This window comes from Macrotis lagotis, chromosome 1 (genome assembly GCF_037893015.1).
Source record: "Macrotis lagotis isolate mMagLag1 chromosome 1, bilby.v1.9.chrom.fasta, whole genome shotgun sequence".
Taxonomy (NCBI): Eukaryota; Metazoa; Chordata; class Mammalia; order Peramelemorphia; family Peramelidae; genus Macrotis; species Macrotis lagotis.
The window spans coordinates 293,014,881-293,246,038 of NC_133658.1; the positions used below are offsets into that span (position 1 = coordinate 293,014,881).

At 41.8% G+C, this 231,158-nt stretch overlaps 7 protein-coding genes across 23 annotated transcripts; 4 read left to right on the plus strand and 3 right to left on the minus strand.

Annotated features, from left to right (window-relative positions):
• The first annotated feature begins 14,674 nt into the window (after window positions 1-14,674).
• On the plus strand, window positions 14,675-31,761 carry GOLGA2 (golgin A2). Of its 7 annotated transcripts, none has more exons than XM_074211040.1 (27): window positions 14,675-14,815; window positions 16,409-16,531; window positions 17,143-17,223; window positions 20,684-20,800; window positions 21,089-21,132; window positions 21,256-21,319; window positions 22,097-22,156; window positions 22,343-22,423; window positions 23,229-23,267; window positions 23,404-23,466; window positions 23,544-23,637; window positions 23,829-23,935; window positions 24,358-24,416; window positions 24,683-24,824; window positions 25,834-25,923; window positions 26,018-26,125; window positions 26,261-26,348; window positions 27,111-27,445; window positions 27,818-27,931; window positions 28,568-28,792; window positions 28,874-28,949; window positions 29,255-29,343; window positions 29,548-29,760; window positions 29,851-29,953; window positions 30,184-30,290; window positions 30,458-30,623; window positions 30,737-31,761. In XM_074211040.1, exons 1-27 carry the CDS (start codon window positions 14,768-14,770, stop codon window positions 30,961-30,963), a joined length of 3,063 nt encoding a protein of 1,020 aa, XP_074067141.1. In that variant the 5' UTR covers window positions 14,675-14,767; the 3' UTR covers window positions 30,964-31,761. The 7 variants fall into 7 exon arrangements, with proteins under 7 accessions (XP_074067141.1, XP_074067143.1, XP_074067140.1 ...); XM_074211039.1 differs by having other exon boundaries at window positions 14,676-14,815; window positions 27,108-27,445; XM_074211042.1 differs by lacking the exon at window positions 22,343-22,423 and having other exon boundaries at window positions 27,108-27,445.
• Window positions 31,762-32,195: 434 nt separating this feature from the next.
• On the minus strand, window positions 32,196-91,986 carry DNM1 (dynamin 1). The gene is given in 24 exon segments (XM_074211049.1): window positions 32,196-33,549; window positions 35,632-35,667; window positions 39,019-39,118; window positions 39,120-39,237; window positions 39,487-39,728; window positions 41,223-41,393; window positions 41,820-41,831; window positions 42,809-42,920; window positions 43,326-43,435; window positions 48,790-48,903; window positions 52,155-52,166; window positions 52,606-52,657; window positions 53,005-53,075; window positions 53,453-53,539; window positions 57,941-58,079; window positions 60,602-60,669; window positions 61,823-61,958; window positions 62,184-62,326; window positions 71,815-71,975; window positions 72,065-72,163; window positions 72,270-72,473; window positions 72,731-72,880; window positions 73,217-73,290; window positions 91,661-91,986. Coding segments are annotated over 24 exon segments (2,670 nt in total). The 5' UTR covers window positions 91,822-91,986; the 3' UTR covers window positions 32,196-33,451.
• Window positions 91,987-92,171: 185 nt separating this feature from the next.
• Window positions 92,172-130,290, plus strand: CIZ1 (CDKN1A interacting zinc finger protein 1). Of its 5 annotated transcripts, none has more exons than XM_074211052.1 (16): window positions 92,172-92,284; window positions 108,534-108,642; window positions 109,262-109,377; window positions 118,474-118,631; window positions 119,829-119,964; window positions 120,859-120,925; window positions 121,649-121,704; window positions 122,274-122,347; window positions 124,426-124,608; window positions 125,683-125,813; window positions 126,441-126,528; window positions 127,308-127,421; window positions 127,589-127,756; window positions 127,853-127,922; window positions 128,361-128,482; window positions 129,846-130,290. In XM_074211052.1, exons 1-16 carry the CDS (start codon window positions 92,224-92,226, stop codon window positions 130,164-130,166), a joined length of 1,974 nt encoding a protein of 657 aa, XP_074067153.1. In that variant the 5' UTR covers window positions 92,172-92,223; the 3' UTR covers window positions 130,167-130,290. The 5 variants fall into 5 exon arrangements, with proteins under 5 accessions (XP_074067153.1, XP_074067152.1, XP_074067154.1 ...); XM_074211051.1 differs by having other exon boundaries at window positions 92,173-92,284; window positions 118,471-118,631; XM_074211053.1 differs by lacking the exon at window positions 92,172-92,284 and adding an exon at window positions 107,929-108,064 and having other exon boundaries at window positions 118,471-118,631.
• A 577-nt stretch (window positions 130,291-130,867) lies between these two features.
• Window positions 130,868-135,461, minus strand: BBLN (bublin coiled coil protein). Its single transcript, XM_074211056.1, has 2 exons — window positions 135,310-135,461; window positions 130,868-131,469 (listed from the first exon to the last, which is right to left on the minus strand). The coding sequence occupies exons 1-2, from the start codon at window positions 135,383-135,385 to the stop codon at window positions 131,279-131,281; spliced, it is 267 nt and encodes an 88-aa protein (XP_074067157.1). The 5' UTR covers window positions 135,386-135,461; the 3' UTR covers window positions 130,868-131,278.
• An 843-nt stretch (window positions 135,462-136,304) lies between these two features.
• PTGES2 (prostaglandin E synthase 2) lies at window positions 136,305-175,689 on the plus strand. Of its 2 annotated transcripts, none has more exons than XM_074211064.1 (7): window positions 136,305-136,557; window positions 138,177-138,371; window positions 138,652-138,710; window positions 139,157-139,306; window positions 141,102-141,302; window positions 141,686-141,803; window positions 142,298-175,687. In XM_074211064.1, exons 1-7 carry the CDS (start codon window positions 136,318-136,320, stop codon window positions 142,424-142,426), a joined length of 1,092 nt encoding a protein of 363 aa, XP_074067165.1. In that variant the 5' UTR covers window positions 136,305-136,317; the 3' UTR covers window positions 142,427-175,687. The 2 variants fall into 2 exon arrangements, with proteins under 2 accessions (XP_074067165.1, XP_074067166.1); XM_074211065.1 differs by having other exon boundaries at window positions 136,459-136,557; window positions 138,655-138,710; window positions 142,298-175,689.
• Window positions 175,690-176,114: 425 nt separating this feature from the next.
• On the minus strand, window positions 176,115-206,341 carry SLC25A25 (solute carrier family 25 member 25). 6 transcript variants are annotated; one of them, XM_074211060.1, is made up of 11 exons: window positions 206,055-206,341; window positions 184,178-184,304; window positions 183,941-184,028; window positions 182,539-182,574; window positions 182,002-182,113; window positions 180,934-181,092; window positions 179,699-179,851; window positions 179,306-179,413; window positions 179,017-179,184; window positions 178,608-178,758; window positions 176,115-178,496 (listed from the first exon to the last, which is right to left on the minus strand). In XM_074211060.1, exons 1-11 carry the CDS (start codon window positions 206,271-206,273, stop codon window positions 178,312-178,314), a joined length of 1,506 nt encoding a protein of 501 aa, XP_074067161.1. In that variant the 5' UTR covers window positions 206,274-206,341; the 3' UTR covers window positions 176,115-178,311. The 6 variants fall into 6 exon arrangements, with proteins under 6 accessions (XP_074067161.1, XP_074067162.1, XP_074067163.1 ...); XM_074211061.1 differs by lacking the exon at window positions 206,055-206,341 and adding an exon at window positions 193,087-205,543; XM_074211062.1 differs by lacking the exon at window positions 206,055-206,341 and adding an exon at window positions 187,330-188,270.
• NAIF1 (nuclear apoptosis inducing factor 1) lies at window positions 206,206-211,683 on the plus strand. The gene is made up of 2 exons (XM_074211063.1): window positions 206,206-207,925; window positions 209,221-211,683. The coding sequence occupies exons 1-2, from the start codon at window positions 207,103-207,105 to the stop codon at window positions 209,691-209,693; spliced, it is 1,296 nt and encodes a 431-aa protein (XP_074067164.1). The 5' UTR covers window positions 206,206-207,102; the 3' UTR covers window positions 209,694-211,683.
• Window positions 211,684-231,158: the final 19,475 nt, after the last annotated feature.

The window sequence follows — 231,158 nt, forward strand, 5'->3', positions numbered from 1 at the left end:
TGTGCAAAAGCTTTTTAATTTAATGTAACTGAAATCATCTAGTTGGTTTTTGGTGATGTTCTCCATCTCTTCCTTAGTCATAAACTGCTCCCCTTTCCATAGATCTGACGGTAAAGTAGTCCTTGATCTTCTAATTTGCTTATAGTATTGTTTTTATGGCTAAATCCTGTATCCATTTGGATCTTATCTTAGTAAAGGGTGTGAGGTGTTGGTCTAATCTAAGTTAATTTCATACTAACTTCCAATTTTCCTAGCAGTTTTTATCAGAGAGAGTTTTAATCCCAATAGCTGGACTCTTTGGGTTTATCAAATAGTAAATTACTATAATTGTCTCCTGCTTTTGCACCTAGTCTATTCCACTGTTCCACCATTCTATTTCTTAGCCAATACCAAACAGTTCTGATGACTGATGGTTTATAATATAATTTTAGATCAGGTAGGGCTAAGTCCCCTTCTTTTGTACTTTTTTTTCATTAAATCCCTGGAAATTCTTGACTTTTTATTTCTCCATATGAATTTACTTACAACTTTTTCTAACTAATTAAAGCAATTTTGGGGGATTTTGATTGGTAGGGCACTAAACAGGTAGTTTAGTTTTGGTAGAATTGTCATTTTTATTTAGCTCAACCTATCCATGAGCAGTTGATATTTGTCCAGTTATTTGAATATGATTTAATGTGTGAGAAGTGTTTTATAATTTTCAAAAAGTTTCTGAGTCTGTCTTGGCAAATAGACTCTCAGGTATTTTATATTGTCTGAGGTTACTTTGAATGGGATTTCTCTTTCTAGCTCTTCCTGCTGTATCTTGCTAGATATATATAGAAAAGTTGAAGATTTATGAGGGTTTGTTTTATATCCTGCAACTTTGCTAAAATTGATAATTGTTTCTAGTAGTTTTTTGGATGTTAATCTTAAATATTAAAACTCGACATGTCTAAAACTGAACTTATGATCATTCCGTTAAATCGCTCTCCACTTCTGAACTACCCTACTACTACTGAGTACATCATGATTCTCCCAGTCCCCATGCTTGAGAAGTATCATTCTCAACAACTCACTTTTGCTCACCCCATTTTCATAAACTAGGTCTTAAAGGATGAGTTTCTAAAGGAAGAGTTAGTAAAAGGGTGAAGTAGTATATCTTTAGGCATTGGGGACCAAGTGAACAAGAGCACAGTGAGAAAAGAATAGTATGTTTGTGAAATGGTAGGTAATTTTGTATGGATGAAGTAGAAGGTATGAAAGCAATTTATATTAAATACGGCTGCAAAGGTATGTTGGTATTAAACTGTAGAAAACCTTGAAGGTAAACTAATGAGTTAAAACTTTCATCTAAGAATCAGTCAGTCAACAAATATTTATTAAGTGCTTACCATGGCCAGGCATTGTGCTAATTACTGAATACAAAGAAAGGTAGAAATATGGTCCTTATCCTCAAAGACTCTCACATTCTAATAAGGGAGACATCATCTAAAAATGGCCCGTAAAGAGAAGATACCAGAAGGAGGGGCAAATCACTTAAGTTCTCTAAGCTGAGGTTTTCTCAATTATAACACGAGAGGCAGACTAAATGACTTCTAAGGTCCCTTCCATCTCGAAAACTAAGATCCTGTGACCTATAGTCAGAAACTAGTAGCTCTTCCATATTCAGTGCAATCAAATAACAGGAATGTATTGAGCAGAGCAATTTCACTCATAATCTTGGGCAGGGGGGAGAGAAAAACAAAAAAGATATTTCAAATATGAGGGTCAAATGAGTAGTATATGAGTGCATGCATATACACATCACCCACATGTTACAGAGAATGAGATCACTGTGATATAGAGTGGTCAAATGAGGTATATGAATGTGGCTTGAGTTCAGCTTTGAAGAATGGGCAGGAATGGCTAGACTATGGTATAGGAATGCAATGGAAAGGTATTAGACCAGAAGAAACAAGAAGATGCATGGGGAGGTCTGAATAAAGTGATGACAGAAGGGGGGGGTGAGATATAATAAGGCTGGAAATGTAAGTTGAGGCCAGCTTATGAAAGAATTTAAGACCCAAGGAGGAATTTTTTAATTTATCTGAGGGACAAAAGAAAACCATTGGGGTTTATTGAGCAGAAGAGTGCAAAGGTTTGAAGTGTTTTTAAAGAAAGTCACTTCATCAATTATTGGAAAGATGAACTGGAGTAGGGTGAGACAGGATCAGGGAGTTTTTGACTTAGAACTTAAAAGAATCAAAAGGGTCACTAACCCTAAGGCCCTCATTTTACAGATGGCACAGAAAGATTAAGTTGTAAAACTAATATCTGCAGTGGGATTTGAACCCAGGTCTTCCTGATTCCACATCTAGTGACCAATCAGTAAAGATAGCACCCAGGCTTGACCTAAAGTAGTAGCTGTGTGAATTGTGAGAAAGCAACAAATAAATGTAAGAGATGGTGTAGAGATGGAAATAGTGAGATTTGGCAAATAACAAGATAAGTGGAGTGAAAAACAGTAAAGAAGAATAATGCCAAGATTACAAACCCTGAAGCCTAGAAGGAACAACAGAACTCAACAGAAATAGCAAAGTTTGGAAGGGTGGTTTTTGTGTGTATGTTTTCAACCCCTTCCCTTTCCTGAAATATTGAGTTTTGTTTTGGGCAACCTGGAACTGAAATAGATGTATATGGAATACCCATAAGAAATTGATGATGTAGACCTGGACATCAACTGAGAGATTGGAACTGAAGAGATAAAAAGGAGGTAAGTAGAGCCCAGATATAGAAATATCTGGATGGCTTCTGCATCAAGATGACCATTAAACTCATGGGAGCTAATAGGGTCACTCAAAGGACTCAGTCAGAACCCTGGAGTGTACTCAAAGTTTAAGAGGCATGATACTGATGATGATCCTGCAAAGGAAACTGAAGAGATATAACAGGTAGGAGGATAGCCATGAGAAAATAGTGTCAGAAAAATCCAAAGAGAAAGTCGGGAAAAGAAGGTGTTCAACAGTACCAAATGCTGCAGAGGACAAGAAGGATGAGGTCTGCAAAAAAGACCTACAGATTTGGCATTTAAAATTTTACTGCTAACTTTGGACATAGCATCTTCAGTTGAGTGTTGAGATTAGAAGTCAGACTGCAAAAATGCAAAATAAAAGTATAAGAAGCAAAGATTAATTAAAAACAACTCTTAAGAATTTGGTTGCAAAAGGAAGAAATTTAGCTTGAGGGGAAAATAGGGTTTACCAAAGGATTTAAGAATGGAGAAAACCTGGATCTATTTATTAGCAACAGGAAAGAAGCCAGTAGATGAAAGGGAGAGACTGAAGTTTAAAAAGATGGTAAAAACAACCAACAACCAAAAAAACTGTCTTCCTCAGTATCCCACTTCGTGATTTCTCCTAATATAAAGGTCTTTGATCTGTAAAAAGATGGTTAAGGGAACAATATGTTGAAGAAGACTGATCAATCAATTGGCATTTACTAAGTACCAGTCACTATTCTAAGAGCTAAAGATATAATGAAAAAGACAAAAAACATTCCTTAGCCTCAAGGAATTTATATTTCAATGGAGGAATTATAAATAGTACAAACAAGATATATATATATATTTATGTATATATATATATATATATACATATATATATGTATGTATATGCAAGAGAATAGAGGTAATCTTTGAAAGCAGGTGGCATCAGAAATTGTTTCCCATGGCAGAAATTTTTTTTTCCACAAAGCAATGAGGTTAAGTGATTCACCCAAGGTCCCACAGCTAGGCAATTATTAAGTGTCTGAGGCTGGATTTGAACTCAGGTCCTCCTGACTACAGGACTGGTGTTCTATTCACTGCTCCATCAGGACTAGTGTTCTATCCACTGCTCCATCTAGTTGCCTCTGCCATAGCAGTTACTTATTATTATTATTTTAGGTTTTTGCAAGGCAGTGGGGTTAAGTGGCTTGCCCAAGGGCACACAGCTAAGTACTTATTAAGTGTCTGAGACTGTATTTGAACTCAGGTACTCCTGACTCCAGGGCCGTGCTCTATCCACTGCACCACCTAGCTGCCCCTTCCCATAGCAATTCTTGAGGGAGATCTTGCTTTGAATTTTCAGTGTTAAGAAATCCCCTCATCCTTTGATCTTATCCAAGTAAAGTTTTGCTTGTCATATATTATCTATACTCTGTGGGAAAAGTTCTTTTCAATTATTGTAAAAATATTTGGTTATTAGAGAAGAAACTAGACCATAAAACTTCTTTAAGCTTTCATTCTTGTTACCAAGTTTACACACACACACACAAAAACACACAAATGGGTGTGTCTATATACACATACTTGTATATGTGTATCTATTATGGTAGATCTGTGAGTTAAGTACATAATAACCCCTTGCTGCCCAGCTGAGACCATGTATTTATTGGTTACCTTTATTTCAGTATAACTCTTTAGCACACTGCTTCAGTCTTCTCTGAAATCCTATCTGGCCTAAATTATTTGGAGCCTAGCTTGGTGGTATATACACTAATAATCCCTGCCACTGGGGAAGGCTGAATCTGGTGGAACCTTTGAGTGCAAATTGAACTATAAGTAGGACTGATCAGCACCAATTTGGTGAGCTCTTGAAGGAGGAAGACCACTAAGACTACCCAAGGGGAAGCAAACAGGATACAACCCAAAAATAAAATCAACAACAAAAACAGCAAGTTGAAACTTCCATGCCAGTCAATATCAGAATCAGGACAATAAGGCCTGTAATACATTTCCAGCCTGGGTGAAATAGTGAAACCCAGTTTCAAAAAAAAAAAAAAAAAAAAAAAAATGGGAGGATATTTTAGTTATTTAGCCTCTAGTGTCATTCCCACTTGAAGGAATATGTTTTGGGGGATTAAATAACATTTGAATGATCAATGTAATATGCCTGTTTTCTCAGAATTTTGTGAAGTCATTGCAGATAACAACTGATCCCCCTCAATACTGATTTGAAATATTACCTCTCAACCTGTACTGGGACTGTTTATAGGGAAGAACATAAATATAGAAATTTCTGGAAATAAAATTTACAATTTATTGCAGCTTTCAAATATGTAAAAAAAATTTTATTTTTCTTCCACAATAAATTACTACACAAGAAAAAAAGGTAGCATCTAAATGTTGAAGGTGCTGTTTGAATTGTGTTTTGAATGAAGTCAGTGCAAAGGTACAGAGAAAGGAGATGGAGACATCAAGTAAGGCACAGCTAATAGTCCAGTTTGACTAGACTGTTAGAAGACTAAAATAATAGGAAGGGATTGAATCAAGAACTTTAAGTGTGACAGAGGGATTTATATTGATTCTAAAGTAATAGGAAATCACTGTGGTTTATTGAGGAGAGGAGAAAGGGTGATATGATCAGATCTGTGATTTAAGTAGCTGTGAGGGAAAATGGAGAGGAGGAAAGACTTGAGGCAAGAAGACCAATTAGGAGGGTATGTCAATTGTCAAGAGGTGTTGAGGGCTGTGTAAGCAGAGACAGGAAGGTATGCAAGAGATGATGTGAAAGAAAGGACAAGATTGTGAAGTAAAGTGAGGAATCAAGGATGACACTGAGGCTGTGAGCTTTGGTGACTAGATAAGTGTATGTTTTGGATATAACAAGTTTGAGATGTTTGTGGAATATATAATTTAAATATATATTATTATATGTAATTTTTAATATTATATATAATTTAAAATTTACAATAGTGGTGGGTAATGCAAAACTTCACCTCAGGAGAAAGACTAGAGATGAATACACATATCTGGAAGTCATCTGCATAGATTAGTCATTTTAACACATGGGAGCTCATGAATTCACCAGGTGATAGAATATAAAGAAAGCAAAGAACATAAATTCACAATATAATATTGCTTGCCTTCTCAATGCATAAGGGAGGGGCAGAAAGGAGTGAGAGTTTATTTTAAAAATGACTGTTAAGGGGTGGCTAGGTGGCGCAGTGGATAGAGCACTGACCCTGGAGTCAGGAGCATCTGAGTTCAAATGTGGCCTCAGACACTAAATAATTACTTAGCCATGTGGCCTTGGGCAAGCCACTTAAACCCATTTGCCTTGCAAAAACCTAAAAAAAAAAATTCTCTAAAAATGACTGCTAAACTAAACTATAAATTAAATTTTTCTCAATTTTTTTTAACATTTTTATTTAAAGTTTTGAGTTCCAAATTCTCTTTCCCTAACTCCCTTCCCCCTTCCTGAAATGGTAAGCAATTGGATATAAATTACACATTTACATTTATATAAAACATTACCATATTAATTATTTTGCACAGAAGACTTGAATAAAAGAAAAAATGAAAAAAAAAGGCAAAAAATAGCATGTTTCAGTCTGTATTTAATCAATATCAGTTCTTTCTCTGGAGGTGAAATGTATGCTTATCATTAGTCCTTTGGGATTATCTTAGATCATTATATTACCAAGAATAGCTAAGTCATTCACAGTTCTTCACTGAACAATATTGCTAAATGAAGGGCAGCCAGGTGGATGGAGCAAGATTCAGTAAGAACTGAGTTCAAATTTGACCTCGGATACTTGACACTCACTAGCTGACCTTAGGCAAGGCACTTAACCCTGACTGCCTTGCATCCGTGTCTATCTCTAGTTGTTCTGATTCGTATCTGGCCAAAGGACCAGATGGTTCTGGAGGAGAAAGTGAGGCTGATGACCTAGCACTGCAACCACTCACTCAAATCCAATTCACTTGTTTGTCATTGTAACACCTCCCTGATGTCCTGGTCTTCTTAAAAAAACTAACATAAACCTCTTTATCATGATGTTACTGTGTAAAATGTTCTCTTGGAACTATGTAAGTCTTTTCATATTTTTTTCTGAAATCTTCCTGATTGTCATTTCTTATAGCACAATAATATTCCATTACAATCATATACCATAGCTTGTTTAGTCATTCCCCAGTTGATGGGCATCCCTTTGATTTCCAATTCTGAGCTATCACAAATAGAATTGCTATAAATATTTTTTTTTTTTGCAAGGCAAATGGGGTTAAGTGGCTTGCCCAAGGGCACACGGCTAGGTCATTATTAAGTGTCTGAAACTGGATTTGAACCCAGGTACTCCCGACTCCAGGGCCAGTGCTATATCCACTGCGCCACCTAGCCGCCCCTGCTATAAATATTTTTATACAAATAGGTCCTTTTTCATTTTGGGGGGAATGTTTTTAGCATATAGACCTAGTACTGGTATTGTGGGATCAAGGGTATGAAAAGTTTAATAGCCCTTTGGGCATTGTTTCAGAATGGTTTGATCAGTTCATAACTTCACCAACAGTGCATTAGTGTCTCAGTTTTTCCATGTCACATCTCCTCAAGCATTCAACATACAATATAATTTTAAAAAATAAATAAAAATTATTGAAAATGTATGAAAAGGGGGGCAGCTAGGTGACACAATGGATAGAGCATAGCCCTGGGTTCAAATCCAGACTCAGACACTTAGTAATGACTTAGCCGTGTGACCTTGGGCAAGTCACTTAACCCCATTGCCTTGATAAAAATCAAAAGAAATAAAAAAAAGGAAAAGAAAATGTATGGAAAAAATAGTTGAAATCCTTCACTGAAAGGGTGGGAGAGGGATAAAACATGAAATAGGAAAGTGAGTGCTTTCTCTGTGCAGAGTAAGATAGAGTATTAATTATGAAGGAATAAAAGGACTGCTTTGCTACAGGGAGTGTCCCATTAAGGTTAGATAATATATATTATTAATGCATCCAGGCAGCCTGATTGCATGATATTCTCTAGCTTTGCTCAGCAGCACAAGTACACCATGAAAGGCAGGTGGTGGTAGTATTCAGGGTTAACTATGGTAAGGCATGGTTGTCAACAGGGCAGGGGAGCAAGAAAAAATTAAGAGGGGGGGGAATGGGAGTCAAACATAACTAAAAGATCACAGTTGAGAAAGCACTGAAGGGTGTAGATTGGAGGTCATCATGAGACAGATTTAGGAGGTAGAGTAATTACCATACCTGGGGATAAATCATGAGATTTGAGGATATGTTAGATACTGAAAACCTTGAGAAAAGGAGGAGAGTGATCTGGGGCCATTAAATGTTAGCCACCATGATTTTCATCTTTTTTGAAGCAAGAAAAAACTTCAACAAAATAACCCTAATCTAACTTGTATTGAGATTATATCAAATTTATATATATGTCCTTGATTTTTATATATATATATATGTATATATATGTATATATGAGTCCTCCTACTTATTTATATAATATATACATATAAAGAATATTTAAGATAAATAAGTAAGGAGACTTCTAGGGGAGAATCAAGATGGCAACATGAAGCTAGGAAGCTCTGGGAGTTTTTCCAAAAACAACTTTAAATGAAGCTTCTTAGCAAATCCTACAGTGACAGAACTCTCAAAAAAACAGTGAAACAAGTTCTCAACTCAAGATATTGTGGAGGAACTTCAGTAAAGGTCTGAATCCCATGGGTAAAAAGGGAGTATAACCCAGCATGGGCAAGAGAGTTGAAAAGTCATCGGGAGGGGCGGCTAGGTGGCGTAGTGGATTAAGCACAGGCCCTGCAGTCGGGAGTACCTGGATTCAAATCTAGTCTCAGATACTGTGTGGCCTTGGGTAAGCCACTTAACCCCATTTGCCTTGCAAAAACCTAAAAAAAAAAGTCATCAGGAGGCTCTTGGCCATAGTGCAGCTCAGGTGGAGGAATGGCAAGTGCAGAGTGCAACAGGCCAGCAGTGAAGGTCCAACTTCAGCTCAGAAGGCAAAGTTTGAGCCCAGGGAATGCTGGGGCAACAGGTGGGACTGAGTTGGATTATCCTCTAATGTTGGGAATAAACTTTTAGCACAGGAAAACACCATAGGCAATGTCATAGGCTAGCAGTAAGCCAGGAACCAGACCTCCAGCTCTAGCACAGAAAGCTTGGTACTGTGCTCCTTTTGCCCCAGGAGCAGAGTTTCAACTATCAGACAGACCAAAAAAAAAAAAAAAACCCCCCACACAACCCCCCCCCCCCCAACAAAAACCACAAACCATAAAAAGCTACTATTCTGAAAGAGATGATAAAAATGCTGTCTCAGGAAAGAAAAGCAGAGACAAAATGCCTACATTTGAAGACTCAAAGGGGTTTTTGAATTAGTCTCAAATCCAAAACAACCTCTTAGAAGAGCTCAAAAAGCATTTTTAAAAACCAAAGAAGAGAAAAAGAAAAATGGACAGAAGAAAAGATTCATGCAGAAGAATTATGAAAAATTGACTTAAGAATACCTTTAAAAGGAAAATTGGTCAAACGGAAAAGGAATGTACCTCATCAAAAAAATAAAGTTGACCACCTGGAAAAGGAAACACAAGAGCTAACTGAAGAAATTCTAATTCTAAAGTTAGAACTGGACAAATGGAAACCAAATGGCTGAAAAAATAGAAGAAAATGTAAAGCACATTTTAGGAAAAATGACCAAACCTTGAAAATAGATGCAGGGTCTCTGAAGTACCAACTCACACCTCTCAGACTGGCCAATATAACCAGAAAGGACAATGATCAATGATGGAAGGGATGTGGGAAATCTGGGACATTAATGCATCGCTGGTGGAGCTGTGAGCTCATCCAACCTTTCTGGAGAGCAGTGACAGAATTATGCCCAAAGGGCCACAAAAATGTGCATACCCTTTGATCCAGCAATACCACTACTGGGTCTATACCCTGAAGAGATTATTTAAAAGGGTAAAAACGTCACTTGTACTAAAATATTCATAGCAGCCCTGTTTGTGGTGGTAAAGAATTGGAAATTAAGTGAATGTCCTTCAACTGGAGAATGGCTTAGCAAACTGTGGTATATGTATGTCATGGAACAATATTGTTCCATTAGAAACTAGGAGGGATGGGAATTCAGGGAAGCCTGATGCTGAACAAAATGAGTATAACCAGAAGAACATTGTATACCCCAACAGCAACATGAGGGTGATGACCAACCTTAATGGACTTGCTCATTCCATTAGTGCAACAATCAGGCACAATTTTGGGCTATCTGCAATGAAGAATACCATGTGTATTCAAAGAAAGAATTGTGGAGTTTGAACAAAGACCAAAGGCTATTACCCTTAATTAAAAAAAAAAGCCCATTATCTTATTATGTATTATTTATTTTTCTTCCTTAAGGATGATTTCTCTCTTATCACATTCAAGTTAGATCAATGTATACCATGGAAACAATGTAAAGAATAACAAATTGCCTTTGGTGGGGGGGGAGGGAAGCAAGATTAGGGGAAAAATTGTAAAATAAATAAATAAAATCTTTCTTTTATTAAAAAAAAAAGAAAATAGATTTAGGAGAAATAATTTACAAATAATTGGTCAACATGAAAGTCATGATCAGAAAACTAGCCTGAATAATACCATACAGGAAATTATCAATGGAAAACTGTCTAATATCCTAGGAACAAGAAAATAAAATAGTTCATGAAAGAATCTATCAATCACTCTCAGAAAGAGATCCCAAAATAAAAACTCCAAGAAATATGGTAGACAAATTTCAGAATTTTCAGATAAAGGAAAAAATACTGCAAACTTCCAAAAAAGAAGCAATTTAAATACCAGGGAGTCACAGTCTGGATTATACAGGATTTATCAGCTTTAACATTAAAGGATCAAAAGGCCTGGAATATGATATTCTAGAGGGCAAAGGAGCTTGGATTAGAATAAAAAATCTACTACTCTAAAATTCAGCATATTCTTTTAGGGGGAAAGATGGATTTTCAACGAAATAGGGAACTTTTCAAACTTATCTGATTACAAAACCAGAACTGGACAGAAAATCTGATCTTCAAATACAAGATCCAAAAAATGCATAAAAAGATAAATGGAAAGAAAAAAAATCTTAGTCAATAAGACTAACAAAAAAAATTAGTCAATAAGACTATATGGGGGGGGGCAGCTAGGTGGCATAGTGCATAAAGCACCAGCCCTGGAGTCAGGAGTACCTGGGTTCAATCCAGTCTCAGACACTTAATAATTACCTAGCTGTGTGGCCTTGGGCAAGCCACTTAACCCTGTTTGCCTTGCAAAAACCTTAAAAAAAAAAAAAAGACTAAATGGGAATAGGGCAGCTAGGTGGTGCAGTGGATAGAGCACTGGCCCTGGAATCAGGACCACCTGAGTTCAAATCCAGCCTCAAACACTTATTTTATATCTATATCTATAATTTTTATTACCTATGTGACCCTGGCCAAGTCACTTAACCCCATTGCCTTGCAAAGATCAAAAAAAAAAAAAGACTAAATGAGAAGACAATGCATGTAATTTTTGAGAAGTGGGTATTTCTATTGGAACAAGTGGAGGGTGGGTACTTGGACAGAGGGCATAAGTATAAATTGATCAAGATATGATGTTACTTTAGACCATAAGGGTTGTGTTTCTATTGGGACAGTTGGATGGAGGGTATTGAGAGTGTGAGTTTAAATTGATTATGATGTGATGATGTCTATGGCTCTTGAGAACTGTACTTCTATCAGGATTGTTGAAAGGAATATACTTTGACAGAGGGTGTAGGTATAAGACAGTTATAAAGCAATTAAGACTTGAAAAAAAGATTATAATGGGAGAAGAAGGTAGAGGCATTAGAGGATAATTAGCACCATATGAAGAGGAACAGAGGACCTTTTATAGTTGAGAGAAGAGAGAGTAGAGTAGGGCAAGTGTAAACACTGGGAAATCTTACTCTCAACAGAGTCAGCTCAAAGAGGGAATGATATATATTCCCAATTAGGTTTAGAAATTTATCCTACCCTATAGGGAAGTAAGGGGGCATAGGGAAAAGGACAGTGTGAGAAAGGCAGCAGGCAAAAGCAAAACATTGGTGAGGAAGGATATGGGGAAAGGAGAAAGAAAAGTATAAATACAGGGAAGATAGGATAAAGGGGAAGAAAATGTTTTTTGCATAAATAAAACCAATGCAAACAAGATTAAAAGGAATCCAGAAAGCTGGGAAACAATTTTCACAGCTAGCTTTTCTAGAAGAAATAATGAGCGGACAAACTTTGGAAAAGCCTAGAAAGACTTGCATGAACTGATGCTGAGTGAAGTGATTTGAATCAGGAGAACATTGTATACATTAACAGGAACACTTTGATATGATCAAATATGATGGACACAGCTCCTCTCAGCAATTCAATGATCAAGAATAATACTGAAAGACTTGTTATGGAAAATGCCATTCACATCCAGAAAAAAAAAGCATGAAATTCAAATGCAAACCAAAGCATATTCATTTTTAAAACTTCTTATATGTTGCTTCTTTCTCTGTCATGATCTTTCTTCCCCTCTTAGTTCTACTTCTTTCACAACATGCCTAATATGGAAATGTGTTAAATATAATTGTACATGTACAACCTATATCAGATTGTTTGCTGCCATGGAAGGCAGAGAGAGTGGTAAAAAAATGTGGAATTCAAAGCTTCCAAAAGGATGAATGCTGAAAACTATCTTTGCATGTAATTGGGGGAAAAATAAAGGGAGGAAAAAAAAGAAAAATAGTAGGATTCAATTAAATAGAAAGAGACCACAAAGATGAGAATGAATTTGGCATTTTGTGGGAATGATATGACTGGAGCAAAAGAAGCATTTAGAAATTAGGTTAGAAAGGTAGAACAAGACCAGTCTTATTTATCTGTCTCAGTAGTATCAAATTGATGTTTTAGCTGCCCAGCCATTACTAGAAGTTTTTGAGCTAGAGGGTAATATGATATGTTTTGGCAAAATTAACTTAGGAATAGCAGTATTAATAATGGTGGGTTAGAGGCAAGACTAAGACTAAGAGTGAGGAGGCCAAAAGTTCACATGTAAGTAGTAAGGATCTGAAATGGGACAGATGGGAAAGGCATTACAAAGAAAAACATATGGGATCTGATAAATATGGGAGTGAAGAAAGAGAAAAAATTGGTGATGGCTCAGTATTTTCTTAAAAATGGAAAATGGTTTAAAAAATAGGGAAGTCAGGAAGAAGGTACAATTTTGACAAGGAGATGCTGATGAGATCAGTGAGAGGAAAGAAAGACAACCAAAATTTAAAGTTCTTCTGAAAAAATCAGAATGAGAGATTTGGAAATCATCAGTAGAGATATTGACCAAACAGCAAAAAAAATGACAACTGAAAACTTTAAACTAAGTTATCAAGTACAGAAAGAGAACAAGGAACTTAGTAAAAGGAGGCAGAAGAACGTACAGTCATGTTGAAAAAGCAGAATATTACTGATTCCTGAAGAAGAAAAAGTTCCAAGGAGATAGCAGAGAACGGTATCAATTACTTCAAGGAGGAAGAGAACGAATGATGAAAAAGAAGGCTCTTAGGTTGATCAATTAAAAGGTCACTGATGATCTCTGAAGAGTGTGGGTATAGTGGAAAGGGCAGAAATAAGACTGACTGCCAAGGGTTAAAGAACAAGTAGGGAATGAAGGCAAGCAATCAGGTTTGACAAAGAATAGAAAGGGAGAAATAGGATGGTAACTGATAGGGGCTGTAGGATCAAACAAAGTTTTTTTTTTCCCTTTACTCCCAAGATTGGGAAGATGTGTGTGTGTTTAAAGGTAGAGGGGAAGCAACCAATTGTAAAGAAAAGATTATTATGGTACAAGGTCCTAAAGAAAGCAAAAGGAAGCCACAGAGGAAGTTAGCTTTTAGACAGGATTTCATCTGAATCTGGTGAAAATGAGAAAACATAAAGGCAGAAATATTTTGAGAAGACATTAGATGAAAGCCTGGATGGCCTTAGTCAAATAGGAAGAAGGTAAGTCATTCAATTCATCAACATTTATGCAACACCATTTTGGGCAGCATACTTCCAGTGAAGGTGGAGGGAGGCACTGAAGGCAGGAGGAGACCATGTGTGGCAGGAGGGAAAACTGCGATGGCACAGGGAAGAAAGGAGTCGTCCCTGGAAGAATCATCAGTTTGCGGACATACTCACAGGGGATCGAAAAGCTGCCGAATGGCGTTTGGAAAGTCCCAGTCGTGCCCTGGAAAGCAACCATGGAAAAGGGATTTTTAGAGATTCGGGGACTATGGGAAGAGGGGGGGGAACCTAGAACCCGGGGACTCTCTGCAGGCGGGAAAGGGAAAGTGGATCTGCTCGTTCTAGACTAAGGAAGGCTAGAATAAAGGGTGGAGGTCCCCGGGAATCTCCCAAAGGGGCTGGAGCTTTCTGGGAAAGCGCCGTCTACAGGTGTTGGCTTCTTTAAAGGGCACGGGATGGGTCCACGGGCTCAGGCTGAGAGGGGGGCTTCTGAGGCGGGCGGGGTGTCGGGGGAGGGGCTAGGAAGGACAAGCATTCCTTAAGCGCCCCGTGAGCCGGGCACAGTCCCGCCGGGGTCTCTGGGGCGGGGCCTCGCGGGAGTCCGGTCCCCGCCGCACCTCCGGGGCCCCGGGGCCCGGGGCTCCCCTCCCGAGGGTGTCTGCAGCGCGCGGGCCTCCAGGATTGCCGAGGGGGTGGAGCGGCGCCGGGACACGCTCTCGGAGAAGAGCCGGAGAGGCGCCGCCAGAAGGGAGGTGGCCGCGGCCGGAGGAAGGGCCGCAGCGAAGCCCCGAGGGGGGACGGAGCGGGAAAGCCGGCGCGCACGCGCGCGAGAGGTCGGGGACGGCGCAGGCGCAGACGCCAGGAAGCCGCCCCGCCCTTCGCCCTCCCTATGGGAGGAGCGGGCGCGGCGCGGTGGCTGCCGGATGGAATGCCGCGGTGGTTGCCGGGATCTCGGTGATGTGGCCCCCCCCGCCTTCCCCCTCCCCGACCCGGGATGGCGGACGAGACCCGGCAGAGCAAATTGGCCGCGGCCAAAAAGAAGGTAAACGCTTCTGAGGCGGCCCCTGCCCGCGCCGGCCCGGCCCCGCCCCTTCCTTCCCCGCCGCCCGGGCCCTGGCGGCTCCGCTCCCGATTCAGGCTCTCCCTGCTTCTGCCACATCTCCTCACGTTCCCTTCCGGAGCCCTCCCGCTCCTCCTCCGGGCGCCCCTGCCAGCCCCCCGGCCTCCCTCTCCATCCCCTCGGGGGCTTCGTGGCTGGGCCCGCAGGTCCTGTTCCCGATCCCCCGGGTCGCGCGCCCCGAGCACCCCCGGCCCCTCCGGACTCTCTCAAATCCCCGGCGCCCGCCGCCCCTCCCCCGCCGCCCCCTCGGTGACTTTGGGCCCGTGACCCCCTGTGCCCGGGCCCGGGCCCGTGACGTCAGGCCCAGCTGTTGGCCTCCCGGAAAGGCCTCTCCTCCGCCCCCCGCAACTCACAGCTGGGGCCTGGAGAGGGGTGCCCCCTCCTCGCCCTGGCGCCCCCCGGCTCCACTCCCCCCAAATTCCGATACCCCAAGAGGGGCCCCCAAGGGGAAGGCTTGGGCACGCCAGCTGTGAGGCCTGCCCCGCCCGCTCAGTGGGAACCCGACGCGCCCTTCCCAAACCTCTCCCAGCCTGTTCTACACCCTTCCAACCTGCCTCAGGCCCAGACTTGGGATTCCAGAGTTAGGGATGGGGGGGAAAAGGCATGTGTGAAGGAGCCACATACAGCTAATGTTGTAGAGGTGTGGGGAGGTGGATAATTGTTTGTTTCGAAGCAACCTGTAGGGAGGATTTGGAATGAGGTTAGGTAACCATCCCCCTTCCCACGATGTCATTATATTATAATCTTCTGGCCTGGCAATATGGACAGGATTTTTAAAATTACTACCTCTGGGAAAGTTCTTGAGTCTCTTAGGAACATACTTCAAGAGGAGGCCCAAAGACCTAGAATGACTGCATCACGGAAGTTTCAAAGACCTAACATTGATGATGATAATAATCATGATGAGCAGTGTATATACTAAATTTATCTAGTACCGTGATTCTTACGTTTTCAAAGATTCAAAACATGTTGAGAAGTGAACGAGGGATTGTTTCTGTCCAGATTCCAACTCTCTTGAAAGGTCCATGGTTTTTCCTTTCAACTTTTATAACTCTTATAACCTAAATTCCTAGAGTCACAATCCTTTTCATCCATTGCTCTCTGGGATAAGATGTGTTCATCTTTTTGGTTTGGGAAAGAAGTTACTTTGAGGCCAGGAGGCCTAACTTAAGAGTTAAGACACCTGAGGTTGAGTCCAGGTTCTTACATTTAATTATCTAAGCAAGTCATTTCCCATTCTTTTACCAACTAGTAATGAGGAACATGCTTTGTAAACCTTTAAAGTATCATGATGGTATGATTTACTAAGGAATCTAAACCGTGAATCATTTTTCAGCACCTAGAGAGCCTTTGAGCAAAATTGGAATCCAGACCTAGCTGTTTAACTCCCAGCCACTACATCCTTTCTTCTTGAACCCACCTTATTGTTTAATTTGCATTCCCTTGGGGAAGTAATATCTTGGATCCTGGATTATGTCCCTTACCTTTCCAACCTTAACCTTTTCCATTTTGCAGTTGAAGGAATATCAACAGAAGACTAGTCCCAGTGCTCCAGCAGGAGCCAAAAAGAAAAGGAAAACAAAAGATGGCAATAACCCTGAGACTCCTCCATCTGGTGGTCGGCACTCTCCTGAGGATGTAAGTCATAACTAGAAGCATTTCTTGGAAAGCTGGAAAAAAAAGGAGTGATGTTTGAACTGATGACCTAATTCAGTGGACGATTTTCCTAACTCCAGAAGAAGCCTTACAAATGAAAATGGCTCAAGCCATCTGCCCTTCTCTCTAAGAGATATTAGCAAACATGTGGTAGGAGTGAAATAATGTAATAGACTTGGAAATTAAGAAATCTAGGTTTTTGTCCCATTTCTGCCACTCACTTTGTGTAAGTCACTTCACTCCTCTAGACCTCAGTTAAAAGGAAGTAAAAGAGATATACCAAGTAAACTTGAAGGATACTTCTAGTTGGTTTTTTTTTGTTTTGTTTTGTTTTAGGACTTTTATGATTTTGTGAACTTTCCTTCAACTCTTCTGGATTATATTAACATCTGCCCATAGACAGGCCAAAAATGAAAGTAGGAAGGTTTTCCCCAACCCCTGTCTATGGATTGGGTCCTCACCCTTGCTACCTTCAGTCCTCGTTCTTCCACCCATCCCTTCCATCCTTCCCAACTCTTATCTTCTCCCTCTAAGCCATCTCTCTCTCTCTCTCTCTTCCTCCCTTTTTGTTTCTTCCTTTTCGCCTCTTGTAGATTCAGGACATTCTGAAGGTGCTGGTGTCCGACCTTAACCGTTCCAATGGGGTAGCGCTACCCCCATTGGACAAGCGGAAGGTGAGACAGTGCCGAGGTCCCCTCTCACTGGCTTGCTTTCCCTGCTTTGCATGTTCCCAAGACCTCTGGGTTTTGGTATGATCTCCTGCTTGATTTTTCTGTTGCTGTCATTAACCCATGGCAGCCTGATTACTCCTTCCCGTTCCCCTACTTGGTTGGTTGTGTTTCTCCCCCCCCCATGCCCCTTTGTTACTTGGGAGGAAGTGAAATGCATTCTATAGTAGAGCCAGGAGAGCCTTCTTCAGAAAATTTCTGTTCTATTGATCACAATACAAAATATAAGAAATACCCTAGGTCTACCCTCAGACTATTTGTCTAATTTGGGTGGGATGAAAAAATGTTGCATTTTTATGAATTAATAGATGTAGTTTGATTTGGAGTAAAGAAAGAGATAGTGTATTTGTATTGTAACTGGAGGAATTCCCCCCCCCCCCCCTTAGGAGGGGCCATCTTCTCTGGTAGGAAGGTGTGACAAGTATGTGACAAGTGTGACAGTGAAACAGGCTATTGGGGGTAGAAGTGCTGCTCCAGAGCTCTTATAGGAATAGACTATATTTTTTAAAGAGGAATAAGCTGTCTTACTTATCTGAGATGGTTTTAGTGCTTCCAGGTAGAGGAATGTTTTAAATAATCTTTGATGGGTACTAATAATTATTATGTAGAAATGGGGAGTACCTTCTCTTTTTTGAGGTACTCTAAAAAGTCTCATAAAGAAATTGTTGAGAAGCATAGGAAAAGCATTGTCAGGTAGGCAGAATGAGATGTTGTGATACAAAAAAATGGTGAAGTTAGGTCTGAAGTGTATTGGAAACGAGAAGAAGAGGAGGGAAATTAAAGAATAGAAGAAAGTGATCAGAGTTGTGGAGGAAGATTGGTTTAAATGACTGCTCTGGTCTAGATTGTCAGGGGATTCCAGAGAACAGCCCCCTTTGGAGTGCAGCCCAAATTGCAGCATAGTGGAAGCCCCAGTAGAATTGAGAAAACTGCCTAGTCGGCCTTGATGAGCACTACCAACTGTACTTGGGAATACCAGTTGGCAGGATTCCTTAGGGATTGGGCAGGTTATTGATGGGGGATTGCCAACTCTGAAGGTTCCCTTGGAGGTGAAGTTGGAAGGTGATGGGTGGTGGTTCCCACCTCTTGGATATTCTTCTGTCAAATCAGTTGGCAGGTGATCCATATCAGGAAGTGATATTGGTATTTCTTTCTGTGGCAGCTTGCCCAAGAGATGATTGCCAGACCTGGGAAGTGAAGTTGAGCTAGGGCCAGATCTTGTTTCTGATGACCATGGATAAAGGGATGTTGGTTTTGATGAGGAAGAAATAACTTTTCACACCTAATTGGCCAGGCAGGGAGAGGTAATAGGGTTTATTTTGTCTACTCAAGGAAGAGACAGTGAGGTGTTAGGAGAAAAACTACTGATATATAGAAGTAAGAAAACTTGGGTTCAAATTCAACTCTGCCAATAAGGAGTTATATGACCTCAAGCAAGGCACTTTCCTCTCTAGGCTTAAATTTATTAATGAGACTGGACTAGTTGATTAGTGAGGTTTATTCCATGACTAGGTACTAGCCCCCTTTGCTAGTTAACCAGCTCTCTCCCCTTCCTTTTGGAAATTAATTCATTTAAAATGTATTAAATATCTCTCCTCCATAAAGTACAATGCAAGGTACTGAGGTAGATAAAAACCAAATAAGACATGATTTCCTCAGGGAAATGATAGCTTTAGAGGGTTAGATTGGAGTGATCCACAAATGACTAACACAAAATAGATTTTGACCTGTGTTTAAGAGAGATACAGTCAAAGTGTTATGAGGCTTTGTAAATCACTTTGGAAATCCTGGATCACTCAAATTCCTTTGTTCTCTCTCTCTCTCTCTCTCTCTCTCTCTCTCTCTCTCTCTTTCACTCCCTCTCCCCCCCTCCCTCTCTAGTTTTCTTCTAATTTCTTAGACTCTTTATTCCAAAAGTTTCAAGTCAGGGTAGTCCCAGATCAAGTTGCAAAATTTTGGTAAACTTTGAAGCATTGGTGGGAGAAAGAAAAAGTAGAAAATATATGAAATATATTTTTAACCATCCTTTGCAGAGGATACAGTAACTTAGTGGTGCATTGAAAAAGACCCCACTGGATTTGGAGTCAGGATCTGGATTGAAATCCCAGTGTTACCTGTTACTACCATTTCTTGTACTTTGGCTCAGGTCCTTAGCCTTAGCCTTTCTTGATCTTATTTTCCTTATCTGTAAAATAAATAGCATCCCACCTGTGCTAATTGATGACAAAAATCATAGAAAGTGGAAGGACAGGGAAATAAGCAGAAAAAGTCTTCCCCTTGTTCTTCTGCATTAGGAGAGCGAAATGGGTTTGGAAATTCAAAGAAGCACCTCCATTTTCCACACAAAACAATGCTTTTCCTTCCCTCTCCGTGCTGAAATTTCCCCAGACAGATGCATTTTCCATATCTCCAACTCTTATTCATCCCCACTTCTGTCCAAAACTGGACTTGGTTGGTTAGGATAAAGGTAATCTCATTCTCTTCTCCCAGGGAACTGCTAAGAAGGTGGAGGCCCTTGATGCCCAGTCAGATATCTAACATAAATTATTAGTAGTTATTTGGGCTTTGAATCTCTTTCAGAGATTGCAATTTGGAGTAAGGTTAGGTAGAGCCAGTTAAGGTAAGAGAATTGTATATTATTCCACAGGATACCAGGTTTCCATCTATAATAGTGCTCTGGATCTGCTGCCGCATGCTTGAAATCTCCTAGGTGCTAGGAGTCTAGGGCTTGGACTTGGGCAATCATTGTTCTCTGGCACCTGGAGTTGCTGTTTGACTGAAAGGATTTTTCTGTGGAGGAGAGGTTTGGGTGGTAATAGTAAGATAATGGCAGTTCTCAATTCTAGTTAGGTAATTTTTCTCTGAGAAGACCTGGGTCCAGAAAAATAGCTTGGGAGTGAGGGAATATAGGAAGTAGGGCTGCCAAGCGTGGTTGCATCTGTTTTCATCGTTCCTATGATTCACCACCAGGTAGGCAGCAGAGAGGGTTCTACAAGGTCACTCCTGAAAGTAGACTAGATTTCTTGGAAAGCAGTCTCTTTCCTTTGGTCACGTTCTGCCCTCCTTTTCTGGCATTGTAACTACTAGCCTTTTACTGCCATCTTTTCAGGATTCTAGAAAGAAAAAGGTATATGTGTAAAGGTGATTGTGTTGGCCCTATTCTGAACTCTGGCACTCTCATACTTGCCCCTGAGGACAGAATGGACAGGAACTCGGCTCAGATCCTCGATTGGAGTCTGCAGCCATTACTTTGACTACTGCAAGGGGTATTTACTAATTGAAAAGTATCCATTCATTTTCTCCCTTCACCACCTCCCTTACCACATGTCCCATCTTTCCCCAGAGATCTGTCAGTGGCCTCCTTCCCTGCATGTTACTGTAACCCCCTTGCTCTGTTCTGTAACAGGCATCCAGAGACAGTGCTACTCCTGCCCTGCTGCCTGCAGATGTCACCGTGCCCTTTGGCAGTGCCCATCCCCCCCGTACAAGTCCCCCTTGCCCCACTAGCATGGCCTCGCCTCAGGTTTGTGCTCCTTACCATCCCACTTGTTTTTCATCTCAACTTTGTCCCTGACAACATCATACCTGTCTGATACATGTTTTCCGTTGGGATTTTCCTTTTTTCCCTTTCCCTGGAGCTTGGTTCTCAGAGTCAAGCCTGGGGTGAGTCCAATCTGTGACTTTCTGTCTCATTTAGCTGCCCTTGAGATAGAAGGGAGGGGATGCTGGAATTAGCAGGGCCCTTTCTGTTCTTGAGCGATAATTACACCAGAGTTATGTGACACTACCTTTTTTATTTCCCTCCCAACAGAACTGTGACATGGAGAATGGTCCAAGTCCTATGGATGAAAGCAAGTGAGTGTCTATTAAAGGCAGTTATCTCCCAGAGACCAGGCCTAGGTGTTCAAGTATCTCAGTTTCTGGGCCCTTACTTTTCCCATCCAGTTGTAGTGAATCTCCTTTATGCATGTCTTCCAGATCTCTGTCTTCTACTGAGAGTCTGCGGCAGATCTCAGAACAACTCAATGGTCTTGTTTCCCAGGTAGCATGGGGATTGAGGTAGGGTGGCATATGGGGGCAAGCAGGGAAAGATAGTGTGGTCTGGCAAGTTTGGGGCAGGATTTGAGGTGATTAGTAGAGTCCAATATTGTGTAGGGAGGCAGGGAAATTGAGTTCTGTTTTTATTCAGCTTCTCACTGCAGCTAAGTTGCCCAGTGCATAGAACATTAGATTTTAGACTCAGGAAGACATAAATTCCAATCCTACCTTAAACATTTACTAGCTCTGTGATCTTGGTCAAATCACTTAATTTCTTTCAGTCTTAGTTTTCTTATCTGTAGAGTGGGGATAATCATAGGACCTATCTTCCAGGGATGCTCTGAGACTCAAATGAGTTGTGTAAACATAAATAAAGTACTTTGTAAACCTTAAAACACTCTGTTGATGCTAGGTAGTATTATAAGTTATATAACCTTAGTCAGTTAATGCCACCTTTCTGGACTTCATTTTCTTCCTTTGTATAATGAGGAAGTTAGAAAAGAAGGCTCTGAACTTTTTTCTGTGTCATAGACCCCTTTGACAGTCTGGTAAAACAAAATAAAATTCATAGGATTATAAAGAAAACCTATATTGAGCCATAGCTATCAAAATATTTTTTAAAACAAGTTTATGGACCCCAGGATGGAAACTTCAAACCAGAGGATCTCCAAATTAGTTTTGTGTGCGCATACATAACATATATGTGTGAAAAGTAAAGGAAGTTGGAGGATATGGGAATATTGAGGCCAAGGAAAATCCCAATTGAAATTCTTTCTTCCAGTCCACATCTTATATCAATGGGGAGGGCCCAGTGTCTTCTACCAACATGAAGGATCTGGAGGTAAGTGGCCCAGGGCTTTGGTGAGCTAGCCTAAAGACTAGACTCTCATCTTTTAGTTATAGTGGGAAGTAGAGTGTCTTGTCCCTGGGAAAATTGTCTTAGCTGTTCCCTCATCCTAATGATTATTCTTTCCACTTCTACCCCAATACTTTCTTTGTTTCTTCCTCCTCTCTGCATGCGCCTCAGAGTCGGTATCAAGAGCTAGCAGTAGCCCTGGATTCCAGCAATCTAACAAACAAACAGCTCGGTAGCAAGATAGAGGAATTGGTAAGATCCCAGCATGGTCACAACTTCTCTTACCTTGCTCTCAGTCTCCAGTTTTCCCTAGGGGGCTTACAATAAGATCCCAGCAATTATTAGAACTAGGAGAGAATTTTGGATTTGGGGTGGCCTAAGCTAGGATGCCAAAAAAAAAAATGGGGATTAGTTCTTCACTATCAGGTTTCTAAAGCCTTGAGCATGTAGTGTGGCTGTTTCTGTTTGCTGCTTTCCTAACATTTCCCCCAGGTTGCTTCCTAGACCCTCCTACTACTTGCCTTTTCTCCCACTTTCTCTGGGAGGTATTAAGATATAGAGAAAAGAGCCCTGGATTGAAAGTCAGCCTCTGTGTGGCAGCATTGTGATCTTATTTTGACACTTCACCCCTCTGGGTTTCAGTTTTTTTCCTCTGTAAAATGAGGAGTATACACAGTTCTGTTTTGCTCTTTTTCATTTGTTGAAATATTTGTATTTATTGACAGTTAAATTCCTAATAAATGGGAGGGGTTCAGGTTGACAAGGCAATCTGGAGATTGCTTTTGTAGATGATTGTCCTCTAGAATGGACAGTCTGTTATCTGAATTCTGGCCTTCTAGGAGTAATAGTATAGTCAGTAATCACTACTCCCTTGGGAAACCCCAGAGGGGGTTTGTATGTGCACATAGACGTATGTGAGTATATAAAAATGAAGATGTCCCCAAAATGAAGAGTCCAGTCTAGGTCTGTCTAGGCCCTGGGAATTTTTCCTTCCATCAGTATAGACACACTAGATACTTCTTAGGAGAACAACGCCTTGTTTTTGCTCTTCCCACAGAAACAGCAGAACCAGGAGGCCCTGGATCAGTTGGAGAAGGTAAAATGACTATCCACTTTGTACAGGTGTCTTAGATTAGAGCCTGCAGCTCAGTAGACCTATCATCTGCCCCCTATGCTAGGAGCCTCCTTTGACAATATATTTCTACTGCTGGTAACTGATCTTTCTTCCACAGGAGAAGAAAGAATTTGAGCAGAAGTTTGCCAAGGAGCAGGGAGCCCTAAGGGAACAGTTACAGGTAAATGGATGTGAGAAGACAAAAGTTCCTGTGATTCCCAAGGAAATTCTTCTCTTACTTTTCTCTTCTTCTTAAAGGTTCATATCCAGACCATCGGGATTCTTGTGTCAGAGAAGACAGAGCTACAGACAGCTCTGGCCCACACACAGCAGGCTGCCCGCCAGAAGTCAGGTAGAAAAAGGTTCTTATCCTTACTGAAAACTGACCTAAAGGGCCCTGCCCTCCCCTCCCCTCGGTTATGCAGTTCCTTGATTCTGCCCTCTTTTTCCTTTCTAGAGTTGACCCCCATGTAGTGTTCTCATCTTACACTCTTGGAGTTGGAAGGAAACCTTGCTCTTATTTCTTATTCTTATTCATTTTAGGAGAGTCAGAAGATTTGGCCAACCGCTTGCAGTCTTCCCGTCAGCGTGTTGGGGAGTTGGAGCGGACACTTTCTTCTGTGTCTACACAGCAGAAGCAGGCTGACAGGGTGAGCTCACCTTACAGTAACTTCAATGCTTGTTCTTCAGTAGGGATGTGAGTTTCTTGTTCATGCTATGTAGCTTATTAGAACCAGGTCCTTGAATGAGTAGGCAACGTGTGGTATATTTGAAAAAGCTTTAGGCTTAGGAATCAACCTGCCTAGATCCAAGTTTCATCTAAGGTACTCCATATCTGAGTGAACATGGGGAAAGTAACGTAGTATCTGAATCTCTATTTATCTGTAAAATGAGTATAACATCTGACCCCATAAACATCACTGGGTTTGTAAGGTTCCATTGGGATCATGAATATGAAAGTGTTTTGGAAAGAAGCACTTAATAAAATGAATTTATTATCAGCATGAATAAAAAGCAGTTTCCTGAGTTTTTGCCTTCTCCCACTGTTTGACCACCTTCACTCTGTTTGCAGTGTAACAAGGAGTTAACTAAGGAGCGGGATGCTCTCAAACTGGAACTATACAAGCACAGGTTAGTGGGCTAGTCCTGAACCTTAGTTTCTTCCAAAGAGTCAGGTTTAGCTCCCTATTCTAGTTCTGGCACAAACTTAATAAATGACTTGGGCCCACATTTCCACTTTTGTGAAATAGAGGAGTAAATAATTTCAGTAGTCTCAAATTTTAAGATTCTGTGCGTCTTTGGAGGGGTTGTGGAGGGTTGCGATGTATGTTCCTAGTAGTTCCCTGACATCCTCTGTCCTACCCCTTGCCTTTACTCCACACTGGTGCCTGTCCCAGCAAGAGCAGTGAGGAGCTGAAGCAACAACACTCAGAGCTAGAAGAGAAGCTCCGAGTGCTAGTGGCAGAGAAGGCAGCTACACAGATGGAGGTAGAGGAGCTGCACAAGAAACTGGAGATGACAGAGCTGATGTTGCAACAGGTAACAGTAGGAAAGGCATGCCAGGGAACCCAAGCCCCTTCAACCATTTGCCCAGCCCCAGAATTCCAAGGTGGGCCTGGAGTTTCTACTGAGTAGCAGTTTAGAGGAGAGAAGTAGAGATCATTTAGTTTAGCATATACCTAGACAGGAATCTCTTTTACCATTTGAAAATCCATTTGAAAAGCCTGCAGTTGGGGATCAAGAACTCACCTGCTTCTGAGGCAGGCCATTCCATTTCTTACTACTTTTATTGTTGGGTGTTTTACTTCTATTGAGCCATAACCTGCTGCTCCTTATCTTTGATTGGTTGCTCCTTGTTCTGCCCTCTGAAACCAAGTTATTTGAGTTTAAGACAGCTATCACAACCTAGATGTAATATTAGGCTTCCAAGTCTTTAAATAAATCCTCCTTTGTCATGTTTTCAAGTCCCCCTCACCCTGTGGCCCTCTTTTTGATATTTTTTAGTTTAGAAGTTCTTTATCTGGAACTGATAACTAAATTTCTATATAATTGATTTCCTTTATAATCCTATGTATTTCCTTTTATGCATTTAAAAACCTTATTCTGAGAAGGGGTCTAGAGACTTCCACAGACTGCCCAAGAGATCTGTGATATAAAGAGAAGAATTCCTAGTCGAATTAGCCTTTCCTAGAATGTGGTTCCCAGAACTGGACATAATAACATGTTGGCCAAGTACATTGAGCCCTACACTCTTTTGTGGACACTGCTTCTGTCAGTGCAACCTGAGATCATATGAGCATTTTTGTGGTTGCCCTGTCACATAGCTGACTCATTAGTTTTGCAGTTCATGAAAACTCCTGTCTCTCCATATGGACTGCTCTCCATATGAGATGTGGTTCTTAGGCAGCCACTGACTGACTAGCTGTCTAACTTGGGCATCTTACTTCCTGCTGTTTCAGCAGCTCTAAATTGGGCCTCTGTTCTACCTGACTTAGATGTTATAAGGTGGGGATTCACTGCTGACCCTCTCTGATTCTTTTTCATCTAGTTTTCCAGTCAATCCGGTGCTCCTGATAGTAACCAACAGCTACAGCAGGCCCTAGAAGAGCGAATGCAACTAGAGACCCATGTGGGCCAGGTGAGCAGACAGAGATGAAGGAAGTTTAATTCCTAGGTGACTATTATTGCCCCTGGCCATTCTCCTCCAATTTCTTTTCCTTTCCTTCACCCAGCTGTTGGAGTCATTGCAGCAGCTTCAGGCAGAGAGGGATCAGTATGCAGAGAAGTTGAAGGAGGAGGGTGCCATCTGGCAACAGCGGGTGCAGCAACTTTCAGAACAGGTTGGAACTGCAGAAGAATCTAAAAACTTTGCAAGAAAAGAAGGCTTGGGTGTGGAGGGAAGGTGAGAGTTGGGGAAGGAAAACTTCATGTCCTAGGTTCTCCCTCATCATCTCTCCTTACTGTGCTGTGGACAGGTGCGGATTCTGGGGGAGGAGAAAGAACACAGTGTGAACCAGATGCAGGAGCTAGAGACCAGCTTGGCAGAACTGAAGAGCCAGTCTGGTAGGCTGGGGCTAGGAAAGCCAGGGGAGGGTGACAGGGATAGGGGACATATGACACAATGGTTGAATGAGACATTTTATTAGGAGGGAGCATCGGAAGCACTGGTAGGATACTGTGCTCAACTTGGGCTCCCCAATCCCTATTGGTAGTCAACAGGTGGTGATGTTCTTAGAGTTTTCAATGGGAGAGTGGTATAGGGAACCCTTCTATCTTAGAAACTGGAAATTTGAAGTCTGGCTGGAATTGGAGAGCCCAGCATCCAGATGTCCCCCTGTATTCCAGTCAGAAATCCCATGGACTTTTCCATTTAAATTATAGCCCTCCCCTTTAGGGTTGAGGACAAGAAAATGCTGTCTCTCTCTCTTACTACCACCTTATCACAGGCTGTGATTTGAACTTTAAGAAAATCTCTTAAATTACCAGGTGGAAAGATTCTAACTTTTAGCATTCTGACTTCAGAAGACCCAAATTCTAGTTCTAATAGTGGATTGTATAATGTTGGGCATTATACAGGGCCTTGATTTCTTTGTTTATAAAATGGGGGTGATAACACTTGCCCTACCTTTTTCACATGAGTGTAAGAGAGGATTCCTTAAAGTATTTTTTGAAAATTATTGCTCCTCTCATGTTTTGCTCTAAGCCCCTGTCCTTCTTATGTAACCCATAGGGACTGGGACTTGAGAGCCAAGTAACTGATGGAGGGTTTTGTGTGTTTGAGGATGAGAAGCAATTGGAAATCCTTGTTCTTCTCTTTGTTAGCAGTGCCCCCAGCCCCAGAGCCCCCAACTGGCCCTTCAGAGGCAGAACAAAGACTGCAAGAAGAGGCAGAGCGACTTCAGAAAGAACTTGAGGGCCTGGCAGGGCAGCTCCGTGCCCAGGTTCAGGACAATGAAGGTCTCAGCCGCCTAAATCGAGAGCAGGAAGAGAGGCTGCTAGAACTGGAACGGGCAGCTGAGCGCTGGGGAGAGCAAGCAGCAGAGCGGGAACAGATCCTGGAGAGCATGCAGAGTGATCGCACTACCATCAGCCGGGCCCTCACCCAGAACCGGGAGCTAAAGGAGCAGCTGGCAGAACTACAGAATGGCTTTGTCAAACTGGTATGTGGCCCATCTCCTCACTGTCTCTTCTCTTGCCCATCCCTCCTTCCATGCTAAGACTCTTGGGCAACTACTTATCAATCCCCATTTTATTGGAGGAGCTGAGACCCGAAGGGAAAAGTGACTTCTTTAAGAGCACTACTTCCCCTAGTAACAGTACTAAGACTAAAACTTGAGTCTCTTCTCTCCTAGTGTGCTCTCCTATCCATGCATGAACTCCCCTTACCTCTCACATTATCTGTCAATCTTTTCTGTTGCTAAATCTAACCACAGACTCTCAAACCAACCTCAGTGACCCTAGTGTACACTGTGGTCCCTTCCTCTATGGACTCAGTTGATTACTAGTGACTGCTTTCTATCTTATGTCTCCAGACCAATGAAAACATGGAAGTTACAAGTGCTCTGCAGTCAGAGCAGCATGTCAAGAAGGAACTTGCCAAGAAGCTGGGGCAGCTACAGGAAAAGCTGGGGGAACTGAAAGAGACGGTAAGCCAGTGTTGGATAAGCTTCCTTTGAAAAGGGATGGGGAAAATAGAGTTCTTTGGATGTGTGTAACATTGTATGGGGTCAATGGGATGGGGCTAGCTGAGCAAAGAGAAGCAAACACATAGGCAATCAGGCACCATTCACAGTAGGCACTCAGAGGTGTTGATTGTAATTAAAAAGTGGTCAGAGGTGTCTGAATGAATCTCATTCCATCCTTGGGGAGGATCAGAATAATTTGGGGGAAAATGAGGCTCCTGTTTGGGGTGGGGGAGATGTAGGCCCATTTTGAGGGGTAGGGAAATGTAGGCCCTTGTTGGGCATAGGTAAGTAGGCAAAGCCTTGGAAGATGGATGAGGAGGAACTAGAAGGTCCTGATTTCATTGAATTCCTGGAGGGCTGTTAAACCATGGGGGCAGTAAGCAGTGAAGGACACTCTCTAGAAATTGGCTTGGCCATTGTTGCTCCCTACCTGGCTCTAGAAGTGAGAAAAAGCTGGGCATTTGTCTGACTGCCCCCTAGGAGGGCTCCACCCAAGACAAGACCAGAGACTGGAGGTCAGGCTGGACAGGGCTGTGGACAGGGTCTCCCACCCCTACTTCTCAATGGGTGCTGGACCTCAGTAGTGCCCCCTCATAGATGGAGTTGAAGAACCAGGAAGCCCAGGGGCTTCAGGAACAGCGGGATCAGTATCTGGGCCACCTGCAGCAATACGTGGCAGCCTACCAGCAGCTGGCCACCGAGAAGGATGAACTTCACAAACAGTTCCTACTGCAGACCCAGCTCATGGACCGACTGCAGCATGAGGAAGTACAGGGGAAGGTAGCAGCTGACTTGGCCCGCCAGGAACTGCTACAGACTCAGGTGAGAAGGAATTTGGTTCCCTTCACAAGGGGCAGGGGGTGCAAGGCTTAAAAGCTGACACCATCCCTTTCCCCCACACAGGAGCGCCTGGAGGCTGCTACCCAAGAAAACCAGCAGCTGCAGGCCCAGCTCAGCCTTATGCCAGAACCCAGGGAAGGTGAGTTGTAACCACGTTCCTACTAGAGATGATAGAAGGGGGACATTTCCTAGAACCATAGATTCACACACACACACACACACACACACCACACACCTAGTAGAGCTAGAAGAAATCTTGGAAATCATCTTGGTCTGGTCCCCTCATACAAATAAGTAACCTGAAATCCAAAGAGATGAAGCAATTTGTCCAAAGGCACACAGCCACTTTGTAGCAGGTTTAGGATTAAAATCCTGTTTGGCATTAATTACCAGTCCAGTGATTTTCCTTCTATTTTCATACTGCCTCTCCGGGTACTCCAACAGGAGAGGAGTTGGTAACCGAAGAAGAAATGGAGGATGCTACTCGACCAGCATTAAGTATACCTGAGGACTTTGAAAATCGAGAGGCCATGGTGAGCATGATTTTCTCCCTGACTGCCTAGCTATGACATTTTTCCTCTTTCTATTTTGAGCTGATTCCCAAGCCCATCAGAATACCTTCTAATAACTGTGCTCAGTCTTTCCCCATCCCCATCCCCATGCTTTCTGCCCTCATTCAAAACTGTCCCCACTGGTACTCTTCACCAGCTCTCCCAATCCTGCCTTTCTTACTCTAGGTGACATTCCTGAATTCAGTTTTATCAAGTATGGAAGAAGAGAGGAATCGGCTGTGCCAGCAGCTAAAGGAACAGCGACTACGATGCCGGCATCTGGCTCGGGAGGTGGGCCGGCCTCAGCAACAGCCCAGCCCTTCCTCCCAAGTGCTGAGTGGGGACAATGTGCCCAGGGAAGTGCACCAGGCATTGCAGGCTGCCATGGAGAAGTTGCAGGTGAGGTTCCCAAGGTGTGCAGAGGAGAGTTAGAGAGGAACCAAATTTGGTATTCCTACAATGTGGAGTTGACCCTTTTGGGGGCCTTAGGCCCGATTCACAGAACTGATGCAGGAGAAGGTGGATCTTCGGGAAAGAGTGGAAGAACTGGAGCATCGTTGCATCCAGCTTTCTGGAGAAACAGACACCATTGGTGAGGAAAGAAGTGAAAGTGGGAAAGAAGTGAAAGAAGGATGGGGGTGGGGGTTGGGAGAAGAATAAGCTAGGTAGCAATGGGGGAAGGGTTAGATATGACTGATGGGGAGATAGGTATGGAGGGAGGCCATGTAGGTATGTGACAGAAGCAGATTAAATGATCTGTTGTCAGGGAGTCCAGGGTGTTGAAGAGTCTCACCTTAATTGGCTATTCTGTCCCTATCCCAGGTGAATACATTGCACTATATCAGAGCCAGAGGGCTGTGCTGAAGGAGAGACATCGGGAGAAAGAGGAATATATTAGCCGGCTGGCCCAAGACAAAGAGGAGATGAAGGTAAACCATTACTACCATTACTAACTCCCTGAGAAGAAGAGACAGGTCACCCTTCAGGATCCAGCCTCTTTGTTCTCAGAATCTTTGTCCACTTTCCTACCTAGATTAAGGAATGGAATCAGGCCAGGATAAGTCCAATAGCTTAGTCTCTCCTTTTCTGTTGCTAGATGAAGCTTCTGGAACTGCAGGAGTTGGTGTTACGGCTAGTGGGTGAGCGAAATGAGTGGTTCAACAAGTTCCTGGCTGTCACTCAGGCACCTCCAGGGCCTACTGGGGAGAGCATCCCTAATCCTGTCCCTGAAGGCCACCTGGATCTCAGTTCTGACAAAGAGGGTGAGTGGAACATGGGAAAGCAGATACAGGAGCAGACTCTTGGACTTAAGAATACAATAGCAATGGAGGGGAGTCATAGGCTGCCAAGTATCTTAAAACCCTGTCTCTCCCAGGCCTTCGGGAAGTGAGCCTGGCAGATGAGGCGGAGCTTGTGTCTGCTGTGAGTGAACCCCCCTTGAGCCAGCCTTGCCCAGATGATCCCACAGCTCAGCAGATCATGCAATTGTTGCGGGAGATCCAGAACCCCAGGGATCGGGCAGGGGGCTTGGGAGAAAACCCTTGTATCCCCTTCTTCTACAGAGCTGATGAGAATGATGAGGTCAAGATCATGGTGATCTAACAGTGGGGTGATAGGAAGAAGTGGACTGGGCCGAAAGCCAAGGGCAACAGGACCCTTTGTGCCCCCCCCACCTCCAACTCTAGAATAGCTAGGTGGGCTCAAGGGAATGAGGGTCTCCTCTTTCACCCTTGGCTTCTGGAGTGGGGAGGGTACACAGGTTAGCATAGGACCCCTTGATGCCCACTCCACAGGGCTGTTTATCCCTCCCTAGGCCTGAGTCTTATTTCGTTCCAGCCAAAACAGAGCAAGTGGCTGAATAAAGGCTGTTTGTTTGGAAGGCCTGGGACTTGGCTCACCTCTCTGGGGGACAGGGAGTGGCTGGAGGTTCTTGGTGGGTATGGGGCAAGAAGGTACCACCTCATCCAAGTTGGCATCTCATTTTGCTCCTTGTGGCTTGGGGTAGCAGTAGACAGCACTTTTGGTGGGCATCAGGGTGAGCAAGGCTTGCAACAGTTAATGGGATAGGTCAGCAGAAGGGGCAGGGACTCCATTGGGCAAGGGAGCAAGCTTTGTGGCCCTTGAGTGTACATACTGTATCTGTGTAACATTTTGTATATTCTGGGGTGGGCCAACAGAGGGCAGACACCCCTGAGCAGGCTACCATCCTGTATGATAGACTTGAAGCAGGACAGGTTTAATATGGAGCAATGTTCTAATAATTATTTGGGGGAAAATGGGGAAACTATTTATTGGTGGCACAATGCAGGGGAAGGAAGAGGGGACGGGGTTCTAGTTCCTGGGTGATTCGACTCCTGTTTTCTTTTGCTTTTCTCTTTCGGAATAAATGAATTCAGCCAATATTGTCAGTCCTGTGTCTTCCTGACCTGTGGCTCCTAGGCTAATTTGTCATTAGAGATTCTAGTTGATTTTAACCTCCTTTTCCCTGATAACAGCTCTAGGTTGTGCTTACTATGGGCCTGGCTTTTCCATCCTTAATTCTATCCAGCTTAAGTAACATGGGTCATCCTGCTGCTCTCCTCTTTGCCATGTTACCTTCTAAACCTAACTGCTTTCCCATGGGTTTCTTCTCTGGGGCTTAGCCAGCAGAGGGAGAAGTTTATCTGGCATAGTAGGTCTATTGTTCTATGAGATAGGCACAGATACAACATGTGCCTAAGGTACACTTTAATATCTCCAAAAAGAGTGGAATCGTGTCATTCTTTAAATTTGTATTTTTAAGTAAAATTTAATTAATTTTTACAATTAAGTTTGTTTCCTTTGTGATTGGATTAATTCCATTCAAATCTGTTTGTTTTTGTTTTGTTTTTTGGGGTTTTTTTAGGTTTTTTTGCAAGGCAATGGGGTTAAGTGGCTTGCCCAAGGCCACACAACTAGGTAATTATTAAGTGTCTGAGACCAGATTTGAACCCAGGTACTTCTGACTCCAGGGCTGGTGCTTTATCCACTGTGCCACCTAGCTGCCCATTCCATTCATTCTGTAAACCTTAAAAAAAATTTCCCTGGTTACACATACTGGTCAAATATTCTACACATTCCTTTTGTTCAGGATGAGTCAGTCCATCCTTGAAACCCTTGGACCAGAAAAGGTCTTCAATCAGGAAATGTTAAGAGATAGAAGGTAGAAATCCTCTAGTCCAATCCCCATCGTTTTATAAAAGGGGAAAGTGTTTCTTCTTTGGTCCATCAAGAAGTCAGTGCCAGCCAGAATGTAAACCTTCTCAGGCCAAAGGCTTTTTCTACACATTATTTTATGGTGCTATCTCATGCTAGTTCCTGGTTTTCCAAAAAAGCTCAGAGCTGGGGACTCCTCTTTTAAGTCCTTTGGCAGCTGACTGCTATTTTGGAGCCCAACAATTCCAAGGGTTTCTTTGGGCTGGAGGAAAGGACAATCCCAGTCCTTTTCCCAAGTCAGTATCACTATTCCTCAAGTGCTATTTTACTTTTTCCTTTTCACCCTGGAGCTAGTGCCCAGATCTCACTCCCCCATACACCCTAGTTAACAGAGCAGCCCAACCAATGCAAGTTTGGTGTCATACAGAAATGAGTTTTATTCTCAGCCAAGAGACAGCGCAACAGATAGAAGTGACGGAACCATAGCAGTCACTGGTACAGCACCCACACATCCACAGGAAGGGGGAGTGCCCTGCTGTCCCAGGCATGGTGAGACAGTGAGGCTCGAGAAACATCCAGGCAGATGGAACACTTTTGGGGGTGGGGAATCCAGAGCAACAACATCCCCTTCTACTTGGGCAACAAAACCACAAGGACAGCAGATGGTTTGACTTCCAACCTGAGCAAGGTTGTGTTCCTCTATATATATATACATATATATATTATATATATGTATGTGTATTTCTAGATATTTATAGAAGTTTTGGATGAGAGAGATACCACAGAGGGGGCATTTTCTGAGCACAGGTTTTCATTAATGTCACACCTGGATATATGTTAGCTCACAACTATGACAGACCAAATCATGAAGAAATCTGGGAGGGTAGCCACCATCAGTCACAGAACAGCAAGAGGGTTAGGGACAGGGTATCACCGAGGAGTAAGGAGCTTGGTTATAGGTCGAAGGGGGGTCTAGGGCTCTCAGGACGGGATGGACTTGCCTGACCCGCTCGGCTGGCAGTTGAAGAGAAAATAGGAAGGAAAGAAAAGGAAGGGAAGAAAACTGATAAGGCAGGAAAACCATAGATGTGACCAAAACCCTTTCCCACCCCACCAATTGTAGCAGTTGAATAGGACAGAAAGGGAACTGATTTGCAAGGAAAAAGGAGAGAAAGCACTGGAATGGAAAGGGAAGGTAGGAACATCCAAAATTAGCAAAGAATCGGCTTTGGCAGGGAGTTGGGAAAGGCTAGGTAGGTTCTACCCTCTGCACACATACATACAGTGTCCACTTCACACACTCATTGCACCCAAGGCATCGCACCAGAAGCTGCATAGTAACATGCTCTACCTCCTACATCCCCACAGTCCCAGACCTAACCCTGATTGCCCTGAAGAGGCCCAGAAGGCCCCTGCCATCCATCCTTGTTTTAAGATCCCACCCAATTGGAAATGTGGATTTAAAGTGTGGAAAACACTGGCTGATGAGGGTTAAGTCTAAAGGTGAGGCTCCAGGGGCAGACAGCTGAGGATGCATCTGTCCCCTCAGGCAATAACAGCCTCCGTGGTAGGGTCAGAACCTAAAGGTTCCTCCCTGAGTGTGATCATACAATGGGTGCCAGTGGCCTACAGGCCTCAAAGTTATATGTCTAAGAGGGGAGACTCAGCCGGTCGGGGGACAGCAGGTCGCGTAGGTGAGGCCGGGCCCTTCCTGCTGGGGAGAAGCAGAGTTAAGAGTCAGTGGGGCACAAATATGTAGGAGAGATTAGTGGTGCTCTGAGCTGCTTCACTTTATGCCCGGAAGCCCAGGTTGGGGCATCGGGAAAATTCCCAGGCCAAATCATTAGGTAGGGCTCATGAGCTCAGGCTACTGCTGCTCTCTTTTCTCCAAATGCTGGTTATCCCACAGGGTACCCAGGCAAAGATCTAATTGCCCTTGGGCAACCCAAGAGGATGTATCTGTCCCTATGGTCCACACAGCACCACACCAGGGCTGAGAAAGCTACCCTTGGTTTGACAGCATATGCCCACCCAGGCACTGGCTGAAGAGATACCAGTAGGCAACTGGAGCAGCAGACACAACAAATACACCCATGTGAACTAGATCAACGGTATGAGAAGCTCTACAAGACTAGAGAGAATATCAGGATCTCTAACATAATCATTAAGGATCAAGGTTAGAGTTGAGGAATACAGCTGGTGTACCAACATGACCAGCATGGTGTTCCCAAGAGAGGGTTAACCTGAGCAAGGGAGTGCAGAGCCTATAGTCACTATAGTGACTCCCACTGTGGGCCTCAACTTTAGCACGTTTGTCCTAGAAGCAGCCTCCAAGAGATTAGGAGCTTTCCAAAATTGGACTGGGACATCTAGGCTTCTAGTGGTGCTTTTCTATCAATCTCATGGACTTTTAATCACTACGTGGGTTTACTGCTGCCTTCCTGAGCCCTGTTCATCATCAGTGGGAAATGAGAGTATTAGATCCTAGAAATTCTCTGGAGACCAGATCACAGGCTTTCAGGTACTTTGTTATTCTAGACCCAAGGGTGGAGAGGTATTCTCATTCTAAGATCCAAACCCAAAAGACTCAAGCTTTCCCTAGAAACCCAAGTTCAAATGACCTTTCAGCCACTAGGCTGAAACCCCACCACACTCTTCCAACACCATCCTCTGACACCGGAAAGACTATATGGAAGGATCCCTAAACAGAGCTTATGCTGGTCTTGACAGGTTCTCTCTCTCTCTCTCCCCTGTTTGACTCCTCTATGGGAGTGCCTGCCTGCCTGCCCTACCTTCCCTGGGCATGGCACCAAAGCTTTGAGACCCAGAAAGTGGGCAAATGGCTGAGAAAGGTGAGAATGAGTCAGAGGTGATAAGGTAGTGTCCATAGAGGGCCAAGAGTGCAGAAAGAAGAGATCTGGAGCTGGAGGAGGGACTGGGTAGGACATCTGTTTAGAGCTGGGAGCCTGGCTTCCATGCCCTCTGCCTGGCCCTCTGTGGCTGCCACCTCCCAAGGCAGGGAGCTGGCAAGAGTCAGGGGGCAGAGGATGGGACACACTGATTCATGCAGCACAGGCTGGGGAGACCAGCACCTACCGTGGCGGGAGTCCTCAGGGGTCACTGATAGTGATTCTGAAAGACAACACGAAATCAACAGGGCAGTTCACATTGATCAATGCAAGGGGCCAGGCTGGGCTGTTGGCAGGGGAGACACACACCCACACCGCGCAGCCCACGGACACACACATGCACTGAAGCCCACAGCTTCGCATGCACACACTGACATGATGCCCACAGGAACATCAGGTGCTCTTCCTTCCCCTCACCGGCCCCTGACTGTCCTTACTAGCCTGCGCGTGCAGCAGGTGGCCCAGACATGCATCCACTCAGCAGATCCACAGGAGCACACGCATGGGCCTACTCACAACAAAGAAGCTTGCCCAGGTTCAGGTGTGCTCACAGAGGGACACGCACCTGGACCACCCCGGAGTCTGATCTGCCATACTACCCCCTCTGCTCCCCAATGCCTACTCTGTCTAGGAAGTCCAGGGGGCAATTCAGGGCACCAGGGCAGGGGCACTGCTCTCCCATCAGAAACCATGTCCAGCTCCAGGCTCCCCAGCCAGAGGTTGCCAAGCTAGAGTTTCAAACCTCTGAAAGGGGTCTTTCCTGGGGTGCCACGTCTGGTCAGACACCTGCATGGCCCCCTGCCCTCTGTGTGAAGGTGCATCCTTCCGGAGGATGATGGGAAATGTGCCTGCTCCAGATCCTAAAATAGTGGCCTTTTGTAAATTTACACTCCTCCCCAACATGTGCCCTCTGCTCTGGAGAGACTAGTTTTCTTACCATCCCCCACATAAACCCTATTCATTTCTGCCTTTGTACCTTTGCCCAAGCAGACCTTCCCCAACCTTATTCTTAAGAGGCCTGACTAGCAATTTTTTTTGCATTCGTCCCTGGGGAGAAAGTTTGTCCCTAGAACAGCATTCATCCCTAGGCAGGAAGTTTGTCCCTACAATAGTTCCTATAATGCTGAAGGCCTGGCTTCTGATAGGGTAGGAATTAGGGGGCAGGGCCAAAGGTACAGCTTCCAAGGGGGAGAAAATGGCCTCTAGGACACCAAGGGATTTTTACACTACCGAAAAACTGGTCATTGTGGGTGGATAGAAGAAATACAACTCTAGGACAGTACCCTCTAAGTTACTTAAAAAAGTTTTTTTTTTTGCATTTTAAAATTAAATTTTCCTTTTTTAATTAAGGACAAAACTCCAGTGGCCTTACCTTAGTTACTGTTCTGCTTCTCTTTATTCCTTCCCTCCTCCTCCTCCTTCTCCCCTCAAAATCCTTCAAGACTCCGTTCAAATCCTACCTCTTTGAAGAGTTTTTTTCTAGCACCTTCAAATCTCTCCTTTTCTCTGAGTTCCTACAGTGCTTCTGGTCTGGACTATACTGTTTAGCTCTTAATTGACCTCTAAATGTTAAATATATTTTAACCACTTTATGAACCATTTGAGAGCAGAGACTCTGAAGTAAAGAGTTGTGGGCAAAGTATGACCTGTGTGGTCCAATCCACTCTAGTCCCCAAGGGAACAGCCACCAACTCCTAGCTCACCATCCTGTCCTGAGGCCTGGTCTGCAGTCGTCTCTGACCCCAGGCAGTCCCACTCCATCCAGCCTTTGGTCTTCATAGGCCAAAGAATGGAGTTTATCTCTGACTCTGACTCTCTCTCTCTCTCTCTCTCTCTCTCTCTCTCTCTCTCTCTCTCTCTCTCTTTTGTTACCACAAGGAAAAATCTGATTTCTATTGGGCAGCATGGAACAGGAGGAAATGTACTTAGGTTTGGGATCTGGAGATCTAGATTTGAATTCCATCTGGAGACCTGGATTTGAATTCCATCTCCATCACTTACTAGCTCTGTGACTATGAGTTAATCTTTTCACCTCTTCTGGTCTCAATTTCTTCATCTATAAAATTAAGGGGGTTGAGCTAGATCATCATTTAAGTTGCCTAACAGTTACTAGTTCTGGGTATGCTAATAATTATTTATTCAATAATAACAATTATTAGCTCCTGGGCTCCTGGTGGGACACAGACAGGCTACTGTTCTCCATCCAGCCTTCCAAACTATAACTTGATGATACTGATCTAATTTTGGTTCCTTGCAGTGAGCAGAACCAAAAGAAATCAGACTAAAGTTAGATTTTGGGAGGATCTTCTTTAGGAAAGAGGTCTGAGATAGGAAGATGTAATAGAAGATTTGGAGCCTCTTTCCCTTTGTATAGGACATGCTGGGGTGAGGATAAGGACAAAGTGTTGTCAGGATGCTCAGGGGCCTGTTGGTAGAAGGACAGCCCAGGCATCCTGTTTCCCAGTCCTCCATATGCAGACACACTCCTGACAATCTTTCATCCTCTCACACATACACATACATACACACACACACACACACACACACACACAGGCACCACATACCTTCCCCACTACACACGCCATGGCCTTTGCTCTAGGGGACCCGAAAGGCAGGCAGAGGTGGTCATGGGAGTAGCTAAGAAGATTCAAGGACACTGCGGGGTGGGGTATGCAGGAGGGGAAGCATCACTAGTGATGGCTGCTTCCTTCCTGGTAGGGTATGATGCAGCATTCCCTCACCAGGCCTGACTTCGGACTGAAGTCACTCATTCCTCACAGAGGGAAGAGGTAGAAGCTTTTCAGGGCATTCAGAGGGCTGGAATGAACACATCCCCTGGCACCTCTGGCCCAAGGCAGGAAGTACAGGCAGCCCTAAGGGATGCCCAGCTCCCAGTGTCCCCCTCATCCACTGTAAACAGGTTTAAAGAATAGTAGAGGAGGGGAGGAGAAAGGAATGATATCAGCTTGCAGAGAAAAGACAGAGGAACTAGGCAAGGGGAGGAGTGCAGAGATGAGTGAAGGTAGGTGAGGAAGTGCCATGCATCCAAGATCCCAGATCCACAGCCCAGTGACTTCTTACAAAGCCTGGTGGACCTCAGGCTGCTTCTACTGGATGAAGGCCTGGAACAGCCCTGACTGAACCCTTGCCAGGCAGGCTACGTCCCTCCCCTTCCTTCCAGGCCCTTCTGTTGGGGTTAAAAATGATGACAGCAGATTGGAAGCTGGGCCCTAGTCCTCAGGAGGCTCCACCTCCATTCTTGTCCCCCAACCTGGGCTCAGGTTCCTGGGCAGTTCTTTCTTGCCCAATGGAGCTCTACTGCCTTCCTCGGACCCTGCAGGTGTAGGGGGAGCCACAGGTCCACCTGCTTACCTGGAAGCCCAACCCTTCTCTGTTCTGGGGGGCGGGGTGCTACTGGTCAGGATGCAAAGGGCTCCACCGCAAAGAGGAGCACTGCCCAGCAGACCTCTGCAAAGTCCCAGAAATGGACTGGGCCCTCACTGTCCTGAATCCAGAAAGGTGGGGACCCCACTGCATGTTCCCTCCCCTAGACCACCTCCCCCCCCCCGCTCACCTGGGAACCCCCGGGGGGGGGCACGGTTGGGCCTGGACGGCACCTGAGGGGGTGGTCCGAAGGGGTCAGGGGAAGCCCCCGGCCGGGAGGGCACGGGGGGGCGCCCCCCCCAGGGCGGACCCAGCAGGCGGAGGCCCAGGAGCAGGGCCCCGGGAGCCGGGCCGGGCTGGGGGCACGGCGGGGGCTCGCCTTTGTGGGGTGGGGCTGGACGTGGGTGACCTGCGGGGGACGCAGAGAGAGAAGGAAAGGGAAGGTGAATGCCCGGCCCCCGGGGAGCACAGGCAGGCCGGCCTGGCCGGTGGTGCCCCGCCTTCCTAGAGCCCCCCTAGGATCCCCTCCCGGCCGCCTGCTTCTCCCCATCCTGTCTTCTGTGAGTAAGCTCCACCCGGGTCCTGGGTCCCGGGGAGCCTGCCTCCCTCCTGCCCCGGGGTGGGTCGGGGTGGGGGCGGCCGGACCCGCCCCTGGTACCTGCGTCCGGCCGGTACACTCTGCACCTGCAGCCAGGAGTCGTCCACAGGCGGTGGCATGGGCGTGCTGATGGTGGTGGTGTTGATGTCCCCGATGATGCCCAGCGCCTCTTTGAGGGCGTGGTACATGCGCAGCATCTCGTCTCTCCGCTGGGCCTGCTCAGCAGACTCCTCCATCAGCGTGTTCTGGTCCCCACACGAGTACAGGTTGGCCAGCAGCTCCGAGTGGATAAAGTCCTTGGTCTGAAAGCAGCAAGTGCACAAGAAGACTGGAAAGGGGCAGGGCTCGGGGCTGCCAGGCCATGCCACCCCAGCGGCCACACCACCCAGGCAGCTGCTGGAACCCAGTCACTTCTCCCTCTGATTCTGTTTTCTCCTCTGTAAAAGGGAGTGTTTAGACTAGAGGATCAGAAAGGCTCTAGATGGAATAACTTGAATTCAATGCCTCAGGTACTAGCTGTGTGACCCCGGGAAAGCCACTTAACTTATCTCAGTCTTCTCTCTAAAACCAGGTATTAACAGTACCAACTCACAAGGTTGCTGTGAGAATCAAATATCAAATTTTTGCAAGCCTCCAAGTGCATTCAGTCTAGTTCTAATACTCTAAAATTATTTCAGAAGCTCTGAATGCAAAATCTTAGAAGTGGAAGGAACCTAAGAATACAGGATATATAAGAGAATGTTAAGAGTTGAGAGATGTTAAAACATCTGGACTCCTGACCATAAGCTCAGCATCTCTTGGATATAATAGATACTATGCTGTTATTGTTCTTCAGTCATTTCAGTCATATGCAACTCTTTGTGACCCCCATGACCCTATTTGAGATTTTCTTGGCAAAGGAACTGGATGGTTTGCTATTTACTTCTTCAACTCATTTTACACACAAGGAAACTGAGGCAAATAGGGTTTATGTGACTTGTCCAGGGTCATGAAGCAGTGTTGGAGGCTGGATTTTCAAATCTAAGGTCTTCTTGACTCCAGGCTCCAGTGCTTTATCCACTGCCCCACCTACTTGCCCATATATACATGATGAACAGCTGTGCATAAATAGACACCCACCTTTGCTAGGTGTTGCTTCCTTTCATCTGTTGACATTAAATGGATCCTATTTTTTTGAAATGCAACCTGAGGAGATAGCTGTGGTGTATTGGAAGAGCTCTGGATTTGGAGTCAGAAATTTGGTTTGTATCCTGACTCTCTACTAATAGTGTAACTATGGGCCGTTTACACTCCTCTTTCTAGGTCTCAATTTATGCATCTGTAAAATGGGGTGTAGGTAGACAATATGGGCTCTATAAATTCTCATCAGCTCTAAACATTATGACCCCATCTTTCTCTGTTTCTCCTCCTCCCATCAGATTAGGAATTTCCCAAGGGCACAGGAATTTTCTTTCCTGTGAAACCTAAGAGTTCTCCTGAGGTCAGGATTTCTTCTTTTTAACCCCCTGTAGGCAGCTAGGTGGTACAGTGATAGATCACCAGGCTTGCAATCAGAAGACTCATTTTTCTGAATTCAAACTCAGGCCTTTAGTAGTTGTATGACACTGGGTAATTCACTTAACCCTATTTGTCTCTGTTTCTTCATCTGTAAAATGAACCAGAGAAGGAAATGGCAAACCACTCCAGTTTCCTTGCCAAGAAAACCCCAAATGGGGTCATGACAAGTCAGACAACTGAAGTGATTCAACAACAAAACCCTCTTTAGTCTAGAATTCCAGTACCTGTAGCTGACTTACATTGTTTATCATGAGATGCATGATAGTTTTGGGCATGAGGTCACGGATGGTCTTGTTCACGATAGCCATGTAGGAATCCACCAGGTTGCGGATGGTCTCCACCTGTCTTTCCAACTGGGGATCCATGGAGTGCATGAAATTGTCTGAGCCATTCTCTTCTGTCTCACTGGCCTGGGGAAGGACAGGAGACATCCATCATACCAGAACTACTTCTGGCCCTCATCTGGAGAAACCCCCTCACTTTGGAGAAATTGAGGCTGCACCTATCTTTCAGTCCCAGTTTATTCCCTTAGCAAGCAGGAGACTAGTCTATGGGCAAACTTCAAGACCCAGCTTAAGTTCCACCTCTTCCAGGAAATTCTTCCTTACTTTCCTCTTCATCTGATCTCATAGCACATTCTAATTCTTTTATGAATTTATATTTTAAATTTTATCATACTTATCCCAATACATTTCTTATCACCCCTCCTAGATCATTAATATCTTGGGGGTAAAAACCCTGTCTTATAAGCACTCCCTGCCCCTAGCAGCCTAGCAGGGTTCTGTTCCTTTTAATGTATAATAATAAATAGCTTTCTGTTGAATGGAGATACTTACTTTCTCTTTGTCCTGTGGGACCATCAAGAAGCAAGGCCAAAATCCAGGTAACCACAATATCATCACAGAGTGAACAGGAACAGAGAAACACAGCAAAGAAAGAAATTCAGTGGCTCATGTCAAGAGAATGGAAATAACCTGAGGCTAAAGATCTTAAAGGGTCTGTGGAAAGAGTTCAGGGAGGTCTAGGAACTTGGATGGAGAAAAAAAGCCACTTCTTTATTTTTATGAAACCGCCAATTAAAATTTAGCATTTTCTTTAGTGATTTAAAAACATTATTCTGAGAAGAGGTTTGGGTTTCACCAGAATGCCTACAGGGTCCAGGAAACAAAAAGAGACTAACAACTCTAAGTCTAAAGGAAAGGATGGGAGGTTCCTTGAGGGAAAAGGGTAGTGAGGGAAAATGCTAGAAATAATAGTTTATAGGAGAAAATATCAAAACCACCAGAGTGGAACAGATGTTGCTCACATATGGGAGAGAAGTGGGAATCATGTGAAACTGCTTCCAACTTAGAGGAAACATGGGAAATTGCCCTGTCTGTGACAGAAAAGGAGGTATAACCAAAAAAAATAGGGGAGAGGGAAGGTTATATAGAGAGAGGAATCCTCTTTTTTTCTCCAGAGTAGAATAGGCTGCTTAACTATTGCCTTTTCCCCTTGATCCTAACACTACAATCCTGTGGTTTCTGGACCATCAGCAGATAGCTTTGTCATCTTGAAGGCCCCAGGCCTAGGACAGTAAGCAAAAAAGGGACAGGAGGAGGGTAAAAGGGGTGGAAGTTGTCTCTTATTTTCTGATTCTGTGAGCAAGTGGGAATTCTCAGGATATTGAAGAGATTTCTGGACTAAAAGAGAAAGGGTTAAGAGGCATCTCCCAGATAAGCTCTCCCATTTATGACAGGACAGAACACTTGGGGTCCCTCGTATGCTAAATTAGGGAGGCAAGGCCCTAACTCTCTTCTTCCCTGTCCTTGAAGCCTAGACTTACCCCAACCCGCTCTGGGTAAACCCCAGCTCTTAGGAAAGATGCTTTCCAACTGTCTACTTCCTCCTGAGTTTCACAGGCCAGCTCCAGCTGTCGGTAATCCTTGTAGACATTCCTGTGGAATAATACATCACCCCCACCCCAGGCAGAGAGTGAGCAGCAGAGACCCAGGCACCCTGGTTCCCAGCCTCAGTTTCCTCTTCAGGTGCCCTTTGTTTGGGATCTAAGATGCCACCACTCTTATCCTCTGTCCTATCCAAGAGAGTGGATGCCCAGTCTTCATGGCCCAAAGCATTATTGCTACTTCCTCTGGGAAGTCATTTGCAATTCTTCCTGTTCTACCAGACTGGGAATGATGCCTGCTTCAAAGCACTTTGCTTCTCTCATGTATTTATCATATTTGTACTCTATTAATTTGTGCACATGTCTTATGGGGATCCTTGATGATAAGACTTGGGGGGATACTCTCTACGTCCTCAGAAGATGAGTACCTGGGGACAAGACACAGGACATCAGATACCTCTGTTCGGTGTTGAAGAGGGCAAAGATATGCTTGCTGGACATAAAGCCCTTTTCCACATCTCTGAGTTTCAAGTTATCCACAGGGAGCATATATTTTTTCTCCTTCTCCTAAAAATGAAGGAGAGAGATAGTAGAGGATTAAGCAGTAGAGAATTGAGCCTAGGATCATGCTGAAAGTTCCCTCGAAAGGATCCTTTTCCTGATCCAGACAGTTCCTGGTTCTGGAAGATTTAGTTTTTTGGCAGCTTTTGCATATTCCAAAGTGGGCACCAGAGGGCACCATCTGCTCAATTTCTCCAAGATAATGCGATCCTGAGATGAGATTGGGGAGCTACTAGGACACACAAGAGCGAAATTGGGAGATGAAGGAGAGAGGGTGGAGGGGAGGGGGAAGGTGGTCTGAGACCATTTTCTGTACTGTTTCCTTAGACTCTATTTTGTATTAGACCCTCTGCCCCCTTGGCAGTCCCATTGAGTAGAGGAATCCCTTGGAGAAAAGGGAGACTTGGGGCTATATGGTTTCCTTTAGTCAACAAACACAATAATTCCAGTGGTGTCCAGTTCTTTGTTCCCAGGGGGAAGGCAGAGGACACAGCCTCAAAGCCCCAGACACCTAGCTGTCCCTACGATGCCCACCCCCACTCTTGCCCATCTTCCTTAGGCCAGGGAGAGGAGAAGATGCTATGTGGCACCCATAGTTCAGCTAAGGCACATAAGCAGCCCAGAGAGGTCACTCTCACTCACCTCTCCTTATGGCTGGCCAGAAGCCATCTACTGTCTTTACAAGATCCATCCCAACTCCAAATGAGGAAGAACTACCTGAGGGATCAGGGTTCTCCTTAAGTTCTGTTCCTGCACCTCCACCCCACTCCCACCCCATTCTTTAGGCCCCTGACCATCCCACTAGCTCACCCCTTCCCAGCCCTGGCTCTGGGCTATAAGACCTGGTTTAGATCAGCCCTCTGACTTCATTTCCTGAGAGCTGAGACAGGAAAGGGGGGGGAGAGCAGTCTGCCTGGGGGCCCCCAGCTTCAAAGGACTGGCTCAACCCCCAGCCCATGTGTTAGCAATCAGGAGGCTCTATGTCAGTGTGTATGTGTGTGAGTGTGTTGTGCATAAGGATACAAGAATGTGTGTATGCAAGGAGGAAGGAGGTATGTAAACAAGAGGGTGTGCAAATTTGTAGTTGGAGGTAAGGGAATTATGTGTTTTTGTGTTTTGTGTCTGTGAGTTCTCTCTGTGTGTGTGTGTGTGTGTGTGTGTGTGTGTGTGTGTATATATATATATATATATATATATATATATATATATATATATATATAAAATCTGGAAAAGAGTCATAGGGTCAGAGATTTGGTTGGCTGGATGATAGGGTCGGAGACCACCTCTCCATCATGCCACTTGGCAAATGTACCAAGTCTGGCTTAGATCAATGGGGCAGGCTGGTGTGTTTATGGATTTACATGTCTTAGCACTTAATGGAGGAAAATATATATATATATATATATATATATATATATATATATATATAGGTCCCTATGTGTTGGCATCACTCAGCATGGATGCATTTTGTTCATGGGCTGATGGTTACAAATTTTAGAGGTGGGGGGGTCCTTTTAGAAACCCCAGCCAATTCCCCAGAAGGTGCTGAAAACATTTTCAAAGGCTCAAGTCTCCCTGGGCAGGGAGGGGTGGGTAGAGGGGAGGAGGAGGTCACTGTCCCCTTTGCCTCCATCCTTCTGCAGTGATATGGTAAAACTGGAAGCTCTCTCCCTGTCTGGCCGGTTTCAGCTCCCCCCTTACTCCCAGGCCCCAGTGACCAGTTCCTCCTCAAATTCACATAAAGCTCTCTTTATCCTGGGCAGGGCAGCCCCGAAGAGGAGAGAGTTGTGGGGCTGCAAAGGGGGAGAAGGGGAGGAGGAGGAGGAGGGAGGGAGAGGAAGTGGGACACATGGCCCAGAGAACATCTGGAATCATTAGAGGGGGAGGCCGGGGCTGCCGCCAGTCGGGATCCCCTCCACTTCTGGGCTTGGACACCAAGGTACAGAAACTGCCTCTTCTCCCCCAGCAACCTTATCCCTTCTTACTTCCTGTTCTCCGCAGCCCCCGGGCTCCCCTCCCGAAGGCCCCTCCTTCCCAGGCTCGAAGCTCGCCCCTGCCACGTCAAATGAGACCGAAGGGGAGCTGGGAGTGGAGGGGGGACGGCGGGGCGGGAGGCCCCCGCGGCTGGGGCGGGGAGAGAGGGGCTCAGATCACAGAGCCCTGGTTTCAGGGGGCGCCCGCACTGCAGAGCGGCGCTGGACAGCGGCGGGAGAGGGCGAGCGGACGGCGGGGCCCGGCCCGGCCCGGCCCCGGCCCGGCCCGGCCCCGGCCCCGGCCCCGGCCCCGGCCCGGCTGCGGCGGGACAGAAGGACACAGACTCCACTCCGTCTACCCAGTGTTTAGACTATCTGTTCAGGACTCCGATATTGTACAGTAGTCTGCACATTGGTTAGGCTGGGCTGGGCTACACACGGTGTCGTGCCCGCGGGCGTGGAGGCGGCCCCCGAGAGGACCCGAGCCACGGGCGCCCTCCCACCTCTTCTCCAGCTGCCAGATCTGCCTGCTTCACCCCTGGACCGGGGTGGGGGGCAAGAAGGGGGAGTCATCGAGGGGGTGGGGGTGCGGTCAAGGAGGGTAAGGGCTCTGCTTTGCAAGGCAGAAGCCCCTGGAGGAGGGAAGGGGGCATGCCTGAAAAGGAATCCGAGGGTAGATGAGGGAGCCCAGGGGACCTGCCCTGGAGCTGGGGGGGGGGGGGGAGAGCCTGCTTCTGATTCTCCAAAAAGTGGTTAAGGTCTCTGAGAACGGGCTAGGTTTGTGGTAGATGGCTCCTGGTTACAAGGCAACCTTATTCTGAGACGGTTTCACTGCCTGATTGATATCCTCCACCCCACCCCACCCACCCCTAAAAATCCCCTTGCTCGGGGTGGAGCAGAAGATGCTGCCCATGGAACCCAGGGATGGGGGGGGTCATGAAGAATGAACCCTCAATTGGACCCAAATGGTCTCCCTGTCACTCACAAATACAAACTCACAGCCTCCCCAAGCATACACTTAAAGCTACCAAATATCCCCAGTCATTCATCCCAAACACAGTCTCCACACGTTCCAACCCCCATTGCCCCATACCTCCAAACAGATGCTCATGAGCATACTAACACTCTCATCCCCCTAAAATATACACCCATTAGAGACTTAAAACCCATGATTCCAAAGACATACACACACCCTCAACACAGAAATACATTCATCGATCAGACACACACCCAATAGACATAGGATTCTTCCAAATGAACTCACACCCTAAACACACCCACTGAAGCAGTTCCCAAATACACAATCCCATTTTCTATCCCTTTCAAATGTGTATGGACATCTCTACACATACACACAACTGGCTAATAGTGTGCTATATATTCACCCTCAAGCTTTCATCATACCCTTTCCAGTCCAACACGATGGGGGGGGGCACAGAAGGCATGTTTTGGGGTGTTTGACCATCCCACAGGTTCATCTATCCACTCACATACACATATTGCGGGCCATGAAGCATTGTTATTTCAATGAAAGCTGACCCTGCAGTCCCACAGCTCTGAGACAGTTAGGGTCTAAAGTAATCCAGGGATGTTTTCTCAAATGGTAAGACCTGAGGAAAGACAAACACACACACATACACACACACACACACACACACACACACACACACACACACACACAAACACAGATCCCTGTCCCCTCCCCCCCCACTAGCTTCAGCCTGGTTATAATGCCTCTATCTCCATCCCTTTTTTAAAGGGGTTCTGGAGTGGGGGGAGAGGTCCTGACTGGGAAAAGAGGTCCAGACACTCCCTCCAGTCTTCCCCCACAAGGAGAGGAGTTGGGAAGCCTCCCTGGGGTGATTGCCAGCTACTACTGCCCCACCCCAGAGGAAGAAATAGGGAAATAACACATCCTAGAATGAGTAGACTTGGGGTAGGGGGTCAAAGAAGAGAGAAACCAATGACAAGAATTTACGGGAATCAGACCTCTTTTTCTGCCATCTCTTGTTGAGAGATTCCCCCCAATACCCCATCTTCTTCCTAATTCCCCACATGATGGAAAAGACCCATTCCTTCTCCCTATCCAAACTCCTCCCCACTTCTTTGCCAGCTGAAGTTCATTACCATGAGTTTTCCCCCCTTCCCCCATTCTCAGGACTCCTCCCGGTCACCTCTGGAATCCAGATGTTAGAGCCAAGCAGCCAAGCTCTTAAAGGAGCCCAAAGGCAAAAGTAGGGATGTGGGAGATATGGGGGAGAGGCCTGGTCCCTGGAGGAGTGGGGTTTGTATAGGAGCCTCTAGGGTAGTCTTGATGACTCCTACCTTCCAAAGTAGAGGAGGTGGAGCCTGGTGGAGATCCTTGACCACTAGGTGTGGGAGGGGGCTGGGGGGAAGGGGTTAACAAGGGTGCTAGGCTGATATGTGTCATGGGCCTATGGGGCCACAAAAGAGGAACGCCCTGAAACTGGGAAAACAGGAAGGCAGCTGGGCTCAGGGTGAAGAGTGGCAAAGTAGTCCCTCTCCACCAACTATCTCCAGTGGCTCCTTCAATCCCTAGAACAGAGAATGACCTCTCCTCTCCCTTCCTTCTCTACTCACTTGAAACTTGATTCCCCCCCCCCTCCTCCAAGAAGCCTTCCCTGATTAGCCCATCTCTCACAGTTCTCATTCTCCCCCCATTTGGCACACACAGCCTCAGGCCTCACTACACAAGTTTCCAAGTGTTTTGTCAGTGTTTTCATGTTTCCAAGGTTTGTTGGAGTTCTCTATGTTCTCTTTCTAGGCCCTGCCCCTCAATCCTTCCCCTAGGACTTTTGGGGATATATGGAAGGGAGGTTTGCCCCGTAGAGAAACCAATTCCTTCTTGCCACTCTGTTCTCCCCTGTAGCCCAAGTTAATCTTGTATGGTCTGGACTCTGGACCCTGGACCCCTGCTAACCACCTAGATATGCAAGGGTGGGTTCTTTTATCGGTTCCCCTAAGAATACTGTTTCTCAAGATTCATGGGATGGAAAGGCCACTGAGCACTGTCAAGGGGCTGGGTGACACCACAGGCAGTTTACACTAGATAATCTCTCTTATGACTCCAAGATTCCATGATGCTAAAATGTCTTATTACAGCCCTTCCTTTGCCCCCACCTCAGGGCAATCAGGATTAAGCAATTTGCCCAGAATCACATAGCTAGTAAATATCAAGAGTCTAAGGCTAGATTTGAATTCAGGTCCTTCTGACTCAAGGACTGGTGTTCTATTCCTCTGTGCCACCTAGCTACCTCATTTCAGCTCTTCTTAAAGGTGGGGTGAGGCTGTGGACATGTAGAGAATATATCCTGTATCCCATCCCTTTGGGTAGACAGGTCTCAGGTCCTACTGGTGAGTACTCACCTCATCATCCTTATACCAGGACAGGTTTTCAGCTGTCAAGACAAACCAATATTCCTTGGAGCCTCCCTTCATGATGCCAATGTTGTTGATGGTCAGCCAGCCCTTCCGGATCACCTGTGGGTACCCCGGGAGTAGAATTGGATCAATGAGGGAAGGGGAAAGAGAGGGAGAACTCATACCCTCCTTGTCGAGATTCTCAGAGGGAGAGCAGAGGGAGTTGGTGCCATAAACCCAAGGGAGGAGAAACTAAAATAGTTCATATACATGCCCTGTAGCTTACTACTTGTGTGATTATATGATCATAAGTCTCTTAATCTCTTTGGGACACAATTTGTTCATCTGCAGAATGACATGTGAAATATATGGCCTCGGAGGCATCTTCTCTAAATTCTCTGAGATCTGAGGCCACAGTTGTAATGAAACCTTCTTTGATTCCCAGAGTTGGATCTTCTCTCTCCCTTCCATCAACTCTCAAGAGGGGGACTTTGTTCCTCTCTGGTACAACAGCTCAGTTATAGAAGGAGCCTCAACCACCATCTAGTCTAATCCATATGTCATTTCTCAGAGAACCATCATTAACAATCCCCAGCGACCTCCAGAGTACACTTGTCAAATATCCAACTCTTAGTGATTTGGGTGATTGTTGTCTTCTCCCTCTTTCTGAGCTAAAAGTTCTCTGAAAGGGTCACTGTATTTACTTTAGAAAGCTCACAATGCTTTTCCTATGGTAGGTAGTATTCATTCAGTCAGTGCTGAATCAATAAATTCACAATATGCCCCTTAGTTGTGCCATCCCCACTCCTGGAGCACTGGGTAGTCCAAAGGGAGGGGATGCTATTTAAGTCATGACTATCCACGATTTTCATAAAGACTGATGACCATTTAAGGACCACTAGGTGAAATCACAGCCGGTGTATTTAAATTCATAATAAGGAACTATTTAACCATCAGAGCTGGCCAGAAGTAAAGACATCTGGCCTCGAGGCAATGAGCTTGCCATCACTGGAAGTGCTCAAGTAGAGGCTCAATGACAAGCTGTCAGGGATACTATAAAAGGGCATTAGATGATATCATAAGATTCCATGTTCCTAAGATGATTGGGTAGGGGAAAAGGTGGGAGATGGAGGCCCAAGACCTTGGCCAGAGATTGTCCCCACGTCACCTCACCTGGGAATTTCATTTAGCAGGAGAACTCATTGGCATAGGCAGTATGGTAGTGGATAGGAGAGGGAGAAGGAAGCCCCAGCCCTAGGACCCTAGGGATCTGATTCTTTTCCCATATGTCCCCCTTTCCCCAAACCCAATCTTAATCTGCAATCAACTCTTGTAAACTGAAGTCTGAATGGATATATTGTGATAAATGTTCACTTACACATGGAAGTCTTTTTCTCAGGTGAGGTCACCACTGCCCACTGGTGTTTCACTGAGCATACACACACACACACACACACACACACACAAACACACACACACACACACACACACACACACACACACACTCCTTCCAGAATGTTCTACTCCTCCCTCACTATTCCACTTTGTCTCCCTCCCCTTTCTATCCAATGAAAATCTAGCCATCCTTTCAAATCCTGCATCATATCCAAGGTGGCAGCACCTCCTGCCTATCCCTCTTAATAGGGCACCCAGATCATTCCCTGAATGATTTCCTGCTCCCCCTCCTCATTGATTGTATACTTTCCTTCCTCAAAGCTCACAGGACTCTATTTTTAACTTTCTTATGCAGATGACAAATCTTGTACTGTTCTTACAACTTATAATCTGTTTTTTTTGGGGTAAGGGTGAGTGTTGAGGGATAGCTTTCTCACTTTGGGGAGGGGAAGGGTATCTAAGGGCAAGCCCAGCTAGCCCTCAATCGCTTGAGAGTCAGTGCAACTAATGGTGGCCCTTAAAAAGTGAGACCCTTGGTACATAAGGCCCCTCCTTTTTTCTGCTTGACCTGGAGAAGTTTCCCATTTCATCTTCTTAGTAATATATTCAAGCCTGTCTGTACTTTCCCATAAACAGGAAAGTCCCCAGTTATCCCAGGGCTGGTAGGAAAGCCCCTTAAGGAAGGACCCTCTCCACTGAAACACACTAATGAAAAGAGGACATTCAAAAAATGAAATGTTGATCTCAGGTTCCTGCAGTCTCTACTTAGGACTCAAAGTACTTCTCTTGTGTCTTATTTTTCTTCCTCACTGGCACCCCTAGGGGAAGGGGAAAGAATGATCCCCCAAAGAGACCAAGTCCCGGACCATCACATTGCAGAGGAATGAGACTTCTTGTCAATATGTGTTAGTTAGGAAGGGTTCAATCAAAGGCCTAAGAAGACAGGCATTCATTCAAGATATTTTTACCTGATCTCTGTCCTTTCCAATCACAACTAGCACAGGATGGAAACATACATATGTGATACTCCTGGGGAGTCAGAGGCCTGTAGCCATTCCATGGAAGAACACCAGGATCAGTGTCTCTAGCTCTGCCACTCACTAGTCGTGTGGCTTGGGACAAGCCTGAACCTCGGTTTCCTCATTTGTATCACTAGTCTTTGCCCTGTGAGTCTCCCAAGGCTTTAACCCTCTCATTGAGGATCACATGATTTTGCGTGTGAAAGTGCTCTGGAAAAGGGACTGTGTGTTCCTGGCATGAGGGAGAAGTTACAGGTTCGCCACTCAAGACCCTCCACAACATGGCAGTCCCAAGACTCCTTCCTAGCCACATTTGCCACAGCTTCCCCTACATGATGTCACTCTGGGTTTCCTTCTAACACACTCCTGGTGTTCCATCTCTCCTCTTTGGATCATCAGTTCTCTAGTTGAGGTCAACCCATCCTTGGAGGTCTAGCTCTGCCTTTATCACCATGACAAAGCCTGGTGGCTTGATGACCTCTTGCTCCCCTAAGGTGGCAGCACCTCCTGCCTATCCTTCTCAATAGGGCACCTCTTGCATTTACCTAGTATCTATCTTTTCACATAGTTATGTCTTATCCCCCCACTCCCTAAAAGAATTAATGGATATAAAATGCTTTGAAAACTTTAAAGTGCTATATAGCTAGGACCCATTATTCCTATTAAAGGAATACATCTTTATCAGTCTTTATCAACCTATATCTTTATCAGCCTTAACCTCAGTGTCCAGCAAAGGCCTAAGAAGACAGGCATTCATTCAAGATGTTTTTACCTGCTCTCTGTCCTTTCCCATCGCAACTAGCACAGGATGGAAACATAAGTATGTGATACTCCTGGGGGGGTCAGAGGCCTGTAACCACTCCTAGTTCCTTCTCCCCACAAACAGAGTTCCCCCATACAACAAGTCCCCCCTCCACACCCCCCTCACCCCCAAATAGTGACAGTCCTGATACTCACCAAAATCTCGTCCTGAAAAGAAGTAACCATAGCAACCGCCATGGAGCATCGGGGAGAGAGGAAAGACCATTACTTGAGAGCTGCCCAGTCAGAGGGCACAGAGCTGGCTGCCACCAGGCATGCTCCCAGACCCTAGAGTTCTCCCCGGGGTTGACTGGCCTTGGCAAGGGGTCCTGTTGGTGTTATCCTGGGTCAAAGGAGGCCTGGGACCCTCTGGATCACAGTTCTATGACTGTCCAGTTAGACAATGACCCATTAAAAAGTGGAGAATCCTTGTGACAAAGCCTGAGAGGACAGGGCCCAACTCTGGGGCAGGGCACCCACCAATTTGGAAACTTCTGGTCCCAAATTTCTGATGCCCTCTGGATATCTGAGGATGCCAGGCTCTAGGGATGGAGCCACCCAAGCTAGACCCTGTCCCCTGGCAGGACAAGAAATAGGTGCCACTTACCTGGTTCCCTGCTGCCTTCTTCTTATTCATCTGACTGCTCCTTTGCTGGGCACTGACAGGAAAGAAAGAGAAGTTTCCTTAGACTTCTCTTCAGAGTTAGATCTCATCATTGCCTTCAGATGCCCCCACTAACCTCTTCTCTTATGTCATGTTATGATCATGAAACTCAAAAGATTTAAGTTGAGAGTATCCTTGCATCTTTGATTCCTAATGAGTCTCCCCACCCCTGCCACCCCTCCCAGCATCCTCTCCTGGTATGTCAGTAGAAAGTAATTTCCTTGAGGGCAGAGATTGTTCTCTTATGGATCAGATCCTCAATATCTCACCTGGTATCTGGCACACCCATAAATGTTTGATGACTGGTTAAAGATAGTCAGAAGGCAAGTGGGGAGTACTCACTTAGCAAAGCCAATGAAGTCCTCATGGTTGGTGTTCATATAGGCCAACTCAATATCAATGAGAAGCATGACCTGAGAGAAAACAAGGAAGTCAGAGGGCAAATGATGGAGGTATAGATGGATGGATGGATGGATGGATGGATGGATGGATGAGAGGAAAGAGAAAGACATGGATGGAAGGTGGAGGAACAGAGCAATGGGAAGGAGAGAAATGGAAAGAGACAAGACTTTGGAGGGATGGATTGGGTTGGGAAGGTAGAAAGACAATGGAAGAACAGATGGAATGGTGGAAAAAGACAAGAGAGGTTGACATACTGAAATGGGTGAGACAAAGAAGAAATATAAAAGGAAGCAGAAATAGAGAAGATTTCAGGCAGAAAAGATTAAAAGAGTGGAAAAAAATGGAGAAAAGTAGAAGCCAAAGAAGAAGGTATCTGAAAGGGTCTCACCTGGTCCTTGGTCTTTCCCTCTCGCTCACGGATATGAGTGGTGACGATGCGTTCCATTTCTTCTCGCAAGTGGGGGTACTGCTGGAGCTGGGGACAGGAGAGAAAGCCACGTACACAAGGGGAACACAGACATGGAGGTCCCTGTGCCCTCTGGGAGGCCTGGTGGGCATGGGAAACACCCTGAGGCAGAATGTCTGTCTTTAGGTGGGGCTAGACCCAAGTATATTCTAGGAGAGGGGGTACAGCTAGATGGTTCTGGGCTGGAGGAATAAGGTGAATGTTTCCTTCAAAGGTCACATCCCAAAGCAAATTGAAGCACAGGTTCAACTCCTGTCCTCTCATCTTAGTCTCCCCAAATGTTTTAGGAGAAGAATGGTTTATAGAACCTATGGGGAGAAACACCTCAGAAACCAGCATCCTTCTTAGTGGTCATCTTGGAAGTGCCCATTTTAAGAATTTCCATCTTACACTGAGAAAGTCTGTGAGGGATAGTGGAAATGAATGGCTTGCAAAGCCTTCAATGGCTTTAGTACCACCTGTATCCTGAGTGGTCCTTGAAGAACATATAGACCAGAAACTGAAGCCAAAGGTGGGTCAGGGGTTGAGGAAGCATTGGGGAAAAGAATCAGACTGGGAACCACTCCCTGATTCCAATCAATGACAGCCTAGGCCAGGAGGTATGAGAAGCAAGGGTCATGGGCACAGGACAGGGGTAACTGTCAATCATGGGCACAAGACACATGCAAGAGCTGGGGACCTAGGACATGCAAAGGTGTAGAGGAAGGCCCAAAGTCTCAGGGGTGGGAGGAACAAGACATGCGCAAGGGCTAGCAGCATGGGCAGTACCCCCATGGGGACATGGCTCAAGCCTTAGCCCTCTCCATGGACTCTATTACATCCTGCCTTCCACTACTTCTCTTTCCTTCTCATGCCCCTATTCTAAATCTGAATACTTTTTGTAGGTTCAGATGGTATCTACAGGCAAGGCCCAGGTATGTCTTCTAGGTTTTCCTTCCAAAAGCTAATCTACTCTACTCTAGACTCATGAGTCCTCACTAAGGAAATAGGGCATGCAGCTACTCTAAAGAAAAGCCCAGTTTTTAGATAAACCAGAAAGGTCAAGTGTGCCCAGTCAAAAGGGATCATGAGGAATGGCACCAGGGCAGAGGTGGAAGGGGGAAGCTTCTAGACCTCCATCATATCTAGTACATCTTTCTTTTCCTCCTCCTCTGGGCACACTTCCCCCCAAAGCCTAGGCAACTCCCCAAATGAGAATAAAACCATTACCTTGCTCCTTTAGGTGAACAGGCCACTAGCATATTATATCAACTCCCAAAGGGGAGAAGGCCCTACAGAGTGCGGAGACTCTCAAAGCTTATCGACCATCCCTTCTCATTTGGGTTTGGGGTTGTCATTGAGCTAATGCAACACTATATGGGTTGGATAATAGGTAAAAAGCTGAGGTACACAAGGCTGGCTGGCTTGTCCAATGAATCCTTCACTTCTCCCAGATTCTTGCCTATGCCCCAGTGCTAACCCTGACTGCTTCTTCTGCTATATCATAGCCCTAGCCCCTCACACCTCCCCTCTTCCAAGTTTCCTTCAACTTGGCCACTCAAGATGGCCACCCAAGATTTCCATGTGAGGAATTAGGAGGATCAGAACTACCCTGCCCAGGCAGAGACCAAAGAAAGAGAAGGGCCAAGCTGAGGTTGGAGGTTGAGGAGAAGCAGGCAGGGGTTCTGAGAGGACGGAAAGAAGACAGAAAGTACAGAAAGAGAGAAAGAAGCATACTGTCAGGTTACACAAATCAACTCCTTTCCCACCCACTTCCCCAGGAATAAGGAAGGTTGGGGTTTTCTTGGTAGGACATATATCTGAGGCTGTGTCAGGGTCATGGCAGGTAGGGGAAGCTGTAAAATCCGGCTAAGTTTGAGGTTTTTAAAACATGGACACATTTACCTAAGTCCTTGACAACTCAAAGGATATTTCCCCCTACTAAGCTCTGCAGCCCTGGGATGGAGGGATGGAGGTCTATTTATCAGGAGCAAAAGACAATGACTACAGCTTTGCCCTTGACTTGGGGATCCATAGGCAGTCTTGGATTTCCTTTGGAAACCTGGGCCAGCTGTCCTGGCCAGTCCCTTTGGAGTGGTGTGTGGCTCCCTCTCCTGGTCCCTTGTGGCCCAGGTCCCATTTGGGGGCTGACAGGATGACATGGTGGGGTGATATGGGAGGAGAGGAGTGTCTCAAAGGATAAAGAGTTTAAGGCACAAAAACCAAGGACCCCAGTCTCTGCCCCTCTTACCACCAAGTGTCCAACCCATTTCAAGGCTCCCCTTAATGTGGTTTCCACCCCCAATCCCACCCTCTTGCAGTGAAAGGCCAGAGAGAGGAGGGGCAAAAAGAAGATGAGGAAGACAGAAAGAAATTATTCACCTGAGGGCAGCCCCAACCCGGCCCCTGTTCTCTCTGTTCCTGTGCCAGGACCTGCTGGGCAGGAGTTACTACTAGAAACAGTGAGGAAGTGCTTGGAGGTGGGGGAGTCAGGTAAGAGGGCAGATGCCAGAAGACACAGACCCCAGTGCCATTGAGTCTGGGTGTGGGTAAGAGTGTTCTTCAGCCAGGCCAAGTGGGTGGTAGAATGCAGAGGGGGATTGGGTGGGTGTGCAAGTTAAACAAATGGGCATTCAGGGACATTTGGGTGAGAGGGGACTGCCAGAACAAGGAGGCACAGGAGCCCCTCATGTGGGAGAAGATGAGTGGGAGAGGTGGAAGCAGGAGACTGCCCGGGGTGGGGGCATAAGCACATGAGGCCTGGCATCGGGCCGCCATCTTTACCTTCGCGCTACACTTTCTGATGGTGGCCGTGAGCTCACTGACTACCATGTCCACACACTTGAGAGTGGGCTCCTTCAACTTCTGCACCTGTTTTTTCACTATGGCTTCAAAAGCAAGATCAGGTGTGAAGAGACCCGTCCTGCACCCGGGGAGGAGCCCAGCCAGCAGGCCCAGGAGGAAGAAAAAGAGAGACAGAACCAAGCAGGGAGGCCGGGAGGTTAGGGGGAAGGGAGAGCCACAGGGGATGAGAGAGAGACACAGACACAGAGAGGGGGGAGAGAAAGAGAGAGACACAAGGCAAAGGTAAGAAATGAGACTCATCCTTCCCACCCCACCCCCCAGGTGCTACCAAGTACCAGGGGGCTTTGTGGGCACTGTGGTGGAAGCAGGAGAGGCCACTGGACTGAAGAGTTGAGACCCCTTCAGGAGTGCACCCACCTGTCCCGGGCAGCCATTGATGTCATGCCACCCAAACCACTCAAGTCTGGCACCACAAGACCAAAAAGGGCTTCCATGGAGCTAGGACCATACCTTCTGCAAACTCTTAGCCTTGCATTCTATATTCCTATTCAGGCTCCAGCCTTCTCAGTGTTGCCCTGAGAGTCTTCCTGGGCTGGTCCTGCCCAGGTTTCACATGTACCCCCCTCTCTGCTTAATTCTAGGTTTCCCAAGTCTTCTCCTGTCTGAATATGCTATGGTGCCTCTCATTCCCATTCTCCCCATGGAATATTCCAACCTCCCCCTGGGCTTTGGGGTCCTCAGTTTAGGAAAAAAATAGAAAGAGATGGAGGAGAAACAGAGAGAAGGGGAAGGAAAGAGGACAGGAATTGAAAGGAGAGAACCAAAGGACCACAAGGCAGGAGTTCTAAATGGTGGTCAGGAGAAGAAGGAAGGGCAATAGGGGATTTGGGGTACTTGGCCCCCAAATCTCTTCTCTCTCTTTTGGAAACTTATCCAGAAACCTCCAGCCTGTCCTACTGTGCATTGCCCCATAATTGTTTCTCTATAGAAAAGTTCCTATAGCTGAAGTCAGCCCCACCTCTAGCTAGAGTTCAGGCCCCCTCCAAACCCTCATCTTCAGAGTCTAGTGGCCCTGCTGTCCCCTTCCCTCACTCAAAGATGTTCCACCTGCTGGGCACTTGGGGGGGTTCAGCTGCCCAGCTGCCCACTGACACCCCAAGGATCTCTTCCCCAAATTAAAAGAAATAATCAAAGATCACAGGCAAAGGCTCTGGTGTGCAGGTATCTCTGAATCCCAGATGCTAGTCTCACCCCACTAGAGATAGCTACCAGAAAAGTTGCTCATTCCTTGCCAAACAAATTAACGATCTCATGTGCCCTTCAGTTCTGTGGGCTCCAAAGAATTTCTTGGCATTTCTCTACCTCATTTCTTCTGTGAGTGGAACCTGTCTCTGCCCCTATTCCTATTGATGCCCAGTTGAGTTCTGGTTGGGCAGTCCACAGTTGTCTCTGCTCCCCAACCAACCCTGCTGCCCTCCCCACACACATACCCCAGAGGGGTCTGAACATGCTACTGAAAAGGGTGAAGGTGGTGTGGGAGTAAAGGTGGACATCTGGCTGCAGTGCAGGATGAAGGGGATACAGGCGGGTAAGAGGGAGGCTGGCACCATGCTGTGGCCTGGTTACCTTCTTGGTGCACTGTCTAACGGTATTGATTAACTCCGAAATGACCATGTCCACACATTTCAGACAGGGCTCTCGGATCTTCTTCACCTGCTTTTTCACGATGGTTTCAAAAGCCATATCAGGGGTGAACAGCCCCGTTCTAAAAGCCCAGGGGCAGATAGGGCAGGGAGAAGGGGACAGCATTACTAATATGGTCCCACTAGAGGAGAAAGGGCTGCTTTGCCCCCACTACATACTTTCCCTTAGCAGAACTCTTCCACCCTCTTGGCTAAAGAAGTAACCTATAAGGTCCCTTCCAGTTCTGTCTTTCTCTGTCTCAAGGTCCCTTCCAGCTCTGTCCGTCTCTCTCCCCCAAGGTCCCCTTCTAGCTCTCTTTCTCTCTCTCCAGGTCCCTTCCAGCTCTGTCTTTCTCTGTTTCAAGGTCTCTTCCAACTCTGTCTTTCTCTGTCCCAAGGTCCCTTCTAGCTTTCTCTCTTTCCCAAGATCCCTTCAGCTCTAACATTGTTTTCCTTCAGCTGACATTCTCTGTCCCAAAGTCTCAGCTCTGACATTCATGTTCTATGTCTGCTACTTATGCATTGCTCTTAAGGGCACATAAATAGTCACTTGTTCATGTTGACTAGTCCAACTTGACTTAAGAGGAGTTAGGTACTTTAGGAGAGGAGGAGACTAAGAAGAAAACCTGGGAGTTTTTGAAAAAAGATTCAAAACAAAAAGTTGTTAAATAGATTAATGAATAAAAAAGAAAAAGAAAATTGATAAGTTCCTGAGGCAGCTAGGTACACAGTGGATGGAACACTGATCCTGGAATCAGGAGGACCTGAATTCAAATCTGATCTCAGACACTTATCTGTGTGACCTTGAACAAAATCATTCTACCAAGGCATTTCCTAGTCTTTTTTTTATCTTTTTTTTTAGGTTTTTGCAAGGCAAATGGGGTTAAGTGGCTTGACCAAGGCCATACAGCTAGGTAATTATTAAGTATTTGAGACCAGATTTGAACCCAGGTACTCCTGAATCCAGGGCCGGTGCTTTATCCACTGTGCCACCTAGCTGCCCCAGCATTTCCTAATCTTAAGAGTAGATTCAATATTATGCAGATTATATGTAAATATTTGTAGAGGAACCTAACCTGTATGTTCCTTTCTTTGACTCCTAGCCAGAAGAAGAGATGGTTAAATGTTTAACAACCAGCTTGGGAATGGGATTACAAGATGTTAATAGGACATATTTAATATGCATTATTAACATCTTCTCCATCCCATAAGGTTAAACAATCAACAAAACAATAAACAAGAACTAATAAATTTATAGTTTTTGCTGATTTGAGGTATAAATGCCCACATAAAAATTTAACAATAAACTATTGGGAACAGGTATCAATGCACACCCCAGGACTAGATCTGGAAGAGGGAAAACTATGGACCCTGGCTCTGAAAGCAAAAATGAGCATATTAGACTAGATTGGGTCCTATGGAGGGAATAAGTGCATTCCTCAAGAGAGGAAATAAAGGAGAGCAACATCAGTGATGACTTCTCTGCCTTACCTCACACCCTAATGACTTCAAAAATGTCATAATCTATTCCCCAAGTCCCCTGTGTCCTCCCACAAGCACTGGGCTATCCTAGAACCAACACTGTCAGATGGGTGGGCTTGAGGGTGGATGAATAAGCAGATCTTCTCTCTCCCCTTGGGTCAGTGACCCATTAGCCAGGCCCTTTCTCTAGACTTAGGATTCATATTCCAGGAGCAGGTACCTGATTTGGGCCAACTATAGTCTAAGTAATATTCCTTCAAAGAGCTATCTCAGTGGTCCAGGGAAACCAGTCCTAGCTTCCCTAAGAGGAGGAGCTAAAAGCAACCTGAGCTTTTAGGAACTATCCAATAGCTACCCATCCTTTACATGAAGGGGTCTTGCCATCTGACTACCCATCAGTGCCCCTTCCCCCACTCCCCAGAGGTTGCACAACCCACTCTCATTCCTCCAGAGGCCCTTTCCTTTTCTTACTAGTTGAGAGGAAGGTTCTGGGAGGGGAACAGGATGGGATAGGGAGGAAAGAAGAAAAGTTAGGTAGAGGGGTGAAAGACAAATTCCACCCTTGACATTTTCCATCTCATTTCCTCAGGGTGGGGTCTGGGGAGAATTGGGAAAGAAGGAGCATAATAGGGTAGAAAACACTGCACTAAAGAATCTGATCCTGATTCTGCTACTGTCCGGTTATGAGAACTTGAATGATTCACTTCCTATTATTCTGGGCTTCAGCTTCCCCATCTATGACATGAGGCACTTATCCTAGATGTTCTATAAGTTCCTTCTGATTCAAATATTCTATGTTCTAAAAGCTACTGAAAAATCCAGAAGGTTCTAAGATTCTGATTCTATTAAGTCAGGATTCTTGGTTTGATTAGGGCCCCAAGGCAAGAACTAAGTGACTGCAAGGGACCCTAGCTCCCTGTGTAGAAGGAAGAAAAAGAGATATTTGTTTGAGGCATATCTTCCTTCCAAATTTCCTACATGTTTAAAGAACTCCCCAGGTCCAATATGATCCAGGGTGCCTAGAACCTTCCTCTCCCAGAATTCTCCCAACAGTCAATAAAAGGAACCAATATCCTCTAGCCTCCCAAGACCCTCCGGTGCCCACCCCCATCCCTCTACATGCCTGATGCCATGAATGTTCTTGATAGCATAGCTGATCTCCCGCCTCAGCTCCTTTTCATCAAACTCCATCTGTACAAACAGGAGGAATGGAGAACCTGTCAGAGGGCTTCTCAAAATGCCAAATGCCAGGAAAGAAAAATAAAGATCCCCTTTCCTTGTCATGGGACAGAGTCAAGGCCACCTGGACCATCCCACTGGCAATTTGGGCTCCTAGGACTTTAGGACTTGAATTCTAACCACTCACTGTGAACCAGTAAGAATCAAAGACTGATAGACTTAGAGCTAGAAGAACCATTAGAGATTATACAGTTTGACCCACTGCTTTTAAAGATGAAAAACACTAAAGCAAAGAGAGTTTACACAACTTACCCAAAGTCACACAGAGAAATCAACAGATTCTCTAACTCCAACTGGTTCAGGAATGCCTTCTTCTTCCTCTTCACTTAGCAAAGACCATTGGTCCTTTAGGAATAGCTAGCTAAGTGGCCCAGTGGACAGAGTGCCCGGGTCAGAAGTCAGGAAACTCATCTTCTCAAGTTCAAATCTGGCCTCACTTACTAGCTGTGTAACCCTGGATAAGTCACTTAATCCTGTCTGTCTCAGTTTCCTCATCTTTAAAATGAGCTGGAGAAAGAACTGGCAAACCACTCCAGAATCTTTGCTAGGAACACCTCAAATGAGGTCATGGAAGGGTTAGATATGACTGAAAAAACACTTGAACAGCAACACTGGTCCCTTAAGACCCAGCTCAAGTCCCTCTTTCTTTATGAACTATAGTCTACCATGTTCTCTCATTTCTTTGAATTCTTAATACCAGTCCTTTGGTATTTATTACATACTGCTTTATGGGTGTTTGATTTCCCCCGCCCTTAACTATACTATTAAAATCATTCTCGTGTCCAAGCAGAGCACCTAACACAATCCTCTGCAGAGAGTAAGAACCAAGCACTAGATAACTGGTGTGGTTTAACAGAAGAAATACTGGTTTAAAATTTAGGAGGCTCAGGGTCCAAGTTCTGGTTCTGCCATCTCTGAGACCTTTGTCACATCCCTTTCTGACTCCAGGTCTCTGTCTTTTCAGGGAGAAATTGAGAGAGTTAGACTAGATGACCTTCTAACTCTCTTCCAGTTCTAATATTTCTTCTCTGTTCTGAAATGCCATTTTGGGTGAAGCTGGGTCAAGGTCAAAGAGAAAAGGCATCCTTACTAGGGATGAACTTACTTTGACCAGCTCAAAGGGGAAGCGCTCATGGAAGATACGGTTGATTCGGGCCCCTCCAGACAGCTCATAAGTGTCAATCTGGTCTCCTGAACCTTCAATCCTTTTCTCAAAGTCCACTGCAAACTGTTGGACCATCCTAGAAGGAGGAAATGGGGAAAAGATGAAAGGGGTAGTATATGAGACCACAGAAAACACTAATGCTGGATGAACAGCAGAGCAAACAACTACAGTAAAGGAGAATGGGAGGATGAGGACATCATATAAGGTTGGGAGTCAATCAGTAAGACAGGAAGGGGAGTCTGAACCTGAGACAGGAGAGGAGGAGCTAGGACCACTGGGGAGGCAAACTAGGGCTACCTACTGTAACAGAGCCTTGGTCTTGCGGGAGGGGTCATCGGGACGGAAGTTCTTATACTCTTCTACCTCCTTCTCAATGGACAACAGTTGACTCTGCAGCTTGTTTCGAAGTCCAGGCAGTGTGTCCCGGATGTGGTTGGTCAGTTGCTATTCAGAGAGAAAAGGGGGAAAGAGTTAAAGCCAGCAAGTCAATAAGCATTTTCTATATGACTGACACTGTGCTCTGAACTGCAGGTACAAAGAAAGGCAGAAAGGAGTGGCTAGGTTGCGTAGTGGATAGAGCACTGGCCCTGGACTCAGGAGGACCTGAGTTCAAATCTGACCTCAGACACTTAATAATTATCTAGCTGTGTGACCTTGGGCAAGCCATTTAACCCCATTGCCTTACAAAACCCTAAAAAAAAAGGCAGAAAACAAGATCTCTGCCCTAAAGGAGCTCACACTTTAATGTAGAAGTAAACAATTAAATATATACAAGATATACAAGATATAGCTATACACATATAAACACACATGCCTATATACATATATGATCTTAAGGCAATGGAGGGGGTCAGAAACTGAGCAAGGTCTCCCATAGAAGATAAGATTTAAAGGAAGCTGGGGAAGATAAGAGGAGGCGGGAGGAGGGGAGCATTCCAGACATGGAAGATAGTCATGTCTTTGGACTCCCACGGAGTGTCATGGGAAATAGAATGTTATGTGTGGAGAAATGACTAAGGAAATCAGCATAATTGAATTATAGGTACAGATGGGAGAAGAAAGTAGGAAGACTAGAAAAATAGGAAGGATGGGTAGCTAGGGTGACACAATGCATTGAACACCTGCTCTAGTGACAGAAGGACCTGTGTTCAAATTCAACTTCAGATATTTATTAGCTAGTGTCCCTGAGCAAGTCACTCAACTCTTATTGAGATAGGAAGAAAGGAAAGAAGGAAGGAAGAAAGGGAGCCAGGTTGTGAAAATGTTTGTTTATCAAACACAAACTTGCCTCCTTCTGACCTAAGGAAATAGAGAGCCAGTGGAGTTTACTTTGGTAGCTGAATGGAGGATGGATTGGAGTGAGGAGAGGTTTGAGGTAATGAGACCACTCAGAAAATGATTATAATGAGAAGTGACAAGGAAAAGATGGAGTGACACCTTCAGGATATGTTGTAGAGGTAAAAATGATGAGATTTTTTTTTTTTTTAGATTTTTGCAAGGTAAATGGGGTTAAGTGGCTTGCCCAAGGCCACACAGCTAGGTAATTATCAAGTGTTTGAAACCAGATTTGAACCCAGGTACTCCTGACTCCAGGGCCAGTGCTTTATCCACTACACCACCTAGCTGCCCCCAAAATGATGAGATTTGACAACATATTGGTTATGGAGTGTGAGTGCAAGTGAGGAGAAGTTGAGGGTGAAACAAAGATTTCAAGGTAGGGTAATTGGTGGTATAGTGTTATCATTGACAGTAATGGGAATGTTGTAACTAAGAGAGGCTTTGGGAGAAAGATGAGCTCTGTTTTAGATATGTTGAGTCTGAGATAGCTAGAGCACAAGTAATTCAAGAAATCCAAAAGGCAGTTGGTGATTGTTGATTGGAGTTCAGCAGGGTGTTGCAGCCTAAACATATAGATATCTGAAGGATGATGATATTTGAATTCTTAGGAACTAAGGACATTACCATATAAAACAACATGAGCACCCAGAAAAACAGAAAAGAACCTTGAAAGACACCTACAGATAATGGGAGTGACCTATTTGAAGATCCAGCAAAGTAGACTGAAAAATAACAATTAGACAGGTAGGAGGAAAGACAAGAGAGAGCAGCATCACAAAAACCTAGAGTAGACAAAGTATCCAGGAGAAGAGGATCATCAACAGTAGCAAAAGCTGCAGAGTTCAAGAAACTAAGGATTGAGAAAAGGCCATTAGTTTGAACAATTAATTAGATTGGATAATTAAAAGTACATTGATAACTAAAAAGAACAGGTTCTGTTGAAGGACGAGGTTGTAAGACTGCAAAAGATTTGGAAGGGAATTAGAGGAAGAGTTAAACAATTGGAGAAATATTGTTTATGGTTAAGCCGAGCTAATATAATAAAATTGGCAGTGGATAGAGTACCAGCCTTGGAGTCAGGAGTACCTGGGTTCAAATCCAACCTCAGACACTCAATAACTACCTAGCTGTGTGGTCTTGGGCAAGCCACTTAACCTATCAATACTGCTACTATAGGCCCATAATCCCAAAGAGAATGAGAAAAGAAGAAAAGGAACTAAATGTACAAAAGTATTAATAACACTTTCTGTGATGGCAAAGAATTAGAAACTAAAGAAATGTCTATCAGTATGGAATGGCTGAGCAAATTAAAGTATCTGTAATGAAATATTGTATTGTAAGATACAGTTAAGGGGACAATTTCAGAGAAACCTGGAAAAACTTGCACAAATCGATACAGAATGAAATAAGCAGAATTAGGAGACCCATTTAATATATATAACCACAACATTATAAAAATGAATGTAAAAAGACTTAAGAACTCTGATCAACATAATGATCAACCCTGGTTCCATTATGATGAAAAATTCTACCCACTTCTCAACAGAGAAAGGATAGACTAAATACATAAAATGAGGCAAATTTTTGGATATAGCCAATATGGGAACTTTCTCTATTTGATTATGTATGTATGTATGTATGTATGTATGTATATATATATATATATATATATATATCTGTTAAATAATCGATAGCTACCATTGATATAACACCTACTAAGTGGCAGATCCTGGGCTAAATGCTTTACAAATATTATGTCATTTGGTATTAAGGTGTTCCCCCTAAGAATTAGGGGGGGAGAGGTGAGAAAGAGAGAAAATAAAATGCTTGCTAATTGGGGAAAAATTAACTTTTAAAAATTATTATATATTTAAACATTCATTTTTTAAAATTTTGAGTTCCAAATTTTAAAAATTAATTAAAAAATGAAAGTGTTGGGGTTTTTTTAAAATAAGATAATGAGAGGAGAACTAGAGGCACTGAATATGGAAAGCTATTTCAAGGAGTTTGACTAAGAAAGGAATGAGTGATAAGAGAATAAAGAGAGTGGGATCTTATAAGATTTTTTTTTAAGGATTGGGGGACATGAGTACCTTTGTAGGCTGCTAGGAAGGAGCCAATAGATAAGGAGAGATAGAATATTAGAGAAAGAGGGAGGATGACAAGTTAGAGCCTCCTACTCTTCAAAAAGTAGGAGTCCTTAGATCCAAGAGAGTAGGATCTTGGGGTCATTTTTCTCCAAAGTCTCTTGAGGATCTCCAACATGACTATGTTGCAACCCACTTCCATAAGACCCAATAGAAAAGAGATCCCTTGTGGCTCTTGAGAAATTAGGGAACTCTTGACCATTTTGTCCATCCTCAACTACAAAATTATCCCAGCTCTACTCAAGATAGAAGATGAATTTTTGAGCAAGTAGTGTTCTTATCTTGGTTCAATGATGCACTCAGTACCTGCTCTCCCTCTCTGTCAGGACACAATCTGTAATAACTTTGCAACTGGAAAAATATTGAAATGGAAAAGACCTATCTAACAAATTAAATCTCACTCAAGTCTTTTGTAGACCCAGGGATGCCCCCATTAGTGTTTGCAAACACCTTGGTCTCATGTTACTCACAGGAATGAGAGGTAAGGTGAAAGGAGGAATGAACCAGAAAAATCTTTATCATAAAAAGGAGGAGGATGACAGGGACTCAGAAGCAAAAACTCCAGGGAAAAAGGAGAGAAATCTAACTTCTGGAAAAGATGGCTTCCTGAACAGAACCAAAGAGATCAGCTTTCACACATCCACCCCAGCAGAGACATAAAAATAGCACCAACCTGAATGATGTTCAAGAAATCCTCCAATAAATTATATAGATTAAGTAATTACATCTACCCAAGAACTGCACAAAAAGTCAGCCAGAGGCCCATAGGCAATAGGATACAGACCCACAAGCAAAGTCAAGGTCAGTCCAGACAAACAAAGTAGAAGCCTTCCAGCCTTACGAAATACAATACCAAAATGGGAATACCTATAGCCTGCAAGGTTGTGTGGCCACTGTAGCAAGAGCAGAGGCCTCCTTCAAGAAGGTATGACCCCAAAGCAAGTTTGAACCATGGAAATGACTGGAAGGAGTACTCTGAACCTTAAAGATAAAGGAGAGTCTAAAACCTACACTATGAGATACCCTGAGTTACCAGACAGTCAGCACGGGAACCCAGAGGACCCAGGGCAAAGCTAAGCAGGGTCAACTGTCTCCTCCAAAGCACAACAGAAGGCAGAGTCTGGTATTGACACAAACCTTCAGTTCAGGAACCAAGTCAGGAGAGATAAATAAGCTAAAGAAGGGAGAAACTACTATAAATAATTATTATCGATCCAGAGCTAAACAAAGATCCAACCTTGAAGAGAATAGCTTCATAACAACTGACATGGAGACTTGAAGGAAAGGTAGAAAAAAGGATTTTTTTACAAGGACTACCAAAATATCTAGAAGAAATTTAGTAAGAGATTTAAAAATATGAGCTTTGGCAGAAAGCAGTGGAAAGCAGAATAAATATCTTAGAAAACAAAGTGATAAGCTTTACCTAAGTAAAGGACTCTTCGATATAATCTAAACAGAAATCAATGTCTCTATAGACCATAAGAAATATTAGAACAAAATCAAAAGATTAAAAATATAACATATATCTGCATATATATGTGCACACATACACCCATTTACACATATATGTATATACATGTATGATATACATACACACATATATGGGATATATACACACATATACATATATGATATACATAAACATATATGGGATATATAAACACATGTATATATACACATATACATTTACACATAAATATAGAATATATAGGCCCAGATCTATTAGAACGAGAAGGTAAAATGAAATTAAAAAGAATATACCAGTCACCTTGTGAAAGAAATCCTAAAAGAAAAAATCTCAGGAAGGTCATAACTAAAATCCAAAGCTCTCAACGTGAAAGAAAAAAAATACTGCAAATAGTATTTTTTTGAAATATGGGAAGAAAGAATTCAAGTAAAGAAAGAACCACAGTCAGGATTACATAAGACACAGCAGCTTCAAATTTAGTGAGAGATCTAGTAGCACAATATTCCAAAAAACAAAAGTGACGACTTGTGATCAAGATTAACTTACTCAGAAAAACAGAGTACAATTCTTAGGTAAAAAATTAACATTAATAGAATAAAGACAAGAGCTGAATAGAAACTTTGAAAAGTAAACACAAGAGTCAAGAGAAACCCAGAAACTTATGTTTATGAAAGCAATTGGAAGGGACTTTATGGCGATGAGAAACTAATATTTTAATAGAAGAAGGAGAAACAAGTGCTCTTCAGGAATTAAATAATCTTCAGTGTGTACTGGCTCTCTTCTCATAGTTTTAGGAAGAAAAGAAAAGGAAAGGTAAGAGGGGTAGAAAGGAGAAATGCATAATAGGAACTCACTATCAAACTGAGGTTTTAGAAGAGGATACAAAAACTGATGCAAAATTGAGTATAAAAACAATGTATATAATAACGATACTATAAAGACAAGCTACTTTGAAAGACTTAGCAACATTCATCAACACAATGATCAACCACAACTCTAGAGAACTCATGATAAAGCAGCTAGAGAGGTGATGAACTCAGAGACTGAAATAGCATTTTTTTTGGACTTGGCTAATATTTGTCTTGCTTGACTATTGCTATTTTGACTTGATTATTGACTATATCAACTATTTTACCTGATTATTATTGTTATTTCTGTTCTTTTTTTTTGTCTTTTCATTTTTTCAAGGCAATGGGGTTAAGTGACTTTGCCCAAGGTCACAGAGTTAAGTAAGTATTAAGTGTCTGAGGTTGGATTTGAACTCAGAACCTCCTGACTCCAGGGCCAGTACTCTATCCACTGCGACTCCTAGCAGCCCCCATTTGGAATTTTCTTGACAAACATAGTGGAGTTTGGTTTGGTTTGCTATTTCCTTTCCAGCTTTAGAGATTAAAAAAAAACTGAGGGAAACAGAGTTAAGAGACTTGCCATAGTAAATGTCTGAGACCAGAAATGAACTCAGGAAGATGAGACTGATCCTAGGCCCATTACTCTATGCTACTTACCTGTTAAACTATACATGTTTGTAATACATTTTGTTTTTCCTGACTTCTCAATAGAAGGCAGAGGAGAGAGGAGGAGATAGAAAGGAAAGTGTATAAATCTAGGAAGAGCAATAGGGAATTATGTTCAAAGAGTTATAAAATTGTATAAATATCCTTTGACCTAACAATACTACTAAGATGTTTCCCAAGGTTATAGGGGGAGAAAAAGAAGAATCTCTATATTCTAAAATATTTATAGCAGCTCTCTTTGTGGTAGCAAAAAACTGGAAAGTAAGGGAATATCCCTTTAGGAAAAGGATAAAAATGTTGTGTATATGTTGTGATGGAATACTACTGCACTTTAAGAAATGATGAGCAGGTTGATTTTAGAAAGAAGTAAGCAGAACTAAGAGAATGCTTTTAAAAGTAATAATATTGTTTGAAGAATAATTGTGATCAGCTAAGTTATTCTGAGTATTATAAATCTTAGATCAATCTAAAGGACCTATAAAGGAAGATGCTATCTATCCACTTTCAGAGAAAGAACTGATAGAAATATGCTTAGTTTAGTCTCTCTCTCTATATATAAACATATCTCTATATCTCTATCTCTATCTCTATATCTCTATATCTGTATTTATCAAACTGTGTCAAATGGTGGCCTTCTCTAGTGCAGAGTGAGGAAGGAGAGAAGACAATTCATAACCAAATGAAACCAAAAAAAATAAAGAAAAAAGAATATAAATCTAAAAATAAAATAAAAATGAATTTTTTAAAGAGTAGACAAAACACAGATGAAGGGGCAGTGAGGGCAGCAGGCATCAGATGGACCTCACCCTTATCTGATTTGAATAAAGGAGGGTTGAATACACAAATACACATACACACAAAGAGTTTGTCATAAAAATACATCACATTCAGCAGAGAACTAGGAGGGAGTAAGCAATGATTCCTTTTTTTTAATAGCTTCTAATAATTACTTTATTTTCCTTTGTTTTTTTAGCAAGGCAATGAGGTTAAGTGACTTGCCCAAGGTTACAAAGCTAAGTAATTATTAAGTGTCTGAGGCCAGACTCCACTGCACCACCTAATTGTCATCCCCCCTCTTTTTAATAGCTCCTAATAATTACATTATTTATCTTTTAAAATTTTTTTTTAATTTAGCAGTGATTCTTAATAAGGCAAAGAATACTGGGGAGAAAATAATCAAAAGTAAAACAAACTTCAAATTTAGAAGGTTATAAAGGAAGGGATTAAAAGAAAAGGACTAGAAACTAAGGGAATATCTTTCATGAATAAATTATGATATGATGTTTGTCCTTCATTCTCTTTTCTTTTTTTTTTTTTAAGGTTTTTTTGCAAGGCAATGGGGTTAAGTGACTTGCCCAAGGCCACACAGCTAGGTAATTATTAAGTGTCTGAGGCCAGATTTGAATTCAGGTACTCCTGACTCCAGGGCCAGTGCTCTATCCACTGAGCAACCTAGCTACCCCTGTCCTTCATTCTCAAAGAAGATCATGACATCAGGGAGGTGATGCCATGACAAGCACATGAATTGGATTTGAGTGTGAGGGGGATGCTGTACTAAGTTACCAGGCTCACTTTCTCCTCCAGAACCATCTGGGTCCAGTAGCCAGATATGAATCAGTATGACTGGAGATGGTCCTGGATGTGAGGCAATCAGGATTAAGTGACTTGTCCAAAGTCACACAGCTAGTAAGTGTCAAGTATCCAAGACTGGATTTGAACTCTCATCCTGACTCCAAGATCAGGGCTCTATCCAATGCCCCACCTAGCTACCCCAAATTATGGTATACAAATGTAATAGAATATTATTGTACCATAAGAAATACTGAAAGAGATGTTTTCAGAGATTCCAGGAAACTGAGGCTTTTATATATGCCTCTAAATATAGATGTGTATATATGTATATGTGTATATATGTATAAAATATATATATTATAAACTGATGTAAAGTGAGCAGAAGCAGAACAAATTTTAAAATGACAACAAACTTGTAAAGAAAATCTTAAGAGCTCTTCAGTGGTCATACAGAGAATCTCTGAAGGGGGGAAAGAAGGAATGAAATAAGCATATATCCAGGTGGCAAGTACTAGGCTAAGTATTCTACAAATATTATTTTATTTGTTCTAGACAACAACTCTGGGAGATAGATGCTATTATTATTATTCCTATTTTACAGTTGAAGAAGCTGAGATTAAATGACTTGTCCAGGGTTACAGAGCTAGTAAGAGTCTGAGCTTGATTTTGAACTTGGATCCTCCTGACTCTAGGTTCAGTACTCTATCTACTGAGCAACCTGTCTCCTAATGAAGCATGCTACCCACCTCCTGACAAAGAGGTGATAAACACAAGGTGAAGAAAGAGGCATATATTCTTAGACATGGCCACAGTGGAGATTTATTTTGAATGGTTCTGATTGTTTGTTAAAAAAGATATTTTTTCTTCTTTTTTTTTAAAATTGGGCAAATTTAGAAGGGAAGGAGGTAGTGATACCAAAATAAAGAAGAAAAAAATTAGTCAACTGAAAATGTGTTATTTAAAGTGCACAGATAAGAATTTTAGAAGGAAGGAAAGATAAGCAGAATAGCTTTGAAAATAATGTGCTGATTTTACTGCATATTTTAAAAAATAAGTTGAATGAAAGAGATTCATAATGTCATATGCCCTTCTCTTTTCATATACTCTGTATATGAAAAAGCTCATAGGATTTTGGTGTTTGATAAGTTCAGATTTTTAAATATATATATATATATATATATATATATATTTAAAAAGGACATTTAAATTTAAAAATTATATTGTCTTAAAAGAAGAAAACTCAAAGATCTGGGAAGGTTAGAGAGAAAATAAGATTCAAGGAAGGATATGACAAAGTTTTTCTGGTGAGAGCCATGTAGAATTTTTAAGAGATTATTTTCCTATTTCTAGTTGCTCTGAATCTTTCCCTCATTATGTTCACACTCAGTTTTCCTGTAGTAATTAATAGTAATTTTTTTAGACTTCACTGCAAATATCTACTGTCTTTAGGGGCAGGAGAAACTTACAGAATTACACACTATTCTGGAAAGATTTGAATGAGGAGAGAACCTTGTAAAGAAGAATGGTAGGTGGTAGTTGGGAAGGGAAACTGGAAGACCAAGCCCTAGAGCTTCTAGCTGAAAGGAGGAGAGAAGTCTACAAGTTCTGTAGGACTCACAGAGTCTCAGAATATTAGTGCTAGAAAAGACTTTCAAAGATCAAACAATTCAATTCTTCAGTTGATATATTAGAAAACTGGGCCCCAGAGAAGGGAAGAGACTTTTCCAAGGTCACCCAGATAGTTAGTTTAAATATAATCTATCTTTTCAAATAAACTATATTGTCCCTAAGAGCCTCTGACTCACCTCCCCAATTTCCTGAGTCACTTTCTAGTACCACCAGATTACTCCATCTATCTCACCCATCCAGTGCCCTAAGAATCTGACTAGATACCTGATTCAGAACTTTTTGTAGATAAGGTGTGCCCATGCGTTCAGCCAGATGGCGGTAAGATGGATGAGACAGGAAAAACTTGCGTTCAGCTGCCAGAGCTGCTGTGATATCCTTTTTACCATCAATATCTTTCTGGCTTCTATTCACCACTCCAATGTAGCCTGTAGGAACAGGTTCAGAGATCAAAGATCATGTGGTTTTTCTCCTGAGTTAGGAACCATTCCACCGAGTACAAAGGGAGGATTCCTACCTCTCCGCAGGGGCAGCAGCTTGTTCTCAAGAACATCTCGGGCATCAGTTCCTTCATCCATCAAATCTAGTTTAGTGATGACTCCTATAGTACGTTGTCCTGAGGAGAAAGGATAAAAAAAATGAGTTTTTCTCCACTGCCACCCTGACCCCACCTGCATGAGGTATACTAATCCCCCCCTTCCAATGGTTGGATCACGTCTTACCTTGAGGGTCAACCTCCTTGGCAATCTTGAGGGCATCGGAGTTGGCAAGGTCAGAGTTGGCAGGGGATACAGCCAGGATGAGACAGTTTTCCTTGGTGACAAACTGCATAAGCATGTCACGGATCTGGAACTCGATATCCGGAGGCTGGTCCCCCACTGGAACCTTAGTCATTCCTGGCAGGTCTACCAGGGTCAGGTTCAGCACTGGACAGGGGCAGTCAGAGGATGGAATCAGTGGGGGAAGAGGAGAAGAGGGTAGTGACCAAAAGGCAGAGCCCAGGGAAAGTTCAGAAGGGGAACTGATCAGAAGTGAGAAGAATAAAAGATGTCCGGCTCAGGGAAAATTCTAAAGTAGGTGTAACCAAATGTAGAAATCAGAAAATGGAAGGAGTTCAGGAGAGGATTCCTAAGGGGTAGCTGAAGGGCCCAAAGACATCAGCCCTCCTAAACCACTTTCTCACCATGTGGCGAATAGACCCGTAAGTTGATGGGTACTGCTGAAATGCCCTTGTTGGAGCCTGTGACACGGTCAGTCTCTGCCTCAATCTCCAGTCGGACCTCCTCAAAATCTGTAAATTTCTTCCCTTTGCAATGAAGAAACTCAGCATATTCTGTCCCAAGATACAGAGTGGATGGCAATTCACCTTTGGCATTTACCCTCCATCTCCATCTTAGACCCTTCCTCCCACAAATGTGCATTTTTGTCCTCTCCCCAGTGAAGTACCACCCTCAATCTCCCTAGAGAGGGTCAAACTAGTTTCCCAGCTTCTTCCATCCCCAGCAAGATATAGTCCACCCTAAGGTCTGCTCCCTTCCATGCCTCCACCCCAGAACTTCCAAGGAACACCTGGGCAGCTGAGTTCCAAGAGGAGCCCAGTCTGAGCTATTTCATTGTGTGGACTAGGAGACTGCTAGGGCACTAAAAGGGTACCCCTTATAGCTTATACCTGTGGTGGCATTCACCAGCTGCAAGACCAGTGGCCGGCGGGTCACAATACCAGATCCACGGGGCAGAAAGTCCCTACAACAGAAAAGAGCATCTGAGAAAGGTGAAAGTATCTTCATTGCTCCAAGAACATCTCAATATTCAACCAGCTTCCAAAAATTACCCTCCCCTACTCCACCCTGGCCCAAAATATAACCAAAAAGATACAATTGAGTATATGGAGGTAGAAGGAGTAGGAAAAAGAGAAGAAATAATGGGGAAATGCCAATCATAAAAAGTACAGAAGGGTACATGTCTCTCTTACACACTACTCTAATGAACTCAATAGTGCAGCCAAACTGTCCTGCTTGCTCCTCCTCAGATGCAGCATTCCATCTCTGGTCCTCATCCCTCTTTACACAGGCTGTCCTCCATCTTGTTTCTCACTTCCATCTCTTAGTATTCTTAGTTTTTTTCAGGGATCCAATCTTCAAGCTCCACCAGAAAAGAGAAACCTTTCTCTACTTCCCAACTAAGATTATTTTTAATTGACCTTATCTGCTTTGAATTTCTTTTACATATATGTGTTATTTCTCCTGCTAGAATGGATGCTCCATAAGAGCAGGAAACATTTGGTGTCATGTCTTTGTCTCCCCAGTGTCAAGGACAGTGTCTGGCATATAGTACATGATTTTTGAATGACCAATTGTTTCAAGAAGATATGGGTTCTGTCAATGACACTGTTTCCCAGGTATCTCTTAGATCCATCTGCTGCTTGTCACTAGAGTCAGAGAATTCTGACCTTCATCTTCCAGTCAACAAGAAATTAAGTCTGAAATGACTCTCTGGGAGGGGGAGGGTATACATGGGTGTTGTAAGATGAAAGAAACAGGAAATATCAATAAAAACTTTATAAGTAAGATAATATGAAAAGAGAAATTGAGTCACAGATCATACAGAGGAAGTAGTCCACTCTCCAAGGCACATGGACTTCCCCAGACACAGTTTGTAACCCAAAAATCTGGTGAAGCCCATCAAGGACAACCATCCTAGAGAAAGGGAGAGGGTCTTCTCATTTCCTCTACCCTGCCAGATCTCAGTCCTGGATATGATAGGGAATGAGGGATGGTTATATGTGTCGCAATCCAAAGGATCAGGAAAAGGGAAAGACACCCTAGACTTCCTCTTCCTCTCATTTTTCTTTGGTCTTTCCTGTCTTTTTGCTGACTTTCAGTCCTTCAACACTCCTTGTCTTTCCTGCTGACTTTCAATCCTTGACCACACCCCTCTGCCTTGGGCTTCCTGCCTTCAGCCCTCCCTTCCTCCTGCCCCTGAGCCTGGCCCATCAGACCATTCTGAGGCAGTGACCATGCAGTTGAATTTGGGTAGGAATAGGCTGGTGGCATGAAGAAGTCCAACATGATAGAGATCTGGAATTTTAGAGTCAAATGTGACCTCACAGATCACTTAGTCCAAGCCCCACATATTACAGACAAAACAAGAGATGGGGGTGAAGTATATAATCTGGGCTGCAGAGACATAAGTTGCAGAGAGGAAAAAAGAACCTGGGTCTCCCAACTATCTTGAATTTCTCTTGCAAACCATGATGCTGTAGGCCAGAGGCCTGTTTTTCTGCCATCCTCAATAGTGTGGCCCCTTTCCACTCCCACTTTCTACCCACATAAACAAGGCAGAGTTCAGAGAAGGCACTGTGATTTTTCTGGATGAATCAGCAAGAGCTGGAAAGAAGAATTGTCTCAGGGGAAGCTGATGGACAGGATCTGTGTCCTAAAAATTAGGCCCTGCTCTATTCAGAGTCTAGAGGGTGGAACCCCGAGTTCCTCAGCTGATACACAACATCAGTTGTGCACAAGGGCTGTGGAGATAGGGTGGGAGATGATAAGGTCAGAGGAAGGTCTGGTATCAAGTCAGGTAGTGACAAGTTTCATCTGAGGTTCCACTTCCAAGTATCCCAAGGTGTGCCAGGAGGTGATGGGCACAGATGGTTCTCTTCTTCCAGCTTATGCCACAAGGAGTAAGGGCTATCAAGAACATACTGTTCTTCCTTGGGCAGGGAATGGAAGGGAAGGCAGTGGGGGATAAGCTTCATCCCTTAAAGAGATGCAGCAACACAAAATAGTGGGAAAAGCAGAGGTTTAAGAGCAGGAAAATATTGGGTTTTTGCTCTCATTTTCCAAATATACTAGCTTTTGGGACCCTGGACTAATCACTGTATTTCCTGAGCTATCATTTCTGAATGGGTCAGACCTGTGATTTCATTCCTCAGGATCAGGAAACATCCTCCACTAGCCCAGATCTCTATCTGTTCAGGCAATTTCTAGTCTTAAGAGAGTTGCCTGGGAGACCAGAGAGGATAAAAAAAAAACTTGCCCAAATCATGTAGACTGAGCTTTAGTTTCCTGATCTAGTGTGGGTACTTGGGTACCAGTGGAACACCTCGGCTATCCATCACTTTTTCTGTTGTTCAGTCCTTTCAGTTGTGTCTGACTCTTCATGACCTTATTCAGGGTTTTCTTAGCAAAGATACTGAAGTAGTTTGCCATTTCTTTCTCCAGTTTATTTTATAGAGGAGGAAACTAAGATAAACTGGATGAAGTGACAGACAAGCTAGTATGTGTCTGAGTCACTTTATCTGAGATATCACTTTTTCTAACAAGACAGAAAGTGACTGTAAAACGGAGCTAATAAAACTTACTTCACCTATTCACAAATTGTTGTGAAGAAAACACTTCAAAGTATTGGAGAAATGTGGGTTATTATTTAGTCCCCAGATACTCCCTTAGAATGTACACTACTTGAGGACAGGGGTTGTTTAACTCCCAGAACATAGTACAAAGCAGCACCTAATCAGTGATTAATAAACCCTTGTCAAATAATGTGTTGCCCTTTCCCCCTAGCATAGTTGTGCACTGATTTGCCTACTTCCCAGATCTAACCAGAGATGCTCTGTCTACTTTGAGGTTTGGTATAAGAAGCTAGGAAGAATTCCTCCTATGTGTCACCTCAGCCCTGGGCTATTTCCTACCTATAAAAGGTGAGGAAGAGGAAGGGGAATTCAAGACTCCATCAAACCTTGGGAGGAAAGTTCAGGGGAAAACAGGCAGATGAGCTTGTCTAATTCTATCAATGAGAAGACTAGAGAAAAAAAACAAAAGACAAAAGGAATCCTCCCTTGGAAATATCAAAGTAGACTGTTAAGGTAATATTATAGAGTCACACATCTGAAAAATAGTTCTTCTTCCTAGCAGGCAGGGGATGGAGAATGGACATGAGAGAGCCCAGTTCAATAAGGGCAGAGGGACCAAATTTCATAGCCTAAACCAGAGCAGGGAGATGAGATGAGAGAGATATGGAGTCCCCAGATAGAGGTGTACTCATTAGTCCCCTCCCCCAAACCTTCTACCAACATAGAGGCGGAACCTCCACCTGGCCAGCTCCTCGCCCAGCAATACCATGGTAACAGCCAGTTCCCATGGAAACAAGCCCAGAGAAGAAGAAAACCACAGAGCACCCCCCCCCCAGAAATGGCACCAATCTCCATCACTTCCCCCACCTCTACTCTGAACCAATAGATTAGCCTGATGACGACAGACTTCCCTGGTCCAAGGAGCTGGGGGAGGAAAAGGCTAGATTGGAGCCTACATGGTTTAGCAGAGATGGATAGTCAGATAGATTTAGGGGGTAAATAGTCCCATCTTCTATCCCAAGATTTCAATTCTGCTATTTTTGAATATCTCAGTTCCCAACACTCAAATATTAAGGTTTTCACTCTGAAAATTTGGCTTTGAGATGCCCTGAACCGACTCATCAACTACCTAAAAGGAGAGGCTTTTTATAAGGGAGTCCAGAGGAAGAGTGTTCAGTCCAGCTAGACATTTGGCCTCAGAAAGCTGAGGCTTCCCCAGACCCTGGTTCTCTCCAGTAATGCCTACCACCTGAGCTATTAAAAGGACAATCAGCTTAAAGGGAAGCAGAGATTACAGCAGAGAGACAGCCTAGACCAGAAATTTCCCAGGGAGAATCACTGCTCTCTATAAAGGAGAAGAGAAGGTGATATATGTATATTCAATAATGTTTGGGCCTCTCCATCCTTTTGGGTAACATCCAGGGGGACTGGTCTAAACAGAGCTCTCAATCTTTCCTTCAAGTTCTTGGGAAGTCACAGAATTCAAGAATGTGAGTCAAAATCACATAATTTTAGAATGAGAATCAAAGAATGAGATTCACAGTTAAAAGAATGTACTCCCCTTTTCTTCACTGGAGAGGGAGAGGACTATGGATGTACAGTATAGGATTCACTGTTAAACCTAGTCAGTGTATTTCTTGGCTTTGCTGAACTAGTTTTTCCCCCCTCTTTTAATTTTTGTTACAAGGGAAGACCCTCTAGGTAGCTGAAGGGGAAGGAATATTTTTTGGAAATGTATGTGATAGAAAAAACAAAAGATATTGAGTAAGAAAGATAGAGACAGAGAGAGACAGGGAGAGGCAGAGACAGCAAGAGAGATCAAAAGGGAGAGAGAAGAGACAGGAAAGAAAGAAAGAAAGAAAGAAAGAAAGAAAGAAAGAAAGAAAGAAAGAAAGAAAGAAAGAAAGAAAGAAAGAAAGAAGAAAGAAAGAAAAAGAAACAGAGAGAAAGAGAAAGAAAGAGAGAGAAAGAAAAGGAAGGAAGGAAGGAAGAGACAAATTATGGAAATTTAAAGAAGCTCCATTATTATGGAGGCATTTCAAAGTCATTATTATGACTTTGAACAAGTCATTTCACCTGTGTGGGAATGAGGTTTCTTATCTGTGCAATCAGAGGGATAGATAAAATGATTTCCAAAAGTCCTTTTTGACTCTAATATTCTAGAATTCTATGATTTGGGAATTCTAATTAAACCTTCCCATTTTACAGGTGAGAAAACTGAGAGGGGAAACAGATTTAGAGGAAGAGTCCAGAGCTTCTCTCAGTCATGGTCCTAGTGCTGTTCTATCTGGCAGATTCTTTATCTCAGAGTAACTCCCTCAGAAGGAAGCTCTCATGTCTAACTACATTACAGACAAAGAAGGGGGAAGATAGAGAAAGGAATAAGCATGTAAAAAGCAAGGAGTTGTTCTAAGTACAATATTGTCCCATTTGATCCTCACCACAACTCTGGGAAGTAGGTGCTATTATTGTTCTTATTTTATAGTTGAGAAAACTGAGGCAGCCAGAGGTTAATTGCCTTGCCTAGGGTCACACAGCTAGGAAATGTCTAAGGTCAAATTTGAATTCAGGTCTCCCTGACTCCAGCCCCATTACGTCACCGAGCTGCCTCAAAGAGGCCTGAGTGCCAGGGATGGTAGCAGAGCTTAACAACCAATTCCTTGATTTCTGTGTACCTCCCTGAGGACCAGCTCTTCCCAGAGAAAGTTGGAGGGCAAGCCACCAAATTCCATGAAGCATCCCCGAACCCAGGGGTCTTGCTTCTCAATCCCATTCCTTCAATCTCTGCTCTGGATGGTTAGAGAAGGGAAATTCCTGTTTGCTATTTCCATTCCATCTCTATGGTTCCTTCCTCTTTCCAGAGATACAAACAATCTGACCATATTCTTCAATAAAGCTAGTTCCCTATTCCTCCTTTCCTTGACTCCTCCCAGCGGGCTTCTTATCATGTGTCTAGGGACCTTCCCAAATTTACCCACCTCTCTCAGTATACCAGAGGGGTGCCAATACCTCCCTGATGGCATGAGAGGCTGGAAATGGGGGGTAGCCAATAACACAGCCCCACCATTGTCCTTCCCAATAGAGTAGGAAAGTTAGGATGGGCAATACTAGCTCTCACAAGAAAGTCCTGGTTAGATGGGGGATGGTAAAAAGTGAAGCTAGAACATTTAGAGAATGATTTCCTTGCCATCTGCTGACTCATCCTCAAATACATACCAAGCATAAAGAGAGAAAAATGATACCTCCAGGAATCCAAAGTCCATTATAGGAAATATCTCCATCATTCCTCAGCTATCCAGGAAAAAAAAAGGAGATAATGAAAGCCACTTGAGTGTGGCTTGGACACAGGATCTTAAAACTGGGTGATCCCAATATTCAGTCCTCTGTTCTCTTCTGAAATCTTTATTCAAAACAGGCAGGCAACCAAGAGACACTGCCATATGAACAGGTGTCATTTAATGATGCGCTCAAGGCTTACATTGCTCATGAAGCAAAGCTGACCATGGGCTTGAGATCAAGAGAGAAAGAAAGGAAGGGATTGACTCCTTTGGGTGCTTTGAGATCACAACATATAGTCTGGTTATTGTCTCACTGTACTGATTGGATGCATTGGAATAGCCAGAACAGGGGGATTAGATATGGAAAAGGGGATGCCATTTTGGCTGCTGAGGGTGAGAATACTAACCTGGGTGTTGAGACTCATGTTCTGCCCTTGGCCTTTCCACAGACTTTCATGGTAACTTAGGACAAATTATTTTTCCCTTTCTGGGCCTTGATTTCTACGACTGGTAAAGAAAGTTATATCAAATGATCACAAAGATACCCTCCAACTCTATGGGAATGGGGCAGGGTATCATCTCCCCAGAGCAAAGACAGGATGGGAGGAGTATAAAGTTGGTTGGACTCAACAAATCCCTCTGTGTTCTCTTTCCTCTGTCTTCCCCCAGAAGGGATGGTTGTGGGTATGTCTGACTCATTGGTCGGATGAACTTCAAGAACGGTTTCTAACCTCAAGAATGGATCTCCTGCACCCTAAGCTGCCTCTTTTTTGCAAACATATTCTAACAAAGGAGCAGGAAATCCAGTCAGGGATGGAAATATCCAGGTCTCTTCTCTCCAACATGGGGACTATTCTGTTGGAAATTCATATCCCTTGGAGGAAGAGGGAAAAGGAAGGAAGAATTAGTTTTAGAGGCATTTTAGGGGCAGAAGAACCTGGCTGAGAAGCCTCATTTCCCATTTCCATTCTAAGTCACACTTGTCTGATAGTTGTTTTCTTTCCGAGCTTGAGCTCATAGAAATCTGGTAGAAATGGTATAGCTCTTGTGCCAGATTCAACATTAACACATCGGTATTAAGCCTCCTTAGAAATACTTGCCTGACTTTTTCTTGGACTGGAATTCAAGGAAAATGAGGCAGTAGGCTCAAAAGAAAGCTGTCTCTCCCTTCAACTCCTTCAATGTTGGATTTCAATAGAGATGTGCTTAATGTTGTGGTGAAGAGATTATTTTGGGGGGGCAGGGGGTGGTTGATGACAGTCCTGAATTGAGGTGAGTGAGGAATAGGAAACAGAATGGATGGAGGCAGGTCCAAGGGCCACTGAACCTTGGAAATAGAAGGAACTTTAGAGATCTGCCTTGAAAACTGACCATCCAGCCTCTGCCTTAAGACTTCATTCCTTTTGAGGCAGTTCGTTCCACTGTAGGGCAACGCTGATGGTTGAGAAATAGTTCTTCACTGCTGAAATCTGTCTTTCTACCCACTGCTTTTTGTTTTGCCCTTAGAGGCTTATCAGAATAAGGTCAGTGTCTCTGCTGAATAGCTCCTCCAATACTGAGGACAGTTGTCATTTCTCTTCTTTTGGTCCAACATTCCTGCAGACCCTGCAATCAATGGGGTTACCTCTACAGGTCCTTCACTGTTCTGGTTGCCATCCTCTGCATGAAGCCCAATTTGTCAGTATTTTTTCCTAAAATGGAGTACCCGGAACTAAACACAGTACTTTAGAAGTGGTCTGCCGGAGGAAGGGGTACACAAAACCATGACTTTCCCCATTTTCAACACTAGACCGCTCTCAACACAAAGGTAATATAAACTTTTTTTGGCTATCATATCATTCTGTTGGTTCACATTGAGGCCAGAACCATCCCCTAACCTCTATCCCTGGCTTCTGTTTTCTTGGCTTAGGGCAACTGGGAAAAATGTTGGGGGGTGGGAGGATATAGAAGAGATTGATTTCTGAGTATGTGCAGGACTCAGGTAATTGACTTGAGTCAACAAATTCTGAAATATGTCTATAAGACTGGTTTATGGGAAAATTGACCAATGTAGCAAAATATTTCATTTTTTAAAATGGACAGCTTTAGAAATGACAAGCAAGATGGTTTCAAAAAATTCTGAGATGACTTTTATGAACTGATACAAAGTGAAGTGAGCAGAACCAGGAGCATATTGTACACTGTAACAACATATTGTATTGATGATTAACAGTGAAATACTTACGTGACCAATACAATGATACAAGACAGTTCTAAGACTCATGTTAAAAAATGCTATACACCTCCAGAGAGAGAACTGACAAACTCTGAATGCAGAATGAAGCATTTTTTTTTGCTTTATTTTTCTTGCTTTTTTTCAATATGGCTAAAATAGAAAAGTGTTTTGCATGACTTCACATGTATGATCAATAGATATCATATTGTGTGCCTTCTCAAGGTGTAGGGGAAGAGGAAGGGAGGGAGGGAGAGAATTTGAAATGCAAAATTTTTTTTAAAGTATGTTATTTATATATATATATTTATATATATATAATTGGGAAATATTTAATGAAATAAAAATATATTTAAAAATAAAATGGATAGGGGTGGCTAGGTGGCGCAGTGGATAGAGCACCAGCCCTGGAGTCAGAAGGACCTGAGTTCAAATACAGCTTCAGACACTTAATTACCTAGCTGTGTGGCCTTGGGCAAGCCACTTAAACCCCATTGCCTTGCAAAAACCTAAAAAAATAAACGATAAAATAAAATGGATAGCTTTTATTTTTATATCACCTTCATTTCCAAATATATAATTCCCCTAACTCAATATTCAGAGCCATTCCTTGTAATAAAAATTTTTAAAAAAGGAGAAAAAGCAGCTCAAAAAAGCTAAGCCAGTGAGTCTGGCATGCCAGCTTATTTAGCTTAAAACTGCCCAAAGACTTTGGAGATGCCTTAGAGAGGCAATGTTCCACATATCTGCCCACTTCCTCAGATAAGGGAAAGAAGGTTGTTTTCTTGCCTCTTCTCTAGGTCCAAGCTTGGTCATTAAAATTAAGTTTCAGCCTTTTGTTCTATGGAAAGGATTCCTCTACATATTGTATCCTGAGAAATCCATCAGAAGGAAGATGAAACCATCATCTTTAGATGAGAATCCAGTGATCCACTATTAAGGCTACTATTATAATTATATTTATTATATCATTATCATAAATATAGTCAATAAAAATATTATGTGAGGGGAATTAGCATGATTTAGGGGATAGTGTGCTAAATTTAAAGTCTAGTGAGAAATGGGTTCAAATTCTGCCTCAGGCACTTAAGAGGTAGATGATCTTAGGCAAGTCATTTCATCTTCTATGGACTTACTTTTCTAAAAAATAAACCTCAAATTAGGATTGTTGTAAGGAAAGCATAGCAAACCTCACACAAGTAAATGTATCTTATTTCTAGGTCGCAGCTTAACAACTGAGCTGGCTTACACCAAGGTAGAGCAGAACAGAGCCAGGGCTTGACTCAGGAGATAATGAATGTTCCCAAATCTTACCTCTGACATTACCAGCTTTTGGACCTCTGGGTATAACATTTAACCTCTCTCCTCATGATCTTCCAGCCTCAATTTCCTTATCTGCAAAGTGGGGGTAATAACACCTGGTGAAAGTATCTCACAGGGCTGTTGAGGATTCAATGGGGTTATAGAAATCTTTTTATATCTTTAAAATTTATATTTATATAAATGTCAGCTATCATTATTTGATAGGGATGAGGGAGAGGGATTCCAGGTCTTAAGGATGATGTCAGTGTTCATATTTTGATAGATTCAGGGGGTGAGCCTTCCAGATCTCTGGATAACCAGAGGCTTTTCCTCCTCACATAGCAATGGCCTACTGCAAAGTCCTGTCCTTAGCTAATGCATTTTCTCTTTCAATGTATTCAGATCAGATGCATTTTGAGGGTTAAAAATAAAACAAACCCATGGTAATAAATAGAGATATCAAAGTGGTGGATGAAGCTGCTAATTGTTCCTCTTTCTCTCCAGTCTCAGGTTCTTCATACTTCTGCTTCCAATCTGCCTCCTAAATGTCCTATAGGGAAATTTATTTGAGGGGAAAAGACACCAAAGAGCTGGACCTAAAGGGAATTCAGGTATCTGAGTTCCTAGCCACTCTCCTTTATCCTGTCACCAACATTATATTCTCTCCTGCTTTATAGCACTGGAAAAATCGTTGGTGCCATACCCTCAGTCCCAGGAGACCGATGGAAATACTGCCCCTTACCTGAGGCCTGATCCACTTCCAGCCTTGGCCATCAATAATGAAATAACTTATGTTTCTATAACCCTTTAATATTGATCATCTTATTTCCTCCTCCAATTAATCCTGTGAGATATATTTATAGCAGATGCTCCCATTTTGCAGATTAAGAAAGTAAGACTCATAAAGAAGCAACTTGCCCCAAGTTTATACACAGCTAATTAGTGTCAGAGTTAGAATCTGACTCCAAGTCAGGGGGTCTTGTTCTGGGCAAGTAGGTGGATAGAGAACCTGGAGTCAAGAAGACCTGAGTTCAAATTTGGCCTTGGACATTTAACCATCTGTGTAACCCTAGAGAAGTCATTTAGCTCTGTTTGCCTCAGTTTCCTCATCTGTAAAATGAATTAGAAAAGAAAATGGCAAACCACTCCATTATCTTTCCCAAGAAAACCCAAAATGGAGTTATGAAGAGTCAGACACAACTGAAAAATGACTGAACAACAATTGGCAGTCTTCCCATAAGACCTTGTTGCCTCCTATAGATTAGTCAAATATTGAAGCTGGGAAGGGTCTAACTTCCGCTCTTCCTCCACCTTCCCACATATCTACACTCACTTTAATAGAAAAGAAAACTGAGTCATGGGATCATAGATTAGAGCTCTTAGGGAACATGAGGGCCAATCACCAATCTCCTTACTTTACAGAGGAGAAGCTGAGACCCCAAAAGGTAAGTGACAACCCAATTCACACAGACATTAAATGGTAGATCTGGGATTCACATCCTGGTTCTCGACAGGGACATTTTTGCCCAATCCTTTCCTTACTCAGTTTTAAACTACAATCAATAAGCATTCGCAAAACTATATGCCAGACATTCCCTCTCCTTAAACCCCTCCACAAATGCTCTCTTTACATCGAAACCCCAATGATCCCCACTTGTGAAGTACTGATCATGAAAATGGCTTAAAATAGTCCAAGACTCCCTACCCCCCAAAAAGTCAAACAACCTATTCATTTGGGGGATCGTCTCTCCAGTGGTTGAACACAATTTTCCTTCTTAATTATGTTTCACAGGATCAGATACCTTAGAGTTGCCAGGGACCTTGGGAGAATGTCCAGTCTAAGTCCCTCATTTTATAGCTGAGAACTAGAGGTCACCCTGTGACGTAGTCAAGATCTCATGGGGAACAAAAGCATCATTCGAACCTAGGTACTCTTATTACAGATCCAGAACTCTTTGCTCTTTCGACAATCGTCAATTGCTTTTTGCTTTGTTTTGATTAATATTCAAACAAGCTTCCATTTATTGAGGGCTTCACCGATGGGGGATGAAGGGGGGGGCAAGCCTGGGCATGAGTAGGGGAAGAAGATGGAGGCCTATTTACAGGGAGAGTATACCACAGGAGGATGGATGTGGGGGGAATTTAGGCAATGGGAAATCAAAAGATAGCAATCAAAATTTCTTTTTGTAAAAAAGAGCATGCTTGCCCTTCTTCAGTTACATTGGCCATAGGGCTGGGCACCTTTAGAGGTCACTCAGGATAGAGAATCATAGTCAGAAATTCAACCCCCTTCATTTGCTAGATGGGGAATCTGAGGCCCAGGGAAAGGGAAGTGACAGGCCCGAGGTCACACAGCAACTATCTGTGGATCTTCTTCATGACCATTTCCCACTTGGGGTGCTGTTTTAATGTGGAGCAAGTTCCTTACTCTCTCTGAACCTCAGAGTCCTCATCTATAAAATGAGGAAGCTAGATGTTCTATGGCTAATTGCAAAATAAATATCCAGTCATTAAGAGGTAAGCAATTATTTTCCCATAATGATAGCTGAAAACATCCATGCACCTGATTATGGCTACATGCTCTTCTCATGAACAAAGCCTAACTAGAATATTTTTATTTCGCATGGGTAAAATAATAAATACAAAGTCATCGTGCAGGGAAAAACTATTTTGACTTGATAATAATAGCTAGAATTTATATGGTGTTTTAAAGTTTGCAAAATGTTTTACAAGTATTATCTCATTTGATCCTCATAAAACCAATGAAGACAAATGGTATTATTATCCCCATTTTGCAGATTAGAAAACTGAGACACAGTTTATATGACTTGCCAGGGCCACACAGCTAATAAAATATCTGAGGAAAGATTTGAACTCAAAATCTCCTGATTCCAGGACTGGACCTCTATTGCCTGCACCTTCCAACTCCTTTAATCCTGATATGTTCCATATAACACAAAGGTCTGGGCTCCCTTGGTTCCCCCCTTGCCAACAAGACCAAGGAAGTAGAAGGGAAAAGCTGTTGTGACCAAGGCAGGGAGAGAAGAGGAATCTTTGAAGAGAATATGCATGTGTATGTGAGCACGGATGCGGATGAATATTAACATATGTATGTTATACAACTGTAGCATGATTCTATGTGTTGTCTTCCTCTACTAAATTGTAAACTCCTTGAAGGCAGGGACTATCTTATACTTTTCATTGTATCCCCAACATCTGGCACATAGAATAAAAGTTTACTAACTTTGACTATGACTGTATGTGATCATATATTAATTTATATATGTCAGTAGAATGGTATGTATTATATATGATCATGCAATAAAAATAACTAATATCTATATAGCACTTTGTGGTTTACAACTCATTATAATTATCTTATTTGGTCTTTATAAAAATGCTGAGAAGTTGTAATTATTATATCCATTTTTATAGATGAGAAAAACTGAGTCTAAAAGAGCTTAAGTGGGTGCCTACAGTCACATAGCTAAGTCTTTATTTTTTTTGGTTTTTGCAAGGCAATGGGGTTAAATGACTTGCCCAAGGTCACACAGACAGGTAATTAGGTAATTATTAAGTGTCTGAGGCTGGATGTGAAGTCAGGTCCTCTAGACTCCACTGTACCACCTAGCTGCCCCCTATAGCTAGGTCTTGAAGTAGGATTTGAACTCAGATCTTCTTTTCTCCAAGGTTAGCACCAAGAGAGCCCCATCCATAATGCATTATGAAGGGATGGCTAGGTAGCACAGTGCATAGAGCACCAGCCCTGGAGTCAGGAGTACTTGAGTTCAAATGGGGCCTCAGATACTTAATGATTACCTAGCTGTGTGGCCTTGAGCAAGCCACTTAACCCCATTGCCTTGCAAAAGAAAACAAACTAAAAACCATAATGCAATATTATGTGTTTAAGTACCTTAAGTTTAAAGGTACAAATTGGAGAACAAGAGATCTGGGAAGGAACATCTCTCTGTTCTGCTCTGGGTCGCAGGCCTAACTGAAGGTGGAAAAAATACCTCCTCCCATGCCTGGCCCCAACAGACTCGTCCTGGTGCTATTTATGAGAGCTGAGGATGCTGAGGATGCATCACAGAGGGCTTTATGTACAGTTATTGTCTCCAGGATGGCAGAGGGCCCTGGCGATCTCTCTTGAGCCCAAGGAGGTGTCTGAAGGCCTCTGGGCAGCTGCCCTTCCTGTCCTTTAACTGGTACAGCCCCAGGTCCTCCTTTCCCCAGCTCCTTGTGTGTCTGGCCCCAATGACCCTAGCTAAGCATAAAGAAACTTGACCCTCCCAAGGCTCACCTATCAGCCCCTGCTCAGCTCCATTTCCCCTCAGCATTCTTATCCTCTGTAGGTCATTTTTCATATCTGCTTTCCTTGACCCAGACATCCAAGGGAAAGATTTCACGTGTGTATTTCTCTCCTAAAGTTAGGCAAGGGCTTTGGTCATTTTTTGTGTGATAAGCATGGAAATGCCCAGTAGACATATGGAATCCCTAGCATGTTCCAAGTCATGTGCCAAGCATGTTTCATGAATAGTAGTAAGGATATGCAGAGTGTGTTTCTCATGACTGGAGGATGGGGGGTCTCTGATTGGATCATCTAGTTGCTGGGGTTATCAGGGAAGTAAAACAGGGTCTGGTCCTGCAGCTAAGTCTGAAGAGACCCTATTCACCAGTTAAGGAATTTCCCCAAATTAGGTTATAATGGATGGGCAGAGATAAAGTCCAAAGGAAACCCAATCCATGAAGACCTCTCTGACCAGTCTAGCTATCCATGACTTATTTCCTCTCAACCTTGATGGTGCTTTTCACCTGGACAGCTCAGAAGACACAACAAAGCTTGCCTAACATGATCAGTTCTCTTTCCATGCATTTATCTTCTCTTCTTTCACCATGATGATCAGAAAAAGGATGGTTTCTTATTCCAGTTCTATAAAGGATGGAGGAAGTTAAGAGAGGAAATAAATTCACTTAGGAACCCAGGAGTTCCAGTTTCCAGGTTGATTCTCTGCTGGCTCTAAATGTATGAATCGTCTCTTTTTATCTTTTAATTAATTTATTTATTTATTTGTTTGGGGTTTTTTTTTGCTGGTCTATGCTGTAGCTTCCAGGGGTCGTGAGCCACTTCATCCTCTATCCTAACACTGGGAAGACCCATCTCAGGTAGGCTGCTCAAAAGCCTATGCTGTCCCAGGACTAGGAAAATTTGCTTCACAGAAGACACAGGGCCAAAGGGACATGCCACATGTATGCTTGGGTTGGCTCTCTGTTATACAGGGGAAATTAGAGGAAGAAAACCACTGACAATCTGGTCAGTACCAGGACCAGCAAATTAACTGCCAGGTCCATTCTCAGATAACCCAGATCCACGTCAAAGAAAGGCAAAACAGAGAAGTGCAGGGTGGTCCCTTACCTGCAGAAAAAGGGAAGGGAGAAAGAGTAGATCTCTGGGTTATAGCTATAGTTTGCTTCATGTTTAAAGTAGCTGTGAGAAGCTGAGTCCCAATCCCCATTACCAAAAAGAAGGAGGTATTAAGGCTTGAAGATGCAGTAGATAAAAGTAAAACGTATGTCAAGCTAGAAGGTCACAACTTCCAGCTCAACCACTGATCAGCTGGATAAAACGGAGTCTTTCCTATTCTGTGCCTCAGTTTACCCACTTACAGAATGAATCCTCTAATGATGATCTTGTTAGGGTATGGAGGTAGACAGCTGTTAACCCACACTCTAAGTGTGATAGAATGGAGAGAATGCTGACTTTGGGGGCCCCTACCTGTGTGACCTTGGACAAATTACTAAACCTCTCTGAGCTTCAATTTCCTTATCTATAAAATGAGAAGGTTGGAGATGACTCTTCTAGCTCTAAAGGATGATCTTACGACTTGAATTCTAGGCTTGACAAGGATACTATTTTGCTGGTGTCCTAGAATCCTGAATCTCAATCAGACCCAGAATTCCTTGTTTCCTCTGCTACTTCATTGTTTCCTCCCTGGAGGAGGGAGGGAAGAGAGACCTGGTCCTGAGGGAGTCTCATAGCCTGCCTTCATCACCATGCACACAGCCCCAAAGACAGGTCCATGCCTGCTAACTTCAATCGGAAATCCAGGTACTACAGGGGAATAAGAGAGGGGAGAGTATCAGCCAGAACTGGGGACAATAAGGATTAAATGACTTGTCTGGGGTCATACAGCTAGTAAGTAACAAGTATCTGAGGCTAGATTTGAACTCAGGTCCTTCTGACTCTAGGGCCAGTGCTGTATCCACTGCACCACCTAACTGCCTCTCAGAACCCAATGTCATAATCAGCTACCAGTCTTACAGAGACATAAGAATTATGGGTTAGGATCAGGCCCTTATTCCCAACTCTGGTTGTGTTACCCTGGACAAGCCACCACCACCTCTAGTGGATTACTTGGAGATTACAGTTAGGCAATGCATTAGATAGAGCATTAGGCCTGGAGTCAGGAAGACCCAAGTTCAAATCCTGCCTCAGAGCTGGATGACCCAGGCCAAATTACTTAACCTGTTTGTCTCAGTTTCCTCATCTGTAAAAGGGAGATAATAATAGCAATTACTCCCATAGGTGGTCATGAGGATTGAATAAGATAATTATAAATCACTTGAACAAAATGCCCAGCAAATAGTAGGTGCTATACAAATATTTGCTATTATTGTTATTGGATTTCTTAGATTTCTTTCTTCTTCCTTCTCATCTGCTCATCTGCTCTTCACTTAACCCAGGTGTCAGTTTCCTCATCTGTAAAAAGGGATAATAATTGTTGTACTTACCTCTTAGCAGCATGTAGTACGATATACCTATTCAATAGAGCAACAGTTCTCAAATGTTTTGGTCTCAGGACCCTTTACACTCTTAAAAATTATTGAATACCCCTCCCTTTGAGTTTCAGTTTATGTGGGTTAGAGGTCCATATTCACCATATTAGAAATTAAAATATCTTATTATGATGATGAAAACAGTTTTGACCTTGAGGAGTTCCTGAAAGGGGTTGTTGGGACCCCACAGAAGACACTTGAGAACTGCTGCCTTAGAACACTATTTAAATGTGAGTTTTTATTACTCCTTCTGGTCCCCACCCAGAGTGGGTGGCCCCAACATTTACCTGAGTGCCTCCCCATGCTGACCTCACAACATTAGCTCTCTGTACCTTGGACACCATTGAGGCCACCTACTTCTCTGGAAACCTTTGGCAACAAGGTGAAGATGATACTTTCGGGATTGGAGGCAGAGCAGTCATGGGAATGGGAAGGGCAAAGGAAGCACTAAGATATTTCCTTCAACTCTTTCAAACCCCAACCCAGGCTCTGGGACCAAGGCAGATCATCTGTGTACGCCTCTCAAGTCCATATCTCTGCAGCTCTTAGAGTCACATGAGCCCAGGGGGAAATCTGCAGAAGCCAGTTTCCCTGGGGGACAAGAAAGGAGCTGTCAATCTCTACTGAACCTAGTCTGGAGGGGCTTTCCTAGAATCAGGGTTTTCCTCTCTAGGGGTACAGAGGCTGCTCTGCAGAAGGAACCCCCACTTCATGGATTTCCCCCCCACCTTCTCTCTTCCCCTGAGGGTCACTGTAGAGGAAATGGGATTTCTTTGAGCTCAGACAGGGGCTAGCAGGGAGTTTAAACCCTTCTGGGTTTAATCAATATTGGGGAGGGAGTACAGATGCTCCCCAGACAGTCCCTGAAGGACAAAGATGCAGACTAAATGTAGAAGTGTGTGTCCCTTCCCTACTTACAATCCCCTGCTAATGGTCCAGTCTGCACCGTTGCTAGTCATGAAGGTCATCTGAAGGGAATTGTGGTCGGAAGCCCAGAGTCACAGAATGTGAGCCCAACTGGGCTGTTAATGAAACGAAAGGGGAGGGAAGTGATGTGGAAGGTGCTGATGAGAAGGGAGGCAGGAGGGAGCCATTGGGAAGGGGGAAGGGAACAGCAGCAACCAGGTCTACCTGCACAGAGGACCAGACCGCAGCCATCTCCTTTGGAATTCGTCTCTACAGCCCACACAATCTGCCTCCCGAGCTGGATAGAGCATGCAGAGAGAACCCCCCTCCCCCTCCCTCTTCTTTTGAAAGGAAGATCCTGAGCCCGCTGACCCCAACCCAATCACCAATCAATTGGTTGATTTAATTATTTATTTTTAAGCGCAGCTGCGCCCTCCATTCCAGAACGCGTCAGGTTAAGATATTGGGTATCTGGGGAGGACTGCATCACGATCTGACCTTCTGGCTCCCCAGCACTTACATAAGCCCAGGCCCTTTGTGTTTAAGACCGCCCGGGGTGGGTGGGGGGTAGGGGAGGTCATTGCTTCCCTCCTCCACCCCCAGGCCCGGAGGAGAGTGCCATCGATCTCCCGGTCCCGTGTCGGGGCTGCCCGGGCCTCCCCGGGATGAAGCCACTCGATGGGGTGATGAGATGCTCCCCCGGGCTCCTGCAGCCTCCCGGGTCTGCCCTTCCTCCCCCCACTCCCCAAAGGGGCTGCCGGCCTCCAGTCTCGGTCCTGCCTCCACCGCGGCTCCGCGGTCGTGCCCACCCCTCCCCCCCGCCGCTCCCGAGGGGAGCCCGGGAGGGCAAAGCTGTCTGGGCTGCCGGAGAGGGGCAAACAGACAGCATTCTCGTCTTCCCAGCCTGCCAGTGGCCGCCCGCGGCCCAAGGGCTCCCTTCCCCACGGCTCGGCAAAGCAGGAGAAGGGGCTCCGTGTCCCCCGCAGTCCCCCCATCCCTGGCCCCCGCAGCCCGCAGCCCAAACCTCCCCCTCCCCCGCCGCTGCGCTGCGCACAGACGGCGCAGGAGGGGGAGAGGGGCACTGCCCGCTGCAGGGGGCGGGGGCGCCCACCTCGGGAGGCGCTGCCCCCGTGCAAAGGTGCCCCCGGGGGTGGGGGGCCAGCTGCGGTGCCGCGGCGCAGACGGGGCGGGCCGCGGGGAGGGTCCGCGGTCTGCGCGCCGCATTACCTGCCCACGAAATTCTCCAGGACCGAGCTCTTGCCCGCGCTCTGGCCGCCCACCACGGCGATCTGCGGCAGGTCCAGGTTGGCATTCTGGCCGATGGCGGAAAAGGCGTCCTGCAGCCTGTTGACCAGCGGGATCAGGTCTTCCATGCCGCGGTTCCCCATCGCCGCGGCGGCCGCTGCCCGCGCCCCCTCCGGGGGCTCCCCGCTCCGGCACCCGCTTCCTCCGAGCCCGCTGTGCTGGCCGCGGGCTGCTGGCCCCGGCTGGCCCCTCCCGCCCCCACCCAGGGCCGGGCTCCTGCGCCTTCTCCCTGCCGCTGCGGCGGAGGCGCCGAGCCTTCCTGCCTGCTTCGACAGCAGCCCCGCCACCCCACGGGGATTGGAGCCCCGCGCACACCCGCCCTCGTCGCCAGAGGGAGGCCGAGAGCCGAGGGAGGCTCCTTCGCGCTGCGCAGGCGCCGACACCGAGGCGTCACGGGAAGTGTAGTTTTTCGCTAGCGCGTGGGCGATGAAAGGGGCCATCTATTCAGAGGTGTCCGTTACCTGGACTCTGGGCCGACACCCTGCATGAACGGAGAAGGCACACACTTTTCCTCCAACACCCGGATTCTTGTCTTTGTGATCCAGGGCAAGTACCTGTCTTATTCTATACCTTTTCTACCGCCATCGACCTTAAATATCTTCCCCTTCCCCATCTCTTAAGCTTCCACCATTTAAATAAGCTCGCCCGTACAGTGAAGACTTTCCTGTCCACTCCAGCCCCCATGAAGCTATCATTCCTCCGAGGCCTCTATCATACGCATTTGAAGTGTATATTCTTCCCAGCACTGTCGGTTAACTTTTTATTATTCGTATCTTTACTAGTCAGTGAGTTCCTTGATAAGCAAGGACCAGATTTTAGTCATTTTTGCTCCCTTCACAGCAACCAAGCACAAGGGATAATAAATGAATGAGTAATGCAGTAGGGTGTTGTTAAATGATGTAAAATGGCAGGAGAGAACTGGTAAGTTTTTCCCACATTCTCTAGCCCCCCTTTTATTAAAAATTTAGAAAATACTTGCTATACATGTTAATTTCTGATTCATAGTCACTCAATCTTCTGAGCATAGGATCACAGACCTAGAGCTAGAAGAAACCTGAGAGGCCATCTGTTCCATCTCCCTTAATTTTTTAATTAAATATTTTATTTTCCTCCCAATTATACATAAAAACAATCTTTAACATTCATTTATTTTATGGTTTTTTACAATTACATATAATTTGTAATATTCATTTTTGTAAGATTTTAAGTTCCCTGTTTTTCTCCCTTCCTCCCTTTCCTCCTCTCTCTTCTTGACATCAGGTAATCTGATATAGATTTTACATGTATAGCTATGTTAAACATACTTCCATAATGGTCATGTTTAACCTTCATTAAAATTTTTTTTTTTAAATTCTCTCCCCATCCCATTGAGATGGCAAGCAATTTGATATGGGTTATAAATTTTCAGTCATGCAAAACATATTTCCATATTAGTCATGTTATGAGGAAAAAACAGAATCAAAAAATCCCAGGAAAATAAAAAGTATGCTTTGATCTGCATTCAGACTCCATCAGTTCCTTCTCTGTAGATGGATAGCAGTTTTCACCATAAGTCCTTCAGAAATTATCTTGTATAATTGCAGAAAATAGCTAAATCATTCACAGTTGATCATACAATATTGTTGCTACTATCTACAATGCTCTCCTGTCTCTGTTCTTTCACTTTGTATCAGATTTTTCTCACAGCATCCTGCTTCATCATTTCTTATAGTCTAATAGTATTCCATCAAAATCATACACCACAACTTGTTCAGCCATTGTCTAACTGATTGACATTCCCTAAATTTTCAATTCTTTGTCACCACTAAAAGAGTCACTGTAAATATTTTTGTAAATATAGGTCCTTTTCTTTTATGTTTTATCTCTTTGGAATACAGACCAAGTGATGGTTTTGCTTGGTTAAAGGGTATGCATAGATGAACATACCAACTTCCTAATTTTAAAGATAAGAAATCTGAATGACTTTTGCAGGATGGAACAGATAGGTAAAGTGTCAACAGTGGTCCCCAGTAGTCCCCAATCACTGTTCTTTTCTCTATACCACATTTCCCTTTATCCTTTAGGAAGATGTATTGGAGTGATTAGTTTATCGTGACATTTGGGGATTGCAATTCCAGAGGACTGTGTTTCTGAACTATTCACTCAAAGACACACACACAGTGAATCAAAGATAGAGCCAGGGTTTGAAGACTAATTTCTTTCCATGAAAATGTCCCTCGGGATTGACTGAATTGTTCTACCTTGCTCTATAAAATAAGGATGTTGGACCTAATAGCAATATGCTATTCCTTCCAACGCTGATATTCAGAGATGCAAACCCTCTGGATTCATTCCAAGGCTTTCTGTCAGAAAGATGGAGATCTGAGTCGACCCTCTGAAATTCCTACATTCAAGGTAGTCACAATGTCCTGAGGAAAGGTTAGGGCTAATGAAGACAGAGGAATGGAGATCATTTTGCTGGAGAGATCAGAGCTTTGTTTTCCAGATGGCTTTCAACTTGCTGTGTGGGAAGCCATTTGTCTACTCTATGACTTCATTTCCTCTGGAGATATGTGTGAAATCCCAGTCAGACTGGCAAGGCAAGGCACTTGAGATATTCCTGAGTATAATTTTAACATCGGTTAAAGTGCCAGTTACCTTTAAAAATGGTTCTCATTTTTTTAATGGTTCTCATTTTTGACTTTGTGCTGACATAGGAATGGAGAAAAGTTTCTGGGAGATGTCAGAGATTAAACTCATAAGTATTGTACTGTGTTGTTAAAGAGCAACAGAAATTCTGGTGCAGATCCATACAGGAAAATGCCACTCCTTTTTGTGGCCATTTAAATGGTGGTCTATTTATGAAGCTTCCAGACAGCTGAGTTGAAATGTTGTTAGATGTGTGTCTGTCCAGTATTTAGCCCATCAGATTAAGGACTTAGTCATTCAGTGTTTATAAAATACTTAATGGTGCAAGACATTGTACTAGGTAGTTTATTGGAGGAACGGGAGATACAGAAACACTCTAGTAGATTTTCATCAAGAGTTTTAAAAAAAAGGACCACCAATAAGGAGGAAATTAAAGTAATAATTCAGAATTATTTTGCCCAACTCTATGCCAATAAATTTGACAATCTAAGTGAAATGGTACAAAAATATAAGTTTCCCAGATTAAATGAAGAGGAAATTAAAAACCTAAATAACCTTATCTCAGAAAAAAGAAATTCAACAAGTCATTATTGAACTCTCTAAAAAAAATCTCCAAGGGCCAGAACAATTCACAAGTGAATTCTATCAAACATTTAAGGAACAATTGGTTCCAATTCTATATAACCTGTTTGGGAAAATAGGTGAAGATAGAACTCTGCCTAACTCTTTCTATGATACCAATATGGTGCTGATACCTAAACCAGGAAGAGTTAAAACAGAGAAAGAAAATTATAGACCTATTTCCCTGATGAATATAGAGGCAAAAATCTTAAATAAAATCTTAGCAAAACGATTACAAGTTATATAACTAGGATAATACATTATGTTCAAGTAGGATTTATTCCAGGAATACAGGGTTGGTTCAATATTAGGAAAACTAGTATAATTAATTATATCAATAACAAACCTATCAGAAATCATATGATCATATCAAGAGACGCTGAAAAAGCTTTTGACAAAATACAGCACCCATTCCTGCTAAAAACACTAGAGAGTGTAGGAATAAATGGATTGTTCCCCAGACTAATAAGCAGTATCTATTTGAAACCATCAACAAGCATTATATGCAATGGGGACAGGCTAGAGGCATTCCCAATAAGATCAGGGATGAAACAAGGATGCCCATTATCACTACCACTATTCAAGAGTTAAAAAAAGGGCAAAATTACTTGATCGACAAAAATCTTTCCTTCTAGCTTTTTACATTCAATTCCATTTAAAGTTGTTGTTCAGTTGTGTTTGACTCCATGTGACCTCATTTGGGATTTTCTTGGCAAAGATACTAGAGTGGTCTGTCATTTCCTACTCCAGATCATTGTACAGATGAGAAAACTGAGGCAAACAAGGTTAACCGACTTACCCAGGGTCATTTGGAGGCTAGAATGAGTCTTCCTGACTCCATACCCAATACTCCATCCACTGTGCCACCTAGCTGCCAGTGCATTCAAAGCATTACCTAATAATGGCAGCTAGGTGGCACAGTGGATAGAATGCTGGACCAGAGTTCAAATGCAGCCTCTTCTGTTAACACTGGGCAAGTTACCTAATTTCTCTTCACCTTGGTTTTCTCAGCTATAAAATGGGGCATAATAATAGCACCAACCTCCCAGGTTTGTTGTGGGGATCAAATGAGATATTTATAAAATGCCTGGCACATAGTAAGCATTATATAAACTAGCTATTATTATTATTTTCATTATTAGACCCTGGGATACTGCCCTCTTGAACATGGTGCCACTAGAATGGCATAATGGCATAGTAAAAAAAAGCAGTAGAGCACTTCCCTATATACCTGGGATGTACCATCCTATAAATCCTAACACCATTAATGGGAAGAGTAGACATGTACGAGGATCATACATAAGGAATATGTGTGACAGACTAGATAAAGAGAGGCATAATCAACCTGCAGATGGATACTGCAGAGCTACCAGTGTCTTCTGCTGATAAAACCACAGTACTCTCTCTGGTCCTGACCTGGGCACCACATCATGTCTCTGGTGCTCCCCATCTCTCCTTCCCTTTCCCCTTTCATTTCTCCCAAATTTCAGTTAGAATTCTCTGCTGAGGTGTTATGTCTCTTCTGTAAGAAAATTGGATTCTGCCAACTCTCATTTAGCTGTACCCTCAGAGCCCAAATAACACCTCTTTTAGAAAAGTAGTGTGATCACACACCCAGTTATCAGATTGGGGGGAGGGGAAATACCACCTCAGTTGCCTTCTTCAGACACAGTAGGATTCTGTCAGCTCCCAAAGACTTCATTTCTGGAGACCAAGGTCTTTGGAACCTAGAAGAATCAATCAGCTAATTAGAGCTTTAGGAATCAATCCAGTTTATCCCTCTGGGATCATAACATAGAAGTATTTATGATCTTCCAGGGAGGGTGCAAAAGGGCTGGGCTTTCTCCATCCCAGCAACATGATAATCATGCACTTGTAACTTTTTTGGAGGGGGGGATGGGGGTGGGGAAGGGAGAAGGGAAGAGGATCCATAGGGAAAGAGACATCTCAAGTAGCCAAGCTTGTGCCTGGGACCCTGGTTGCTTTTCCACGATTGTGTTTGTTATCTCTTGTCCTTAGGTGAATGAGCACTTATCCTGAGACAGATGTGTTCAGGTTTAGGGGTAATCTTGTAGAATTAGAATTTCTAAAGGAACCATTGGACTGGAGCTGAATACTAGAAGAGGAGGTGTCCCAAACAACTTAACTTCAACACTTTGAGAGGACCACCAGTAACAAGAGTTTTGGTTTAAGCCTGTCTATTTGTTCAGCAGATGTACACTGGGAGTTAACTGGACAGTGCAGAACTAAAGTGAATATATAATGCTTTGGTAGCAGTCCTATAAACTACTTTGTATTCTAATGAGGTTTAAGTATCAGCTTTTCACTAAATGGATATCAGTAATTAAAAATTACTTAAGTCTACCTCTAAACTCATTAGTCAATGTGCACTATGAGTCTTTTAAGTTTAACATTCCTCTTTTATTTATGGGAATAAATTACCTGTCTATATATCTAACTCATCTTGTACACTGAGTATCTTTCTCTTCCCCTTTTGGTGGCAAACTCAGTGTATAAGCCTGAACTTAAGTTTAAGACAAATTGTCCCTAGGGTTCCAGGACAACCCTCTCAAACAAGTATAAAGCTGAATTTAAAAGGCAAGGTCACTTTCTTCCTGCTGGTCCTCATTCCTGCCTTTATAATTTTAGAGGGGATAGCAACAAGACTTTTAGGCCTTGAACAATTATCTGTCTTTCCATAGATCTACCTATCAAACTGTCTTTCTAACTATCTAACTCATAATAGCTAGTATTTATATAGCCTTAAAATGCTTTACAAAGTATTTTAAAAATATTATCTCACTTTACCTCAAAATCCCAGGAGGAGGTAAGTGCTATGATGAAAGTGAAGAAGACATTGATTAAGTGACTTTCACAGGATCATATAGCTAATAACTGTCTGAGGCTGGATTTGCACTCACATCTTTATAATTCCTGGTCCAGTATTATATCTACTATGACATCTACCTACCCATACACACATACACACATATGTTATACATGTATATATACATATAGATGCACATATAAATAAAATATGCATGTATATACATAAAATACAATGAAATAAAGAATAAGAATGTATTATGTTCAAATGTTCAATGATTCTGAGCCATTACTCAATCTCCTCCCACACTCCCATGAAAGAGTTTACTGGGAAAGAAATAAAAGGTCACTCACAGAATAGAAATGTTATTCAACTGATACCAATAGTTCAAGGGATATAAGCACTCAGGTGAAAAAAAATATCATTTTTGGCTAAGGTGATCCTGGAAAACTTCTAAGAAGTAACATTTAGGGAAGGAAGAATAGGATTTGGATAGATGGAGAAAGAGGTAGGATAGTGGAAGCAGAGGGCAAACAGACAAGAAAGAATAAAACATATCAAAGAGAATGAAAAGTGACACCTTTGTGGAGTATTAGGACTTTTGAAAGTTATTAGAGAGGCTGGAAGTCAGACTTTGAATGGCAGGCAAGTGATGTTGAATCAGTTTGCTGGGTACTTCATATCAGGGCTTGATCTATTGTTTTGTTGATTGTTTAGACTTAAGAAACTGATAAAGAAAATGTGATTAATGGAAAAGAAACTTAAAAGTGTCTCTTGGGGCAACTAGGTGGCACAGTATATAGAACATCAGACCTGGAGTCAGGAGGACCTGAGTTCAAATCTTCCTCAGACACTTAATAATTACCTAGCTGTGTGACCTTGGGCAAGTCACTTAACCCCACTGCCTTGCAAAAAAAAAGTGTGTCTTGTATACAGAGCTGACTGTAAAACATTTACTCCTGAGTTAAGATTCCATCCATCTAAACTGCACTGAAATGTCTAAACTGAAAAATAACTGCAAAAAAAAAAAATCAAGAGCTGGGCAGCAGAAGGGGAGATAGAGAAGAATCTGGGACGTAGGAGGAAGGGAGTTCCTTTCTGCCTGCTATCTGGATCACATTCTGAAAGCCAAAAATATGCCTGTTCCAAAAGACCACTAATAATACCTGCCTCTAACAACTGAAGCAGAAAACTGTGAGGCTAAGGACTGAGATGTGGGAGGTCTGAGGCTGTTTACCGAGAAAAGGTTCTATAGAAAGGAAAGGTCAGGATTGGTCTGGTAAGTGCTAAAACCAACTCACTGGAGAGAAAAAAAACGTATCACTGATACACTTTTAAGATGAATCAGCATTCTTAACATCTTCTCCATAATTTTCATAAGTCTAAATGATCAACAAAACAATAAAATCAAGCCCTGATTTGTAGGATTGCCAATTTTCAAGGTATAAATGTTCCTACTGAAAAGTTAACAATGACTGTCACCAGCAAGAACTAGCTGACTCTAGTATACCCTTGTTTCTATTGTGGTTTGTCCTTCATTCTCAAAGAGGGACATCAGGGAGCTGATGCCCAGACGTGCAAGTGAATTGGATTTAAGTGAGGGAAGGCTGTGCAAAGTCACCTGCCTCAATTTCTCTTCTGGAGGCATCTGGGTCCAGTGGCCAGATGTGAATCAGGAAGACTGATATGACCCTTAATGTGAGGCAATCAGGGTTAAATGACTTGCCCAAGGTCAAATAGCTAAAAAAGAGTCAAGTGTCTGAGCCTAGATTCAAACTCCTATCCTCTTGACTTCAAGGCCAGTGCTCTATCCACTTCACCATATAGCTGTCCCCCTTTAGCAAGGTACTATTTTATTGTCTTATAATCATCATCAAAATGGAAAGCAGACCTGAAAGAAACTGTTTAGATTTTTGAGCCTGGTTGAAATGCTCATCCTGGGACAGGGAAGACTAAAGAGATCTTTTCTTCAAAGTGTCTCCCAGGATCTCTGCCCTGGTTAAAACTAGGAATCATTATGGGAAATAGTGGTCAAAGTTCTCAACTACAAGTCCAGCATGCTAGGTCCTAGTTCTGACTCTTTATTAAAGTACCAGCTGAGTGACCTTTGGCAATTTCTTCTAAACCCACCTACACTCATTTCCTTATCTATGTGTAGGTCACTTACTCAGGTTTAACAATCTCAGAAGAATCTTTCACTATTCCCTTTCCCCACCAACCTCACACCTGCTCCCTTTCCTTTTACTCACATGTCCACTCCTTTAGTTTAAATTTTCACTTCTCTCTTGAAATAAGCTTCCTAATTGGTGTCCTTGCTTCCAGTTTCTCCTCTCCCTTATTCATTCTCTACCCAGCTGCCAAGGTGATATTCCTAAAGCAAATATAGCAAGTTCCTACTTTGGCTTTGTTTCATGTCATAGACAACTGAGGTCCCCAGAAATTTACAAAGAGGAGAGCAGAATTTGTGAGAAACCAGGAAACTTTAAGGAAGTTCTCTTCCAATGGACAACATACAAATACAAATTCTGATATTTAGCACTTAACAAAACCCTTAACAATCAAACCCGAGGTTACCTTGCCTTTTTTTTGCTCATTATTTCACTTAACTCACTTTCCAAACAAATTTGCTGTTGTTTCATGTAACATTTCATCTCCATGCCTTTCCATAGAATCTAGAAAATGTTCCCTCCTTATCTCTACCTCTTAAAACCCCTCTCTCACCTTCCTCAGACACACTCTGCCCTTACAGTAGATAAGTGGTCAAGTTGTAACAGTGCCACCCCTATAACTCCATCCATCCCAATTCCATACTCACATTGAAGGGGTGGAACTCCAGGGGTGACTACTACTATCTTTGGTTCTAGGGCTAACCCTGTGGGTAGCTACACCTACTTCTTTACCTTCTGAGCTCCAACTGGTGTGTTTCTGACTCAGTTAGTTCTTGGCATTTACTCAAATTGCACAGTTAGAAAAATTGTTCAGTTCTGAGATTTGTTATCTTCTAAGCAGGAGGTAGGAACAAGAGTTTTTAACAATTTTTCCTTGTACAGGGCTGGGTTCCTTCAGTGAGAGGACCTCATCCTAAACACTGGTAACTATCCTGTACTTTTCCCAAATCTTCATCTTTGTAGGATAGGACATAACTAGACAAACAACTTGTGGGTGTATAAAAATAACTAGAGGAAAATTACTAAAGTAGTCTATGCCCTGGCTATCTGCAGTCTCTCTCAGGGGGAGTCTCTCAGGGAGTGCTAGGCCTATTCTTATGCATCTGAGGTTAAGAATGATTCCATCACAATTTAAAGGCCTTCATCCTCACATCTCATTAGGACAATTAACTCTTTTGTATCATTTAGTTTTCATTTATGATTTCTTTTTTACATATATAAAAATTTTATTTGTTTTCCAGTTATATACAATAGTAGTTTCTACCTATCATTTTTTGTAAGGTTTTGAATTTTACAATTCCCCCTCTTCCCTCCTCCTCTTCCCCAGAAGGCAATCTGAAAGCCTTTACATTGTTTCCATGCTCAATATTGTCATTTAGGATTTCTTGACATATAGTTCAGGAAAACCAAAGTCCTCAGGGATCCCAATGGAGCTACTTGAATTTGTCTTTAAACTCAAATCCCTCTGTCTTTCACTGATTGGCCAATAAGACCCCAGTCCAAGCCTTACTTGCTCATTGTTTGGTCTTGAAGAAATAGTAATTGTTTCTGTTCCAGCCAGAAACACTGAGGGTCTTCCCCTCCCAGAATAGAGATTCTTTTCTGAAGGCAAACTAGGCCATCTCTGCCTCAATCCTTATCTAGCCTTTAATTACTGAATGGGTATTGTCTTAGACAAACAGACCTAGGGAAAACTTGAGTTTAAAAAGGCCAAGGTCTTCTATGACATTTGGGGCAATTGCCAGTCATCCTGTCCTGTCTTTTTTATTTTTAAAAATATTTTATTTATTTCATTTTCTAACTACAAAGATAGTTTTCAATAATCTTTTTTTGCAAGATTTTGAATTTCACATTTTTCTCTTTTCCTTTCCCCCCAAGAGAAAGTAAGCTAATATAGGTTATACATGTATAACTATAAAATGTTATAAATCCATATTAATCATGTTGTGAAAGAAGAATCAAATCAAAACAGGAAAAAAGTGAGAGAAAAAAACATAATACATAAGACAACTTTTAAAAATTGAAGATAGTAAACTTTGATCTGCATTTAAACACCATAGTTCCTTCTCTGGATACAGATAGTATTTTCAATCACAACTGACCTATGTCTTGTCACTGAATGAACTCCAGTAACTCTGGAGGGGAGAGTAAGGTTGATGACTGTGCACTTCTCACTTAAATCCAATTCTCTTGCAAGTTAAGACATCACTCTCTTCAAGAATGAACGACAAACAATAATCTCACACCTCTGTCTTTTGCACTTGAGACCTTCAATTTTGCTGAAGTCTAATTTGCTGAAAATAAAGAAACAAGCATTGATTAAGTGCCTACTATGTGTCAGGCAACAAATTTTGTGTCATCTGATTTCCAAACAATCCTTGGAGATAGATGCTTTATTATCCCTATTTTATAGTTGAGAAAACCAGAATATGTAAAGTTAAAGTAACTTGCCCCCTTTCACAGAGCTAGAAAATTATCTTAGGCTGGATTTTAACTTAGGTTTTCCTGACTCTAGGCCTAAAACTCTAGTCATATAACCACCTTGCTATTAAAAAAAACATACACCCTTACGAAAAGACATGAATAGGCCATTTTAAAATGAAGAAATGACAACAATCATCAAGATTAATAAAGAATGCCCCAAATCACAATTAGTGAAAAAATTCAAATGAAAACAACTGAAGTTTCACCTCACAGCCAACAGATTGGTAAAGATGACAAAATGAAAAAATGACAGTTACTCAAAAGATTGTAGGAGGAAAAGCATACCAACATATGGTTGGTAGAATTGTGAATTAGTCAAAATAGTCTGGAAAACAATTCCAAAGTCACTAACTTATTAAACATCAATGGACATAAAAGTCCCAAAGAAATCAAAGACAAAAGAAAAGAACTCTTGTTTATAAAAATATTGATATCAGAATATATTTGAACTTGAATCCAAGAATAACACTCTATTCACTATACTCAATCAATGACTGAACAAATTATGGTATATGATTGGAATAGAGTATTGTTGTGAGAAGAGACAGATAAATTTGGGAAGATTTTTATGAATTGATGAAGAGAGAAATGAGCTGAATCAGGAGAATAATTTATATGATGACCATTATAATGGAAAGGAAAACTGCTTTGAAAGACTTTACAACCATAATCAATATAGTGATAAAGGATGTCTTCCAAAGGATAAGGGATGAAATATGCCTCTAGTCTTTGGTAGAGAGGTGATGGATCAAATAGAATGACAGTTTTTCGAAAATGACTACTGTGTTCATTTGAAGTCATATGATCAAAGATTTAGAATGAGTCCAACCTCCTCATTTTTTCAATTTTAGTTTTTTCTAATTACACATAAAGATAATTTTCAATATTCATTTTTTGTAATATTTTGATTACCACATTTTTCTACCTCTCTCCCTCCTCTCTTCAGCTCCCATGATAGTGAGTAATCTGATACAGGTCATGCAAAGCATAATCATGTTTAATATATTTCCATATTGGTCATGTTTCAAAAGAAGAATCAGAATAAAAAGGAAAAAATCATGAAAAAGAAAAAACATAAAACTAATTTTAAAAAGTGAAAATAATATGCCTTGGTTTGCATTTACACTCCATAGTTCTTTTTCTGGATGTGGATGGCATTTTCCATCAGTTACCTAAGAACTGTCTGATCATCACTCAATGTTGTCATTACCATGTACAGTGTTCTGGTTCTGCTCACTTCACTCTGCATCAATTCATGTAAGTCTTTCCAGGATTTTCTGAAATCCATCTGCTCATGATTTCTTAAAGAACAATAGTATTCCATCACATTCATATGCCACAATTTGTTTAGCCATTCCCCAACTAAGGGGCATCCCCTCAATTTCCAATTCTTTGCCACCACACAAAGAGCTGCTATGAATATTCTTGCACATGTGGGTCTTTTCCCCTTTTTAGTGATTTCTTTGTGATACAGACTTTGTAGTGGTATTTCTGGATCAAAATGCACAGTGTTACAGCCCTTTAGCCAACTTCATCATTTTAGAAAAAGTATTTGAGACCAGATTTGAACTAGATCATCAGGATAATGCTCTATTCACTCTACTCAGTCAATCAACCAACATTAAGTGCCTACTATGTGCCAGAACACTGTAAGAGCTGGGGATTCAAAAAGGCAAAAGACAGTCCCTACCCTCAAGGAGGAGGAGACAACATGAAAAGAACTCTATATAATGCAAACTCTACAGGATAAATAGGAAATAATTAATAGAAGGCAGGTACTAGAATTAAGAAAGGTGGAAAATCTCCCGTAGAAGGTGAGGTTTTATTTTGGACTTAAAGAAAATCAGAGATATTGGTAGCTGAGTAAAGAAGGGAAAGGAGAGTATTTCAAGCAGGGAAATAGAGAAAATATTCAGAGTCAAGTGCAATGTCTTGTTAATGGAACAGCCAGGAGGTAAGTGTCACTAGATGAAAGAGTGGGTATTGGGGAGCAAAGTGAGAATTCTGGAAAGGTAGAAGGGGAGCAGGGTATAAAGGACTTTGAATGCCAAACGGAACATGTTGCATTTTATCTTCAAGGTAGTAGGAAGCCATCAGAATTTATTGAGTGATATGTGTATGTCTATGTGTTTGTGTGATATGATTGGACCTGTGGTCTAGGAATCACTTTAGTAGCTGAATGGAGGATGCATTGGAGTGGAAACTTGAAGCAAGCAGACCTACTAGTAGGTCAGTTCAATAATCCAGGTGTGTGGATTCAATTAAACAAGAGCTGAGTGTGAACAAAGACTATGGATAGGCTTGAATCATTCAAAGCTACTGTATGAGAGACTGGGTCTAGTATACTATCCAAAACATAATTTGGCTTTAATAAATGTCTGCTGTTGGTGATGGTTAGAATTCAATTCAGGAAATCTTTATTAAGAATCTATTATGTGGGGCGGCTAGGTGGCGAAGTGTGATAAAGCACTGGCCCTGGAGTCAGGAGTACCTAGGTTCAAATCCGATCTCAGACACTTAATAATTACCTAGCTGTGTGGCCTTGGGCAAGCCACTTAACCCCGTTTGCTTTGCAAAAACTTAAAAAAAAAACAACAAAAAACCCTAAAATAAAAAAAAGAATCTATTATGTGGAGCAGACCTTGCTAGGCACTAAGGGAAATACAAAGGTAAGATAACACATGACATCTAGTAAAAGGAACAATATTAGCACTGTTTACCCTCCATGCATAAGTATATGGGATCCCATTTGTGGGTTAGTGTCTACTCAGAACCATAAATCACAATTATAATAGCTACCATTTTGGATAATATTTCTATCTATTGTACAGACAAGGAAACTGAGGCACAGAGGTTATGAGAGTTGCCCAAAAAGTCATAAATCATAATTAGAATAGTTAACATTTTGTTTAGCACTTACTCTGACCAAAGATTGTGCTGAACACTTTACAATTAGTATCTTGGATTCTTACAACAAACCTGGGATGTAGGTGTATCATTATTCCCATTATAAAGAAAAGGAAACTGAGGCCCAGAAGTTAAGAGACTTACTCAAGGTCTGACAGCTGGTGTGTTTGAGGCTGAATTTGAACTCAGGTCTTCTGATTCCAGGTCAGGTAGGTTTGGTGTTCCTATTAAGGTTTGTATGTTAACCTTTATATGTTAACTCATTAACCAGTATCCACATATAGGTTTACTTTTATTAGGTCAGTCAGATGACACATTGGTGAAATGCCCAACTTTGAAACAAACAGAAAGCAAAACAAATAACAAGAAAAAACAAAATTTCTCATATAAGCATGGGATGGGTTACATGTGAGAAACGTATGAGTTCACAGACTGTATAAATAAATGACTGAAGCAAACTAAACTGTCTATGCCATAAAGGTGCTGGTCAATCAGAGAAGCCCTCAGGAATTAAAAAAATTTCTCTTTGCCCTCAACCCACCCTTAGTGGGAATGGAAGATTGATCCACAGGCATTACACATTGTAGAAGTTTTCAGGTTTTTTTCAATGTATTCATCAGTTGTGCTGATTTCCTCCCCCTCTTTTTTTTTTTGTCTTTAGAAATGCTATTTGTTATATGGAATGACTCTCTGAGAAGGGAGGGCAGAGATACTGGGGGTAACTATAAGGCTATATAAAAAAAGAGAAACATCAATTAAAACTCACTTAAAAATAAAATCTATCTTTTTTAATTCCTTTTTTGAGGGATGAGAGGGAATGGGAAGGAGACAGCCTCAGTTTCCATACTTTTTTGACTTAAAATAAAGGTTTCCTTCTCTTCTCTTCTATTCCTATAATGCTCAGGGTGATCTATCCAAATTAAAGGAACTAAGTATACTCCAAACATCAAAAAGTCTCTACAGTGAATTTCAATTACACACTATGATTCTATGACAGACTTCCCCATGATTTCTAGTTTGTAATTGCTCCTACACTCTCAAGGCTTGTAAGAACCAGGCATATTGTCTAGTTGTCTGTTAGACTACATTTCTATAGCACTTTAAAGTTTACAAAACACATTCATTACAACTTTATGATATAAATGCTTCAAGTAATATTTTATATAGATATTTTTTATAGATCTTTATAGATCATGAAATCTAGGTTCACCTTTATGGGGTTAATGAATGTGAACAAAGCTAATGATTGTACTAATACCTCTATTATTACATGTTTAGTCCTTTACATTTTCTCAAGGGCTCTCTCATCTATCATGTAATTTAATCTTCACAACTCTATAAGCTAGGCAACCTAACTCAGTTTCTTCACTTGTAAAAATGGGTAGGATCATTGGATTTAAACTTGGAAGGAACCTTGGAGAACATCTAGTCTGTCTGTTATCCTGTTGAACTTGAGGTCTCTTGCAAAATTTCATTTCAGAAGTGAGCTGATTTGCCTCTTCAAATCTCTTCCTACCATATCACATTTTTTTAAGATTTTTTTTTTTTGCAAGGCAAATGGGGTTAAGTGGCTTGCCCAAGGCCACACAGCTAAGTAATTATGAAGTGTCTGAGACCGGATTTGAACCCAGGTACTCCTGACTCCAAGGCCGGTGCTCTATCCAATGCGCTACCTAGACGCCCCACCACATCACATTTATTCATTCATTCAAACTACTGTTTGCGAAATAGCTGTGTTAGGTCTTGAGGATAACAAAGAGAAAGCATTTCTGGCCTTCAAAGATAAAAAACAAAACAAAACCTCTCCCACCGGAAACTAAATACAAAATACAAGATGAAAAGATACAAAATACTTTCAGGGAACACTAACAACTGGATGGGGGAAGGAATCTGAGAGACCTCCGGTATGAGGCGGCCCTAGAACTAAGCTTTGGAAAAAGTTAGAAATTCTTAGAAATTGGGAGGTGGGGGAGGGATTTAGGGGGAGGTGGTTCATTTCTGGCAGAGGGAGTAACAACCTGTGCTAAGAAAGGCAGAGATCGAAGAGACAGCATCACATTTTAGGGGTCGCAAGGTAGCAAATAGACCTGTTTAGTTGGAAAGTACAGTGCCATAGCAAGAATGACGTGTCAGTATTGAGGATTAAACCCACAAGATTTCCCCCTAGAGAGGACCTCCGGGGGGTTCCGAGGGAGGAGTCTGCTGGCTTTCGTTCGTGCGGGAGTGTGAGACAGACAGACACAAAGACAGAGACTGTGTGTATGTGTGAACATGAGCATCCACCACGGCCAGAGAGAGAGACAGTGAGGATGACAGACGGACAGAGAGGAAGAGACCGAGACAGACTGTGCGTGCGTGCGTGCGCAGAACGGCCGGAGAAACTCAAAGCTGCAGAGCCCGACAAGCAGGGGCAGAGAAGGGCCCGGCCAGGGAGACCCCTCGGTGAGTGAGAGAGCGTGCGCGTGCGCGCGGCGGCCGCAGGGACGGAGACAAAGAGACGCAGAGGCGGGAGCGGGCAGAGCCCCCGCCGGGCGCGCTCCTGCGCGTGCGCGCGGAGGGGGCGGGGTGGGCCGCGGCCCGCCCGCACTCGTCCCTCCGCCGCCTGACCGCGGCGGGTCATCGGGCGGGGCGGGGCGGGGCCGGAGGCGCTCCGGGCCCTGCCCCCCGGCCAGACCGTGGCCGCCTGCCCAGGTACCGAGAGCTCTCTCGGGAGGCGGAACGGGCGCCTGCGGCCATCTGCCGCGCCCGCGCCGCCACCTACCCCCGCCCGGCCCCGGAGCAGATGGCGCCCGCCTCCTCCCTGAGGCACACTGAGGAGGCGGGGCGGGGGCAGGGCAGGGCCCCTGACTTGGTTTCCCCGCGCGGCGTGCCGCCCTGAGCCGGGGAGGGAGGCGGCCGCCGCCCAGGCGCCCCCAGCCCCCGGGGGGAGGGGGAGAAAGGACGGAGACCCTGGCGGCCGCCGGGCCTCAAGGTGGCCCTCCTCCGCCGCGGGAGAGGAGGCGGCGGCCGCGGGGAGCGGGCCGGGCCGGGGGTCGTGAGGGCAGGGGCCGGGGCCGGGGCCACCGCGGCTGGAGGCCTGCAGCCGGGGGGCTTGGGGGGGTGGGAGAACGGGGGAGGGGCCGCGCCCGGCCCCGGCTCTGACGCCGCCCTCTCCTTGCAGCCTCGGCCATGTTCAGCCCGCAGCACCAGCTCCAGCAGCAGCTGCTGCAGATCCAGCAGCTCCTCCAGCAGCAGCAGCAGCAGCACCCGCCGCCGCCCTCCGCAGGCCGGTGAGCGCCGCCACTCGAGCCCGGGGATGGCCCGCTCGCCCGGGCCCGAGGGGGCGGGGCCAAACCGCAGCCCGGCCCGGGCCTGGGCGCTGTCGGCTCAGGGCCCGGGCCCGGGTCCGGGGCTCGACAATCCCAGGCTCCCAGCCTGCTCCTGGACCCGACACCCCCCCACACATGCATCTCCGGCCGAAACGACACCCCAAGCTTCTCCACTCTTCCCGCCTAGTCAGATACTCCGTGGGCCAAACTTGCCAAGGCCAAAGTTTTTATCTGTTTTCCACCTTCCTATTCACCCCTTCCTGAAAGACCTCCGTTTCCTTGGACAGACTGCTCAGAGTCACTGCACTTGCTTGTCAGAAGTTTTGGTGTTGGGGGAGGGGGATGACCTTGCATGGGCCTCTTTCTGCAGGGAATAGGAAGATCTGAATTTTCCCAAGTTGTTTCTTGGGCTCCCATAACTTTTCTTTTTCTAGCCCCAGGATAGTGGGCCTCTTCTGCCCTGCTTTTCTCTCTTTTGAGTTGCAGGGAAGAACCTTAAAAAGCCTGGGGAAGAGAAGAAATAGTCTATTTGTTGAGGATGTCATGGTCACAGGTCTCTTCTCCCCCTTCTTGCATATAGGGGGCTGTCCCCACAGCAGCAGCAACAGATCTTGAACCTCCGAGCCTCAGGTCAGACCTCCCTTCTCAACTCCAACCCCATGCTGCAGAGAGCCCTGCTGATGCAACACATGCAAGGTACAGACCCTGCTGCCCAAATGTTTGTTGCCATGACTGTTTGTTCTCAACAGAGCCTCAATTCCAGACAAAATTCAGGATCTCCACCTTGCATAATTATCATGAAATTTTCTTAAAATGCAGCTAGATATTACATTTCCTAGGTACCAGGAGATAGAGAGGAAACAGTCCACTCTTTGCCCATCCTTTCCATGCTGAATTAATTCTCAGAATCTAAGAGGAGAAAGAGAACAATTTAACCCTTTTCAGTGTATGTTCATTGGAGTTGAAAGCTAAGGAACAGAGCTGGGGCTGTTGCTACTTGATGAGGATTAAAGGACTGTAAAAAGCTGGAATCCTTCAGTCAAGTGCTTTTAACAGGAGTGACTTGCAGAAAGCATTTGGCTTTATAAAGATATTGTTGAATTTGTGGTTACTAGATATCCAAAGCTTTGGTTCTGTGGGCAATTCTGGAGGGTTTTTTTGTGATGTAGCTCAATCAAAATCCCTTTGATTTAAGGAATTGATTAGTGAAATTGCCAATCATTTCCTGTGAATTATTGTCAAAGCTTCCAGTTGTTGTTGAACCTTATGGAAAGATTGTTTCTTTTTCTCCAGAGGACAGAGAAGGATAAGAAATACTCCCTGCCCTTGAGGAACAAACACTTTATTTGGGGTGACACCCCACGTGTGCAAAAAGATATTTCCTGCTTTGTACTATTGTTCAATGTCTAATGAGCATCATTGGCAAGAGTGAATACAGAACATTTATTTAGCATTTACTGTGTACCAGGCACTAGGGAAGGCCAACTCTCTGAGCTAAATTCTAGTAGGAGGAGGCTACACTAATAGGGGAGGGACCTTTAGGTTCCGAAAATTACTGGGAAGGGGAGTGAAGCCATTAGATTGACACACCCTTTCCAGGACTGATGATGGGTGATCTGATGATGCTCCAGAGCTGGTGTCCCTGGTCATAGGGCCAAGGGAGGTCCTAAGGGAAGAGTTGACTGAGGAGGCCAGTAAAACTGGGCTTTATGCAAGCCTAGAGATAGTAGTTGACTGAGGCCACCTGTGTGTCTGTTTGTATGTGTGTTTGTGTGTGTGTCTGTGTGTCTGTGTGTGTGTGTAGGAAAGTGGAGGTATGAAGGGTGAGGGGGATGAGCTTGGGAGAAGAGAAATACCCTCATCCTTGTGCACAGACATCCATTGGAGTGATATTGACTGCAAGTCCTATGATTGAGCATGGTAGAGGATCCAGTTCTGTCATTAATACCTGTGTGACCAAGAACAAATCCCTTAATCTTTCTGAGCCTTTGTTAATTTACCTGTAAAATGGACTTTGTATTGCCCCCTTACCAGATTATTGTCAGGATTAAATAAGATAATAAATAGAAAGAATGTCTTGAACCTTAGAGATAGAGAGTTTCTTAAATTTTTAGGAGAGGAAGAGTAAGGAGACAATATGGAAAATCTTTTTTTTTTTTTATTTTTTTTTTAGGTTTTTGCAAGGCAATGGGGTTAAGTGGCTTGCCCAAGGCCACACAGCTAGGTAATTAAGTGTCTGAGACCAGATTTGAACCCAGGTACTCCTGACTCCAGGGCTGGTGCTTTATCCACTGTACCACCTAGCTGCCCCTGGAAAAGCTTAAGGGAAGGGATGAAACTTGAACTTTGTCTTAGAAGAGGAAGGAGGGTATTCTAGGGTTTGGGGAGGGGGAAGCTGATATCCTGAAAATATATGATTTAGAGGCATCTAGATGGCTTAGGGAGAGAACTCTGGACCTCAAGTCAGGAAGACCTGAGGCCAAATCTGGTCTCAGATGCTTTTTAGCTTGTATAACCTTGGGCAAGTTATTCGCCCTCTGTGTACCTCAGTTTCCCACTTGTAAAATGCAAATACTAATGGTACGCACCACCCAGAGCTGTTGAGGGGATCGATGAGATAATATTCCTAAAGTGCCTGACACATAGTAGGTGTTTAATAAATGTTTCCTTTCTTCCTATCTTTTTTTTTGGAGGCAATATCATATTTTATCTTCATTTTCTTGTACTTGTGCTTTCAAAGTTGTTTTTCTTTATAATATTGTTATTATATAGATTGTTCTCATTCTGCTTACTAGTTCACGGAAGTCTTTCTAGTTTTCTCTGAAGGTGTCTATTTCTTCATTTTTTTGTAGTACAATAATGTTTCATTATGTTCCTATACTGTAATTTCTTCAGCTATTCCCCAATAGAAAAAACCCCTTAGTTTCCAGAGTTTGGCTACCACAAAAAGACCTGATATATTTTTATCAGGACCTTTTTCTCTTCTTTGATCTTTTTGTGGTATGGACTTGGTAGTGGCATTATGGAGACAAAAGGTGGGCACAGTTCAGTAATTCTGGGGTAATAGTTACAAATTGCTTTCTAGAATGGCTGGACCAATTCATATCTCCTTAAACAGTACGTAAATGTACCTGTTTTCCCTCCAGCATTTGTCATTTTCCTTTTTGACTTTGCCAGTGTGATGGGTGCAGGGTGGAACCTGAGAGTTGCTGTACTCTTGTTAATAGTAATTTGGAGCATTTTTTCATATGACTATAGCTTGGATTTCTTTCTTTAAGAACTGCTTTTTCATATTTTTTGACTATTAATTGGGGAATGGCGCCAAGTCTTATAAATTTGAATCAGTTCCTTCTGTAACTAGGGAATGAGAATCATTATCAGAAACGAAAGATTTTCTTTCGAAACTTAGCTATATTAGAATTGTTTGTGCAAAAAACTTTTAAATTTTATTTAATAAAATTGTTCATTTTTATCTTCTGTAATCCTCTCTACCCTTGTTTGGTCATCTATAGATGACCATAGATCCAAAAAGTAATTTCTTCCTTGTTCCTCTAATTTGTTTATGAAGTGACCTTTTATATCTAGGTTATGTATCCTTGTGGAGCATATCTTGGTATATGGTGTGAAGTGCTGGTCTAAGCCTCATTTCTACCTGACTGCTGTCCAGTTTTCCCGACAGTTTTTAACAAATAGTGAGTCCTTATCCTACTTGTTGGGGTCTTTGAGTTTATCAAACTCTAAACTACTGGGTTCTTTTGCTTCTGTATATTGTGTATTTCATTTGTCCCATCAACATCTTTTTTTTTTTTAACCAGTATCAAATCATTTTAATAACTATTCTTTGTAGTCTAATTTAATCTGGTACTGGTAGATCCCATTTCTTTCTGCTTTTTAAAAATTATACTTGAGATTCTTTACCTTTAGTTCTTCCATATGACTTCATATATTCTTTTGGGATTCTGTTTAGGACTGAATAAATTGTGTAGTCTTATTTTTATTATTTAACTGAAACCTATCTGAGCAATTAGTTTCTTTATATCTGTATTTTTACAAAGATTGTTTTATAGATTCATGTAAACCTTCAGTGAATCTTAGTAGATATTCTTCCAAATATTTTAAAGTTTTGTGGATATTTTTAATGGAATTCCCCTTTCTACTAGATTTTGTTGGTTATCTATCCACCAATGCTTTTGACTTATGTGAATTTAGCTTATGTACTACAAATTTATTATAATTTCAGTTAGTTTTCAGTTGACATTTTTGTTTTCTTTAAAAATTTCATCATATCAACTGCAAAAATGACAATTTTATTTTTTCTTTGCCTATTCTCTTATTGCTTTATTTCCTTAATTTCCTTTACTTTTCTTATTGCTTGAGTTAACATTTCTGTTAAATAGTAGTGGTGATAATGGGCATTCTTTACCTCTGCTCTTATTGGAAAAGCCTCTTACCTTTTTCCATTACATACATACATGCACACACACACACACACACACACACACACAGACAGACATGTTTACTCCTGGATTTAAAGAATACTATATTTAGGAAAAAGTTCATTTATTTTTATGGTTTTCTTTATTGTAAAATGAAGATAATACCTACTTCAGAGGGTTACTGTAAGGAAATTTCTTTGCAAACCTTAAGGTACTATATAAATGTTAATATCTTTTATCCTTAAAATTTTTCTTATTGCTATCTTTTGTTTTTACATGATCTTCATTTCCAAATATATCCCTCTCTATCCCTACCCCAGAGAGCCATCTCTGGTGACAAAGAATTAAAAGGAAGCAGATAAAAGAAAACAAGGCAGTTGCACAAAAGTTATGCTGATCTGATAGGATGTACACTGGGAACCCATAGTTCCTCATCTCTCTAATGTCAAAAGGGAGGTATATGTTTTCATCTGTTTGTGGCCAAGCTTGATCACTATTAATTACATAGTTTCTTTTTTGTTCTTTCTATTTACATTGTTATTATCTTTGTGTATTGTTTTCTTGTTACTGTTTAGTTTTTTGCACAAGTTCATATAAGTTCATATAACTATTTCCAACTATTCTTCATCTTTGTTGCTTCTTAAGACCGAAAAATATTCCATTTGTTCACATACTACAGTTTACTTGGCATTGTTATTCTCTACAATACTTTTAAGGGAACTAATTTTGTTTTGCAAGCATGAAATTTGGGGTCCTAACTCTCATGGTTGTTGACTGGTGCTTTGACAAACCCACATATGAAGTCTCCATTTGTGATGGATGAGTGAAAGGGCAGGAATTTAATGAGTTAATGAGTAGTAAAAACAGACTACTTTTAGGGATGTCTTATGCTTTTATTGTCAAAACTTGTAGGTTTGACACTTAACAAGCTCTTAGTGAAAATCTGTGTCTTTCCTTGTGCTAGATATTTTGGGCTTTATACTTCTTGAATTCTTAACTAATTTCTCTGCATTGCTCTCCCACCTCCAGCATTACTAATGGCTTTTCTTTTGGATCCCACAAAACATTTAGTGCCCTTCTCTAATGTATTTATTATATATTATTTTGTATTTTATTTATCTCATGTTCCCCCTGCTAGGTAAGACCTTGTCTTATCTAAACTCTGTCCCTATCTAAACTAGCACAGTGCTCCTATCATTATCAATTATTAAGAGCCTGCCATGTACCAAATACTGGGGATAAAAAGACAAAAAAGAAACAATCCCTGCCCCCCCAAGGAGCTAACATTTTATAAGGAGTAACATGTACAATACACAAAATAAGTATATGGTAATTTTGTTTGGGAAGGACAGTAACTGCCAGGGTGGATCAATATTTTCAAAATGGGGGGTTTTTAATCTTTTTTTTGTGTGTCATGGATTCTCTCTGTCAGTCTAACAAAATCTGTTGTCCCTTGCTCAGAGGTATTTTCAAAGGTTAACAAAGAACACTAATTATATTAAAGCACACTTTTCAAAATGTTTACAAACAAATTCTGGGATCCTATACCCCAGATGTAGGAGTGGCTGCTTCAGCTAAGTTTTGAAATTTAGTACAAGAGATTCTAAGTGACAGGGGTGAAATAATATTTCATTTCAGCAAGGCAAGTGACCAGGGCAAAGCCATGGATGTAGGAAAAGAAGTATTTTATGTGAAGAACAACAAGAAGGACCAGTTTGACTGGATTGTAGAAGTGTTTTATAAGGTATTATTCAGTTGCTGAATTGATTGTTGAAGGCCGGATTCCTACCTTCAAGGGACTTATAATCAAAAGACCTTTGGCAAGCAATGTCCCCCACTTAACTGCCACTGGGTAGCTGTGCTTGTGACTCTCCTATTTAGATGAGGTACCCCAAGGCCCCTTCCAGATCCCCCAGTTTTCCTGTCTTTCCCACTAGAATGGATGCCCCTTGAAGGCAGGGATTATCTTTCTTTTTTGCTGTATTTGTATCCCTTATTCCTAGCACAGGGTCTCAGCACAGGGTGAAGCACTTAATAAATCTTGTTGCCTACCTGCCAACAAGCATTGATTGAAAGCCTATTATGTGTGTCAGCCACTTTGCTAAGTACAGGGGTTATAAAACAAAAAGGAAACTGTTGATTTTTAAAAAAGGAATTTCAGGGGGATGGGCAAAAGGAAGCCAGTAAGAAAGAACTCTTGTTGGAAGAGGTGGGAGGTGAGCATTTGAGCCTTGAGGGAAGCTAAGAATTCTAAAAGGAGAAAGTGAGGAGTGCTACCAGTCTCAGCCTGGGGGATCAGCCATGCTGGAGCAGGGAGCCTAGGTCGGGGATGGAAGTTCAGGGGGTATTGATGAAGTGTAGGCTGCATGAAAGGACAGCATGAGTCTGGAAAAGCTGACTGGATTCACATTGTAAAGGATAGTAAGAGCCCAACCTAAGAGTCTGAATTTTATCCTAAATGCAGGAGCATACCCTTGGTCCTTTTGAGCAGTGGGGTTATGTGTTTGGGCCTGTGCTTCAGGGAACTGTGTGAAGCATAAAGGAGAGGAAAAGTGAGAGAGGAGGAAAAAGGAGAAAGACTTAATGTAAAAAGAGCTATACTAGGCTACTGAATTAAAACAGAGCAGAGGTTCAGGGGACCTGGACTTAGCGATGTTTTTGTGGAGGGATGGGACATAGTGGAAACATTTGTGGAAGTTACCCTAGATTAGGGCTGTCCAAAATGTGGTCTGTGGCTTGCTTGTGAGTTTATTAAATGCTTTAGTAAATGAAGCTGAGCTTTTGGCAAATCAAAATCTATTGTCTATTGTTTCAATAAAACTTTTTAAAAGTAAGATGGGGGGGCTAGGTGGCACAGTGGATAGAGCATGGGCCCTGGAGTCAGGAGGACCTAAATTCAAATCCAGCCTCAGACACTTAATAATAATTATCTAGCTGTGTGGCCTTGGGCAAGCCACTTAACCCTGTTTGCCTTGCAAAAACCTAAAAAAGAAAAAAAAAGAAGTAAGATTGGACAGTCCTGCCCTAAATAAAACTTGACAATTAATTATATCTGGACAATGAGAGGGAAGAACTCATAGTTGACCTCAAGATAAAACTGGATAGCTAGAAAGACTGGCATTACTGTCATCAGAAATAGCAAAATTAGAGGGGGTTTAGTTCGAGGGAAGATACAGAGTTTTGATTTAGACCCATCTAGTTTGAGATGGCTAAGGAACATAAGATATCCAGTAAAAGAAGCAAAGGATTTGGGTTCAAATTCTGGTTCTGCCATTTATTGCCTATGTGACCCAGGACAAATCACTTAACCTCTCTAGCCTTGTTTTCTAATCTGTAAAATGAAGCGGTCATACTCGTTGATCTTTAAGGTATCTTCCTATAGTTTTGAAACTGTAACCTCCAAGATTCTATTTTCATTAGCTCTAAAATACAGCATTTGTTATTTGGCAAAGCAAGATAAAGGTTTTCTTATGGAGGCTAGGACTAGTATTAAACAGTTTAGAGATTTTATTGAACCCTTGGAAGCTGATGAGATCATGAAAGAGAAGCAAAGAAAAGGGAGAGCTTTGGGGGACCCAGAGCTGGGGGTGAAGGGAGATAAGTGGTAGTGAGATATAGGGAAGTCCAACAAAGCAGCCTGGAGAGTAACCAGAAAGGTGGTGGTGGGGACTCTAGAATACAGAAAGAGATTAAAAAAAAAACCTAATGAAAAAAGTTATCTAGCAGAAATAAGAGGGGGTGGAGGGATCAGCACTGTTGTGGGCAGGAAGAGAGGCTTTAAGAGCCTTTGAGAAACCTAAAGAACAATGGGATTTGATTTGGTCAATGAAATAATAACATTTCTATAGTGCTTTAAAGTTTGCAAAGCTCTTTTACATACATGAGATGCTAACACATGTTCAGGCCTTTGGCCTAGATTCAACTATGAAATTGGATTAGTTTGTTTCTTCCACTGCCTTTCTTGTGCCTTGGTTATCCTACTTGAAGAACTGATTCTACTTTTCCCTCTCTGATCTTTCCAGATTACCAGTGCCACTGAGAGAGGATAGCTCCTAATCCTTGCATTCTAGAAACTGGAGGAAGCAAGGGGCTGTAGAGGACTCAGGAGAGTGGGAAGGGAATAAGCATCTCTTAAGTACCCTCTACATGTCAGATACTGTGCTGTGCTTTTACAAATATTTTTTCATTTGATCCTTACAACAAATTCTGGGAGGAAAGTGCTATTATGATCCACATTATACAATTGAAGAAACTGAGGCAGACAGAGGTTAAGTGACTTGCCTAGGGTCACACAACTGGTTGAGCATCTGAAGTTGGTCTTGAATGCTAGTCTTCCTGATCCTATGCCCCTCACTATAGCACCACATAGCTGCTAGGAGTGAGCTTAGCTGAGTCTATACCTTATACTCAGTTCCCTCTCACATCCTTCAGTTCTGGCCTGTGGGAGGGGAGTGGAGAAGGAAGCTTGCCATCAGAGCTGTTGATCTCTGAGTGATTGTTCCTGGTGTACTTCAACACCTGCATGAAAAATTCAGGGTGTAGCTGTGACCCATCACCTGTGACAAAAGGGAGGGGAAGGTAAGCCTATGACTGACGAGCTGGAATTTCTAACCCACTCAAGAGAAATCAGAAACATAGAATGTTAGAGCTGGAAGGAATCATCTATCTCAACCTCCTCATTTTACAGAGGTAGTTACTAGGGTTCCAAGATGTGGAGTGACTTCCCCAAGGTCACAGAGTGATTTTGTGGTAGAGAAGATGACAAGAATGTCTTATTCATTCAACAAATCTCTCATGAGACTACTTTGTACAAGGCTGTGTAGCAGGTGGGGTTGGGTTTCCTAACTCCCTCTTAGCCACACCAACTATGAAAGGCTCCTAGTGGGCAAGACTTTTTTTTATAATTTTCTTTGCACCAGATTCAGGGGGGTGAATCACTTAGTATTTGCTCTGGGAGATGAAGTTTTTTTCCCTTTTCTAGGGTAGCAAGGAGAAAGCTGACTGGATGGCAAGTAGGAGAAAAAGAAATGACTCCTCTCCTAGGCCTTTTAGAGCTAGCTCACAAATCTTTCATCCCCCCCCCCCCAAGGAGGCTTTACCTTTGTCCCTTAGAGTATCTCTTCAGTTGCTCATGCCCCTTTCATCATTTCTCCACCCTTCAAGTTAGCCTCTGGTGTTCCATTTTTGCCCTGATCATAAGAGGGACAGAAAGGCTGGGGACAGAAACTGAATCTGAAGTGATTTATTCTTGGCCTCCAATAAAAGTCAGTCCTGGATCCTTGTCCTTCAGGGACCCTGTCTCTTAGGCCCTGGTCTGTCTCCCTAAACTGTGGTTGTGATTCCTTTCTGTCAGCAGGCAGATTCAACATGACTGCTCCTGGCCTTCAGCATTTCTTCCCCCAGGCTACTCGACACTCCCTCCTAGGTCCTCCACCGGTCAGTGTCTCACTCAAACCTGCCCGCATAGGCTTCCCAGGGCTCCCTTTCCAGAGGCAGAACCGGGGCTTCCGAAAGGTAAGCAGAGGCCAAGGATGTGGTGATGGGCAGTCCTTCCCTTAGAGGGCTTGGGGGCACAAGTATATACTCCTACTAGTGAAAGAAAACACTGGATTAAGAGTAAAGTCACTTGGGATCTGCCAGTAATTAAGTTACTTCTCTCTAGGCCTTAGTTTTCATCTCTGTAAGATGAAAAGGTTGGACCAAGTTGTCCCAGAGGTCCCTTCCAGCCCTGATTCCTAGGACCCATGGAGGTATAATGGAAAAGGGTTATAATAGCCTCCTCCTGGACATTGATCTTTAGGTGAGCCAAGTCTGGAGGGGCAAGGTACATCAAGGCTCTTAAAAGGGAAATCCCTGATCCATATATGGCTGGAAAAAGGCCAGAGTCTTAGATTTTGCCACATCAGAAAGAAGCCATTGGAAGAGGGTGGTAAATTAGGAAGATTGAATAAAGAAGAAGAAGAATCAGGAAGCTGTGGAGTAAGGTCCACTCTTATCCCTCATGTGGGATAGAATATAGACCTTTTCTACTCAACATGGATCTTAGGCAACCTTGGGTTATTTATTTATAAATGTTTTATTTTTTTCCCATGTAGAGATGTAAAAATAATTTTAACATTCCTTTTTAAATTATAAGTTCAGTATTCTCTTCCTCCCCCCCATTGAGAAGGCAAATAATTTGGCATAGATTATATACATGTAGTCATGCAAAACACATTTCCATGTAAGTCATGGGAAGCTCAGGTTTTAGAAATGCAAGAGGGAGTCTTTCCTGGGACCTTCTGAGGATGAGGCATGCCAGGGTCCTGTAATAATAATAATGATAATAATAAGATGATGGTGATGAAGAAAAGATATATATTATGATAGCAATATATATATATATACATATATATGTGTATGTGTATGTGTGTATATATATATATATATATATATATATATGACACACATATACACATATAGCACTGTGAGTGGTATGTATTGTTCCCATTTTATAGATGAGAATATGTCTTGCCCGGGATCACATAGCCAGTTAGCATCTGAGATCCAATTTAAACAAAGATTTTTCTCAACTCTAAGTCCAATAATATATCCATTTTGTTACCTAGCTGCCAAGGATTACGAACCCGATACTGTTTTCTTCCACTTGCCTGGGTAATATTGTTGGTATTGGGCAAGCAGCTGAGTTTAAGGCTGAGTAATTGCTTCTAGGAATTTCTGAAGGGACCTGACCAGAAGAAAGATGTGGAGCTGGGCTCCTCATCACAGACATCCAGTGAGGAAGAGAAGATAGATGTTCCAGAGTCTTTCCAGGAGGAGGCTGACTCCCAGATGGCCTTGCCAGAAGGTAAGGAAGGAAAGTGGTACCCTTCCTGGCAGGACAAGCATCCTATACAAATGAATTCCAAACATTTATTAAGTGCTTGCTGTATATAATGTCCAGTGGTGAGTACAAGAGACCCATGAAGAATAAGGTATCACTTCTAACCTTGAAGAGTTTATTTCCTAATCCCCACCTACCTGTGATCTTGAGAGGAGGCACTTTGCATTAGATTTGGATATGGAGGACCTCGGTTAGAACATTAGCTTTGCTACTAATTTTCCTTGCATCCTGAGACCAATTGCTTCATGTCTTTGAACTTCAATTTCCTCACCCCAAAATGAAAGATTTAGACTAGCTGATCTCTTAGACCTTTCTAGTTCTAAATCTATGATCCCAAGATTCTGAATTCTAAACCAATGGTCCAGCAGCCACAGATAATTTAATAAAACTCCTGAATATGGTTGATTAGCTTCATGTTTGTAAGCACATAAGAGCAAAGATTACTCTTTTTTCCTTTAAAAAATTAACTTGATAAAAGTCAATAAACACAAACATTTCTACCTAAAAAGAACAGAACGGGCTGTATATGAAACTAACCCAAATTATATGGAAATTGTTTCTTTTTTTTAAAGTTTGTGTTTTTTTAAAGGAAAAATTTTTAAATGTATATCTTGAATTTATTATGACTACCAACACCTCCCTTTTGCTTCCTTCTGGGTATTTTTAAAAATGTTTCATTGATACCCTTTTTTCTTCTGGGCAAAGATTACCATTCTACTGTCTGTATTCCTCAGTCTTAGCAGATGATTGGTGCACAGTAGATACTTGCTCAGGAAGTATTTGTTGACTAACTGACATGATTGCTCTGTTGAGCTCTACCTCCCCAGCCTACCCCTTTGCTCTGGCTTTTCTTCACAGATCCACAGACTCCCCCTGACCCCAGTGATGATGGTAGTTCAGAGCCTTTGGCCAAGAAACTCAAGAGGTAATGTGTACTGGAATCACCAGATTGAATGCTCTCTTTGCCTGTGGATAGATGAATAGTAATGGGGAGGGCAATCAGGCATGGTCTCATCCATTTGGCTTAGAACCAGGGAGCTGGCAACCTGATTGCAGCCCAGTTTTGGCCTTGGCTTTCTTAAACTGGTGTCTGACTCTCACCTAGTGGCCAAGAGGGGTCAGTGCAACCTCCCTCAATTCTAATATTGGGACAAGAAAGGATGTGACTTCAGGATTGGAGATGGGATTAAAAGAAGTTCAGAATTTATAGAAGGAATCATTTATCCCCAGAATAAGGTGATTCTTTATTTTTCAAGTCTCTGACATTGAATAAATAAGAAGAGTCGAGATCAGGATTGGTAGACTTGAAATAACAGCAAAGTGAATTTTTGAAAAAAATTCATTTCTAAATAGCAACAGAGGATTTAGATTGACCACAAGGGAGGACTTTTTGACAAGGTTGTTTACAATTCTAAGATGGGATGTCAAGAGGAAGTATAAACTTTTCTCTTCTGGAAGACTACTTCTCTTATTGAATAGTTTTGGTTGGTCTTCTATAAAGCCTAAAGAATTGACTGGGTAATCTCTCAAGGCCCCTGGAAGACTTGGACTTGGTCTTGGACTTGGTCTCTGGTGTCCTGCCTTCCTAACCAAGGCCGTGACTAAGTCTATTTTCGTGGTGCTAAAATTGTCCTCTCTTCTCTCCCAGTGTGGAAGACATCACAGACCCCAAGGAGAACTCTGGCCTGACCATAGACAAAGATCGTGAGTGTCTTCAGGATTGGGTGGCAGAATCTCAGAATTGGAAGTGACTTCTGAGTCCATCTAGTCTTACTGACCTGCACAAGAATTCCCCCCCCCCCACTAATGTTTCCTCCACCCCCTTTGCCTATTCCCTGCTCACTCCATTTTGGGGACAGGAGCTTTTTGCTAACCTTAAGCCCAAACTGACACCTCCCCTGCCTTGCCCTTATTCTGCCTTCAGGAACCAAGTAGCCCAAGTTCAGCCCCCTCTCTGAGACCTCTCTTTCCCTGGATCACCATTTCAGTCCCTTCACTGGCACGTCACCATTCTGGATGCTTTCCACCTTATTCTTTCTAAAATCTGGTACCCTAACTGAACACATGTCTCTGGAGGAGGTTTGAGTAGGATGGACACCTCCAGGCACGAATCATGGATTCCTTCTTGCTACAGCCTTAAATGAGGCTAACTCTTTTGGCTGCCACAGCTCCTGATCACCTCCATGAACATTCTCAGTTCTTGTTTAGACAGTCTTGCTGCTAAAGAAGGGTGGCAGGCTCTTCCTTGGCATGCTAACTGTTCTACTTCTCAGAAGCAGCAGAAGCAGACTCCCCAGATACCAGCAAGGATTGGAAAGTCCCTGAGGAGCCCAAAAGCCTTGAAGTGGTGAGTGGATAAAAGAAGGGTGAGAAGGAGTGAGGGTGGGTGGGTGCCAAGCTGTTGCTTTCCAGGTTGGTATTACCAGGGAGCCTGGGGAAAGGATGGGAATGCCAGAGTGGGAAATGATGGAGCCAGTACTCTGTCCTTGCCTTCCCTAGTACTGATGCTCAGCCTTAATTTCCTCCTCTGGAAAATGGGAACAATCTTAACCCGCTTCCTTTGTGAGGGGTTAGTGCTGCTGTGCAGATGTAAGGGTTGGAGGAGGCAGCCTCCTCTGAAGAGCTAGAAGTGCTTTTATGATGATAATCCCATGATAATCTCCTATCTAAAAATAAAGAGTCCTGAGCATCCTTACTGGACTTTTAACTAGTTAGAGCCCTTTCCATTCCTTTTCTTACTGAAGTCTTACATTAGCATTGTGAGGTAGAGAGAGGCAGAGTGGGTCATACTCTCCATTCTAGAGGTAGGGAAATGGCTTTTCTGAGTTCATTCAAGATTAATTCAGTAAGGGGCAGTTAAGTGACACAGTGGATAGAGCACTGGCCCTGGAGTCAGGAAGACCTGATTTCAAATGTGACCTCAGACACTTAATAATCACCTAGCTATGGAACTTTGGGCAAGTCACCATTGCCTTGCAGCAAAAAAAATAAAAAAAATAAAAAAAAAAGATTCATTCAGTAAATATCCGGAGGCCACTGTATGTTGGGGGGGGGGAGAAGATATAGAGATAAAAACAAACTATCTAGGCCCTTAAAAAGTTTATATTCTACTGGGGAGAAACAATAGTGTCCACAAAGAGAAGGGAGGAAGGAAAGAAGAAAATAAGCATTTTAAGCACCTATATGTGCCAGATACCGTGCTAAAAGCTTTACAAATCTTATCTCAATTGATCTTCATAGGAACCTTAAAAGGTAGGTATTGTTCCCATTTTACAGTTGAGGAAACTGAGGCAGAGGTTAAGTGGTTTGCTAAAGTTTGAAAGAGTAATATACTATAACCTTGGAAAGACAAGTTAGGGGCAGGATTTTATTTTATTTTTTTACTTTTTTAGAGTTTTTTTTGCAAGGCAAATGGGGTTAAGTGGCTTGCCCAAGGCCACACAGCTAGGTAATTATTAAGTGTCTGAGACCGGATTTGAACCCAGGTACTCCTGACTCCAAGGCCAGTGCTTTATCCACTACGCCACCTAGCCACCCTAGGGCCAGGATTTTAAAAGCCAACATAGGAAGTTATATTTTATCCTAGAGTGCCCTAAGAAGCCATGGAAAATTCCTGATCATAGGAGGTCATAGTTCTAGGTCTGTTAGATTTATTTTGGTGACTATATGGAGAATAGATTGGAAGCAGGGAGATGGATTAGGCCCAGGCCAGACCTGAGGAGATGAAGGACATTGAGCTAGAATGGGGACCATACGGATGAGAGGCTTGGCAAAGGTAGAATGAACAAGACTAGTTGACTGCTCGGATGTGACCAGTAAGAGACAAGCAAGAGCGGAGGATAACTCTGAGATTAGGAACCTGTCTTTTAGATTTAGACCCAAGAGGCCAATCAGGACTTGAGGAGCCTCTTGTCACTCAGGAGAGAAATATTTTCAGACATGACCATTGTTTTGTATTATATTGTATTATTTTCTATTAACAATACTTAGGTGTTGCAAGGAGGGCCTTTTGTGAGTGTGTGGGAATTAGAAGAGTCAGTGGAAAATGATTAATATTTTTAAAAAGAGAATCAGCACTAGTACACATCTTTCCTGGATCCCAACCTAGGTCTCTCAGTATACCACTATTATCCAAACAAGTATGGTGATGGAGATACTAGAGAGAAGAAATGTGTTGCTGAAGTGTAAACAAGAATAGGAATGATGGTGATGAAAACCCAAGTTTGAGATTATCAAGTTGACAAGCATGGGAGACCAGACTTGGGGGGATCCCATTTACTGTTTCCTCCAACCAAAGTATCCTTGCTTTTCTGTTTCCCTGGTCACTCCTGAGTTTCAAGTACCAGTTTTGCCTCAAGCAAGCTATTTTCTCTTGGATGCAGTTCTCCCCTTGTGATTTTTGCATTTGGTGATTCTCCTATCCAGATGGTGAGCTCAGGAAGTTCCCTGAAGGTGACAATTCAGCAGAGCAGTGAAAGCCGAGCCATCAGCACAACTGCTCCAAAGCCTGGACTCCGGCTGGGTGATGGCAGCACTCCAGCTTCTAACCCAGAGCCTGGCCTAAAATTCTTCTGTTATATTTGCAAGATTAACTGCTTCAACCAGCAGGTAAGAGCCACTTGTCAGGAAGCATCCAGAGAAATGGGCATGGGGGTGCCCATAGGGCTGTCCTCCTGTCAGCTGACTAATGACGTTTGCCTCTGCCTGGTAGGATAATAACAAAGACTCCTTACATAGGGGAAGCAAGGCTTTATAGCTTGCAGAATTTCACACCTACTATTTCTCATATCTACCTTTGGGAGGTAGATGGCATTATCCCAATTTTTACAGAAGAGGAAACTGAGGTCCAGAAGTCAAATGACTTGCCCAAGGTCACGAGACTAGTTACCACTGAGTCTTAAAACCAAGTCCTCTGATCTTCCATTGAGGAGGGTCTGTCTTTTGGCCTTGTCACCAGTTGGCCACATATATTTACTTGTGTCCAAGCCTTGCAGTCTCACCATCAAGTTTCTCTGGATCAGGATTCTCCTCCCCCACCCCCACCCCAAATAGCCCGAGCAAGAGTCCCAGGTTGCCAAGTTGTTAGTTGAGTTCAGAAGCTCAGACCTTTCAGCAGAGTGCAGAAGAAAGAGTAACTGATTTGGAGTCAGAAAAGATGGAAAAAATGATGGATTTGGAGTCAGAGGACCTGGGTCCAAATCTTCCCTGAATCTATTTCCTTATCTGTAAAATGAGGAGATTGGACTAGAGACCTTTAAAGTCCTGTCTTTTCCTGCTTTAAATCTAATGCTCTATCATCATTAGTAGCATGACTTCGAGCAAGTCATTTAATTTCTTGAGTCTCTGTTTCCTCATCTGTAAAAAAGGAGATAATTGTGCACAGATTGTTCAAGAAAGTGACTTTATAAATTTTAAAGTACTTGAAAACTGTGCCTTTATTTCCTGATTCTTCAAAGAGGGTAGAAAAAGTCTCAGCTGCCAGGCCATGCTCATTAAACCCTTAAGGTAAACCATTCCAATACCTTCTAGGGGATCCCTGCTTTATCCTAGCCCAAGTTGACAGCTCTACATCTAAGCCATGACCCCAATTTCCCTGAGGCCCTGTCCCTTTCCCAGCTGCCCTTTCTCTTCAGGCCCAGAGTCAGGTCCTAACTCCACAGCTGGCATTCCCTCCCATGGCAGAACTTCCAGGCCCATATGGCCGGGCTCCAGCATCAGCAGCGGCTTGGGGAGATTCAGCACATGAGTAACGCCTGCCTCCTGTCTTTGCTGCCCACGAATCGGGAACAGGGTGCCCTTGCGGAAAGAGATGGGTAAGAGCAGGGCAGCTTTGGTAGGCTCCTGATAGAGATGGGGTATGGTCACAGGCATCAGAAATCAAACATCAGAGGTGAGGCAGAAAGGTAGGGTTTGCCCTCCAGAATCATTTCCCTTCAGGGTGGAATCCCATCATCAGTGAGTCTGCCTGACCTTGGGCAAGTCATTTCACCTCTGGAAGCCTCAGTTTCTTCATCTGTAAAATGAGGTTGGACTAGATAATCTTCAGTGTCTCCCCTAGGTCCTGAGTCCTTCCTTTCGGTTAGACTCCTGGACTAGTGCTGGAAGGATCTAGAGAGATCATTTGGTCCAACCTCCTCATTTCATAGATGAGGGAACTGAAACTCCAGGAGTATCACTCTACCTTGCTCTACTTTCAAATGAATGTTCCTCTTAATATTTGGAGATCTCTTAACTATTCCCATGCTGGTGCTATTCTTGACTTCATAGACCTCAGTGATGACCCTTCTCAGTCTTTATGTTACCAGATAGAGTAAGGCACAGCATTAAGCTGCTTTCCAGGGGAGTGGGAAAAGAACTGGTATAGCTTTGAGGTAGCCAGGGGAGGGGGGAACGCATTGGTCTGCCCCATTGTGGGCCTGAATTTGCCTTTGTCTCTTCAGGGAAGCCCAATCCCAAAGGTGGTGTAATACCTGTCAGACCCATTTCCTGGGGGATCTGATCAAGCATCGCAGGACCCAGGAGCATAAGGTACAGGGCTCAGAACTGCTGTGTGTTGGAAGGTCTCCAGGGGCTGCTGCCAAGTGGACACAGGCCTAGCCCAAAGAGACTGTGGTGTTATTGTACTCAGCAGGCTTTTCCTTGGCACAGTGGGTGGATAGGTGGCAGGAGAGAGAAGAGACGTGTGGCCTGCCGCTTGGTAGGGGGGGTGTTCACAAGGGTCCCTTGTGTGTCCACATCACTCCTCTAGATGTTAGTTTCCTCATTTGCTTAAAAAGAAAAAGAGCAGGGTTAGAATTAGATGATCTAATCTTTTCTAGCTTGCCTACTCGCAATAGCTGACATTGTGGGATACTATGATCATGATCTGGGTTGCTGTTGGTATTCTTTGCCCTAAACAGTCATTAAGTTGTTTTATTCCTTAACCTCAGTATTTCTTGTTTTCTGTGGCTCTTGACTCTCTACTTCATGGATTTCCTCTCCTCCCTCTCCCTTGCCCTTTTCCTCTTCCCTTGTCTGACTTTCTCCTTCTGGCTAAATCCACTCTCAGATTTAAACAGTGATTATTGACTGTATCTCCTAGGTCGAAAAGCATATTTTTTTTAGTGTCTAAATGCTTGAGAATCATTTAGTTTGGGGCAGTGTGTGCATCTGAATGTTTTGCTAGAAAATTTGGGTGGTCTACCCAGGGTCACATATTTGGAAGAAAAGAAGAAACAGGTGAGAGGATTGAGGGACCAGGCCCAAGGTAAGCAATCAGTTCTCTCACAACCTGAGATGTTAAAAAAAAACCTCCTTTGTCCTCCTAGCTGGCCAAACACTCCCTCCGTCCTTTTTGTACTGCCTGCAGCCGCCATTTTAAGACCCCCCGAAAGTTTGTGGAGCATATGAAATCCCCTGAACACAAGCAAAAAGCTAAGGAGGTAAGAAAAGGAGAAAGTGTCTCTTTTCCTCCTAGATGTGTGTGTGTGGGAAAGTTAATATAGGCCCTTTCCTGGGAAGGGGCCACTCACAGATGTCCTTTTGCTGAGCTGGAGGTAGCATCACTGGGTCATCAGGAGTTGAAGGGGGTCCCTATCCTCTCTGACAGGCACGACTTGGGGAGAAGGAGCCAGGCAGCCCTGAAGAGTCGGAGGAACTCATCACGGTCGATGCAGTAGGTTGTTTTGAGGAGGATGAGGAAGAAGAGGATGAGGAGGAAGATGCAGAAGAGGATGAGGGCAGTGAGGCAGCAGGAGAGAGCGAGGAGGCAAAGCAGGTACCAGGGAAGTTGTATCTAAAGGGTGGACAGATGAGGACTGGTGAATGGGATCCAGGGGAGGTTCTGGCCTTACAACTCAAGTGTTCTTGCTAGGTAGGGCCAAAAGAAATGTCTGCAGACAATTGGAAAGGCCTGGAGGAATACTCTCCTGACAAGATATATGGTAAGTCATTCCCAGCTCCAGCAGTGAGCTTCTGCTCTCACCTTGGTAGGTCAGTGAGCCTGGCCTGTGCTATAGGCTTTGTTCTGCAAAATAAAATATGAACCTGGGTAAAGTTCTGGAAGTACTGGTCTATAGGAAAGCAATGATTTTCAAGCAACATGCTGGCCTTTCTCATGCAAATCCAAAGATTTTTCAGGTTCCCCATATGTGGCTCAAACCTTAAATCCTCTACTCTGTTACAGACTGAGTGACATGTCTAGCTTTTTTCCTCTGTATATTTTTCGTCTTAATCCCTTAGAATGTTTGAAGCAGATCAGGAGACCATACCATACCAACTGCACAAGATTCCTGGGGCAAAGAATTTGACCTTTCTAGAGGAGTAAACATTGATCTCATTGAGTAAAGTCAGTGATGCTTCTCATTTCCCCTCTTTTGCAGGCCTGGATTTTCTGGTCCCTGTGGTGGGGTATCTTTGCCGGCTGTGCCACAAATTCTACCATAGCAGCTCAGGAGCCCAACTAGCCCACTGCAAGTCTTTGATGCATTTTGAGAATGTTCAGGTTAGACCCTTTACTTGCTGCCCAACCTATCCTCATTTTGTCCTTCATCCTGTGTCTGACCCTGGGTTTAAATCTCTTCTCCCATTCCTTTCTTCTCACCCCCCCCCCCCCCATTTATCAGGCCTAAAGATTAGAGATGGGGAGAATCTTATTCTAGGTCAGTACCTTTCATTGGTTCCTGGGCCCCACTCTACCACCATTCACTCACATTCAGCAACAGTGCCATTCTGCCCCAGGGCTTGGAGAGGTGGGCTAAGGGATGATTCATGCCTGGAGCTGATCAGCTTTTTAAAAAAATTTATTTAAGGCAGTGGGGTTGTGACTTGCCCAAGGTCACACAGCTAGGCAATTATTAAGTTTCTGAGGTCTAATTTGAACTCAGGTCCTCCTGACTCAAGGGCTGGTACCCTATTCATTGTGCCACCTAGCTGCCCTGATCAGCTTCTACAATATACCTATACAGCCCTGGCTTTCAGAGGCATGAGATAAGTAAATGAGGATGAGACAAGGACTAAGCCCAATCCCTTTACCTTTAAACAGGAACTGGGGTACAAAAAACTGGAATTCTGTGATTCTGGGGACAGTGGCAGGAGGGAATTTCCTGTCCCATTTTCTTTGCTGTCAAAGTTCTTCATTCTTTAGATCTGGTAGGGCAGTGAAGAGGGGAGCCAATAACTTCAAGGCCTTAATACAGTTTGGGCCTAGTTTTTTCCCCATTTTCTGTAATTTACCTGGCCTTTAGTTTTATATATAGGAAGACTTCCACCTGTGGGGGGGGTTTAAATCCCAAGCCTGGGTGGCAGTTTTTGTATATGGCCACATATGTATCCCAACTTGTTTCCTTGTGCCTTTTTACTCATGGCTATGATGAGGTTTCATGTGAAAATGGCCTTTGGTAGGTGTGGTTTACAAAAGTGCTTTCATGTTATCTCATTTGATCCTCATAACAGCTCTTTGAGGTAGGTGCCATTGTTGTCATTTTACAGATAAAAAAACTGAAGCTGAAAGAGGTTAACTGACTTGGGGGCAGAATTTAGAATCAAATCTTTCTAATTTCCATGCCAACACTAGCTCCAGATAGATGTGTGGTTCCTTAAAAATGACTACTGTGCCCCAAGAACTTAGCCTATGGATGTCTAGGAGGTGGGAATGGGATACTTGAGGCTCCCCAAAGTTAAGTGAGTAAGCAAAGTTCACATGCCACATTCAAGGTCAAGTCAGGCCCAGAAGACAGGTTTCTAGCTTTTTCCATAGTTCTCTATCTTCTCTCCTTTGAGATCCAAAGGTAGAAACTCAAAGCTTCAAGATGTCACACGTAAGAAAAGGTTTTAGGTTGGTGATAATGCCCTTTTCTCTCTTCTAGAGATACAGAGCATCCAGGAACCCCGGACCAGCCCCAGAGTCTGAATTAAAGCCTGGGTCCCTCAACACCCTGATGGGGGAAGGGACAGGAGCCCCGGATTCAGAGCAGCAGGAGGAGCTGGCCCAGCCCCCAGGAGCAGAGTGTAAGTCAGGGAACCTGGACAGCCACGGTGATGCTGACAGCATGGCTGGGGCCCCAACCCCCTCTGAAGCCATTGGTGGAGAGAAGCTAAAGGAGGTAGAGGAGGTGGTCACTACAGCCAAAGGTAGAGTGCCAGCCCCCGAGCCCTGCCGACGTTCTACTCGACACAAGCCAAGATAGGAGGGCCCTAGGGGAGCCAGCTGGGCAGCAGACAATTAATTTGGGGGGCATTTTACTAGATCAAAGGAAGAGAAGCTCTTGTTTTTATTCAGAGACCAATAAAGAATTGTGATTTAGTGTTTCATGGTGGTGTGGATTGTTTCTTAGATAAAGGCTAAGTGGTCTATCTCCCAGTCCTCCCAACTTGCCCACTTTCCACAAGGAAATGTACTCAATAGTATGAGCTGTGGGGAGAGTTCACTAGATGAGGAGCCTGGGATTCCCTACTCAACACTCCTGTCTAATGGCTGTCTAGCCAGGGACTGAGGATGGAGGAATAACTACACATTTGGACAGCTCTCTTCATTAAGAAGTCTTTTCTCCAATGGAGTCAGTATGTGCTGCTCCACAATTATTATTCCTGCTACCCCTGGGAAAAGAAAAATATATCTTTCTCCAACCATCTGAAAGAGTAGGTCTCACGATTCTCAAAAGACCAAACAACTTGCAGTTCTTTCAAATGATCCAAGTCACATGGAGCTCAGTCTACCCATCTAAAAAATGATGTAATTGAACATCATGATCTTAAAGGTGAATTTCAGCAAAAAAAGGGCTTATATCACCCTGGGATCTAGAGGCTAGAATCAGAACTGGGAGCTTTTAAAGAATAAATATGGTTGAGGGTCTGGGGTATGACAGGCAAAGTAGACAAGAGACACAGCTAAAGTCATGTGTTTAATAACAACCCCATCCCTGTCCTCTTCCCAATTTCTGACCCTGGGGTCTAAGAAGCCTTATATTGAAGTTGGAATAACTAGATTCAATCAGTCAATCTCCTGCCCTCAGATTGGCAGCTATTCCGGTCCCGGGTAATCCTCTGGGATTAAATTTGATAATCGGGCCTGGGGAACAGGAGATACAAATGAGGGAGAAAACAGACTAGGACCCAAGTTTAACATAACAGGGTCTTGGTAGCTGTTCAGATAGCTTTCACAGCCTACGGGCTGGGGAAGCATCCTTGCGCCTTTAAGAAGAGACATAAGAGCCCAGAGCCTCTGACTCATCCAGCAAATGCCTTCTGTGGGGTAGGAGCTGCTGAGGCTGCTGTGGAATGGGGAGAATAAGGGGCTAGCCTATGGGTGAGGCTTAGGAGCAGGTGGACTCTCACTGAGCTGCTGCTGCTGCTGCTTCTGGAACTCCACTCTTGTTTGCCGGTTGGATTCCAGCAGCTCCTTGAGCCGGGCATGAAGATGATCATTCTTCTCCTCCAGGTGATCCAAGCAGGTATTGATCTGGTCCAGCATGGAGTTGATGGCTGCATATTCTAAGAGAAGGGTCCAAGCATTTCTATGGGTAGAGGGTGGGGGAACACTACCATCCACCTGCTAGTGCTCTGCCCTTAGGTTGGGAACCTAAGACCTTGCCCTATTTCCCATCATCCCTTGCCTTTTTGGTCCTACCAGGAACCTTACATCAACACTGTAGGTGCTGGGATTTAAAAGTGCTGGTTATGCTACTAATTGGTTCTGTGACCCCAGACAAGGCTCATGCTTCTCTACACCCGTTTCCTTCTCTGTAAAATGAAATCACCTTAATCTTCTACCTAGCCTGCTTTGAAGGATTATTCAAATATATTTACTCACAAGCACTAAATTAATTAAATTAAGTTACTAATATGATAATTCTTTGAAAAGAACCACAGAATCGGAGTCAAAAGGAGCTGAGTTTGAATCCTGGCTCTGCTACTTCCTACCTGTTTGACCTTGAAAAAATCCTCTATAAGAATAAATAGCCAATGTTTATATTGTGCTTACTATGTGCATTTTATAGTTACTATACCATTTGGTCTTCACAACATTGTAGGTACTATTTCTCTCCCTATTTTACAGATGAGGAAATGAGGCAAACAAGTAACTTGTGCAGGATCATACAGCTGCTAAGTGTGCCAGGCCAGATTTAAATGTCTTCTAGACTCCCAAGTGTAGTGTTTTATCCACTGTGCCACCAAGCTGCTGTTATTCCCTAGGGACTCAGAGCTATCCCCAAAGCCCAAGATGCTTCCCTTGTAGATGACTTTTCCAACAGGGGATTGAGTGGTATTGTTATCATGTATTTCCCTATCTGCTAGGTGGTAGGTACAGTGGATAGTCCACTGGCCTTGGAGTCAGGAATTTGAATCCAGCCTCAGACACCTAGGGCAACTCACTTAAGTCTGAGTGCCTCGAATCCAGGGTTATCTCCAGGCATCCTGATTCACATCTAGCCACTGGACCCAGATGGCTCTGGAGGAGAAAGTGAGGCTGATGACTTAGCAAAACACCCTCTCATTCAAATCCAATTCATGTATTTGTCATGGTATCACCTCCCTAATGTCAAGAATGAAGGCCAAACATCATCATTATCTCCCTCCCCACTTCTTCCCAATCTAGGAACCCAAGCCTATACCTAGATCTATCCCTTTACATAGGTTGTGATTCTAAGTCAGCTCCAAACTGGCTCCCACCTCTTGAGTGTCTCTCAAACAAGTTCCTGCTCAAGCACCAAAATATGCTCTTAAAAGAAGGAACAACCGGAAGTATCTTGTCTTACATCTGAATCTTATCCCACTGACTGGTCAATGGTTAAACAAACTGTGGCATAATAAAATGGATATTTCTGAGCTGGAAGAAATAATGAATATAGAAAGTACAGAGGAAGCCCAGGAAGATGTGAACCAATGCAAAATGAAGGAAGCAAAACCGGGAAAGCAGCATACAAAATGATTAAAACAGTGGAAATAGAAAGCAAGATGACTACAAATTTAAGGAAAAAGTATTGTGTAATTATGCTGATCTTGCTTAGACAAGAAAAAAGGAGTAGATGTACCTCCATTGAGGTTGAAATGCTACTTATACTATGATGTGTCCCATGGCAAGACCTACTGGCTCACAGGATCAGTAGGTGGCCCATCTTTTGACTCCAAAACCTTGTATTATTCTATCTCATCTCAAAATACAAAAGTCCTCATTCTTTATTTCTCCACAACACTATTTTCCTAAGAATAGACTCAAAGAATTTTAGAACTGGGAGGGAAAGGAGTTTACAGATGAGGATCAGAGGCCCAGTCAAATTTAAGTGATAATCTCCAAGACACTAAGCTTCCGCTTAATGGAGAAAGTCAGCATCACTTAGAATTGCTGGGTGAAGGACTAGCATCTAACTCCTGCCCCTTTTAGGGAACACTAGCATCCTGGGAAGGAAGGCCCTATCCTAGGATCAAGTAATGATACTGTGACGTCAAGTTCTTGAGCTTTAATGTTCCACCCTATATGAAAAAGATCATTTGTACTCCCTCAAAAGCAGCAGATACAAACTTAGAGGGTCTCAGTTAAGTCAAGGAAAAACTCTCCTTTAGTACTTCTTTCACTTAAAACTATTCAAATAAGACTCCCTGACTCTAGCCAAGACTATATCTGACAACCACTGGGTCTCTTTTGTCCAGTGCTTTTTTGTGTGTTTTATTGATGCTCTTGCCCTTCCTTTTTCCCCACCCACCCCAATCAGTCACTTCCCAATGGCTCCTCATCTCTCCAACCCTTCTTTGTAAAAAGTACAATCAAGCTAAACAAATCAACACAATGGCCAAGATAGAAAATATCTGCCTTCTTCTGCAACTACAGTTCAGAGATCTAAGGAGAGGTAGGAGGCATGCTTCAGCTAGTCTCTGAGTTCATCAGAGTTAATCAGTCTTTCAATGGTTTGTCGTACTTTTTTAGTTCTCTAGGGAATGTTGGTTTATGAAGACCCTCTAGGGTTTTGTTGAAATTTTAAAATCAAAATAGAAACTTTTGGAAAGAAAAATCATTTAGGTTATAATTTTCTCCATAAGGTAAAGACCATGGGTTGGGTATTTAGTCCTATTGCTATATCCCAGCAATTTTCTGCTCCACAGAAGAAAGGATGGGATGACATCTCACAACTGCCTTTAATTATTCCATACCTCAAGAGAATTATCAAATCCAATCAATTCTACCTTCAAAACCTGTCTTTCTTTCTTGACTCCCACTGTAGCCACCCATTTCAGACTGTGATCTCTTCTTGCCTAGCCTATTTTAATGGTCATCCTCTAGCTCCATCTTAAACATTGTTACCAGAGTAAGTTTCCTAATGCACCTCCAGGACCCCGTTCCCATCCACTCAAAAATCATCATTAGCTCCCTGATGCCTGATCCTGGCATTAAAGCCTGTCACAATCAGTCTTAGACTACTACAGCCCTGGTTTTTGTAGCTCTCCTGGTTCTATCACATTGTCACTTGTGCCCCAAATAGTAGGCAATGTTTACACATCGACTTAAGGCTTTCAAAGCCCTTTACAAATACTCTTTCATTTTATCCTCAGCCATCCTGGGAGGTAGATGCCATTATTATCTCCATTTCACAAATGGGGGAAGCTGAGGTAAAAAGGGGAAGAGAGGAGCAAGGTTGGCCATCATTAACGTCCGAGGCTGAATCTGAGCACGGGCTCCCCCCTGCTGCTTGGAATCTGCTCTCCCTTGTGGTCTGCCACGAAATTCAAGGCCAAATTCAAAGCGCTCTTCTATGGCCCTCCCGGCTCCTCCCTGACAGTCCCCAGAGCACCGCATCCCCCTCCAAGCCCGGGAAGCCCCCTGGAAGACGAGGGTCTTCAGCTTTCCGGGCCCGGCAGGCGGCAGCGGAGCGCCGGGGCTCCTTGAGGGGAGGTGCCCGGCGCACCCTCCCGGCGGCTCGGCCCGGCTCCGCCGCCTTTTCCGGGAAGCATTCCCCGCCCGGCCCGCGGAGCCCCGGCCCGGCCACGGGCCGCTCCAGCTTGGGGAGCCGCGGCCGCGCCTCAGCGCCCAGGAGAGGGCTCCGGGCCGGCTGGGCCCCGCCTCTGCGCGCGCTGTCCCCTCTGCACGCCCGGGCCGGCCGCACCTCCTGCTTAGGCGGGGGCCGGGGGGGGGGGGGCCGGGGGCCGGGGGCCGGGGGCCGGGGGCCGGGGGGGGGGGGCCGGGGGCCGGGGGGAGCCGGGGGCCGGGGGGAGCCGGGGGCCCGTGCCGATGCCCGCGGAGGGACAGGGAGGCCCTGAAGGGTGGGGGCTTAGAGGGCATTTCCGCACCCCGCCCGCCCAGGACCGCAGAGGTGCGGCTGCTCCCCCGCCCGGGGCTACCTGCTTCCCCGAAGCAGTCCTCTTCCCCGGCGCCGGCCTCCGCGGGCACGGGCAGGTCCCCGTTGGGGCCCGACATCCTGGGGTCCCCGGCCGGAAGGGCCCGCGGAGCCGCGCCGCAGGCCGAGGGCGTGGGACCAGCGCGGCTCCGCCCCCCGGACGGGACGGGGCGCGGCGCCGCGGGAGGCGGAGGGGCCCCGGGCTCCGGGGCGGGGCCGGGGGGCCAGCGGGGAAGGGGCGCTGCGGCCGGCGGCCCCCCGAGGCCTGCGGCGCGGCGGAGCGTCCGTTCCACAAAAGCCGCTTACCCTCCCCAATCAGAAATCAGAGAGGGCGGCCCTGGAGTCGGGAGGGCCTGAGTGGCCTTGGGCAAGTCCCCTGGCCCCACTGCCAAGCAAAACCCTGTAGCGGGGGAGACACGACTCCACCGGCCGAGCCCGGACTGGGGCACCGGCCACGGGCCTGGTCGCTTCCCTCTCCCCACACACCGGGCCCTGGGCTCGGGCGGGGCAGAGGGCCGCTCCGCAGGGATGGGTTTTAGGGACAAGAGCTTCATTCCGTGCTGCCTGGGGAGCAGCGGAGCTGGGGGCGCCGGCCCACCCGGAGAGCGGCCGCAGGGGGGCTCAGCCCGGGCTGAGGCGGGGCCGGGCGGGGGGCTTGGCGAGGCTCCCGGCCCTCCGCAGGGGGTCAGGGCACGCGGGGGGAGGGGCGTCCGGCCGCAGACTGCGAGCTGGCCGGGAGGCGCCTAGGGGTGCTGGGGCCGAGGCGAGGGGCCGCGCCCCTCCGTGGCCCACTTGTGGGACCTCCAGGGGCGATGAGGGCCCCCTCCGCAAGACTCCGGGGGAGGGGCTGCGGGCCCCGCCCCCCGCGCCGCCCCGCCCCCCCGCGCCGCCCCGCCCCCCGCGCCGCCCCGCCCCCGCGCGGCCCGGCCCCGCCCCCCCGCGCCGCCCCCCCCCCGCCCCCCCGCCCCGCGGCCTCCTGGGCCGGGCGAGCCCGCCCGCATGCGCGGTCAAGATGGCCGCGGCCGTGGCTGCGCTCCGGGCGGGCTGGCGCTACGCGAGGCCGGCGGGCTGGAAGCCGGGCCGGGCCGGGCTCTCGGGAGCGGCGGGGCCGTGGCCCGGGGCCGCGCCCAAGGGGACCCCGCGGCTGCTGGGGGTGGCGGCGCTGGCCCTCGGGGGCGCCCTGGGGCTCGGCCACACGGTGCGGGGCCGGCTGCGGTCTCAGGAGCAGCTGGCCAAGCAGGCGGCCCCGCAGGTGAGAGCGGGGGGCGGGGGGGCGGTGGAGCCTGGGGGCGGCCTCGGGGCGACAGCGGGGCGCTGCCCCCCGTGGAAGCAGGGCGCCCCCCGGGGTGCTCGGAGGGGGGAAGGGACGCCGCGGGCGCCGCCCGTGACCTTGGGCAGTTTCTCCCGCGCCAGGCCCAGGAAGCTTCTTGCAGGAGATGCGGGGGGCCTCCCCTCGCCCCCCCCAGCCAGCCCCAGCCTCAGCATCCCCCCTCCTGCTGCTGCTGGGGACTCATCGAGGGTAGGGGTCGCTGGGGCTGGAGAGACGCTAAAACCGGACAGGAAGCTCCTTTAGATGAGATTTAGATTAAATTTGGTTGTTCTGCAAAATCTCCCCCTCCTCGGTCATCTCCCCCTGCCCTCCCTCTTCAACCATTCTCATGCTTAAGGGAAATCAGAATGCATAGTTTAGATCTGGGAAGGGCCTTAGAGACCATCTAGGTCAACCCATTGATTTTAGAGAGAAAACTACACCCCAAAAGGTCAGGGAACTTATCTAGAGTAACAAAACTTGTAAATGATAGCTCTCATTTGAGAACCCACAGGAGTTTGGTGAAGTTGGGATTTTCTTTGATTTTTTTAAAAAATTTATTTTAAGCAATGAGGTCAAGTGACCTGGCCAAGGTCACACAGCTAGGCAATTAGTAAATGTCTGAGGTTGGATTTGAACGCAGGTCCTTCTGACTCTAGGGCCAAGACTATTTTGGTGACTGTATTTCAATATGATTGTTCTCCTTTGTAGTCTATATGTTTTATTTTATGCGTTCAAACATATTCAATATAATTACTTTCTCTTATAATCTTTTTTATCCATTTTAAAACATTCTGAGAAGGGGTCAACAGGCTTCACCAGACTGGCAGAGGAGTCCATGACACAAACAAGGTCTCAGATACTTAATTATTACCCAACTGTGTGGCCTTGGGCAAGCCACTTAACCCTGTTTGCCTTGCAAAAACCTAAAAAAAAAAAAAAAAAGAAGAAGAAGCCTTGGTACTAGGACTATTCACTAAATTAATTTAGAAAAAAAACCTGATCTTATTGTCTGATCTTGCTATCTCTTATACTTTATGTTTCTCCCTTAAGGATGTAATTTCTCTCTCATCACACTCAATTTGAATCAATGTACAACATGGAAACAAAGTAAAGACTGGCAAATTGCCTTCTGTGGGGAGTGGGGGGAGGGAGTAAGATTAGGGGAAAAATTGCAAAATTCAAAATAAATAAAATTTTTTTTTTTTGGCAAGGCAATGGAGTTAAGTGGCTTGCCCAAGGTCACACAGCTAGGTAATTATTAAGTGTCAGGCCAGATTTCAACTCAGGTACTCCTGACTCCAGGGCCAGTACTCTATCCACTGCGCCACCTAGCCACCCCCAATAAATAAAATCTTTAAAAAAAAATAAAAGAATAAAGAAGCCTTGGTCTATACCATGCTATTTCCTCTACTACATATATCCATTATCATTATCAAAGCTGTCTTAGATATGCTTTTTAGCCCAATTTCTCCTATAAAGAAATGTTGGGACAGCATATCTTCCCAGGACTTAAGTTGGAGTGAATCCCTTCCCTAACAGGCCACTTCTCCTGTCTACAGCTTGCTGAGGGCCGTCTGCAACTGACCCTGTACCAGTACAAGACTTGCCCTTTCTGCAGCAAGGTCCGAGCCTTCTTGGACTTTCACGCTTTGCCATATGAGGTGGTAGAGGTGAACCCTGTCCGGAGGCAGGAGATCAAATTCTCCTCCTACAGAAAGGTGCCTATCCTGCTTGCCCAGGAAGGAGAATTACTAGTAAGTTATCCTGTTCATTCCTATCCCCCTTTCTTAGGTCCAAAATTGGGCTCTTGGCTCCAGATCCCTAGGGAACTTAGAACTGGTATGAAGACTAAAAATTCAGGGCTGAGAGTATTAGAACTTCCACTCACCCCTCCCCCCAGATTCTTGACCCTTATTTTGACCCCTGACATCCCCCTTTCCCTTTCCACTTGATCCAGAATTATATGATTTTAAAATATTTTGAGATCTTAAGAGCCTGACTCTGCCCTGAACTAGATGGTAATTCTCTTTTTAGCAGCAACTTAACGACTCTTCCGTGATCATTAGCGCACTCAAGACGTACCTGGTGTCTGGGTAAGGGACCTTAAGAGAACCATAGAATCTATAGGCTAGAAGGGATGTCCAAGCTCATCTTATCCATCTTGACCTGTAGGTTGGGGGGGGGCACATGAAGATAGGCATTCAAGTTTGTCCAGGGAAATTGGAAGGAACAGCCTATTCCTGTATTCTATGGCTTTTGAGCTTACGAAGTCTTTCTGGGTGTCTCTATACTAGGTCCTTCCTATTGTATTTTTTCATCCCATTTTGCCAGCAGAGATGAGGAATAAGTCCACTGGAAAAATCCTTCGTGGGTTTAAAACTGAGCCAATTGCTTTTATATCTCCCCCAGTGGCCTTGGGGCTAACTCATATTTTTGTGGCTTGGTAGAGAGGTTGACCCACCCAGGGCTCATATGGGAGGGGGGTAGTAGCCAGTGGGAAAGGTGGTGGCACAGTGAACTGAGGGCCCTGATTCTCTAGGAAGAACCTGGAGGAAATCATCTCCTATTACCCATCAATGAAGGCAGTGAATGAACAGGGAAAAGAGGTGACTGAATTTGGCAATAAATATTGGCTCATGCTGAATGAGAAAGAGAACCATCGTCTCTACAGTGGGAAAGAAGCTCGAACGTAAGTTGTAAGGAGATGGAGAACAAAAAGGATCATGTGTTTACTTTGTAACCCCACACACTGAGGCCTCCAAGATGAGATTATTTAGTGGGAGGGTCTCTGGAGATTTCAAGGAATCAGTGTGATGAAGCTGTTCCCCCTTCCTTACCTCCTTACCCCCTTCCTCCCTTCCTCCCTTCCTCCCTTCCCTCCTTCTTTCAGAGGCAATCAAGATTAAGTGCTTGCCCAGGGTCACATATCCTGTAAGTGTGAACTTGAGTCCCTAAACCAGTATGATGCTATAGAAAGAGCAGGAGACCTAGAACTTGAACTTGGCAGCTGGACCTGGCTCCACCACCAACCTGCTAATCACTTTGGGGCATATCCCTTCTTTGGACCTCAGTTGCCTCCTCTGTAAAATGAGATGGTTGAGTTAAATGATCCCTGATATCCCTTTCAACTCTTGAGTTTAATTTTTTTTTTTTAACAGTTTAGAGCCAGTCTGTTTCTAAGCTGGGCAGCTTGGTTATGAAATGGATCAAAAGCTGGACCTGGAATGAAGGAAGACTCATCTTCCTGAGTTCAAATCTGACCTCAGACATGTACTAGCTGTGTGACCCTGGGCAAGTCACTTAACCCTGTTTGCCTCAGTTTCCTCATTGGTAAAATGATGTGGAGAAGGAAATGGCAAACCACTCCAGTATCTTTGCCAAGAGCACCTTCAAATGGGGTCAAAAAGAGTCAGACAAGACTGAAAACAAAACCTAAAAAAGTGGGGGGGGGCAGCTAGGTAGCGCAGTGGATAAAGCACTGGCCCTGGAGTCAGGAGTACCTGGGTTCAAATCCGGTCTGAGACACTTAATAATTACCTAGCTGTGTGGCCTTGGGCAAGCCACTTAACCCTGTTTGCCTTGCAAAAACCTAAAAAAAAAAGAAAACAAACCAAAAAAAAAGACTGAAAACAACTGATTGACAATGCAATTTCTAAGCCATTCCATATTAATGGACTTGGCTTCTTCAATTATCAAATGAGGGAGTACTCTGGAGAAGAGCTCTTCCATTTCTAATTCTATAATCTTACGGTAGATGCTATCTCTAGGTCTATGTGGCTAGATCTGTATATACAGAATGGATAGAATTCTGATACTGGAGTCAGGAAAGATTTAGTCAAATCTATCCTCAGATACTGTGTGACCTTGGGTTAGTCACTTAACTATTCTACCTCAGTTTTCTCATCTGTAAATCTTAACCTTCCAGGAGGATCAAATGAGTTAACATGTGTAAAACACTCAAACTTTAAAGTGCCAGTTATTGTTATTATCATGACTGGGAATGCTGCCTTATCTTTAATCTAAGTTCTATCTTGCTAAGAAAATTTTGTTTATCTTCTCCACCTCCCCCCCCCCCCGCCGCCAAAAAAAACAGATGGATTGGCTATAACAGAATCTTAAAGGGAAAAGGGCAGCAGGGCTGAGCTTTCACCACTGTTCTCTCAACAAATAAGGAAAGGGTAAGGGAATGAGAACCTGTCACACCTTTCTTCTAATGTGCACTAAGTTCTTTCCAAACCTTATTTCATTTGATCCTCACAATGACTCTTTAAGGTGGGTGCTATTATTATCCTCATTTTAAAACTGAGGAAACTGAAGCAAATGGACATTAAGTGACTTGTCCAGGGTCACACGCTAGTCAATGTCTGAGGCTAGATTTGAACTTAGGTCTTCCTGACTGTCCATCACTCTACCCATTGTACAACCTAGCTGCCTATAGCTACACACATGCACACAAAAACACAGATACATGTATTTCCCCATAGGGAGGAAATGAAATGGCGACAATGGGCAGATGATCGACTGGTGCACCTCATCTCACCCAATGTCTACCGCACCCCCACGGAAGCCCTGGCTTCTTTTGATTACATTGTCCACGAAGGCAAGTTTGGAGCTGTGGAAGGAGCGGTGGCCAAATATGTGGGTGCAGCTGCCATGTTCATCATCAGCAAGAGACTCAAGAGCAGGTATGCAGGGCACCAAAGATTTCTTGGAGGGTCAGTGTCCGGTCTTCACTCATCACCAGGTTAGCTCCAGAATGGAAAGCTCTGAGGGAGAGGTGAAGGATGTACTGGCTCCTCTCAGATCCCTTCCAGGTCCAATATTCTCATTCCCAGGATCCCTATCCCCTCATTCCATTCATGTTCCCCCAGAGTCAAGGGCTGGTTGCATTGGTAAGAAGCCCTTCTCCCCATCACACACATTCATGCTCCGGCTCTTTATGTTATTGTCTAGGGCTGTCTCTCCTTTGGGAAATGACTGAGTTGGGATGGTACAATGTGACACCACCCTCAGCCCCCACTCCACTGAGGATGCCAAGGAAGGGGTGTTTCCATTTCCTCCCCCATAGGCATCACTTGCAAGACGACGTCCGGGAGGACCTGTACCAGGCAGCAAACCAGTGGGTGGCAGCAGTTGGCAAAGACAGGCCCTTTATGGGGGGAAAGGAACCCAACCTTGCTGATTTGGTAAGACATTTGGGGTGTCCCAAGGAGGAGTTCTGTCCTTCCCTTAACCCAGTCTTTGAAGTCTGAAGACCTGGATTCAAATCTAAAGTGTACCCTCGGACAAGTCAAATATCATCTCAGAGCCTCAATTTCTTACTCTGTAAGATGTAGGTCCTGACTATGAGATCCCTTCTACCTCTGAGCCTATATTTATAATTCTTAAAACACTTGAAAAATTTGCCTCATTTCCTAACCCTTGGAAAGGGTGGAAAAAGTCCTTGCTACCATCATGACATGCTTGTCAGACCCCAGGGCTGATGTCCCAGTACCTTCTAGGGGACCCCTCGCTATACATCCTGACTTGTGATCCTTATTTTCCTGGGGCCCTGTTTCACTCCCAGCTTTCCCTTTCTTCCAGGCCTAGGGCCAGGTCAGACTAGGAGATTCCCAAGATTGGGGCCCTCTAGGCTGTTTGTGGGACCCGAGATCCCTGAAACAACTTCTTTCATTGCTAGGCGGTGTATGGCGTACTTCGTGTGATGGAAGGACTGGAGGCCTTTGAGGACATGATGTGCCACACTCACATTGGGCCCTGGTACCTTCGGGTGGAGAAAGCCATTGCTGAAGCCCAAGGAAACTACTGACTCTCCCTTGTGCTTCCCTCCCATGGCGGGGCTAAGTATAAGGGACCTGTGAATTCTAGAGCCACAGTGGGGCCTGCCAGCAAGCAGGGAGGTGTGTGTGAAGGTCTCCTTTGCCCCTTCCCTCCTCCATCTCCCTAGGATCTAACCCTGAGCATGCTGTTAAGCCTCAGCCTGGGGAACTGGGGAAGGAGCCAAAGAATCTTTTTTTAGGGCTGCCCCAATCCCAGGGAAGTTGAGATCCCGACTCAGAGCTCCAGGACTTTCACTGTTTATTTTTAGTCTTCCTTGAAGGCTTCAGGGACCTCTCTCCTGGCCTACCTTGGTGACTTTCTCTGGACTCTTGGGTGTCTGTGTCCTGGAGGGAAAGAGCAGTCAAGGGCCCTAGAACGTTGAGAGAGGAGCTACAGGATTCTAAAGAAATTTTCTAGGAAGTTCCAAGGCCTTGGATGTGAGGGCCAGGTGGTTCTTTGTGGACTGGGTATCCTTCCATTCACTCAGAGAGTCCTGGAAGGAGGCCTCCTCAGTTGTGAATCATGTCTACAATAAAGAAATGGTTTGCTGTTCCAAAACTGTGACCCAAATTTGTGATGGGATTATGAAGGATAACATACTCATGAGTCTATTAGATTTTAAAATCCTAAACTGAACCTAGAACAGACATTCTGTTTTTGTTTTTTTGCAAGGCAGTGGGGTTAAATGACTTGCCCAAGGTCACACAGCTAAGATATTAATTGTCTGAGATGGATTTGAACTCAGGTCCTCCTTACTCCAAGGCCAGTACTCTATCCACTGTGCCACCCAGTTGTTGCCCCTCACCTCAAGAGTTTTGTTTGTTTTTTAGGTTTTTGCAAGGCAAATGGAGCTAAGTGGCTTTCCCAAGGCCACACAGCTAGGTAATTATTAAGTGTCTGAGGTTGGATTTGAACACAGGTACTCCTGACTCCAGGGCTGGTGCTCTATCCACTGCACCACCTAGCTGCCCCACCTCAAGAGTTTTTAACACAGAATATGTCTATATCAGATTGGGAATTAAAGCATCTTAATAAGAAGAAAATAATCTTAACCTTATAGATGCCATGGGACCCCCAGGGTTCCACAGTCTATAGGTTAAGAACCAGAGAATACAAGATGGTTTATCAGTTCCAAATCTGTTGACTGTAGAGGAAAGGTAGCCTAAAGTCCTCTCACTAGGAGCCCCTTGTGGGAATGGTAAGCTTACCTGAGATTCCTTAACAAATCCAATCCCCAATGACCCTGATGAAGGGAACCATGTAAAAGGGAGGTAGAAGTGTGCTCCCCAAAGGTGCCCACTACCATCATGGAGAATCCAGTTTGCAAGGTCCAGATGGAAGAGAATCCTGATTGATGATGGGTCACTCCAGATACCCCAGTTTGTATGGAAGCAACCTAGCATCACAGGGCTCCAAAGAGATAGTCCTCATCACCCACACAGGAAAAAAAAAATCTGATGAATGAAAAATGCTTATTGTCTGGTATATGTCATGCATACATCAATTAACAGGAAGACATTTATTAAAACACTGTCAAGGCACTATACTACTGGACCATACAAAGAAAGGCAAGAAGGGTCCCTGCCCTCACATTCTGATGGCAGAGACAACCTATAAAGAACTAGGTAGAGACTATGTGGGGTGCATCTCAGAAGGGAAGGCATTAGCAGTATGGGTTATTGAGAGGCCTCTGACAGAAGGTAGAATTTAAGGTAGGACTTGAAGGAAGCCAGGGAAACTGAGGCAGCAGTAAGGAAGTCTAGAATGGGTATGGGGAGGAGCACTGTATAGGAGGATTTTTGCCAAATTCCTGGAGAGGAATAAAGCCTAAGAAGTCTGGAAAGGCAGGAAGGTGCTAGGTTGTGAAGAACTTTAAATACCAGATGACTTGATCTTGGAGGTCAGAGAGCGCCATTAGAGTTTACTGAGCATAACAGTGACATAGGTCAATACACTTTAGGAAAATTCGTTTGGCAACTGAATGGAAGGTGGATTGGAGTGGGGAGAGACACTGAAGAAGGACAATGAGTTGGACACAGGAAGGGAAAAATGGGTTAGAATGAATGTGGAAAATTGCAAAGTGCTTTTAAAGATCTGGCTGCTCCCCAGAACAAAACTCTCTTAAAACAAATCTTTTCCCAGTTGCAAATGTAAGTCCAGGAACAGCATGCTTTCCAAAGAATCCAAGGTATAGATAATCCAGAGATCAAGGAGAGTTGAATTAATGGGATAAGTAGTCTGTGGCTTATGTCCAGTAATAGCCCACCAGTGTAGCAAGTGCAAGTGACAGCAAGACATGTGTGCTTAAAGGTATTATGAGCCTCAAAATGAAAGAATGGGTGTAAAATACTCTTCAACCTTAAAAACTTCTATAAATGCCAGTTGTTATTAGTCTGGTAATGACTTCATTGCCTAAGCCTTTTACTAAACTGCTGAGCTTGAGCAATAAAAGATTGTTCTTGTAAATGTTTAAACATCAGACTCTCCAACAAAAAAAAATTATTCACACAAACACACACACACACACACACACACACACACACACACACACACACACACACACACTTTTAAGTTTCACCTGTATTATTAACATTTTAGTCTAGACAATCAACAAAACAATAGTTCGAGCCCTGATTTGAACCTCCCTTTTCTGAGGTCTAAATGGCCAAGCTGAAGATTTCACAATTGAGGCTCATAGTCCAGTTGGAGCTGACTCCAGAAGGCCTGTTCTGTCCTTTACTCGAACCCACACCATGGAAAAAGACCCAGAGAAAGGCTGATACTGTGTGACTTGTCAGGGACATCATCTGTGTGGGATTTCTAGAAGAATATGACAAGCAGGTATGGATTTGTGGTCATCTGCCATCGTAGAGGGATACCATTTATTAAGGGGTTCACTAACAAAATCTCAATATAATTTATCCTGTAATTATAAGTTTCAGACAGCAGATTGGGAAAATGGCAAGCGTTCTGGGTTTGGAATCTAGATCTAGAGTTCCCATTGTGCTTATTATTAATTATGTGACCTCTGCCTCTGTCACTTTATCTCTCTTCCTGTCTATCTTGGTCTCTTTTTAAAAAATTTTTATTCATTTTTCAAATTATCTGTATAGATAATTTACTTTTTTCCTGATTATCATTTATTTTTCAAATTATATGGAAAGTTATTCATTTTTGTAGTTTTCTCCCCCCCCAAGATAGCAAGTAATCTGATATAGGTTATATTTTATGCACAGTCCTGTTACACATATTTCTATATTACACATGTTGTGAAAGAAGAATCAGAACAAAAGGAAAAACCCACGAAAAACAAATTTTAAAAATGAGAATAGTATGATTTTTCTGGATATTCCATTACAAGTTTTTTAAAACTGTCTTTGATAACTGTATTGCTAAGAAAAGCCAAGTCTATCAGTTGATCCTCTCACAGTGTTGCTGATAAAGGGTACAATGTTCTCCTAGTTCTGCTCACTTCACTCAGGATCAGTTCATGGATAGTCTTTCCAGGTTTTTCTGAAATCTGCCTGCTTATCATTTCTTATAGATAATATTCTATTGCATTCATTAACCACAATTTGTTCAGGCATTTCCCAGTTGATGGGCATCCCCTCAGTTTCCAATTTGTTGCCACTACAAAAAGAGCTATGAACATTTTTGTAAATGTGGGTCTTTCCCCCTTTTTTGTGATCTCTTTGATAGCAGTATTGCTAGATCAAAGGGATAGTTTTTTTTGTTTGTTTTTGTAAGGCAATGGGATTAAGGGACTTGCCCAATGTCACACAGGCAATTATTAAGTGTCTGAGGTTGGCTTTGAACTCTGGTCTTCCTGACTCCAGGACTAGTGCTCTGTCCACTGTGCCACCTAGATGCCCCTAACCAAAAAGGGTATGTACAGTTTTATAGCCCTTTGAATATATTTCCAAATTGTTCTCCAGAATGGTTGAATCAATTATTAACATTTTAGTCTAGACAATCAACAAAACAACCACTTATCATTTCCTTTTTCTGTCATATTACCAATCTGATAAGTGTGTGAGGTGATCCCTCAGAGCTGTTTTAATTTTCATTTCTCTAATCAATAATGATTGAAAGCATTTTTTCATATGCCTATACATAACTTCATTTGAAAATTGCCTGTTCATATCCTTTGATCATTTGTCAATTGAAGAATGACTTGTATTTTTATAAGTAAGACTCCTTTATATATTTTAGAAATAAAGTATCAGAAACACTGGTTATAAAAAGTGTTTCACAGCTTTCTTCTAATCTTGATTGTGCTGGGTTTTTTGGTGCAAAAATGTTTCCATTTAATGTAATCAAAATTATCCATTTTACATTTCATATTATTCTCTACATGTTTGGTCACAAATTCTTCTCTCCATGTATCTGCAAGTGAAATGATTCTTTGCTCTTCTAACTGGATTATGGCTATATGTCTAAATCCTGTACCCATTTTGACATCTTGGTATAGGGTGTGAGATGTTAGTCTATGCCTAGTTTCTGCTATTCTTTTTTCTAATTTTCTCAGCAGTTTTTGTCAAATAGTACATTCCTATCCCAGAAGTTGGAGTCTTTGGGTTTATCAAATAGTAGATTTTTCTTTAATTTTCTTTCTTTTTTTTTTAAGGCAGTGGGGTTCAGTGATTTGCCCAAAGTCATATAGCTAGGCATTTATTAAGTGCCTGAGGCTACATTTGAACTCAGGTCCTCCTGACTCCAGGGCAGAATTTTGTGTAATGTAATACATGAAAGATGAGATGACTAAGGAAGCAAAAAATTATTTGAGCTTATAGATTGTTTAAGATTTTTCTTTTTTGGTGAAGGCAACTGAGTTAATTGACTTGCCCAGGGTCACACAGTTGCTTTTGAACTCAGATTCTTATGATTCCAGGGTTAGTGCTTTATCCACCAAGTCACCTAACTGTCCTAGTATAAAAATTTATTAAGCAATGCATGGAAATTGTCCCATAAACTAGGACCAAACTTCTCAACTTATGGTCCAAAGAGAACTATGGAAGGGAAAAGAAATGGAGGACAGCCAGAGGATCACACTTCCTGATGGATAGTGGTATTTAAGTTAAGGGTAAGCACCCAGCTTAGACCTGGACTTCAAATGCAGGGAGAGACAGACTTTTATCTATTAAAAACAATCAAATAAGGCAAATTAATTAAAAGGCAAGTTGAGAGGGGGAAAGTGAAATCCCTGAAATCAGAAAAGTTACTGTCCCACTCCCCAAAGTCTCTTTAAACAACCAAAGGAACAACTAAACAAGCAGTATGGGACCAGTTTTCAGATAAAACATGAATTGCTTTAGATAAACAATTGTGAGGAAGTTCCTTGCATCAGTCTTTGGATCTGACTGAGTTTCTGGTCAGCATAACCTAGGTTCTTAGGTAAGGGTTTCTAAGCAGCAGGTAGAGGTGGTCCAGCATCCTAGCCATGCAGGAATATCTTCAAACAATGCAATAAGGTTTTCTTCCAATTTCCATAATTGAATAAAATTTTCTCACAAGACAGAATTTGGTCTAGACCCATAACTGTACAGAAGAGAACTAAGCTAGCTCTATAACTGAGACACAAAATGTGACTCAAAAGTATTGTTCATGCAATTCCCACAATTAACCACTTGTTATCTGTCAAAGGCATTATGATTTTCATGTTGATTAATATGATATGTATAATGAGTTTAATAATAATAATTTAGTTGCTAGATATCTCTTTCACAGGCAGGTTCTGTGTCTGGGAAACAGGGAAAACAAAGTAGTAATTTGTTTTAATCTTGACAGGTCCTGCCCTGAACTGTGCTTACCTGTGTTAAGTGAAGTGGATCAGCCCTGTTCTGTTCTGTACTTCACAATAATAATGCACTTCCAAACCATTCAATCAACCTAGCCATTCCCACAGAACTTCTACTTGGATGGCCACAAGGGATATAATCATTGTATTGTCCTGCATAGTGGGCTTATCCTGGGAAGATCAGTCAAGCCCTCAAAATGTTTGTATATATATTCTCTGTCTGAACTCCAGCTAGGCAGAGTTCCAAGGCTGTAAGAAGTAATCCCATGATTTGCAAATTGGTTCCTTACAAAGATGGTAAATAATAAACCACTATCCGATTTACTGGCACTCTGTCTCTGGTGTCCAGATTAGAGATGGCTCAGTTAAAATTTTGTTAACTTGTCCTAATCTCTTCATTTCTCTCAATGAAAAATGAATTTGAGATGGCAGGGTGGGGAAGGAGAACCATGAGTTCTATTTTGGACTCTAGATGAATTTGAAATGTGAATGTAAATAAGAAATTGGTGGATATAGGATGGGAGCTAAAGGGATTGGATATACCAACCTAGGCATCACCCAAGTAGAGACAACAAGCTCATGAGAGCTGTTGAGCTCAGTGGGGAAGAGAATGTAGAGAGAAAGAAGAGGGGCTAGGACAAAGCCTTAGAGGACATCCAGTTGGTGGGAAAGAGGAGACTAATTAGATCTTCCAGATGGGTTGAAGGAGAACCAAGAAACAGCAGTAATATGGAAACCAAGGAGAGATAGGTGTTCTAATATGTCCCAAACTGCCAAAAGGTAAGAAAGGGTGAGCACCTAGCAGTGAAGAAATCTGTGGTAACCTCAGAGCAGTTCAGTACTAGGCTTGGGATCTAGATTGCAAGTAACTGGAAAGTGAAAGGGGCCATGGAGCAATGAGCAAGAGTAGCTGGTCCTTTCTAGGAGTTGGACTATGGAAGGGAGATGAAATTGAGGATGACAGCCTGAGAATCCTGATGGGTAGTGTTAAGTCAAGGGTAAACACCCATCTGTAGGAACTCTGTTCCCATGCAGGTTAGCTGAAGACTTAGCTAATATCAATAAATGAACTTTTAACCTAATTTGGTTTTTACCATTTATTAATATTAAAAAATTCCTACTTTTGGGGAGTTTTCCCCAATAGTTACCTCTATAACTTCTGTGGTCTCTTATAGTTCTAAATCTATGACCCTAGGATGCTGTGGTTGCAAAGGATTTAAGAAGTCATCTCATCAGCAAGCAAAAACCTCTCCAATGTCTCTTTGACCCCTAGGAATGCCTAGGCTCCTCTCCAGTTTAATAGTAAAAACCCACTATAATTGAGCATTCCACAAGCTTATCACAAATTTGGGGCATTATTTTTTCCCATTTAGGTCTCATTTTCCCATTAAGATTTCTATCTCCTTTCCCATTCATGTGACACAAAGGAAACATACTTTCAATATAGTCTAGAGTACAGGAAATCATATAAGAAAATCTGAATTAGAAAAGCAGAGGAAAAAAAGACTCAGTTCTGGCCAGCTGCTCGGGCCAGCCATCTCCATTGCAGGCTGCAGCCAACCCAGCATTTACAATTGAGCTCACACCCAGGGGAACAAAATTTCCCAGAATTTTTGGCAGAGGAGAGCCATTGTTCATTTTCCCTAGTAGGAAGCTTTTCCAATCTCCCCATTAGCTCAGGAAGCAGTTTTCCCCAAGGACCCTGCTTCTCTTATACAGTTAAGAGGCACTGTACATAGAATATTGGGTTGGGAGTTAGAAAGTCCTGAATTCAAATCCAGAATCAGAAACTTCCTCCTTATTTGACCTTGGACAAATCACTTAACTAATCATCTCCATTTCTCTAACTATTAAATTGGGATAAAAACAAAACCTACCAAATTGTGGACCTCATAAACTTGCAAATGGATGAATACTAAAAACTACTTTTGCTTGTATTTGCAAAAATAAAATTAAAGAAACCAAAATAACACTTACTTCACTGGGTTGTTGTGAGGATCAAGTAAGATAATATTTGTAAAGTGCTCAACAAAGTGCCTGGCACATCTTAGGCACATCAAATACATGCTCATTCTCTTTCCCCTGTCCCTGTATTCCTCTCTTCCCTTTCAATTCAGTAGTTTGACTTGCAGTCTCTTTCTTCTACAAGACTGGGGTCTTTCCATACCTTATGGGAAAGAAAGTGAGGGAACCTTGGAGAGGGTTCAATCTGTTTTTTAAACTGCCTCAGTATGACATTCAGCAACATACCTATTACTTTAATATTTGGGGTCACTTGCTCTCAACCACCAGCTTTCAGGCTTCACAACTAGCTGTGCTTGGTTTTGGTTGCCTTTCAGTTCTTTACCTTATTGTTACTAATCATATTGATTGTCCCCATGACTCTGTTCCCTGCAATAGTACATACAGATTTTCTAACATTTCTCTGACTTCTCCATATTCATTTTCCTGATGAGGTCCAACCATGAACCACTCTCCAATTATTTAAATTTTCTTTTACTTGTGTAAGGGTGTTTTATAGTTATAGTTTATGGTTCTATGTAACTTGATAAATTAAATCTCAGATATTTTATTCATTTTGTAGTTATTTTGAATGGAATTCTTTTACTAACTTCCTCTTAGATTTTATTATATGTAGATATACTTTATATTTTATATATTAAATGTAAATGATGATGGTTTTTTTAGATTCATTTCATGACTTTTGAAGATGATGTTTGTCATTCATTCTTTTTTTTTGTCTTTTTTTTTTTTGTCATTCATTCTTGAAGAAGTCCATAGCTTCAGGGAGGTGATGCCATAACAAGCAAGTGATTTGGATTTGAGTGAGGGGGTACTATGATAAGTCATCAACCTCATTTTCTCCTCTGGAGTCATCAGGTCTAGAGGGCAGTATGGATCAGGATGACTGGAGATAGTCCTGGATGTGAGGAAATCAAATGACTTGGCCAAGGTTACACAGATAGTATCAGGTGTCTGAGATCAAATTTGAATTCAGGGCCTTCTGACTCCAGAGCTGGTCCTCTATTCACTCCACAATCAATCTTTCTATTATTAAACTTAGTCACTATTTATCTTAGCATTTGTACCATAAGATATTGTCTCTGTGTGTGTGTGTGTGTGTGTGTGTGTGTGTGTGTGTGTGTGTGTCTGGAGGCAATTTGTGGACTTTTTTCATTCGACACTGTTTTTTATTTTCACAAGTTTGGTTTTCTTATATTATTTCTTTCATTATAATATTAATTTGTTCTTCATGATATTTTCATATCAAGTTCTTCTGGGAGACCCATAATCCTTTAGTTGCTTCTACAGTCTGTCTTTGAAATCATTATACTTTGCTTATATAGAAATCAAATTTTCTTTCAATCTTATTGCTTTTTGGGCTTTTCTTCTTTCAGGTCATTCTTCATTTCTCTCCCAATTGGTTATCATCTTTTTTGTTTCTTTGATGAGATTTATCACCATGGATTCACATTTTTCCTATTTGTTTGATTTTATAGTCTTCTAACAAGAAGTCATACATTCTTTTTTCACAATTCTTCTTTCTCTCTTGGGCCATTTGTGAACATTTGGATGTGATTCCATGATTTCTTGGGCACAGGGTATTGATCATTAGGTATTGTTTTATTTTCCCTTGTCTTTTTTTTTTTTTTTTGCAAGGCAAATGGGGTTAAGTGGCTTGCCCAAGGCCACACAGCTAGGTAATTACTAAGTGTTTGAGGCCAGATTCGAATTCAGGCACTACTGACTCCAGGGCTGGGTGCTCTATCCACTGTGCCACCTAGCTGCCCCATCCCTTGTCTTTTAATATTTATTCAGAGATCTATGACTTATTTGGATGTTCTGTAGACCATGTTCCTTTTTGTTATCACAGTATCTTTTGGTTTGGTTTATCTGCTTATGTTCAAGGTGTTTGACTAAATTTCCTTCCTTCTGAGATCTTTGGTCATTTCAGCCTTTTTTCCTTATATTCCCCTGTTGCTCACTTTTTTTTTTTTTTTTTTTTTTTAGTTTTTGCAAGGTAATGGGGTTAAGTGGCTTGCCCAAGGCCACACAGCTAGGTAATTATTAAGTGTCTGAGGTCAGACTTGAACTCAGGTACTCCTGACTCCAAGGCCAGTGCTCTATCCACTGTGCCACCTAGCCACCCCATGTTGCTCACTTTCTGACTCTTTGTTCTTTAATGGCAACTTCCCCAGGAGTTAGACTTCAAAGTTGTCTCAACCTTCTCTGACAAAATGAAATTCTTTTTTTACCAGCCTTTTTTTTTAACCAGAAGTCTCAGTAAGAGTACCCTTCCTGCTTACATTGGGTCAGGAGAAGGTAGAAGGATCAAGGTTGAATTCTGTTGGAAGTTCATGGATTGGATTGTGAAGCCTAACTAGAGCAAGGAGTGCAGTGGGAAAGGGAAAGTTGATTGCATGCCTTAAGGATTAGAGTTAATCTTCTCTATTATTAATTTATTAGGTTGTTGCCTTGTTAGAGAGCTCTTGATAATTAGAGACCATAGAAATGGTTGAATTTGTTTTCTTTCTTAAAAGCATTGGGGAAAAATGTTCCATCTTGTTGGCCTGTAGCCCCATACTCACATAATAAGTTTGAAATACCAATAGGATAGGGGATCGTGACTTGTTTTGTATCATGGACTTCTTTGGCTGTCTGTTGAAACCCAAACAATTCTTTTTAGGATTTTGCTTTTACATGTTTAAAATATGTAGTATTACAAAGGAAATAAACTATATTGAGCTACAGATAAAAAAATTTTTAAATGTTCCCAGTTCCCAGATTAAGATCACTTATAATAGACTTACAATAGACATCCAGGTGGATGATCTTCAAGAAGCTAGGGGTGTGAGACTGGAGCTCAGGAAAGAGAATGGGATTTGATAAGTGTATTTAGTAATCATTGGTATAGATATGGTCCTTGAACTTATTGGAACTAATGAGATCATCAAGAAAGTGCTTATAGAAAACCTATAATAGAATCTTGGGAAATATATATGCTTATTGGGAGGAACAGAAATGATAATTCAGTTAAGGGAAATAAATAGGAGTTACCAAGATGTAGGAAAAAGAAAGAGAAGTGTCATAGAATATTCAATAATATTAGGTCATAAATCATAAGATGAAAAAATTAGAAAGAACTTTAGTTTGGATTTCATCTAGCCCACACCTCTATTATAATCTACTGTGTAGCAAGAGAATATAGCATTCAGGGAAGTGGAAAGAGTCTTAGGGTCTAAGTCCCAATCATTCCTACCTTATCAATCAGACAAGAGTATTGGTCAAGAATGAATGAAATAATGGAAGTGAAGGTGCTTTGGAAACAGCAACACACAGTGAAAAGGAATTGTAAATGTTACGATAGTTAACTTCAATACAAGGCATAACATGCTGTGGGTTTTTTAGGGTTTTTTTTTTTTTTGCACTCTTTAGTCACTTTATTTGAATAATTCCAAATTGCTTCTAACATCATTATACTAATTTATAACTCCACCAACAAAGTATTAGTATACCTCTGTGGCCACAGTCTCTTTAAATTTGACTTTTCCTATCTTTTTTGTTTTTTTTAAGAAAGATTTTATTTATTTTGAGTTTTACAATTTTCCCCCATTCTTGCTTCCCCCCCCACACACAGAAGGCATTCTATTAGTCTTTATATTGGTTTCATGTTATACATTGATCTCAGCTGAATGTGATGACAGAGAAATCATATCTTTAAGGAAGAAAAATAAAGTATGAGATAGTAAAATTACATAATAAGATAACGGATTTTTTTCCTAATTTGAAGATATTAGTCTTTGGTCTTTGTTCAAAGTCCATAATTCTTTCTTTAGATACAGATGGTATTCTCCATTGCAGGTAGCCCAAAATTGTCCCTGGTTGTTGCACTGATGGATGAGCAAGTCCATCAAGGTTGATCATTACCCTGATGTTGCTGTTAGGGTGTACAGTGTTTTTCTGCTTCTGCTCATCTCACTCAGCATCAGTTCATAACATGTGTTTTGTAAAAGAAGCACATCAAGGGATTATAATATTTTATCAGAGATAAATTCAACCCAGACAGAAATAATAAAAGAAAGCTCCATGGCGGAAATGACTTTTGAACTAGACTTTGGAGAGGAAAGTTGAATTTCATAAGTAGAGTTGGTTAGGAGTTCTTTTTATTCTTTCTATTTACTTGTGTAATTGTTGTGTTCCAGTAAAATGTAAGCTAATTGAAGGCAGGAATTCCATTTTTTTGTCTCTATGACTCACCTAGGGTTGCATGTATATGTTGTGTCCCAGGTGACACTGAAAGTTGTTGCAACAGCAACAACAAAACACACAGATCATGAGCTCTACTATGTGCACGTTTACAGGTTAGAAACTGAAAGCTTTTAATTACTGAATGTATGTTGCCTCTTCCAAACTGAGACCTGGAAAAGACTTTAGCTTGAAAAGATCAAGGTTTCCCACTGCACCAGCAGCATCATTAGTCATTTTGCCACTGAGGAGAGTAAGGCTGATGACTTTGCATAGTTCTGCTTCACTTAAATCCTATTCATTTGCAATTCAGGATCTTCTGATGCACTGATACTCTTAAAGAAGGATGAACAATTCTGTGGAAAAGGAAGCTGTCAATTCTTCAACTAGAAAAGGAATGTAGTATATAGTCTGTCCACAAGGTGGTGGTCCACTCAAACCACTGACCTGGATATAGTTAGGACAATAAATACTTAGATTAGGAATTCCCTCTCCTACTGTGTGGCTGAGATAGAAATTCATTCTAGGAGAGAAAAAACTGGATATTGCTCTGAATTATAGCAATTATAGAAATATCTGTATGATTGCACTATTTTGAGTCTGGGAAGTTTCCTTCAGTCTGATGTGTGGATTTATCATACATAGGCAATCCACACTATGATCTCATACATTTTTATTGTGCATAGAAAATTAAGGAGAAATTTTAAAACTATTCCGTGAAATATTCAAGCACCTTGACCAACCTTGTTTTGGAGAGAAATTCCCCAGCACCTGAAAGTCATGGAAGGATTAAAAGTAGGGACTGTGCCTCACATAAATAGATACTGATTGATTGATTGTATTTTGGGGGATGGCAGTCCCTTAAGGGAAGGAAAGGGAAAGAGAGAGAAAATGGATTTGATTTCTATCTTACCTTTTGATGAAACTTTTCACAAGTTTCCCATTCAATCTTAATCTGTTCTCATTTGCTTTCTTTTGCAACATTGATCATAGTGTCAAAGGGAACAAAAAAGGGAAAGAAAGAGAAAAAAATGCACTCTGCAACCATCAGGTCTCTATCTGGAGATGGAGAGGATTTTTTATCATTCATTGTAATTATGGTGGGTCATTGTATTCATCAGAAATATGTCTTTCATAGCTCAGCTCACTTCACTTTACATCAGTTCCTATGAGCTTTCCCATACAAATTTTGATTTCTGAAACAATTCCCTTCCTCATTTCTTACAGCACAATAGTATTCCATCCCATTTCTATATCATAACTTGTTTGACCATTTCTTCAATTGATAGACATATCCTTAGTTTCCAGTTCCATGCTATCACAAAAATAACTGCAATGAATATTTTGGGGTCTCTTTCTTTTTTCTTTGACCTCTTTGGGATATAGATGTAGTGACTATATTGCTTGGTAAAGGATATGCACAGTATAATTACTTTTTAGATATAGTTCCAAGTTGCTTTCCAGAATGGTTGGACTTCACAACTCCACCAACAGTGCATTAATGTACCTATATGCCTTTGTCCCCTCTGGCATTTTGGAGGATCATAGATTCAGTTGGAAAGGGAATTTCTGGGTCATGTGACCAATAAAATAGAGAACTGGATATTTTCTTCAGTTCCCCAAAAGAGTAATTATGCTCAGGGCCAGTTTGGCTGGCTCAATGAATAAAGCATGGGCCCTGGAGTCAGGAGTTCAAATCTGGCCTCAGACACTTAATAATTGCCTAACTTGCGTAAGACTCTTAACATTGCCTTAAATAAATAAAAAAAATTTTAAAAAGAGTAATTACATTCAAAATTAGAAGAATGATAACTGTTCCCACAGGTCAAGGCAGCAAGAAGTTTAGCAAGTTAGCAACTTTGTGAATTAATAGCAGAGAACACTAATCCATAGAATGGTCTCTTAGCACTCCATCACAAGCCCCCTTCTTTGGCAGGGCACACATCTCAACACACTGGCTTGTATTCTAAGATCCATTCAGCAACTTCCTTGTGGATATATGATCTCTGCTAGCACACTGCCCCTGCCCTCATCCAGTTGTTGTGTGGCACAAGCAAAAAAACTCACTTCTACTCACTTTCTGAGGAGGTGGAAGTAGAGGAAGATGGGAATGAACTCTGCCTGGGGCAGTACTGTTTAGCTAGAGGACAGAAGGAACTGGAGCAGAGGGCCAGTATATGGGCAGGATTACACCAAGATTAAAGGAAAGGAGATTGGCATCTAACTAGGGCCAGTTTTATCCACTCAGAAGGCACTTTGTGCAGAGAGTAAAGCCAGTGAAAAGTGAATTCCAATGCTCTGAGCAATAGCTTCCAGGTACTTTACACAAAGGGAATGGAGATAGACAATGAACAACAGGAGGATAAAAGAAGAAAAAGAAATAGAAGACAAACAGACAATGAACCTCCACAGATTCCAGAAGGAAAAAAAACAAGCAGTTAAGTCACTAGAGAAGATATTCAAACAGAAAGGAAGATGGCTACCAAGATATTTCAATGTCTGAAAACATTAAAGATGTTCCTGAATGAGTCAAGAAAGAAATTAGAATCTTGGGAGGAACTTCCTGGGCAAAGTCAAGAGGATGGAGGAAAGCTAGGAAGTTCCCTGAGCTTTTCCCTTTGAAACAACTTTAAATGAAGCCTCCAAACAGTCTCTGGAATGACAGAACCCACAAAAAGACAATGAAAACAACTTTTCAGTTCAAGATACCTTAGAGGGGGTTGAGGAAAGTTATGTCTTATCTATATATCTTATATGGAGAGCACAGCTCAGCAAAAGCAAAAGGAAACCAATGGAAGGCTTTTAGCCACAGGGCAGATCAGAAAGTGAAGCCCCTTGTTCTGGCTCAGAAGGCCAGTGGCACAGCAGACCAGCAATGAGGACCCCAGCCCCAGTGCAGAAGGCACACTGTGAGATCCAGAACACCATGCAACAGGGGGTTGAGCTACCCTAATACAGGGAGTGAGCTGCCGAGCACCTGAGGTGCCAGGATGGAAAGACTGGCCCCAAGGACAAAAAGCTGTGCCCCAGGAGCAGAGCTTTTAAAATGAGCAAAAAAACCAAACTCTAATTATAGAAAGCTACTATGGTGACAGGGAAGATCAAAATGCCATCTCAGAAGAAGAAAGCAGTGACAAAATACTTACATGTGAAATTGCAAAGGGGACTACGAATTGATCTCAAATCCCAAAAGTCCTCCTGGAAGAGCTCAAAAGGGATTTTTAAAAAACAAGTAATAGAGATAGAGGAAAAATAATAATGAGAGTTATTCAGGAGACAAAAAATTGGAAAAGGAAGCACAAAATTGAAAAGGATAATACCTTTATTATTTTTTCAATGAAATATTTATTTATTTTTCCAACCACATGAAATGGTAGATTTCAACAATCATTTTTTGGCAAGATTTTGAGTTTTACAGCTTTTCTCCCTCCCTATCTCCTTTCCTCCCTCTCCTTGATAGAAACCAATAATATAAGCTGTGCATGTATAAACATGCTAAACATCGATCCATATTAATCATTATGTGAAAGAAGAATAAAATCCAAATGGGGAAAAAAATTAGAAAAAAATACAATGCATAAAACAACTTCTAAAAATTGAAGATTTGATCTACATTTAAACTCTATAATGGACAAGTCTTTTAGAATTGTGTTTGATTATTACATTGCTGACATGTGCAAGCCCATCATATTGATCATCACCCAGTGTTGCTGTTAGTGTGTATAATGTTCTGGTTCTGCTCACTTCCAGGCTATTCTGAAGTCCCATCTCTCATGATAGTGCTCCATCACATTCATATACCATGAGTCATTTTGTCATTCTTCAATTACTGGGCATCCCCTCAATATCCAATTCTTTGCCACTACAAAAATAGTTGCTATAAATATTTTTGTAAATGTGGATTTTTTACCTTTTTTGTTATCTCTTTGGATATAGACCTAGTAGTGATATTACTAGATCAAAGGGTATATATCATTTTATCACTCTGTGGGCATAATGCCAAATTGCTCTCCAGAAAGACTGGATCAGTTCACAATTCCACCAGCAATACATTAGTGTCCCAGTTTTCCCACATACCCTCCAACATTGATCATTTTCCTTATTAGTCATATTGACCAATCAGAAGAAAACACCTTTAAAAGTAGAATTGGTCAAATGGGAAAAGGGATACAAAAACTAAGTGAAGAAAACAAAATCTTAAAAATTAGAATTGAACAAGTGGAAAAATGACAAAGCTGAAAAATAGATCTAGAGGAGATAATTTAAGAATAATTTAACTACCTGAATGCCACGATCAAAATAAGAACCTGCACAGTATCTTTCAGGAAAATTATCATGGAAAACAGCCCTAAAGTACTTCTTTTTTTTAATTTTAATTTTTTTAATGTTTTTGTAAGGCAGTGGGGTTAAGTGGCTTACCCAAGGCCACACAGCTAGGTAATTATTAAGTGTCTAAGGCCGGATTTGAACTCAGGTACTCCTGACTCCAGGGCAGTGCTCTATCCACTGCACCATCTAGCCACCCCACTAAAGTACTTCTTGAAAGAATCTACCAATCACCTCCTGAAAGAGATGCCAAAAAAAAAAATCTAAGGAATCTTAGAGCCGAATTCTAGAATTATCAGCTAAAGGAGAAAATATTGCAAGTAGTCAGAAAGAAATAATTCAAATACAAAGGAGCCACAGTCAGGATTACACAGGATTTAGCAAACTCAATATTAAAGGATCAGAGGACCTAGAATATGATACTCCAGAGGATAAAGAAGCTTGGATTACAACCATGAATCAACTAACCTGTAAAATTCAGCATACTCTTTCAGGGGAAAAGATGATATTCAATGATAGAGGGGACTTTCAAACTTTTCTCATTAAAAAACAAAGCTGAACATAAAATTCGATCTTCAAATACAATACTCAAGAGATGCATAAAAAAGGTAAACCAAAAGAAAAAAAAAGTTAGACTAAAATGCTTTCATCCCTACATGGAAAGATAATACTGCTAACTCTTGAGGACTGTATTTCTATTAGGACAGCTGGAAAAAGTATAAATTACAGTTATACAATGATTAAGTTGTGATGATAAAAAAAATTAAGACCTTAAAAAAAGAATTTTAGAGGGAGAAGAATGGGAAGGCAAAAGAGAGTAATTCATATCACATGAAGAGTCACAAAGGACCTCTTTTAAAAGAGGGAAAGAAGGGAGGGGGTGAACAGTGATTATATGTCACTCTCAAGGGATTCAGCTCAGAGGGAATAATATACACTCCCAATTGGGTTTAGAAATTTATCTTACCCTACAGGGAATTAGGAGAGAAAAGAGGGAAAAAAAAGGAATTTGGAGTTGATAGAAGGTAGGGCAGACACAGGAGGTGAAAGGTGAAAAAAAGAGGAGAGAACTGATAAAAGGGAAGGCAGATTGAGGGAGATGGTGGTCAAAAGAAATTAGAATCTTGGAAGAAGAAATTAAAGGGAAACAAATGGCAGAATTTATAGCCCTATACCACAGAAATAATTAGCAGAATAAAAAATAAAGAAATCCAAGGTGATAAGTCATTCCAAAGGCACATAAGAGAGAACAACTGGTTAGAAATACAAATATACTTAAATGGAAGAACAATGTAGAAGAGGCAAAATAAACAAAATTTAAAAGTACATATGAGCTGTGTGGCCTTGGGCAAGCCACTTAACCACATTGCTTTGCAAAACCCTAAAAAAAAAAAAGTAAATATGATCTTGATACAAGCAAAAAATTTATTTTGAAGACCCTCCAAAGAGCAGTTAGGTGATATAATGGAGAGAATACTGGACCTGGAGTCAGGAAAACTCATCTTCCTGAGTTTAAATCCGACCATAGACACTTTATAACTGTTTGACCCTGGAAAAATCATTTAACTCTTGTTTGCTTCAGTTTCCTAATCTGTAAAATGAGATGGAGACGAAAATGGAAAGCAACTCCAATATCTTTGCCAATAAAACAGCAAATGGGATCACATAGAGTTGAACACAAGAAGAATGTGGCAAGTTAGCATATACATAGCCTGAATGCCATAATTCAAAGAATAAGGTAAGAAGATTGTCCAAAACTTTTGAATATAGAAAACAAAACAGTAATTGGAAGTATTCATAGATTGACTTCTGCAAACTCTAAGAATGTAGTGGTTAAATTTAACAATTCCTTTTAGAACAAATTCTCTAAGAAACCAGGAAAAAATACATTAATATAAGAATTTAAGATTATTCTTTACCTATCAGAAACTATAAGAAGAAATATACTTCTCGGGGCAGCTAGGTGGCCCAGTAGATAGAGCACCAGCCCTAGAGTCAGGAGAACCTTAGTTCAAATCTTGCCTTGGGCACTTAATAATTACCTAGCTGTGTGACCTTGGGCAAATCACTTAACCCCATTGCCCTGCAAAAACCAAACAAAAAAAAAAAGAAATACATTTCTCAGGAGTCATTGAATCACATCAAATTATAATCACCTTACTCCCTTTTCAAGTACCCTCCATGGACACACAATTCTCATGAGTTATCTCCTCCATCATGACATTCTATCTTTCTTCTTCACTGTGCTTAGATTCACCCCCATCATTGCTCTCCTGCTTGTTTCTTTTGTTTCAGCTTGAGGGCTGGGAGTTGCTGTCCATTGCCAAGATCATGCCCCAGTTGTGAGCCGTGGATCATACAGATATTGGGTGCATAGCTACAACCACTACCCCTGATCTCTCTACCTCCTCACCCCCACAGAAGTCCCTCAGTTCCTGTGGAATCCAATCTCTTAAAGTCTTCTGAGCTTTTACATCTCTCTCCTCTCCTCACTCCCTCTGCTGCCTGATTTTCTGGGCTGTCTTAACCCAACCATAGGAACCCCTCCCCCTGCCCCCCCCCCATTTCCTCCCCACTTTCCCACTAGGATTTCAACCTGTCAGTGAATCTGGACATCCAAATTTCTTTTTATCCCACTCTCCTTCTTCCTCTCTGGCTACTTTTCTGAGATAAACTTAGTTCTACAAAGCAGTTTAAGTTTTAAGCCTAGGAAATTGGACAAATTTTGCTGTGTTGTTCCCAGAGGAGGGATCTGGCTAGTACTCCCTACCCTGCTCCCTTCTTCATTGCAAGCTTCTGCCAAATGAGAGTGGCTTCACCCATTCCATTGTGGAAGAAAAAAGTAAGTATATACATATATATAAATGTATATATATATACATATATATATGCACATATATATTTTTTTTAAAAATTTGGAAAAAACTATTAAATAGATAGATATTTTGTAATTTGTTATAGGTTTTTCAGGTAGCTAGAAACCCCACTGTGTTTCTAATCTGCAGGAACCTAAGTCACTGTGTGCCTCCTAAAAGTTTTTGTAATCACTAAAAATCTCTATGGATTTTTCCTAAGGACTTGTCCCATAAATTTATATCTATATTGGGACTAAGAATAGGCAGTACAGGTTTCTACCTCCATTTGGGGGAATGGGAGATTTGGAGCTCTTTGATCTAGAAAATACCTGAATTTTGTGACATGCAGATTAATGAGGAATATTGTCCTGGTTTGGAAGAAGTAGGGATTTAGATTTTAAAAATAGAGCTGTTCCATAGAAGTTTGCAAATTGGCCTTGGGTGGAAGTCCCCCTGAGTCTGGCCTAGATTCTCAGTTCTTTGTCAGAGGTGCACTATGACATAGGATTCTGATCCAGAGGAGAGAAACACCAGTGACATATGATTGAGTCAGTTTAGGGTGACTATTGTTTTTTTTTGGGGGGGGGTGGCAAGATAATCAGGTTAACTGACTTGCCCAAGGTCAACAAAGCTAGGTAATTAATTGTGTGAGGTTGGATTTGAAGTCAAGTCCTCCTGACTGCAGGGCTGATGCTCTATTCATTGCACCACCTCCCTGCCCCTATGACTATTGTTTATACCAGTCTGGCCAGGATATTTTCCTGGGGAGTAGCAAATGTCTGTGTTCAGAAGCAGGGTACATATATTTTGGACTGTACAACTTAAAGAGATAGGTGACTGAGACTTGTGTGAGATGTAATGATGGTACCTGTATCCCTTGTAAAGATGCACAAACTGGGGGATTTGTTAAGGGAAGCTGTGATTATGAGTTAGCGTGGACTTACAAGGAAAGTGCTAAAATGGCCATTTGCAAGAAGAATAATTTAAGGAACATCACTAGATATATCAACTATTCTTGGGGTTAGTACAATGGCACAAAATCAGGGATTTATTTTGATCAATTTTGGAGCCAGGAAGATTTATCTAAAGACATTGGTATAAAAACTTGCCAGGAGAAGGAGGTGCAGCAACTTTGGAAATGTGCCTATTATCATGATGATTATGAATGGGATATTCCCTCTTAAGAGTTAATATTCCCAGTGAAGTCCTCTCAGGGCTAAAAATCATTAAAACAAAGACTATTACTTTTAGACTATTCTTAGAAGAAAGAGGCAGAGAAACCTTGCATTCCAACAAAGCTCATAAGACTCCTCTTGTTCAATAAGTAGACTGTTACTTCAATAAGATAGTTATAATCCTGAAGGTTATTCTCACCATCTGGATGTTGAGGTAATATTTTATGAAAAACCCTCCATTCTTTTCCTTCTTGCTGGGGTAGATTTTCACAAGTAGAATGTAATTCTAAAGACTAACCAATGTGTTGACAAAGAGGGATGATAGGGAGGAGGAGGGGATTGTATTAGGCCATATAATCTTGCTTGACTGCCACTTTAGGGCAGCTCCTTGATCTTCACTACCTTTGTGAGACTTGGAGTGTGCCCTTTTCTCGAGAAAAGCCAAAATAAACTTTCTTTTTTTGTTTAGAGGAGTCTCTATATTTTTTAAAGTGGATTTTTATCCCACACAATTATATGGCTTATTTAGGAGAGCCCCTTGGAAGTAAGGATGAATGGTATTATCTATTTGTTGGAAAACAGGAAACTTCCTAGAAGACCAACCAGCACTAAAGGGACATTATTGGATTTGTGGGACTACTGCCTACACTCATTTGTCTAAAGGGTTGGTCAGGGAGTTGTTATCTAGACTTAAGGTCCTGGATAGGAGTTGGGCTTTGGAACCCCAATTTATATCCTGATTAGATTCTAAACTGTAGTGGAAAAATTACCAATTAGACAACTAGGGCCTTGATTTGCTGGTTGGCTAAGCCATGCAAACAAATCTGTTGATTGGAGGAGTTTGTGGCAATTTGAATCAAGTTGCTGCCTCAAGATAGATGACAATAGGCAAATAGTAAAAGATATCAGAAAGTTGACATGTACTCCCACAAAAACCTGACAATGAGGAAGCAAAAATCTTGGTAGAAGATAAAGTCAGTAATTATGTCAGTAACAAAGATTGTGATTTAAGAAAATTACTAATAAGGTGTGGAACCCAAATTTTTATTATAAAAGAAAAAGGGGGAAATTTTGAGGAAAAATTTTAGATCCCAAAAATGTGAAGGGAGAATTGTAAGTTTACATTACAAAGACTAGGGTCTGCCTATATTGTTGCCTATGGGCAAGTACTGAGCTAAGATAAAAGATTTAACCTTCATTAACCACCTGTTTAAATTAACCTAGAGTCTAGACCTTCTCCTTTGCACATGCTCAAGGAGATCTAGTTGATCTTACTCATTAGTATAAGGAGCAGGGTGAGGAAATGTATAAGAACCAATCTATCATTTAGATTTGAACCCCAGCCTATGATTGGCATGAAGGGGCAGGAACAAAGCCTTTCAAAATGTATAAAAGAGCTTGTATTTTGGGATTTGCCTGCCCCTCTCTCCCACCTTGAGAGAGGTGTGCCACTTTAAGATATCTTAATGGGGGGAGGGGGAGAATCCCCTGGACTGTTACAAGGTTAATACATGTGACTCCCTTCCCTAGCCCCCCAAGAAAAAAAAATCTTAATAAAAACCATTTTAATCACTCTGGAAAAAAATAAAGCTGGATATGGTTGAAATGTAAAAGAAAGTAAATAGTTTGAATAATAGGTTGGAAAGATTTGGGAAAGAAAAGTAAAGCTTGAGCAAAAATATAGGAGGAAGGAAAGAAAATTTACTAAGAGGACAGGAGTAAAGCTCCAAGTCCTTTCTGTCCCTGAAGAGTCTATACTAAGTGGACTTGTGCCAATTGCAGGTGGTTCTAAGCATGTTGGGAAGGTATGAAAAAGTTTGACTTTAAGTATTGAGAATGAGAATTCTGTAGTTTGATTTCAGGTGAAATGTGTGATTCCCATAGAAATCAGTTTTAATTCAAATTTTTAGGAATAAATTTGTAGGAAGCCTCTCATTAATATTAATTCATAATAAAATCTTTAAAAAATGTAAAACTTTATATGCATTTCAGAATATTTTGTAGTTTAAAAGTCTATGTTTAGGGGCGGTTAGGTGGTACAGTGGATAGAGCATCGGTCCTGGAGTCAGGAGTACCTGAGTTCAAATCCGGCCTCAGACACTTAATAATTACCTAACTGTGTGGCCTTGGGCAAGCCACTTAACCCCACTGCCTTGCAAAAAACCTAAAAAAAAGGCTGTGGGAAAAAATGGGAATCAGGAAAGTTGGGGTAGTGGATAAGTCACCACATGGAGCCTAGGGATCCTTAGCTTTTTAAGGAATCAAAATGGAGATTGCCATGTGTTTGCTATGTGGTCAGTTTAATGTCTTAACTGGGAATAGTGAATCCCATGGTATGAAATAATTGGAATAAAACAGCTCTTGTGCAAAATATAATACTAAATTATTGAATAACAAATTGAGCTTTTGTATAACAGAAATAGCTGTATGTGTAATTATTCTGGTCTCATTTTAAGTGAAATTGGTGATTAGAAAAAGAAAATCTTATAATACTAAAAAAAGATTATTTCTAGTGATTTATTTAAAGTGGTAAAATATATATTGATTAAATTTTTAAAGTTCTTTGTTATTGTGATAAGGCTAATTTTATTAGGTATTTCTTTCTGGTTTAGAACAACAGACTTCACTATTATAAATATCTTTTGACTAAAACAGGTGGCACTTAGAAACTTTGTGGTAATCAGGAATATATTGTGTTTTTAAGATTTGAGGGATTTATTGATGAAACTTAAAAATAATTTATACCAACTTAGGTTTAAAGATTTATTTTTGCTTTAAGCCTGAAAAAAAGAAATCTATCATTTTACAAGTTCCCAACTAATTTGCTTTATGAAGGCTTAGGGATTATTTCTTTAACATCAAGATAAATTTTAAGCATTTTTTAAGAAAGGGAAATACTTTTGGAAAGATTATTTTCTAAAAAAACTTTCATAGGGGCAGCTAGGTGGCGCAGTGGATAAAGCACCAGCCCTGGAGTCAGGAGTACCTGGGTTCAAATCCGGTCTCAGACACTTAATAATCACCTAGCTGTGTGGCCTTGGGCAAGCCACTTAATCCCATTTGCCTTGCAAAAAAAAAAAACCCTAAAAAAATAAAAAAAACTTTTGTAAAAGTCTTTTGTGTGATTTATAGAAAGCCTCTAAATTTTTAACTATAAGCTAATTTAATACAATAATAATTTGATGTTGATTACAATTTTGATCTAATTTACTATGAGGAATGAGATTCTGGGACTTTGAATATTTTTGTTTGCTTTATTTTTGCAAGGCAGTGGGGTTAAGTGACTTGCCTAGGTTCACACAGCTAGGTAATTATTTATTAAGTATATCTGAAGCCACATTTGAACTCAGGTCTTCATGACTCCAGAACTGGTATTCTGTCCACTATGCCATCTAGCTGCCCCAACTTTGAATATTCTTTTAGAGGCTTTATTCCTACATCTATTGGGTCCCCACACTATTTTTAATGGTTAATTTAAGATAATTATCAACAGTCTGCACCTCAGAAGCCACATCTGAGATCTAAAGTTAATGTATATTTCTCTTTAGGAACAATTTAGGGAGGTTCCCTTGGAAAATGTTGGACATTTCCATTAACATGATTAACTATTTTCCTGCTTATAGATATTATAGCAAAATTTCTATTTTCAGAATAGTAAAAGTGGAAGTTTCCCATTGCAATAGTGAATCAGCTAGTTATTAGGTTAATATTAAAGCCTCTAAATTACTGTAATAAGCTGTAAGTAGGAAAGATATTGCTCTTTTGATCTAAAGTTATCAATTCCTGAAGAATATCATTTTATTTTGCAGAATGTTATGAGTATAATTAGATAGAGGTAACCAAGTTTGTGAAACAAAGATGTAAATCTATTAAAATTATAAGGTTAAAGTTAAAAACATCTTTTGTTATTACTCTAATGAACAGGATTTAAGTACAGAAATATTACATAATTAATGAGCTATCTTATTTTTCTTCTATTTGGTTGTTTCATCTGGAAGGATGTGTAGAAATGCATGCAAATTACTTAAGTCACCTGAAGATATTCTCAGTGTTTAAAGGAATTCTGAGAGCTGTAGTTTAAACATGATTAAATTGAAGATGTTTTTACTACAGATAATATTTTATTAATTCTTTTTCTATATGTAATGTGAAATTATTGTATTTATACATCCCAAGTCTTTTCTTGTTTGTTATTCAGCATCTGAAAGCAAAATCATTTGTGCAACATTGATAAAATTGATTTTTTGTGATAATCTTCTTGTTACCACAGTGAGATCACAATCAATATTTTATCCTTGTGAACTGAATTTACCTGAAACTCTGATCATTGAAATTTGCTACTTAAGACCAATCAGACTGTTGACTGATATTGCTCTGAGTCTTATTGCAGGTATGGTCAGAGGGAATACTATTGTCCCAATGATCTATGAAGTCAACAACAGAGTTTTGATATGCATAAATTGCAGGTGGAGTTCTCATGGGAAAAGCTAGGAGAATGACTATTTGGTACACTCTGCAGTATAATTCTCCTGACTCAATTTCTCCCAAATGACACTTATAATGTCCCACTTGTCTGGCTTTAAGTCTGGCTCATTGAAAATTACCATCTATATAATCTTGCCTGAAACTAACATTGAAATAAAGGAATGGGGGCAGCTAGGTGGCGCAGCGGATAAAGCACCGGCCTTGGAGTCAGGAGTACCTGGGTTCAAATCCGGTCTCAGACACTTAATAATTACCTAGCTGTGTGGCCTTGGGCAAGCTACTTAACCCCGTTTGCCTTGCAAAAACCTAAAAAAAAAAAAAAAAAGGAATGGTTTTTTCTTAAGTCCCTAGACTTTTGTGGCAAATTTCTATAAACATGTTAGATGATTGGTACAAAAACAATATTAAATCAGGTATAAAATTGGAGCCATTTGGTCTAAAGTTCTGTATGTGATACCTAGCTAAACAAATATTTAGCTTTGGCATGTTACTAGCTGCATGTTTTTATGTTAAGTTCCTTGAATTTTTCGCAATGCTATGGGGTTATTTAAGCAAATAATAGATTTTGGAATGCCAGAATATTATTTTTTATCATAACAGTCTCAATCCCTTTGTTATAGAAAGAAATATTAGTATAACTAATTATATTAGAAGAAGGATGGCCTGTGGTCTATCTTAAAAATGTCTTAAAGAGAGATCCATTTTCAGTTAGAGGTTTTGTTCATTTTATACTAAAAGATAAACATATTTCATATACTGTTTTGAAATGATTATCCAATATTTATACATATTGACATGTGTACATGTTTAGATATACATATATATTTAATCCCTGAGTTTTTTATTACAGCTCAACTTAATCTGACTTTTAATGAATTCACTTTTGTATTAGAATCCATAATCATATAAAAGTGTTCTGTTATTTGTGGATCTGTAATTTTTGGAATCTCACCCTCCAAAGTAAAGAATGAATAATGCTATGTATAAAACTGGGTTTTTAATTTTCTATTTTTTTTTTTGCAAGGCAAATGGGGTTAAGTGGCTTGCCCAAGGCCACACAGCTAGGTAATTATTAAGTGTCTGAGACTGGATTTGAACCCAGGTACTCCTGACTCCAGGGCCAGTGCTTTATCCACTACACCACCTAGTCGCCCCCAATTTTCTATCTCTTAACTGTGTTTATTGTGTATCTCAGCATGACAACAACCAAAGTTGTCATCTCCCTGGATTAAGAAGTCCCAAATTTCATTTTCTAATAACAGAAATGTAAGTCCTGAACTGATTATTTTGCAAGGAAAATTTTTTGTTAAGATGTTCTTTTGATAGACTATATCTGAACCGCAAAGCTGCATCAGATGCTTCCAGAAGAAAAGATCTGAATTTGCGGTTTCCACCCCTCCCCCCATCTTTTTTGTTTCTCCTCCAGTTCCTGTATTTGTAAGATTCACTTTCCAAAGGGCAATGATCCCTTTGATTTTTGTCAGTGTTATAGATCTGTTATAGACCTTACCTGGCTGCCCATATCTACTGGCACCTAGATTTGGTAGTGTTTTGCTTCATGTCATACCATTTTCCCTTCAATCTTCCCTTCATATCTTCACATCTTTCTATATTATTCTGCAAGTGATGCTATCATGACATTGTGAAAAATAAATTTACATATATATGTATATATATATACACATATATATGTTTTAAACATTTTTTGTCAGTCTTTCTAATAACAATTATAAATCTGAATATAGAGATGTCAATTCAGTTTGGTTTTCTTTTTTTTGGCAGGGCAGTAGGGTTAAGTGACTTGCCAAAGATCACATAGCTAGGTAATTGTTAAGTGTCTGAGGTGAGATTTGAACTCAAGTCCTCCTGAATCCAGGGGCAATGCTCAAGACGTCAATTCGGTATGTGAAAATGTCAACTTCCTCCTTAGAAAACAAGAAGTTTGCCTGGTTATCTTTATAATAACATCTGTAAATTCCCTCATTGTATCAACAGTCACAGGATAGCACAGATATCCTGAAAGGGGGGGAGAATACCATGTTTTATGGAAGTTGGTAATATAGCTAAGGCTGATGAAAAAGGGTAAAAACATCACTTGTACAAAAATATTCATAGCAGCTTTGTGGTGGCAAAGAATTGGAAATTGAGTGAATGTCCATCAATTGGGGAATGGCTGAACAAATTGCAGCATATGTATATTATGGAACATTATTGTTCTATTAGAAACCAGGAATGGGAATTCAGGGAAGCCTGGAGGGATTTGCATGAACTGATGCTGATCGAGATGAGCAGAACCAGAAAACCACTGTACACTCTAACAGCAACATGGGGATGATGATCAACCTTGATGGACTTGCTCATTTCATCAGTGCAATAATCAGGGACAATTTTAGTGTATCTGTGATGGAGAATACCATCTGTATCCAAAGAAAGAATTGTGGAGTTTAAACAAAGACTAAAGACAATAGTCTTTGGTAATAACCTTCAATTAAAAAAAAAAGCTATATTATGTATTATGTAATTTTGCTATCTCTTATATTTTTTTCCTTAAGGATATGTTTTTCTCTCAACACATTCAATTTTGATCAATGTATAACATGGAAACAATGTAAAGACTATCAGACTGCCTTCTGTCAGTGGGTGGGTGATGGAAGTGAGGTGGGGGGAAAAATTGTAAAATTCAAAACATTACAAAAAATGATAGGAAGAACCTACTATTGTATATAATTGGAAAACAAATAAAATATTTGTATTAAAAAATTTTTGAGGCCACTTAACCTCATTGCCTTGCAAAAACTAAAAAAAAAATAGACTCAGTTCTTGGAAAGGAGATCCTTTATCAGAGAACCTTTACACAATTTCTTTTTCCCAGTGTCCTCCTTTTCTAATTTTAGCTGTGATGCTTTTTAGTTTTATGTAGTAAAAAATCATTAATTTTACCTCTTGTGAACTTCTTTTATCTCATTTGGTCACGAATTCTTCTTTTATCCATAGATAATTCACAGGTATTTTTTTTTCATGTTCTACTAATTTACTTATGATGTCACCTTTATGTCTATTTCATTTACTCATTTGGAACTTATCTTGATATACAAGTCTGAGATATTAGTCTATGTTCAAGGACCCTTTACAAAATTAACCATGTATTAGAGTATATTTATTGTTTATTATATGGAAAGTATCATGCTTATTATATGGCTCACATCTTTGTGGGTGGGAGGGAACAAGCCATGGAAGGTTTCAGTTGCAAATCAGATGAAAAAGCTCCATGGTCCTTAAGGTACAGCAGCAAAGCTGCCTCTTCTTCAATGTCATTTTCACTGAGAAAATCATGGCTGTTTCTGATGTTGAATAGTTTGATAATGCAAAGGACTTTAGTGGGATAAGAACTTTCTTGTCATATTGCAAATAAATGTACATGGGCAAAAACTAGTAGCCATAACCTATACCAACAATAACAAAAATGGTATTCAGTTCATGGGCCACAAAAAAAGACATCAATCCAGACACAATAAAATCCTAAATAATGAGAGGGCCAAGGAATAAATCATAAAAACAAAAATTAAGTGAAAGATAATGAGGATAAAATTAACATACCCAAATATCTAGAGATGGAAAGGATCTTATTGGCTATTTAGCCCAAGCTCATCATTTTATAAATATGGAAACTGAGGCCCTATAGAGAAAATAGTGACTTGTCCATGATCTCACAACTAGGATAAGCATTTAAACACAGGTTTTTCTGACTTTTAAGCCCCTTAAATCCCTCATTTTCTAGCCACGATGACATGTACTAGTCTCCAAATTTCTCTCTTGTCACTGAAATGTGCAGGTTTTTTCAACTGACTATACTGTCAGCCAGAGCATAGCACCTGAGCTTTATGACCAGCCTGGCTAACAGGATACATGGTTTAAGCTGGGCTCTCTCATTTTCTGGTGTCTGATCTGAATGAATGACTGACTGAAGTCTTCCCAAAGGCAAATGAAGAATTTCCAGAACTTGGGAAATCTCTCTGCCTGACTTCTCCTTTTCCTTCTCAGATTTCCAGAGGGGAAAGGGAAATATATATTTGTATCACCAGTACCTTACACAAAGCCTTGAATGTAGCAGCACTGAATGTTTACTGAATTAAATGAGCACAGGTGCAGAGGAAGTGAAGCACAGGATATATCCAGGAAATTGTGAATAGTTTTGATTATGTTTGTGGGGGACTATGGGAAATAAGGGTAGAAAGTGTGAGACTGAGGAATTTGTACATTCACATATTGAGACAGGGACTAATGGCTTTTTAGGTCAAGCTCGACACGTTTTGAAGGGTGTGTGTGTGTGTGTGTGTACATGCATGCACCCATGCTCACTGGGTGGTCATGGGGAAATGCTTCAGCAGAACTACATAAACTCTCTTCCTTAAGAAAGTGGGAGGCCAGGGGAGGTTCAGTGGCGCAGTGGATAAAGTACTGGCCCTGGAGTCAGGAGTACCTGGGTTCAAATCTGGTCTCAGACACTTAAAAATTACCTAGCTGTGTGGCCTTGGGCAAGCCACTTAACCCCGTTTGCCTTGCAAAAACCTAAAAAAAAAGTGGGAGACCAAAGAATATAGCTCATCAAAGCTCAAGTAGCCATCAGCTGTTCAAAACACACATATACACATTTACAGAACTAGGAGCAAGAAAACCAGATAAGAGAGGCGAGGCATCAGGCTCAATTGGGCACCTTTAGACTCAAGTTCTAGTCCCAACTAGATCCTTATGTCACCTCTGGAGTTTGCTCCTCCTCTCTGATCTGATTGTGTTTCCATCAATGGAAGGGCTTGGTCTTGATGATCTGGGCCTCCTTCCCTCCCTCCCTCCCAAGGTCTAACACCTCTTATTTCTATGAACTATGACTTGTCTTTCTTTGTTCTACTTCTCTGTGATCCACAGGCCAGCCCTAGGCCCTCCTTACCCTTATTTCCCTATAGGCTGTCTTGAATTTTTTCATTTTCTCCCTTCCTGCCTTAGCATGTTCAACTATCCAGATCCTTTACCCCTGATTTACAAAGGTCAGAGTGGAAGTGAAAACCTTGAATAGGAAAAATCCCAAAGGGCCTGGCTGAAGGACCCAATCACAATTGGCAGCCCTGTCTTTTCCTTAAGAAATGCTCCTTATAGTTTCTATGCTGAAGCACCAGACAGGGACAAGGAAATGATTTGGAGGGTATGAGGAATTTTAGGAAGGTTGTCATTTGTCATATGAGGAAGCTGTTTAAAATCAAGAGACCTAGACTACTTTAAAACATCATAGAAGACAATCTTGGGTGAGCTTTAAGCCTGCTTTGGGAGTTCAGGTGGGAATTACTGATAGGGACCTAGTATGGAATTTCCCCCCCAAATCCATTTGACTGGATGCATCCAAGTTTGTTAAAAAGTGTAACTATGGAAATGTGGAAAACACTGTCTGAGAAGCAGAATGGATGGTAAACTTGTCAGGTGAGTTGGGGGGACCTTTCAGAGGTCTTCAGACTTCAGAGCTTATCTTGATGGCTCCATTGACCAGAGTTGAAGAGGGCTTCCATTCACCTCTAAAAGCTGCAGCTTTACTTCTATTTATAACTAACTGTGATGCTGGAAAGGTAATCTCTTGGTAGCTTTCCTCTGCCAAAGGAAGCTTCTGCTCCCTTTGGCAAAGGTGAAATGGTAAACAGAGGTTCAAATTTCACTAGAAATGGAAGGTCAGGCCATAGCTGCTTGGAATTTTTTAGACAATGTCTTTCAAAATTTCAATTTTAGACAATAAATGTATTGTAAATGTAAGCATATTTGCCTTTTGAGTCAAAATGGTAAAGGACATAAGAATCTTAATGGGAAGTACTATTGAGTCAATCATGAGAAATTTTGTGAAATGTGATATAATTTTACATTTTAAATCCTAGAATCAAAATGAAACCTGAACCAGGCAACTAGTAGGTAGAGATAGCATATCTATGAGCATATCCAGATGAGATATCTATTTTATATTTATATACCCACTTGAATGATGTTTGCCTATTCCTTCTCCAGTGCTTCCATAGGGGTAGTGACATCATTAGAACACTTCCTATACTTGGCTAACACCTATGTATGGAGTAACCATCTTTATATCATGTATAAAGACACTAAGGATACTTGAGCCTCAGGACTTTTGAGCTAATCTACGTGCCCTTCAACTAGATTCTTTTCTATGGTGTGAGTTCACAAGACCAGGGGCTGTTTTTATCTGTACTAGTATCTTGGGTGGGTGCAGTGGATAAAGTGCCGAATCTGGTGTCAGTAAGACCCCAGTTCAAATTTTGCCTCACTCATCAGCTGCAGGGCCTTGGGTAAGAACCTTCCTGTTCCTACCTCAGTCTTCTCATCTATAAAAATGGAGATACTATGAGCAGAGAGGATAAAGTGAGATATCTGTAAAGTACTTGGTCAACCTCCAGGTACTATACAAATTAGCCATTATTATCATCTAGTGTTTAGCACATAGTTAAGTACTTTTCAGTGCTAATCCAGCCACTGTCCTAGGATAAGTGGAGTGGGCAGCAACATCCAGCTTCTTTCTTCACATCCCAGTCCTTGGCCTCCTTAGCTTTAGAGTACTTTGCAAACTTTAAAAAGGCATACACACGAGGTGGCTAGGTGGTGTAGTGGATAAAACACTGGCCCTGGAGTCAGGAGTACCTGGGTTCAAATCTGGTCTCAGACACTTAATAATTACCTAGCTGTGTGGCCTTGGGCAAGCCACTTAACCCCATTTGCCTTGCAAAAAAAAACAAAAACCTAAAAAAAAAGGCATACACATGTCAATTATCGAAATGAAATTCTTTCAAGAGACATTTTGGTTGACTAATTTTGGGGGTATTTTTTCTATTGAAATTGTTGATTATAAATCTACAGAAATGTACAAATTTCAAACTTTTTCTTTTTCATTTTATTAGTTATTTAAGGAAATGGGGTTAAGTGACTTGCTCGAGACCACACAGCTAGGTAATTAATAAATGTCTGAGGCCGGATTTGAACTCAGGTCCTCCTGATTCCAGGGCCAGTACTCTATCAATTTAGCTGTACCTACTTTTTCATTTTTTTAATGCAATATAATCAGGAAATATTTATTATGAATGAATAAAAATGCTTCTTTATAACTGAATTTCAGTTTAACACAACTAGTGGGGCCACCTTCCCTTCCTGGTCCCAGCCATCACATAGACTCAAGTGAGAATGCATCTATTTCCTGTACTCCAGCAACACCACTCCCACAGTCCAGTACCTTCAATGTCATCTTACCTTGAACATCATCTCAAACTCAAAAAACACCTGTCAGGACTCTGAAGTAGGATTATTACTAGGTGACAGAGAATAACAATCTATTTCAAGGACTGTGCTTAACCCCATGGAATCCACATGTTCATATAGACTGCTCTGTTGAGGACTCAGATTTCTTTTCAAATACCTAGGAAAGTAAGAACACACCATTCCCAAACTCGAAATCCTAATCTTTGTGGACAGTTACCTAGGAAGGTAGAAAAGGAAGTACTTAGGAAGGAATATACTTGAGTTAACCACAATAATGCAGGAGAGAGAAAAAGTTATCTTTGCAGAATTGAAGCCACCTTGGAATGTTAAGGGTAGTGGAGAAAAGTCGAACTCATTGGTCATACTAGAGACATACAACTAACTAAAGTTGCACAGCATGGACTGGCCTGTGGCGGGAGTGTGTGAAGGGCCTTAGGTAAAAAGAGGAGCTGATGGATAAGCTTGGTTTTTCAAGAACATGAATGGTTGGACTCTAGAGAAGTATGGAACGAATTACAGGAACTAATGTTGAGTCAAGGGAGCAGAACCAAGAGAACATTGTACACATTAACAACAACACTGTGAGTTGATCAACCTTGATGGATTCAGCAGCTCTCAGCAGTTCAGAAAGCTAGGACAACCCTGGGAGACCTGCTATGCTATCCCCATTCAGAGGAAGGAAAACAAAAATCAAAAACTTACAGAATCTGAAAAATGTAGAAATGAATGAAAAAAACTACATTAATTTTTTTTAGTTTTTTTTTTTTGGCAAGGCAAATGGGGTTAAAGTGGCTTGCCCAAGGCCACACAGCTAGGTAATTATTAAGTGTCTGAAGCCAGATTTGAACTCAGGTACTCCTGACTCCAGGGCTGGGTGCTCTATCCATTGTGCCACCTAGCTGCCCCGTACCATTCATTTAAAAAAAAATTGTTTTTCATTCCCATCTCATAGTTTTCTTTCTTTTTCCTTAATCCTAATTCCTCATACAGAAAATGACTAACCCGTAAACATGTTAAACACAAATATGTATGTATAATATTCACCAAACTGGTCGCTGCTGAGGAGAGCAGGGTGGGAAGGGAGGGTGGAAGGAAATAATGTAACTTAAAAATATGCATATACATGTGGCTGAATGTAGAAAAACTTTCATAACATGTAATTATAAAAATTAAATAAAATGCCAATTAAAAAAACTAATGGTAGGAATATTACTTCTAGAGAGTTACAAATGAGGTAGATACTATCACTTCAATTTTACACAGAGAATGGAGTGACTTTTGAATAAGGTGGGGTTTCCTGATTCCCAGTCCCATCCTTCCAGGTCTGAACTGGCCAGGTGAAGTTGTGTGTACAAAAATCATTGTGATATCAAAGTAAATTTCCAGTGGGTCCTAAAAATGCCCAAATGAGGAGAGAATCCAAGATACTAATTTGCTGAATATACAAATTCCTTCTAATTCCCCAAGTCACAAATCAAAATCACCACAGTATGATCAGCATTGAAATAACTTTATTAGAAGGCTGTTCTAAGTGAAAACTTCCATGTTGTGTTGCTTAATTTTGCTTTTGGATAAATTCCAGTTATAATGAAAAAGACAGTAATTTTGCATTGATCTTTGCATCCTGTGTTTTCCCATTAGGCCATACTGGTGGAATGAAAGTGCAACTGTCTAGTCATATGATTTGCAAACACTATTTCAAGAAGGGGGAGGAAGGAAGCAGCAAGACCCAAGGCTCCAAAAAGCAGCTGGTCTCCTGGCTACAGGAATTGGGGTATGTTAGTCTAAATGGAAAAGGGCAGGCTCATTTTACTAATGGACCAGACAAGCTGCAAAACCATTACCACTTATCCATCCAGTCAACCAAGCCTTCCTTTACTAGAAGGCTCCCCCCTCCTCCATATACACCAGGAGAATCAGGTCATTATATAGCCACTTGATTCAAACAGAAATAATATTTTTGAAAAAATTCTTCCTGATTCTGGGAAATTATTTGGATTTTCATCTTGGAAATCCCTGAGATTTCTCTCCCCTCTGTTTCTCTCTTCAAATAAATTTTTGTGCCCATTAACCCCAATTGTCTATCATTCACTCAGTCTCATCCCTTCTTGAATCACATGCACTGCTCTAGGAGAGCATGTCTAGACTGTCCACCAAAGGAAAAGTCTCTCCCCTACCATGATCCTATTTCTCTCATCCACAGACCTCAGGCTCCAGCCTCGAAGGAAATTTCTCCTGATTGATCTTGTAGACCTAAGGCAGGCAGCACAAGCTACATGTAATTATGGGGCCCTTCACATGCCTATGGTCCTCCCCATAGCTTTCTTGCTGCTGCACAGTGCTAAGAAGGTGCGATCAACTATGAACATAAATAAGGATAAAAAAACTAAACAGGATAGGCTAATAATTAAACAAATCTATAAAAATAGTTAGGACATAACTCTGTTCAAATAAATACAAAATAAATATGCTTTAAGCAGTATATTACATTGCTTCAGTGGAATGTGAGGCTGATCCCTTTCTGCCCCAATTAGGAGTTGGGATAAGAATCCCTTAGATTAGAAACCTGACCCAAAACAAACTTTAATGTAGTTAGAGAACTAATGCCCCCAATCATTTCCTCTTCCCACACTGTAACAGAAGCAAAGGAAGAATTTGCACATCTATTTCTCTTTCTGATAAACTAAAACAAAACCCCTTACTCCATCCAATTCCACTAGAAATTTAAGGCCTTAAATTCTCCTCAGGGAAGAAAATTTAAGCCAAGAATCTCTCTCCTTCCCAATCCTGATCTCAAACCAACTCCAATGCAGGGACCCCTGCCTGGGAGCCATCTCAGGGCTCCTTGGGGTGCTGAGTAGGGAGGAGAAGCCCATCAGTTCCAAGGGCTGAACAATATTACTCATAAAGTCATGCATTATGATGTGAAGCTGTTAAGATAGATAAGGTATTAGCCTTAGCCATCCTTGCCATGCATAAAAAACATGCAGGGCACCAGTTCACTGTTCATTTAACTGCACTGTCTCTTGGATGAGAGAGGTGTTCTGCTTATAGCAAATACACAAGTTGGTCATTCTTCCTCCTGCAGGAACTAGGGCAGTTTTTACTCTCTACATTGGTAAATGCTATTTGTGAAGTTCAAGGTTAAATCTTTTCTCACCATGGGAGCATACATGATAAACAGGTGTGACCTGGGAACACTGACTATCTCACCACAGTGTGTTTTAAGAATTAACACAGCAAATGGGAAGTGAGCAAAGACTGAAAGAGGAAAACCCTTAGCAAATCGGAGGGTTAAGAGCTCCCATAACAAAGAGCTTGGTTGCTTAGCACAAGATAGTGGAAGTAAGCAGTTTCCAAGCTTCTATTTTTCAGCAGACAAGGCAGGGAACAATTCTCTCCTTACTTGAAAATCCCAGATCCTGTTCCCATCCCTAGACCCCTGAGGGATGCTTTGTAGGGAACAAATGAATTTTCTCAATGAGATCTGGGAAATCAAGACTGACAAGGCAACTAAAGGCTCAGACCTGTCTTTCTTCTTGCCTCATCTAGCTCTCATATACATTCTGGGGTTTTCACAGCTTGGCTTAAGTCAGCTTAGTGTTGACACATTCACAGAATGAGATGGCTATACATCCTGGGACTTCAGCCCAAGATCCTTGAGTCCAACAGTCTGGAGTCAACCTTCCCGTCACCGAGACTGCACACCTAAAGTGATCTTCAGGTTCTCATATACCACATAACTGATGCTCACAGCTGGGATCACCTTCATGAAGTTGGGGGCCAAGCCTCTATATAGACCAAATGCTCCTTCTGTGCGAAGGATGTGTTTGAAGAGACTGCTCATGGTCACTTCTGGGGCTCCCTCAATTGAAGCTTGAATGAGAAGAAGTTATTGACACGTCAGAAACCTTTCATGGGCACCTCCCAAAGCCCTCTGAGCCCCCAAGAGAATTTCTTTTGGGTTTGGCCTAGAAATATTCTTACCCTGGGCTTGCATCCGTGTCCTCACAAGAGCCAGAGGGTAACTGGCCAGCTGTCCACAAGTACTGGATATTGTGCCACAAGCTAAGAGGACAAACACACCAGGGTCTGCACTGTTGACCGCATAACGTTGTAACCAAGTATTTTTTAGTGTCTAGAAGAAAAAGAATAGTGAATGAGTCTAAAAGCTAGGTAAGAGAGTAATGGGGAGGGGGATAAAGACAAAACTACAGATGAGACATTAGGAGTTGCAGATTCTCTTCTGGATTACTTCAGAGGGAAACAGATTTTAGTCCCTTTTACTCTTCCCTCCCCAGAGATATAGGCAATTAAACTTGCCTCAGTCGGCTGAAGAAAGGTCAGGGCAAAAAATTAGCTATTCCTTGCCACAGTTGTGCAGTCAGTTAGTTACCTCATAGACAGCCAGGTCTATTCCAGCATAAGGAATGATCCCAAGCATGTTGGGTATATAGCCTTTGTAGAAAGCTGTCATTCCCTCCTTGGACAGGATTTTCTTGGCACAATCCAACATGCCAGAATACTGACCGGTTTTCCTCAGTGCCATTCTTGTCTTTAGGACCTAAATAGAGCAAAAAGGCACTGTTATTGAGAGAGCTCGCTCCTTAAATGTCACCCCACTATTCCAGAGACAAACATCATTGTCCCCATCTCCATAAATGTAACCTTTTAATATTCCTTACCTCCATAGGATAAATGCTACTTTGGGCAATAGCTCCTGCCAGAGAGCCTGCTACCAGCCTTTCGTGAATCCTCAGAGTTTCTTGGTCACTACCAACAATACGTTTGATCTGAAAAAAAGGAAGTGGGGTGAAGAATGAATTGAGGGATTAAGGTCTGCTCCCAGCTTCAGTCCTCATCCTAAAGATGCTTCATGACCAGTTTGGATTAAACAGCCAAGTTCTATTTGCTCCAATGTAAGTAACTTCCATTTTGTAGATGAGGAAGTAAGGATGTACAAGGTTCTAACTCCAGGTTCTAAGTAGGTGGGTATAAAGTAGAAGAAGTTCTCAGGTTGTTAGGTACTCAAGACACTTTTGTCATCTGATGGGCCCTTGAAACAAAGTAATGCTTACCTGCTCATAGGCCATAAATTTGATAGCTGATTCTGGAGCAATTTTTATGACATTAATGCCATTGCCACGCCAGAGAGATTTGGCCCCTCCTTCTCGGATCATCTGTGTGAACCCTCCAACAATGCACATGTTGTTGCTACGGGAAGCATGGACCTGAGGAAAGAAAAATTGGTCAGGTCTAAAGGGACAGATCTTCATCATCCATTGGATGACATTTTTGTTCAACAAAAGATCAAGGAAGGCAACAACTCTCTGTGCTTCCTCACTTCGGTCTTATTCAACTGCATTTTACTCAGTGCTTTGGACACAGATCTTAAATGTCTGTTGCTGTTCAATGAACTTTCCCCCACTTTAATATTCTAAAGATCCAACAAGCTTTTTTTCCCCAAAATGACAGAGAGCAAGTTAATTTTTATTCATTAACAGACTTTCAAAGAAGAGGAACAGAGGGCAAGGGGAAAAACAACAGAGAAAATGACGACTTTCTTGTGCCCACAGTGGACTCTAACATACAAGGTGCTAGAAAACAAATAGGAAGTAAGTAAGAGGGTGGGGAGATGGAGGGGAAGAGAACAACAGGTCACTGTTAATACAGACACTAAGCAAAGTCCAACATACTGTCCTCTCGCAACCCAATTTTGCAATTCTGCCTTTGACATCAATTTAGATGATCTATCTCTCTATGGACCTGTCAACGTGGACTTAGGGGCTCTGCCAAAACTAATGATCTATTTCCAAGTGGCATCTGGGTCAGATGAGGATCTACTCCTTTCCCACTGCCCTGTACAAGATGTGCTGAAGGAAAGAGACTCCTGATACACCCATCTGATCATCATACTACAGCTCAAAGTACTCTTAAATGACTCAGATAAAATTAACTCGGGGGCAGCTAGGTGGCACAGTGGATAGAGCACCGGCCCTGGAGTCAGGAGTACCTGAGTTCAAATCTGGCCTCAGACACTTAATAATTACCTAGCTGTGTGGCCCTGGGCAAGCCACTTAAACCCACTGCCTTGCAAAAAAAAAAAAAAAAAATTAAATCAGCTATGAGCCAACTCTTCCTCAGACCCAGGTGGAATGTTGAGTTTTTCTAAGGCAAGAGTTCTCTTCCTATCTGTTTCACCAGGCAAAAAACAAACAAACAAAAAAAAAACACCAAAACCAATGGGATCAAAGCAGCAAGCTAATCATAGATGTAAGTGCAGAGATTTCTAGGGTGGTTTTTCTTTCCATACCTGCATGAGCACCTTCAGCCGGTCCAGGGGAGCTGTGCAGGTCCTGGATACAGCCCCTGCTCCTCCTCCAGCTACCAGATGTCTCCACCACATCCCAGTCTGCCTCTCTTCTACTGTGAATTCATCAGGGACAGTAAGGTTCTCTCCCACATCAAAGATCTTTAAGGACAGTCAACAAAAGACAAAACAATGATCATTCACAAGGGGCCTGAGAACTCTTTCAAGGATCTCACTACCAAACTCTCTTGTTCTAGTCCTCTAACAGAGACAAATCATGTATTATCAATAGGCTCAAAGCATCTTTTCCTGGTATTTAGGAGGACATGAAGCTAGCTTAGTCACTCAGCAGATCGATCTATTATTCTTGTTACTTGATTTGTAAAATTGGAAAACACCTTTTGTCTTCTCTCTAAACTTATATCCTTTCATCCTGCTCAGATGTAAAAAGCATGAATGAATGGATCTCTTAAGTGCTTAAACTTTTTGGAGATACACTCTAAATAGTCCTAGAAAACCACAGAATTTTAGAACTAAAAATTCATTTTAGAAAAAAAAAAAAGCAAAACCAAGGGCTAAGAACAATTATAAACATATCAAACTGTTTCAGTCTAAGACTCCTAGATGCATTACCTGACATTCCCATAACTCAGATAAAATGTTCAAAAGGTCCAGGTCACAGTGCAGTGGGGAGGAAAATTTCAGAAACTTGACATGTAACCAGATCACACTGGCAGAACAGAACATTATGTAACCCCTAAATAAATATCACTGAAGCTCTAATGTGTACGGATTATTTTCTAGACTTGGCAAGGTACAGAAAGAACCAGGCAAAGCCAGTTCTGAGCTGACTTCTAGAGCTGTAATCCCTGCAAACTAGTCCATCTGCTCTTTTACCCTCTTCTCACTGGAGAGTTCAACCTGCAACTTTTTAAAAAGTCACACTAGAGCAAGCAGAAGGCACCCTGGGAATAGCAAGCACTTATTGAGGTGACTATGTAAATTGAGGAATATTAAGACTAAACTGGAAAAAAAAAAGAGATGAAGACTCAGGAGAGTTATAGACTATACCGTGGAATGTTTCCAGTATAGAATGATCTCAGGAACATTTTCTACTGGATGTAAAAGATGATAATCTCTCCATTCATTCCAGTCGATTGTCATAGTTCCATTTTTATCCATGCTGTAGGACAAAAAAAGTAAATATGAAATATTTCTTTCTGTCAATGAGCTGCATCCATTAGTTATCACTATCACCCCCAGCAAACCCAAATATTGACAGAAGCTACCATAAAGGAAGGTCTTGAAAAGTCCAGCAGCTCTATACCCCAAATCTTTTTTTGTTGTTGTTTTGTTTCATTCTTTAGGTTTTTGCAAGGCAAATGGGGTTAAGTGGCTTGCCCAAGGCCACATGGCTAGGTAATTATTAAGTGTTTGAGACTGGATTTGAACCCAGGTACTCCTGACTCCAGGGCAGGTGCTTTATCCACTGTGTCACCTAGCTGCCCCATACCCCAAATCTTACTGTAATTTACTTAGTGTAAATAAAAAAAAATTTGTACAGAACAGGTAGGGAAAGGCAGCCACCAAGGTGACACAAATACTTACTAGGTGACAGGGCCCCAGAAATGGCCCGTTCGTATTCTGACAGACAGACAAAGGTAGGATGCAAAGGAGAGAGGAAAAAACAATACAAATAAATGCCCATTAGCTGATGTTAGTGAAGCAAGCACACAGTAATAGATAAACAATGCAGAAAATGTGGACAACTTGATAACCTCCCCTCCAAAGCAGCAACCTCAGGAATCATAACTTGGCATTAGATTCTGGCTCATCAGCAATTAATAAAAGTTGTCCCAAAGTCTTCATGAAGTTTTAGGCACTAATAGTTATTAAAAGCTTAATATTAATAGCTAGTAGTTATTAACATTTAAAATTCCATGGAGACTTTTGGAAAAGCCTCCATAAAGATTCACAAAATTGTCATAGGCCCCAGATTCAGCAGGGAGGTTATCAACAAAAGAACTATTAAATTGTAGGCCTGACTAAGATTAGTTCCAATTGTTTCTACATAAGACAACATATTAAAGTAGGGGAAAAAAAAGACAGTATCTAATCCACAACAGAAAAATCAAAGCTTATCCTAATAATTTATCTTCAGGAAATTCCAACTATTCCTTCTTTTTGGCTTTTTTCTGCTAGGCAATGAGGTTAAGTGACTTGCCCAAGGTCACACTGCTAGGTAATTATTAAGTGTATGAACTCAGGTCCTCCTGATTCCAGAGCCAGGGCTCTATTCACTGCACCAATTTCAACTATTCCTAAAAGAAAACCAATCACAATTTGAGCCATGATTCAAGTTATCATTTCAATTCTTTGGGAAGAAACTTAACTTAAATCTCTTCTGCTGTGATTTAAAACCCTTCTCTTCTATAATATCAAAACACTACTAATTCCATTTATAATAACCACTCAGGTGACCAATCAATCCCCTTTCACAACTAGTCTTTTCTTTGTGTTCAGGTCAAACAATTTACTAGTAATGGGTAGAATCACTTTAAGTTATTGAGGATTTTTCCCAACAGTGTGGTATTGTGAAAAGAGTACAGGCTTTAGAGTCAAAAGACATACTCTATTTATTACCTATGTGACCATGAGGCAAGTCACCTAACTTCTCTGGGTCCATTTATCTTTTATGTAAAATTAGAAGATTGGCTTAGGTTTCCTAGAAGGTCCATTCCAGCTCTAATTCTTATGATCCTACAAACAATACAAACAGTAACCCTTGCCTAAAAGAGCAGATTCCTTCTAAGACATACTTATTTAATCATTCTTTTCAATCATGAAAAGTCAAAGTATAGATGAACAGAGACTGAGTGGTAGCAGGAAAAGGCACTACAGTCAGAACACGTGAAGACAACTATAGGTAGGGGGTAATCACAGAACAAGTCTTTTGTTATTTTTATTACACATGTGTTGAGCTGAATGCAGAGACTGGTTAACTACTTACCTCTTAAGGATTTTTTCAGCCTGCTGCTCAGAGATCTTGACCCCCAGATCCCGCAGGGACTGCATGATCTCCTGAGCATCAATGCGCCCTGTAATATCAAAAGTTAGTGAGCAAAGCACAGATCAAAAGGGAAATCAAAAGGGGTGGGCAGAGAGGTATACCAGACAGAAAATGTGCCAACAGATGGTCATTAATGGTGTTTATTAAATAGGTCGATATAATGAACCCAAGCCTTACCATCATTCTTTTTGTCTAAGCTCTTAAAGACAAGTCTCAGTTTCTTTTCATGATCTTGAAGATAATGAACAAATTCCTCAAAGTCCAGCTGCCCATCCAAGTCCTTATCTCCAGCTTTTACAATTTTCTGGAAGGGAAAAAGAATGGTTTTGTTCCTTAGTTAGCCAGGGTTGTCCAACCTTACTTTCAAAAGTTTTTATTGAAATAACAGGCAATATATTTTGATTTGTCATTTTAGACAGTTCTGTGGTAGCTCAGCTTCCTAAAGCATTGAGTAAGCCCACAGGTGGGCCACATTTTGAACAGCCTTAAGTTAGACTATACCTTGATTCCCCTCATCCCTACACCCCTTACATGCAAGATCCATTACTGTGAAATGGTGCGCCAAGTGGCATACTCGGGCTACCCTGACATCACAGAAAATTCTACTTATTCCTTTTTCAAGTCACTGCTTCATTTAGTCTATGGAATTCTTTGTTTCTCAAAGCTTAAAATGAAAAAAGACAAACCACCAAGTTCAGATCAACCTCTCCCAAATCCACTGTCTAAAGTACAGTGTTCTTTGAAGTGACCTGAAGGGACAAACCAGTATTAGCCAGTTACCTATCTGGCAGCTATGTACTTTTATATTGACCCTCATAGTAGAGACAAGTCCACAGAGCCATGGTTTAGACTTAGACCTTAAAATTATACAGTTAAGCAAACTTAAATATCTCAAGGGAAAGAAAATCTGTTTCTCACTTTAACCCAGCTTTAGAGAAGTAAAATTAGCCCAAAAACAGTCTAGTCTGCCCCATTCCTGCTTTTCTTTTGTCTCCCCCCAACACCAAGGAATAAAAAATTCTGCTGGACATAAGCAGTTTCTGCTGGGCAGAGATACTGTCCAATCTTAGAAGGCCAAGGGGAGTGTTTCTGTACATGTGTTAACTAATGGTACTGCCAGTACCTAATCTCAGACAAGAATGATGTGCATAATATTAGGTCTCTCAACTGGTTCCATGGGAACTGTACTTAGCAATATCCAACTGATGCCTATGACAAAGTTAGAAACACTAGTACCTCATATTGCTTTACAGAGAGCCTTTCACTAACCATGGGTTTCAAATGCTTGTAACTTTTTCTGAAGCTAAGTTATGTGCACTCAGCAGTTGCTTTCATTTTTAGATAGTCAGTAATGGGAGGGAGAGCATTTCACAAGGGTTCCAGTGCCATGTAGAAAAGTGATCACAAAGGATTTGGTGGCACCTTTTGAACTGCTCTGGCCCTGAGACATGTCTCCTGGGGTCAAGCATCACTTACATACATGCACACATACACTTATCTACATACACATGTACATAATGGTGGTTCCCTTTCTAAGAGTTAAACTCAAACACTAAGTGAAAATTCAGACCAGGACCAAGATTTTTAAAGTTGAGATTTGAAGCTAGTCAGCTTATTAGCAGGCTTATTCTCCTAGAATAGTCAATTCTTCATTTCCCCTTGGCAGTCAATCTATCACTCAACAAGACTGCACAGATATTATGGTGAAGAAGATACCTCCTTTCTAGAAACTCTTCTAAATGAATAAATGCAGTTGACCTAGAGTGCCTTTATATATACTTCAGCTGTTATCTGGGTCTATATAATGAATCCAGAAATAGGCACTCTCTCAGCCAAGAATGATGCAATGCATCTAGGATTACTGCACTAGATTTATAACAGAGACTAGAGGGAATTTAGATTCCAACATAGGTAAAGGCAAATCTTATCCACATAATTTTGGGTATTTCCTTAAGCTGACAACTGTGATTCAGGACACCTCTCACTACTCATTTCAAAATATTCCCAAACAAGTCTGCTTCTCCCCTGAAACCATTAGGAACAATAACTGCCCACTTCAAGTTTCCTAAAGTGTAGAATCTACAGATTTGAGTCTTTTGAGTCCAGACTGCTATTTCTTAGCTATAAGACTCTTAGACAAGTCATTTTACTTTTCTAGCCTCAATGTCCTCAATTGTAACACAGTGATAAAAACCCAACCTAACTTTGCTGAGAGCCATAAAACACACTTTGGTAATGGTTATTCTCTGTTATCACCTCTATCAGAGTAAAAAGCATTTCCTGTGTGGATCTCAGCATGAAAATGTGGTAGTAAATCCAGGGGGCAGTTGTTTGGTTTAAAGGGAATTATTCGAGGTGCTCTTCCTACAAGCTTCACTACTTACTTTTTTTTTGGAGAGTGGCTTGATTTCTTTAACTTTAGAGAAAGAATAATCCCAGATCTCTCCTATTCTAGCTGCACTAAATGATTACAGCTGGATCTAGTTTATCTATATCTATCATAATGAGCTTTACCTAGATGGATGAATAACAAGCAAATATTTATTCTCATTCATTCACTCAATAAACAAATATTTGTTTCTTCTACATGCCTTTGCTTCAGGATACAGTTCTCAAAGATACTAGCAATTCATTTAACCAACTACCATGCATATCAGTTGCCCTGGCTAGATAATGAATTAGAGGTGAAAGAAAGCCTATATATGATAAGTAAGGAAAAATATTCTTGACATAAGAATCAACAAAAAGTCAAATCAACCATGAGCAGGATCACATAAACCATTAATAATCTATAAACATAATGATATCCTATTGCTTGCCTTCTTGTGAGAGGGAAGGGGAGAATTTGGAACTGAAAAGTTAAAGAAAAAAATGCTAAAAAAGATAAATTAATTTTTATACAAAAGAAAAATTACTATTTTACAAAAAGCCTCAAACCAACCTTTTCAGATGTTTGGTTTCTGTAAATAATTATAAAAGGATCAAGATTGTTTTTGCAATTGTTCTATTTCCAGACCTCTTCCTATTTTTTTCAATTCAAAGACAATTACTAGGAGCACAATAATTTACTTTATAGGATTAATTTACAGGAAAAGTTAGTTTCCCCAAAATTCCTGCCTACCTAGTTAAGTCACATGGAAGTGAGTCACTCTGATGACAAAGAACAGAAACTGGCTGCTGGCCCAACCCAAATGAAAAAAAAAATCTTGTATTTTATTGTATCCCTTACAATCTTATTATATCTATTTTTTCCTTCTCACTTAAGAGTTATTCCCCTTTCCCAACACTATTTCCTTCTTTCACTTACAAAAATGAAGATACATACAGACCTGCTTCCATTGTCGATAGGTGGAAAATTCCTGAGAAGGGATAAAGACACTAAGTTTGAAGATGGATTTCAGTTCTGCTGGAAGCCCCTTGGATTCAAAGTACTGGAACTCTGTTTGGGCCTCTCCAATCAGTGGCACATAGAGGCACAGGCAGAGCATTCTGATAATGAGCCTAAGTGCTCAGCCACTGGAGGAACAAATAGCTTAACAATCTTCAGAGAGAAGTTTCAGCAGAAGAATGGAAATGCCGGTGCCGGTCTGATGACACTCACACATGAGCTATCTCTGCTCAGCTATCATTGGCTGTTCAAACCCTGCCCTTTTACTTAATTGATAACGTCCACGGTAAATCTTTTCCAAGCAGCCAATGAAAGCTCACCCGCTGACAAAAGCACCCTTGCAAAAGATTGCTCAATATCCAGATTTATTCAGGATAAGTTTTGCGTCACCTACTTCCCCAGCATTAACTCTTTCTCATCCAAAGCACCAACATAAATCTATTCTATTTAAGAAAAACCTTTTTTTGCCCTGGGTCCCAGTTCTCAAAATGAACAGCCTCAGTCACTTACTCCTTAACTACTTCCCTAGCATTAACTCTTTCTCATCCAAAACAATGACATAATCTTTTCTATTTAAGAAAAACTTTTTTTACTGTGAGTCCCAGGCCCCAAAATGAAAAAAAAAAAATCAAACTGGCTTAGGTCCTGCTTCATTTGAAACACATTGTCCTTACCAAAAAACCACCATCATGTTATACTTCAAAGGCCAGTGGATCTTTTCCTTCTGGCAATTCCCAATATAGTTAATGAACAAGACTGGGTGACATTAATTGAATGAATTTAATTCACTGCATAACAGCAGAGTTTAAGGAAAAATCTGAACTCATCCTAGAAAAATTAAATTATTACATATTTCAGTCTCTTGGTAGAATATCTCATGCTTAAACACTACCATTGCTAGAGACTTACCCTGTGCCCCAGTCACCCTAAGCATTCACTCCTGGAGAATTCAGGTTGGCTCCTGGTCCATAGGAACCCTGCAAAGGACTAAGTTTTAGTCCCTATATAATTTCAAATTTCTTCCAGGAGTTCCCCTGGAAAAACCCACTCAGAAAAACTCCCCAATGTGAGATCACAAACAACTCGACCCTTAAGAAATTACCGAGGGATCCCAAGCACTTTAAACATTCAAGTGGCTTTTGTGATGTTGAGATATGTGGGGGTGCCAGTTTGCAGTCTCCCCAGAATCATCTAAGCCAGTTGTGGTCTAAAAATATAAGACACAGGGTTCCAGGTTCCTAGCTTGTATTATTAACACATTTTAAAAATAATTCAGTATATGGGAAAGTTATTTATAAAGTTCATCCTTTTTTGGGTGAAGATTGCAGATCTGAATGAAAGGAAAGGCCCAGGATGAATTGGAGATGATGTCATCAACTGGAAATGCTGCCACTCCTTTAGCCAGATGTGTACTCTTCATCCCATTGAGTTAAACATATTGGAAAGATCAATGAGAAGCTGTTCACACTTTCTAATATAATCTAATTCTTATAATGTCAAGGTTTGAAGTCAGTAATTATGATTTTAAAGAGTAAAAATTTCAAATGAATTCTTTTAGTTTGCTAAAATAAACAGTATTTTAAACATATATGTAAAGATGTTTGTATTATCTCCCAGTGAAATTTTTCCTTCAAGTAACTTGGGTAAATAAAAGTCAACTCTTTTGTGAGACAATTGCAAAATTCACCTGAAAAAATATCAAGACAAACCTATGTTTTGGAATACCAAATTTGTACCTTTCTGGAAATAAAATCTATACCTCTGCATATGAAAATTACATACTCAACTCATACCAAATAAGAATTCACTTCTAAAAAAGAACTTAAAATCTTTTGAATTACCATATAATAAAAATTTAAAAATCATATGGTAAAATGGAATCTAGGTGGCATTTATCTGGTCTCTTTTGTTTCAAAAAAGAATTGTCTAGATGGCCCTTAAGGTTCTTTCTAGCTTTAAGTCTTAGTTTCCTATAAAGATCTATTTTATAGAAGGGTTCCACTATACAATAATTTAAATGCTCAGTTTGAATGCCATAGTATTCTTTGAACAAACCATCATGCTTCTTTTCTTAACTAATGTCACTGAGTTTCACAGCTAATTTTGAACTCCATTTTCATAAACTTTGGAAAGGAATTTTCATAGAAACAAATGATATGCCCCAAAGAAAAAACCCTACAGAATTTTAGAAGTGTAAAGTGTTTTAGAAATCCATTGAGATTAACTCCTTTATTTTTATAGATGAAAAATGAAATCCAGAGAGGAGGAATGACTTACCTAAGGCCATTGGTCCAGTTAGCACCAAATTCAGGGCTATAATACAGTCCAGTATTCTTTCTATTACACCAACCATGTCACAGTGCCAAGGACCAGGCACTGCCAACAAGGGTTTGTAGAATTCAGAAAAGAATGGGACCCTCACTGGTCAACTGCCTGGCAAGACAGTTACAGAAACCTTAGCAACAAAGCATATTCCAGCTTTCTAAACACACCCTTTTAAAAAATGCTATTTTGTAAGAGGTCATTTTAGTTGTATGGTTACAAAGGTTTTGGTGAAGTATCAAATTTACTTAAATTAAGATTCAAAAGTGAGCAGCAGTTTCTCTAACTATAGCCAATAGGGACAAAAAAAAAGGACAAAAAAAAAATAGAATTTATATTCCATTACTGACAATTCATACCCAGATTAAATCTTGTCAAGATTCCAGCTAACCATAACCCCTCCCCAATTATCTTTATCTCTGATTCTTCTCTATCTTCCCACATTCTACTTTAATTTACTACGCTGAAATAAACTTAGCCTAGTCTCCTCTGATGCTTATTCCATCAAAAAATAGGCTCCTCAACAATGACACTAACTCTAGATATTCTTGGAGTTCAGCTGTGTATTTCCTTTGGCCTATAAACCAGTAATTTATCCCACAGGTATCTCCTCACCCCTAGCCCGATTAACATCACTATTGAGTTCTACTTGCTACACTGCTTTTTCACATACCAGTGACACACGTGACAGAGTATCACATGTAAGAAGGGCAGGTACAGGTAGCTTTCGGGAGTATGGGGTTAAGGTCAAATATCACCCTCCTCTTCCCCCATTTGCAATGACTCAGTTCAATTCCGGAAATACTAATTAGTTTAAGGAGCTATACTAACTGCTCGGTTCAAGCTCCACCTACCCTTAGGGCTAAGCCCCATCATTTGCTGCCAGAGCTGCTGTATCATTTGAGGACTGAGTTACCATGACTGCATAGTGCCGTGTTTCCAGTGACACCAGCCTACCCTTAGCAATTAAGACACACAAGGAGTGAACTCTTTCAAGCTTCTAAGAAGAGAACCAGCCCCTCAGGATTAAAACACTCCAATGCTACAAAGAACATCTCTGATTCCAGAAAAACTGGCCCCCCCCCCCAGGATTAACTGTAAAACAAAAAGAAAGAGAAAACTTGGAACAGTTCCTCAGGCAAATGCTTTCAAAGATGAGATTCAATACAAAATATATTTAAATGCCTTTTTTTTGCGGGGCTGGGTGGGGTGGTGTGGCTGGGGAATGCAAAAGAAGTAAAACATGGTAATGTCTCTGAAAGTTTTTAGTCCCTAAGAACTAATGTGAACTTTTCTATACAAGTTTATTCAGCATTCTAGAGACTTCTTTTCATAGGAAAAATAAAAAAGAAAATCTCATGTAACCAGTTTTTCTGTTCATAGGTAAAACAGAATCTGTGTTCACAGAATCATGGGATTTAGCAATCAATGATGCTGATACTAGCTCCTTAAAATTAAAGAGCTTTCTTTTTCTTTAAGGAAAAGATAAATTACAAAGCTATATGTGGTATAAACTATCCACTGCAAACTCTGTGCAGTTTTTTTTAATTAGTTCCTAGGAGTATATTTATTTGGTTTGTGTTGACTTTGTTGAAATATAATTTGTCAATCAAAATAAGAATTATGGGATATAGAACTAGAAGCCATCTTAGAAATCATATTGTATTTTTCTACCCTTAACAAACAGATGAAGTAACTGAAGCCTGGAGATGAAGGGTTTTTTTTTTTACATGTTCACTTTACATGTATCCTATCCAGCACATACTTCTCCTAAGTATGGGGACTCAGGGAATATTCAGGTTAGCTGATTGAACTCAGAAAGCAGAGCAACATAAATACAGTTCAACCTTAAATTACTTCCAGATTCTATCAGAATATAAATAGGTAGCAAGGGAAAATTTTAAGTAAAAGATGCTGTAATTCTATTTGCATCCAATTCTAGATTTTTCTGGTTTCAGCAGGACTCAACTCTGATGTGCCACTTTCCTACTTCCTTTAAATTATCTTTTGGGATATGGTGGTTAAAAATACAAATTAAATCCAGCCCTGCCTCTCCAAAATCCAAATTCACTATTTTCTAGTTCAGTTCTTTAACCACACCTCCCCACCCCTTTTGGCAAAGTGTAGGAACTCATACTGTTTTCTGACTATTCCAGCTTCCTAGACTACAAGGACTTCTCTGCAGAAGTTCTATGCATTGAGCTGCATTATGGATATAGGAAATAGAAGTTAATCAGTAATGAAAAAAACCCCAGTAAATTCAAAAAGCCAGCCAGCCAAGGCTATGGGGCAAGTTCCCATGAAGATGAAAAGTACAGCACAAAAGATTAACACAATTGCTCTATCCCTACCTCTTCCAGTAATCAAAAGGCATATTGCTTGAACATGATCAAAACTATCTTATAAACTCCATAAATTTTTTCCAGTTAACCAATCCACAATTTTTTATTAGATAGAAATCTGCCTCAAACCAATAGCATTATTAGCAAAATTGTTACATCAAAAGACCCTGATATGGCAGTGAGTATTGATATATCAGTCAAAGAAGCATTTTATTTTTTTTTAAATCAAAGTTCAGCAAACTGATAAATGATTATGGATTTTACTACCTTAAATAGGAGACTGTGACACCTGCCATTTTTAACATCTGGTCCTACAAACCACTTAATAGTCTTAAACATACAGATGACTAAGCTGCTTTTAAGTAGAGATACACACTCTATAAAAATCATCAAACTCTCAGCATAGACTTATCATCTTACTATCCTTATTGCTTTCTACTGAGAATCTCAATATCCAGAACATTCCATGCCCTTTAAACCCTTTATTATTCTCCTAGATTTTAAAGGTGATGACAGATTTTGCAGGCCGAAGTCAAGGGGAGTCTGACCTTTATAATATACAAATTAAAGACTCTACTAAGAAGATTCTCTTCTAAGCTCCAATTCAGAGTGAATATTCAAAGTACAACCTACTCGTTTTTGACACAGGCTATTCCATACCATTCAGATGGGCTAGGACACTTTGATGATTTCACAGGACTTTAAAATGGCTTTTAGGGATGAATTGGCATATCCTGAGGTAAAGCTTCACTGAAAGCAACTTCCTTAGCTCTATATGTTCATCTTAGAAAAATGAAGTTTGTAAAAGGGCTATAAAATTTCATACTGAACAATCAATTTCTACTGCCTCAGAATGGTTCTCCTTCTCTGATGAAAACCTCCCCCAACACACACACACACACACACACACACACACACACACACACACACACACACACAAATATCCTCTCTCAAATCTCCCTAGATGAGTTCTCAGGGAAATGACCCTTAGTTTCTCCTCTAATTCAGGAAAAGTCTCTCAGAATTGCCATTACCTTAGGAAACTGCTCTGCAGGTCCAACCACTAGTAAGATAGTTGGTCTCTTTTCCGTGGAATCAGCCCCTCTGTCCTGTTTCCCCAACAGGTTTGACACCTGGTCTCCCTGGGCAGAATCTTGTTTGCCTTTGGCTTCATTATCTTTTCTCTCTGTAGAGCCTTGGCACATAGCCCTAGGGAAAAAACTAGACAGAAAATGCCAGAGCATCTGCAGCATCACTGCTCCCTCCAATCTCCCAATCAAGAAAAACTCCGCAGTTGGTGACTGTTCACTTTCAAGGAGGGATGTGGTCACAATAACAAATGTTACAGGCTATATACAGCAGCTTGAAAAGACTTGACCTGGGAGTTCCAAGGTTGAAGAAACTATGCTCTCAGCAATTGCTTCCTCCCTTTTCAAATTTGCTGTTCCTGCTGTCGTGCCTGGCCTGAGAAGTAGCTTACTGTAAGATGCTTCACCAGGCTGTTGGGGGAAAAAAAACAAACAAAAACCCTCTAAAAAAACAGCAAAAAGGCTAAAGATGAAAACCTAGTCTTGTAGGTGAAAGATGATAAAGTACTTACTTAGCTTTATTTAAAAAAAAAAGGCAAAGAAAATAACTAAATGCTCCCAATTAACCAGCTGTCCCCAGATCAACTAATGATCAGACAGGCTGAAGACCTAAGCATCCAGCCTGCATTCTCACTGCAGCAGCGCCTGGCCAATCCCCTCTACCGACACTAACATGTTCATTATTCAAACCAGCAATATTCCTCCAATCACAAGAGTGCACAGCCGGATGATTTCCTCCATGCAGTTCAACAATTCTGCAGGGAAGTGCTGCCTGCAGCCTTGAGATGAGGTTCTAGTCTCAAAGAATCGACAGGGAGAATGATTAGCAGAGACTCAACTTCCTACAACTTAACTGGGGATCTATTCTAGCATTCTTTGTGGAAATCTCTTTGGTGACATTTACCAGATATCTCCAGTTCCATCCCACACACTGTTTCACAGGTTCTTTCTAAATACTGGATATATAATCATTCCTCTAAAAAAGCAGATTCATGTCTGACCATTTGCTCACAGGTACATAAATGCAATATTCAACCTTTTTTTGAAACACAAATCTCTTGATGTCAGTTACCATGGCTTTCATACACATTTACTAGATGTCTTAATACAAGAATGGGAAAGCCAAGTCAAATGTCTTTATGTCTCTCCCACTGATAAAAAGTTGAAAGTGGTATTATCACATTAAGTATACTCATTTGATACATGGAATGTTTTGTCTAATTCTTTGATGGAATTGTCAGGAAACTAAGACAGTTCCAATAAGGTAGTAGAAAAAAAATCCAGTTTCTAAAAATTTAAGATGTGGAAATATCTGATGAAAGTTTGACTGGGATAATATTTGAATCTTCTCCCTGACTATGAAATGAAAATCAATTTTGTTAAGTTATAAGTTGCTAAAAAAACACTACTCCATTCTGTATATTTTAGACCCAACAAGAATAATTTTACTTCAAAACATTCTGTCTTCTATCTTTGCCTAGTGGTTTTATTATTATAAGAGTTTTTATGTCATGGCACCCTTCACATTAAACTAAATGTTTTCTTTTCATCATTATTAATTAGAAATCTCTCAGCTAGACCCAAGTCATATACAGCTATATGATATTGCTTTACTACAACAACTTGCAAAACCTTAGCCTATATTTATACTGTCAGGCATACACAGTAAGCACTGGACTAAGACTTCTTGGTTGGTACTGAGTTATTTAAAGTCAGGAAAGAAACTAACTGAAATAGTTAATTAATAACCATTCCCATTTACATAGTATATAGACATACTTTACATTTGCATGGTTTACAAATTATTTTTAAAAATCTTGTAAAGAAGGCAGGAAACTGAGGTTCAAAAATTGACTTATTTAAGACCATACATATAAACTGTGCACAGCAAAGAATAGAAGAAAACCTACAAGGAAGCAAATAAAAGATGGACAATTTTGAACACAATGTATAGTATTCATTATACAGGCTTTCCTTGAAATGGAAATATATTGCTTAATATTATGAATCTTCTCATGTTTTGCTGCAATTATATTTTTCTTATTTTGTATTTAAGTTTAAAGTAAAAAAATACATAAAAAATACTACATAGTTAATGTCAGATATGGAAACTCAAGGTACATAGCTAAATTGAAAAATAAATGTCAGAAAATCTATTTTTTTTAAAAAGGTAAAAAGCATTTATCAATTAGGATGTGAACAGAAAAAACAAACTATGTGATTTTTTTTTAAAGACCACAACATAATGATGGCAAGGCTAGAAATACTTGAGAAGCTAAGAATGCTTCTCTAGGAAGAGCAACTAGACTTGAAGCCTGATGACCTTATCTTTGACACACTAAACTTACTGTGGACCTGGCAAATTAATTTATTCTTTCCTCTTCTGTAAAATGAGACTGAGGGAGGTGGCTAGGTGGTACAGCGGATAGAGTACTGGCCTTGGAGTCAGGAGTACCTGGGTTCAAATCCGGTCTCAGACACTTAATAATTACCTAGCTGTGTGGCCTTGGGCAAGCCACTTTAACCCCATTTGCCTTGCAAAAATCTAAAAAAAAAAAGAGGCTGAGGGCCATTTCCAGGTGTCCTAATCCATATCTGGCCACTGGATCTAGATGGCTCCAGAGGAGAAAGTAAGGTTGGTGACTTTGTACAGCCCTCCCTCACTTAAATTCAACTAACTTGCATGTCAAGGCATCACCTCCCAGATGTCATGGTCCTCTTTGAGAACAAAGGCCAAAGGACAAAGAACAACAGTCAAATGACAAAGGACAACAACAACCTCAGAGGATTGTTTTGAGTAATTTCTAAATTACAGAGTACTATATAAATGTAAACTATAAATATCCATAGGAAATTGTTTTGTTTTTGCAAGGCAAGGAGGTTAAAGTAACTTGCCCAAGTTCACACAGCAAAGTAAGTATTAAGTATCTGAGGCAGGATTTGAAGTCAGATTCTCCTGACTCAAGGGCCAGTACTCTATCCACTCTGACATTCCCCCTCCATAGGAAATAAAAGAAAATTAATAAAGTGCTTAACTTCTTCAAATAAGTAATCTGCTAGATCATTGAGGTAATACTATAGTTTAAATGAAAGTAAATACTATAAATTTTAACTTAATAGATATATATTAGGAAATGTACCTTATTGAAAAGACATTGACACAAGTGAAGCAAGATTTTCTTTTCCAATTTATAGATCTGCGGCAAATTCAAATGAGCAAGAGTTATATGCAGTTTCAAGGATCAGAGTGTCTTCTACCTACCCACAATCTCCAATCATCCTAATCTATATCTTGCCACTGGACTCAGAAGACTCTGAAGGAATAAATCACAGTGATGACAAATCTAATTCACTTGCAAGTTAAGACATCACTTTCCTGGTATCACTGGCCCATTTTGAGAATAAAGGAAAAACAGCAACAAAAATGAAGAATAATCAACCACACCCTCCTTTCACTACAAAGGGAACTAGGAAATCAATGATGCTAAAACTTAAGTGTTGAAAAAGGTGAAACTCCCTGCTATATTTCTGTCTTAGGAAGTGAAACTGGAAAGTCCAGCTCTGAAGAAAACTTCAAGTAAAAAATGCCTGTAGCTGGAACACAAGACAGGTTAATAATGAAATGCAAGGACACTTCTCAAAGAAGCATTCATTTCTTCAACAGCATATACCCAACAGCAAAAAACTAGTTATACTGAGGTACCAAATGTTTAGAATCACCACATAAAATCTGAAAGAAAAAACAATCTTGTAGGATATTTAGAGAAAATGAAAGCCATATAAGAAATTCAAATTCTAACGAAACTGAACTCAGATATCCTAATTTCTCTGCTCAATCAAGGATCTGGCAGGAAATCTCTTTTTTCCCTGTTATCACTGGCAGTATTCTTCAAGGTAGAGTATATGCTTCTTAGGTTATCATGAAAGCCCAGCTGCCCATTTGACAGGATCAGCCAAGTTTTTCTCAACTAAAGGGTACAAAAGAGTTGTTATTTTAAAAACTAAATCAACTCAGTGAATACAGTATTCTAAGGTTTTCAAATCATTTTCTTTAGAACCACCCTGTGAAAGTAGGGCAGTGCAAGTATATTTACTGTCATTTTATTTTACATATCAAGCAAAACATTTCATATATAAAACGTTCAGTGACTTGCCTATCACATAGCTTGGTATACCTCTTGATTCCATGTTCACTTGCTGAGGCTTCTTTAAAGTAGACTACTGGCTACATAACATATTAAATAGTTTCAGTTTTCTATACTGGTTTGAGGAACTCATACTAAAACTGAGAGCATCTAAATCATTGAATGTGAATTCAGCATTCCGCAGCTGACTGTTCTAACACAGAAGAACTACTACAATGTGAAAAAAAAATAGGCAAATGTGTGAAATTGCAGCAAAGATTGCCTTCTGTGGATATTTATCAAAATTGTTTAATATCAAACTTAACAAATCCTACTAGCTTTGATTAAAAATAGTCAAATAAATTCTGTCCAAAGAGGGTAGTATTGAATCTAACGATAACTACTTGAATACAACTATTAAACATTATCTCTAAAATTATTTTCTTAGATGGCTAAGTAGCTAAATGTGTAGCCTACTGTGTATAGATTAGATTTTTTAAAATTCTGGCTAATAAAATATATACCAGTGTGAATTTTAAGAAATAAAATAAGACAAAAACTTTAAAAGGTCCAGAAATTCATCACTAAACAATCCAACAAACATTTTTAAAAATTCACAAGTTCTTTTATTTTCTATGGTCACAACCAGCTGTGTGATATTGGGTAGACTAATTCTCTCTGGGACTCAGTTTTCTCAATAAAATTAGTATGTTGAAATAAAGACCCTTTTCAGTTCTAGAACTCTGTCAGTTCTTTGAAGCTTTATCAACAATAATAGACTTAATGACTAGCCTAGTGTTTCAAGATTCAGAGACAAAGTCATAGTGGCTGATAGAGTCCAGTGCTGTGTGGCTCCATCCAGTAGAAATATTCATTTGTTTTAGTCCTACAGGCAAAAATGTAGCAAATAGCTATTCTTATATGGTAAACTGTCTTTGTGCTTCCCCAGTCTTTAAATAGTTTTGTGAATTTCCTCATACATACTTTTCTTTTGTGTTTCATTAAGATGTCACATTAAGCTCTAAGAGCAAAGAAGGCTTGGGGGATAAAGGAAAGTCACTTCAGCAGTTTATTGAACTGCCTCTCTGGTATCTACTTTCTTTCCAATGCAGAATCTTAAGAGAAAAGGAGCAGCTACCATTCCAGTTTCCACCCTGTAGAATATGAGCAAATGACTCATCTGATTTCCATCTTCTGCAAAATTCAAGCCAAGAACTAAATGAAGATAAGAAATTTACTCATATTGCCTCTGCTGTTCATTTTTACTTGAAGGAAAGTGAATTTTAAAGTTTTTAATTAATTTTTTTTAAAGGCAATGAATTGTGGAGAATATTTTTGATTTCTTGCACAGGAATAATTCATTAGCCAGTTGTTTTACTCATTGTTTCTTGCCCAATATCACTGTGAACTCCTGGAAGCTTTTCAGGGAGGTTTCAAACCTGGGATACAAGGATTTATAACTGTGTTATAAATGAGTAAAATAAATTTTGCAACCATTTGCAGTTTATGCTGTGTTATTCTTCTATTCCCATAAAAGTAAGGAGGCAATATGGTATAACTGACTGAGTACTAGATCAGGATTCTGGGCTCCACTCCAGAGTCTGCTACTAGATCTCAAGGTTATACTCATTAACTCTTGAATCTTCATTTATAAAATAAGAATGATACTCATTCCATAAATCTCAGAGTTGAAAAGATTGAATGAGATAATGTATGTAAAAACACTTTGAAACCCATTAAAATTGCTATTTAAATGTCTATTTTAACAAAAAAGAGATGTGAAAAGCAGTTTGTAAACTACAGTGACATATAATGTAACATCATATCTTTATTTCCTTTTTTTATTTACAAGTGTTTCATAGTATTGAAGGTATCTTTTTTTTAAATCTCCCAGGTCTTTAGTTTTCCTTTATATTTCATTAAACCTCCAAAGACCTGCCTCTGAGTCTCTCCCTCTGGAAGAGAGATTCTAATGGAAATCCCCAGCTTTACCATCTACTTTGCTCTGTAATACCCTGTCAAATGTCTCATTTCTGATTTATCTCAGTTTGTAAACTGGGGCAAAATGTGAGTCTTGGATTCCCTTTTTGACCTTGCATATTTGAAAAAAGTTCCTTTTTCAAGAATTTGCAAAATATCAATAAACAACATTTTAAAACACAAAACAGAAGATTACACATGAAACCATGAATCTCTATCACATGTAGCCTGGTTAAAATTTTTTTAGAGTATACACAAAATTTAACAAAGTAATACCAATATTGCCTTGATAATGTCTTCTTCTAAACCTTCTGATCTCTTCTACATATTTTAAGTGGTTCACTGGCATTTTATTTCTTTTTAGCATGGCTGTCACAATTTCCCCAATAAGTCTTTATCCCTTCCCCCCCTAAAAGCTCTCCCTTGTTAAGCAACATAAATTCACACAGTGATTGACTGAGCCTTGTGAGGAATGTAGGGCATTTGGCTTCCACAGAATGTAAGGTTTGTGAGTATAAAGGGAGACAAAAGAATTGACCCCAACCTGATCAGACCTGAGAGTCCCTATCCTCTGAAAGTGTGCTTGCTTAATGAAGTTCATACATGTTACTGTACTCATTAGTATAATGAGTCCCCTGTGCTCATTAGTATAATAACAAGGGAAGGTAAAACATATTAGAAAATGGTATGGGATGAGCTTATTGATTAGATTGTAACCATGAGGGGCATCTAGATGGCGTAGTGGATAAAGCACCAGCCCTGGAGTCAGGAGTACCTTAATAATTACCTAGCTGTGTGGCCTTGGGCAAACCACTTAACCCCATTTGCAAAAACCTAAAAAAAAAAAAAAGATTGTAACCATGAACAATGGTTGGCATCAAAGGGAGGAGAAAGCCCTTCAAACTGCAAATAAAACCAGACATTGTCATTAACTCGAGGCCTTTTTCCTGCTAGGAAAATGGTCCTTTTTTGCAGAAAAGTTATTAATTAATAAAAAGCTATTTTAATCCTTCTGGATAATTATGAGCCATTTATAACAAGCCTGAAAACATCCATCTCATTCTGTACCTTCTGTCCATCACATTTCTGCCAACTGCATTAGAATTTTTAAGTTATCGTTATCATGTAGTAATTATACTCATTATACTCATTTTGCTCAGCATCACTTCAGACAAGACTTCCAGCTTTCTCTGAATCTTTCCTTTTGTAATGGTACAATAATATTCTATTACGTTCATATATTATTTTTTTCAGCCTTCCTCAATTGATGGGAAACCATTGTTTCCAGTTCTTTGCTACAAGTGTTTCTATAAATATATTTGTACATATGAATCCTTTTCCTCTTTCTTTGGTCTTTTTGGGGCATATTTGACATTGCATTTTCAGAGAAACAATGACAAACTTCAATGTGTCCAGAAAGGACACCAATATAGCAACAGGTCTAGAGATCATTTTAAGGAAAGAATTAAATAGGAATGTTTAGTCTGGAAAAAAAACAAGAAGGAGGCAACAGTCTTTCAGATAGTCAAAGATTTCTATCAAGTAGAAGAGAGGAATCGACTAGTTTCATGTGATTACAGAAAAAGAAACTGGGCTAATGGACTCTGAGGAGCCAGATTTTGCTTATTAAGTCAAAGAACTTTCTAATAAATGTAGCGGTCAACACAATAGGCCCATAAAATTGTAGTCAAGCCAAGCAGAGACCAAATGACCATGTGTCCTGAAAACTGTAGAAAAATTTCTGTATGGAGGAAGCCTAGATGAATTAAAACTGTGCCAAGCCTTAAAAAAAAAGTGGAAAGGTTACTCAATACTTGGAATTACAATTCTGCCACCCATTTGGGCAGACCATTTAACATTTAAGCAGTTTTACCAGGAAAATGAAAAGAACAGACTAGATGGCCTTGAAATCTCTTTTGGACATTCTGTGAAAGACACAGTAGTAGACCCTTAAATTCAATGAGGAAAAGGGGTTAAAGTTACAGAAAAACACAAACTTACAAGGAAAACATTTGGTTTGCTACAAATTACATTGTATTACACCAGTATAATGTCCCTTAAGCTCATCCTCCAATGATTTCTATGAGAAAGAGAAGGAAGGGAAACTAGTATTAAGTGCCTACTATGTGCTAAGAACTGTGTTAAGCATGTCATAATTATTATTTCCTTTGAGCTCTCAAGATTTCAGAAATGAATAAATACCTCTTCAAGTGATTAAAAACAACAATCACTTAACCAAAATTCAAGTTCAAGCTGACCCTGAGCAAAAAACTTTCTTTCTCCTCCTCCTCCCCTCCCCCTTCTAGTTGGAAGCAATTGGGGATAAGCAACTTGCCCAGGGTCACACAGCTAGTAAAAGTTAGGATTTGATCTCAGGTCTTCCTGACTCCAGGGCTGCTCAAGTTCCTACTTTCTTCTTTTATATTTGGTTAAGACACCTACCAAGACTTTCTATTGTTCAATTCATTAACTTTTTTTTAAAGTTTTTGCAAGGCAAGGGGGTTAAGTGGCTTGCCCAAGGCCACACAGCTAGGTAATTATTATGTGTCCAAGGCCAGATTTGAACTCAGGTACTCCTGACTCCAGGGCCGGTGCTCTATCTAGCCATCCCCATGTTCAATTCATTAAAACAAAACAAACACACACAAAAAACTGGTGAATTCAATCAAAGTTAAGTCTTATTAGAGGAGTCAGTTAATCCAAGCTCAGACACGTATTATTTTCTTAGCTGTGTGACCTTGACCAAGTCACTTAATCCTATTGCCTTGCAAAAAAACAAAACAAAGGTATTATTAGAAACATTCATTTAAAAAAATTCATTAAAAAAAGTACAGCTTAATAATCAGCACTGTGTTTTTCTTGCCATTGATAGACTATTAACTGTTAATAAGCATCATTACTTCTTTGTAGAAGAAGTAGCTTAACATAATAGATCCTATAGTCTTAGGTACTTGGGTCAGCAGATGATGGTATTCTTTCTACTGCTCAGATGAAGGAGAGGCTTCAGGAGCAGAATGACTTTATAGTTCTCTGATTTATTACCAGAGATCATATAGATTTTCAGGAACAAACATTCTGGTCATATCGATTTCTCTCCAACTTTTCCCCTCTAATTTTATTTATTTAGGGTAGTGGGGTTAAGTAACTTGCCCAAAAATCACAAAGCTAGGAAATTATTGTCTGAGGCTAGATTTGAACTCAGGTCCATCCTAACTCCAGTGGACCAGTGCTGTGCTCTATCCACTGTACCACCTAGCTGCCCTCCCAACTGTCTATCAATGAGACAATCTCCCAACTACCAGAACTCCAAACCCCAGGCCATCTTTCTCTCTCTCTCTGGCAAGGCAGTGGGGTTAAGTGACTTGCTCAAAGTCACACAGCTAGGTAATTATTAATTGTCTGAGGCCCAATATGAACTCAGGTCCTCCTGACTCCAAGGCTGATGCTCTACCCACTGGGTCATCTAGCTGCTCCCTCATCCTCTCTTTTCCCCCATAGTCTAATCTGGTAAGAGATCAACCTCTCAAGTTTATCTTCTTCCTCTCCACCATTACCATCCTATTCAGGTCTGATTATCTCTTCATCTGAACCATTATAATAATCTCTTAATCTGTTTTGGCCTTCAAAACTTCCTATAGTAGAAAACAAACTGGTTGGCCCATATGATTTTGAAGGTCCCTTCCAGCTCTATGAGCCTAAAACTGATCAGATTAAGTATTCTAAAACACAACTCTGTACATTCTCCTACTCAAAAATTTTCAGTAGCTCCCCAAAACTCAAATTTCTCGGCTAGACATTCTAAGCCCTCCACACTTAGCTCTAAGTTTTTCCAAAATTAAGATACCACCTTCTCTCTTCATTACCTGCAGCCATAAAATGCTCTGGCATTCCCTTCCTTCTGCTTTTCCTCCTTACTCTTTATCTGTTAGCTGAAATTCTACCTATCCTTGCTTGTCCTAGGTCCCTTCCTTTTCATCTTTATTCTGACTAGTCACTAATACAATGCTTTAAATGTGTTTTAAGACAAGGACTATCAAACCATAAACCAAGACAAGGCCAAATCAATACTTGATTTAGATAATAAAGGTTGGTACCATAAGCAAATTAGGGGAGCATAAAAAAGTTTACCTGTCAGCTCAATAGATACAAGAATTTATTACCAAACAAGAAAATAGTTTGGTCTTATGAAGGTGACAATTATGTAGCATAATAAAATGTTAAAATTATCCTTTGATGTAGTAATTTCTTAGGATCATTTTTTTAAAAGAATTTTTCTCTACACCTCCTTCCCCATTTCTCTTCTCCTTTTGTTCCAGAGGAAAAAAAAAACTCCTTGCCTACATTCTCTTTCCAAAGAAGTTTCCCTGGCTTACTGCCACAAGTTTATCTACCCATTTCCATTTTAAGTAATTTTCCTTTGAAAAAATCTTCTGCAACAAAGATGGGTCCCACGGTTTATTTTTAAAGAAAACTTACCACAAGCTGCTATAATACACAGACAAGAGAGAAAAGTCACGAGGCCTGGACTGACTCACTGATAATGATAAAATCCTCATAAATGATTCCTATTTCAAGCCTACCTTCTTGAACAGATCATATTAAAGAGCTTTCAGAAGCAGTTTAATTTATTTTTGTAAATTATCCCAACCCCATGATCTCTTTACTGGCTCTTTTCATCTCTGTAAGCAAGACAGCAGAGTTCTATCTCAGAACCATCTAAAACTACATGCTTTGGCACAGTGTTTAAAAAAAATGGAAAGGGGGTTGGAGTGGGTAGCAGGGATATGACACAGGATTTCTTCTCCTTGCACAGTCAATTACAAAACTAGTCATTTCTCTGAAACTTGAAAATTTGACCAAAGTCTAATTTTACTTTTTTTAAACTATTAAATGCAACAAATATTAATTAAAAAAAAACCTATCATACTTCCTTGGTACATAGTAAGATAAAAAAGAGTTCTTGCTCTCAAATCTATTACTGATCATTTTAAATAGCTCTCTTGCAGTACAATTTAACTCATCTGTAGCTGAGATTCCCAAATGCTTTCAGAACATAAACTTGGTGTTGATACAAGAGGTTCATATCATAAGAAATGGGTCATGATTTTGGCTCAGCTAAATTTCTCAGCATTGGGGAAAAAATGATTACAATAAAGAAAGTCTGAAGGTTTTTTTCACTGTTTACTCTTGGATATTAGTTGCCAAAGAATCTAGATTGCAACAGATAGCAAATGAGCTATGAATTAAGAGTACATGTTGACCTTTATTAAATTAGCTATTCACAAAACCTAACTTAAAAATGTAATTTTCCTCTTGATGACAAATGACTCAGATCTACTTGTAGACAACATGAGATGGATATAGACTCACATTTCCAAAGTGCTTTAAAGTTCATTTTTCTCAAAAGTATTTTGTGAGGCAGGTAGTGAAAGTTTATTCTCAGGAATATTTTACTGAAAGCACTAGGATTCACCAATTGATTGTATTCTTGATAGAAGAAGACAGTCAATAACATCAGCAGGGGGGGAATAGCTCAATTCTATCATCCCTTTATGTGAAATTGGTCTCTTTATTTGGTACTATGTCTCTTGGACTAATTGCTACCTCAGATTCCAGCTAAAACAAATTCACCCCAAGTTTTCCAAGTTAATTCCAGATATTGAAAATAACGCTAGTGGGGCAGCTAGGTGGTGTATTGGATGGAGCACTGAAGACAGGAGGACTGGAGTTCAACCAACCTCAGCCACTTAATAATTGCCAGCTGTATGACCTTGGGTAAGTCACTTAACCACATTGCCTTGCAAAAAAAAATTAGAAAATAACCCTAGTTATTGAAAAAATCATCCTGAAAAAAATCTATTTGGTTTTATTTATTTTGGTATACCAAACATTACCAATGGTTCTAAGAATATCTAGGCCAAAAAACTATTTCAGAAAGACTATTGTTGAACTAATGCTGTATAGACCCACCCTGATGCAACCAAGGGTGACTTCACATTGAATAAAGTGAGTTTTCAAAGTAGTGCAAAAGCCCTGATAAAACACCACAAAGGCAGAGAGTTAAGAAGAGCCCCATTTCCAGGGTATGGAAGAGGCCTTGGCTCTCAAACCTCTCCCCACCCCCGATGAGAATGGAGAGCTTATAACACGGGTTTCACAGTCTCACAACTACACCCTGAATACAAGCAGGAGCTTCCCCATTTCACAAGGAAATCGCGGTTGAGAGAAGGCGCACGGTGCAGCTTCAAAGCTCCGCGGTGACAAGATGTCCTCAGACCTGGGTTCAAGTTCCCCCTCCTCTTCTAGGCAGGTCCCTCCATCTGAGCTCAGCTCCCTCCCCCTCCTCCGCCCCGGGCCCCGGGCCGCACCCGAGCATCACCCCTGGCCGCGCCAACAGGTGGAGAAGGCTCTTGTGCCCTCGTGGAGCCGGGGAGCCGGCGCCCAGGCCGAGCCAAGCGGGGGCTGTGGGGGATGGGAGAGGGGCAGGACCGGCCTCCGGGGCCTGGGGCCCGGCGCCCCTGCCCGGCCTCCTTCCAGCCGCCTCGAGGAAATGCCTCGGACGCTCCGGGACCCGAGCCCGGGCCGGCTTCTCCGGCCGGAAACCCGCCGGGAGGGCCGCGGCTCGGAGGGGCCGGAAGCCCCAGTTCCGGCCGCCCGCGGCGCCCCGGCTCGCGCTCCTCCCGGCCGGGCCGGAGACAAAGGGCCCGGCGCTCGGCCCCCGGCCCCCGGCCCCCGGCCCCCGGCCCCCGGCCCCCGGCCCCCGGCCCCCGGCCCCCGGCCCCCGGCCCCCGGCCCCCGCGGCTTCCTTACCCGCAGCTCGCCCTCCGTGCGGGGCAGGCCGAGCCTCCGCAGCCCCACGGCCAGGTCGTTGACGCAGAGGCCGCCGTCGCGGTTGACATCGAGCTCCTGGAAGAGACTCCAGAGGCGGAGGCGGTGGTCGGGACCCCCGCACACGGCGCCGCCGCACGGGTCCCCGCCGGGCGACGCGGATGGGGAGGCCACGCAGCGACACAGCACGTTGCTCACCATCGGGCGCCGGGCGAGGCGGAGGCGGAGGCGGCCACGGGGGTCGGGGCCCGCCAGCAGCTCCTGGTCCCCGGCTCGCGCGCCTTCCGCCACTCGCCGGCTTCTCCGGGGGGAAAAGCGCCGGCGAGCGGGATGGGCGGGGCTGGACTCGCACCGGCTGCCCGCGCGCTTCCGGGAGCCCCGCCCCACGCCACCTCATCTCCGCCCCACCCAGCTCCAGCGACCAATCGCCAGCCCCGATCCCGGCACGAGGCGGAGCCTAGGAGGCGGCGCCGGGGTTCGACGCCCCGCCCCTAGGTCTGGCCCAATAAGCGTAAGGTTCTGCCCGGGGGAGATTCAAACAGAAGTGGACTTTCCGAACCGCCCGAGCCAGCCTTTGGAATCCGGCTTTCCTCGGCAGGTCGATTCACTGCGACTAGCGAGCGGATTGGTTCCAGTAAAATTCCGCCGGGCAGAAAGAAAAAAGTTCGAAGGGGGAAGTTGAGCTTCCGAGGGAGAAGCGGCGATCTTTGAGTAACAAACGTAAAAACCAATGGCAAAGAAGAACTTCGATTGTGGGCGGGATCAAGGGCAAAATTGACATGGACTTTTGCCAATAATCCCTGAAGCAGTCCGAGCTTCTGTACGCTAACATCGCAGTCCTCCAATAAATGGACAAATCCAGAGAGCTCGTGGAACATTGGTGAATAAACGATAGTTTATCCAATAGAGAAGCAGAGAAAAACACAAGGGGCTTGGCGTCCGAACTCGACCGACGTGACTCCTAACCAATGAATCTTCCAAGTCTAGGAATAGGGTGGATCGTTATCATGACAGACGATAAGGCCAGCCAATGGGAGCATCCAGCTCCGCGCCGTGTCCAACCGGCGCGCGAGGTTGCCCTGGAGAAGAGCCGGCGTTCGGCCCCAGCGGGGAGGGGAGGGAGGGAGAGCTCCGCACGCCCCGGCGGAAGAGGCAGATTCAGGAAGCCATTACGCAGCTCCCTGGCGGAGGTTCGGGCGGCCGAGGCCGGGCCGTACGCACTTTGCGTAGCGCCGGAGGTTGTCAAGGGCCTGGGCCTGGGCCTAGGCCTTGGCAGTGGGCAAGGGAAACCCATCCCCCGTTGGGGGCGGCAAGTGGAGGAAGAGAAGCTGGGGAAAGGGGCTTTGAGGAGGCCATGGCGGTGCCAGCCAAGAAGAGGAAGATGAACTTCTCGGAGCGCGAGGTGGAGATCATCGTGGAGGAGCTGGAGCGTCAGAAACACCTGCTCATCAACCACTTCAACGCAGGCGTGCCCCTAGCTGCCAAGAGCGCGGCCTGGCACAACATCCTGAGGCGGGTCAACGCTGTGGCCACGTGCCGCCGGGAGCTGCCCGAGGTCAAGAAGAAGTGGTCCGACCTGAAGACCGAGGTTCGCCGCAAGGTGGCCCAGGTCCGGGCCGCAGTTGAGGGCAGTGAGCCCCCGGCCGGGCCAGAGGAGGGGGGCCCCGGGGGCGCTGGCCCGGGGCCCGGAGGCGCCGGCCCCTCCGTGGCCCCCGTCCTGCTGACCCCCATGCAGCAGCGCATCTGTAACCTGCTGGGTGAGGCCACCATCATTAGCCTGCCAGGCGCAGCCGAGATCCACCCCGTGGCCCTAGGGGCGGCCGCAGCTGCGGCCACTGTCACCCTGACGCAGAGTGAGTGGCCCCGAACTGCCCGGAGGGGAAGGGTCTTTGGGAACCCATTGCGTCACGGCCTCGTGCAGGCCAACCACCTAAATGTACAGAGCAGGGTGAACTAGCTAACAGAGGTTGATACGTTGCTAAGGCCACTGATGACCCTGGGTCAAACAGAGCAGAGAATAGGATGGAGTCTGATCTCTCCACTTTTTATAGAAAACAGGCCCCGGAGGGGAAGTTCTTGCAGAAGTTGGCACGGAAGGGTTGTGCTAGAACGGGACTAGAATCCCCATTTCCCAGCTGTTGATCCAGGACTTTTCCCATGTGTGACACCTGAACAGTTTGGTTGGATGCTTTTTTAGGAAGGGTTGTTGATTGCAAAAACAAACCGGTGCCAACTGCTCTAAATGCCTACCTTGGGCGGTTATTCTGCGGGTCTCCACTGCAGATGGGCAATTGGGTCTATTGACTAGTTACAGTGTCCATTCTTGGACCTCCATTTTCCTTCATAAGTCAAGAGGAAGTATAGAGGATAGAGTGTTGGGGTTGGAGTCAGGAAGACCTGAGTTCAAATCTAACTTCTCTCACATCCTTGACAAGTCATTAACTTCTCTGTTGATGGCTTATCTATTCCAGGAAGGGAGCAGAACAATGATCTATGTGTGTTCCATGGATTTTCCATAGACTAGTCATAAATACATAAATATCGAAGCTGTAAAAGATTGTGTCTCTCTGCTATCCTGGCCTCCCTCCAGCTTCTACCCAACTGGCCAACCCAGTATCCTTTAATGTATGTTAATTGGATTACTACTGTGACTACCACTTTATCTTGACAAATAATCATTTTGGTTCCCATATTTTGCTTAGCAAAAATAAAAGTAAAAATGGAGGCAAAGAGCAAAGGTAGGTTTGGTAAGAAAATTACCTAAAATAGGGGTGGCTAGGTGGCGCAGTAGATAAAGCACCGCCCTTGGAGTCAGGAGTACCTGGGTTCAAATCCGCTCTCAGACACTTAATAATTACCTAGCTGTGTGGCCTTGGGCAAGCCACTTAACCCCATTTGCCTTGCAAAAACCTAAAAAAAAGAAAGAAGAAAACTACCTAAAATGAAATTAGTATTTTATTTTACTTCCTATTCCATAAAAATTCTTTTAGTCACCTTACAGCTTTTTTCCTCCCTAAGGGAGTATATTCTGTGACCTTACCTCAAACATGTTATCTCTTACCCAGTTCTAGACTCCATTGGTTACTTTGGAAGCAGATGCCAATCTTTCTAGGAGAACTTTGACTTTTTTTTTTAATCTATCCTTTAGTTCCCACTGAGACCACCTATCATACTTTGGAGGATGGAGTGGTAGAGTACTGTACAACAGAGACACCCACAACAGTGACTGCCGAAGCACCTGTGGAGATGATGACCCACCAAGCTGACGTATCTGTCAAGCCTCAAGCATTGAAAAGCCGTATTGCACTTAACTCAGCCAAACTCATACAGGAACAGCGGGTCACCAACCTCCATGTAAAGGAAATTGCTCAGCATTTAGAACAACAGAATGACCTCCTGCAGATGATTCGTCGTTCACAAGAGGTACAAGCTTGTGCTCAGGAGCGCCAGGCCCAAGCAATGGAAGGGACCCAGGCAGCCCTGAGTGTCCTCATCCAGATCCTTCGTCCCATGATTAAAGATTTCCGCCGATATCTGCAGAGCAACACACCAAATCCTGCTCCTCCATCTGACCCAGGTCAGGTGACCCAGAATGGACAACAAGATAGTCTCATCCAATGACATCAGGATTATTTGAACTCCCTCTTCTGTGACTGAATGGATTCTCTATTGTATTTCAGGCAGGTCCTATGGTTGTCCTTAGGATAGGATAAACTACATGGATAACTTCCTATTACAAAGGAATTCAGTGCTCTTGGTGCATAATGTCTTTGCAAGTGGAGTGGGAAGAAGTTGGGTTTTTAATTGAACTTCTTGGAACCAGAGTTGCCTTCTCCATGAGGCCTACTGCTGTTATCCCAAGAGCTGGAAGATTGGTTAGTCAAGACATCGCCTTGCTGTAGGACCAGGCATAACTGTGTATACATTACATGACTTGATTTCATATCTAGAAGATCTCCTATGAAGGTCGTAACTGGAAGTAGTGCAGCCAAGAGTGAGAATCCCAAGTGTTGCTTCTTGAAAGATGATGATAATGGTATCGACACTTGTGCAATACCACCTTTATCCTCTAAGAGGCAGTATCATTGGGATTGAGGCTGAAATTGCACCCTTTTCTCACTGTGCCTAGGTTCCCAGGAGAATTTTAGTAATGTGTTCTCTCACAGGGCAACAGATTCCCTCATACCCTTGAATGTTTCCCCAGAACTCTGATGCCAGCATCTGTGACTTGAAGCTAAACTCCACCAGGGATGCTCAGGAGGGGTTTGGTTGGAGGGGAGTGTCTCTGGCTGCCAGTATGTGTCTTCCACAGACTCACCACTCCTCTGGTGCCTGTTTTTTCCCAACATCCTTTTGTTGGGTGGTATCTATGTTCCCAGGCTTAGGCTCTGGAGATGTAATTGCTGGGGAATATAAGCAAAAGGATAGAGGATCATTAACTCTCAACTCTTTGCCTCAAGGTACTACCCTTACTGAGACCTGTGTTGAATTCTTGACTACAACTGTATGGACTCCATCAAATATATCCACTTCTACATATGTGTCACAGGAACAAATTCAGGATTTTCAGAGTACAGATCTGCAGTGCAGATTCTTCCCTCTCTCCTCTATTCCTTCAACCCATAGAAGTTAAATGCAAAGAAATTGTGCAGCAGCATCACTCTGGAGCACTTATCCCTAAAATGTTAGGTTGCTTCATGGTATTGTTGCAAGATATCCAGGCTCTAGCTGGGTTGAATCCAAAGCCATGATTGACACTGAACATATGGGAAGAGTAGGTGAAGTAACTGTGAAGACTAGAACTTTTAGATTCTTGGAAATGTTATCATCTCCACCTTGTTTTGGAAAAAATGTTCTGCACTGAGAAAATTCCTGCCTTTTGGAAAGGAGATGGTACCTTGAGATACTTAGAGTTGGACTTCATATTCAGTCCTTTGAATCTACTCACCTTATTTTCATGATCCACTGTAATTTTTGAAGGTTTAATTCTAATTGAGTGGCTATTTTTGGTTTAGTTTTTAAATTTTCTCCTATCACTGAGGCCCTTGCAGCTAATAAAGCCCATGTCACCTTTGATGAACAAGGTTGGGCAGTATCACTGTATGTGCCTTGACCAGATGTGGCCCATGGTTACAAACCAAGGTACCAGACCCTAGCTTTACTAAGGGAAGATGCTGCCTCTGTGGGCATTTGCATTTAGAATTGCTAACTTCCACAATTGCAATCAAGAGAGATACTCCCTTCTCCCCCCCATTCCCCAGTTCTGTTATTACTGTAATACTGATGGCTTTTCTGCAGAGCCATGCATGTTGTCCCAATAAAGAGCTGGGCTCACTGATGGAAGTACAAGAAAAGTTTTTTGCAAACATGGGTGGCTAATAGCACTCCCTAACCTTTTGGTCCCAGTGGCATCAGCAGCTCCATCAGGATTAAACTGCAGTGGCTTCTTTGAAAATTTATATACAAGAGAGCTCAGCTGGGTTTACCCATTTGTGAAGTCTGAGCTAGTATTGTGTCTGATCCAAATGATTGGGTACAAAGATTCCTGGAATCACTTGGACTAGTTATTTCCAAGTGTTTTTAATAATAAAAGCCCACTTTTTGTACATAATGTTTCTCTGCCTATTTATTGGTCACATATAAAATAATCATGAATTTAAAGAATGGATCTTTAAAGTTAGATGTGCTAAAAACTTGCACGTTTTTTGTGACTAGAAAAGATTGCATCAAATTATGAGTAGGTTTTTATTCAATACCTAATTTCCTAGAGTCTTTCCCCTAAATAGATAGAGGATCTTAGAATATAGATTTAAGGATTCTCTACTCCATCTGCCTTACTTTACAAATGAAAGAAATAGTGCCCAGGAAGATTTAAGTGTTTTACCTGAGATCATTCAGATAGTAAATGGCAGAGACAGGATTTGAACCTGAGTCCAGAGCTTTTTCCACATTACTATGATGAAGCATCCTTGTCATTGTTTATAATGAAAAAAAAATAAAATTTTTAAAATTCTGAATGAAGTAGGTCTAATGGGAGATATAATGTTTTAGAATTCTAGAATTCCAGCCTCAGCAAAGTACTTGCCATTGTCATCATCAACTAACTATGTTATACTTAGATGTGTGTCCATGGATTTAGTGATGATGAGATTTGATATAATCAGGGAGAAAAAACTCTTGAGTTGATAAACCAAAGACCTCTAGATGAGTTGTTTTGCCTCTCAGTGCCAATGTGCCCTGAAGCCTCCACCTACCCATAAAGCTCGTGGCCTCAATATTAAAAAGTTGGATTATGATTGGTTCCATTTAGAGAGACTATCAATTGCATTACGTTTGTTTATTAAATTTATTTCAATAAGCATTTCATTTTCTTGATAGAAACATTTCTGAAATGTACCACATTATCACTTTTCCTTCATTAGATTATGTTGAACATAATCAAACCTGTTGTCTTGATGTCCCCATCCTGAGCTTTCCTCTCTAGGATGCATTAGAAAGCTATCCCCAAAACAAAACTGACCATCATCAATATGTCTTCTTCACAAGAATAGTGATTGTGACATATTTCAGCTTCTCTTTGCCCCAGCAACTTATTTGTGCTCTCCACACACTTAAATTCATTGTCATTGGAGATTAATATACACTAAGGTAAAAGCTGGAGTAGTAGGCCAAGAAAGAAGCATTGCAGAAAGGTGAAGGTACATGGGAGTTTTGACAAGTAGAAGAGAAAAGAGAAAAAAATCCATCCAATATTTTCTATCCTCCCAAATCTCTGCTTATTCCCAACCCATCCTTGCTGGAAGTACATGATCCTTGGCATGATGGTAATTACTTATGTTTTGCTTTTTGAAAAGTTGCTTACCTGGACCTTCATGCTGACAAAGAGAGTATCCAGAGAATCAACTGCTTTCAGGTGATGAATTCAGGTAGCAATAAGACCACCGCTTCACAGGTGAAGATATCTGAGTAGGTCCTCCTTTTAAAAACCGGATGTAAAGCTCTGAAGAACAGGCTTCCTCATGGAATCCAGCCAGTTTTGCCCACAATAAACTGGCAATTGCTGCATAGAAAACATGACTGGAATGACAGGTTTCATCAGGTAATGAATGACCTTCTCTGTTTATTATAGCTGCATGATTGTGGTCATGTTTTCATCTAAGAACATAGGTAGACCAGATATTCAAGCTCAAGTAGCCCTTTAGATAGCTCTTCCAAGTCCTTCCTTTTGGCAAGATGAGAAAAATGAGGCCCAACTTCAATTTAATTCACCAAGTTTTAATCTATTGTTCCACTCAGCAAATAGCTGGGGCTACTAGAACAAAATGAACAAAAAAAAAATAATAAAAACAGCATCAGCTTTCATGGAGCTTATATTTTACTAAGGGAAGCAATACATACACAGATGAATAAATGTGAAATGTGTACCAAATGATATGGGGGAGGGGGATGAGGAAAGACCTTGGTTGGGAGGTGGCATTTGAGCCAAACCTTTATTATAGAGGGATTCTGAGATACTGAAGAGCATTTTAGGCATGGGAGACTGCAAAGGTGAGAAATCCTAGCAGCTTGCTGGCTCATTAAGTAACTCATGCAGGAAGTGACATCTAAATTGAGACCTGAAGGAGGTTCAGGTTTCTAGGAGGTAAAAGTCAGGAGATAATGTATTCTAGATATGGGCAGGCTTTGTGAAGTCACACAGACAGAAAATCATGTAAAATTTTTATGTGAAAACCAGTAGCAAGGCCAAGAAGGAGACTTGAACTGTAACACGCGTGAAAAGAAGTAACATAATAAGCCTGGAAAGGTAGATTGGAGAGAGAGGGTGTGAAAAGTTTTAATGCCTCACAGAAATATTTTTGTTTGATCCTAGAGGCCCTAGGGATCTTATTAAATATGATTAGAGCTATGCTTTAGGAATATCATTTTGGCATCTGGACAATAAGCAGTTGATAACTTATTGGAGTTCAGAAAAGAAATGAATGATGGATATGAAGATTTGGAGTCATCTGCATAGAGGTGAAAATTGGACCCAGGAGAGGGGAAAAAACTTTTTCCAAGATGACACACTTAATGTGTTCTAGAACTAAGGTCTTGACATCTTAGTGAAGTGCTTGAGGGACAGGTGGGAGACTATCAAAAGAACATTGTTGATTTTGCCATTTTGTCCATTGCCTAGGAATGGATCAGTCATTGACTCATAGGGTGGATCTTAAGAAGGACTCCTGTCTTCTAGATGGGTAGAGTACGTCTCCACTAAACAACAATGAGCAAAAGCAGTGAGGTTGAATCTCCATCCTTCAGGTGCGAGGGGAAAAAGTTGCTTCTCTCTTTTGTTGTTTGTCCTTCATGTTCAAAGATGATATCCTTACTTGTGAGTAAATTGGATTTGTGAGGCACAGTTGATCAAAGTTTTCAGTTTCATTCTCTCCTCCAGAACCATTGAAATTCAGTGACAAAATCAAAATTAGGATGACTGGCAATGGCCTGGCATGCACTTTGATGCCTGACCTAGCTCTAAGTATATATCACAGCACCTACTTCAACAGCCTCCATGGCTTTTGGAACAAATTGTTCTCATTTGTCCATTCCATCCAGTGGACATCTTCACATGCTTGGGATAGACATCCCTTTAACTCACTGATGGGTGTGTGACCTGATAATTAACCTCAACCTGTCTACAAAATGGTTTTATTAAGGTGTTGCCACTGCACTGCCCATACTGCGTGCTGCAACTTCTTGAAGCCACACAGGTAAAAAAAGCTGGGGGACAGTTGGACACAAGAGCTTTTCAGCTCTCACACCAGAGGTACTAGTCCTACCTGAACATGCCATGCACCAGGTGGTCATAGAAATTTAAGTAATTCAGTGCTATTCATACCACACCCCTCACCCCCAAAAAGTTTTAGGAACCCCTTAGTTTGATATTAAAGCAAAGAGCTCAGCCTCTGAAGGAGGGGCTCAAATACAGGCCCAGGCAAGCTTCCTCCTGAATCACTCCCAGGTGAAACCCCTATCTTAAACAGGTACAGCACCTGAAAGAAGTACTGGCCACCCAGGGAGGGAAGGAGGGGGAGAGGGCAAAGCAAAGAAAGCTTATGGCAAGTTCCTGAAACACCAACAATGGCTAGACTTGGCAGTCCAAGAAGAAACTAAAGAAAAGAGATTTTTATATCCTTAATTTTTTCTTCCCTTTCCTTTTCTAGAAAACCCAAGGACAATCTGAGTATATACTTGGTGCCAAGCAGAACATTGAAGGGGTACTACAAAGAAGGATTGGTAGGATTTGGGAAATGGTAACTTGGCATTTTACAAAACACTTTCACACATTGAAAAGCATTCAAATATAAGGAACAGAGTCTCTGAGTCAGGATGACTTGTGTTGTCTTTCTTCTGATAAATACTATCTCTTTAGGGCAGCTAGGTGTCACAGTGGCTAGAGCACTGGCCTTGAAGTCTGGAGGATGGAAGTTTGAATCCAGACTCAGACCTGACACCTACTAGCTGTATGACCTTGGGCAAGTCACTTAACCCTCACATCCAGGGTTATCTCCAGGTGTCCTGATTCATATCTGGCCACTGGACCCAGATGACTCTGGAGGAGAAAGTAAGGCTGACTTAGCACAGCATCCCTCCCCCAATTTAAATTCAACTGAAGTGCTTGTCATGGCATCACCTCTCTGATGTCATGGTCATCTTTAAAAATGAAGGACAAACATTGCTATCTCCATAATTGGGGTTAAGTTACTTAACTTCTCAGAGAGATAGATAACTTTCTAAAACTTGATGTTATAGAGTTTCTATGCTAGGAATCTTCTACTACACTGATGAAATCCCAGATCCATCCACACTCACACCCCCTCCACACCCTCCATACAGATTCCTATACCCATACTTCCACACCCACATATACACATACACACACACATACACACATGCTGACAAAGATTACAATGCCTACTTTACAGATCAAGAAATAGAATTGCAAAATGTATCTGTATGCAAAGTGACCACGAGGTCACTTCTCCTTTGGCTGTGTATTGTCTTTTGCCGATAAATAAATCACTTTTTCATTTCAAGGTTGCATGCTGCATTAGAAATTCATTTTAGTGGCTAGGTGGTGCAGTAGATAGAGTACCGGCCTTGGAGTCAGGAGCACCTGGGTTCAAATCTGGTCTCAGACACTTAATAATTACCTAGTCGTGTGGCCTTAAGCAAGCCACTTAACCCCACTGCCTTGAAAAATCTAAAAAAAAAAAAAAAAAGAAAAAAGAAAAGAAAAAGAAAAAAGAAACATATTTGAAACAAATACAATTCATACAGAGTTAAAAAAACAAAAGTAATAGAGAAATTCATTTTGACTTGGTGTCAATTCCAGTGACTCCCAACAATGGAGATAGTCACATGAAAACTGTATGAATAATACTAGGGATATAGAGGGGATTCCTATTTAGTTACTGATTGGTTGAATAGACTCTTGAAGTACCTTTCAACTGAGTCTATGATACTGTGATATGGGGATGAAGATGAAGAGAGAGAAAATTACTGAGCTGGGTCCTGAGGATGTTATTCATTGATCTTTATGGGAGGAGCAACTAGATGACTCAGTGGACAGAGCTCTGGAAGACCTGAGTTCAAATTTGGCCTGGGTAAGTTGTGTGTTCCTGGGCAAGTCTTTACTTACTTTAATCTACTAGAAAAGAAAATGTCAAACCCTACATTATCTTTACCTAGAAAACTTTATTCAGGGTCACAGAGTCAGACAAGACTAAACAACATCAACAAACAACTTTGTAGAAGGTACAGGATTGTAGGGCCATAGACTTAGAGCTGGACATGTCTTTAAAAGTCCCTGTGTGCAATGCCCTCCTTTAGCAGATGAAAAAACCAAGGTGAGGGAGGTGAAGTCATTTGTTCAGGGACACAGTATATATCTGAGGCACTCTTATTCATTATACCATGAGACCTAATATAATACTCTCTTTTATGATTTTTAGTAATAAATTCTCACAGGTTAAAATGTGGCTTTCCACCCTTGGAAAGTCGATTTGGGAAGTAAAAACTTTCAATCTCATCCTTCCCTGCTAAGAGAGGGCAGTTAGGATGAGCTCCAGGAGAAAAGATCTTAGACTGTGCTAGGAAGTTAAAGTCTATTCTAACCTGAAAGGCCCTCCTAGTGCTAGACCAAACCAGTTGCCACACAAAGATATCTCAGTGTTTTATCTGAGACCTAGAATAACCCAGGTCAAGGGGGAAGGGAAGGTGGGGTGCCCTTTGCCCAGCAAACAACCAGTAACTTTGACAGAGTTTGAAGAATACTTTGAAGGGTGAGGTTTCTCTTTAGCAATCAGGTGTGGCATGACAAAGTGACTAAATGTTCTACATTAAATAGTTTAGGAAAAAGGAGTGACCAAAGTTCATGTGCTTGAAAAAGTCTGCACTGAGAATCAGGACACTTAGATCTTGGTATCATAGATTTAGAACTGGAGAGGACGTCAGAGGCCAGATAGTCTAGGCCTGTCATTTTTCAGACAAGGAAGTGAACACTGAAAAAGGGTAATTATGGATGTCTACAGTCATACAGAAAGTGAGTAGAAGAACCAGGATTTGGGTCCTGGTCCAAATTCTGTACATCAGTCTTCTCCTCTCATCCACAAACCCTTAAGTCTGGCCAAACTAGCCCTCTTGTTCATATATGGCATCCCCTCACCCATTTCTGGATCTTTGCACTATTAACTCCATGACTATAATGTAAAGCAAAACAACAATAGGGGGCAAAAACCAATATGTGGGTGTTGGATTTGAGTGGGGGGGGGGTGCTGTGCTAAGTCACCAAACTCACTTTCTCCTCCAAAACCTTCTGGGTCCAGTGATCAGATATGAATGAGGATGACTTGAGATTACCCTAGTTGTGAGGCAATCACAGTTAAGTGCCTTGCCCAAGGTTATACAGCTATTTATTGATAAGTGTCCGGATTTGAGCTTCCATCCTCCTGACTTCAAGGCCAGTGCTCTATTCACCACACTATCTAGAGGCAGTTAGATATCTATTTATCTATCTATCCAGCTATCCATCCATCTATCCGTCCATCCATCTATCCATCTATATTCCTTCCCAATTATATGTTGACAATTTTTTGACATTTTTTAAAGTTTTGAATTCCAAATTCTATCCTTACCTCCTTCTTTCCCTTCTCTTGAGACAGTAAGCAGACAGATATAGGTTATACATGTCCAGTCATGTAAAACATTTCCATATTAGTCATTTTGTATAAGAAGACTCAAATTAAAAAAAAAATGAAAAATAGCATGCTTCTGTCTCTATTCAAATAATATTGGTTCTTTCTCTGGAGGTAGTACGTTTCATCATTAGTCTTTTGGGATTTTCTTTTTTTTTTTTGGATCATTGTAGTGCTGAGAATTGCTAAGTCATTCCACAATTCTTTGTCAAGCAATATTGTTGTTACTATATACAGTGTTCTCCTAGTTCTGTTCACTTTACGATGTACCAGTTCATGTAAATCTTTCCCAAGTTTTTTTTCCTGAAATCATCCCGTTTGTCATTTCTTATAACACGATAACATTTCATTAAAATCATATACTACAGCTTAGGGGCAGCTAGGTGGTGCAGTGGATAGAGCACTGGCCCTGGAGTCAGGAGGGCCTGAGTTCAAATTGGACCTCAGACAATAATTACCTAGCTGTGTGACCTTGGGCAAGTCACTTAACCCCATTGCCTTACCAAAAAAAAAAACCCCAACCCCCAAATCATATACTACAGCTCATCTCTTTGATTTCTAATTCTTAGTCACCACAAAAAAGAGCTGCTATAAATATTTTTGTACAAATAGGTTCTTATCTCCCCTCTCCCTTTTTTGATGTCTTTGAGATACAGATGTAGTAGTGGTATTGTTGGATCAAAAGGTATGCATAGTTTTATAGCCCTTTGGGCATAGCTTCAAATTGTTCTCCAGATTGGTTGGATCTGTTCACAACTCCACTAGCACTGCATTAGTGTACCTGTTTTCCCACATCCTCTCCAATATTCATTATTTTCCTTTTTTGTTATATTAGCTATTTTGATAGGTGTAAAGTGGGACAACAGCAATATTTTGAATTTCTCTAATCAATGGTGATTTAGAGCATTTTAATATAAATTTTAATTTCTTTGTCTGAAAATTGCCTGTTCATATCAATTGGAAATGACATATTTTTATAAATTAGACTCAGTTCTTTATATATATATATATATGTATATATATATACATATATATATATATATATATATATTTGGGATACTGGTTGCAAATTTGTTCCTCAGTTTTCTATTTTCCTTATAATCTTGGTTGCATTAGTTTTGTTTGTGCAAAACATTTAAATTTTATAATCAAAATTATCTTTTACAATCTTTTTTTACAGTTTTACAAATTTACAATTTTTCAAATCTCTCGTTTGGTCATAAATTCTTCCTTTATCCATATTTGACAGGCAAATTATTCCATGCTCTCCTAATTTGGTTATGATATGACCTTTTTTGTATAAATCATGTGCCCATTTTGACCTTATCTTGATATATGAGTAAAGCAACTTTTAAAACAAAATCCATGTAATAAATAGGCACCATTATATTAAATAAAATATAGGCACCATCAAACTAAACAAATTCTTGTACTGACCTTCTCCAAAAATGTGTCTCCTTTTACATCTTGAGTCCAAACCTGGTCAAGAGGTGGGTAGTGTGTTTCATCACCAGCTTGTACTTGGTCATTGCATTGATCAGAAGTTTGAAGTTTCAAAATAACTTCTAATTACATTACAAGGCAAAAACTGTTTTGTGCAATAAAACTGGCCCATAATAAGAGCTTTGTGAATGTAATTAGAGGATTACTCTCCAAAATAATATTTGTGCTAAATGGAACATTAGAAAGAGAATTGAAAGAATAATTGGTAGGATTTGGATAATGAATGTTCTCTCACTTCTGTCTTTCAGAATCTCTTAACTGCCTTTGAGGTTTGGCACAAGTCTCATAGCACTGTGACACCATTAAGGTACATGCTGTCTCCCCTGAAAGATTTTATATATGCTCATTGAAAGTAGGCACTGTTTTCATTTTTGGTTTTGTATTTAAGCACAGTGCTTATTATTCATATAGTAAGCATTTAGTAAATGCTTGATAACCAATTAACTGATCCTAAGCAAGTCACTTCCTTCTCTAGTTCTCGGTTTCCTCGACTGTGAAATAAGGTTATGCTACATCAGTTTTTGGTTAGTTCCATTCAACTCTGAAATTCTGTGATTCTGAATAAGAAGAAAAGAGCTTGAATTCTAATAGGTGATGGAGGTTGGGGAAAGGAAGGGAATTTAAAATTGGTTACATGGAGAAGGAAGGAAAGAAAGAAGGAAGGAAAAATTTTTGTTGGAAAGGCATGGTGAATATGAGAATTAAATTCTAGAGGAAAGCTGAGGGATTTCTTTCTAAGGGTAGATATCCCTTCATTTCCAACGATTTAGTTAAGTCTTCAGTTCCTGGAGGATGGATTAATGGCACCCTTGACATTTACTTCACCTGTCTGTGACTCAGTTTTTGCCTCAGATAAAAGATTTGGATTAGATGATCTTTGAACTCCCTCTCCTGCTCATTGTGATATTTTATAATTCTTCTGTGACTTCATGTTCAAGATTATATGAGTTTGTAAAGTAATATGGAAATTGTAAAGTACACATACCTTTTCCTCTTCCTTCTCTCCTCTTTCTCCTTACACCTCCTCCCTTTTCTCTCCTCTCCCATCCCCTCTCCTATCTTCTCCTCCCCTCTTTTCTCCTCACTTCTCTCCTCTTTCTCCTTTCCTTTTCCTACTCTTTCCTTCCCTCCTCTCTCCTCTTCTTTTTCTCCCTTTCTGCACTTCTCCCCTCTCCTTTCTTTCCTTCCTCTTCGCTCCCAGCTTCCCCTCTTTTCCTCTCTTCTCTCATTAAACTATAGCAGAAGTTCTTAAAGGGTGGTCCTAGGACACCTAAGAGTCTCTGATGTCCTTTCAAAGGGTCTGAGGGATCAAAATTATTTTTATAGTAATACTAAGATTTTGTTTCCTTTTTTTTCACTTGCATTCTCTCACAAGTTTGCAATGGAATTTTCCAGATTCTATATTCCATATTGCAATTAACCTTTAAGAAGCTACCATTTATCTAGTTTTTATATTCTATCAAAAAAAAATTCATAATTATGAGAAAAGGCTATTAAAATACTCTTCCTTTTTCCAACTATATTATATATATATATACACAAGTCCCAATTTTCTTCATATATTTCAACCAAAATAATAACTCTGAATGCAGCAAATATAAGATCCTGCCTTCTATTAGGCAAGACACTAAAAAGATTTGTAAAAATATGTAAAACAATTCTATTCTTCTCACATTATTTTTGTCTTAGAAAATATAATTTTTAACTAAAATTATTTTAATAAAATCATGTTAATGGTTTAATATTTTAAAATGAATTAATGAATAAGTATTTTAAATTTTATTGGTTTTAATTTCTTTTTTTAATTAATGTATTTTTTGTAGTTTTAATTTCTAATCAAGTAAATACAAATATAACCCATATAAACAAAAATTTTCTGGGGTTCTCAATAAGAGAGCAGTGGAGGAGTCCTTTGGGAACTTCAGTTCTGTATGTGATCCCCTTATCACGTCTTAACCTCCAGCAGGTGGTGCTATATAACAGACCTGGAAAACGTCTGAGTTCTTGTTAAGCGGCTTCAGCCTCTCAATCTCCCAGCTGGAGTCAGAAAGTGGAAACAGGGAAGCAGGAGCTCTGCAATTCTAAGAGAAAAGTCACTGGCCTCACTTCCCCCTCCCACTGGATCAGACAATGAAACCAAACCGGTCCAACAAGTCAATCAAGTTCAGGGGCAGAATGGTGAACTGGAAAATGCTGACCTGTGAGTCAGGAGACCTTGAATCTAGTCCTGGTTCTGTCATTAACTGACTGTATGACCTTAAGCGAGCTAATCCCTCTCTCTGGACCTCAGATTCTTCATACATCTAATGAGAAGATTTAGGAACTAAATGATGCCTGGGATCCCTGTCAACCCCTGATAAACTAGTGGTCTATGAATTCTGGGACAGCCTCTGTCTACAGTTGCATTCCTGTTGGGGGGGTGGGGGGGGTGGTAAACAGCAACTTAGTGTTTGAGCTGACAGTCTCCCTTCTGGGTAATGACCTTCCTTCTACATGTGTGAAGCCAGGAAAAAACCCAAGTCTCTGTCCTGGCTAGACTGGGTTAGTAAAAAATAAAAATCACATACTTGGAGAAAAAGTACTTTCACATCTGTTTTTTCATTTGTTCTTATGAGAAACCCATGAGGTTGGCAGGGTAGGAATTTTTAATCCCTATTTTATAGAGACCCATGAAAGTGGGGCAATGGACTCAAGGTTTCTCATCACACTCCTAGCAGGGCCAAGGTTATTTGCCACGTCCCTTTATTATCTCTGCTCCAATGCTCTTGCTACTGATCCAGGCTTCTTCTTTCCCTGGGTTATTTAGAGTTCCTAGGGAGGAATGAAAGGCTGAATTTAAACTTCTTGGAAAAAGCCTATAGAAAAATACCAAGGAGCAATGACAATGATTATGAGACTGGAGACAGGGATTCAGAAAGGAAGTCAAGGAGCTGTGGATTCTAGCTTCAAGAGTCAGATATTCTCTTAGAAAGAGGATGTCAAAGGAAGACATAAAGAAGGCAAGAAAGGAGGAAAGAGAGTTGAGAAGGTGGAAAGGAAGGCCTTTGGATTAGCATAAACATCCTTGGGTCTGGCTCTCTAAGCAACACAAGAGCAACAAGATATCCTTTCTGAAGGACATTTGCCACCCCCCTTTTCTTCCTCTCTTCTCTTACCCCATCATTGTTTTTCTCCTTCACATCCTTAATAAATGCAGACTTTCTGATTGTCTGATCATTCTTTGAGTTCTAGACAGTTCAGATACTTCTTGGAGCCAACTAACTTAGTGGAGTATTTTGAGAAAAGGAGCCAGGAGGCCTCAATCATAGAAATTATATTCTCTTACCACTATACTCATTGCATACAAAGATAAAAGAATCATATCAATATAACTAATTTAGAGATATTTCTGGGAGCTTGGTTGGACCTGGAAGGAACCTTAGATTATGAAAAGACAGAATATGGAAAGGTAGAACAAAGAAGAGAATATGTTAGAACTAAAAGGGACTTTAAAATATGGAAAGGTAGAACATAGAACTAAGGAAACTAGAACTGGAAAATACCTTAATTATTATGGTTAATGCTTAATTTTAGTTAAGAATCTATTGGTTTAAGGTAGACAAAATCTATAGTGGAGTGTTAAATCTGGGTTTATATCTAGCTTTAAATTCTGCCTGAGATGGCACTTCTGTGTCCTTAGGCAAGACATTTAAGTTCCCTGAGCCCCATTTTCATTATCAGCAAATAGAAGTAGTTGTACTAGGTGACCTCTAAGGTTCTTTCTAGCTCTTGATCTATAACTGTACTTATGAAATGACTATCCTAAAGTCATTTAATGAATTAATGTTGGAACAAAAACCTGAATCCTTATCGACTGATTTGTCTAGTCATTTTTTAGGTGTGTCCAACTTGGCATAGATTGCTGGAGTGGTTTGCCAGTTCCTTCTCCAACATATTTTACAGATTAGGAAACTGAGGCAAACAGTGTTAAGTGACTTGTCCTGTGTCAAACAACTAGTAATATCTGAGGTGGATTTGAACTAAGGAAGAGAAATGTTCCTCACTCCAGGCTTGGCACTTTATCCACTATGCCTCCTTATTGTTCTTTATTTCCTGATGCCTACTCTAGATCAGACCCTATTTCTACCTTAGAGTTAGTATTATTATTCTCTTTTTATAGTTTCAAATCATCCTCTACTTCCAAGGTAATGGAAAGAGATAAATATTAAAATCCTAAAGTGCTTTTAGCTTCTTAAAAGAAATGACACATAGGCCATTTAGGAAACAAGTTAGAGTGGTAGATGGATGTGAATAAATTCCCATTTGCTGATAACCTGGGTTGATGTAATTACTGGAGCTTGGAATAATTATTTGAGGGGGAGAGTACAATGTCAACACTAGTCTTGTTTTTGGATTATCATTGGCCATCCTCCTCATCATAACTATTTATCAAATACCTATATGAGCTCAATACAGGAATGCTATAGAATAAAAGACATGGTGTTTGCCTATCACAGTTCGCAACCAGTCAGATAAAATGAACAGAATATCCAATATTTCTTCCTTTCCTTCTTTTTTGTGGGGGTGTGGTGGAGATGATAAGAATATAGACCTATAACATGTGGAAATAAGGGAAAGCTTATCTATTTTGATGGTTTTCTCATAAAGCCAAAACTACATTTATTTACTAGTTCAATAGTTATCTTAATTTCAATTTTATTAATCTCTCCTTTGATGTTTAGGATTTCTAATTTGGTATTTAATTGGGAATTTTCAATTTGTTCTTTTACTAGTTTTTTTTAGTTGCATGCCCAATTATTTGATCTCCTCTTTAATTTATTTATGTAGGCATTTAGAGATAAAAAAAATTTCCCTAAGAATTGCTTAGACTGTGTCCCATAAGTTTAGGTATATTATCTCATTATCATTTTCTTGGATGAATTGTTGATTGTTTTTATGATTTGTTGTTTGACTCACTCATTCTTTAGAATTTAGTTTCCAACTAATTTTTAGTTTATCTTTCCATGGCCCTTTGTTACATGTAATTTTTATTGCAACACAGAGAAAGATGTATTTAATATTTCTGCCTTTCTGCATTTGATTGTGAGGTTTTTGTGCCCTAATTCATGGTCAGTTTTGAGTTGATCTGAGAAAAAGGTATATTCCTTTCTATCTCCATTCAATTTTCTCCAAAGGTCTATCATATCTAACTTTTCTAAGATTCTGTTCACTTCCCACTTCATTCTTATTTATTTTGTGGTTTGATTTATCTATTTCTGAGAGAGGGAGGTTGAAGTTTCCTGCTAGTATAGTTGTACTGACTAGGAAATAAGGAAAGGAAGGGAATAAGCATTTTTATGCCAGGTATCTGCTATGCATTTGTTTTTTGACACATGCTATGCATTTGATCCTCACAGAAACTTTGAGAGAGAAGGGACTGTTATCCTCACTTTACATGTTGTTTTTTTTTTAGGTTTTTGCAAGGCAATGGAGTTAAGTGGCTTGCCCAAGGCCACACAGCTAGGTAATTATTAAGTGTATGAGACCAGATTTGAACGCAGGTACTCCTGACTTCAGGGCCAGTGCTTTATCCACTACACCACCTAGCCGCCCCACTTTACATATTTTATGTTTTACATTGAAAAAAAAACAGAAGGTAAGTGATTTGCCCAGGGACATAGAGGTTGTATGTGAAGCTAGATTTTAACTCAGTGCTTCTTGATTCCAGGTCTAGCTCTTTATCCACTGTACCACTAGCTGCCTTAAGATGGATAAATGAAATGAAAAAAAATGAATGAATGGATGAATGGATGGGTGAGTGAAAAAGCATTAAGGAGTTACTTTGTGTCATATACTGTATTAAGTGCAGTTCCTGCCCTCAAGGAGCTTATATTCTAAGAAAAGGAAGCCAATACATCTAGGGGAATAAGAGTTGGAAATGGGCAAAAGATGTGGCAGGTAACTTGGCTTGGAGATAATAACAACTGGTATTTATATAGAGCTTATTAGGCCAGATACTGAGCTAAGCTCTTTAGGTTCTACTATATCCTTAGGGCAGTTAGGTAGTACAGAAGTTAAGAGTTAAAATGTGACCTCAGACATTTGACATATATGAGCTGTGTGACAGCAAGTCATTTAAGCCTGATTGCCTCACATCCAGGACCATCTCCAGTCATCCAGGTTCATAATTGGCCACTTAATTCAATTCTGGAGGAGAAAGTGAGGCCAGTGACTTAGCACAAATTCAATTCATGTGCTTTTCTTTTTTATTTCTTTTTAGGTTTTTTGCAAAGCAATGAATGGGGTTAAGTGGCTTGCCTAAGGTCACACAGCTAGGTAATTATTAAGTGTCTGAGGCCAGATTTGAACTCAGATACTCCTGACTCCAAGGCCGGTGCTTTATCCACTTCGTCACCTAGCCACTCCAATTCATGTGCTTTTCATGGCATCACCTCTCTGATGCAATGGTCTTCTTCAAACATCCTCATCCTCATCATATCCTTATTTTAGAGATGAAGAAACTGAGGAAGAAATTAAATGATTTGCCCAGTGTCATACAGCTAATAAGTATCTGAGGCTGAATTTGAACTCAGGTCTTCTTGATTCCAGATCCAGAGCTCAATGCACTATAGTGCCACTTCGTTGCCATAGCCAAGAAACAGGGATAGATATAAACCTTGGAGGGAACATATGCTCAATAGTGGAAAGAATACTAGATTTCAAGTCAGATCTCACTTTTGTCATCTGCTGTCTGTGTGATCTTAGAAAAGTCATTGAACATGTCTGGGTCTCAGTTTCTTTATGTAAAAAAGGGAGTTAAGACTATGGTTTCTGAGGAAACTTCCAGCTCTAAGTATTTGTTACTATGAATTTTCTCTGAACCAGGAAAATGAGAGCTGAATACCCTTTCTCATGCCTGAAAGGTTAACTCAGTTAACCTTCTTGAGATGTCTTATCTTTCCATAGTCTTCAGTCAATACAATCCATTTGTTATACATCACTGATGTTCAGTCATGTTTGACCCCATTTGGAGTTTTCTTGGCAAAGATACTGCCTTTTCCTTCTCCAGCTCATTTTACAGATGAGGAAACTGAGACAGACAGAGTTAAGTGGCTTGCCATGAGCTGAACAGGTAGTAAATGTATGAAGCTGGATTTGAACTCAGTAAGATGAGTTTTCCTGACTTTAAGCCCAGGACTCTATCTACTGTACTACCAAACTACTGTAAGCTGTATATCACTACTCTGCCCAGATACTGGTCTAAACTTTGAAGTAATGGTTTGATGTACTGGAGGGGAAACAGGAGACTTCAGAAAATCTGACACAACCCCACTCTCTTCAATTTTTGTCCCATTAATGTCTTTCTTTGGTCTCTTTCAGTCTCTTCTACTCAGCTAAATGTAGGGTTGTTTCTTTTTTTTTTTTAAGGTTGGGGTTTTTTAGGTTTGTTTTTTTTTGCAAGGCAAATGGGGTTAAGTGGCTTGCCCAAGGCCACACAGCTAGGTAATTATTAAATGTCTGAGGCTGGATTTGAACCCAGGTACTCCTGACACCAGGGTTGGTGCTCCATCTACTTCGCCACCTAGCTGCCTCTAAATGTAGGGTTTTTTAATTTTGTTTTTATTTTTGTTTTGCAAGGCAATGAAGTTAAGTGACTTGCTCAAGGTCACACAGGCAATTATTCTTCCTCTGAGGTGGGCTGGTGCTCTATCCACTGTGCCACCTAGCTGCCCCTTAAATGTAGAGGGTTTTTTTAGGTGTAAGATTCTAAGGTGTTGTAAAATGATTCACCTAGATTATTTCCCCTAATCCTCATAACACATCCTATCTGGTGGCAGGACAGGTACTACTAAATCCATTTTACTGGAAGCTGAAACTCAGAAAAGTTAGGCAATTTGCCTATTGTTACTTACCTAGCAAGTGTCAGGTCTTTCCTGAAAAATTTATTTTAATTTAACACTATCTGAGATGCATATTTCCACATGGAAAATAGAACAGTAAAAAAAAAAGACTCCATTTGCAGTAATGAATCTACCCAGCTTATTTCTCTTTACAAGTACACAATCAAATTTACATTTTTTATGTTATTTGGTTTTCTTTTTTTAATTTCTTGCAAAAATAGTTTTCACATTTATCTTTTCTGTAAAATTTTGAGTTCCACATTTTTCTATCACTTTCTCCTTTCCCTCTCCCCTCCCCATGGAAGCAAGCAAGCTGATACAGATTGTACATATACAGATGTGTTTAAGATACTGCCATATTAGTCATTAATATATTATTTTCAAAACTGTCCAACTTCTCTATCATTCCTGCTGATTTTCTCTTTTTATCTCATTTTAAAAAAATGCTTCAATGAGCTTTTCTTCTCTTCTTTTTTTCATTTTGAAAACCCTATTCCTAATCCTCTTCTTCCTGCTCTTTTCCCCATTTGAAAAACAAACAAACACCCTAATATCCTTATATCAATATGCTTAGTCAAAAACAAATCCCACTTTGACCACTTTAGATACTATTATGTCTCCTTTTGCAACTTGAGGTCATCACTGTCAGGCATTGTGACCTTAGATCTATCTTACTCCCAAATTCAGTGACTCTGAGCATTTTCACCTGCCAGCCCTTGGTTCCCTTTAGAAAGGCCCACTTCTTCAACTCTTGGCTTTCCTTGGATTTCCACAAATGGACATCCTGCTCCAGAGAACAGGACCTCTATTCCCATCTTCCTTTTGCCCCCCCCCCTTTTCCTGAGTATATGGCTGGAGATATTTGGGAAAAGGTCAGTCCCCAGATACCCAAGGAAGGAAGTGCTGATGTTGCACATTCTCTTCAGCCATAATATTTGTCATAGGAAAAGATGATGAGAACAATTTGGAGAGACACGAGATTAGGTTTGACTGATGCTCTTGTAGGAGAATAACATTCTCTCTTATTACTGACCTTGCTTCCCAGCCTCCTCCTGCACCCACCTCTCAGCTCTAACAGGGTGAGGACAAGCCTAAGCAGGGCTTTTTCCACTCTAACCCTTCAGCCTTCTTCCTGCTCAGTAAGTTGTGGTTTTAGCACATCCTCTTTCTTCTACTGCTTCTCAACTTTGGGGACTATTGTGTTCCTTATAGAGCTATATTTTTTAATCAAGCTATCCATTCATCTCAGAGGATGGAATAGAAAGATCTTAGGGCTTAGAGAGGAAAAACTAGCTCTGGCACTTTCTTAACAGGTGTGTGATCTTGGAAAAGCCTTTTAGGGAGGATATATATGAACTGATACAAGGCAATTTATGCATAATCAGGAATAGAATTTATATAGTGACTACAGCAATAAAAAAAAACAGTTTTTAAAGACCTCAGAACTTTGATTAATGTAGCAACTAATTATAACTTCAGGAAACTGAAATAAAACATGCTTCCCTCCTTTACTCAGAGAGGTGGTAGACTCTAGGTGTGAAATAAGGCTTATGTTGTCAGACATGGCCCATGTATGACTCTTTGATGCATGTGTATTTCAAGGATGGGTTCTACTGAGCAAGGGAGTCACGTGGAAGGGGAGGGAAGGATGGAGAATAAGTATTTATATATCACCTACTATAGGGTCCTTTAAAATTATCTCACTTGGGGGTAGCTAGGTGGCTCAGTGAATAGAGCACCAGCCCTGGAGTCAGGAGTACCTGAGTTCAAATCCAGCCTCAGACACTTAATAATTACCTAGCTATGTGTCCTTGGGTAAGCCACTTAACCCTATTTCCTTGCAAAAAAAAAAAACAACTAAAAAAATTATCTCATTTGATTCTCACAACAGCTGATAGATTTTATTATTATCCCTATTTTACAGTTGTGGTAACTGAAGTGAACAGAGGTTAAGTGACTTGTTCAGTCACATAACTAATAAATGTCTGAGACTGGATTTGAATTCATTTCTTGAGTCCAGGCTCAGTATACTAGCTACTATAAACACCAGCTGTCCCGGAAAAGTAATGTTAAAAAAAAAAATCACAAAATTTTTCTTATAAAGAAAAATCTGTAAGCATCTCTGAGCCTCCATTTCTTAAACTGTAAACTGTAATTATGTGCACTATCTATGTCTTTGAGATGCTGTGAAGAAAGTTCGACATATACCTTTAAGTCCCATAGAAATATGAATTATATTTATTATCTAAATTGGGGTATGAAGAAAAGAAGAGAAAAGAATTTTATCTTTCTGTCCCTGAGAATCAACCCAGATGATCCATTTTAATTCTGAGAAACTCTAGTTGTCTAGTCAAACCACAGACCATGAGAGATATCAAGAAAGGAAGTCAGTTCTAGTATCCTCCTGAGAAGACCCATAAACCCAAACTGTAAGTCATCTGGTTCCCCACTCCCACTGCCTTCAAATCCCTTTCAAGACCTCATTACCACAGGCCTAAATTAAATAACACCTCCCTTTTACAAAATCAAGAGGAGCCAAGAAATCTATCTGAAAGTTGTCTCTATTCATTGAATCCTTTAAATTTTTTTTCATCTTATTTTTATTAATAAGGGATATAAATTAGACCTGTCACTTCATTGGTATAGACAGCTCCCAGACATGGAAAGTTTCTTTACCAATAAATGTCAATCCCTTCTCCATAACTTATGGTCTTAGAGAGTTGTCTAGAACACTGATAGGTTAAATGACTTGCCTAGGTTTTTGCTATTGTTCAATCACTTTCAGTTATGACTCTTCCCAATCCCTCCCCCTCTTCCCCCTCCTAATCAGAGAATTTGTTCTCTGTAACAAACTTCAGGAAAAAAGAGAAAAATTTTATTTTAAACTTACTATCAACTGTCAACTAAGCAAACAAAACATAGAATATAATATGTACATAAAACAATTAACTTCAAATTAATCGTATTTTTCTAAAAGAAAAAAATGCAGGTATACATTTCAACAAAATAAAGACATTTATTTCTATGACTCTTTCCCATATCCTTTTCCTTTTTGAACTTAATATATTTTGTTACAGTTATTTTTATAAAGTCAAAACTTTCATTGCCTGCTCTTATCCTTAGAGTAGCCCAAGACCATATTTTAGCTTTTGAAGCCTCAGATATCACTGCTTCTCTACTCTACTCTGCTGTTTGCCAGGGTCCTTCAGCTCATTTGACCTTTTCTTGGTTTACTTCCAGAAACTGTGGGATCTCAATTTAAGGACCTCTTTAATGGAGGAACTGAAAGTCCTGACTCCTATAAGTGCCTGTGTTATAAACAGGGAATGGCCCTACATTGACCTCCCAGATCTCAGACTCACCAGGCTCTCACAAAGAAGTACCATTTTCCCTGATAGAGGCAAACATTTACACTGACTCAAGTACTTCCTGCTTTGGGATCAGTGGTAGTAAGGACAACTTTACAG

Bases quoted from the DNA above. Each gene is read 5' to 3' on its own strand.
- CIZ1 (XM_074211051.1), top strand. From the start codon at position 92,224: ATGAACGGAGAAGGCACACACTTTTCCTCCAACACCCGGATTCTTGTC. The intron at 120,926-121,648 runs GTAATGTGTACT...CTTCTCTCCCAG, and splicing joins TTGGCCAAGAAACTCAAGAG to TGTGGAAGACATCACAGACC. The intron at 121,705-122,273 runs GTGAGTGTCTTC...TCTACTTCTCAG, and splicing joins CCTGACCATAGACAAAGATC to AAGCAGCAGAAGCAGACTCC.
- NAIF1 (XM_074211063.1), top strand. From the start codon at position 207,103: ATGGGAGCATCCAGCTCCGCGCCGTGTCCAACCGGCGCGCGAGGTTGC. The intron at 207,926-209,220 runs GTGAGTGGCCCC...TCTATCCTTTAG, and splicing joins CACTGTCACCCTGACGCAGA to TTCCCACTGAGACCACCTAT.
- BBLN (XM_074211056.1), bottom strand. From the start codon at position 135,385: ATGTCGGGCCCCAACGGGGACCTGCCCGTGCCCGCGGAGGCCGGCGCC. The intron at 131,470-135,309 runs GTAGCCCCGGGC...CCCTTCTCTTAG, and splicing joins GGACTGCTTCGGGGAAGCAG to AATATGCAGCCATCAACTCC.
- GOLGA2 (XM_074211039.1), top strand. From the start codon at position 14,768: ATGGCGGACGAGACCCGGCAGAGCAAATTGGCCGCGGCCAAAAAGAAG. The intron at 20,801-21,088 runs GTTTGTGCTCCT...CCCTCCCAACAG, and splicing joins CTAGCATGGCCTCGCCTCAG to AACTGTGACATGGAGAATGG. The intron at 29,954-30,183 runs GTGAGGAAAGAA...TCCCTATCCCAG, and splicing joins TGGAGAAACAGACACCATTG to GTGAATACATTGCACTATAT.
- PTGES2 (XM_074211064.1), top strand. From the start codon at position 136,318: ATGGCCGCGGCCGTGGCTGCGCTCCGGGCGGGCTGGCGCTACGCGAGG. The intron at 141,303-141,685 runs GTATGCAGGGCA...CCTCCCCCATAG, and splicing joins AGCAAGAGACTCAAGAGCAG to GCATCACTTGCAAGACGACG. The intron at 141,804-142,297 runs GTAAGACATTTG...TTTCATTGCTAG, and splicing joins AACCCAACCTTGCTGATTTG to GCGGTGTATGGCGTACTTCG.
- SLC25A25 (XM_074211060.1), bottom strand. From the start codon at position 206,273: ATGGTGAGCAACGTGCTGTGTCGCTGCGTGGCCTCCCCATCCGCGTCG. The intron at 182,575-183,940 runs GTAAGTAGTTAA...TCTGTCTGTCAG, and splicing joins GCTGAAAAAATCCTTAAGAG to AATACGAACGGGCCATTTCT. The intron at 179,185-179,305 runs GTAAGGAATATT...TGCTCTATTTAG, and splicing joins GTAGCATTTATCCTATGGAG to GTCCTAAAGACAAGAATGGC.